The 288,358-nt window shown below is 44.0% G+C and overlaps 5 protein-coding genes, 1 non-coding gene and 3 pseudogenes across 20 annotated transcripts; 8 read left to right on the forward strand and 1 right to left on the reverse strand.

The window, feature by feature from the left end:
• Nucleotides 1-21,648: 21,648 nt before the first annotated feature.
• LOC130282837 (oocyte zinc finger protein XlCOF7.1-like) lies at nt 21,649-47,120 on the reverse strand. 4 transcript variants are annotated; one of them, XM_056531671.1, is made up of 8 exons: nt 46,923-47,073; nt 44,598-44,746; nt 44,329-44,493; nt 42,689-42,812; nt 39,063-39,172; nt 38,838-38,913; nt 22,292-22,344; nt 22,037-22,211 (listed from the first exon to the last, which is right to left on the reverse strand). In XM_056531671.1, exons 2-8 carry the CDS (start codon nt 44,673-44,675, stop codon nt 22,185-22,187), a joined length of 633 nt encoding a protein of 210 aa, XP_056387646.1. In that variant the 5' UTR covers nt 44,676-44,746; nt 46,923-47,073; the 3' UTR covers nt 22,037-22,184. The 4 variants fall into 4 exon arrangements, with proteins under 4 accessions (XP_056387644.1, XP_056387643.1, XP_056387645.1 ...); XM_056531669.1 differs by having other exon boundaries at nt 21,649-22,344; nt 38,802-38,913; nt 46,994-47,120; XM_056531668.1 differs by having other exon boundaries at nt 21,649-22,344; nt 38,802-38,913; nt 46,923-47,076.
• On the forward strand, nt 46,071-62,633 carry LOC130282802 (zinc finger protein OZF-like). Of its 10 annotated transcripts, none has more exons than XM_056531561.1 (9): nt 46,071-46,168; nt 48,438-48,542; nt 48,880-48,987; nt 50,342-50,446; nt 54,103-54,264; nt 57,171-57,294; nt 58,804-58,901; nt 59,134-59,227; nt 61,537-62,633. In XM_056531561.1, the coding sequence occupies exons 2-9, from the start codon at nt 48,540-48,542 to the stop codon at nt 62,595-62,597; spliced, it is 1,755 nt and encodes a 584-aa protein (XP_056387536.1). In that variant the 5' UTR covers nt 46,071-46,168; nt 48,438-48,539; the 3' UTR covers nt 62,598-62,633. The 10 variants fall into 10 exon arrangements, with proteins under 10 accessions (XP_056387536.1, XP_056387534.1, XP_056387539.1 ...); XM_056531559.1 differs by lacking the exon at nt 46,071-46,168 and adding an exon at nt 47,088-47,202; XM_056531564.1 differs by lacking the exon at nt 46,071-46,168 and adding an exon at nt 47,146-47,202 and having other exon boundaries at nt 48,859-48,987.
• Nucleotides 62,634-79,566: 16,933 nt separating this feature from the next.
• On the forward strand, nt 79,567-184,880 carry LOC130283197 (oocyte zinc finger protein XlCOF7.1-like). The gene is made up of 15 exons (XM_056532402.1): nt 79,567-81,619; nt 81,726-81,875; nt 84,359-84,482; nt 98,270-98,361; nt 100,641-100,749; nt 108,920-109,327; nt 122,635-123,826; nt 139,562-139,663; nt 141,965-142,088; nt 142,606-142,758; nt 144,234-144,357; nt 149,193-149,290; nt 149,814-149,925; nt 155,558-157,565; nt 184,772-184,880. Exons 1-14 carry the CDS (start codon nt 81,461-81,463, stop codon nt 156,658-156,660), a joined length of 4,050 nt encoding a protein of 1,349 aa, XP_056388377.1. The 5' UTR covers nt 79,567-81,460; the 3' UTR covers nt 156,661-157,565; nt 184,772-184,880.
• Nucleotides 184,775-201,089, forward strand: LOC130282784 (zinc finger protein ZFP2-like). Its single transcript, XM_056531509.1, has 7 exons — nt 184,775-184,882; nt 192,648-192,806; nt 194,322-194,445; nt 196,298-196,389; nt 196,797-196,881; nt 198,561-198,695; nt 199,630-201,089. The coding sequence occupies exons 1-7, from the start codon at nt 184,805-184,807 to the stop codon at nt 200,979-200,981; spliced, it is 2,025 nt and encodes a 674-aa protein (XP_056387484.1). The 5' UTR covers nt 184,775-184,804; the 3' UTR covers nt 200,982-201,089.
• A 24,754-nt stretch (nt 201,090-225,843) lies between these two features.
• Nucleotides 225,844-248,410, forward strand: LOC130282785 (oocyte zinc finger protein XlCOF6-like). Of its 3 annotated transcripts, none has more exons than XM_056531512.1 (7): nt 225,844-225,982; nt 234,586-234,678; nt 235,491-235,655; nt 238,204-238,327; nt 240,080-240,180; nt 241,589-241,697; nt 245,931-248,410. In XM_056531512.1, the coding sequence occupies exons 2-7, from the start codon at nt 234,601-234,603 to the stop codon at nt 247,523-247,525; spliced, it is 2,172 nt and encodes a 723-aa protein (XP_056387487.1). In that variant the 5' UTR covers nt 225,844-225,982; nt 234,586-234,600; the 3' UTR covers nt 247,526-248,410. The 3 variants fall into 3 exon arrangements, with proteins under 3 accessions (XP_056387487.1, XP_056387485.1, XP_056387486.1); XM_056531510.1 differs by having other exon boundaries at nt 225,909-225,938; XM_056531511.1 differs by having other exon boundaries at nt 225,909-225,938; nt 245,934-248,410.
• Nucleotides 227,727-227,819, forward strand: LOC130283610 (U2 spliceosomal RNA; annotated as a pseudogene).
• Nucleotides 248,411-273,629: 25,219 nt separating the features above from the next.
• Nucleotides 273,630-273,789, forward strand: LOC130283543 (U2 spliceosomal RNA; annotated as a pseudogene).
• A 5,504-nt stretch (nt 273,790-279,293) lies between these two features.
• Nucleotides 279,294-279,489, forward strand: LOC130283651 (U2 spliceosomal RNA). The gene has a single exon (XR_008846772.1). It is a non-coding gene; the product is annotated as a U2 spliceosomal RNA (small nuclear RNA).
• A 4,250-nt stretch (nt 279,490-283,739) lies between these two features.
• LOC130283627 (U2 spliceosomal RNA) lies at nt 283,740-283,955 on the forward strand (annotated as a pseudogene).
• Nucleotides 283,956-288,358: the final 4,403 nt, after the last annotated feature.

Consider the following 288,358-nt stretch of genomic DNA (forward strand, 5'->3'; position numbering starts at 1 on the left):
TCTGGGGTCTGTATTATGATGGGGTCTGATTCTGGGGTCTGTATTATGGTGGGGGTGGTGATACCGGGGTCTGTATTATGGTGGGGACTGATTCTGGGGTCTGTATTATGGTGGGAACTGATTCTGGGGTCTGTATTATGGTGGGGTCTGATTCTGGGGTCTGTATTATGATGGGGTCTGTATTATGGTAGGTGGTGATTCTGGGGTCTCTATTATGTTGGGGTCTGATTCTGGGGTATGTATTATGTTGGGGTCTAATTCGGGGGTCTGTATTATAGTGGAGACTTATTCTGGGGTTTGTATTATGGTGGGGTGGTGATACCAGGGTCTGTATTATGGTGGGGACTGATTCTGGGGTCTGTATTATGGTTGGGTCTGATTCTGTATTATGGTGGGGTCTGATTCTGTATTATGGTGGGTGGTGATTCTGGGGTCTGTATTATGCTGGGGTATGTATTATGTTGGGGTCTGATTCAGGGGTCTGTATTATAGTGGAGACTTATTCTGGGGTCTGTATTAAGGTGGGGTCTGATTCTGGGGTCTGTACAGTCATCCCTCAACATAAAATGGTAATTCTTTCCAAATGAACCATCGTTACTTGAATCCATCGTATGTTGAGGGATCCATGCAATAATAATAGACAAAGTTATACTCACGTGTCCCCGCCGCTCCGGACCGTCACCGCTGCCCTGGATCGTCACTGTCATCACGTCCTCGGGGTGTCCACGCCGCTCCTGACCGTCACTGCTGGCCAGGATCGTCGCTCTCCATCGCCGTCATCACGTCACTGCGCACGCCGCTCCTATTGGATGACGGGACGGCGTGTGTGGCGACGTGATGACGACAAAGGAGAGCGACGGCTATGCAGCGGAGCCCAAAGAGGACGGTCCGGGATGTTGAAGACAGGTGAGTGACATTCACTGGACCACACAGGGCACCTTTCCGGCAGCAGCTGAAGCAGTCTGCGCTGCCGGATAGCCGTTTATGCCATGGCCCCAACATACAAAAGCATCGTATGTTGAAATTATCGTATGCCGGGGCCATCGTAGGTCGGGGGATCACTGTATTATGGTGGGGTCTGTATTATAGTGGGGACTGATTCTGGGTTCTGTATTATGGTGGGCGGTGATTCTGGGATCTGTATTATGGTGGGGTCTGATTCTGGGGTTTGTATTATGGTGAAGTCTAATTCTGGGGTCTGTATTATGGTTAGGTCTGATTCTGGGGTCTGTATTATGGTGGGGTCTAATTCTGGGGTCTGTATTATGGTTAGGTCTGATTCTGGGGTCTGCATTATGGTGGGGATTCTGGGGTCTGTATTATGGTGGGGACTGATTCAGGAGTATGTATTATGCATGGTGGTGATTCAGGGGTCTATATTATGGTGGGTGGGGATTCTGGGGTCTGTATTATGGTGGGGACTGATTCTGCGGTCTGTATTATGGTGGGGTCTAATTCTGGGGTCTTATGGTGGGGACTGATTCTGGGGTCTGTATTATGGTGGGGTGGGGTCTGATTCTTGAGTCTGTATTATGGTGGGGTCTGATTCTGGGGTCTGTATTATGGTGGGTGGTGATTCTGGGGTCTGTATTATGGTGGGTGGTGATTCTGGTGTCTGTATTATGGTGGTTGGTGATTCTGGGGTCTGTATTATGGTTGGTGGTGATTCTGGGGTCTGTATTATAGTGGCATCTGATTCTGGGGTCTGTATTATGGTGGGGTCTGATTCTGGGGTCTGTATTATGTAGGGAGTTCTGATTCTGGGGTCTGTATTATGATGGGGACTAATTCTGGGGTCTTTATTATGCAGGGCGGTGATACTGGGGTCAGATTCTGGGGTTTGATTTATGGTGGGGTCTGATTCTGGGGTCTGAATTAAAATGGTTATCCATGCTAAACACATACTTTTGGCTGTTGTGGGCAATCCCCTCTCTTTTTATTGTCTTCACTGTATGTTCCTTACAACAGGGACAATAAAAAAAAAAAAAAAAAACACTTACCCTGTGACAAGCCACACCACACAAACCCCACCCACAGTAAGCCACACCAATAATAAAGCCACGCCCATATTTCTGGCACACCAAGTTTTTTTTGCACAGCACTACCAAAATGTTGCCAATCCCTGGTCTAGAGTGTAATGAATCCCCTGTGTTTACCAATTTATTTCCAAAAGGAGCATGTATGGACATTTCTAAAGTGCTACATGGACTCATCCTCTGTTAAAAACTATCCAGACCTGTGAAGGACATTTTATACCAATATGCCCAGGAACTGTCACTAGGCCTCAGTGGCCACTGTTAGTTGTCCGCCCTCCAGGACTGGGCTCAGAGGACGGCTGTATTCGAGAGGGGGAGTTTGTGGTGGCCCAGTATGGGAGGTGTTACCCCTTACCCTTGCTGCCCTGTCAGGCAGCCTCCCTACAGTGTCCCCTGGGCCCCCCTTCTAAATATGTTTCTAATGTATTATACCATGTAATGTGTTTAAAAACCATTGTCACTTTAAGACTGTTTACCATGTGACTTGTCATGTGATTGTTACCCAGGAGGTACCAGTGAACAGGTGATCCCAGGGGTGACCTATGAGCTCTCCCCCATATATGCCCTGGGTGGAGCTAGCTCTTTTGTTTTCCTAACAAGTCTTTGCTGAGGTCAAGTCGAGTCTTGAGAGTGTCCAGAGTCATAGGAGGCCTCAAGTCCAGTCTGCAGCTACAAGCAGCTACAAGTAAGCCACAGTATTGTCAGTCATCAGTCACAGTCATCATGTGTCAAGTCAACGTGGCCTGCATTAAATTGACCATATCTACTACAAGTCCCAGCAAGCCCTTAAAGTGCAACTGTCATAAACTTGAAGCTATATAACCTTCACACAGCCTTTGTACTGTGTGCAGATTGTGTCTACAGTACGGCGCACATGAGGGATAAGCTAAGATGTGCATGCACTGGGACCTGTGTGTCAATCACACAGCGGTCCCAGCGCTGATGTACAGGGAATAGGCATGTCGGCGGTAAAAACACTACTGAAGGCTAAATCTGCACACAGTACAAAGGCTGTGTGTATGTTATATAGCCCCAAGTTCATGACAGTTGCGCTTTAAGGTCTCTGAGTCACTGGTCACCTCCTTGGACCCTGGCTGAACTGTATAACTTTACTGTTTACCCTCAGTAAAGCTACCTTTATCCGTAACTTGGCGTTGGAGTAATTATTTGCCCCCTGTGCCTAGCCCAGGATCCAGCGGTATACCTTTGGGTGGTATCGAGGATAAACCACGCCCTGGCATCACGAATGCAAGGGGTTAAAGGGCTATTCAAGGAAAAATACTTTTTTTTTTTTTTTTTATATCAACTGGCTCCAGAAAGTTAAACAGATTTGTAAATGACTTCTATTAAAAAATCTTAATCCTTTCAATAATTGTCAGCTGCTGAAGTTGAGCTGTTGTTTTCTGTCTGGCAACAGTGCTATCTCATATCTATCTATCAATCTACAAGAAACAAAAAGAATTCCAGCATGCCAAACAAGGTTTAAAAATGAAAAAAGAGCGACCAAAACTTTGGGGTTTATTTTGTGCAGGGCAGGTTGTCCTTTTTACTGGCCTCCTTTACTTTACCATATAATGTATTATGAATCTAGAAAAAAATATTTGTGGGGAAAGTTAAATAAATAAATAAGTAAGTAAGTAAATAAATAATAATGAAATTGGGCAATTTTGTGGTGCAATCAGTTTTTTTTCACGTTCATCATACAGTAAAACTGATGTTACCTTTACACTGCGGGTCAGTAAAATTACTATGATGCCAAATTTGTGTACTTTTTGCTTTACTACTTATGAAAAATAAAAATCACTGCATTGCCTTGTTTTACTGTAGACATTTTTTCCCTTTTTTTGCCCATGTATCTTTGTATAAAGGGAACCAATCAGCATATTTTAGCATATATAAGGCTTGACAATGCGTTATATATGCTAAAATCATTATCCTCACCATCCCCCGGGGACGTTTGTGCTCCCAGGGATGGTGAAGATATTAAGTTATAAACTACCCCCCCAGCCGCATGGCAAGTAGTCGCCTGGGCGTGGACTTCTACTTACTAGCTCCCGTTGCTCCGCATTGCTCCGGCCATGGTCCCGCCCCGACGTCTTGAATGACGGCCAACGTCACCGCTCAGCTCCTTTGCTTGACACGTTGTCAAGCATTATATATGCTAAAATCTGCTGATTGGTTCCCTTTAAGTTATTTTTTGCACTGTGATTTTTAGTACTATTTTGGCATAGGTAGTACTTTTTGATAGCTTTTTATTTTACTTTTTTTTCTGGGATGTGATGTGAAATGTTAGGGCCCTGGAAGGTAATGTAAGGGCCACATGGGATGGGCCATCATCCCCGCCCTAAAGGGTTCAGTTTAAGTGGATGGGAAATAGTTAATATAATGTTTACAGGGATGAGTTTACGCAGTTACTAACCTTTGTGCCGAGTTTTCTCATAGGGCCAGCATGTTGCTGGGCAGAATGGCTCTGGATCAGGATTGGTGAATCGCTGTAGCGGCGGGAAGATAGAAGTCTATTTAAACAACAGCTGTACTGACCCGGTGGTCAGTCTGAAGTAACACCTGTGGAAGATTCAGCGTGTTATTGTTCTTGTATTTCATCAAGAAGTGCATTGCTATGTCCTGCCCTCATACAAATGAGCTGTATCTTCGTTTATTAGAGAAAGCCGCGGGCCCGGGCGGCGAAGCCTGGCTCCTGAGATGCTTACAGGAATGCCCATCTTCAGTAACTCCAGTAGAAGAGGAGACTCGGACGCCACTGCCTGTTCCGGTTACGTTCCCTTTACCTTCCGGAAGTTCCAACACCACCGAGGACGCTATGGAGTCACGGGAGGTGGTTGCGTCTGCGCCTAATGTTCCGGACGTCATCTTCGATGGACCCGCACCGGAAGTTGTCATCGGAGCTAGGCCGGAAGCCAGAGGATCCCCGGAGCAGCTCAGAAGGTCCTTGAGGAGCTCCAGCCGGACGAAAAGAAAGAATTATTCACCGGAAATCGCCGGCAGCAGCCGGGCAGCCAGCAAGAAGACCACCGTCCCGCCCTCCCGCCCAGCCGGTTCCGGATCACCGTCGAGGAGAGAAGACGCAGGCCCTTCAGCTGCGGTGAGGGCATCGGGTGGTGAGTATGATGCCGCTCAGTCTTTATTGCATAGGAGTTTAGCTGGGTGTATGGGTTCAACGCCTGGGCATAGCTTCCTTGCTGGCATGGCGGCCTTCTTTAATATAATGGCTGCGGTGCCGGCAGGGGAGCAGTTAACGACCCCCCCTCACTCTCATTCTGCTTCTTTGGGGAATCCCAGCAGTGCCTGGGTTCCTCAACCTAACAGCTCCGGGTTAACCCATTCCTGCCCGGCAACCAGTAATAGCTCAGCTCAGCTTAGTGGTGTTAATACAGTTGATTCTGCCAACCAGTTAAGGGTAACTAATGCTAAAGAGGGAAACACGCCTGACATGTCAGGCAAACAGCAGGATTCGGAACGCCAATCCCTCCCCTCCTTGTCAGTTCCTGGTGTTTGTATGAAGGAGGCTCTTACTTGTGAGGTGTCTCCTTTAGGTTTTCACTTATCGGTCAGCACCAAGGAAAAGATATGGAGGGGCGAATATATTGAGATATTCTCTTTGTTGCCGTCAGTTAAGGAACAACAGAAAAGTTCTGATGGCAAGAAGGAGGATAAGGAGGATGAGAAAAGGAAAACGCAAGCGGTGAGGTCATTTAATAATTGGGTGCAAGCGTTTTGTATTTTTGCTGCGGTCATGGGCGAGAAGAGGCCGAATTTATGTTCGGCTTTATTCCAACACATGGACATTATATTGGAGGCATACAGAAATTTTGGTGGGGTTGCCTGGATAGGTTATGATGAAATGTTTCGTCAGAAATTATCTGTCCATCCTCAAATTAAATGGGGTCAAAAGGATGTGGGTTTGTGGCCGAATCTAATGTTACCACAAAGGTCTCGCAGCTTGCCTCCCGCAAGTCATGGCTCCTTTCGCAAAGGGGTATGTTTTGCCTTCAACGAGAGCCATTGCAGGTGGCAGGCCAGCTGCAAATATAGACACGAATGCTCCCATTGCGGGGCAAATCACCCAGTCTCCAAATGCTTTAAAAGAATCAATTTGTCTACCCAGAATGCCCCGTCCAGCAGGGAGGCGCTTTCCCGCAGCATGGACTCCAGTGACGCTCAGAAACATGTTGCCATTTCTAAGCAGGTACCCAGACACGCTGAGAGCTAATATGTTGCTTGAGGGTTTTGCTATTGGTTTTTTTGTTCCTGAAATTTTTGGCACAGGATGCTCCTGGGTAGACAATTTGAAATCAGTGGCTCGACATGCTGAGGTGGTCAGAAAGAAAATAAAGAAAGAGGTTGAGGAGGGCAGAGTTGAGGGTCCTTTTGATTTCCCCCCCCCCCGTTTGATAATTTTAGGTTGTCCCCTTTGGGTATTGTCCCCAAAAAAGAACCAGGGGAGTTCAGATTAATTCATCATTTATCTTACCCTTTAAATTCATCTCTGAATGATGCGGTTAACAATGAGAAATTTCAGGTTGAGTATGCGTCTTTTGACTCCGCCTTGGACAAGTTGCGTAAGTTCGGTCAAGGTGCATTAATGGCCAAGGCGGACATCAAATCGGCATTTAGATTGTTACCGGTTAGGGAGACGGGTTATAATTCATTGGGTTTCCAATTTGACAACAAGTTTTACTTTGATAAGGCTCTCCCAATGGGCTTTACACTTTCTTGTTATTATTTTGAGGCATTTGCATCATTTTTAGAGTGGTCTGTCAAGCAGGTTTGCCCGGTAGGTGATATGTTGCACTACTTAGATGATTTTTTGTTTTTGGGTCAGGGTGGTAAGGAGGATATCCACAGACTGTTTAAGGCTTTTAAGGATATCTGCTGTTTGTTTGGTGTACCTTTAGCTAATGAGAAAACAGTTCGTCCATGTCAAAGGTTGATCTTTTTAGGTGTTGTTATTGATTCTGGTTTTATGTTATTTTCATTACCTCGTGAGAAGATTATGTCTATGCTGGATAGCATACATATTTTAATGGTTAAAAAGAAAGTTACCCTGAAGGAATTACAAAGGTTGTTGGGTCTGCTAGTCTTTGCGGCCAGGGTGATTCCCATGGGCAGGGTGTTTTCAAAGAGATTATATATGGCTACAAGGGGCCTTAAGTCACCTAGGAGTCATGTTAGATTAGATAGAATGATGAAAGATGATCTATCTTTGTGGGCCGAGTTTTTAACTAACTTTAATGGTGCTTCTATCTGGCAGGCTGACTTTGTTTCTCTTGAAGAGTTAGGTATTTTCACAGATGCAGCGGGTTCATTTGGCTTTGGTGCATATTTTAATGGACAATGGTCAGCAGAACCATGGCCGGTGTCTTGGTTTGAGGCGGGTTTTACAGCTAACATTTTATTGTTAGAATTGTTTCCAGTAGTGGTCGCCATAGTTTTATGGGGACAGTTGTTCAAGAACAGGAGGATAGTTGTACACACGGATAATAAAGGGGTGGCGTTTGCAATTAACTGTTTGTCTGCTAAATCTGAGCCAGTGGTTAAGTTGCTGTGGCACTTGGTGCTTCTGTGTTTGCAATTAAATGTTTGGCTTAAGGCTACCTATATTAAGGGCAAGGTGAATTGTATAGCTGATTCTTTGTCACAGGGTCAGTTCCACAGGTTCCATCAATTATGCCCGAAGGCAGCCAAGGAAGGCATACCGTGTCCACCCCATTTATGGGACCTTGTGTGGGACTGATACAGGAATACGCGAAGAAGTCCATTGCTGACAAAACATATGCGGATTATTGCAAGTTTTGGTCTGTATGGTGTTCGTTTTGTAGGGACAATGGTTATTCGCATACTAGTTCAGACATCAATTGTGCCCTGCAGTTTCTTGCTTCTTTGTTAGTCAAAAAATTGTCCCATAGTTATGTGTCCAGTTTTTTAGCTGGGATATCATTTTTCCAGAAGTGGATTGGTGTTAGACATATCAACTCATTCTTCCAAGTTAAACAGGTCATGAAAGGTTACCGCAGTACGAGAGCTAGTAAGGACCGTAGGCCACCCATAGTTTTTTCTACTCTGGCTAAGCTTTGCAAGGCTTGCCAGGATGTCTGTTTGGATAGCTTTGAATCAGTAATGTTTAAAACAGCCTTTGTCTTGGCATTTTTCGGAGCCCTAAGGGTGGGAGCGGTAACCAGACCATACGGTTTAAATTTAAATTTTCCAGTTGAAAAGGTCTGTGTTTTTTGGGGGGGACAAAGGGGTTTATGTTTGACTGATCTATTCGATCTGTGCTTGAGTAAGTCTAGCATTTGGCCCCATCCGGACGTGTTGGTTCTGCACATAGGTGGGAATGACATAGGCAGAACCAACACGTCTTTATTGTACCAGAACCTCAAGCAGACAATATTTTCCATTATGGATATGTTTCTGTCAGCGACAGTTGTGTTTTCAGAAATAATACCTAGACTGGCTTGGGCAACCAAAAAGAATCGTTTCCTTGAGAGAATTCGGAAACGTTTAAATAGAAGTATGGAGAAATTCATGAAATCTGTGGGTGGGTTTTCTTATAGACACACTGATCTGGAGGGTTTCATTCCAGGGTTGTATAGGTTTGACAATGTACACTTTTCATACATAGGAGTGGAGATTTTCAATACGGGGCTCCAGAATATTATTGAAAAGGCCACGGTTGTGGGGTAGGCATGCCTGTATACAGGCATGCGTTTGGGGGTGTCACCCAGAGTTCTGGGTGGACAGCTGTGGTGGAGTAAGGATACACTGGTTATTATTATTGGTTGGTTTACTATGGTTTTAATTGGTTATTTATTTATTCAGTTATTGATTATTTATTAATTGTTTGATTAATTATTATTTAAACTATTTACCCTCAATAAACGGCCGTGGCCTTTATCCCCAACAGTTGTCGTGTTTTCTATTTTAGTTTAAGTAATGTGGGGGGGGGGGGGGGTATGATGGTCCTCATCCCATGTTAGGGCCCTGGAAGGTAATGTAAGTGTTACGCCGAGCGCTCCGGGTCCCCGCTCCTCCCCGGAGCGCTCGCAACATCCTCGCTACTGCAGCGCCCCGGTCAGATCCACTGACCGGGTGCGCTGCGATACCGCCTCCAGCCGGGATGCGATTCGCGATGCGGGTGGCGCCCGCTCGCGATGCGCACCCCGGCTCCCGTACCTGACTCGCTCTCCGTCGGTCCTGTCCCGGCGCGCGCGGCCCTGCTCCCTAGGGCGCGCGCGCGCCGGGTCTCTGCGATTTAAAGGGCCACTGCGCCACTGATTGGCGCAGTTGTTCTAATTAGTATGTTCACCTGTGCACTCCCTATGTATACCTCACTTCCCCTGCACTCCCTCGCCGGATCTTGTTGCCATTGTGCCAGTGAAAGCGTTTCCTTGTGTGTTCCTAGCCTGTGTTCCAGACCTCCTGCCGTTGCCCCTGACTAAGATCCTTGCTGCCTGCCCCGACCTTCTGCTACGTCCGACCTTGCTCTTGTCTACTCCCTTGTACCGCGCCTATCTTCAGCAGTCAGAGAGGTTGAGCCGTTGCTAGTGGATACGACCTGGTTACTACCGCCGCTGCAAGACCATCCCGCTTTGCGGCGGGCTCTGGTGAATACCAGTAGTAACTTAGAACCGGTCCACTAGCACGGTCCACGCCAATCCCTCTCTGGCACAGAGGATCCACCTCCTGCCAGCCGAATCGTGACAGTAGATCCGGCCATGGATCCCGCTGAAGTTCCACTGCCAGCCAGTTGTCGCCGACCTCACCACGGTGGTCGCCCAGCAGTCGCAACAGATAGCGCAACAAGGCCACCAGCTGTCTCAACTGACCGTGATGCTACAGCAGCTACTACCACAGCTTCAGCAATCATCTCCTCCGCCAGCTCCTGCACCTCCTCCGCAGCGAGTGGCCGCTTCCGGCCTACGACTATCCTTGCCGGATAAATTTGATGGGGACTCTAAGTTTTGCCGTGGCTTTCTTTCACAATGTTCCCTGCACTTGGAGATGATGTCGGACCAGTTTCCTACTGAAAGGTCTAAGGTGGCTTTCGTAGTCAGCCTTCTGTCTGGGAAAGCTCTGTCATGGGCCACACCGCTCTGGGACCGCAATGACCCCGTCACTGCCTCTGTACACTCCTTCTTCTCGGAAATTCGAAGTGTCTTTGAGGAACCTGCCCGAGCCTCTTCTGCTGAGACTGCCCTGCTGAACCTGGTCCAGGGTAATTCTTCCGTTGGCGAGTACGCCATCCAATTCCGTACTCTTGCTTCCGAATTATCCTGGAATAATGAGGCCCTCTGCGCGACCTTTAAAAAAGGCCTATCCAGCAACATTAAAGATGTTCTGGCCGCACGAGAAATTCCTGCTAACCTTCATGAACTCATTCATCTAGCCACTCGCATTGACATGCGTTTTTCAGAAAGGCGTCAGGAGCTCCGCCAGGATATGGACTTTGTTCGCACGAGGCGTTTTTTCTCCTCGGCTCCTCTCTCCTCTGGTCCTCTGCAATCCGTTCCTGTGCCTCCCGCCGTGGAGGCTATGCAAGTTGACCGGTCTCGCTTGACACCTCAAGAGAGGACACGACGCCGCATGGAGAATCTTTGCCTGTACTGTGCCGGTACCGAACAATTCCTGAAGGATTGTCCTATCCGTCCTCCCCGCCTGGAAAGACGTACGCTGACTCCGCACAAAAGTGAGACAGTTCTTGATGTCAACTCTGCTTCTCCACGCCTTACTGTGCCTGTGCGGATATCTGCCTCTACCTTCTCCTTCTCTACTATGGCCTTCTTGGATTCCGGATCTGCAGGAAATTTTATTTTGGCCTCTCTCATCAACAGGTTCAACATCCCGGTGACCAGTCTCGCCAGACCCCTCTACATCAATTGTGTTAACAATGAAAGATTGGACTGTACCGTACGTTACCGCACGGAGCCCCTCCTAATGTGCATCGGACCTCATCACGAAAAAATTGAGTTTTTGGTCCTCTCCAATTGCACTTCCGAAATTCTCCTTGGACTACCGTGGCTTCAACGCCATTCCCCAACCCTTGATTGGTCCACAGGAGAGATCAAGAGCTGGGGTACTTCTTGTTTCAAGGACTGTCTTAAACCGGTTCCCAGTACTCCCTGCCGTGACCCTGTGGTTCCCCCTGTAACCGGTCTCCCTAAGGCTTATATGGACTATGCTGACGTATTTTGCAAAAAACAAGCTGAGACTTTACCTCCTCACAGGCCTTATGACTGTCCTATTGACCTCCTCCCGGGCACTACTCCACCCCGGGGCAGAATTTATCCTCTGTCCGCCCCAGAGACTCTTGCTATGTCTGAATACATCCAGGAAAATTTAAAAAAGGGGTTTATCCGCAAATCCTCCTCTCCTGCCGGAGCTGGATTTTTCTTTGTGTCCAAAAAAGATGGCTCCCTACGTCCTTGCATTGATTACCGCGGACTTAATAAAATCACGGTAAAGAACCGCTACCCCCTACCTCTTATCTCAGAACTCTTTGATCGCCTTCAAGGTGCCCACATCTTTACCAAACTGGACTTAAGAGGTGCTTATAATCTCATCCGCATCAGGGAGGGGGACGAATGGAAAACTGCATTTAACACTAGAGATGGACACTTTGAGTATCTGGTCATGCCCTTTGGCCTGTGCAACGCCCCTGCCGTCTTCCAAGACTTTGTTAATGAAATTTTTCGTGATCTCTTATATTCCTGTGTTGTTGTGTATCTGGACGATATTCTGATTTTTTCTGCCAACTTAGAGGAACACCGCCAGCATGTCCGCATGGTTCTTCAGAGACTTCGAGACAATCAACTTTATGCCAAAATGGAGAAATGTCTGTTTGAATGTCAATCTCTTCCTTTCCTAGGATACTTGGTTTCTGGCCAGGGACTACAAATGGACCCAGATAAACTCTCTGCCGTCTTAGATTGGCCACGCCCCTCCGGACTCCGTGCTATCCAACTTTTTTGGGGTTCGCCAATTATTACAGACAATTTATTCCATTTTTCCACTATTGTGGCTCCTATCGTGGCTTTAACCAAGAAGAATGCCAATCCTAAGTCCTGGTCTCCTCAAGCGGAAGACGCATTTAAACGGCTCAAGTCTGCCTTTTCTTCTGCTCCCGTGCTCTCCAGACCTGACCCATCTAAACCCTTCCTATTGGAGGTTGATGCCTCCTCAGTGGGAGCTGGAGCGGTCCGTCTACAAAAAAATTCTTCCGGGCATGCTGTTACTTGTGGGTTTTTTTCTAGGACCTTCTCTCCGGCGGAGAGGAACTACTCCATCGGGGATCGAGAACTACTGGCCATTAAATTGGCACTTGAGGAATGGAGGCATCTGCTGGAGGGATCAAAATTTCCAGTTATCATTTACACCGACCACAAGAATCTCTCCTATCTCCAGTCTGCCCAACGGCTGAATCCTCGCCAGGCCAGGTGGTCTTTGTTCTTTGCCTGTTTTAACTTTGAAATTCATTTTCGCCCTGCCGACAAGAACATTAGGGCCGATGCTCTCTCTCGTTCCTCGGATGCTTCGGAAGTAGAGGTCTCTCCGCAACACATCATTCCTCCTGACTGTCTGATCTCCACTTCTCCAGCCTCCATCAGGCAAACTCCTCCAGGGAAGACCTTCGTTTCTCCACGCCAACGTCTTGGGATTCTCAAATGGGGTCACTCCTCCCACCTCGCTGGCCATGCGGGCATCAAAAAGTCCTTGCAACTCATCTCTCGCTTCTATTGGTGGCCGACTCTGGAGACGGATGTTGTTGATTTTGTGCGGGCCTGTACTGTCTGTGCCCGGGATAAGACTCCTCGCCAGAAGCCTGCTGGTCTCCTTCATCCTCTGCCTGTCCCCGAACAGCCTTGGTCTTTGATTGGTATGGATTTTATTACAGACTTACCCCCATCCCGTGGCAACACTGTTGTTTGGGTGGTCGTTGATCGATTTTCCAAGATGGCACATTTTATTCCTCTTCCTGGTCTTCCTTCAGCGCCTCAGTTGGCAAAACAATTTTTTGTACACATTTTTCGTCTTCACGGTTTGCCCACGCAGATCGTCTCGGATAGAGGCGTCCAATTCGTGTCAAAATTCTGGAGGGCTCTCTGTAAACAACTCAAGATTAAATTAAACTTCTCTTCTGCTTATCATCCTCAATCCAATGGGCAAGTAGAAAGAATTAACCAGGTCCTGGGTGACTATTTACGGCATTTTGTTTCCTCCCGCCAGGATGACTGGGCAGATCTTCTACCATGGGCCGAATTCTCGTACAACTTCAGAGTCTCTGAATCTTCTTCTAAATCCCCATTTTTCGTGGTGTACGGCCGTCACCCTCTTCCCCCCCTCCCTACTCCCTTGCCCTCTGGTTTGCCCGCTGTGGATGAAGTGACTCGTGATCTTTCCACCATATGGAAAGAGACCCAAAATTCTCTTTTACAGGCTTCATCTCGCATGAAAAAGTTTGCCGATAAGAAAAGAAGAGCTCCCCCCATTTTTTCTCCCGGAGACAAGGTATGGCTCTCCGCTAAATATGTCCGCTTCCGTGTCCCCAGCTACAAACTGGGACCACGCTATCTTGGTCCTTTCAAAATCTTGTGCCAAATTAATCCTGTCTCTTACAAACTTCTTCTTCCTCCTTCTCTTCGTATTCCTAATGCCTTTCATGTCTCTCTTCTTAAACCACTCATCATCAACCGTTTCTCTCCCAAACTTGTTTCTCCCACTCCTGTTTCCGGTTCCTCTGACATCTTCTCCGTAAAGGAGATACTGGCCTCCAAGACGGTCAGAGGGAAAACATTTTTTTTGGTTGATTGGGAGGGCTGTGGTCCTGAAGAGAGATCCTGGGAACCTGAGGACAACATCCTAGACAAAAGTCTGATCCTCAGGTTCTCAGGCTCCAAGAAGAGGGGGAGACCCAAGGGGGGGGGTACTGTTACGCCGAGCGCTCCGGGTCCCCGCTCCTCCCCGGAGCGCTCGCAACATCCTCGCTACTGCAGCGCCCCGGTCAGATCCACTGACCGGGTGCGCTGCGATACCGCCTCCAGCCGGGATGCGATTCGCGATGCGGGTGGCGCCCGCTCGCGATGCGCACCCCGGCTCCCGTACCTGACTCGCTCTCCGTCGGTCCTGTCCCGGCGCGCGCGGCCCCGCTCCCTAGGGCGCGCGCGCGCCGGGTCTCTGCGATTTAAAGGGCCACTGCGCCACTGATTGGCGCAGTTGTTCTAATTAGTATGTTCACCTGTGCACTCCCTATGTATACCTCACTTCCCCTGCACTCCCTTGCCGGATCTTGTTGCCATTGTGCCAGTGAAAGCGTTTCCTTGTGTGTTCCTAGCCTGTGTTCCAGACCTCCTGCCGTTGCCCCTGACTACGATCCTTGCTGCCTGCCCCGACCTTCTGCTACGTCCGACCTTGCTCTTGTCTACTCCCTTGTACCGCGCCTATCTTCAGCAGTCAGAGAGGTTGAGCCGTTGCTAGTGGATACGACCTGGTTACTACCGCCGCTGCAAGACCATCCCGCTTTGCGGCGGGCTCTGGTGAATACCAGTAGTAACTTAGAACCGGTCCACTAGCACGGTCCACGCCAATCCCTCTCTGGCACAGAGGATCCACCTCCTGCCAGCCGAATCGTGACAGTAAGGGCCACATGGGATGGGCCATCATCCCCGCCCTAAAGGGTTCAGTTTAAGTGGATGGGAAATAGTTAATATAATGTTTACAGGGATGAGTTTACGCAGTTACTAACCTTTGTGCCGAGTTTTCTCATAGGGCCAGCATGTTGCTGGGCAGAATGGCTCTGGATCAGGATTGGTGAATCGCTGTAGCGGCGGGAAGATAGAAGTCTATTTAAACAACAGCTGTACTGACCCGGTGGTCAGTCTGAAGTAACACCTGTGGAAGATTCAGCGTGCCCGTCCCTCCCTCCCTGTCACGGTCTGTTTTTGAGGGTGTCGCCTTGCGGCGGACAGCTATAGTTTTTGGTTTTTTAAAGGTTTAATTTAATTTCCTAAAGGGGGTGTCACCCAGAGTTCTGGGTGGACAGCTGTGGTGGAGTAAGGATACACTGGTTATTATTATTGGTTGGTTTACTATGGTTTTAATTGGTTATTTATTTATTCAGTTATTGATTATTTATTAATTGTTTGATTAATTTTTATTTAAACTATTTACCCTCAATAAACGGCCGTGGCCTTTATCCCCAACAGTTGTCGTGTTTTCTATTTTAGTTTAAGTAATGTGGGGGGGGGGGGGGGGGGTATGATGGTCCTCATCCCATGAGAAATTCTGGCATATGTACACCATTCACCATGCAGGATCAATAACATTATATTTTAAATAGTTCAGACAATTATGTACACGATGATACCAAATATGTTTGTTTATTTTCATGTTTACAGTGTACATCTGCCGTACATGTGTAGAAGAAGTTACTAAGAGGTTGATGAATACTGGTAATCCTCAAGACATTTTGGCGTAACATTTCTCAGCATTGTGCTATTTAAAGGGATACTCCGCTGCTCAGCGTTTGGAACAAACTGTTCTGAACGCTGGAGCCGGCATCGGGAGCTCGTGACGTCATATCCCCGCCCCACATGACGCCCCCTCCCATAGACTTGCATTGAGGGGGCGGGATGTGACATCATGAGGGGGCGGGGCTTTGACGTCACGAGCTCCCAGTGCCGTCTCCAGCATTCAGAACAGTTTGTTCCAAACGCTGAGCAGTGGAGTACCCCCTTAACTGTTACTATCCCCTTCCTTTCAAATTTCTTATGCTAGAAAATAGTTAATTTCCTGACTGGCCGATTAAAGATGGATACAGTTAAAAAACATATGGCTGAGAGAATATTAAACCTCACCCTAGAGATCATCTACCTGCTGACTGGAGAGATGAGATTTGGAAATGTTTGTCATGTCCTCTATTAGGAATGTCTGGAAAGGTGAAGGGAATGTATAAAGTGAATGGACTGGTCTTGTTCCCATTAGACAATTTTGATAATTGAGGATAGTGGGGGGGGGGGGGGGGGGGGATATGTATCTAAACTGGTAGAAATGGAATGGGTAAATCTTTTACTTTACCTTTGCACCATTTTGGATTCATCTTTCCCAATGTTGGTCTTTATACACAAGATTACATAGTAGTAAAAAAGATAAGTGACGAGAATGAAGGATGGAGAAGAAACCTGGTCCCTATAAGAGTTCCTTCACCTAACTCACTGATACATGGACAAAACAGCTGTCATGAGATCCTGGAACTCACCAAGATCGCAGAGGTGCTGACTGGGGAGGTGAGCAATACTGGAGACATTATACAGCAATAGTAAGTGAGATATAAAGATAACTTTGTGTATGGAGGTTGTTGAAAGTTGAAAAGTTATGTAAAGAGTCTACGGATTTAAGGGTAGACCTTATGCCAAGAAAGTATGTCCAGAAATTCAAGCAAATGAATTAAGGATAGTTGCAGGATTTACTTAATCTGGTGGAAAACATTTTATTTTTATATCAACTGGTGCCAGAAAGTTAAACATATTTGTAAATGAGAAAAAAGAGACAAGCCCACACCTCTAGGACAGCGATAATGGATGTTGTAGATTTAATACAATTGCATAATAATTTATTGGCTGAGAACGTGCTTCAAATATCAAATCAATAACATTTATTAAAATATAAAGTGCATATAAATCCCCCTCACAGGGCCCTTGTGGGAGGAATAATCACATAGATGTAGCATAAAACATAGTAAAGGTTTGTGCAGAATGATAAAAATAACAACTGCCAAATAGTCCGGCAATGTGACTGATAGTCCGGCAATGCTAGTTAGCTGATAGTCCGGTATTGAACTAACTTATAGTCCAGAAATATAATAAAGTAAAATAATAAGTTGAATGTCCAAAAGGATATACTGAACAATAGGCCACTGATGGAAAAAAGGATTATATTACCGACTTAACTGTGCCGTCTCCTCTCGATAGTAAGCGGTAATACAGGGTGACCTGTGAGCGCTTGCGAGCGCGGAGTGTGGCTGGTCCACAAGGCGCTGGGCCCGGTAGTTGCCGTGTGGTTGCTCCGAGGGTCTGTAGAAGCAGACTGATGATACTCCCTCGTGGTGGTGGCGTCTGACGTCAGAGGTCAGCGGGAGATGAAAGCAGTAGATGGAAACACAGGAGCAGCAGGTCACAGGAGCGGCAGGTGGATCGGCAGGTAAACCACAGGAGCGGTATCTACAGGGTGGGCCATTTATATGGATACACCTTAATAAAATGGGAATGGTTGGTGATATTAACTTCCTGTTTGTGTCACATTAGTATATGTGAGGGGGGAAACTTCAAGATGGGTGGTGACCATGGTGGCCATTTTGAATCCAACTTTTGTTTTTTCAATAGGAAGAGGGTCATGTGACACATCAAACTTATTGGGAATTTCACAAGAAAAACAATGATGTGCTTGGTTTTAACATAACTTTATTCTTTCATGAGTTATTTACAAGTTTCTGACCACTTATAAAATGTGTTCAATGTGCTGCCCATTGTGTTGGATTGTCAATGCAACCCTCTTCTCCCACTCTTCACACACTGATAGCAACACCGCAGGAGAAATGCTAGCACAGGCTTCCAGTATCCGTAGTTTCAGGTGCTGCACATCTCGTATCTTCACAGCATAGACAATTGCCTTCAGATGACCCCAAAGATAAAAGTCTAAGGGGGTCAGATCGGGAGACCTTGGGGCCATTCAACTGGCCCACGACGACCAATCCACTTTCCAGGAAACTGTTCATCTAGGAATGCTCGGACCTGACACCCATAATGAGGTGGTCACCATCTTGCTTACATTATGGGTGTCAGGTCCTTCAACCTCTTAGACCTGGTTGCTTTAGCAAATCTCAGTGATAATGTTTTGTTTGCACGCTCATATTGGTAGAGTGTGCACACACCAATTATTATAATACAGATTTGTACTTGCCTCTATATTTCGTTAGCCTTAAAGGAAATCTGTCACCAGTGTCACTTGCACTAACCTGTCGGTACCGACAGATAGTGTAGGTGACACTGATGACAAGGGTACTCACCTTGTCCCGTTCCGTGGCGGGGATCTTTGGTAATTTCCTTCATTAGCTCCAGTCCCGGCAGCCGACTTGGGGATGGGGCAGCGCTTACTGGCGTCATCACAGTTGCGAGACTCTGCAGAGAGCAGCAGCGGCTTGGGGCATGGGCGGAGCTTTGTGACGTCACCGCTGCTGCTCCCTGCTGGGGACTGTGAGAGAACAACAGCTGTGACTTCACTAAGCTCCGCCCGTGCCCCTAGCTGGCTGCGTTTTAGGAGACATTTGGCGCCAATGCTGTCTTTTAAAAAACCCTTTAGTATATGCTGTTTTGTATACATCTCCAATTCATAAAGGGAAATTAGCCTCCTGAAACACGTCTCGCTATTTTCATGTATCATTTTTAATATTTTTTTTATCATGTGTCAATAATGTTATAATCAATAATGTTATAAATAAATGTTATAAAACATTGTTCATTAAATTTTTACATAGGATTATTGCTTTGTAGCGTCACTCCAGTGCCATTTTCACTTCATACATCCAATCGCTTTAAGGCCAAGACAGCTCTTGTAAAGTCAAAATGACAGCAAGACATATGCACTGTCAGTGCTTATACAAGACACTGCACTTATGGATAATGTTGTAGAGCCATGGGCAGCCTGAAACATGGACATCCTACTTGCACTATGAAATCATACTTTTAAAGGGTTACTCCACTCCCGAGCTTCCGGAACATTGAGTTTCGAACGCTGGGTGCGGGCTTCTGTGTTCATGCCCGCCCCCTCAATGAAAGTCTATGGGAAGTGCGCGCGACGGCAGTCACGCCCCTCCCATAGACTTGCATTGAGGGGGGGGGGGGCGTGACGTCATGAGGGGACGGGCATGAACACGCACCCAGCGTTCGGAACTCAATGTTCTGGACGCTGGGGAGCGGAGTAACCCTTTAAAGGGGTATTCCGGCCAAAGACATTTATCCCCTATCCCCTAACAAAGAGGTTTCCGAGACTGGAGCAGCAGCCCCCCATAGTGATGCCACGCCCCCTTGTGACTTGTTGCCATGGCATGCCCCCTTGTGACGTGATGCCACGCCACCTTCATTCATACCAACAATAGAGACCCCCCCCCGATCAGACATCCTTTGGATAGGGGATGAGAATGTCTTTGGCCGGAGTTCCCTCTTAAAGGTGAGAAGGGAATGCGGTGTGAGGTCATGAAGGTGGCTCTCCACTGAATTCTCGCTGCCCCACTGGACTTGACCCCAGGTTTCCCCCTGCACACACTGGGTGGGGAGAAGCTGGTGGAGATCTGGCTTTACCTGTATATACCCTATTCCTTGCTTTGATTTTTCTGCAACATTTCAAAGTAAATCATTATAGTGAGGGAGCCCATGTCTGTTTCTTGTGGCCTGTGATTTTTGAAGCATGAAACAAGTGCCAGATTTTCTTTTAGTTAGTTAAAGATCATAATATAGGGGCAGATACATTTCAGTGTATGCACCAACAGTCATCCCAAGTAAGTGTGGTATAGCTTAAAGTGTTCCTGTCAGAACCCACAAAAATATATATATATGTTGCTCAGTACCTTATCCTGACCATGTACATGCAGTTTTTTTTGCCTCTATTACCTATATATTATTTTTTTAATAAAAATACCTCTTTTCATTAGCTCACAGTGTTAGAAATCCTCTCAGGGGAAGGGATGTCCAACCTTGTGGTGGTGGGAGGTGATTGGTGTGTTTGCTCATGTAGCCTTGTCCATGACTCATCTCTATCCATGACTCATGGACACGCCTGATGCTGCTGCAGGACTAGTTAGTCCCTAGTGGTGGGATTTTTAGAAGCCGTTTTATTTATTAAATATTCAAAACCATATTACAAAAGGCCTTTAACCCCTTAAGGACCAAGGACGTACCGGTACGTCCTTGGTCCTGCTCTTCTGATATAACGCGGGGTTACACAGTAACCCCGCGTCATATCATGGCGGACCCGGCGTCATAGTGAAGCCGGGACCCGCCTCTAATAGCGCGCAGCGCCGATCGCGGTGCCGCAGGCTATTAACCCTTTAGCCGCGCGCTCAAAGCTGAGCCGCGCGGCTAAAAGTGAAAGTGAAAGTTCCCGGCTAGCTCAGTCGGGCTGTTCGGGATAGCCGCGGCTAATCGCGGCATCCCGAACAGCTGACAGGACAGCGGGAGGGCCCCTACCTGCCTCCTCGCTGTCCGATCGCCGAATGACTGCTCAGTGCCTGAGATCCAGGCATGAGCAGTCATCCGGCAGAATCGTTGATCACTGGTTTCTTATGAGAAACCAGTGATCAACATAGAAGATCAGTGTGTGCAGTGTTATAGGTCCCTATGGGACCTATAACACTGCAAAAAAAAAGTGAAAAAAAAAGTGAATAAAGATCATTTAACTCCTCCCCTATTAAAAGTTTGAATCACCCCCCTTTTCCAATAAAAAAAAAAAACACAGTGTAAATAAAAATAAAAATAAACATATGTGGTATCACCGCGTGCGGAAATGTCCGAATTATAAAAATATATCATTAATTAAACCGCTCGGTCAATGGCGTGCGCGCAAAAAAATTCCAAAGTCCAAAATAGTGCATTTTTGGTCACTTTTTATATCATTTAAAAATGAATAAAAAGTGATCAATAAGTCCTTTCAATGCAAAAATGGTACCGTTAAAAACTTCAGATCACGGCGCAAAAAATGAGCCCTCATACCGCCCCATACACGGAAAAATAAAAAAGTTATAGGGGTCAGAAGATGACAATTTTAAACGTATTAATTTTCCTGCATGTAGTTATGATTTTTTCCAGAAGTCCGACAAAATCAAACCTATATAAGTAGGGTATCATTTTAATCGTATGGACCTACAGAATACATATCAGGTGTCATTTTTACCGAAAAACGTACTACGTAGAAACGGAAGCCCCCAAAAGTTACAAAACAGCGTTTTTTTTTTCAATTTTGTCGCACAATGATTTTTTTCCCGCTTCACCATAGATTTTTGGGCAAAATGACTGACGTCATTACAAAGTAGAATTGGTGGCGCAAAAAATAAGCCATCATATGGATTTTTAGGTGTAAATTTGAAAGAGTTATGATTTTTTAAAGGCAAGGAGCAAAAAACGAAAATGCAAAAACGGAAAAACCTCCGGTCCTTAAGGGGTTAATTTTTATCAGTAACGACATTTAAAAAGTTTTTGGATCTTACAGTGCCCATTTAAAGTAAGTCACTTGGAGATGGTGTGTTCACAGCAGTGAAAGGTAGAACCAGATGAGCTGGAGATATGTGATGAAGACAGCATTGGTATAGCTGTAGGGTCTGCAGAGGACCTGTGCAGAGATGGCATGTACTAGGGCATTGACTTCTATTTGAAATGGAAAAGAAAAGTGACTCATTAATTTTTCCAGGAGTCCCCAGAGATGTGTTGTAATAAGGTATATACACAGATAATGAGGTTAACATACCTGTATGATGTATTAAGGAAAAAATATTCTGCTGCACCATGTTTTATCGGTTTACTTTTTATATGAGTGATAAAAAAAAGATTCCTCCTTTTTTTTGTTTAATCCACGATAACCAACTACATATGAGGTAAAACATTTGTTACAGTATGAACATGGATTCGTCTCCTATGCTGAGCAAGAGCTGACCTATGGTTATAACATTTTCCACAGTCTGAACATGAAAATGGCTTCTCCCCTGTATGGATTAAATGATGATTTACAAGATCAGACTTCTGGATAAAAGATTTCCCACATTCGGAACATGAAAATGGTTTCTCCCCTGTGTGAATTTTATAATGTGCAATAAGGACTGATCTCTGTATAAAACTCTTCCCACATTCTGAACATGAAAAGGGCTTCTCTCCTGTATGTCTTCTCTGATGTACAATGAGATCTGATTTCTGGCGAAAACATTTCCCACATTCTGAACATGAAAATGGCCTCTCATCTCTGTGAATTCTTTCATGCATAGAAAGAATAGATTTTCTTTTAAAACATTTACCACACTCAGAACATGGAAATACTTTAACACACGTACTTTGCTTTACAGTCTGTGATTGATCAGAAGAAGGTTTTATCTGATTAGAAGGATTTGTAGACAGATCTCTGCTGTGAAGGACAAACAGTATATTTGTGGTTAGAAGTGTTTTGGAGAGTTCTTCACAAGTGCCTTCTGTGATATTGTTTACTTGATAAACTGGAGATAAAAGGAGATGTTCCATAACATTTGTGGTGCAGCCATCTGTTGAAAACAGAAACAGATTTTATTTCATCTTTTTGAAAATGATAAATATAAAACTTTACTATGTAAATTTTTCCATACAGATATTTCAAAAAAGAATTTAAATGCAAATAGCAAAGTTCTCGATTTTTGTGCTACATATCAATAATCAAATCCAAAAAACACATTAAAGGGGTTATTCTGGTGCCGTTGATATCTGTCTTCCGTCCTTTGGTCCTGGTCTACTTCTGCATTCTGGGACCCGATATGTCACACATTGGCCCTCATTTACTATTCTAAACCCGACTTCTTTTGTCGGGTTTTTTTGTCGCATCTTTGTCTGCGCCATGTCGCAGACATGGTGCGCCAGTCTGCGACACGATGCGACATTTTTTCCCGACGGACCCGATGTGGATTCTCCCAAACCCGAAAAAGGGCGTAACCCGACATTTCTGAGCTTTCCCACATATTTATAAAGGTTTCCAACCCGAATTTGTTGAATTGTTGTGGATTTTTTCCCGACAGCTCAGAGGAGTTGGAAACCAAAACCAACAAAACCCACGTGCGACAAACAGGATGCGACATAATAATAAGTACCAGGGGAAAAAAGCAGTCGGGTAAGAAAGCCAGATAGACTTACAACCCGATTTTCTAAGTAAATGAGGGCCACTGTGCTAAGATTATCGTTGGCTGAAGCGATGTCTGGCCTCGGGCGGTGTTACACTGAGCAGCATTGTAATGTAATGGGTCCGGGCAACAGGAAGAAGGTTGGGCCCCGGCCAGTTACATCACACTGCGGCTCAGCATATTGTTGGCCAAGGAGGGACACCGCTATGGTCTGTGATAAGCTCAGTGCAGCGTCGTGTCAGGCCCATGAATGCAGAAGAAGACCGTGACCGTAGGACAAGAGACTAGGGACGTGCACAGGCTGACTAGAAAGGGGGTTTTAGTCCCTGCCCATTTGATGCCCCTCCTAAAACTTCCTTTTTTCCCTGGCAGAAAGTAAAATGAGTGGTGATGCATACAATGTACACATCGCCACTCAACAAGGGCAGGAAGATCTGGAACCTGTGCTCCGGATACACCAGGGAGGATGAGAAAGCGCTGTACATCTCTCAGAGCTTTAAAGGGGTACTACCATGGAAAACTTTTTTTTTTATCAACTGGTGCCAGAAAGTTAAACAGATTTGTAAATGACTTCTATTAAAAATCTTAATCCTTCCAGTACTTATTAGCTGCTGAATACTACAGAGGAAATTATTTTCTTTTTGGAACACAGTGCTCTCTGCTGACATCACGAGCACAGAGCTCTCTGCTGACATCTCTGTCCAGAGCAGCATATGTTTGCTATGGGGATTTTCTCCTACTCTGGACAGTTCTTAAAATGGACAGAGATGTCATCAGAGAGCACTGTGCTCATGATGTCAGCAGAGGGCTCTATGTTCCAAAAAGAAAACCATTTCCTCTGTAGTATTCAGCAGCTAATAAGTACTGGAAGGATTAAGATTTTTTAATAGAAATCATTTACAAATCTGTTTAACTTTCTGGAACCAGTTGATTTAAAACAAAAAGTTTTCCATGGGAGTACCCCTTTAAAGGGGTTCTTGCATTTAATAAAGTGATGGCATATTGCTCAGTTGTACTCCGCTCTCTTTTGGCAGCTTGCTAGACAGAGAATGGAGTGGTGGTGCGTATGTGATACATTTCTGGTAGGTTGCAATGCAGTTGTCAGGGTTCTGTCCTGTAACATGTCCTGACTGTGTGAGGAAAGAATGTTATCCACTAGAAGTAAACAATAAAGGTTCCTATTACATGACAACAAGCAGAGCTATAACATATGTGGGGAAAGTGTATATCTTTTCACTCTACAAAGAATAACTTTTATTTGGAGCCACAGCACATTTAAATAACTTGTGTTTGAGGCAGCATTAGGGATCTGTGTCGTCAGATCTATGGGCACCGGTTGTTGGGAGCAAAAGATGACATTAACCCCTTAAGGACCAGGGTTTTTTCCGTTTTTGCACTTTCATTTTTTCCTCCTTACCTTTAAAAAAATCATAACTCTTTAAATTTTGCACCTAAAAATCCATATTATGGCTTATTTATTGCGCCACCAATTCTACTTTGTAATGACGTCAGTCATTTTACCCAAAAATCTACGATGAAACGGAAAGAAAAAATCATTGTGCGACAAAATTGCAGAAAAAATGCCATTTTGTAAATTTTCAGGGCTTCCGTTTCTATGCAGTAAATTTTTCGGTAAAAATGACAACTTATCATTATTCTGTAGGTCCATACAATTATAATGATACACTACTTATATAGGTTTGATCTTCTGACGCCTATAACTTTTTTATTTTTCTCGCGTACGGAGCGATATGAGGGCTCATTTTTTGCGCCGTGATCTGAAGTTTTTAGCGGTACCATTTTGTAATGATCAGATTTTTTGATCGCTTTTTATTCATGATTTTTTATTTTTTTTTAACCTGGCTTGTATCAATTTATTTAATTATTCAATCTTTTTACCCAAATGGTAATTACATGTAAAAAAAATCTTGTTTCTTTCTAATCTACAAATCCGCATTTATGGTAAAGAACAGTTTTGCTTTAATATCTCCACCTGCCCGCAGCTGTTTGAATTGAGTCTTATTTTCCATGTAAAAGCTAAACACTTTTTAGATTTTTAGTGATTACTTCAAAGTTTTCATTTTTTTTATGTCCTATAAATAGCGACGTGTGGCTGAATTATCTAACCCTTTGACAAGGAAGAATTGCTGTGTTGCCCATAGTGTTTCCTTATTTTAGATTGTGGTGTCCTTTTAGAAAATGCGTGTGCCTATGGTAACTCCAAGCGCTTTCTGAGGTAATAAAAAAATATGCAATATTTATCAAGTCCGTGCGCCTTTTTTGTAAATAAGGCGCACGGTCGTCAAAAAGAACGGAAAAAAAAAAACTGCATAAAAAGCTGCTTCTCACAGACAACATTGATACATCTCCCCGTGTCCTGCCACAATGACATGGCTGCACCATGCTACCTATGATGGGCTGCTGACTTCACAGGCCACTTCGCTTATTGTGAAATTGAGGTCAAGGAAATATTGGTTTTATTTTCTAGGACTGTCATAGTTGTGGCAAACCTTAAAGGGGTACTCCGGTGGAAATTTTTATTATTTTTAATCAACTGGTGCCAGAAAGTTAAACAGATTTGTAAATGACTTCTATTAAAAAATCTTTACCCTTCCAATACTTTGTAGCAGCTGTATGCTACAGAGGAAATTATTTTCTTTTTGAATTTCTTTTTTGTCTTATCCACAGTGCTCTCTACTGACACCTGATGCCCGTATCAGGAACTGTCCAGAGAAGGAGAAAATCCTCATTGCAAATCTATGCTGCTCTGGACAGTTCCTGACACAGACAGATGTGTCAGCAGAGAGCACTGAGGACTAGACAAAAAAGTACTTGAAGGGTAAATATTTTTTAATAGAAGTAATTTGCAAATCTGTTCAACTTTCTGGCACCAGTTGATTTAAAACAAAAATGTTTTCCACCGGAGTACCCCTTTAACCTGTAGGCCACTGATTTTCCTGATATACAGCCCCTACACGGTACACAAATAATTTAGCAATATCATATACATACATTTTTGTTCATAGCATGGCTTGCCCTCTACATGTTTCTCTAGTAATATCCACTGCAAAATCACCTAATATGCATTTATACCCACTCAGACCATAACATGATGAAGCAGGAAATCCTCAGCTGAGACCCCTGTTTTGTGCTCACACAATCTCCTCCCTCTGTCTCTTCCCTTGAAACTCTTTGCTTATAAGGAAAATGGACATCCCAAATAAATTATATATTGATTCACATATACACTATGTCTACTTGATTTTGGCATCATAAAGTTGACATGTTTTTACTTTTTGAAGACATTAGAGGGCTTCAAAGTATTGCAGCAATTTTCCAATTTCTCACGAAAATTTCAAAATCTGAATTTTTCAGGGGACAGTTCAGTTTGAAGTGGATTTGATGGACTTTAGGTGTTTCACAGGAATAACAGCAAAGTGAAGGAGAAAATTCAAAATCTAAATTTTTTACTCGCATGTTCTTGTAGAGCCATTTTTTGAATTTTTATGAGGGGTAAAAGGAGAGAAATCCCCCAAAATTTGTAACCCAATTTCTCTTGAGTAAGGAAATACCTCATATGTGGATGTAAAGTGTTCTGCGGGCACAGTAGAGAGCTCAGAAGGGAAGAAGCAACAATGAGATTTTGGGGAGTGAATTTAGCTGAAATGATTTTTGGGGAGCATGTTGGATTTAGGAAGCCCCTATGGTGCCAGAACAGCAAAAAAGAACAAAAAAAAAAAACAAAAACACATGGCATACTATTTTGGAAACTACACCCCATAAGGAACATAACAAGGGGTACAGTGAGCCTTAATACCCCACAGGTGCTTGACGACTTTTTGTTAAAGTCGGATGTGTAAATGAATTATTTTTTTTCACTAAAATGCTGGTTATTTCCCAAACTTTACTTTTTACAAGGGGTAATAGGGGAAAATGCCCACCAAAATTTGCAACCCCATTTCTTCTGAGTATGGAAATACCCCATATGTAGATGTTAAGTGCTCTGCAGGCGCACTACAATGCTCAGAAGAGAAGAAGCGCCATTGAGCTTTTGGAGAGAGAATTTGTTTGGAGTGGAAGTCAGGGGCCATGTGCATTTACAAAGCCCCCCGTGGTGCCAGAACAATGGACTCCCTCACATGTGACCCCATTTTGAAAACTACACCCCTCACAGAATTTAATAAGGGGTGCAGTGAGCATTTACACCCGACTGGCATTTGACAGATCATTGGAACAGTGGGCTGTGCAAAAAAAAAAAAAATTTTTCATTTTCATGGACAACTGTTCGAAAAATCTGTCAGACACCTCTGGGGTGTAAATGCTCACTGTACCCCTTATTACATTACATGAGGGGTGTAGTTTCCAAAATGGGGTCACATGTGGGGAGGTCTATTGTTCTAGTACCATGGGGGCTTTGTAAACACACATGGCCTTCAATTCCGGACAAATTTTCTCTCCAAAAGCCCAATGGCGCTCCTTCTCTTCTGAGCATTGTAGTGCGCCTGCAGAGCACTTTACAACCAAATATGGGGTATGTTCTTACTCAAAAGAAATGGGGTTAGATATTTTGGGGGGCTTTTTTTTCCTATTTTCCCTTGTGTAAAAAAAAAATTAGGGTAACACCAGCATTTTAGTGAAAAAAAAAAGTATTTCCATTTTCCCATCCAACTTTAACGAAAATTCGTCAAACATCTGTGGGGTGTTAAGGCTCACTATACCCCTTTTTACGTTCCATGAGGGGTGTAGTTTCCAAAATAGGGTCACATGTGGGTATTTATTTTTTGTCGTTTATGTCAGAACCACTGTAAAATCAGCCACCCCTGTGCAAATCACCAATTTAGGCCTCAAATGTACATGGTGCGCTTTCACTCCTGAGCCTTGTTGTGCGTCCGCAGAGCATTTTATGCCCACATATGGGGTATTTCCGTACTCAGGAGAAATTGCATTACAAATTTTGTGAGTGAGGCTCCTGTATTTACTTACAGCATGTAGATTGCATGGGTTGGCGTTATGTGATGCTCACCTTTCTCACCTACGTATTAGTGGTTGAATCGGTTCACATCTCGGTTTTTTTTTAGCTTTGAATAATATTGTCTTGCATTTACTTCATATAGTCCTTTGTGACCTTTTTAATCTGAAGTTCTATTAATAAAATTTGTTTATGATTCAGTAGCTATTGCTCATTGTTTCATTTGTTTGGTTTAAACTCTCAGCATGTACTGACAGACAGTGCATGCTGGGAGTTGTACTTTTGCAACAGCTGGAGGCACACTGGTTGGAAAATCTTGAGTTAGGTTCTGTTACCTAACTCAGTATTTTCCAACCAGTGTGGCTCCAGCTGTTGCAAAACTACAACTCCCAGCATATATTGATCGCCAAAGGGCATGTTGGGAGTTGTAGTTATGCAACAGCTGGAGGCACGCAACTACAACTCCCAGCATTCCGAGACAGCCGTTTGCTGTTCACGCATGCTGGGAGTTGTAGTTTTGCAAGATTTAGAGGGTCGCGGCTTAGAGGGTTATCTCCAAACTGTGGCCCTCCAGATGTTGCTAAACTAAAAATACCAGCATGCCCACACAGCAAACAGCTGTCTGGGCATGCTGGAAGTTGTAGTTTTGCAACATCTGGATTACTACAGCAGGATTGCCGCCTGCCGCACCAGCAGGAGGATCGCCGCCCGCTGACAATCGCCGCCCGGTAAGCTACCTCCACCACTGCCGCTCACGCCACAGTCCCCCCGCTCTGCCTGGACTACCGTGGGTGGGCAGAGCAGGAAAACCGAACTTTAAACCCCCCCACCCCCAATCTGCTATTGGTCAGTTGCTTCTGCAACCAACTGAATAGCAGGGATAGAAGAGGTGGCACCTCTACTACCTCATTCCTATCCCTTCAGGGGGATCGGGGATGTCCAATGACCTGGAATTGCAGCAGATCGTCGGTCTGAATTGACCGGTGTTTTGTGGAGATCACCGACATGGGGGGGGGGGCATTGGCACAGGATGCCCCTGCTGAATGATTTCAGCAGGCATCCCGGTCTGGTCCCCAACAGGCCAACCCCCCAGTCGGCGATCTCCACAAAACGCTGGTCAATTCAGACCGATGATCTGCTGCAATTCCAGGTCATATGGGTCTTGGACAGCCCCAAAGCCACCACAATACCTGTTCTGTGTCCCCTGTAGATATCCATGTAGTTTTGGCAGCTCCTTTGGCCCCTGATATCTCCTAAATTGTATTTTTCCTTGTTTGCAGCACAGACTACAACTCCCAGAAGTCAGTGTAGCTCTGTGTAATGGCTGCCAGCCAATTGCTTTCACTATCTGTGTGCATGCTGTGTAGTTGTAAACACCCTGTTCAGGTCTTTTCTTTCAGACAATCCTTCCCCCAGCAAACAATCATGCTATGCTCTGAATGGCAGCAGTCATTGATTAGATCTACACAGGAAAAGAGCAGTGTTATGTGTTGAGGAGACTTAGAATCTTCACTGAGCTTCTTTCACAGCAAGCTCTTCACACGGGGACGGGAGGGGGAGGTGTGTCTGTCAAGCCAGAGCTCTACACCAGGCAGAAATCACATGGTGTTGTCTTGAAGGGTGGGGGCTAGGTCTAACTGAGGGGTTTACACAGAGACAAGGTGGATCTGAGAATGATGTCTTTCTCTCACTCCCTGCATGTAAGTGACAACTGAAAGAAGAAATGTGCTCTATATAGCTAGTGAGTGATATTTGGACAAATACATTGGTTAGGGAGAGGGAAACGATGGGCTATGGGTTTAGTTTCCCGGAGTACCCCTTTAACCTAGGCTTAATGGACATGGAAATGGAAATGTAGGGGCGTGGCGTTACATCACATCTCCAGTCCCGAAAACTTCCGGTTTCCGAGCCTGGAGACGCAGCTCTGCACATGACATATAAAGACCAATCATCTACATCCCTGAAGTTAAGCCCCAGACATCCGCTGGACACTTAAGAGCGCAGTCAGCGCGGGAGCTGTGCTGCAGAAAAGACACCTCCCGGCCCTGTTAGATCTTCCGACGAGGTCACCGGCGTCCAAGGGACTCCCCGACCAGCATAATACACAGGACGGACCTGCTGCGAGAAGCAAGACCCCACCGCCACCTCAGCACAAGCCAGCAGCCACGGTGGAGTCGCAGGCTCTTTCGGCACAGACGGGCTCTCCTGCTGCACGCCGTTCATTGCCATTCTCCCCCTCTGCCAGCCCTGAGGGATGGATGGAGCATGCAGAGCCACACCAGCTGACCTCTGCAGGAGCTGAGGTATGTATACAGGGGGACACTGTCCAGCTGCCCACACTGAATCAAGAGCAGTCCTCCTCTCCTGCTGCTACTGGGGACAGGGCCATGTCACCCTCATAGAGCTTCCCTTCACTCTTCAGGAGTCCAGTGGGCTCTCCTACCTCCCAACTGTCCCCCTTTGAAAATGAACCAGGCCCAGGGGTTATGGAACTGGAGCAGGGACTTACTTACTAATAACATCTTCTGATCCTGCTGCAATGCCAGCTCCTGTGGTGCCTGACCATGCTGATGAGCACCGCTCAGCCTGGACTTCTATCGCTTCTCCACCAGTTATTCGTCATGCCACCTTGCCTGCTGGGGTGAGTGACCCACTATCCTCAACCCTCTTTCCCCCTGCTCAAGCCGTTGCTCTTCTTAAAGGTCATCCTGAACTTCAGGCGCTCCTAGCGCTTCTCCCGACTAGAGTGATATGTCTGCTCTGGCTTTGGATCTGAAACATGCCTGGCGCCAAGACCTTCAGCCAGTGGCGGACCTGTAGGGCAGAGTTCTTGACTCCATGTTAGATATGCAGTCTACTATGCAGTCCATGCATCAAGCATTGGCGGATCACCTGGATGATGTTGAAAACAGAAGCCACCGGAATAATATCCGCATCCGTGGACTCCCGGAAGCCACGTGGAACCAAGACCTGCTCCCAACAGTCACTGGGATCTTTAACATGTTACTGGGTCACCCACCGGACACTCACATTGAAATTAACCGAGCCCATAGGGTGCTACAGGCGCCGAGCACTGATCCTACTAGTCCGTGAGACATCATTTGCTGAGCCCATCGCTATGCTCTGAAGGAGCAGATCATGCTAAAAGTGAGACAACAGGGGATGTGGACTTTGATTGTGCCACCCTTCAACTGTATCCAAACCTGTTGAGAAGCACTCTCTGCCAGAGGGCTCTCCTACTGCCCCTGCTGCGTGTGCTCCAAGACCGAAATGTGCCCTATCACTGGGGCCTCCCCTTCGCTCTGCATGTTACAATTGGGGACTCAGTAGCATCTCTCCGTGTGCCCGGAGACTTACCACATTTCCTCTCCACCCTCGACCTGCCGCCCATGTCCCTACCAGACTGGATTGACTTTCTGAAGGACCCTTATGCTATTCCACCGGTTTCCAGACCCTCACAACGGGCCCGTGCTAGGCGCCCTAACCCTGATGTCTCAGCATCAAAGGAGATCACGCCACCAATCGGCAGGACCCTCATCAGAATCATGAGCTCCAGAGTCCTACCTTGTCCAAGCATGGACACCTGACGATCTTTTGTGTAGAGACTACATCACTGAATTCCCATAGTTATCCCTGAGGACATTACTTGCTAACCCCCCTGCCCCCACCTCCTCCCCCTGGTTAATGTCCCTGCCCCTGCCTATGACTCTTACTTCCTAGCCTCCCTTAGCATTGTTATGCCTCCCTCCACCTACCAGTTGTACTGAGTGGCCCCATTCTAGGCCCTTGCTAACACTTTGTCACGGCCGTGGGCGGACTTTAGCATCCACCATTGATGATAGACTCCCCTGTTACATCTTAGATTCACTTCCTTTATTGCCTTGTCTCCTCTCATATTACCCCCACCTAGGGTTGGTGTATGTTGAGCACACCTGTCTGGCAGATGGACTTTTTCTGCCACTAGTGATACCTTGCAAGAACACTTTTTTTTTTTTTTTTTTTTATTACTGTTTTTGCCTTTAATACCTCTTTTTCCCCTTTCTTGTTCTCCCCTCTTGTTTTTCCTACAGGACCCGTGGTTCACCTCCAACTCTTCTTCCTGCCTACACCTCGCTCCTGTCCTCTGTTTGACCGCTCAGCCACCACAGCCATGATGGAAGTGAAGCTGGCCACCCTGAATTTTCAGGGCTTCAAACTTCCAGAGAAGAGGTCATAGATCCTTTATCACATGCACAAGCAGGAGGTTAGGATATTGTGTCTCCAGGAGACACATTTTAACGTGGGTCATGTCCCAGATAGGCTCAGTCGTTACTTCCCCACCTGGTTCCATGGTCCCAATTTAAAATCCCGCTAGAAGGGGGTCTCTATTGGTTTTCACCATTCTTTACCCTACAGCGTGCAAGCTGTCTGAACGGAACCGGAAGCTCAGTATTTGTGTGTGGCACGATCTTGGACCATGTGGTGACTGTGGCGACTATCTATGCACCTAATTGTTCCCAGGTTCCCTTTATGACACGGACCCATAAGGATCTTTTCTCCTTTGCCTAAGGCATGTTGTTGTTGAGCGGCGACTTTCACCTCCCTCTCCATCCTCTGCTGGACATGTCCTCACAGCACTCAGCTATCACATATTGTCAGTTCAGTAGGCTTAAGCACCAACTACATTCCTTGCAGCTGTGCGATGTGTGGCGCCTTCAGTATCCGGGGGACTGGAACTACACTTATTACTCTAGCCCCCATGGGACGTACAGTAGATTAGACTATATTTTCATGCCACACTACTCGGTCCAGATCCCCTCTCTAAGTACCACGCAGTTCTCGAGGCGTCTTAATGAGTCCCTCCTTCTTGGATCTCTTTGCCTGTCGGATCTGAAGGTGGCGATCGCCAACTTTCAAGCCGATCATGCAGCTGACCAGACTCCGCTTCCAATGAAGTGGGAAGTGCACAAAAGTGTGTTGCAGGGGGTGGTTAGTCATGGCTCCCGCCTCAAAAAGGCGAAGGCAACTAAGTTGCAGCGCCTCTTCGAGACGCTGCATGTCTTAGAAGCCCAGCATAAACGGTCCTTAGAGGAATCTGCAGTGAGGGACCTCATTAAGACGCGACATGAAATACGTACCCTACTGAATGACACGTATAAGCAGTATCGCCAGCGGTTCTCCAGGCCTTTTATGAGTGGGGAAATAAACCGGGCAGATACTAAGCTAGGGCCCTCAGGGATAAGCGGGCGGCATTGTATATCCCGTCCATCTGCACACTGGGGGGTGAAAAGTCATATCTTACTGCTGACATACTTCGGGCCTTTGAGCAGTATTACACTGACCTTTATAACCTCCCCTCACCAGCTTCGCCTCCCCCAGCACCGCTACCGCCTATCTCTTTATCAGACTATGTTCAGTGGACAGCCCTCCCTAGGTTGTCTGATAACGATATTGAAGCATTAGAGGTCCCATTCACTGAGGAAGAGATGGCACAGGCGATTGTTAACCTGCCCTCGCGCAAGAGTCCAGGACCTGACGGGTACATAGCTTTAAATCCCTGAGAGGTGACCTGCTTCCCAACCTTTGTTGGACCTTTAATTGCATCTCCCCAGAGTCAGGTTTCCCTTCCTCTTCTCTAAGTGCTTATATCAAGGTGGTACCCAAAGAGGGTCTGGACCCTACCCTTTGCACCAGCGACCGCGCCATTTCAGACACCAAATTGTTTGTGAAATTGCTGGCGGACCGCTTAGCGGCTGTCCTTGGGCCTCTCATCCACCCCGATCAATCTGGCTTCCTCCGATCTAGAGAAGCATGAGACAACAAAGTGCGAGCCTTCTCAATAATGCACAGGGCCTCTGTCCGTCGACAGCCCCTGATGCTTCTTTCACTCGATGCCGAAAAGCCTTTCGATCAGGTGGATTGGCAGTTCATGGAGGCTTCGTTGGCTAAGATAGATCTGGGCCCCTCTATGCTGAGTTGGGTGGCAGCCCTGTATCGTGACCCGCAAGCCCGAGTGAGAGTCAATGGGGGAGATTTATCAAAGTTGTCTATGTCCCGCATCAATATAGACCAAACTACAGAGCGTTAGGCCGGTCTATTGTGCGCCAAATGTATCAAAAGCTGCACGGCTCTTGATAAATTCTGCGCACAGACTTCAGGATCTATGCTTTAGACTGTATTTAAACCTGCTCCAGCATGGTCTGACATTTCAGCGTACTTTCAGCCGATGCGACTTGTCGCTGAAAAGTCGCTTTTGATAAATTCAGCACCAATGCATTTTTCCGTCTAAGATAGACTAGAATGCATCATGTTCTAAAAATCCCGCAAAAAAGTCCCACATATTTAGACTGCGGCTTTCTGTGCGACAAATTTAGATGGGAAAAAACAGTCTAAATCCTCTGATAAATCTCCCCCAATGGCTCTCTCTCTTCCCCGATCCTCATCCGCAACGGCACGCGCCAGGGCTGCCCACTCTCTCCCATCCTCTATGTTCTTTGCATGGAGCATATTTTAAATGCGGGATTTTCCCTCGGGGGGGGGGGGGGTAGCATCTCTGCTCTGCGTTCACGGATGATTTGCTACTCTATTTGTCCTCCCCTTACACATCTTTGCCAGAAGTCTTGCGGACTCTCCAGCTTTACTCCCACTATAGCAATCATAGGATCAACATGTCTAAGAGTATGGCTCTGAAAGTTGCTCTCCCTTAGGCCGATGTGGCGCGCATACGGAGGGAACATCCATTTCAGTGGGCCTCGCGGTCGATCAAGTATTTGGGGGTTCATGTCCTAGTGGATCCCCTAGATGCCTTTGCCCTTAATTTCCTGCCCCTGTCTGCGACCCTAGAGAGGAACCTAGCAAAGTGGTCGGCTGGCACCTTTTCCTGGCTCGGTAGGGCCAATATCCTCAAAATGAATGTCCTTCCGCGCTTACTCTATCTATTTCAAGTGGTCCCTATTTGGGCGGGGCGGCCATCTAGAATTTCCAGACTGGTTTTGACCAGACGGAAGCAAGCGGGAGGACTGGTGGTCCCTGACTTCTGTGACTATTATATCGCAGCTAGATTCCTGGATTTTTTTTATGGCCGCTCCTTGAAGCGATGGGTGGCAGTGGAACTCTATGGAGCTGGATTTGAGCTCACGGCCTATCCTTGGCTACCCCAGGGAGCGCTCTTGGCCAGTAAACACCATGCTCTACCGTGGGTGTCCAGGGAACTGGTCATGAACATTAATCTTTATTTATCCAGGTCCAGGATCCTATCCCCCGACGGCCCGTTGACACTTGATCTTGGCAACCCCCTATTCCCACCGGGGAAAGATTGCTCCTCCTTTCTTGGTCTCTCCGCTCCCCCAGCCCTCCCCCTGAGGGTCTTTCTTGAGGGAACGGTATTGCGCCCCTATGATGTCCTGGTGCCAGAGCACCTCTGCACGCTGGCTAGGCACATGCAGTACCTTCAACTCCATTACTTTGTTGAGACTGCAGGTCTGAATCTACGACTCGCTAGACCTCTTCTCCCTTTTGAAGAGCTGTGTGTTTCCTCCTCCCCGGCAGTCAGGGCGGTTTGCCAAATCTATGGCCTTCTCTTAGAGGAGGCAGCTCAGCACCCTCCTGCGTTCGTGGCAGCCTGGGAAGAGGATCTACACACCACTTTTGCATGAGAAATTAGTCGGCGGCCTTCCTCCTGTGTCATAAATTGTCTATTTTCTGCAGGGCACAGGAAACTAATAAAGATTCTCTCCAGGTGGTACAGGGTACCTGCCTTGTTGCACAGAATGTACCCGTCTGTTTCTGAGCTGTGCTGGCGCTGTGGGGGGGGGAGGGTTCTAGGTACCATGCCCCATATCTGGTGGTCCTGCCCATCTCTTCTTTCCTTCTGGATGGTTGTAGTATCAAACATTGTGACTGTAACTGGAGGGTCATACCTTAATGATCCAAAAAAGTGCTCCTTTTGTCTATCATGCCCGTGACCACGAAGTCTCCTTCTAAAATCCTGGCTCACTTTATGTTGATGGCAGCGAAGACTGATGCTGGAAAGACACCCTCCCCCCTACTACCTCGGACTAATACAAGGAGGTCAACTTCATATGTTGTACGGAAGAGCTGATGGCCGACTCTTCTGGCCATAACAACAAGTATATAGCGATCTGGTGACCTTGGCTAGCCTTCCTTGAAACTCCGCTCTACAGAGAGGGGTAGCCCTTTTTTTTCCCCTGAAGGAGACCTCTTCTCCAGTGTCATCATCTCCTACTGCAGAGTGTTGGACTGTGGCTGATATCGTGGTGATGGTGGCTAGTGGAAAGCGGATCAGATGTTTTTACCTGACTTATTTAGTTCTCTTCGCCCTTGGCTTCTCCCCTCCCAAATCCTTTGTTGCTCCCTCCACCCCCCACCCCACCTCCCCACCTTTCCTTACTCCCTTAAATTTCTCTTCTGCCTACCCACCAGTGCAGTTTTCTCATAGGCCTCTGTCCTGCTCTAGAGTGATCTTTGATTTCACTATGACACTTTCTTATTGATCTACCTTGTCTTATGCTGAAAGACAAGTGGCTATGATGCCTTTACTTATGTTTGCATATTCCACTGCGTTGGAATTATCTTACCTGTGGTTTTTATTACACTGTTTTTGCACAATAAACCTTTCTTTGAATATTTGAAAAAAAAAAAAAACACATGTAGAGGAAGAATGGTGCAGTTGCCCATAGCAACCAATCAGATTGCTTCCATTTTTTTTAAAGGCCTCTGAAAGATAAAATAAGTGATCTGATTAATTGCTATGGGCAACTGGTCAACTTTTCCTCTGCATAGATTTTGATAAATCAAAATTTTGCATAATTTTTTTTGCATCAAGATTTTGATAAATCTTGCCACAATAATTAATAAAGTAAAAACCAAGACTCTTTAGAAAAAGAACCAGAAATAAGACACAAGGAAGAAAAAATAGCAAAAATAAACAGATGAACTTGACATCTAGCATAAAACTTAAAAATGAATTAGTTATTAAAAGAATTACTTAATGAAGAGGTTGTATAAGTAATCCAAGGAGACCAAGTGATAAGAAATCGTTCATGGTATGATTTTGCCACGAAACAAGATCCTCCATTCTAAACAATTGTCAAACTTTTTTGCCCACTGCAGAATTTTTTTTGGGGGGGTTAGTAGATCTCTATTGTATCGGAATAAGCTTAATAGCCCCAAAATTAGGTGTGCTATTAAAGGAGAAATCCGGAATATTAAAATTGTCGCCCATAGTGCCGGCAGTAAAAAAATAAAGATGTACATACCTTTCTCCTCTCCCCCGGGGCCTCCGGTAACCGGCTCCAGTCTCCGCCTCGATCCACTTCCTGGTTGCCGGTGGTCGGTTGAATCATACTGCGCTCAGCCAATCACCAGCCGCAGCAAAGTCAGACTCAGCCGGCGATAGTCTGAGCGGCAGAGTGAAAACGCTTCAGGACACAAAATTCTTCACTACACCGACACCTGCGGCCGGGGCCGAAAACGTCACACTGCCGCTCAGCCTATTGCTGGCCGAGTCGGGACTTCACTGCGGCTGGTGATTGGCTGAGCGCAGTAAGACTCTACGACCACCGGCAACCAGGAAGAGGATCACGGCGGAGGCCGGAGTCGGTTACCGAAGGCCCGGGGGAGCGGAGGAAGGTATGTACATCTTTATTTTTTTACTGCCGCCACTATGGGCGACAATTTTTATATTCCGGAGTTCTCCTTTAAGCAAGTTGAGCTAGGACAGAAATCTGAAGAAGGAACATTTCGGGGATAACATTACTTACGTTACTGGTTCTTACTTTGCACTCTATGATCACTTTAATGACATATCCTCCTTTTGCTATGTTGGAATCTCTGCCTTATCATGGATTGTGGTCATGTCTCTTATTCAAGGGCGTCTAGTCCCTGTCTTTTTTTTGTAATTGTTTTTAAAAACCTTAAGGCAAAGTTTCCACTTGGTTTTTTTCTGACAGTTTTTGGAATACTGCCACTGCAGTTTTTGAGCCAAAGTCAGAAGTGGATCCATAAGGGAGGAGAAGTGTAAGTCCTTCCTTTATATTTCCTATTCCTTCAGACTTTGGCTCAAAAACTGCAGTGGCAGTATTCCAAAAAACTGCCAGAAAAAAAAAAAAACAAGTGGAAACTTAGCCTTATAAAGATTATTTCTTTTAAAAGAACCTTTTTTGGAGTGTAATTTATCTTCTTTGGTGTAACCGAGAAAATGATCAAAGTAACTTCCTAACAGAATGATCTCCATATATGTTAAAGAATGCGCAGCTAAATCCTTTATCTCTAACAATTATCAGATTCTAAAATAGAAGAGCAGGAGTGCCATACCACCATGAATTTAATTATATGAACTTTCCTGTATACAAATACAAAGGCCCAGATTTATCAAACTGTGTGAGAGAAAAAAATAGAGGGATTTTCTCACAGCAACCAATCACATCTCAGCTTTCACTTTACCAGAACTCTGTAGTCGGCTGCTGTGGGAAAATCACTCTATTTTTTCTTTCACACAGTTTAATAAATCTGGGCCGAAGTGCATACGAGTTTATTATGTGACAGTACTATAGTAGATTATATGCTATAAATATTATGTCATAATAGCATGACTATATATTTGCATAATTCTAATACTGTATGTACACCTGTTGAAAGTCTGTAACCGCTTTTACTGTAGTTATTCTAATCAGTGATTTGTGTTTCTGCCCCTGAGTCAATATTCTATTGTTGGGTAAAATGCAATGACAGGATATGAGAGGAAGAGCAGGATCTAATAGGGGTGGTGGTACCCACCAGGGAGACTTTTTCTCTGTGTATTTAGAGAAGGGAGTATAGCACAACATTTTGTTGTGAAGACTGAAAAAGAACACAATGTAAACATTTAATGGTTATTACTCACTAGTGCTGACATCTGTAGGAACTTCCTCATCCTTACCTGGACGGGATTCACCAGAATATGTCTCTTGTTCTTTTGACAGGTCTTCAGGTTGTATATCCCTTAGATTTGTAACCTTTATAACCACATATGGAATAAATTATTCGTAATTAAGAAGATTAAACTTCAAATTTTAGTTCATCACATTTCTAAATATTTCAAGACTAAAAATAGACAAATGTTACGACTAAAAACCAGAGATTAGACCAAGAACTATTTTCCTACCTGATATTCCTGTGGCACATTTTCATTTCCCCCCAAATATTCCTTGACATATAAAGGACTAGGGCATCTCTCTGGGGGTCCTTCGTTCTGATGGTTCTTAAAGAATTCAACTGTTAACCAACAACGACAAACATTTATAATGTGCTTTTCTCACAAGGGACTCAAATAGTAGAGGACAGGTATGGCTGAATATGAGGCCCACAATTATTGTTCATGTCAAAAATTCCCAAAATTTGTGCCACAACCAGCAATATTTGTTTTTTCACTGGAAAGAAAAAGAGGCAAGAAATGTGGGCATGGTCAAACTGCAAACATTTTAGACTCATTTCGCAAAGGTTAAAAAAGACACCAAAAATGTCTCAAATACTTAAAGCGTACCTGTCAGATCCAACAAATTTTTTTTTTAAATATATATATCACTCAGTACCTAATCCTGACCATGTACATCTAATTTGTATGTGTCTAGCACCTTTTATTTATTTTTTATTACACTTTTAATTTAGCTCACTAGTCTAAATTCCTCTCAAAGGGAAGGGGCGTGGCCTCACTGTGCAGGTCTCCGCCCCCTCCCTCAGTATGCTGTCTGCTCACATCTCCCCTAGCATTAGCAAAACTGCGGTCACAGCTGTCAATCAAGGAAGTGTGTCCATGACATAGGTGATGACTCATGGACACAGCAGGACTAGTATGTGTCCAAGAAGGCAGGGGGGGGGGAAGTTGTTTGACTGGCTTTTTCATTATGAAATACTGAAAATTTTCTAATGAAAGCAATTGTTAACCTATTGGTTTTGCATGCTTTACAACATATCAAAGTTTTTGTATCTGACAGTGCCAATTTAAAGCAGGCAATTCAAACAAAAATTCCAACATTGTGTTCACACATGACACATTATTTGTAGTACGCCACTTTTTGACTGCTATTTTATGACATCTCTGTACCAACTGCATACTTCTACAGTGATTTGCATAATTAAATCACAAATTATTATTATTATTTTTTTTTTTCAAAATTCGCTTTACACAATATAAATAATGATCTTAGTACCCAATTTCGTTTCTACCATCTTGTATACCCCTGTCCAAAAGGAAAGCAGTTTTGGGCAGCTCCACACCATATGTGACAAATCCGCACCTTCCATATTACATTTCGGGCATTTAGAGTCAAGTCTTTTTCCTAACTTATACAAGAACCCCGGCGTATATGGGATCCTATGTATCAGCTTTATCATAGAGGTTTTATGGTTCATATTGAGAGATGATTGGAAAATATTTATGAATACTTCCCTCCATTCTTCCCCATCGGTCTGACCTACTACTTGCTTCCATTTATCCCTACTCTTTGGAGGAAATTTTTCAACGGAAAATCTAACTAGGCCCTTATATAAGTTACCTAATACCTTTGTCGAGGAGGACCGAAGCCCAAACATATAGTCAATTAACTCATGGCTATTTATTGCCCATCTAGGGTTGTTCTTCTCCTTCTCAAAAGCGCTTTTGATTTGTAAGTATGAAAAGTATTCGCTCTGACTAATACTAAATTCCCTATTGAATGTTTTCCACTCTTTTAGCGTGCTTTCTATCACAAAATCTTTAACTCTAATAACCCCATTTCTTTCCCAGTTAACATATTCCTTTAGTTTCATCATTTCTGGAAAATTTCCATTACCCCACTTTAGTGTGTAGTGCATACTACCCTTAATCCCTAATAAACGTCTCGTGAATCTCCATACTTTATTAAACATATTACAAGTGGGGATTTTTCCCCTGTGCATACATCTTCCCCCTTCAATTAATTCCAAAGTGCTATCCCCCCTAATACCTAGTTTAGAAAAAAAAACTTTTAAAACATCATCTTCCTTTATCATGTATTCAATTTGTGCCGCTATATAATACAGTTGCATATTTGGTATACCCAAACCACCACTACTCAAAGGAGGACTCAGAAATGTGTGTTTCATCCGTGTTTGTTTCCCATCCCATAAAAAATCATTAATCTCACTCTGTATTTTATTAAAATGGTGTTCCCCTAACCAAACCGGTGCTGCTCTAATCACATGCAAAACCATAGGGAAAATAATTGTCTTTATCAGAGTAATTCTTTCAGCCATATTCATACGCAACTTTTTCCATATTTGAATTTTGTTTCTTACTTTCTGTCTCAATGGGGTAATATTCAACTGGGCAAACTCTTCTATATTTCTCGAAATCTTAATTCCTAGGTATTTCAGGGCCTCGTTTTCCTGCAAAACATGTATCACTCCCCTGGCTATCACCTGACAACATTAATAATCCTGATTTATTCCAGTTTATCTGAAAGCCAGAATATTTACCAAAATCCTTTATCAAATCAATAATGCTAACAAGCTTTCTTGCTGGATCTGTGACAAACAATACAACATCGTCTGCATAAAGCAGTATTTTCTCCTCCTCTCCCTCGACACCAAACCCATCAAACAAGCTGGAAGATCTAATCAACTGCGCGAGTGGTTCAATGAAGAGGGAGAAGAGGAGCGGTGATAGGGGGCATCCCTGCCTAGTGCCTCTCTGCAGCGTCACTACCTCCCGGGAAATAATATTATTAATATTAACTTTGGCTTTGGGGGATCTATATAGGGCCCTAAGCCCATGTAAGAAGCCTTCTCCAAGATTCATATGTTCTATTATTTTAAAGAGGAAGCCCCACTCCACCCTGTCAAACGCTTTTTGAGCGTCAAGAGACAGGATGGAGTGGGAGCCCCCCTCACCCCTTGCCTGCATATTAAGAAAAACTCTTCTAATATTATTATAGATATTTCTTCCCTGCATAAATCCTTTCTGTTCCTTCCCTATTAGCTTATCCATCACTCGTTGCAAGCGCCTTAAATGGCACATGTAAACACAGCCTTTGAACAAGAGCTATGACCACTTGTGCACCTATTAATAAATTCAAATTAATTAATATAAACTAAATATTATGAACCTCTTCCGAATTCATTCTGTAACAGTGCAGAAGCTATGTATTTGGTACTGCAAAAGTTATATGCAGCCAGCCACTGAAGCCAACCCTTGATATAATTTTGATGAGTTACATACAGGGTGTGACAGATACTTCAAATTAGCCAAAAACCTCTATAAAAAAAAGGACCGTGCCACATTGCTGCAGAACTGAGGTAGTAAGTTGCCCTTTTTTACAGTATTTTCGATTAAAGGAGTACTCTGGGTTAGGGAAACTTACAGTATACCCTATCCTAAGGATACGGCGACTGGCTCTCATGAATGTGCTGACCACCGCACGAAGCTGTTGCTGACACACCCCCTCCATGTATCTCTATTGGAGAGCCGGAGATACCCAAGTACAACGCTCCTCCTGCTCTCCCATAGAGATGAAAGGAAGGGATGTGTTGGCCACCGCTTCCTGTGGTGGTTGACACAGTTCTTTACATTCAAAGAGCTGGTGCTTCGTTTTTGGCAACTTGTATTTTTTATTGGAAAAACATTTTTAACACCATTTTGCCATTTTTGTTTTTAGAAGCAGTGACATAACAAAGAAAGGCACATCTGAATACAAGATAAGAAAATATATTGTTCTAAAGCCATGTTTTTTCAACAAAAGTTTGCAGTTATGTACAAGGAAGGTCTACTCCTACCTGGTAATGTGGGAGTGTGGTCGTACTCCATCATAATGACCTTATACTGATCTTTATGGCGTTCTAAATACTCCCACTCCTCCATGGAGAAACAGACAGTTACATCCTGGAATCTTACAGGAACCTGACACACACAAGGATAGAAACTCAGTTTAGAAAAAAATTTCTTATCTTATGACAACATTATTTATATTCATAGATACTTTTTCCAATTACTGGATATTGCTAGTCCAGTCTATGTTTTTTCCATTTAATTCAAAATATTACACTTATATTTGTCATCTACATAATGATGTACTTTGATCAGTGTTCTGCAAAGTTCAACCTCCTCCACCTTCCCAAAGTGAGAGCATTGAAACTGCTTTTCTCCTCATAGTGATAGGGATGACCCTTATGTTTCTGATGACTGATCAATATATTAATACTAATATGCCATTGCTGATGGAAAAATATATTTGTTACCTACCCCTTAACCCATAAACCAGCTTGCAATCTGCTCGTGACTATGATGGAGGCCTTGCCATGATGCCGGCACGACCGAGATAAGGAGTGAAAGACAAAAAATCATATGGACAGAGAACTCTGGAATTTCCTGGTAGAGGAACTTCTGCCAAGAAATTAATGGATGCAAGATATGCTAATATATACGGACGCAATAATCAAACAACAAATAAAAATGTAACATGCTGATTTTGACATCATAACTAAACCTCCTCTTTTGTCAAATGTAAAAACCAAATGTACTTCCTGGATTAAACAGAACTCCTTTGGGGCAGCTCCGAGTATGCTGAGAAAGGAGATATCATACCAACCTCCTGTCTGGTGTATATTCACTGTGTCGACACTTAGCAGTATATAACAGCACAGTCAATCACATTTCAAAGCCTCTCCTCGAGCCATCCTTGACAATAGTACAACCACACATTGTCCGTGGTCAATGCAGAAGGAGACACCACCAGAGAACTGGAGCATAATACCGGGACACTAAGGGAGCGGCGGCAGGTATCTCCTTGTTTTTAGGAAAAGACATGTCAATCAAGTATATCCAAGAAGAAAAACGCCAGGGAAGATCTGTTCATTTCTCCATGAGCATGTTTAGTTTTAAACATATAATTTCTTTAAAACTATACTTAAAGGGGTACTCCGCCCCTAGACATGTCTGATCGCGGGGGTCCCGCTGTGGGGACCCCCGCGATCTCGGCTGCAGCACCCCCTGTCATCTGATGCACGAAACAAAGTTCGCTCCATGCCGAATGACTGGCCATGCGGGGCGGAGGCTCATGACGTCTCAGTTAAGCCCTGCTCGTGACGTCATGGCCATGCCCCCTCAATGCAAGTCTATTGGAGGGGGTGTGATGGACGTCACGGCATTGAGGGGGCGTGGTCATGATGTCACGAGCCTCTGGCGCTCTAAACGAATGCCGGGTGCAGTAGTGAGATTGCGGGGGTCCGTTGGTTAGGGGATAAGATGTCTAGGGGCGGAGTACCCCTTTAACACTAAAGTATTGCAACATTTAAATCATCATGGGCACCATGATGAACATGCTGACAGGTTCACTTTACCACAAAGCAACACTCATCAGCCTGTCACTTCCCCGAGTGTTGCTATATAATGTCCCAGCATTGCCAGCAGTGCTCACCTCTCCTGTCAGCAGCTCAGTGATCTTGTTGGTAAGTTTCAGGATATTTTGATAGTTTTTTCCCTCCTGTATCAGTGAGTGAGGTAAAGGACCTGGGACAGGACCCTGGTTCCTGCTGATCCATTCTTCAACTTCTTCTGTTATTTTCTTTACTACGATGTAATCCTGAGCATAGAGATACATTTATACATCTCGCATTGTTTTCTCTTCCAGTAATGTCCTTTATTACAAGACATGACATGTAACATGATTTCCAGAATCTCTCTCACCTCTCCGGTCAGCAGGTAGATGATCTGTAGGGTGAGGTTTAATATTCTCTCAGCCATATGTTTACTGTCCTTGTCCATACTTAGTAGGTCATTCAAGAAAAAATAGGATCAACATCGGGAAGGGGGCACGTCGACCCCCCGCACGGTTCCTAAAATGGACAGAGGTGTCAGCAGAGAGCACTGTGGTCAGGCAGAAAGGAAATTCAAAATGAAAAGAACTTTCTGTGGATTATCACAGCAGCTGATAAGTACTGGAAGGATGAAGATTTTTTAATTTACAAATCTGTTTAACTTTCTGGCACCAGGAGAGGTACTGCTGGAAATGCCGCTTCCCTATAGCAACCAATCAGATCGCTTCTTTCATTTTTAACAAGGCCTCTGCAAAATGAAAGAAGCGATCTGATTTGCTGCTATGGGCAACTGGGTAACGTTTCCTCTGGACAGGTTGTGATAAATCTCCCCCATTATCTTTACATTCAGTTTAAACAAATCTGATTTGTTTGTCATGAAAAGTATTTGTTTCACATCACTGTGTACACACCTACATTATATAGCTAAAAAAAATATTCTATAATAATAACATTATGCATAACTCTTTTTACACGCACACTATATACAGATGTGGACAAAATTGAAGACCCCATAATGCTCCTTGAAATAACTTGAAACTGACAAAAGTATTAATACATTTTTACTTTTTGTTGGTTTCAAGGTATTTCAGGCAGCATTGTGGGGTTTTGGGGATTACCAACAATTGTATCCAAGTCTGTATAATGCACACACTATACACACATCTGTATTAGAGATGAGCGAACTTACAGTAAATTTGATTCGTCACGAACTTCTCGGCTCGGCAGTTGATGACTTTTCCTGCGTAAATTAGTTCAGCCTTCATGTGCTCCGGTGGGCTGGAAAAGGTGGATACAGTCCTAGGAAACAGTCTCCTAGGACTGTATCCACCTTTTCCAGCCCACCGGAGCACCAGAAAGCTGAACTAATTTATGCAGGAAAAGGCATCAACTGCCGAGCCGAGAAGTTCGTGACGAATCGAATTTACTGTAAGTTCGCTCATCTCTAATCTGTATAATACATCTGTAAATACACACATAATAATAACCCTTAGTTATGCACTAGATATATTGCACACACTATAAACGCAACCGTATGTGGTGGCCCAGTACAGGAGTTGCACCCCTGTATCATTGCTGCCCTGTCAGGCAGACTCCATTTCGTGACCCCTGGGCCACCCCTTGTACCTGTGTCTTATGTATGATCTTAAGTGCCTATGTTATCTAGTGTAATGTACATATATTGTTGTATACCTTTAAGTATTATTGTCATGTGACTGTAACCAGGAAAGGTACCAGTGACCATGTGACCTACAGGGTGACCTATGGGACCCCTCCAGAGTCTCCCCATATAAACCCTGGGTGGAGCTTCCTCTTTCTCTTTGAGTCTTTGCTGAGCTACAGTGGGATCAAGTCCTTAGAGAGTGTCTGGTGTCCTGAGGAGGCCTAAAGCCAACCACGCAGCCACAAGTCCACTACTCCACAGGTGAACGTCAAAACCTGGTAAGCTACAAACGGGGCGAAGTCTGTCTAGACAATCCCAGTCAAGTCAGTCCAAGTCAAACTGTCTGAAGTCAGTGTGGCCCTGCATCAAATTGTCCAAGTCCACTACAAGTCCCAGCAAGCCCTGAGGTCTCTGAAGTCACTGGTCACCTCCGTGGGCCTGGCCAAGCTGTTACCTCTGTCTGACTCAGTAAAGCTGCTGTTGTTCCGTAACTTGGCGTCGGAGTCATTATTTGCCCCAGTGACTAGCCCAGGATCCAGCGGTAAACCTTTGGGTGGTGTAGAGGTTGAACCACGCCCTGGCATCACGAACACAAGTGGTTAATGCCATCTGCCCCTAGGGTAATTCCATCTACCCTCACCACATGCATATCTGTCAATACACACATATATATGAAATTCTGACCCAGGGTGTCTCCAGCTGTTGCAAAACTAAAACTCCCATCATGCCCAGACAGCAGCTGTTGCAAAACTACAACTCCCAGCATTCCCGGACCGCCGTTGGCGGTCCGGGCATGCTGGGAGTTGTAGTTTTGCAACAGCTGGAGACACTCTGGTTGGGAAACCCCGTACTAACCTGTACCCTACACAATCTGTTATGTACATTATATAATATATATATATATATATATATATATATATATATATATATATATATATATATATCAGGTATCATTATGCACCTCACATACAAACTTAACAATATACAAATACAATATAACAATTACAAGAACATAATAACACTGAATATTACCGTATCAGTAAATGTTAGATGCCAGTGAGCAAAATGTCTTTTGATAATGTTATGGCCATGTGATCACTCACATGTTTGGGAGGAGATAGACTTCAGGTTATGGCCAAGAGGGTCTGGCTGCAGACTGGAGCTCCATTCTCAACAGGAAACAAATGACCGTCCCACTCCTGTCACATGATCATCATCGGCACAACACAGCCTGGAGCTTGACCATCCCTATACATGTGACTGATCACATGATCATTTTCTCCTGAAAGGTCCTTTAGCTCAGTGGGATATGGTATTTATTGAAAAGCGTGAACTGTATTGATTTTTATGTGCATATATATTTATCTCTGTATTTATAATGTTGCGTCTATCCATTGTGTATATATAGTACTGTGTGTATAGAATTGAATGAATATTTCAAGATGTATCATAGGTGTGTATCTCATGTATGTCTATAATGTATGTAAATCATAGGGCTGAATAGATTGTTTCTGTATATCTGGAGCTAAAGATAAATATATTAATATATGTGTATGTGTGTGTATATATATATATATATATATATACCTAGAATATTTATCTATAGCTGCTAAAATTTCTCTCTCTCTCTCTCTCTCTCTCTCTCTCTCTCTCTCTCTCTCTCTCTCTCTCTTTTTATATATATATATATATAGTGTGCTTGTACATAGTACAGAATTGTATATATTAGAGATTATAGGACATTAAAGGAGACCTGTAGTGCAATATAACCTATCCCCTAGATCAGGTATAAGCAACCTTCGGCCCTGCAGATGTTTTGGACTACATCTCCCATGATGCTTTGTCAGCATTTTGGCTGTAAGAGCATCATGGGAGATGTAGTCCAAAACATCTGCAGTGCCAAAGGTTGCCTATGCCTGTTCTAGATATAGTTATAGATTGTGGGGGGGGGGGGGGGGGTCTGACCGCTGGGGCCCCCGCGATCTCCTGTACGTGGCTGCGGCAGTCTACAGGAAGTGCTGTGTCGTCCCCAGCAGAAAGCAGCTGCAGACACGCCCCCTCCATGTATCTCTATGGGATATATGGAGGAGGCGTGTCAGCCACCGCATCATGCAGGGACAGAAACGCCCCCTTCCACCATACTGCCACGGCCCCATACAGAAGATTGCGGGGGGCCCCAGCGGTCGGACTCCCCTGTGTTCTATAGCTTATCCCCTAGGGGATAAGTTATATTAGGCTGCAGTTCTCTTTTAATATTAAAGGACATTAATGGTATATCCACACACTTTTAATTGGGCACTGTCAGTATATGTTGTGCATCTTGCCAAAACATTAACCTTTCTAATATACTTCATACATTTTTTTATACATTTTATTTCTATCTTAGTTTAATAGAAATCATGGCTTATACAAAAACACCACTAGGGGTGTCCATACCATCCAGAACATAATCCAACTTCTTTGTCCAAGCTGAAGCACAAACTGGGCCAAAGTCCAGTAAGTGAGTGCAGGACTAACACTCCTCTATGCTTACTCCTGTCCTATCAGACTGCAGAATGAAAACAGAGAGGATGAGGTTAAAGAGCAGCCTGCAGTGATTGGATGAAGAGACCCAGGACAGAACAGCAGACTCAGGGAGGAAATTAATGCATGGTGAGTGAGGGGGCTTGCCTCGAACCTTTCTGAGCAGTGGATGTCAGAATGAGCAGCAGAACAGAGGGATTTGTGAGCCAAATACAGAAGCTAGGCACATAAAAAATGACTTATTGAGTAACATATTTATACATAATTTTTTTCTGTGATATGACAGGTACGCTTCATGAACAAGGACCCACTCCAGCCTGCTTTTGGCTGCTAGAGGTGGTCAGAAAATGCTTTTAACTGACAATCAGTATGAAAATAACCCAACTGGGTTATCACGCTATTTATTTTTGGTTTATTCATCTTGTTCATGCTTGTTTATTTACAGTAGAATTTTCAACTGCTTCAGGGTCAGGGTCCTGGCAAGACATTTCGCAGGTGGAGCCTCCTTACTCGTGCATTGGGTATGGAGAACAGCGATAAACTAATACTGACCACACAGGTGTTGACAACTGAGGTAAATAATAATAATAATAATAAAAAAAAAAGTATTAAATGCATAAATAGAATAAGACAGTAACAACTATCGTAAACATCTATGGGATCAGTTAACAAAAACATTCTAAAAATCTATATTTAATTCATAGCACTATCGTATCCAACTTGGTGATCCAATACGTCTTACATTGGAGCAGATATTTTTATTTTGCTCCTTCTAGACAAATTAAAGTTTGATTACCTGACCACAAAGGCGCAATTGGATGAATGACACTTGGTGCCAAAGGGCATGAATGAAATATGCAGTTTCAAAATGTTTTTATGAACTGACCTCATAGATGTTTACAATAGTTGTTACTATCTTGTTCTAGTTAAGTATCTGTTAATATATTTTTTTTATTAAATTATTCACTTGTTGTGATCATTATGCACCTGTATGATCAGTATAAGTATATCACTGTTCTCCATTCCCAATGTGCATAAGTAAGGAGGGGATGGGATATGAAAACAGGATATGAGGTCGAGATATGAGGTTGGGACATGGGAACAGGATATCAGGTCGGATTATTAGGACAGGATATGAGGGATGGGTAATGAGGACGAGAGTGTCATTTTTGTTTTTTACTCTCCCCCAGAAAGACCGAGCAATGCCGAATACTCTGCTAGTACACTTATAAAATGAAACACATAAATTCAGTGATTAAGAAATAAGACCTAATACTTTTGTCCATGTGGTATAAGGTTGCGCTCCCGTTTGTAACCTCAATTTTCTAAGCAGAATTTCCACTTACCATTTAGTCAAAATAATATTTTTTTCAGTTCAGCTATTTGTTAAACTGGAAGGTTTGGCTCGGAATTGGAGTTCCAGTGCATACCAAAGGTGCTTGATATTAAGATTCAGTCTCGGCAGTGATATTTTTCAAACCATGTAATTGTGGACCTCACTTTGAGTGTATGTGTATATAATATATTATTGTATATCACAACCTTATATGTAATGTTTGTGTTACATCCAGTATGTAATATACTTTTAAAAGTACAGGTGCTGTTTTTGGAAGAAATCAGCTCTGTTTTTCTAATCCTGGATAACCTCGGTAAGAAGCAGGAGTCCTGATCCACTCCACGCCTGCTGTAGGACAGCAACCAGTGGCCTACAAGCATGGGTCATGGGGCAAAGAACCAATGGCTGTTTGCTCCATCGCACATGGCAAATGCCCTTAATTCTCCTGTATTAGCAACCGCAAAGAATCCCAGCCATCAGGGCATATACAAGTTATATATGCATTTCAGTATGGGTAATCCTTTATAAGATAATAGGATGTTTACATAAGATGGGTTTTTTTTCAAGTCTCATTTCACTTTCCCCAAAATAGGTATATTTCCTCACTAATCTAGTAAGGATGGATAAGGACAGAAAACTGATGGCAGAAAGAATTTTAAACCTCGCTGTAGAGATAATCTACCTGCTAACTGGAGAGGTAAGCGATTGTGAAAATCATGTTACATGTCATGACCAGTAACTCCGAAATGGTCACTGTTATTTTAAAACAACTTTCCTCCCTGTGATAGCGTATGTCATCTGTAAATAACTTCATTTACCAAAATAAGTCTTACCCCAGAGAAGGTATTGGCCAATAGATTTTACTTCTCTGTAATCTTGTGTCAACTGCCTGCTATTAGGCTTAATCCATCTCAAGTAACAGATAGACCAGAATGAAATCCAGGAAGGGGGGTGGGGGGGGGGGTAGCTACTGCTTTGTGCAGGAAAAAGAGAGTGTCTAAATTATGTACCTGCAATTTGTGAGTCTGTCTATATCCTCCAGAAATTCTACACTGTGGATAAAAGGTAAATCAAGGTCACCCTCTCATCTCAGCAGCAGTTTGGTGCTTAGTGTAACCACTTACTTGCTGCTGCTGTTTTTCAGTTCTGCTCACATGGCAACTTGCAAAGCAAGTGCATCAGTAACCTCTTCTCCCTCCACATGCCATCTATAATAGTGTACTGTAAAAAACCACCAGTATTTTTTACCAGATCCAAAAAAGGAGCCGCTACAAAGAAAAAATATTTTATTTACTGCTTATTGTAAAAGGACATTTCCAACAAGAAGTAATTGTCCAAAGTGGAGAACCCCTTGAACATACCAAGGACGTGACGGGATAGGTGAAGGGGATGTATAAAGTTAAATTAAAGGAGATGTCCCACGGAGAAAAATTGTACAGGTTTAGGTGCATAAATTAAAGTTATATAAGTTTGTAAATCACTTACATCACCCATCCTGCATGGAAATTATGTTTTCAGCGATTCTTTTGTCAGTCAGGAAGCTCAGCAGTTACAGTTTCTGGTGACTTTCGACCCCCCATTCACCTCCGTTATACTGGGGGCCGTGACGCAACACATTCCCACAATACCCCACGCAGCCTTCAGTTCGGCTGCCCGCCCCGTGCACGGCCTCTGCCCGCCCCATCTCATAAATAATCATTTTCCCCCCTCCCCTCCTACGTGGTTGGCTGAGCAGCTATGAATATGTAATAGCTGCTTCAGCCAATTAGAGCAGCCCCTGCGCACACTTTCACTTTCATTCTTATCCCACGGCAGGTTAGAGCAGGAACTGGCAGTGTTCTGCCCTGCCTCAGTCAAAAAAAACTGTAATCACCCTCATTTGTGCCCTGTATTTGTCCCCCTGCACTCTCCCCTGTCCAGTTTAGCGCTGTGTCCTCCTGGCAGCACTATATTACCGAGGACTCAGCGCTGATTGGAACAAGAATACAGACTTCTATAGCCCAGGAGCGCACTCCCCTGCATCTGGGCTATAGAAGTATATGTCCCTGCTTTGATCAGGGCTGAAGCAGCAGTCATATAGTGCTACAGGTCAGGAGAGGGCATGAGGTATATATCTTTTCTAAAGAGTTGAAAATAAATCGTGTGTGCAGAGGCAGGCACCCCCCCACCCCCCCCCCCCCTGCTTGTAGTACCATTTTTTTGCAAACCAGTGTGCCTTCAGCTGTCCGGGCATGCTGGGAGTTGTAGTTTTGCAACAGCTGGAGGCACCCTGGTTAGGAAAAACACTGTTCTAGGCTATATAAAGCATTGTTCTCTGCTTCTATTCCAGTGTTTTCAAATCAGGGTGCCTCCTGCTGTTGCAAAACTACAACTCCCAGCTTGCCCGTATAGCCTTCAGCTGTCCGGGCATGCTGGGAGTTGTAGTTTTGCAACAGCTGGGGGCACCCTGGTTGGGAAACACTGTTCTAGGCTATATAAAGTATTTTCCCCTAGGCCAGTGTTTCCCAACCAGTGTGCCTTCAGCTGTCCGGGCATGCTGGGAGTTGTAGTTTTGCAACAGCTGGAGGCACCCTGGTTAGGAAAAACACTGTTCTAGGCTATATAAAGCATTGTTCTCTGCTTCTATTCCAGTGTTTTCAAATCAGGGTGCCTCCTGCTGTTGCAAAACTACAACTCCCAGCTTGCCCGTATAGCCTTCAGCTGTCCGGGCATGCTGGGAGTTGTAGTTTTGCAACAGCTGGGGGCACCCTGGTTGGGAAACACTGTTCTAGGCTATATAAAGTATTTTCTCCTAGGCCAGTGTTTCCCAACCAGTGTGCCTCCTGCTGTTGCAAAACTACAACTCCCAGCATGCACAGACAGCCTTCAGCTGTCCGGGCATGCTGGGAGTTGTAGTTTTGCAACAGCTGGAGGCACCCTGGTTGGGAAACACTGTTCTAGGCTATATAAAGTATTTTCCCCTAGGCCAGTGTTTCCCAACCAGTGTGCCTCCTGCTGTTGCAAAACTACAACTCCCAGCATGCACAGACAGCCTTCAGCTGTCCGGGCATGCTGGGAGTTGTAGTTTTGCAACAGCTGGAGGCATCCTGGTTGGGAAACACTGTTCTAGGCTATATAAAGCATTTTCCGATGCTTCTAGGCCAGTGTTCCCCAACCAGTGTGCCTCCTGCTGTTGCAAAACTACAACTCCCTGCATGCACAGACAGCCTTTGGCTGTCCGGGCATGCTGGGAGTTGTAGTTTTGCAACAGCTGGAGGCACACTGGTTGGGAAACCCTGGCACATTTGGAGGGTGCAAAAGAGAAATGTTGTATCATTCTTACTGTAATTAAAAAATAAGACATCCCCTAAAAATAAGCCATAGTGGTAGATGTGTTTTATTGAAAGTAATGAATAGGGACCCCCCTACTCATCTGCCCCAGGTACCTCAGGGATGTCACCATGTCATGAAGCGGTGGCGTCCTTATATGCCCGTGTTTTTTCCAAACCAGTGTGCCTCCAGCTGTTGCAATACTACAACTCCCAGCATGCCCGGACAGCTGAAGGCTGTCCGGGCATGCTGGGAGTTGTAGTTTTGAAACAGCTGGAGGCACACTGGTTGGGAAACACTGGCATATAAGGAGGGTGCAAAAGAGAAATGTATATATATATATATATAAACACACACATGCACATACAGACACACATGTGTAAGTGTGTGTGTGTGTATATGCACATGCAGACATACACATGTGCAAATGTATTTATGTGTATAATATATATATATATATATATATATATATATATATATATATATATATAGATATACACAAACATACATGGGTTAATATATATTTGTTTTCTTTGTATTGCATGTTTCACTTGTGCACATTGATTTACCATGATGGGGCTTTCTTCCTCCGACACTAGTGATGAAAGCTAGATAAGCAAACTGCTTACATAGCTGGATCACTAGCCGGGGAACACGTGCATGAGTGGGGATTGGATGACACAGGCTGCCACCTGTGCTGGGGAAGCTAGGGGGATAGCAGAACGGGGGAGGGTGGGGGAGAAGAGAAATGTGTGGGCGTTATTACATTAATTAGGGGGTGGAGAAGTAAGGCAGTGTAGGCTGGGCTGGAGCCCTGCTAGAAACGAAAGGAACTGTGGGAACCCATGTGCAGACCGGAAGACAGAGAGGTACATGAAGCAGGAAGTAACGGAGTTTCAGCTGGGATTGCGGGCGAACGGAATGGGCAATTTGGACGGGGACCAGGTCATTATGAAGGTAGGAACATGTACTTTAATATGAGCTTTTTTTGTTTTTTAAATTGGGGCATGGGATTTCTTCTTTAACATTTCTCTTCTTGCACAGGATTACATACTAGTGAAGAAAATGTCTGAAGAATGTGGAGGATGGAGCAAAAATAAAGTTCCTATCAATGTGCCTCCACCCCACTCATTAATACATAAGGGAAACTGCTATCAGGAGATCCTGGACCTCACCAACAAGATCACTGAGCTGCTGACAGGAGAGGTGAGTGCAGCAGGGAGGTGTATAAATGATAACCTTGTCAGTGAAGGCAACTAATGGGAACCGCTCATCATGTTCATCTTATGCTAACACCAGGAATCATGATATATACAAAAATAGGGACAGAGACCAATCATTGAAGCATAAAAGAGTCTAGGGAAGTTTGCCTATGAGTTAATCTTTTTATATAGTTCAGAGGTGGCCAACTTTTTAGTCCTAGTTAGGAGACCTTTGGGGACACAGATTCTTATTGATGAACTGTAAAGATCATAAGATAATCTTGTTACAGAAGTTTGGAATAGCAGTTGACAAACAGTAGAGCTATGGAAAAATCAGAGCTCTCTATCGAATATTAGCATATGGATTTTTTCTTTTTTTTTACCATACCAAGAGTCCCATTAGTTAGTGACAAAATGCAAAATGGTCGATTAAGACAAAGCAAATGTGACAAAATGTTTTTGGAAATTGTAATGCTGGAGTCCATTTTCTAGGCAATGCACAAAAAAAGAAAATAAATTGTGCTATAAATAAATCTGTCTGACAATCGTTTACTTTAAATAATCAGTAAGAAGAAGCTTGAAAATCTTCACTGATCTAGAACATGTTACTTTTAAATGTAACATGTAGGGTTGTCCTGCACTGCAAAAAAGTTATTTAGGAGCTTGGGCTGGCAATACTTATTCCCCATAGTTGCTGTTCCGATTGATCCCAGTCCCAATGCTTTACATTGATGACATCTGATGATGCAGGAAATTCTTGCTCAGTAAAGGCGTGAAAAGAAGTGCACCAATAAGTGCTGATCAGCAGGGAATGGACACTGCAGCAACAGGAGATCAGGCCAGTGAGTATTGCCGGTTATCCCAAAATTAAAGGAGTAGTCCAGTGGTGACTCAGTGGTGAACAACTTATCCCCTATCTTAAGGATAGGGGATAAGTTGCAGATCGCGGGGGGTCCGACTGCTGGGGCCCCCTGCGATCTCCTGTACGGAGCCCCGACAGCCCGCGGGGGTCTATGGCAGAGCCCCAACTCTATGGCAGAGCCGAAGCACTGCCTTCGGCAATCTCCGGCTCTGCCATTGAGATGTATTGAGGGGGCGTGTCGGCCGCCGCTTCGTGCGGGGGTCGACACCCGCTATCTGGCCGGAGAGCCTGGCCCCCGTACAGAGAGATCGCAGGGGGCCCCAGCGGTCTGACCCCCGCGATCTCAAACTTATCCCCTATCCTTAGGATAGGGGATAAGTTTTTCACCACTGGACTACCCCTTTGAAACTTAAAACCTATCCATAGGAGAAAATTTTAATCAGCATGTACATTGTGGGGGAGATTTATCAAAACCTGTCAAGAGGAAAAGTTGCTGAGTTGCCCATAGCAACCAATCAGATCGCTTCGTTCATTTTTCAGAAGCCTTTTAAAAAAAAAAAATGAAAGCAATGATCTGATTGGATGCTATGGGCAACTCAGCAACTTTCTCTGGACAGGTTTTGAAAAATCTCCCCCTGTGTGTATAGCATAATAGCTTATAAAGAGATCCATGTATGAAAATCAGGGGAAAGACTAGGGTGGATTACAACAAATCACAGTTTTTTAACGTATAACCACTAACCACTTAATAGCAAAAAAAAAAGGAAGATTTTAATCTAAATAAAGGAGACTAATTTGCATGGCACCCAAGATGGAAGTTAGGAGGGCTTCTTTCAATGGCAGTGGGGGGGGGGGGGGGGGGGGGGGGTAGTGGTGACCTACGTGGATGTAGGTGTTATTGCAGCACATGATTTTTGTGATCTTCGAATATTGAATACATCTTTCTGTTTGATATGTTTTGTGGGATTGAAAGCTATGGAAGACTTCATTAGAGTTTTCTAATAATGATGATTTTTTTTTTTTTTTTTTTCAATCTTTCTACTCTGTGGCCCATCTGGAGTATCGGTTGTTTAATGTCAGTAAGGCCCTTTACCAATGGTTTAGTAAGGATACATTTTATGAAGCATCTTGATTGTCTTTGTTTTCCTCCATGTCACACTAAGGGTATGTTCACACCGAGTAATTGGAGGGGAATTTACTCGAGTTATTTACTCAAGTAATTCAGCTCGCTTAGGGTTCGTTCACATTGCTGTCGGACTCTGCTATTCGGAGTTCCGTCGGCAATCCGGTCAGAATGATGGCACAATTTTTTTTTCTCCACTAAATTCCTGTAAAATTATCGGATCACCGGCAGACCTCATGCAAGTGAACAGGATCCATCAGGACCCGGCTGTAGCCATTTGCACCTAACCCATTTCAGGGTCCGTTCAACTGGAAAAAATGGCCATGTGAACTTAGTCATTTTGCATCAGTGTCGGAATTCTGCTAGCAGAAAACAGAGAATCAAAAAGTCCATTAAAGTCAATGGAACTTTTATTGTTAGAATAATCTTCTCCAATTTCTATTGATTTTAATGGACTTTTCGCTGCTCCGTTTTCTGCTAGCAGAATTCCAACACAAAATTTTGTTCTGCCTGAAAATGTAACATGATCATTCTTCTGGCGGAATCTGCAAGGAAAAGCCCATTGAAGTCAATGGGATTTTTTTTTTTCCAACACAGTCAGAATGACCTGATGAATTAATCCGAGCCCGGACAGGCAAGGAGAATAAAGCAAAAAATAACCAATGCTAACAATATCCAACAGGGTTGTCAATGGGATTTTTTTTCTACTGACAAATGAGTTTCGTGCAGAATTCATGCAAATTCCATATGGAAATTCTGTGTGAATTCCACATGAATTCCACACAAGATAGAAAATGGCAAAAAAAACTAGATTTTCCTGACCAAAATTATTCCTCTTCAATTCCTCAATGTAAACATACCCTAATCCAGAGTCCAGGGTCATTCAGCCAGACGTTTTCCCCTAAGGTTGCATCTTTGTGTATAGGTTCCCATCAGGTGTCAGGATGTCGCTGTCTATTTCTCCATGGAGGAGTGGGAATATTTAGAAGATCACAAAGATCAATATGAGGTTATTATTATGATGAATCAACAGACTCCCATATCACCAGGTAACAGCAAATCCTTGTTCACAGAGTGCAGCTTGGAAGCTGTTTGTTTTGTTAGCTGTATTCATATGGGTCTTTTACTAATGTATCTTTACTGTGGTCTGTTACTTGATTATTATGCTTCTTTTGTAAATCTTACTGTAAAAAATACTTCATCAAAATGTGACATCACTGTGACATGAAGCAAGGATAACTACATGCCATGTGAAATTTGTACCAAAATTCTATGACAATGTATCTGCAATATGCCTTTGTGTTTCAAAATGCTTACATTTTCTTTTACATGGATTTACATCAGTTACCTGTGCCTTTGCTATTGGCTACAAAATGTTAGTAACCCAGAGTAGCTTTGAGGATCACCAAGAAATGTCCATCATCTCATGATCAAATAGGAAATAATGGTCCACATTTTTTAAAGGGGTAGTCTGGGAAAGTAAAACACATCCCCTGTCCGCAGGATGGGGAATAAGTATCTGACCGCTGGGACTCCCCACAATCTCCTGTACAGGGTGCAGCAACTCGCCCATCCTTGGAGTATTCTGGCCCCCATTTTCTGAGACCAGGTCCCATCTCAGTCGCTGATTGGCTGAGCAGACAGACACTCCCGCTTGTCTGGAAAGGAGGGGGAGGCTCTGCTCCTAGGACAGGAAAGTTTCCGTGTACAGGCCCTGTACAGGAGATCACGGGAGGTGCCAGTGGTAGGACTCCCTGCGATCAGACACTTTTTCCCTATCCTGTTCCCCTGACTACCCCTTTAATAACTTATATCACAAAAAAAGAAAAGAAAGGATTTGCTATCAATAAGGACCATAAATTGCACCTTTATTTTAACTCTTGCCTTCAATAAATGATACTTAAAGAGTATGTTCAAGCTTGACCATATGGACTTTTCTTGCCCTTGAAGACAAATATTTTAGGTGTTAGCTGCCACTTAAATCACATTGTTAAAGAGGTACTTCAGCCCTAAGACATCTTATCCCCTATCCAAAGGTTAGGAGATAAGATGTCTGATCGTGGGGGGGGTCCCGCCGCTGGGGACCCCCACAATCTAGCATGCAGTACTCGCCTGTGAGCACTGCAGGAAGGGCTGAGGGCTCCAAGTCTTATGCCTCCCGACCACGGGGACAGAGTATCGTGACGTCACGACTCCACCCCGTGTGACGTCACTCCCCGCCCCCTCAACGGCCATCATGCCCCCTCCCATAGACTTGCATTGAGGGGGCGGGGTGGGGCGGGCCGTGACGTCACACGGGGGCGGAGTCGTGACGTCTCGATACTCCGTCCCCATGGTCAGGAGGCATAAGACTTGGAGCCTCCAGCACTTCCTGCAGTGCTCACAGGTGAGTACTGCATGCTAGATTGCAGGGATCCCCATTGGCAGGACCCCTGCGATCAGACATCTTATCCGTTATCCTTTGTATAAGGGATAAGATGTCTAAGGGCTGGAGTACCCCTTTAACTGAATACCATGTTTAGGTCATTGTGTTCAGTGACTGCGTATGTCTTTTGCAGATGACTCGGATAAGGATGAAACTTTAGAGAGATGTCCCTATCCTCTGTTTACCAAGGATTATTCAGAGGAATATCAGTATATCCCACAGGATCATCAGGTAGATGGAACTACCAAATACTGAATATGATAGGTTCCGTCTTCAGTAATATATTTTTCACATTATTCTATTTTTTTATTTTCTTAAAATATATAGATGAACTGAAATTAGGTACACCTGGTACAAAATGTACGCTCCTGCCTTCAAATATATTATTCATTATGGTTTCTTCTTAAATTTTACATCTGTTTTTCTTAATTTAAAAACATTGGTTTCATATGTGGTGAACTAGGTTACAAATGTGAGTGATATGAAGATTGAAGACAAGCCACATGTGGGTGTAACCCAGCTGTGTGAGGAGAAGCAGGCAATTCTTACAGATATCGGTGAGTGATATCCATTATATTATATAAAAGATCAACTATTCTTCCTTAGTTTCCAGAGTAATATTTTATGATATGTTGTAGGGATGTCCCGATACTGAAACTGCTATTGGCACTGATACTAGACATTTGCACGACTACTTGTACTCCTGCAGATGTCCCCGATTCCTATGACGATACTTACACACCATAAAAAAATAATAAAAATCCCTCTTACCTCTCCTCTGTTCCTGTGTTGGGGACTCTTCGTCGTTCTCTGTGTTATCCGGGGTGGTGCAGGACCTTCTTCTTTGCACTGTTATCCAGAGAGGTACAGGACATAATTTCAGCGTGCAACAGGTCCTGCACCACTCCAGATAATGAAACAAAGGAGAAAGTTGTCTACTAGTCCAGATAACAGAGCGATCGATGAAGAAGCCTCAGTGCAGGAACGGAGGAGAAAATGGATTTTTATAACTTTTTTGGGGAGGAGACTCCTACTCAGTCTTAAAAAAAAAAATGGTAAGGACTTCCCTACTATGTTGTCATCTGTCAGTACAGTATTGAAAATAAAATCTGCCCATAGATTTATAAATAAAATCTGCCCATAGATTTATTGGGGTAGATTTATCATACTCTGTGTAGAGCAGTGCTTCCCAAGCAGGGTGTCTCCACCTGTTGCAAAACTACAACTCCCAGCATCTGTCCGGGCATGCTGGGAGTTGTAGTTTTGCAACAGCTGGTGGCACCCTGGTTGGGAAACACTGGTGTAGAGGTAGAGTGGTGCAGTTGTCCATAGAAACCAATCAGATTGCTTCTTTCATTTCTCAGAGGCCTTTTTATAAATGAAAGAAATTATCTGATTGGTTGCTATGGGCAATTGCACCACTCTTCCTCTACAAAGGGTTTATTAAACCTTTCACACTGTGTATAAACATTCTCTGTTCTAAACATTTATTTAGTAAAAGTTACCTATTTGCAGTGCAACCAGGGTCTTGGTTTCCTTTGGCATTTGTACCATCAAGGGCACTCCAACTACCATTGGCCAGGACATTGTTAACCAGGGTGTGCTCCAGGGGACTTGATAGCAACACTCTTGTGCAGACCCTCCTTTCTTACAGTTGTAGTGACCCCCAGAGAGGTGTTCTGGACCAAAGACCCTCTCTAGCTACTGTGACCAAGACTTCCTACTGGGTGTGAGACTACAAGTACCAGCTGACCCTCTCAACAACACCTGTGACACCCCAACAGGTCACTGCTTTTATCTTTGCAAAATCTTTATGTGGTGTCAGCGGGGTGCAATGCAGGGAAGCTGTTATAACCCAAGGGGCAGATGTTATTAACCCCTTCCTTTCGTGACGCCAGGGCATGGTTTAGCCTCAACCACCCAAAGGTAATACCGCTGGTCCTGGGCTAGGCACAGGGGCAGTGAAGACACAGACGCCAAGTTACGGACAACGGTAGCTTTACTGAGGGTAAACAGGTGATACAGTCTATGCAGTATGGCCAATATCCTAAGGAGGTGACAGTGACACAGGGGGACCTCGCAGGCTTGCTGGGACTTGCAGTATGTAGAGACACTTTAGTGCAGGTCACGGTGACTATACAGAAGACTTGAGTTGACTGACTTGACAATTGACATGAAGATGACTTTGAGCTTACTTGAGCTGACTTGTGGCAGCAGACTTTAGGCTTGAGGCCTCCAATTCTCTGGACACACTATGTACGACGTCTTGACTGCACTGGACCTCAGGAACAAGAGAGAGATTGCAGCCCCTCCCATGGTTATATAGGGGGCTGTGCAAGAAGCCCATAGGTCACTTGGGGGCTCACCTGGTCACTAGTGCCTCCTGGGTAACAATCACATGGTATAACTTTAATCACACTGTACAAACTATTAAAGGTACAATACACTTTATAAGGAATAACATATTTACAATGGGGGTAACAATCCAGGGGGCCCTGAGGACATAAAGGGACTCTTCTGACAGGGCAGGAGAAGAATACGGGGAAACACCATCCCGTACTGGATCACCACATTTAAAAATCTCTGAAAAAACAGATTCCAGTAAACATCAAGAATCTTGACATATGATCTTATTAAGCAGAGGGATGCTCATCTCCATACTCCTTCAGATAGCACAGATCCCCTATGGTAAATTAACAAAATTCACAAAAGTTTCCCTACTTTGGGAGGCTGTATATGGGAAGATATGACAATAAAAACTGTAGCATTCTAACTGTGGTAATATCTATGTCAAATTACAAATGTCATGACAAGGTATGTATTGTGATTTGCAAAAACATTGATTAAACTTTTTTCCTATTTTCAGCAGAAAGCTACAACAAAAACTTTGCAGACAATCTTCGTTTACCTCCTGATTATGAAGTAATTTATAAGAATATCACAAATATACCATCTGTTCTCTACAGCAGAGAACCAGCTACTGATCCCACTAATCTAAAGGAATCTTCATATGATCCATCACAGATTGTCAAACAAAGTACAGGAGACAAAGATGGCACAATATTTTCATGTTTTGAATGTGGGAAACATTTTAAAAGAAAATCTATTCTTTCCATGCATGAAAGAATTCACAATGCTGAGAGGCCATTTTCATGTTCAGAATGTGGGAAAAGTTTTACTCAGAAAACCTATCTTTTTGAACATCAGAGAGCTCACACAGGAGAGAAGCCATTTTCATGTTCTCAATGTGGGAAATGCTTCACAAGGAAATCAAGTGTTGTGAAACATCTGAAAACTCACACCGGAGAAAAGTCATATTTATGTTCACAATGTGGGAAATGTTTTATGCAGAAGTGTGATCTTGTTAAACATCAGTTTATTCATACAGAGGAGAAGCCATTCTCATGTACAGAATGTGAGAAAAGGTTTAGCCAGAAGTCCTTCCTTGTTAAACATCAGATAATTCACACAAGTAAGAAAGCATTTGTATGTTTAGAATGTGGTAAAAGTTTTCGCTACAAGTCTGATCTTGTAAATCATCAGTTAATCCACACTGGGGAGAAGCCATTTTTATGTTCAGAATGTGGGAAATGTTTTACAAGGAAATCAAATCTTGTTGAACATCAAAAAACTCACACAGGGGAAAAGCCATTTTCATGTTCGGAATGTAAGAAAAGGTTTAGGCAGAAGTCTGATCTTGTTAAACATCAGAGAATTCACACAGGGGAAAAACCATTTCCATGTTCAGAATGTGGGAAATGTTTCGTCCAGAGGTCTGATCTTGTTAATCATCAGCTAATCCACACTGGTGAGAAGCCCTTTTTATGTTCAGAATGTGGGAAGTGTTATAACCATAGGTCAGCTCTTTCTCAGCATAAGAAGCGAAGCCATTTTAATGTACAGACTATAGAAAATGTTGTACTTTAGATGTAGTGCTCTAGTAAAATAAAATAAATTATTGTACCCTTGAAAAATCTGTTCCGAAAATTTTTTATGGACAAATTTGTCTGTTATTTCCTTGTAAATTGTAATGATGCAAAGTAAAAGCAACTAAACATATTGCACCTTTGCAGTACTGATTCCCACCACAGCTTTCACATTAGGAGCTTTACACAGGGTTATCCTTGGCCCCCATCCTTGGTTCAGCCCTCCCCAAGGCTCTCATATAGGCATGTGCATGCTTGACTGCCACTGTATTTAACCCCTTAAGGACCAGGCCATTTTACACCTTAAGGACCGGAGCGTTTTTTGCAATTCTGACCACTATCACTTTAAACATTAATAATTCTGGAATGCTTTTAGTTATCATTCTGATTCCGAGATTGTTTTTTCGTGACATATTCTACTTTAACTTAGTGGTAAAATTTTATGGTAACTTGCATCCTTTCTTGGTGAAAAATCCCAAAATTTGATGAAAAAAATGAAAATTTTGCATTTTTCTAACTTTGAAGCTCTCTGCTTGTAAGGAAAATGGATATTCCAAATATATTTTTTTTGGGTTCACATATACAATATGTCTACTTTATGTTTGCATCATAAAATTTATGAGTTTTTACTTTTGGAAGACACCAGAGGGCTTCAACGGTCAGCATCAATTTTCCGATTTTTCACAAAATTTTCAAACTCTCTATTTTTCAGGGACCAGTTCAGGTTTGAAGTGGATTTGAAGGGTCTTCATATTAGAAATACCCCATTATAAAAACTACACCCCCCAAAGTATTCAAAATGACATTCAATAAGTGTTTTAACCGTTTAGGTGTTTCACAGGAATAGCAGCAAAGTGAAGGAGAAAATTCAAAATCTTCATTTTTTACACTCGCATGTTCTTGTAGACCCAATTTTTGAATTTTTGCAAGGGGTAAAAAGGAGAAAATTTTTACTTGTATTTGAAACCCAATTTCTCTCGAGTAAGCACATACCTCATATGTCTATGTTAATTGTTCGGCGGGCGCAGTAGAGGGCTCAGAAGGGAAGGAGCGACAAATGGTTTTTGGGGGGCATGCCGCATTTAGGAAGCCCCTATGGTGCCAGGACAGCAAAAAAAAACACATGGCATACCATTTTGGAAACTAGACCCCTCAGGGAACGTAACAAGGGGTAAAGTGAACCTTAATACCCTAAAGGTGATTCACGACTTTTGCATATGTAAAAAAAATATATATATTTTTTACCTAAAATGCTTGGTTTCCCAAAAATTTTACATTTTTAAAAAGGGTAATAGCAGAAAATACCCCCCAAAATTTGAAGCCCAATTTCTCCCGATACAGAAAACACCTCGCATGGGGGTGAAAAGTGCTCTGCTGGCGCACTACAGGTCTCAGAAGAGAAGGAGTCACATTTGGCTTTTTTGAAGGAAATTTTGCTCTGGGGGCATGCCGCATTTAGGAAGCCCCTATGGTGCCAGAACAGCAAAAAAAAAAAAACACATGGCATACCATTTTGGAAACTAGACCCCTCGGGGAACGTAACAAGGGGTAATGTGAACCTTAATGCCCTACAGGTGTTTCACGACTTTTGCATATGTAAAAAAAAAAAAAAAAAATTTTACCTAAAATGCTTGTTTTCCCAAAATGTTTACATTTTTAAAAAGGGTAATAGCAGAAAATACCCCCCAAAATTTGAAGCCCAATTTCTCCCAATTCAGAAAACAACCCATATGGGGGTGAAAAGTGCTCTGCTGGCGCACTACAGGTCTCAGAAGAGAAGGAGTCACATTTGGCTTTTTGAAAGCGAATTTTGCTCTGGGGGCATGCCGCATTTAGGAAGCCCCTATGGTGCCAGGACAGCAAAAAAAAACCCACATGGCATACCATTTTGGAAACTAGACCCCTCGGGGAACGTAACAAGGGGTAGTTTGAACCTTAATACCCTACAGGTGTTTCACGACTTTTGCATATGTAAAAAAATATATATTTTTTTTACCTAAAATGCTTGTTTTCCCAAAAATTTTACATTTTTAAAAAGGGTAATAGCAGAAAATACCCCCCAAAATTTGTTAGGCAATTTCTCCCGAGTACGGCGATACCCCATATGTGACCCTAAACTGTTGCCTTGAAATACGACAGGGCTCCAAAGTGAGAGCGCCATACGCATTTGAGGCCTAAATTAGGGACTTGCATAGGGGTGGACATGGAGGTATTCTACGCCAGTGATTCCCAAACAGGGTGCCTCCAGCTGTTGTAAAACTCCCAGCATGCCTAGACAGTCAACGGCTATCTGGCAATACTGGGAGTAGTTGTTTTGCAACAGCTGGAGGCTCCGTTTTGGAAACAGTGGCGTACCAGACGTTTTTCATTTTTATTGGGGAGGGGAGGGGGGCTGTATAGGGGTATGTGTATATGTAGTGTTTTTTACTTTTTATTTTATTTTGTGTTAGTGTAGTGTAGTGTTTTTAGGGTACAGTCGCACGGGCGGGGGTTCACAGTAGTTTCTCGCTTGCAGTTTGAGCTGCGGCAGAAATTTTGCCGCACCTCAAACTCGCAGCCCGATACTTACTGTAATCCTCCGCCCATGTGAGTGTACCCTGTACGTTCACATTGGGGGGGGGGAACATCCAGCTGTTGCAAAACTACAACTCCCAGCATGCTGGGAGTTGTAGTTTTGCAACAGCTGGAGGCACACTGGTTGTGAAACACCGAGTTTGGTAACAAACTCAGTGTTTTGCAACCAGTGTGCCTTCAGCTGTTGCAAAAGCTACAACCCCCAGCATGTACGGACAGCGGAAGGGTATGCTGGGTCTTGTAGTTATGCAACAGCTGGAGGCATACTACTTTGGCTGGGGATGCTGGGGATTGTAGTTATGCAACAGCTGGAGACACACTGGTTTGCTACTTAACTCAGTGTGCCTTCAGCTGTTGCAAAACTACAACTCTCAGCAGTCACCGACAGCCAACGGGCATGCTGGGAGTTGTAGTTATGCAACCACCAGATGCACCACTACAACTCCCAGCATGCACTTTAGCTGATTGCGCAAGCTGGGAGTTGTAGTTACACAACAGCTGAAGGTACACTTTTCCATAGAAAGAATGTGCCTCCAGCTGTTGCAAAACTACAAGTCCCAGCATGCCCATAAGGGAATGCTGGGAGTTGTGGTGGTCTGCCTCCTGCTGTTGCATAACTACAGCTCCCAGCATGCTCTTTTTGCATGCTGGGAGCTGTTGCTAAGCAACAGCAGGAGGCTGTCACTCACCTCCAACGATCCTCGCCGCACAGGTCAGTCCCTCGTCATCTCCGCCGCCGCCGCTGCTCCTGGGGCCCCGATCCCAACAGGGGCGCCGGGGATCGGGGTCCCCAGCACCCGGGGTGCACGTCCCGTACCCGCTCACATCCTCCGGAAGAGGGGCGGAGCGGGTTGCGGGAGTGACACCCGCAGCAGGTGCCCTGATTGGTCGGCCGGTAATCCGGCCGACGAATCAGGGCGATCGTGAGGTGGCACCAGTGCCACCTCACCCCTGCTGGCTCTGGCTGTTCGGGGGCCGTCTCTGATTGCCCCGATCAGCCAATAATTCCGGGTCACCGGGTCACTGGAGACCCGATTGACCCGGAATCCGCCACAGATCGCTGGGCCCCCTGGGCGATATGCCCCGATGCCTGCTGAACGATTTCAGCAGGCATTGGGGACCGGCTCCGCTCCAGATGGTTGCGGGGGGCCGGTAAAACACATGACGTTCTCATACGTCATGTGTCCTTAAGGACTCGGAAATGGAGACGTATGAGAACGTCATGTGTCCTTAAGGGGTTAAACTCCACCTTAGCATCGCCATGCAATGCTAACTGGAAGACTTTTATAGGCATTGCTATTTGAACAAACTTTGCATAGATCAATGATACAAGTGAATGTAAGAAACTATGTGAAATGTCTTATTAGACAAAAATGCTTCTTTCTCCTGTTATCAAACTTCTACCCTCTTCCTGCTGCTAAACTTTTCCTTTTTGCTTAGCTTTTACCCCGTGTCTGCATGACATGCCATACAAGTCTATGAAGAGGGGAGATATATGGGAAGAAAAGTGCCTGAAACATATACAGGCTGCAGAAAGACAGCACAGTTAGCTTTGTAAATAGAGATCTCACCCCAGGGCTTTAAACACCATTCAGACTGCTCCAGCTGCTTAGACTTGTACACACAGATATAGAACCATCTAAATAGTAGTTCAAATAGTACAGGATCTCCTTCTCTGTGTGTAAAGTGTATGGGAGACACTACAGATGAGCGAACTTACAGTAAATTCGATTCGTCACGAACTTCTCGGCTCGGCAGTTGATGACTTTTCCTTCATAAATTAGTTCAGCTTTCAGGTGCTCCGGTGGGCTGGAAAAGGTGGATACAGTCTTAGGAAAGAGTCTTCTAGGACTGTATCCACCTTTTCCAGCCCACGGGAGCACCTGAAAGCTGAACTAATTTATGCAGGAAAAGTCATCAACTGCCGAGCCGAGAAGTTCGTGACGAATCGAATTTACTGTAAGTTCGCTCATCTCTAGGAGATACCATAGAGCAGTGGTCTTCAACCTGCGGACCTCCAGATGTTGCAAAGCTACAACTCCCAGCATGCCCGGACAGCCAACGGCTGTCCGGGCATGCTGGGAGTTGTAGTTTTGCAACATCTGGAGGTCCGCAGGTTGAAGACCACTGCCATAGAAGCTCTACCCTCCAGCTCTGGGAGAACTGAAAATTTTAGATTAAAGGGTATTCCGGGATTTTTTTTATTTTACTGCTACAGGGGCTGAATAGTTAGTGTGCATGATTTAGTGTCTGTACCTGTGTGATGGTGGTCTCACAATTCTTATGTGATTTTTTTTTTCCCCTAATGTTTATTTTTAACAGCATACAAAATGAGTGTCGTCTCAGGTTTTCCCAGGTTGCCAAGTGGCCTGAGACATTACATCACTAGTCAGTTGTTCAGAGGGAGCCTGTCTGTGCTTCAATGGGTGGAGCGACCGCTGGGTGGGAGGAAGATCATTCTGTTTTTGCAACAGCTGGAGGCACCCTGGTAAGAAAACACTGGTCTTTTGCATTGAAGGGTGCACAGGTGTGTTTCAATGGGTGGGGTGGCTGATGTATGGGAGGGAAAAAAGTGACCTCACACTTACAAACAAGGAATTATTGGATTTGTACTTTAAGGGAACAAAACTGCCACAGGAAATAGCCAGTTTACGAAAGAATTGCCACAACATTTAACCCTAAGACAAGCACAGATCCTTTCAAAGCATGGGTATTACTGTCTGGCAGGTATGCACTAAAATCACCTTTAAAGGGGTATTCCAGGAAAAAAAAAAAAAAATTATCTCAACTGGCTCCAGAAAGTTAAACAGATTTGTAAATTACTTCTATTAAAAAATCTTAATCCTTTCAATAATTATCAGCTGCTGAAGTTGAGTTGTTCTTTTCTGTCTGGCAACAGTGCTCTCTGCTGACATCTCTGCTTGTCTCGGGTACTGCACAGAGTAGAATAGGTTTGCTATGGGGAATTTCTTCTAAACTGGGCGGTTCCCGAGACACGTGTCATCAGAGAGCACTTAGACAGAAAAGAACAACTCAACTTCAGAAGCACATAAGTACTGAAAGGATGAAGATTTTTTTAATAGAAGTAATTTACAAATCTGTTTAACTTTCTGGAGCCAGTTGATATATATAAAAAAAAGTTTTCCCCTGTATAACCCCTTTAACCCCTTAAGGACCAAGGATGTACAGGTACGTCCTTGGTCCTGCTCCCGTGATATAACGCGGGGTTGCACGGTAACCCCACATCATATCACGGCGGGCCCAGCGTCATAGTGAAGCCGGGACCCGCCGCTAATAGCACGCAGCGCTGTATTAACCCTTTAGCCATGCGCTCAGAGCTGAGCCACACGGCTAAAAGCGAAAGTGAAAACTGCCAGTTAACTCAGTGGGTTCTTCGGGATAGCCGTGGCGAAATCGCGGCATCCCGAACAGCTTACAGGACAGCGGGAGGGCCCCTACCTGCCTCCTCGCTGTCCGATCGCCGAATGACTGCTCAGTGCCTGAGATCCAGGCATGAGCAGTCAAGCGGCAGAATCATCGATCACTGGTTTCCTATGAGAAACCAGTGATCAATGATGAAGATCAGTGTGTGCAGTGTTATAGGTCCCTATGGGACCTATAACACTGCAAAAAAAAAAGTGAAAAAAAAAAGTGAATAAAGATCATTTAACCCCTTCCCTATTAAAAGTTTGAATCACCCCCCTTTTCCCATTAAAAAAAAAAAACACAGTGAAAATAAAAATAAACATATATGGTATCGGGGGCGTGGCCTGGCAGCCGAGGCGCATGGTCGGGTGAAAGCAGAGCTCCGCAGCCTAACCCGTTCTAGCGACGATATAATAGCTCACACCCGGACGTGACCAGCTCTAACCTTCCTCCCTACCTTCCTCAACATGCCGGGCAGACGCAAGAGACTCACCCGGCGGGGATCGCTAACGAGATTCTCCTTTATCCCCCGGGAGGCCTTCACACAAGATGGCGCCGACGGACAGGACGCAGCAGTGTCTCCTGTGCAGCAGTTCTCCCCGTGCGCCATGCCGGAGCGCCTGCACTCACCACAATGGCGGCGATCATCCTCAGTTCCGGAGCTCCGTGATCTGGCAGCAAAATCTCCCCACCGGGATCCTACCTCTCCCGAGCGGTGTACGCGGAGCTCGGACGCGAAGTTACAGGGTGAGTCGCAAAATGCTTGCTCCTCTCCTGGGGGGACATTGCAAACCGCCCTAGGCTCATTATACAGAGGCCTTGAGAATTATCTGCAGACCCCTGCATCCATTCAGATGCCAGTTAAAGCAGGCAGCCAGGAAGGACTTCCTATACAGAAGCTACCTATAGCTGACCCTCTGGCTGATATGCCAGTGCTTGGTCAGTCCCTTACAGATACAGCAATGAGGAACATGCTTATGCTACTCAGAACCACCATGCTGCAGGATATACATACAATTGTGACCCCGCTGCAGAATTCAGTGCAATCCTTGGGACAGAGAGTCGACCACATAGAAGGGAAGTTCAGTGAATTTGCTACCTCTCACAATGCTTTGATTGATTCCCAATATGTAGTGGAAGATGAACTGTCTGTACTTAAAGCAAAAATTGCAGACCTTGAGGACAGAAGTCGTCGCAATAACATTAAACTCCGTGGCATTTCAGAAAGTGTAGCTCCTGCAGACATCCCTGAGTATGTCCAAACCTTGTTGCAAACTGTTTTACCTGATAGTGCACCTCGAGATCTAATCATAGATAGGGCACACCGTATCCCCAGACCCAAGCATTTGGAAGAGTCGGTCCCTAGGGACATTTTGGCCCGCGTGCACTTTTACCATACTAAAGAACGCTTTATGGAAGTCGCCAGAAAGAACAACGGCCTTCCAGCACCTTATCATAAGATCTCTGCATATGCTGATTTATCGGCCACCACACTTCAAGCTAGGAGAAGTCTCCTACCACTTACTACGGCTCTACGGTCTGCCAAAATACTCTACAGGTGGGGTTTCCCACTTCGGCTCCTGATCCGCAAGGACAATAAGGTCCACGTGATACGCACCCTCACGGAGGGAGAAGAATTGCTTAAATCTTGGGACATTGTTTTGCCTCCTGCAGCCTCTCCAAAGAAATTCAGCAGACCTGTGCAAGTGGAGAAGGATTGGTCAACAGCCTGATTTTTTTGTCTGTCCTCTTTCTGTATATCCAGTCCGGACTGTGTTTTTATTTCTTTTTTCTTGATAATTTGATGCGGGCTCTGGTGAAACACCCATGTCCTCTGGCTTCAGTGCAGACTCTAACCCCCACTCCGTGGATAACGGCACTAGTCTACATGTGTCGTTTTTTTTCTGTTTGTTTTTTGTTTTGTTCTCTGTTCTTTGTTCTCTATGTCGTGACATACGCACATTATCTTGGTCCTAAGTATCTGTTCTACTCTCACTTGACAGGCGCATGCTGGCTGGGAGATGCGCCCTGTCTTCCATATAATATTTTCCTGCATTATTATTTAGTTTTTTCTTTGTATGATTTATTAATATGTCTATAGTATTTACTAGTATAAATGCGAATGGTCTAAACACTCCATATAAACGATCTCAGTTATGGCAAGAGGTACAAACCACTAAATGTGATATATTGTGTGTACAGGAGACGCATTTGATAGCGAAGGATGCTTTCCGTGTAAAACACCCTGCTTTTTCTCACATATATCATTCTCATTTTAGTTCTAAGGCCCGCGGAGTCCTGATTGCAATAAGGAACACGTTGGCCTTCTCGCTACACGAGGTGGTGTCGGACCCCCAGGGCAGGTATGTGATCCTACGCTGTTCCATTAGTGCCGCTAAATATACAATAGTTTCCCTGTATGCCCCTAATGTGGGTCAACTGAGATTTGTTAAACGTTTATGCCATACAGCTCAACTACCCGCGTGGGGATCTTTGGTCGTCTGCGGCGATTTTAACTCTGTAGCTGACTCTGCTTTAGACTCTACTTCTTCTTCCCGCTTTCCCTCTTCATCCCTTAACCCTATCCTATCTGACTTTGACATGTATGACATTTGGCGCATCCAACACACCAGTGAGAAAGATTATACATTCCATTCAGGAGTTCATAACTCCTATTCTCGTATAGATATGTTCTGGATAGATAGAGGTTTGTTATCTAACGCCATGGCCACCACTATAGCTACAATTAAATGGTCGGATGATGCTGCCATTACTCTCCAACTAAAAGATGCCTTTTCCTCACCTCCATCTTATACATGGCGCAGCAATCCTTTTTTATGGTCACACCCTACATATGCTAAATACTTGCATCGTGACATCACTGAATATTTTTCCACCAATATACACTCCGTCTCGGACCCAATTATTTTGTGGAACTGCCATAAGGCTGTTATTAGAGGACATTGCGTTAAATACGGCTCTATTCTAAAAAGGGAGAGGGAGAGACGACTAGAGGATATCTTATCTCAATTAAAACAGGCCGAGCTCACCAATAAAACCTCTCCCTCTGCAGAAACAGCCCGGATAGTTGTTGATCTGAGGAGAGACTTGCGTTGTCATCTATTATTGTCCTATGAAAAATCCCATCGAAAATTGCAGGCTAGATATTATTCCCAGAATAATAAGGCAGGAAAATTACTAGCTAATAGACTAAAGAAACATCAAATGAAAGCTAGAATCCCCTACTTACTGCATCCGACCACGAATGAAAAACTTTACACCCCAACTGATATTGCCAACGGTTTCCAGGCCTTCTATACCCACCTCTACAACTTGCGAGACTCTATCCCCTCACCCCCCGATATAGCTAGTATAACCAATTCTTATCTCTCGCGTTTACAGTTACCCAGACTCTCTACTGAGCAGCTTCTATCCCTGAACGCTGAAATCACCACAGATGACATTCTGCTCGCAATAACCTCCCTCCCTGCCGACAAGGCGCCAGGCCCTGATGGCTTTGTTAATTCATACTACAAAGCGTTTAAACATATTTTAGCTCCACATCTGGCAGCTGTCTGTCGGACTGCGATGTCTTTGGGTAGTTTCCCTGTTGAAAACCTTCAAGCCACTATCACTACACTGCCCAAACCTGGCAAGCCTCCTGATCGCCCTCCAAATTTTCGGCCAATTTCTCTGCTAAACCAGGATGTAAAGATTTTTGCAAAATTGTTAGCTTCCCGCATATCCCCTTTTTTACCTTTTTTAATCAGAGCGGACCAATCTGGGTTCGTTGCGGGCAGACAGGCTTCCGATAACACTAGGCGATTATTAAATATTTTCTATCATCTGGAAAAAACTGGAAGTCCCGCATTAATCTTAGCCTTGGACGCCGAGAAGGCCTTCGACCGCCTCCGGTGGTCGTATGCCTTCTCGGCCCTCCAACATATGGGTTTTTTGGGAGGCATCCTATCAGCACTTCAGTCTTTATACTCCACACCCTCTGCTAGAGTGCTCGCTAATGGTACTCTCTCTGATCCTTTTAATATCACTAACGGCTCCCGCCAGGGATGTCCCCTGTCACCTCTAATCTATATCCTATCCATGGAGCCTTTGGCTCAAGCAATCAGGTTGGACGGGGACATCTCTGGCGTCAAAATTGGCCCAAAAACACATGTCATTTCGTTATATGCGGATGATGTCATTCTTTCTTTAACTAATCCAGAAATCTCCCTCCCAACAGTCATGCACAACATTTTAATATTTGGGGACATTTCATATTATCACCTTAACCAAACTAAAACCCAAGCCTTACCTATTAATCTCTCTCCATCCTTATTCTCTTCTTTAAAATCTACCTTTTCTTTTGACTGGCAACCGACCTCTTTACAATATTTGGGTATTCGTTTATCATATCCACACAACACCCTGTATAAGGAAAATTATATACCCTTACTATCATCTGTCGCCACTGAAATAGAGCATTTAGCGGCCTCTGAAATCTCTTGGGTGGGCAGGGTTGCCACTTTCAAGATGTTTATCCTTCCCCGATTTCTATACTTATTCCGCACTCTTCCTATAACCCTACCTCCTACATTCTTTACTAAAGCTCAAGCACTTCTCTCTTCATTCATATGGGCTGGCAGACGACCAAGGCTTTCTGTGCAAATATTAAAGAAACAACCTGATATGGGTGGGCTTGGCTCCCCGGATTTAAAAGTCTATTATATAGTTACTTTGGTTTCCTTGTTGCGGCACTGGTGGAATACGCAGTCGGATCTCCCATGGGTGGAGATGGAGAATTACTATTCATTCCCTTACTCGACCAGGGACCTCTTATACTTACCTTACTGGAATTTACCTTCCCCAATATTGTCCAGCCCTTTAATGAAGGCTGCACACCAAGCATGGATCTATTATATACATAACTCTAAACCTTCTGCCCCCCCATCCTTTAGAATTTTACCGCTTACAGTTCTACAAGCTAGTATTCCCAACCTAGACTTAACGTCTTGGATTAACCAGGGACTGACACATGTTGATCTACTGATGGAGTCCTCTAATCTGGCCTCCTTTCAGAAATTGAGTGAGGTTTATTCCCTCCCATCCCACGACTTTTTTAAATACCTTCAAATCAGACATTTTTTACAATCACTGACTCTCACCTCCGCCTCCACCCATGGACTCGCTCTTAAACATCTAGCTACACCCCTTAAAGGTTTAAAATATTTATATAAAAACATGCTCCCCACAACCAAACTTATTAAATCATACCCTCTGCGTATCTGGGAGCGAGAACTATCTTGTTTTTTCACGGTCGAAGACTGGCAAACGGCTTTTAAAACAATACATTCTGTTTTCCAATGTTCATCTCATGTTGAGTCAGCGTTGAAAACTATTTTGCGCTGGTACTATATGCCAGATAGATTGGCACGCATATACCCGGGGGTATCTCACTTGTGTTGGAGGGGTTGTGGCTCATTGGGATCGTTGTTCCATATTTTATGGTCATGCCCTCTCATTGCCCCCTTTTGGAGAGCGTGCAAACTGTTACTGTTTAACCTATTAGGTTCTACAATACCATGGACCCCACAATCAGTACTGCTGTTTCTTAACTTGCAACTGATCCCACATAGCCTGCGTGACCTCTTTTGTATAATTTGCATATTAGCAAAAATTCTCATAGTTAGTAATTGGAAATCTTCTCTCATACCTGCCATAGATGATCTTATTAATAAAATTAACACTACTTATTCGTACGAAAAAATCATAGCATTGGGCTCTGGAAGATATCCGAAATTTGTAAGTAGATGGACATGCTGGCAATCCTCTTCTCATTGCAAGGATATTTAAGATGGGCAGTAACCTTTCAAATATATATAATGGTGGTATAGTGATATGTAACTGTGTGATTAGACCATTCGCAAACAATAGGTTTTTGTAATGACATTGATTTATTTAGGAGACAGACGAAATATTGAATGTAGAACAGACTTGGAAAACATACTAGCTAGGTATATTGCATGATCACATAGGACCGTTACACGTGACACCTGAAAGGACTAACCAAAACAAAAAGTATGTCACTTTGTTGTTGTTATTTGTTGTATATCAGTGCACATAACACTTGGAAGTATTGCTTGTTTTATTTGCTTATGGAACGGCGTGATGTCAAAAGCGCTGACCTTGATAAGTGTACTGCTCTTGTTTCTTGTTGTTATACATAAAACTCTTTAATAAAAAACTATTTGCAAAAAAAAAACAAAAAAAAAACAAAAAAACATATTTGGTATCACTGCGTGCGGAAATGTCCGAATTATAAAAATATATCATTAATTAAACCGCTCGGTCAATGGCGTACGCGCCCAAAAATTCCAAAGTCCAAAATAGTGCATTTTTGGGCACTTTTTATATCATTTAAAAATGAATAAAAAGCGATCAATAAGTCCTATCAATGCAAAAATGGTACCGTTAAAAACTTCAGATCACGGCGCAAAAAATGAGCCCTCATACCGCCCCATACACAGAAAAATAAAAAAGTTATAGGGGTCAGAAGATGACAATTTTAAACGTATTAATTTTCCTGCATGTAGTTATGATTTTTTCCAGAAGTGCGACAAAATCAAACCTATAAAAGTAGGGTATCATTTTAACCGTATGGACCTACAGAATAATGATAAGGTGTCATTTTTACCAAAAAATATACTACGTAGAAATGGGAGCCCCCAAAAGTTACAAAACGGCGTTTTTTTTTTCAATTTTGTCGCACAATGATTTTTTTTTCCTTTTCACCGTAGATTTTTGGGTACAATGACTGACGTCATTACAAAGTAGAATTGGTGGCGCAAAAAATAAGCAATCATATGGATTTTTAGGTGGAAAATTTAAAGAGTTATGATTTTTTAAAGGCAAGGAGCAAAAAACAAAAATGCAAAAACGGAAAAAACCCCGGTCCTTAAGGGGTTAAAGGGGTACTCCGGTGCTTACACATCTTATCCCCTATCCAAAGGATAGGGGATAAGATGCCTGATCACGCCCCCTCCCGTAGGCTTGCATTGAGGGGCGGAGCGTGACGTCACACGGGGGCGGAGGCGTCACATCACATGCCGCCTGCCCTGTAGTCGTCCGTAATCTGACCCGGAGCAAACACGCTCCGGGGACTGATTATAAACGGGGTGCCGCGTGCAAGATCACGTGGGTCCCCAGCGGCGGGACTCCCACGATCAGGCATCTTATCCCCTATCCTTTGGATAGGGGATAAGATGTGTAAGCACCGGAGTACCCCTTTAAGCCTACTGGTCAGAAATCTGCTAAAATGTTATTTACAAGTTATATAATGGCCAGAAATGCTATATAATGGCCAGTACCGCTCCTCATGTACACATACACAGCAGCCTATTCTGAAAAGTCACCTAAAATGTCAGGCACGCTTTAAAACACTCGTTCTAGTGACTGATGGATGTGCTAACTGGGGGGGGGGGGGGGGCTTAAATCATTTACTTATCATAAAGCCAGTGGTTATAGGTGATTAGGCTATTCTTAGGCTGGGTTCACATCACGATTTGAACCTCCGATGCACAGATACAATTTCGGAAGCTCAAATCGACTGATATCATATCTGTGCATGGACAGGTATGGACCCATTAGCTTCTATGGGGCTGCGAACCTGATCGTAGTCAGCTAATGACTATGATTGGGTCATTTTCTCAGCGCATCAGATTTTTGACGCAGACTGAAAATCGTGGTCCGACTTTATTTTCAGTCCGTGTAAAAAATCGAATGCCCTAAGAAAACGAGGCACAATGGGCAACAGTGGGTCCCGAAGGACCCCATTATAGTCAATGGGATTCATTGGGCGCCGCTGTTTTTCAGCGGGAGTAGTGGAAAAAAAAGATGGCGCAAGCAGTATTTTTTTCTCCTGCTATTCTTCCCGGCGGCCGTCACACTACTTATTTTATAAGCAGAATTCTACTCTGGAATTTCACTGCAGAAAATCTGATGCAGCAGCCTCCCATTGTTTCTAAAGGGATTCTGCTGCACCATTCACACTGCGGAATTTCCGCAACAGAAGTTCCACTATGTAAATTCCGAATCCCAGAACATGATTATTTATTTTTTAAATCCACTCTGAAATGCATTGCTGTCTATGGAGACGACACATTCCGAGTGGTCCTAGCTTTACTGCTATAACGGTTTTGTACCACTTTTGGATAGTATTGACTTTTTTGAATGCTTTTTATAAAAAATAAATTATATATAAAGTAACCAAAAATAACTAATTCTAACAATTTGCTTTAGTTATTTATTTTTTTACATTTGCGCTGTTTACCATATTTTAATAGTTGGACCATTTCTCCACAGATCCTCTTTAAGCTAGAGCTAAAAAAAAAAACTTTTGGCTGATCACACCTGACATAACACAGAGTAATGTTTTGTCCAAATTTTTTGTTGAGGGTGTCTGGGGGCTGGAAGATTGTCAATATTGCTTATTTTGAAGTAGATCTATCAAATGGAATGGATTCTGGTGAAAGTGTTTAAAGCTCCTTTTTTTTGGCGATAAAAAGACAGTTTAAAATAATAACAAGTTCCATATACTGTCAGAAATCTGAACAAATGCAAAATTATGTTAAAAAACGTATGGTAACCGCTTGAAGGTTACAACAAAAACCACATGCGGCGACTACACAATGAGATCGGGTCTCAGAAGGCGAGCTTGAAGTCTGACCCATACCGCCCATGTGATTGATCACATGGTCATGACATCATCAAAGGTCCTTTAGCAGCTCCGGCAAACTGCAGACTGGAGCTCTATTAAAGGAAACACGTGACCTCCACTTTCCTTTTTTTTTCCCTCCCTCCCCCAAACTCCCATCAGCCAACTGTTGTCACATAATACACAACCTTGAGCCTGACTCCTCCTAGACACGTGACCGATCACATGATATCCTCAAAGGTCCTGGTATCGATCTGGCATAATTGTGGCTTGTATTTATTGTTGTTATGTTTTTATAATGATCATATACATATAAGACATCTATATGCGGTGTGTACACAGTGTATTGCTATAGTGTTGCTGTGTATATTATGTATATTATTAATATGTATTGTAGTGTATATCTATAAAGTGTGTATTATATCAATTATGTTTATATATATAGTACAGTATCTCACCCTTTATCGCAATTTCAATGGGTTATCAAAAAATGGTAAAAAATCTAGCTGATGTCTTCTAGAAACAGTAGCTTAATTCCATTGAAGTGAATGGAGCCGAGTTGTAATACCACATGAAAACTGATGACAGGTGTGGTGCATTTTTGGGGGAAAAGCAGCTATGTTTTTTTTTATTTTTTTATCCTGGATAACCCCTTAAATCAGTGGTCTAAAACTGTTGCCCTCCAGATGTTTTCAGACTTCAACTCCCAGCATGCCGTTGGCATGCTGGGAGTTGAAGTTTTAAAGCATCTGGAGGGCCACAGTTTGAGACCACTGCCTTAAAGAGCTCCCACCATCCCTTTTTTTTTCTGTCCCTGCCTATTGCCCATCTATCCCTAACCCCCTTTACTATATTAAAATGCCTTTTTTGTCTGCCTGGTAGTGTGCTCACTTACCAGGCAGACTTCCCCAGCAGGTGCGACGTCATTTATTCCTGCAGGGGGCCGACTTCCGCCCTTAGTTCACCTATACAGTTTACCTCCAGCTGTTTCACCACTACAACTCCCAGCTTGCCCTGACATCTATTGGCTGTCAGGGCATGCTGTGAGTTGTAGTGGGGAAACAACTGGAGGCACACTGTATAGGTGAAAACAGTATCTGTGTTACGGCGATGGCCGCAGCTGCCCGAAAAAGACTAAAGTGCAGGGCAGTCCCAGCGACGCATGAAATTCCACGTCACAACGGGAGTCGGGCCGGCGTGCGAGGCTAGGGAGTCTGCGCGCATCCTCTTTGTTCAAAGCGCTCGCTCCTGCCTGTCTGATTGACAGGCACTGAGCGAATGCAGCCTGACTGAATTCGGAACAATGCCCGGCAGGGAACGGTCCGAATCATAGGTGTGCGCACGGGGTGTGCCTGGGCACACCCTAATCAAGCCCAGGCTCCCGTCAAATTCGGGATATCCAGGGAGCGTAGGAATCGGGGGGGCACATCCCCCCCCAGAAATTCATGCAGGGGGACATGCAGAAATTCATGCAAAACTACAACTCCTAGCATGCCCGGACAGCCAACGGCTGTCAGGGAATGCTGGGAGTTGTAGTTTTGCAACATCTGGAGGTCCGTAGGTTGAAGACCAGTGCTCTAGTGTTATTCAAAGTGCATATATAATTAGGTGTTACTGTTTTTTTTTTTTGTGTAAACTGCGCATTCATAAACATAAGATGCATAACTTTGCCTTGATGTCAGGACCCTTCTTGTATAATTGCACAAAGTCCTGTGTATTACATCGGGTCCCTATATTAGCACCAGGTAATGTATTCACTGTTCACTTTATTGCAGATGTCCCAACATTGCGCTATTGCACTAGTGCCCGTCACTCCATTTCCTAATCCACACATGTACACAGCTTCCTTGTTATGCATTGGCTGCAGATTGTATAACACTATGCCATTGCACTTCGTTGTTTCCTAGGTAGTGGTAGCTGGTTTCAAGTATTTGGGCTCCGTTCACATTGCCATAGGTGATCCTACATGCTTTAATTAATCAGGGATCACGTTGTAGCGTGTATTCTTCTAATATCGCTTCCCGGGCCACCAGTGGCGGGCACTAATGCAATAGCGCAGTGTTGGGACGTGAACAGTGAATACATTACCTGGTGCTAATATAGGGACCCGGAGTAATACACAGGACTTTGTGCAACTATACAAGGGTCCTGACATCAAGGTAAAGTTATGCATCTTATGTTTATGAATGCGCAGTTTACACAAAATGTGAAACAGTAACACCTAATTATATATGCACTTCGAATAACACTAGAGGCTCTGCATCTATGATTGTATGAAGTGACTCTATCAGTTGCTCTATTTGTGAACTAAACATACAAAGTGTGAAGTAACACTGTGTATTGTGATCTGACTTTGCCTACATGCTATCTACCTAGCTATCAACTACCAATCCACCTAGCTACCAACTGGCCTAGCTAGCTAAAAACCAACCTACATACCTTATAGGCACTGATTTGAATAGGGACCTTCCATATGATAAAATATACCTTTTATTAAGTTCCATTTAACCCCTTAACGATGAAGGACGTAAATGTACGTCCTGATGACGTGGTACTTGACGCACCAGGACGTACATTTACGTCCTAAGCATAACCACGGGCATTGGAGCGATGCCCGGATCATGTTCGGCAGGTCCCGGCTGTTGATCGCAGCCAGGGACCCGCCGGTAATGGCGGACATATACGCGTGCGGCGTGAGTTTGTGCTTTAGGGTGCACACCCTAATGCAATAGGCTGCGCACGCCTATGGTCCGAATTCATCTGTGATGTCACAGCAGGCTGCAGCCAGCCACTAGGAGGGAGACCCCTAGTGGCCGGATTTAAAAATCAAAATAAACTGTTTTAATCACAAAAAAAGTAAAGTAGATTAGAAATATGTTGTAGTACTTCAGTACTACAACATATATAAAAAGTTCATGACAATACCCATTTAAATGATACAGTTGTCAAAAGAGGAAGGTCCCTGCATACAGATCTATGCAGGAATCCTATTCACCTTACTAATCCCCCTGGAACTCCTATTCTTAAGAAAACCAGGTCTCCTGCCAGTCTCTCAATCCTCGTCCACCTCATCTTGGAGCATGTGACCATTGTGTCAAATTATTGGCTGCAACGAGCCCCCAATCTAGCCAGTGGATCCCTCCTGTGGTCACATATATTGTGTCTAGAGATATGAGGACCAGCAGGGACCTGGAATGGGAGTAGCAGGGGATCTGCAATGTGAGTATGACTGCTCTTATTTATTTTACAATAACCCTTAAAAAAACATGCAGCTTTTGGCTGTCAGGGCATGCTGGGAGTTGCAGTGGGAAAACAACTGGAGGTACACTGTATAGGTGAAAACAGTATCTGTGATGCCCGCAGCTGCCGCACGTCCCGCTCCCCCGAGCCCCGCCGTGCAACCCGGTCCGACCGCAACGTGGTGTGCATGCACCCTAACAGTGTTTCCCAACCAGGGAGCCTCCAGCTGTTGCAAAACTACAACTCCCAGAATGCCCAGACAGCCTTCGCATGCTGGGAGTTGTGGTTTTGCAACAGCTGGAGGTGCCCTGTTTGGGAAACACTGGGGACCACTCACTCCAGTGCACTTTTAGTTTGCCCCTTTATGACGTCACGTTTCTACTCCCAGCATGCAGCGCGGGGTGTGTTTCTATCTGTGCTCAGGAGGAGTGTTGCGGTTTCTGTTCCCCGATAGACCAGCAGCCATACTTCCAAGCTATACCTATAAGCGGACCAAACACTCACCAGAGTCGGCGCCGCACTATGGAGTCCACTCTACTAGTCAGTATGCAGCCGGCTGGGCGTAAAGCTCGCTCATTGGTTGACGGAGCTGTCAATCACACACGCTCGGCCTGGGGCTTGGTCACGTGGTGTTTAGAACTCGCGCTTTGAATGGAGAGCGCTCGCTCCCGCCTGTCTGATTGACAGGCAGGGAGCGAGCGCAGCCTGACTGAATTCAGACCGATTCCCGGCCGGCATCGGTCCGAATTCAAGCGTGACGTCACGCCAGGCTGCAGCCGGCCACTAGGAGGGAGACCCCTAGTGGCCGGTTTTTAAATGTAAGTTAAACTATTTTAATGAAAAAAAATAAAATAAATGTATATTAGAGATATGTTGTATATAAAAAAAAAAGTTTGGTGACAGTGCCCATTTAAATGAAATATTTGAACCATTCCTCTTTCCCCTCAGGTTCTTTTAGGAAGAAAATAGTTAGTTTCCTGTCTGACCTACTAAGGATGGACGAGGGCAGAAAACAGATGACTGAGCATATATTAAAGCTCACTATAGAGATAATCTACTTGCTGACCGGAGAGGTGAGGGATTCTGGGATACTTTTCATTTTATTTCTTAGTAAAGCAAGGGCTTTGGCGAGGTAAAGCAAATCTATACTGTAAAATGAATGTCTCTCTCCATACACAGGATTACATTGTAGTGAAGAAGATAACTGATGAAGATAAAACATATAGTGGATACCAGGTTCCTCTCCCACATTCACTGACACATAAGGGAAACGACTATCAGGAGATCCTGGGACTTATCAACAAGATCACTGAGCTGCTGACTGGAGAGGTGAGCGCTGGGATAGAGTTGTCTGGAGTAGGGAATGAAGGGGTTTAAACGTATAATTTACACCAAAGAATAGCTAAAGATATGACCAGAAAGAAGAGGGAGATTTTGATCCCACTTAAAGTTGTACTCTGGTGAAAAACTTTTTACATTTTTTTTTTTAAATCAACTGGTGCCAGAAAGTTAAAAAGATTTGTAAATTACTTCTATTAAAAAATCTTAATCCTTCCTGTACTTATTAGCTGCTGAATACTACAGCGGAAATTGTTTTCTTTTTTGAAACACAGAGCTCTCTGCTGACATCATGAGCACAGTGCTCTCTGCTGACATCTCTGTCCATTTTAGGAACTGTCCAGAACAGCATATGTTTGCTATGGGGATTTCCTTTTACTCTGGACAGTTCCTAAAATGGACAGAGATGTCAGCAGAGAGCACTGTGCTCATGATGTCAGCAGACAGCTCTGTGTTTCAAATGGGAAAATTTTTTCCACTGAAGTATTCAGCAGCTAATAAGTACAGGGAGGATTAAGATTTTTTAATAGAAGTAATTTACAAATCTGTTTAACTTTCTGGCACCAGTTGATTTAAAAAAAAAAAAAGTTTTATCACCGGAGTACCCCTTTAAGAGCTCTAGTAAGACCACATTTGGAATACTTAAAGTTCTTAAAAAGGACCCTGTCTCAGCCCGTGATTGGCCGACCGGGCCATCACTGCTCAGCACATGGAGGATGTGTATTGGAGCGCTTAGTAGGAAAAAGCAGTGTCTTAAAGCGCTACTTCGGTTTAAAGGGGTACTCTGGCGCTTAGACATCTTATCCCCTATCCAAAGGATAGGGGATAAGATACCTGATTGCTGGGGACCCCCGTGATCTTGCACGCCACACCCCGTTTTAAATCAGTCCCCGGAGCATGTTCGCTTCGGGTCTGATAACTGTCGATCACGGGGCCGGAGCGTTGTGATGTCAAGGCTCCGCCCCGTGTGGCATCACGCTCTGCCCCCTCAATGCAAGCCTATGGGAGGGGGCGTGACAGCTCCGGCCCCGCGATCGACTGTAATCAGACCCGGAGCGAACACGCTCCGGGGACTGATTTTATACGGGGTGCGGCGTGCAAGATTACGGGGGTCCCCAGCAGAGGGACCCCCGCGATCAGGCATCTTATCCCCTATCCTTTGGAATAAGATGTCTAAGTGCCAGAGTACCCCTTTAAATAAACTTCTCCCAGAGAATAGGGGTCTGATCGCGCAGGGCGTCCGACCTCTGTGATCTCCCAAACAGACCCCCGCCTCTCACCTCTGGACACTGCTTTTCCCCACTGAGTGCTCCATAACACCGGCCCCTATCTTCTGAGAAGGCCTCCCTGTGCTGAATGAGTGACAGCTGGTTCGGCAAAGAACAGATTGAGATGGGGTTCCCTTTAAGACTTTTTTGTAGCGCATCCTTTTGAAGGACAAACACAGTATTCCAGATGTGGTCCCACTAGAGCTCTCTCCAGTAGGATCACAGTCTTCCTCTTCCAACTGGTTAACAAAGTAACTTTAAAAATGTATCTCTTAAAATTAAAATGAAAGATAATATGCTGTCAATGTGCAAAATTTGTCTTCCACCAAAAAAGTATATAGGTGAAGAACTGACAAAGTCAAACAATTCCAAATGCACTTTTAGGCACAAATTCTCCCCTTACTAAATTTTGTTAAAACATGGCAAAGGCAATATATAATAATAGGAAAAATGACCCATGAATGTAAATCGTGTTGTTATATGATGCTAGGAAGTTTATTGTTTTATTCGTATATCTGTAGTATATGCAAGGCATTATATAGCGGTGTGGAAGAAACCACTACCGTATATACTCGAGTATAAGCCGAGTTTTTCAGCACAATTTTTTGTGCTGAAAACGCCCCCCTCGGCTTATACTCGAGTGAACTCTCCACCTGTCAATCCCTTCTCAGTGGTCTTCAACCTTCGGACCTCCAGATGTTGCAAAACTACAACTCCCAGCATGCCCGGACAGCCATCGGCTGTCCGGACATCCTGGGAGTTGTAGTTTTGCAACATCTGGAGGTCCGCAGGTTGAAGACCACTGATGAAGGGATTGACAGGCGGTGATGATGAAGGGGGGGGGATGATGACGAGGGGGATGATGACAGGGTGATGATGACAGGGTGATGATGACGGAGGTGTTAATGATGGGGGTCTGGATGATGACAGGCGGTGATGATGAGGGGGGGGGTGATGACAGGGGGGGATGATGACATGGGGGGATGATGTATTTCCCACCCTAGGCTTATAGTCGAGTCAATAACTTTTCCTGGGTTTTTGGGGTGAAATTAGGGGCCTCGGCTTTTATTCGGGTCGGCTTATACTCGAGTATATACGGTAAATTATGGGCTGTTGTTGTATCTAGCTATATGGCAGCCAGAGTCATTCAGGAATTCCAGAGTTGGCTGTTTTTCTCCACTGAGTTTGTATCTTGGTGTGTATCAGGTTCCTATGAGGTGTCAGGATGTCACTGTGTATTTCTCCATGGAGGAGTGGGAGTATATAGAAAGACACAAGGATCAGTATGCGGATGCTAATATAAAGACTCATCAGACTCTACTATATTCAGGTAAGAGGAGATCCTCCTTGTCCTTAACTGCAACGTTTTGTACTCAAATCAGAGCTTGAGAATAGTTTGTACTCCCATCTGCTTTTATATTCTGTTGATTTCTTTGCTTTGTGTTTTCATTTTTAAGCTTCTTTTGTAATAATTACTATAAAATACAGTATATTACTGTAATAGTAAAAAACACTGCATCAAAAACTGTGGTATCACTGCAATATACTGTTTATAGCACAGTATTATACAGTGGTCCCTCAAGTTACAATATTAATTGGTTCCAGGACGACCATTGTATGTTGAAACCATCATATGTTGAGACCAGAACTCTATGCAAACCTGGTAATTGGTTCTGAAGCCAACAAAATGTCATCCAAAAATAGGAAAAAGTGAGGATTAAAGAAAAATAAGTAGATAACTAATACAGATAAAGCAAATCCTTACATATAAAAGTAAGAAAGATCTGCTGGCAGCTGTAATCACTGTCTATGTCACTGTTTCCCAATCAGGGTGCCTCCATCTGTTGCAAAACTACAACTCCCAGCATGCCCAGACAGCCGTTGGCTGTCCGGGCATGCTGGGAGTTGTAGTTTTGCAACAGCTGGAGGCACCCTGGTTGGGAAAGAATGGTTTATGTAGAGGACAGGAGCTTCTTCAGGGTCCTATACAGTACACACAATGTCCCAAATGGAGCCACCCTTACTTGGTGTCCAAAAGGAGCAGCTAACCCTGGCAGAGGTAAGGAGTAGTAGAGAACTTGTAGTTCCTCCCTGTACTGCGGGGGGCGCTACCAGACCGCCAGTCGGTGCATGCACTTCAGTGATATATGTGATTTACCAGTGAATGCCCATTCTGATTGGTCAGTTCCTCCAGTTGTGACACGTTTCGCAGACCTGGACTGTCTGTACATTGTATGTTGAGTCTGGTTTCAAGTTATGATGGTCCAGAAAAGACCATTGTATGTTGAAACTATTGTATGTTGAGGCCATTGTAAGTTGAGGGATCACTGTATATAGTACAGTATCTCACCTTTTATTGCCATTTAAAGGGGCACTCTACCCCAAGACATCTTATCCCCTATCCATTGGGGACCCCGCGATCTCCCTGCTGCACCGATGTTCGTTTAGAGCATCGGGTGAATGACCGAGGCCCGTGAGGTCACAGCCACGCCCCGCTCGTGACGTCACAACCACGTCCTCTCAATGCAAGTCTATGGGAGGGGGCGTGACGGCAGTTCACCCCTCTCCCATACACTTGCATTGAGGGGGCGTGGCTGTGACGGTCTTCACGCCCCCTCCATATAGGCTTGCATTGAAGGGGTGTGGTTTTAACATGAGCCTTCACCCCATATCGCCAGTCATCCAGCACGGAGTGAAGTTCGCTCCGTGCACCGGATGTCTGAGGTGCCGCAGCCAAGATCACGGGGATCCCCAGTGATGGGACAACCGCAATCAGACATATTATCCTTTGTATAGGGGATAAGATGTCTAGTGGCGGAGTACCCCTTTAAATGGGTTATCCAGGTGGTAAAACATATAGCTGATTTCTTTTAGAAACAGTGTTTGTGTGTGGTATTGTAGCTCAATTCCATTGACGTGAATAGAGCCAAGTTGTAATACCACATGCAAACTGATGACAGGTATGGTGCTGTTTTGGGAAAAAAGCAGCTATGTGTATTTTTTTTTTTAATCCTGGATAACCCCTTTTAATGATAGTTGTCAAAAGAACAAGCTCCCTGCATACAGATTTATACAGCAGATTTATACAGAAATCATTCACCTTTCTAATCCCCTGGCACTCCTATTCTCCAAACCTGGTCTCCTGCCAGTCTCTCAATCCTCATCCACCTCATCTTTAAGCATGTGACAACTGTATCAAATTTTTGACTGCAATGAGTGGTGGCTCAATTGGAGCACCTCTGCTCACAGTTGTGTGAAATCACTGCCCTTTTCTTATTCATCCTCCCCCAACGGATTTTTAAGTACAGTGGGGGAAAAAAAGTATTTAGTCAGCCACCAATTGTGCAAGTTCTCCCACTTAAAAAGATGAGAGAGGCCTGTAATTTTCATCATAGGTATAACTCAACTATGAGAGACACAATGAGAAAAAAAAATCCATAAAATCACATAATTTTTAAAGAATTTATTTGCAAATTATGGTGGAAAATAAGTATTTGGTCAATAACGAAAGTTAATCTCAATACTTTGTTATGTACCCTTTGTTGGCAATGACAGTCAAACGTTTTCTGTAAGTCTTCACAAAGTTTTCTCACACGGTTGCTGGTATTTTGGCCCCTTCCCCCATGCAGATCTCCTCTAGAGCAGTGATGTTTTGGGGCTGTCGCTGGGCATCACGGATGTTCAACTCCCTCCAAAGGTTTTCTATGGGGGTTGAGATCTGGAGACTGGTTAGGCCACTCCAGGACCTTGAAATGCTTCTTACGAAGCCACTCCTTCATTGCCCGGACAGTGTGTTTGGGATTATTGTCATGCTGAAAGACCTAGCCACGTTTCATCTTCAATGCCTTTGCTGATGGAAGGAGGTTTTCACTCAGAATCTCACAATACATGGCCCCATTAATTCTTTCCTTTACACAGATCAGTCATCCTGGTCCCTTTGCTGAAAAAGGCCCAAAAGCATGATGTTTCCACCTCCATGCTTCACAGTAGGTATGGAGTTCTTTGGATGCAATTCAGCATTCTTCCTCCTTTAATCATAACAAGTTGAGTTTTTACCAAAGTTCTACTTTGGTTTCATTTGAATATATGCCATTCTCCAAATCCTCTTCTGGATCATCCAAATGCTCTCTAGCAAATTTCAGATGTGTCTGGACATGTACTGGCTTAAAGGGGTACTCCGGTGAAAACTTTTTTTTCTTTTAAATCAACTGGTGGCAGAAAGTTAAACATATTTGTAAATTACTTCTATTAAAAAATCTTACTCCTTCTTGTACTTATTAGCTGCTGAATACTACAGAAGAAATTATTTTCTTTTTGGAATGCTCTCTGATGACATCACGACCACAGTTTTCTCTGCTGACGTTATTATAATAATAACGCTTTATTTATTGTTGTTCTTAGTGGGATTTGAACCCAAGTCTCCAGTGCTGCAAGGCAGCAGTGCTAACCACTGAGCCACCATGCTGCCCTTAGCATACATCTGCTATGCATGGTTGCTAAAATGGAGAGAGATGTCAGCAGAGAGCACTGTGTTCGTGATGTCATCAGTGTTCCAAAAAGAAAGGAATTTCCTCTGTAGCATTCAGCAGCTAATAAGTACTGGAAGGATTAAGATTTTTTAATAGTAATAGTAATTTACAAATATGTTTAACTTTCTGCCACCAGTTGATTTAAAAGAAAAAAGGTTTTCACCGGAGTACCCGTTTAAGCAGGGGGACACGTCTGACGCTGCATGATTTGAGTCCCTGGCGGCAGAAGTGTTTTACTGATGGTAGCCTTTGCTAATTTGGTCCCAGCTCTCTGCAGGTCATTCACTCGGTCCCCCTGTGTGGTTCTGGGATTTTTGCTCACCGTTCTTGTGGTAATTTTGACACCACGGGGTGAGATCTTGCGGGGAGCCCCAGATCGAGGGAGATTATCAGTGGTCTTGTATATCTTCCATTTTCTAATTATTGCTCCCACAGTTGATTTCTTCACACCAAGCTGCTTGCCTATTACAGATTCAGTCTTCCCAGCCCGGTGCAGATCTATTTTGTTTCTGGTGTCCTTCGACAGCTCCTTGGCCATATTGTAGTTTGGAGTGTGACTATTTGAGGTTGTGGACAGGTGTCTTTTATACTGATAACAAGTTCAAACAGGAGCCATTAATACAGGTAATGAGTGGAGAACAGAGGAGACTCTTAATGAAGAAGTTACAGGTCTGTGAGAGCCAAAAATCTTGCTTGTTTGTAGATGACCAAATACTTATTTTCCTCCATAATTTGCAAATAAATTCTTTAAGAATCAGACAATGTGATTTTATGGATTTTTCTTTTCACATTATGTCTCTCATAGTTATAGGTATATCTATGATGAAAATTACAGGCCTCTCTCACCTTTTTGACCCCTTAAGGACATAGGGCGTACGGATACGCCCTGACGTCCTGGTAGTTAAGGACACTAGTAGTTAAGGAAATTCCGGTCCCCACCGCGCACCGGGCGGGGACCGGACCGAGATGCCAGCAGAAATCCCCCCAAATGCCAGGAATCACCGCAAATTGCTGATAAATTCAGATCGGCGATTCTTGGTGACCTGATCGTCCGGAAAATAGGGATGATCAGAGCTGTCAGAGACAGCCCCGATCGTCCTGAAGGATAGGAGGGAGGTGGCAGGGGTGCCACCTCCTCCTATCTCCTGCCATTGGCCGAATCACAAGGCAGGGGCGGGGGGTGACAGTTGAGATCCCTGCTATGCCCACCCCTGGAAGTCTGGGCAGAGCGGGGAAGATGGCTGCGGGGGCCGTTGAGGCAGGGGGACCGGCGGTAGATACCTGGAAGACGCGGGGATCAGGGACCGGCGAGTGGAGCAGGCAGGGCCAGATCATCATTGGCACTCATGGAGCGCCTGCTCCGGGCCCCGTGCCCACAGGGGGCCCCCCATCACATTCGGGGCATCCCTGTGTCCCGAAAAATCTTTTCAGGACACAAGGATGCCCCGGTTACCTCTCTGCGACCCTGCGTTAACTTTAAAAATGCAGGGGACGCCGGGAGGTAGCGCACGCAGAGACATCACTGATGTCCCGTGCGTGTGCCCATAGAAGAGCAGAGCGGGACAGTGAGGAGGACGCCCGCATGGTAAGTCACCACTCACCAGCACGTCATCTTCAGTGTTCTGACCACCGCTCCTCCGGTCCCAGGACCTATAGGCCATAGCAGTAGATCGTGACCCCGGACTGGAGGAGTGGTGGTCGGAACACTGGGGCAGTATATGGCTGAAGTATATACACTGTATATGGCTGAAGGCTGTATGTCTGTGGGGGAACTAAACTGCACCTAATGTGGGGAACTGTACTGCACCTAATGTGGGGGAACTGTACTGCACCCCTAATGTGGGGGAACTGTACTGCACCCCTAATGTGGGGGAACTGTACTGCACACCTAATGTGGGGGAACTGTACTGCACACCTAATGTGCGGGGACTTTTACTGCACCTAATGTGGGGGAACTATACTCCCAACCTAATGTGGGGGAACTATCGGGAGGGCTATCATAATGAAGTGCTCCGTCTTCCAGGCAGCCTTAATCTGGCCCTGGGAGCAGGCAGCTTGGAGGACCAGCAGGCAAGTGGAGGCAGCGTCAAAGGCAGTAGTGAAGGTTGCTGTAAAGTGACCTTCACTGCTGCTTCTATGAGTTTCAAAACTGTGCAGTGGTCTCCAAACTGTGTCCTTCCAGATGTTGCAAAACTACAACTTAGCATGCCCAGACAGTCCAGGCATGCTGGGAGCAGTAGTTCTGTAACATCTGGCCCTTCAGATGTTGCAGAACTACAACTCCCAGCATGCCTGGGCAGTCTGGGCTTGCTTGGAGTTGAAGTTTTGCAACATTTGGAGGACTACAGTTTGAACACCATTACACAGTGGTCTCCAAACTGTTCTCCTCCAGTTGTTGCATAACTACAACCCCCATCATGCCCTTCGGCTGTCTAGGCATGCTGGGAGTTGTAGTTTTGCAACAACTGGAGGCACACTGGTTGGAAAACTTTGTCTGTTTCCTAACTCACTGTTTCCCAACCCCTGTGCCTCCAGCTGTTGCAATACTATAACTCCAAACATGCATGGTCTGTCAGTGCATGCTGGGAGTTATAGTTTTATAATCCAGCACAATTATCAAAGCAAATAATCCACAGACAGGTAGGATATATTGAAATAATCTTCTGACACCAATACCTCGGAATGGTTTCCAATACTTTCCGATTTATTCTTTAAACTTCATGATTCACATTTTCATAGTATAAGATGTAAGTAATTCCATATAGCAAGATGGATAAAGCACATACCTCGGTCAGATGTGAATGTACATTTCCCGCTGCAAGTTTGAGATGCAAATTTTCTGTTGCAGCTCAAACTCCCAACGGGAAACTCGCTGTGAACCTCCGCCCATGTGAATGTAACCTTAAAACACTAACTACACTAACAAAAAATAAAAAGCAAAACACTACATATACACATACCCCTACACAGTTACCCCCCCCCCCAATAAAAATGAAAAATGTCTGGTACTGCACTGTTTCCAAAACGGAGACTCCAGCTGTTGCAAAACAACAACTCCCAGTATTGCCGGACAGCCATTGACTGTCCAGGCATGCTGGAAGTTTTGCAACAACAGGAGGCACCCTGTTTGGGAAAAAATGCCATAGGGTAATTTTGGTATCGGAGGCAAGTGTAATTCTTGCGTCCGGGTCTGTCCCTATGCAAATCCCACATTTTTGCCTCAAATGTGCATGGTGCTCTCTAATTTCAGAGCCCTGTCATATTTCAAGGCAACAGTTTAGGGCCACATATGGGGTATTTCCGTACTCGAGAAATTGACTAACAAAGTTTGGGGGTCTTTTTCTCCTTTTACCCCTTATGAAAAGGTAAAGTTGTTGTTAAAAAAAAAAAAAAAAAAAAAAAAAATGTACACTAACATGCTGGTGTTTGCCCCATACTTTTCATTTTAACAAGAGGTAAAAGGAAAAAAAGACCCCCAAAATTTGGAACGCAATTTCTTCTGAGTACAGAAATACCTCATATGTGGACGGAAAATGCTCTGCGGGTGCACAACAAGGCTCAGGAGTGAGAGCGACATGTACATTTGAGGTGATTTGCACAGGGATGGCTGACATAAGCGCAAAGAAAAAACACCCACATGTGACCCCATTTTGGAAACTACACCCCTCACGGAACATAACAAGGGGTATAGTGAGCCTTAACACCCCACAGATGTTTGAAGAATTTTTGTTAAAGTTGGACGTCATTTTCACAAAAAGCCCCCCCAAAATTTGTAACTCCATTTCTTCTGAGTTTATAAATACCCCATGTGTGGATGTAAAGTGCTCTGCTGGGTGCACTACAGGGCTTAGAAGAGAGGGAGCGCCATTGCGCTTTTGGAGAGAGAATGTGTCTGGAATTGAAGGCCATGTGCGTTTACAAAGCCCCCATGGTGCCAGAACAGTGGACCCCCCCACATGTGACCCCATTTTGGAAACCACCCATCACGTAATGTAATAAGGGGTGCAGTGAGCATTTACACCCCACAGGTGTCTAAAAGATTTTTGGAATAGTGGTCCATGAAAATGAAAAATGTAATCCAAAGATCTGTCAAACGCCAGTGGGGTGTAAATGCTCACTGCACCCCTTATTACATTCCGTGAGGGGTGTAGTTTCCGAAATAGGGTCACGTGGGGGCCTCTGTTCTGGCACCACGGCGGGCTTTGTAAACGCACATGGCCCCTGACTTCCATTCCAAACAAATTCTCTCTCCAAAAGCCCAATGGCGCTCCCTCTCTTCTGAGCATTGTAGTTCCCCCGCAGAGCACTTAACATCCACACATGGGGTATTTCCATACTCATAAGAAATGGGGTTACAAATTTTAGGAGGCTTTTTCTCCTATTATCCCTTGTGAAAATGAAACATTTGGGATAACACCAGTATTTTTGTGGAAATTTGTCAAACACCTGTGGGGTGTAAAGGCTCACTGAACCCCTTGTTACATTCCTTGAGGGGTGTAGTTTCCCAAATAGTATGCCATGTGGGCTTCTTTTCTGTTCTGGCACCATAGGGGCTTCTTAAATGCGACATGCCCCCCAAAAACCATTTCAGCAAAATTTGCTTTAAAAAAAGCCAAGTGTGACTCCTTCCCTTCTGAGCATTGTAGTGCGCCCGCAGTGCTTTTGACGTCCACACATGGGGTATTTCCATACTCAGAAAGGATTGGGTTACAAATTTTGGGGGGTATTTTCTCCTATTACCTCCTGTAAAAAATTGTAAATTTGGGTAAAAAAATGCATTTTAGTGGAAACATTTTTTAATTTCATTTACACATCTGACTTTACCGAAAAGTCGTCAAACACCTGTGGGGTGTTAAGGCTCACTGTACCCCTTGTTACGTGCCATGAGGAGTGTAGTTTCCAAAATTGTGTGCCATGTGTTTTTTTTTTTCGCTTTTATGGCATCAGAGGAACTTTTTAAATGCGACATGCTCCCCAAAAACCATTTCAGCAAAATTCACTCTCCAAAATCCCATTGTCGCTCCTTCCCTTCTGAGCCCTTCAGTGCACCCACAGAACACTTTACGTTCACATAAGAGGTATTTCCTTACTCGAGAGAAATTAGGTTACACATTTTGGGGGTCTTTTTCTCCTTTTACCCCTTGTAAAAATTCAAAAACTGGGTCTGCAAGAACATGCAAGTGTAAACAAATGAACATTTTTAATTTTCTCCTTCAATTTGCTGCTGTTCCTGTAAAACACCTTAAGGGTTAACAAACTTTCTGAATGTTATTTTGTATACTTTGGGTGCAGTTTTTATAATGGGGTCATTTATGGGGTATTTCTAATATGAAGGCCCTTCAAATCCACTTCAAAACTGGTCCCTGAAAAATTCTGATTTTGAAAATGTTGTGAAAAATTGGAAAATTTCTGCTGAACTTTGAAGCTCTCTAATGTCTTAACAAAAGGGAACTATCTTAACATTATAACTACAAAAGTAAGTCACTCTTTTTCAGAAAAAAACAAAAAAAAAACAAACATGCACTCACTTATTACTTACATCATTGCGATACATTTTCTCTTCTATCCCCCACCGATTTCTCCGGTGGACTCGATATACATCTGTCCATGCCTCCTTCCCTCACCTATGTATTGCTCGCATGCACTGCTCACCATCATAAACCACCCAAAGTAACCTCATTCCATGGTACAGCACAGAAGTCGCTCCATCACTTCACCCAGCCATCTGCTCTCCCTCTTCTTTCTTCTGCTTTTAGCTGCTGGGGACATTGCTCCTAACCCTGGCCCACCTTTCACTAATATTTGCTCTACATAACCAGCCTCTTGCGGAACCACTACAAATTTCAACTGCGCTCTTCTAAACTCTCGATCTGTGTGCAATAAGCTCACCCAGATTCATGACTTATTTCTCACTAATTCTCTTAATCTGCTGGCTCTCACAGAAACATGGATGCAACCTTCTGACACTGCTTCTCTCGCTGCTTTATCTTATGGTGACCTTCACTTTTCTCATACCCCTAGATCTGACACCAGGCATGGTGGAGGAGTTGGGGTGCTTCTAGCCCCACAATGCACTTTTCAAGTCATCCCCCCCATTACCCTCACTCACATTTCCCTCTTTTGAGGTCCACACCCTCAGGCTCTTCCGCCCATTGTCTCTCAGAGTGGCGGTCATCTATCGTCCTCCTGGTTCTCCCCAAATGTTCCTGGATCATTTTGCCACCTGGCTCCCTCACTTTCTTTCCTCAGAAACACCTACACTCATCATGGGTGATTTTAATATCCCCATTGATACCCCAATCTCCTCTTCTGCCTCTCGGCTTCTGTCTCTAACCTCCTCCTTTGCCCTTTCACAGCTTACTGACTCTCCCACACACAAGGATGGGAATACACTGGACTTGATCTTCTCTAGACTTTGCTCTGTCTCTAAATTAACTTACAGAAACCTGCGTGCCATAAACACTAGTCAATTTATAGACATTCTACAATCTTCACTATCACTAATCTCTTTTCTATCCTGCCCTAATCTAGCAGCCAAACATTACCATGACACCCTATAGTCTACCCTGGATCAAATGGTACCCTCTAAAACATGAACCTCCCGACACAGACGGCAGCAACCCTGGCACACGCTAACAACCCGCTTTCTCAGGCGATGCTCTAGGTGTGCTGAACGTCTGTGGAGGAAAACTAAGACTTCTTCAGACTATCTGCACTATAAATTCATGCTTAAATCCTATTACTCCGCTCTTCATCTCGCCAAACAAACATATTTTACCTCCCTCATCTCCTCTGTCTAACAACCCAAAACGCCTTTTTGACACGTTCAACTCTCTCCTTCGGCCTAAAATACAGACCCCAATCACTGATCTCTGTGCTGAAGACCTGGCCAAATACTTCAAAACTAAAATCGATGACATTCGTGATTAAATTCTCTCCCAGTCCCCTAAAAGTTCTGATCCAATTCCCAGCCACGTCTCCTCTTCGGAGGATGAGGTTTCCAGGCTCCTCTCCTCCGCCCGCCCCACTACCTGCTCTAGTGACCCCATGCCTTCACACCTCATCTAGTCTCTCTCTCCTTCTATCAGCTGTCACCTAACTAAAATCTTTAACCTCTCCCTCTCTTCTGGGGTCTTTCCCTCCTCTTTCAAACACTATCATAACCCCACTATTGAAAAAAACATCTCTGGACCCGTCCTGTGCAGCCAACTATCGACCCGTCTCAAATCTCCCCTTTATCTCCAAACTACTGGAACGCTTGGTCTACTCCCGCCTTATTCGCTATCTCTCCGAGAACTCTCTCCTTGACCCCTTACAGTCTGCTTTCCGCTCCCTTCACTCCACAGAAACGGCCCTAACCAAAGTCACTAACGATCTTCTGACGGCCAAATCAAATGGCAATTTCTCTTTACTGATTCTCTTTGACCTCTCTGCGGCTTTTGACACTGTGAATCACCAACTCCTCCTAAGTAGTCTCCGCTCCATTGGTCTCAAGGACTCTGCTCTCGCCTGGTTTTCCTCCTATCTCTGGCCGCTCCTTTAGCGTCTCATTTTCTGGCTCTACGTCTTCTCCTCTTCCCCTTGCTGTCGGGGTTCCCCAGGGATCAGTCCTGGGTCCTCTACTCTTTTCACTCTACACATCCCCCATTGGAAAAACAATCAGTAGATTTGGTTTCCAGTACCACCTCTATGCTGATGACACCCAACTCTATACCTCTTCCTCCAACATCACCCCTGCACTCCTACAGAATACCAGTGACTGTCTCTCTGCCGTCTCAGACATCATGTCCTCTTTATATCTGAAACTAAATATTTCTAAAACAGAACTTCTTGTCTTTTCTCCATCAACTGATACTGTAGCTAACCGTGACATTTCCATCTCCGTATGTGGTACTACCATAACTCCCGGGCAGCAGGCTCACTGTCTTTGAGTTATACTTGACTCTGATCTGTCTTTCACTCCCCATATTCAGTCCCTTTCACGTTCTTATCACCTGCATCTCAGAATCCGCCCATTTCTCACTACTGAAACTGCTGAAACTCTCATTATTGCTTTGATTCACTCCCGCCTCGACTACTGTAACTCTTTTTACTAATAGGCCTTCCTTTCTCCAAACTCTCTCCTTTCCAGTCCATCCTTAATGCCGCTGCCAGACTCATCTTCCTCTCCAGCCGCTACACCGACGCCTCCTCCCTGTGCCAGTCACTACACTGGTTACCAATTCAGTCCAGAATACAGTACAAAATCCTCAGTCTCACACACAAAGCTCTCCACAATGCTGCACCTCCCTACATCTCCTCTCTCATCTCCGTCTACCATCCTACACATTCTCTCCGATCTGCTAATGATCTCACACTAACATCTTCTATAATCCGAACTTCTCACTCCCATCTCCAAGACTTCACTCGTGCTGCACCGGTTCTCTGGAATGCTATCCCTCAATCCCTCAGACTCAACAACAACATCCGTAGTTTCAAACGTGGCCTAAAAAAACATCTCTTCAGACAGGCCTACAACAGTCTCTAATTGGCCTCAACATATCCTCAACATATCCCCAACATATCCCAACCTCTTGTTTGAATAGTTATTGTGTAATATTATATCTGATACTTGTCTTTGTTTGTACCCCATAATTGTAAGCGCTGCGGAATCTGTAGGCACTATATAAATAAATAAATAAAATAAATGTCTTCCAAAAGTAAAAACACGTCAACTTTATGATGCAAATATAAAGTAGACCTATTTTATATGTGAATCAATATATAATTTATTTGGAATGTCTCAACATTGTTTCATATGTTTCAACATACAATGATCTTTTCTGGACCATTGTAACTTGAAACCAGACTCAACATACAATACTACAGACAGTCCAGATCTGTGAAATGTGTCAATACCCAGATGAACTGACCAATCAGAATGGACATTTTACTGGTAGCGCCCCCTACAGTACAGGGAGGTACTACATGTTCTGTACTCTTTACCTGTGCCAGGGTTAGCTGCTCCTTTGAACACCAGGTGAGGGCGGCTCCATGTTACTTTTTTAGGACATTGTGTATTCTGTACAAAACCCTGAAGAAGCTCCTGTCCTCTACATAGACCAGCATTTCCCAACCAGGGTGCCTCCATCTGTTGCAAAACTACAGCTCCCAGCATGCCCGGACAGCCTTCGGCTGTCCGGTCATGCTGGGAGTTGTAGTTTTGCAACAGCTGGAGACACCCTGGTTGGGAAACACTGACAGACAGTGATTACAGCTCCCAGCAGATCTTTCTTACTTTTATATGTAAGGATTTGCCTTATCTGTATTAGTTATCTACTTATTTTTTTTTCTTTAATTCTCACTTTTTCTTATTTTTGGATGACCTTTTGGTGGCTTCAGAACCAATTACCAGGTTTCCATAGAGTTATGGCCTCAACATACAATGGTCTCAACAAGCAATGGTCGTCCTGGAACCAATTAATATTGTAACTTGAGGGACCACTGTAACTCATGCAATTAAGTCTGTATGGTACAGATATACAATGACAATATCAAACAAATAACAGATGCAATAACACATGCATCATTATACAGGCTACAGATAAACAGTTGTACAATAAAGATTAAAACGGGGAGGGATTGTGGGAGGGAAATGTTTTTGTGAGAGAAAGAGAGAAAAAAGACATGGCGTTACATCTATCACTAAACTCCACCCTTCTCATAGTAACACACTAGTTGTACATATACTTCTTCTTAAAGGGGTAGTCCAGTGGTGAAAAACTTATCCCCTATCCTAAGGATAGGGGATAAGTTTGAGATCGCGGGGGGTGCGACCGCTGGGGCCCCCTGCGATCTCTCTGTACAGGGCCCAGGCTCTCCGGCCAGATAGCAGGTGTTGACCACCGCACGAGGCGGCGGCCGACACGCCCCCTCAATACATCTCTATGGCAGAGCCGGAGATTGCAGAAGGCAGCGCTTCGGCTCTGCCATAGAGTTGTATTGAGGGGGCGGGTCGGCCGCCGCTTCGTGCGGAGGTTGACACGCCCCCTTCCCGCGGGCTGTCGGGGTTCCGTACAGGAGATCGCAGGGGCCCCAGCGGTCGGACCCCCCGCGATCTCAAACTTGTCCCGTATCCTTAGGATAGGGGATAAGTTGTTCACCACTGAGTCACCACTGGACTACTCCTTTAAAGTAGAACCACCTGTGTTGAACTCTATACCACTCTATAGGCAAGACTGTAGGGACTAAAGCCCCCCCTCCTCCCAAAGTTATGTCCCACTTTGCCTAAGGCTCCAGGAGAACACTTCAACTCCTACCATTTTGGAAATGTTTTGACCCAGTCATCACAATTTACATTTTCACTATCCCTTAGATCCTTACCTTTGTCCATTATTTCTACTTTCAATACAGGGATGTGACAGTGTCCAGTCTGGGTGCCTGGAACCTTGATAAAAAGTTTCACCTATTATATAGACACATTGTACAAATTACTCTTTATCGTGACATTTTGCTGTTTTAGATGCTCTTTCTTAACTTGTGCAACTTTAGCGTTAACTGATGATAAATGTGGGCCATTGTATTAAGTCACAATGTGTCTCTTCAACAGATGAATCCAGTAACAAGGGAACCACAAGTTCAAGTTTTCTATATCTCGATGACTATCCAGAGGCAAATCTAAATATCCCACAGAATCATCAGGTAGATGGAATTACCAAAACGTGTGCAGGATAGTGCTGAGTCCCTGGTCACTCAGTGGACATTGTAATGGCATTTATGTACATTTGTAGGTTAACATTGTCATAAAAAGTTAAAGGCTTTGACTGGTGAAAATTTTTATTTTACTACTGATACATAGTTACATAGTTAGTACGGTTGAAAAAAGACATACGTCCATCAAGTTCAACCATGGAATTGAAGGGTAGGGGTGTGAATTGAAGGGGTGTGAATTGAAGTCTGTTCCCAGACTACTTAAAGGGGTACTACCGTGGAAAACTTTTTTTTTTTTTTATATTAACTGGTGCCAGAAAGTTAAACAGATTTGTAAATCACTTCTATTAAAAAATCTCAATCCTTCCAGTACTTTTTAGGGGCTGTATACTAAAGAGAAATCCAAAAAAGAAATGCATTTCCTGTGATGTCCTGACCACAGTGCTCTCTGCTGACCTCTGCTGTCCATTTTAGGAACTGGAGTAAATCCCCATAGCAAACATATGCTTCTCTGGACAGTTCCTAAAATGGACAGCAGAGGTCAGCAGAGAGCACTGTGGTCAGGACATCACAGGAAATGCATTTATTTGTGGATTTCTCTTTAGTATACAGCCCCTAAAAAGTACTGGAAGGATTAAGATTTTTTAATAGAAGTGATTTACAAATCTGTTTAACTTTCTGGCACCAGTTGATATAAAAAAAAAGTTTTCCACGGTAGTACCCCTTTAATAAAACAATTAAAAGTCCAATCCCCTTCCTCGCTCCCTCGTAGTCTCCGGCATTAGGGCACGCTGTCTTCGGCCGATGACTCTACATTCTCCAAGGCTGCACATCGTAGCATCTACACCCAATGGAACTGACAGTACCACTCACCAATCACTGACTGAGGTGGGACATCACTAGTGATTGGCAGAGCGGCTCTGAGGAATCAGACGGTCATTGGAGACGCAGATGGAGCATCCCGATACCAGAGCCTACGAGGGAGCAAGGAGGGTGAGTTAAAGGGGTATTTTGGGCAAAAACATTTTATCCCCTATCCAAATGATAGGGGATAAGATGTCTGATCGCGTGGGGGGGCCCCCCGCGATCTCCCTGCAGCACTAGCATTCTATGCAGGAGCTGCGTCTCCAGTTTCGGAAACCTCTGGGTTTCCGGGACTGGGGACGTGATGTGATGTCACGCCACCACCCCTCCATTCATGTCTATGGGAGGGGGCGTGATGGCCATCACCCCCCCCTCCCATAGACATGAATGGGGGGGGGGGGAGCGTGGTGTGATGTCACATCCCCAGTCCCGGAAACCTGGAGGTTTTCGAAACTTGAGATGCAGCTCCCGCATAGAATGCTAGTGCTGCAGGGAGATCACAGTGGGTCCCAGTGGCGGGCCCCCCGCCATCAGACATCTTATCCCCATCCTTTGGATTGGGGATAAAATGTTTTTGCCCCGAATACCCCTTTTAAAGATTTTATTGTTTAGATAGGCGTTCTGGGCACAGTTGTAAAATAAAATGTGTTACTTGATCACTCCCTTAATGTGGATGTAATGCTTTGCCTGCGGGCTAAAGTTTAAAACGTTTGCAAAATTAATTGATAATCTGTTGTGATTGGGGTAATCTGCTGTCCCTTCTCTACCGTTCAGTGGTAATCTTGGCACTGTGACACTTCTCCCAGGCTGTGACTGTCATGGCCAATCAGATCTCTGTCTGGGATGGAGTGTTTTTGCATGACACCCTCTCTCCAGGGGAGGTGCTTGCATTTATGTCTGGGGTTGCAGATCCTGTGCGGCTGCTTGGAGACTTATCCTAGAGACTGTAGATTGCCAACAGCTGGCTTAAAATGGTTATCCAGCTTATTCAAATTGTTAGCTGATCCTCTGGATCGGTGGCGGTCCAACTCCTATCACCCATGTTGTTCAGAGGTTTGAAGGGGCCGTGGCGGCAGCTTCTCAATGTTTTCCTGCCCTTGTCCTTGTGTCACTATTTACGGTACATTCAGTAGCAACGGTGAAGTTGCCCATACAGGGTTTCCTCGTAATGATAACTGCCTGATTTGGCTGTGGTCTGACACCTGCTCTTGTGATCAATGGTCAGACCCCCACCCATCAGACATTTATCACCTACCCCTTGAATAGGTGATAATTCAACATTATAGGAATATATACTGCAGTTATAACACATTTTATAATGGTTTGCTGTCAACATTTTTGGTTACTTTTTAACTTCTTCAACTGTTCCAAATTTTATATCATATGTTCCGTTTACGGCAAATTAGGTAACAAATCTGAATGATATGAAAATTGAAGACATACAGGAAGAAGAGATGTATGGGAGTGTAATCCAGCTGTGTAAGGCGGAGGACATGCCTTCAGATATCAGCACGGGTGAGTGATCGCTAAGAAATAGATATTTTGGCATTCAAATAAGAAACCTGAAATATGGTTTCAGGGTCTTTACATACAGAGCAACAATACAACACCAGTCCTACATCCTAAATTCCCTATGTGCCTTTTCTCTACACACCAAGAGTGGGCTTTGCTTCAAATGCAGCCCATGTAGATAGCAGACTACTTATGTACTGTATATTTTATACTATGTCCCCCCCCCCCCCCCCCCCCCACTGCTGAGCCTCTCCTATTTGTTCCAAGTTTCAGCCCCTCACACATTCATTTCAAAGACAAATTGCTCACCCTCCTAAAAATCCTAATGCTGGAACTGAGCATGTGTGATCGTCAAACTGAAGTTTAAAGGGAATATGTAATCTAGATTTTTTTATTTCCCATGATTAGAGCCAGATCATGAAAAAAAATTCTTTTTTTCTAATCTGTTTCTATTTTCTGTTTGTAATTTTTGTTTGCTTTTTTCCCAATTTTTTTCCCCAAAATTTACAAATTATTATTATTATTTTTCAAATGAGTTTATGCTATCGGCAGCATTTATACATGTCCTACAGCTGCCCATAGCGCAGCTGAGTGGGTGTAAATTTTTTTGGGGGGCAGCAGTTCATTCACAGACATAGGCGTACAATTGATAGATATTGCAACTCAGCTCACTCACCAATCAGACCAACGATACACGGGCTTGCTCAAATTCTGTAGCGCTGGAGCTCGGACAAAGTGGGCAGCCTCCCCGTAAGGATCATGTAACAAAGGGTGGTAGGTCCAGCTTCTCAGCAAAGATAAAAACAAGCACGCCAACGCGTTTTGGGCTTAATTCAAGCCCTTAGTCATGACTAAGGGCTTGAATTAAGCCCAAAACACATTGGCATGCTTGTTTTTATCTGTGGATTTCCCATGTTTTAAGAGATTTCATTAAAGCCTCATTTTTAACAGTTTTCCTTGCTGAGAAGCTGGACCTACCATCGTTTGTTCCATAGGCGCACAGTGTCTTGTGCCAGACCTGAGTTCAGTAGCAAATCCCCAAAGCAAACCTTTCCTGCTCTACAAGACTTAAGTTTTTTTTTTTTTTTTTTAATAGAAGCAATTTAAAAATCTGTATAAATCACCGTGGTCAGTTGATTTTAAAAACTAGGGGGGGGGGGGGGGGGTGATTCATCATCGGTTATACCCTGGTTTTGTGGTGTACATTTGTCTCACAGTTAGTCTCAGATGCTGTTTTGAGACTTTTCATTACGACTTTTGCTATAGAAGGTTTTTCTAGAAGAACATACCAAGTCATAATTTCAGGTGATATCATGCAGTGGTCAGGAATTTATCATGTGCAACTTTTCAGTTTGTCGCATCTTTTTTTTGCAACTGCGCATTATCAGGCACAAATCTACACCAGCCCTGACTTGGCTTACAAAACTGACTGCAAACAGCATTATTGTCACACGTGATAAAAAGTTGCACAAAAAGTTGCAGAGGAATCCCCATACTGAAGAAATGTGATCAGCACCAGATTTATTACTTGCCCTGCACCGTGTAATAAATTTGGTGCAGGTACACAGTTTCCACCACATGAATTAATGGGGTAAAAAGATGTGCATCTATACCACTATTGATGAATACTCCCCTATATGTGTTTTTTTTTTCCAGAGTAGCCCTTTAAAGAAAGAGGCCAAATTGTTTGTCAGGTACCAATAAAAAAAGTCAAGATAAGAAGTGTTATGTGAAAGCGGGTAAAGATGGCAAAGATAGGAGAGAATACTTAACCCCTTAAGGATGCAGTCCATTTTAGCCTTAACCCCTTAAGGACCCAGGACGTCAGGGGATGTCCTGGCACCCTGGGCCTTAAGGACCCGTGATGTCCTGGCGTATTCCGGTCCCTGCCGCTCGCCGGGCAGAGATTGGAAGCGGATGCCTACTGAAATGCTTCAGCAGGCATCCAGGGCAAACGCCGAGGGGGCCATGTAGGCCCCCCATGTCGACGATCGTCGCAAATCGCGAGGGAAATCGACCCTGCGATCTGCGGCGATACCGGGCTGATCGGGTCTCTGGGACCCGACCGCCCGGTAATTTTGCATGATCCCGGCTGTCACAGACAGCCAGGACCATGCTAAAGTATAGGAGCGAGGTGACAAGCCTGCCACCTCCTCCTATCCCCTGCTATCCATCAGTTAGGTAACCGACCAATCGCAGGGGGGGGGGCGGTTACTTCCTCCCTCCCTGCCCGGCCCCTGGAAGTCCGGAGAGGACGGGAGGAAGCCCGGAGGACGCGATGGGGGGAGTGCTGGGGCCCGGCCCCGGTACTTACCTTGTCCCTGAAGACCCGGATCCCAGCGATGAAGACGGCGGCGGCGACAGGTGAGTTCCTCTTCAGCCGCGGTCGGGCCCTTTACAGCAATGCACGTCGCCGTAAAGCGACATGCATTGCTGTATTGGGACCATGTATACTACAACTCCCAGCATGCCCAGACAGCCCTTGGCGTCTGAGCATGCTGGGAGTTGCAGTTTTGCAACATCTGGAGGTCCACAGTTTTGGGACCACTGTGCCCTTCCAGATGTTGCAAAACTACACATCCTCAGCATGCCCTTACTGTCCAGGCATGCTGGGAGTTGTAGATCTGTAACATCTGGCCCTTCAGATTTTGCAGAACTACAACTCTCAGCATGCCTGGACAGTTTTGGCATACTGGGAGTTGTAGTTTTGCAACATCTGGAAGGGCACAGATTGGGAACCACTGTATTAGTGGTCTGCAAACTGTAGTCCTCCAGATGTTGCAAAACTACAACTCCAAGCATGCTGGTAGTTGTAGTTTGGCAACATCTGGCTAAACTGCCGAACTACTACTTCCAGCATGCCTGAGAATGTTTGGGAGTAGTGGTTTTGCAACAACTGGAGGCACACTGGTTGGGAAACATTGTCAGTTTCCTAACTCAGTGTTTCCCAACCCGTGTGCCTCCAGTTGTTAGATAGACTGTGCATGCTGGGAGTTGTAGTTTTGCAACAGCTGGGTATTTTCTACTTTTAATCCTAGCAAAAATGTGAAATTTGGGGGGGGGAAACACACATTTTAGTGAAATTTTTTTAAATTTTTTTTACATATGCAAAAGTCGTGAAACGCCCTCTTGGGTATTAAGGCTCACTTTATTCCTTGTTACGTTCTTCAAGGGGTCTAGTTTCCAAAATGGTATGCCATGTGTGTTTTTTTGTTGCTGTTCTGGCACCATAGGGGCCTCCTAAATGCGACATGCCCCCCGTGCAAAATTTGCTCTCAAAAAGCCAAATATGACTCCTCTTCTGAGCATTGTAGTTCGCTCGTAGTGCACTTCAGGTCAACTTATGGGGTACCTCCATACTCAGAAGAGATGGGGTTACAAATTTTGGGGGGTATTTTCTGCTATTAACCCTTGCAAAAATGGGAAATTTGGGGGGGAAACACACATTTTAGTGAAATTTTTTTACATTTTTTTTACATATGCAAAAGTCGTGAAACACCCTCTTGGGTATTAAGGCTCACTTTATTCCTTGTTACGTTCTTCAAGGGGTCTAGTTTCCAAAATGGTATGCCATGTGTGTTTTTTTGTTGCTGTTCTGGCACCATAGGGGCCTCCTAAATGCAACATGCCCCCCAAAAACCATTTCAGAAAAACGTACTCTCCAAAATCCCCTTGTCGCTCCTTCCCTTCTGAGCCCTCTACTGCGCCCGCCGAACACTTTACATAGACATATGAGGTATGTGCTTACTCAAGAGAAATTGGGCTACAAATATAAGTACTTAACAAGGGGTATAGTGAGCCTTAACACCCCACAGGTGTTTGAAGAATTTTCATTAAAGTTGGATGTGAAAAAAATTTTTTTACATTTTTTTTCACTAAAATGCTGGTGTTATCCCAAATTTTTCATTTTCACAAGGGGTAATAGGAAAAAAGCCCCCCCATAATTTGTAACCCCACTACACTACAATGCTCAGAAGAGAAGGAGCGCCATTGGGCTTTTGGAGAGAGAATGTGTTTGGAATTGAAGGCCATGTGCGTTCACAAAGCCCCCGTGGTGACAGAACAGTGGACCCCCCCGACCCCCCCATTTGACCCGATTTTGGAAACTACACCCCTCATGAAATGCAATAAGGGGTGCAGTGAGAATTTACACCACACAGGTGTCTGACAGATTTTTTGAACAGTGGTCCGTAAAAATGAAAAATGTAACTTTTCATTTGCACAGCCCACTGTTCCAAAGATCTGAGCATTGTAGTTCACCCGCAGAGCACTTTACATCCACATATGGGGTATTTCCATACTCAGAAGAAATGGGGTTAAACATTTTGGGACGCTTTTTCTCCTATTACCCTTGTCAAAATTAAAAAATTGGGGTAACACTAGCATTTTAGTTTAAAAAAAATAAATTTAATTTTCATGTCCAAATTTAGTGGAAATTTGTCAAACAACTGTGGGGTGTAAAGGCTCCCTTTACCCCTTGTTACGTTCCTTGAGGGGTGTTGTTTGCCAAATAGTGTGCCATGTGGGGCTTTTTTTTGCTGTTCTGGCACCATAGGGGCTTCCTAAATGGGACACAATTTCAGCAAAACTTGCTTTCAAAAAGCCAAATGTGGCTCCTTCTCTTCTGAGCATTGTAGCGCACCCGCAGAGCATTTTACATCCACACATGGGCTATTTCCATACTCAGAACAAATAGGGTTTCAAATTTTGGGGGACATTTCTCCTTTTACCCCTTGTAAAAATTCAAAATCTGGGTCTACAAGAACATGTTAGTGTAAAAAATGGAAATTGAATTTTCTCCTTCACTTTGCTGCTATTTCTGTGAAACACCTAAAGGGTTAACACTCTTACTGAATGTCATTTTGAATACTTTGAGGGGTGCAGTTTTTATAATAGGGTCAATTATGGGGTATTTCTAATATGAAGGCCCTTCAAATCCACTTCAAAACTGAACTGGTCCCTGAAAAATTCTGATTTTGAAAATGTTGTGAAAAATTGGAAAATTGCTACTGAACTTTGAAGCCCTCTGATGTCTTCCAAAAATTAAAAACATGTCAACTTTATGATGCAAACATAAAGTAGATATAATGTATATGTGAATCAATATATAATTTATTTGGTATGTCTTTTTTCCTTACAAGCAGAGAGCTTCAAAGTTAGAAAAATTCAACATTTTCTAATTTTTTTCTTGATCGACAAAAATTTACCACTATGATAAAGTAGAATATGTCACGAAAAAAGATTATCAGAATCAAGTTCATAAGTAAAAGCATCCCAGAGTTATTAAAGCTTAAAGTGACAGTGGTCAGATGTGCAAAAAATGCTCTGGTCCTTAAGGTGAAAATGGGTTTTGGTCCTTAAGGTGTTAAAGGGGTATTCCAGGTTTTTGTTTTTTTTCAGCCTTGGAGCCTGTGATACTAAGTTATAATGCTGTGTAATACACTTCCAATACCTATGCTTTATCCCATTGTCATGAACAAGACCTACATCCGGAAATGCTGTAGTTCAAGTCTTTTTATTAGATTGTTGTTTCTTATCTTTCACAGCATTTTGTGCGGCCTGAGATATTTCATAAGTCACATGGTCTCAGGGAAGCGTAGCTATGCAGCAGTGGGTGGCGGATACCATTACTTTTAAAAATATTTTCCTCCCCTGGGAAGATTGTTGGCTAGGATTGCAAGCTCGTTAAGAGAACATCCTCGTGTACAGGGTGGGCCATTTATATGGATACACATTAATAAAATGGGAATGGTTGGTGATATTAACTTCATGTTTGTGGCACATTAGTATATGTGAGGGGGGGGGGGAACTTTTCAAGATGGGTGGTGACCATGGCGGCCATTTTGAAGTCAGCCATTTTGAATCCAACTTTTGTTTTTCCAATAGGAAGAGGGTCATGTGACACATCAAACTCATTGGGAATTTCACAAGAAAAACAATGATGTGCTTGGTTTTAACGTAACTTTATTCTTTCATGAGTTATTTACAAGTTTCTGACCACTTATAAAATGTGTTCAATGTGCTGCCCATTGTGTTGGATTGTCAATGCAATCATCTTCTCCCACTCTTCACACACTGATAGCAACACTGCAGGAGAAATGCTAGCACAGGCTTCCAGTATCCGTAGTTTCAGGTGCTGCACATCTGGTATCTTCACAGCATAAGACAATTGCCTTCAGATGACCCCAAAGATAAAAGTCTAAAGGGGTCAGATCGGGAGACCTTGGGGGCCATTCAACTGGCCAATGACGACCAATCCACTTTCCAGGAAACTGTTCATCTAGGTATGCTCGGACCTGACACCCATAATGTGGTGGTGCACCATCTTGCTGGAAAAGCTCAGGGAACGTGCCAGCTTCAGTGCATAAAGAGGGAAACACATCATCATGTAGCAATTTCACATATCCAGTGGCCTTGAGGTTTCCATTGATGAAGAATGGCCCCACTATCTTTGTACCCTGTATACCACACCATACCATCCATTTTTGTGTTCCAACAGTCTTGGAGGGATCTACCCAATGTGGGTTAGTGTCAGACCAATAGCGGTGGTTTTGTTTAACTTCACCATTCACATAAAAGTTTGCCTCATCACTGAACAAAATCTGCGTAAACTGAGGGTCCTGTTCCAACTTTTGTTTTGCCCATTCTGCAGCACCTGAAACTATGGATACTGGAAGCCTGTGCTAGCATTTCTCCTGCAGTGTATATAGTAGTATATAGCAGTGTATATGGATACTGGAAGCCTGTGCTAGCATTTCTCCTGCGGTGTTGCTATCATTGCGTGAAGAGTGGGAGAAGAGGGTTGCATTGACAATCCAACACAATGGGCAGCACATTGAACACATTTTATAAGTGGTCAGAAACTTGTAAATAACTCATTAAAGAATAAAGTTACATTAAAACCAACATCATTGTGAATTTCCCAATAAGTTTGATGTGTCACATGACCCTCTTTCTATTGAAAAAACAAAAGTTGGATTCAAAATGGCCAACTTCAAAATGGCCGCCATGGTCACCACCCATCTTGAAAAGTTTCCCCCCTCACATATACTAATGTACCACAAACAGGAAGTTAATGTCACCAACCATTCCCATTTTATTAAGGTGTATCCATATAAATGGCCCACCCTGTAGATCAGATACAGAATAAGGCCCAGATCAGACTTCCTTTATGGGCCTTGGACAAGATCAATCTCCTCAAAATGAACCTAATATCTCAGATTCTTTATATTATTCATTTTGCATCCATATGGATACCCAAATATTGGTTCTGCAGAATGCACAATGCCCCTAATACGGAAGAAGGGTGTCCCAAGATCAAGCTGGAAAGACTTTAATTAACTTTAATTACTGAAATTGGAAGGAAGGTTAGTACAAGTACTGCACGTGTCAATATAAGGGTGCATTCCGCGGCGTATACGCAGCGTATTTCACGCTGCGCAAAATTTACAGCAGCAGCGGGAAATACGCTGCGTATTCCTTGCTCACTATACACACAGGGCTTTCCGGCGGCGGTGTGTAGTGAGTTTTGGAGGCAGAGCCGTGTGCCGGCGTGACTGTGACGCGCGGCTCCGCCTCCGAAACTCACAGCACACATAGGGCTGCCGCCGGAAAGTCTCCACATAGGTTTTTTTTCTGGCATTTTTTTGGGAAATCTGCCACTGCAGTTTTTGAGTACAAGCCAGAAGTGTATTCAAAAGAAGTGGAAAATATAAAGGAACGACTCCTCCTTCCTACTTCTGACTTTGACAAAAAAAATGCAGTGGCGGTTTTCCAAAAAAAAAGACTAAACCTGTGTAACTATCCTAGCCGAATACTCAACAGTGCAATTTCAAAACTTTTAAATTTGGGACTCTGTACATACTCCTGGGCATGCTGGAAAGCTGTATAGATGAAGGATGACAGGTTATGATTGATTTTCCTGCTCTTATATGCCTGACATAGACAGAGAATATGAAACTAAAACATTTTATCCACCTCACCAATTTAAGCTAAGTTCATCCTTTATACTTCACTCACATTAATCATACATTTTTTATTTTCTTGGATTAAAGATTGCAATCTGTATGCTGTTTTAGTCACTGTATGAACATTTTTAATATTTGTTTTGCAAAAGATTAAATAAAACCAATGACTGCACCTTAAATGTTAAAGAAAATGCCTTTTTTTCCAGGTTATGAAGTCAAATATAAAAGTTTTATGGAGGACAATCATGGAGAATATTCCACAACATTTCTTTCCAGCAGAGATCATTCAACTGATCACACTAATCTCGAGGAACCTTCATTTGGTCAATCACAAATTGTTAAACAAAGTACAGAAAAGAAAAAGGAAAAAATATTCCCATGTTCTGAATGTGGGAAATATTTTAAAAAGAAATGTATTTTATCTATGCATGAAAGAATTCACAGAGATGAAAGACCGTTTTCATGTTCGGAATGTGGCAGAACTTTTCGCCAGAAATCAGATCTCACTGTACACGAACGAATGCACAGAGGGGAGAAGCCATATTCGTGTCCTGAATGTGGAAAATGTTTAACAAGAAAATCATATCTTACTGAACATCTCAGAACTCACACAGGTGAGAAGCCATTTACATGTCCAGAATGTGGTAAATGTTTAACAAGGAAATCACTTCTTATTGAACATCTGAGAACTCACACAGGGGAGAAGCCATATTTGTGCCCAGTATGTGAGAAATGTTTTAGTCAGAGATCTGATGTTGTTAAACATCAGGTAGTGCATACAGGGGAGAAGCCATTTTCATGTTCTGAATGTAGAAAATATTTTACACAGAAATCAGGCCTTGTTATACATCAGCGAACTCATACAGGAGAAAAGCCATATTCATGCTCTGAATGTGGGAAATGTTTTACAAGGAAATTGTTTCTTATTGAACATCAAAGAACTCACACAGGACAGAAGCCATTTTCATGTCCAAAATGTGGGAAATGTTTTAGCCAAAAGTCTGATGTTGTTAATCATCAAGTAATTCATACAGGAGAGAAGCCATTTTCATGTTCAGAATGTGGGAAATGTTATAGCCATAGATCAACTCTTGCACAACATAAGAAACTAATACATTTTAATGTTCAGACTTTAGTAAATGTTTTACCTCAGATGTAATGCTCCCAGGAAATCAGTATTCATTTTTGGTCAACACATAGGGGAGATAAATAAAAGCTGTCTAGTTCTAAGACAGTTTTAACTTTGCTTATACAGTCTAAGAGTTTGAAAATATGGTGTATCTTTAAAACTGTGTAATCTGTTGTTTTTACCTGGACAGGTCCACTGTTGAGCACAGCCCTAGACATACCATTTCACCCTTCAAAGAACACCCTTCTGTACCAGTCCCCCAGATTGGACCTGTAATAAAGGGGTTATCTGTGATAAACTAAAAAAAAAAAAAAGTTACTTTCTTCCAAAAACAGTGCCACCCCTGTCCTCAGGTTGTGTGTGGTATTACAACTCTGCTTCATCCAATTTAATGGAACTGAGCTGCACTGTTTCTGGAAGAAAGCAGATATGTTTTTTCTAATAATGTATAACATTTTAACCTCTTAAGGACTGAGCGTTTTTCCGCTTTTGCACTTTTTCATTTTTTCCTCCTCACCTTTTAAAAATCAAAACCCTTTCAATTTTGCACCTAAAAATCCATATGATGGCTTATTTTTTGCGCCACCAATTCTACTTTATGACATCAGTCATCTTGCCCAAATATCTATGGCGAAACCAAAAAGTATAATTGTGCGACAAAATTGAAGAAAAAACGCCATTTCTTGTTTTGCTCCTTTTGGGGACACCGGGGGAGATTTATCAAAACTTGTGCAGAGGAAAAGTTGCCCAGTTGCCCATAGCAACCAATCAGATCGCTTCTTTCATTTTTAACAAGGCCTCTGCAAAATGAAAGAAGCAATCTGATTGGTTGCTATGGGCAACTGGGTAACTTTTCCTCTGGACAGGTTTTGATAAATCTCCCCCACCGTGAATATATATATGCTGCTGCCACTAGGAGGCTTGACACTAGGCAACAAAATAAATTCTGCCCCTCCCAGCAGGATATACCCCGCCTACAGACTCTGAGCTATCTGTTTTAGCTTAGTGTCCGTAGGAGGCAGACACAGGTCTGGAGTTCTCCAGACCTGGTCGTTTATTTTCTTATTTTTTTGTTTAGGGACGTGTAGTTAGATTTTCTCTCTTTTATTTCTCTCGTTTTAGGTGGGGTCTCAGGAGCATAGCGCTCACTGTTTCCCCATTTGCGAAGAAGGGGCACAGGCATCGAGTTATGCACTGTCTACCCCTTCTCGCCACCGGTCAGCACCTGGGGTTCTACCTTTGGGTCCTGGTCCCCCTACCTTCCCTGCTTTTCTCGCTGTTTTCAGCCCGGCATGATGCAGGTGTATAATAACTGGCTGAAGACTTCTTTAGGTAAGTTTTTTTCCAGGGCAAGGTGAGTATTCCTTCTCCCTCCCTCTTTTTTCCTAGAATCTTTCCTTTATCAGGATTCTCAACCTCTGTAGCCCCTCCCCCAACCCCCCCCCCCCCCCCCTTGGGCCCACTTCTTTTAATTCATTCTGGGGACAGTTTCCTGCTTGGCCATTCTGAATCGAGGGACAGAAACAGTGGTGCATGTAATTTTTTTTCAGTTTTTTACATTATTTTTACAGCCCTACTTCTCTGGCGCATGCGCTATGCACATGCGACCGGCATATTAATTTCGCTATAGCTGCCTCCGCTGCTCGTGCACGGCCAGCAGCTTTTTCTATTCCCGGTCGCATTTCCATTATAGTTGGGGCTTCATGATGGCCGCAACCATGGTCTATTTGCGGCGCTTAGCTCCGCCCACTCCCCGCTGGCCGGCATTTCGGCCCTACAGTATTTCAGCGCATGCAAAGGGGGTCAATTCTGACCAATGGGGACCAGGCTGGTGCTGGCCCTACCCCCCCCCCCCCCCTTCTCATTAGGTTAGCCCTCCCTCTTTTTCTCTCTCTCCCTTTCTGCAGAGGGCCGGCTTTTCACACCACACCCTGCTTCTTTTCTTCATCTGAGGGACACAGACACCGGGTGAGACTGCTCCATTTTCCATTTGCTGTCTTTTGCCTCTGCTTGGGTGTCTAAAGCCCTTTCTGAATGGGCTTCCCAGCTTCGCAGGGCATTTTGTCTGGGGCCCCTTCGGAAGATTTGGCGGATCTTGCATTTCAACTCTTCGGGAAACACCTGGATGAAATTATTTCCGTGGCTACTGGAGGTAAGAGCTCCTTATTGCCACAGAACAAGTCTCGCCGTACCGATTCTCGCAGGAAATTGACCTCCTTTCGGTCCTTTTGGCTTGGGTCGGCCAGCCAGACAGGCACCCTCACAGGATAAGAAGACCCCTTCCTTCCAGGCTCGTCCCTCCTGGAAGTCGGATAACCTTTCCGGCCGTTTTTACGGCCAAGTCGGGCATCCGTAACCCTCCCTCCACCTGAAGGGACACCCCCACCCGAACACTCTTTTCAGGTGGGAGGTCGTCTGTCCCTGTTCCGGAACGTTTAGTCTGCCCACGTGCAGGATTCTTGTGTCTGAGATGTCGACGGCTATCAAATCGAGTTTGCTTTCTTCCCAAGACATCACTTTTTTCGTTCCTGCCCTCCTCGCACTCCTTCTTTGGCGGTGGCCTTTCGGGTCGCGCTTAGGACCCTTCTCGCTCATAGTGTGATTGTCCCAGTTCCTCCCAAGGAGTGCTTTTTGGGGCTCTATTCCAACCTGTTCATTGTCCCCAAGAAAAGGGGCGCCGTCCGCCCGATCCTGGTTTTAAAGCACCTCAATCGTCATCTACTCCTGCGTCTCCGTTCTGTAGTGGCATCCATGGATCAAGGGGAGTTTCTTTTCTCGGTGGATATCCGAGATGCTTACCTTCACACCCCCATTTTTCCGGCACATCAGCACTATCTCCGCTTCGCAGTCCCAGAGGCCCTTCCTTTTGGCCCTTCCTTTTGTGGCCCTTCCTTTTGGCCTGGCCCCAAGGGTCTTCACAAAGGTCCTGGCGGCAGTGATCGCCATTCTGCGAGCCCGGGGTGTGTCCGTGATCCCCTACCTGGACGACCTCCTGGTCAAGGCTCCAACCAGGGCCCAGAATCAAAGGGGTGCCCTAAACTAGGTCCCTCCCAACTAAAATTTTACTTTTTATTAATGTCAGTTAAAATTGAATATGAACTAATATAGTGCAATTAGCAAAATGTCCACTAGATGACAGGAGCACACAGTGATTAAAACCAAAGTCCCAGTCCTCCTATATTGTAACTGGCAACTGCACTGATAGTACCGGGTGCACTATAATGGTCTGGCCCCTCCACTTTTTAGTGCTATTATTGGTTGTGAGTGAGGAAACTTTAATACTGCTATTTAAAATCTTCTATAGCCTATGCCTTTAACGTTTCACAGGAACCCCAGCTTCATCAGAAAGGTCTATGTGGCTAATTAGCCACATTATTAGCCACATAAACCTTTCTGATAAAGCTGGGGTTCCAGTGAAACGTTAAAGGCATAGGCTATAGAAGTTTCATTGTCGACCTCTTCAAATTTCTCTTCTGTCCTGGTGTGACAAGTCTTCCCTATCCCTCGATCGCAGGATCATTCTAACTCCCAGGACTCGCCAGTCCCTCCTGTGGTGGCTTTGGTCCCCTCTACTTCGACAGTTACGATCCTTTCTGCCCCTCCACCGGCAGGTCATCACGACGGATGCCAGTCTCAGTGGTTGGGAGGAAGTCTTCAGGGACCAGACGGTCCAGGGCCTTTGGTCCTCCCAAGAAGCTCTCCTCCCCATCAACATCCTGGAACTTCAGGCAATTTATCTTTGCCTTCTTCATTGGGAATGCCTTCTCAAGGACCGTCCTGTTCATGTCCAGTCGGACAACTCCATGGCTGTGGTGTATGTCAATCGCCAGGGCGCCACTCGCGGTCCTGCAGCAATGGCTGAGGTATCCAGGATCCTTCTCTGGGCGGAACTCTGGGTTCCCTCCATCTCGGCGATTCACATTCCGGGAGTGGAAAATTGGGAGGCAGACTTCCTCAGTCACTCCTCGGCCAACCCCACCGAGTGGTCTCTTTATCCAGAGGTGTTTGCGCAGATCTGCAACCTCTGGGGGCACTCCAGACGTGGACCTTTTTGCGTCCTGCCCAACAAGAAAGTTCCTTGCTTTGTCGCGAAGTCCCGAGATCCTCTGTCCCTAGCCGTAGATGCCCTAATGATTCCCTGGTCACACTTCGTCCTTCCCTATCTCTTCTCTTCTCTTCCTCTCCTTCCCAGGGTGCTGAGGAAGCTCAAAGCAGAGGGTGTCCCTGCCATTCTCGTGGCTCCGGACTGGCCCAAGCGAGAATAGTACGCCGACGTGGTTCGACTAGTGGACGACGTACCGCTGCGCCACCCTGTTCTTCCCGACCTGCTCTCTCAGGGTCCCCTTTGCCACCTCAATTTACTGTCGCTGCATTTGATGGCATGGTGGTTGAGACCGCGGTTCTCTCCCCAAAGGGATTCTCTCCCCAAGTGATCTGGACAATGATCACGGCGCGCAAGCCTTCCTCTGCAAAGATTTATCATCGTACTTGGCGGTCCTACTTTCAATGGTGTGAATCTCACTCTTTCCCACTAGTTGTGTTCTCCCTCCCACGCCTTCTTTCCTTTTTACAGTCTGGGCTGGAACAATGCTTGGCTCTCAGTTCCCTTAAGGGTCAGGTGTCAGCTCTCTTCCCATTCTCTTTCAGCGTACCCTGGAGTCTGATCCTCGCATCCGGACTTTTCTGCAGGGTGTTGCTCATACTACTCCGCCTTACAGATCCCCTACTCCCCCTTGGGATCTGAATCTGGTTCTCAGTGCCTTGCAGGGTACTCCTTTCGAACCTCTCCGGGACGTTTCTCAGCGTATCCTTTCCTGGAAGGAGGCTCTCATTGCAGTCACTTCCATTAGAAGAGTTTCAGAGCTGGTGGCTCTCTCCTGCTGTTCACCCTACCTGGTTTTACACCAGGACAATGTTGTTTTTCATCTGGTCTCGTTCTTTTGGCCTAAGGTGGTCTCCACCTTTCATTTCAACAAGGATATCGTCCTTCTGTCCAGCTCCATCCCATCCCAGGGAACGTTTGTTTCATGGTCTTAATGTGGTACAGGCCGTTTGGATTTACCTTTTTAGGTCACCTCTTTTCGCCAGTGTGACTTTGTACTTACGGAGGGTCGTCGTAAGGGACTTCCTGCTTCCAAAGCGACTATTTCGCAATGGATCCATTCTGCCATCTCGTAAGCTTACCGGTGCAAGGGGAAGGCTCCTCCCTTCCAGATCTCAGCTGATTCCACTCGTTCCGTCAGGGCTTCCTGGGCTCTCCGCAACAGGGCTTCGGCCTTGCAAATCTGTAAGGCGGCCACCTGCTTGTCCTTGCACACGTTTACAAAATCTTACCAGGTGCATACCTTAGCATCTTCTGATGCTGGTTTGGGTCGCAAGGTGTTGCAGGTGGCTTTGGTCCAGCCTTCTACCTGAGTTACTTGAGTTTTTTCCCACCCTGAGGATTGTTTTGGTTCATCCCACGGTCTCTTTGTCCCCCAATGGAGCTGAACGAGAAAATTAGATTGTTATGCTTACCATAAAATCTCTCTCGGAGGATCCATTGGGGGGACACAGCACCCACCCATTTGTTCTGGTGTCCCTGGTTCGGTTACCTGTCAGAGGGTTGGTTCGGTTCATTTTTGTCTGTGGTTTCCTCGGACAGTTACTGTTTTTCTTTACCTGTCTGTCCTCTCCTACTGCTTTGGGAACTGATAGCTCAGAGTCTGTAGGTGGGGTATATCCTGCTGGGAGGGGCTTACTTTCTTTTGTTACCTAGTGTCAAGCCTCCTAGTGGCAGCAGTATATACCCACGGTCTCTGTGTCCCCCAATGGATCCTCTGAGAAAAAGATTTTACGGTAAGCATAAAAATCAACTTTTTGTAAATTTTGGGGGCTTCCGCTTCTACGGAGTGCATTTCTGGGTAAAAATGACACCTTATCTTTATTCTGTAGGTCCATACGATTAAAATGATACCCTACTTACAGTACATAGATTTGATTTTGTCTTAGATTAAAATTGTCATTTTCTGACCCCTATAATATTTTTTTTTTCGCATAAGGGACGGTATGATGGGCGGTATCATTTTTTGTGCCAGTTTTTAGCGGTAACATTTTTGTATTGATCGGACTTTTTGATCGCTGTTTATTCATTTTTTTCATGATATAAAAAGTGAGCAAAAATATGCTATTTTGGACTTTGGAATTTTTTGGAGCATGCGCCATTGACTGTGCAGTTTAATTAACTAACTATATATTTTTATATTTCGGACATTTATGTACGTGGCGATACCACATATATTTATTTTTATTTACACAGTTTTTTTTATGGGAAAAGGTGGATGATTCAAACTTTTATTAGGGGAGGGGTTAAATGATCCTTATTTACTTTTTTTTTTTTTCCACTTTTTTTTTGTGCAATGTTATTGTCCCCATAGGGGACTATAACATGCATTACATTCATCTCTCATACTGTTCAATGCTATGCTATGCCATAGCATAGCATTGATCAGTGTTTCTGCCGCTTGTCTGCTCCTGCCTGAATCTCAGGCACGGAGCAGTCATTCGGCGATCAGACAGCGAGGAGGCAGGTAGGGATCCTCCTTGCATCCTGCAAGCTGTTCGGGATGCGGCGGTCCCGGACAGCACCACTGAGCTAACCGGCAATGTTTACTTTAGTTTTAGACGCGGCAATCAAGTTTGATCACCACATCTTAAGGGTTAATGCCGGACATCAGCCCGATCAGCAATGTGCGGCATTAGCCGGGGGTCCTGGTTGCTGATAGCAGCCGGGACCTACCGGGTATGATGCGTGTCATACCTCAGGAGCTGCAGATGGACGTTAATGCAAGGGGTTGAGCTCCAAGTCTGACTAACATCAGTGACTCATCAGTTCCTTTCCTGGCCTGACCATAAGAAAAGGCTTCTGGTAGTACTGAAGCTTAAATTCTCCATGCAGTGCCTAACACTGAGATCATAAACAGGGTCACCATTTTTCCTCTATTAAATAGTTCATAGTTCAAGTCCATCAAGTCACCCCTATAAGTTTACCATGGTCATTTAAAGTAAAGCAAAAATACCTATGAGATGGATGTCAGATGCCCCATATTGGGGGAAAATTTCTTCTTGACTCCAAATAGGGAAATCATAGTAAATTCCTGGGTCAACATTTACTGTCCAGAAATGTATTACACAAAACCTGTAATATTCTATTTTTAAGGACGCAATCCAAACCCGTTTTGACTTTATTTTAAGGGATTCTGTAATGGGTTGCCCACACTAACTGGCAGGTATTGGGGAATAGCCCTGATGCCACTGATCACTATGCCACCTTCTCTATCTGGATCTGTTGCATTTTTTTTTAGAAATATTAATAAACGGGAAAATGCAACATATGTTTGATGCATTGGCAACATTACTCTTCCCTCAAATACACTGCTATACCTGCCTGCTAGCTACTGTAACTACTCCTGCTTAAAAATATTCATAGAAACGTAGCTCCACCTCTCTGTGTAATCTTGCGGTTGCACAGTAAAGTTTGCCATGACGCCCCTGCATTGTTAAGGTTTATTCACAAGGTGGAATTTCTATTCAGAATTCTGCTGGAAATTCTGCCAAAAATTAACTGTACATAAATTTCAGTGAGATTCCGCTGATTTCCTGAAATTTTTTTTTGCGGAATTGAGGAAAATCCACCATGTGAACATAGCCTTACATAAAATACTTTATTGTTCTGAGGTGAATGGACAAAAAACCTGATTCTGACTTTTGTTTTTCTTTGGCCACTTTCACACTGCCGCTGTGCCCCGTTGGGAAAAAAAAGGTCTGTTAGGCATTTTTTTTGTGCCCTTAATGTCTGTTATCTGGACAGCTCACAATAGGCAACAACGGGTCCTGACAGATCCCATATACTATTATGGGGTCTGTCGGGCTCCGTTGTTTTTTGACGGGAGTAGCGGAAGAAAAAAACGTTGCATGATGTATCTTTTCTCCCACCATTCTCCCCGTGTACCCTGACGTCTGTTGCACTGCAGAGTTACAATGGCAGTGTGGAAGAAGCCTTAGTTAACTGTGCAGGATAAGTAAGGAAGTCCAGTAAGGAAGTTAGTCCTCTAGATAACTACACTTATTGACAAAAAAATTATGCAGCAAGAAGGAGTTGTTGGAATCGAATGAAACTTTATATACAGTCATGGCCGTAAATATTGGCACCCCTGAAATTTTTCAAGAAAATGTATTATTCACAGAAAAGGATTGCAGTAACACATATTTTGCTATACACATGTTTATTCCCTTTGTGGAACTAAACCAAAAAAAGGAGGAAAAAAAGCAAATTGGACATAATGTCACACAAAACTCCAAAAATGGGCTGGACAAAATTATTGGGACCCTTTCAAAATTGTGGAAAAATAAGATTGTTTCAAGCATGTGATGCTCCTTTAAACTCGCCTGGGGCAAGTAACAGATCACACCCGAAAGCAGATAAAAAGGAGAGAAGTTCACTTAGTCTTTGCATTGTGTGTCTGTGTGTGCCACACTGAGCATGGACAACAGAAAGAGGAGAAAAGAACTTGAGAACCAAAATTGTGGAAAAATATCAACAATCTCAAGGTTACAAGTCCATTTCCAGAGATCTAGATTTGCCTTTGTCCACAGTGCGCAACATTATCAAGGTTTGCAACCCATGGCACTGTAGCTAATCTCCCTTGGTGTGAACGGAAGAGAAAAATTTATGAAAGGTGTCAACTCAGGATAGTTCAGATGGTGGATAAGCAGCCCCAAACAAGTTCCAAAGATAGTTTGCGCTGACACTGATGCTTCCTGAGCCTGCAGGACAGCTTGAATATCTGTCGACATTTAAATGAAATGAAACGCTATGGCAGGAGACCCAGGAGAACCCCACTGCTGACACAGAGACATAAAAAAGCAAGACTACATTTTGCCAAAATGAGTAAGTAACTTGAGTAAGCCAAAATCCTTCTGGGAAAACGTCTTGTGGACAGATGAGAGATTACCTTTTTGGTAAAGCACATCATTCTACTGTTAACCAAAAATGGAATGAGGCCTACAAAGAAAAGAATACAGTACCTACAGTGAAATCTGGTGGAGGTTCAATTATGTTTTGGAGTTGTTTTGCTGCCTCTGGCACTGGGTGCCTTGAATGAATGTGTGCAAGACATCATGAAACCTGAGGAACACCAACGGATTTTGGGTCACACTGTAGAGCCCAGTGTCAAAAAGCTGGGTTTTCGTCCGAGATCTTGGGTCTTCCAGCAGGACAATGACCCCAAACATATGTCAAAAAGCACCCAGAAATGCATGGAAACAAAGCGCTGGAGAGTTCTGAAGTGGCCAGCAATTATTCAAGATCTAAATCCCATTGAAAACCTGTGGAGAGATCTTAAAATTGCTGTTGGGAAAAGGCACCTTTCCAATAAGAGAGAGACCAAAGGGTGTGCAACCAAATATTAAGTGAAGGGTGCCAATAATTTTGTCCATCCCATTTTTGGAGTTTGGTGGGACACTACGTTCAATTTGCTTTTTTCCTCCCTTTTTTGGTTTAGTTCCAATACACATGTGTATAGCAAAACTTTATTTTCTTGAAACATTTCAGTGGTGCCAGCATTTACGCCATGACTGTATGTTAATGTAATGATGATATATGTAAGTGGTTACAATATTAGAGGATGAGTTTATTTGGGAAATTGTACAATTGAAAGGAGGCTCTGGTATCCTGGTGGGCCACTTCTAGCCTGGATATAAGATGAGGCACAGTTGGGCATGTAGGCATACTGGTTCTATATGGCATCCTGACTTCCCAGCTGGCAGGCCCGGCGGAACCACCAGGCGGACCAAGCGGCCAACCGGCTGCGGGGGTGGGGCGGAAAAATTAACTTTTTTTTTTTGGACATCCCTGCGGGCTGCTGAGTTGCGGATCGGGGGGATAGCCCGGGGGGATAGCCCGGCCGCGGCCACTTTAAAACAATGACCAACGGTGGCTCCTGTGGGCCCGGACTCCTCCTGCTTTTTCTATATTTCATATTTCCTTACCTGGCCGCGCTCGGCAGGCTCAGGTGATGCGTCGGGTCATGTGGGCTGTGACGAGTAACGTCTCCTGCGGCTCCTCTGCACGACGTCAGGGGCATCACTCATCATTTCCTGCAGTGCACAGTTTTCTTCATTACACTCCAGCGCTGCAGAAAATGACTAGTGACATCCCTGACGCTGTGTAGAGGAGCCGCAGGAGACGTAACTCGTCACAGCCCACAAGACCCGACACATCACCTTAGCCTGCCGAGCGCGTCCAGGTAAGGAAATATGAAAAATAGAAAAAAGCAGGAGGAGCAATGAACAGGGGAGGATTATGAGTGGGGGAGGATGAGGAGGCAGAGGCGGGGCGGTAATGATGAGCAGGGGGGGAATGATGAGCAGGGGGGGTTAATGATGAGCAGGGGGGTTAATGATGAGCAGGGGGGAGAATGATGAGCAGGCGGGGAATGATGAGCAGGGGGGGTTAATGATGAGTAGGGGGGATGATGAGCGGGGGTTAATGATGAGCAGGGGAAAACACGGGAAAAGAGGCGTGGGGGGTTAAATATGGCACAGGGGCTGATAAAAGGGGGAGGAAGGAGGGGGGGGCAAACTGAAGATCAAGGGGAATCAAAGTTGGGGGGATGATGAGGCATATAGTTCAGAGTTATAGTCATTTATTTTACATTTTTCCCCCTCAAATTTTCCTGTGAAAATGAGTGTGTGTGTTATATGGCAGTGCGTGTTATACGCAGATAAATACTGTAATTCCCCCCCAGCCCCCCCCCCCCCCGCCCCCCCTCACATTCAGCAGGACATCCCTGTGTCCTGAAAGATCTTTTCGGGACACAAGGATGTCTCTGTTACCTTTCTGTGGCCACCCCCCCCCCCCTCTCCCCCCAGTACAATTAAAAAAAGTGTGAATAAACATATGTGGTATTGCCACGTGTGGAAATGTCCAAATTATAAAAATAATACCTCCTAATTAAACCGCACGGTCAATGCATATGCACAAAAAAATTCCAAAGTCCATAATAGCATAATTTTGGTCAGTTTTTATATCATGAAAAAAAAGCTATCAAAAAGTCAGATCAATACAAAAACAATAAAACCGATAAAAAACTTCAGATTACGGCACAAAAAAAAGAGCCCTCATAGCGCCCTGAACGCGGAAAAATAAAAAAGTTATAGAGGTCAGAAGATGACAATTTTAAACGTATAAATTTTCTAGTTAGGATTTTTTCCAGAAGTACGACAAAATCAAACCTATATAAGTAGGGTATCATTTTAACCGCATGGACCTACAGAATAAACATAAGGTTTAATTTTTTCCGAATAATGTACTGCGTAGAAACGGAAGCCCCCAAAATTGAAAAAAGTGTTTTTTCTTCAATTTTGTCGCACAATTATTTTATTCCCCGTTTTGCCGTAGATTTTGGGGTAAAATGACTGATGTCATTACAAAGTAGAATTGGTGGCGCAAAAAATAAGCCACAATATAGATTTTTAGGTGCAAAATGGAGCTTCGCTTGTGTAGGCAGAAATCTTTGCATCGGCCCTGCCAGCTGGTCCTATAAATGCAACTGGCGATAAATATGGCAACCAAGCTGGCCAGTGCTGCAATTTGGTAAAACATTCATGGAAAACCCTTGATGTTTGTGGGCGAGCATTATCCTGTTGTGAAATGCTAGTGTGAAGCCCTGCCATGAGAGGAAACTCGTGTGGCTACAGGATGTCCTGCACATATTGCTGAGCTGTTAGTGTCTCTTATATCACTACTAGGGGTGACTTACTGTTGTATGTGATGGCCTCCAGATCATCACACAGCAGTTGAGACAGCATGTCGCTCCATTGGTAGCTTTGAATCTCCCACCACAAGGCCTCTGGATTGCAAGCAAAACCTGAATTTGTAAATTTAGAGGAGGCGGTTCTACTCCATAGCAGTCCAGGTGTCTTGTTCATGACACCACAGCACAAGATACATAATGGGTTTTGTGACACAACTTATCTTCAGCTAAGCCCCTGGACATTGCCTGGGCAAAGATGGGTGTGTAATAAAGGTGCCACCTGTGCCTGGAGCTTGTCGGCAGATACAATCGTCCTCTCTAATGGTCTGTCAGGGCTGGCCGGAGCCTGATTATCGTCCATGTGTGCTCTTACGTAACCACTGCTCCCAACGCCTCTTAACAGCTTAGTCAGAATGGCCTAGATGGCAGGAAATGTGTCAAAATGACTATCCTGCTTCTCTCAGTGAAATTATACACCCGTCTTAATGTATGTCAATGGGGCAACATTTATTAGTGTGTGTCATAGAGGTATGTCTAGCAGTTGTCAGTCTACCCATAAGTAGCCTCTGAGAACCTTCATATAGGGCAGCAGGTAAAACACTTTTACACCCCTTTGTTGCAAAACCAAGTGTCTTATCAGACCACACCTATGCTCATTTACATATCTGCCTGAGACATAACTGCATGCCGAGTTTTGCAGCAATCCAACATTTTTATCTGGGTGTTTTTTTTTTTTAATCTTTTTGTCAGTGAGTGTATATGTGTTTTAGCAGTAATGAGGTTAATTTTGGTCAGTGAGGATTGTTGTTCTGTTTTATTGACGTGTTGCTTTGCCTATTTAATATAAACTGGTAGAAATAGAGAACATAATTTCATGGTTTGAAAATTGTATGTTGAATGTATGTTTTGATGTTGTATGGGAGGTGTCATGTAGGAACTGTTTGAAAGTATCTACAATTATGTTTACATAAGATACACTTGTTTCTATAACCAACAGATGACTTCACCAAAAACTTTGCGGGAAATCACCTTTTAGCTCCAAATCCCGAAGTAAATAATGACAAGGTCACAGAAGGCAATCCTGGAGACCATCCGAAAGCTCTTCTTACCACAAATATACAACACTTAGTACTTCACAGCAGAGATTTATGGACGGATCGTTTTAATTGCAAAGAACCTTCAAAATCTCAATCACAGATTGTTACACAGAATACAGGAGAAAGCGCATATAAAGTATTTTCATGTCCTGAATGTGGGAAACATTTTACAAAGAAATCTTCTCTAGTCATGCACGAAAAAATTCACAGAGGTGAGAGGCCATTTGCATGTTTAGAATGTGGGAAAAGTTTTACAAAGAAATCTAATCTTTCTGTGCATGAAAGAATCCACACAGGAGAGAAGCCATTTTCGTGTTCAGAATGTGGGAAACATTTTAAAAGGAAATCTATTCTTTCTGTTCATGAAAGAATTCACACAGATGTATGTCCATTTTCATGTTCAGAATGTGGGAAACAATTTAAAAGGAAATCAAGTCTTTATGCCCATGAAAAAATTCATAGAGATGAGAGGCCATTTTCATGTTTAGAATGTGGAAAATGTTTTCGCCAGAAACAAGATCTTACTGTACATCAAAGAAGGCACCGAGGGGAGAAGCCTTTTCCATGTACCGAATGTGATAGAGGTTTTCAACAGAAATCAGAGCTAGTTAGACATCAAAGAATTCACACAGGGGAGAAGCCATATTTTTGTTCAGAATGTGGGAAGCATTTTGCGCAGAAATCAGTTCTTCTTAGACATCGAAAAATTCACACAGGGGAAAAGCCATTTCCAAGTTCTGAATGCTGGAAATCTTTTACGCAGGAACAAGATATTTTGGAACATCAGAAAATTCACACAGAAGAGAAGCACTTTTCATGTTCTGAGTGTGGAAAATATTTCACACGGAAATCAAATCTTATTGAACATCTGAGAACTCACACAGGGGAGAAGCCATTTCCATGTCCAGAATGTGGGAAATGTTTCAGCCAGAAGTCTGATCTTGTCAATCACAAGGTAACCCATACAGGAGAGAAGCCTTTTTTATGTTCAGGATGTGGACAAAGTTTTAACCGTAGATCAGCTCTTGCTCGACATAAGAGGCAAATCCATTTTAAAGTTCAGACTGTAGAATATGTTTTACCTCAGATTACCTAGAAATCAATAGATTAAAACAAAAAAGTAAGAATTATTTATTTACTTTATTAGTCCTGGTGAAATTTTTTCCTCTCAATATTCCTTACAAAATATTGTTAAGTTGAGTGTCTGTTAGGTCCCCCACCAAAAGGAAAATGTCGAAAAGCTAGGCCACGAAGAGGAACCTAGCTCCCTGCACAGTCCACATATCTTTGGGGTTTTCTAGACCCTATTTCTTTCTGGGTGGATGTGATAAAAAGGTTTACAAGTCGCCTTTATCTCCGTTCCCTCCTGGAAACTTGCTGTCCACTCACACAAGCCCAATGCATATAACAATTCAGGAAATACCACTGAAACCTTTAACAAATGTACCATAATTTGCTCTATGAATCCCTCATTTGGGATCTTTAGGACCAACTAATATACAGTAACAGCACCTCCCAGCCTGATCCGATAACTTGGCTTTCACTAGAGCTTATTCTCAAATGTATCATCATGAGGCTTTACTTAATTGCATTAACTAAGAGAAGATAGATCTGTATACAGCTGTCCGGACATGCTGGGAGTTGTAGTTTTGCAATAGCTGGAGGCACCCTGGTTGAGAAACCTTGCATTAAAGGGGTATTCCGGCCAAAGACCTCTTATCCCGTATCCAGCACTGGAGACGTGACATCACGCCACATCCCCTCCATTCATGTCTATGGGCTGTCACGCCCCCTCCCATAGACATGAATGGAGGGGGCGTGACGTCACGTCTCCAGCCCCGGAAACACAGAGTTTTCCGAGACTGGAGCAGCAGCCTAGCATAGAATGCTGGTGCTGCACAGAGATCGTGGGGGATCCCAGTGACAGGCCTCCTGCGAGCGGATAAGATGTCTGGCCGGAATGCCCATTTAAGTAGTAAAGATTAAGAATCCCTTGCCTATTTACAAATTTGGCACATCTTGAGCTGTCCTGTAGATAGAAAATGAAATCTTTTTCTGCATTGACCTATATTCTGCATCTGTGTAAAGTAATGATAAATATGTCCCAAACACCTTGTCCACCCCCGATTATCCCTGCTCACTTTTCACATCACTTTTCAAAAATTGCTAATAACAGTGCAAATATGGCACAGCCACAATCTGTGACTTTTCTATGCCATAAAAAAGAACTGGTTGTATTGCAGGGTGTCAATACTACTTTGGGATGTCCTGTATGTTTTAATACAATATCTAAAGAGTGACACAGTTGTACACAAAGGGACAGGAATAGTACGATAAATAAGAAAAGTGCTATAAAGCAGAACTATTGATATGTTAAAGTAGGTAAAACTTCTGGGACAGTAAATAGCTTGAACAGGTAATGAGCATAAAAGTTCTATTGTCCTTTCATTATGATTTGACCCATGGGTGTGATGCCCCCAATATTCCTTAAAGGGGTTGTGCGCTGCCCTGACTTTCAGAGCTCCGCTCACAGCGTCCCGAAGTTCATTACTCCGAACGCTGTGTGCGGGCTTCTGTGTTCGCAGCCGCCAGGCGTGACGTCACGCCCGGCCCCTCGCGACGTCTCGCCCGCCCCCCCTCGTGACGTCTCGCCCGCCATCTCGGGCGGGCGTGACGTCACAAGGGGGCGGGCGAGGGGCCGGGCGTGACATCACGCCCGGCAGCCGCGAACATGGAAGCCCGCACACAGCCTTCAGAGTAATGAACTTCCGGACGCTGTGAGCGGAGTTCCGAAAATTAGGGCAGCGCACAACCCCTTTAAAGAGGTTATTCGGCGCTGGGTGGTTGAAAAAATCAGAACGTATTGTGTAAGGTCTTCTGAGTTCTTTTTAGGTCAGTTCACCAATTGTGTTGCCTGCGGAAGACCCTCTATGTCTTTGCTCAGACCTGGCTTTCTTCCTGCTTCTGGTGCACTGCACTTTGGTATCGCTGCGTGCATAAATGTCCTAACTATTAAAATATAATGTGAACGGCGTGAAAAAAAAAGTCCAAAATTGCTGTTTTTTTTTGTCACATTTAATTTAAAAAAAAATTATACATTTTTTTTTTTATATACACAAATGTATAATGTATGTAGGTATCAATAAATGGTACAGATCACGGCACAGAAAATGAGCCCTCATACCGCCGCTTATTACGGAAAAATGAAAAAGTTTTATAGGTCATCAAAATAGAGGGATTTTTAACGTGCTAATTTGGTTAAAAAGTTAACGATTTTTTTTAAGCGCAACAATAATAGAAAAGTATGTAATCATGGGTATCATTTTAACCGTATTGACCCACAGAATAAAGAACACATTGTGTTCTGAAAACGAAACCTTCCAAGATTTGCTAAATTGCAGTTTTCTTTTAAATTTCCCCACACAAATAGTATTTTTTTGGTTGCGCCATACATTTTATGGTAAAATGAGTGATGTCATTACAAAGGACAACTGGTCGCGCAAAAAACAAGCCCTCCATACTAGTCTGTGGATGAAAATATAAAAGAGTTACGATTTTTTGAAGTCTAGGAGGAAAAAAACCAAAAATGCAAAAATTAAATTGGTCTGGTCCTTGGTTAAAATGGGCTTGCTCCTTAACTCCTTAAGGACCAGGCCAATTTCCACTGTAGGACCCGGCCATTTTTTGGACATCTGACCACTTTCACTTTAAGCATTAATAACTCTGGGATGCTTTTACCTTTCATTCTGATTCCAAGATTGTTGACATATTCTACTTTATGTTAGTGGTAAATTTTTGTCGATACTTGCATCATTTCATGGTGAAATATTCCAAAATTTGATGAAAGAATTGAAAATTTTGCATTTTTCTAACTTTGAAGCTCTCTGCTTGTAAGGAAAATGAATATTCCAAATAAATTATATCTTGATTCACATATACAATATGTCTACTTTATATTTGCATCATAAAGTTGACATGTTTTTACTTTTGGAAGACATCAGAGGGCTTCAAAGTATAGCAGCAATTTTCCAATTTTTCACAAAATTTTCTAAAGCGGAATTTTTCAGGGACCAGTTCAGTTTTGAAGCGGATTTGAAGGGCCTTCTTATTAGAAATACTCCACAAATGACCCCATTATAAAAACTGAACCCCCCCCCAAAGTATTCAAAATGACATTCAGTAAGTGTGTTAACCCTTTAGGTGTTTCACAGGAATAGCAGCAAAGTGAAGGAGAAAATTCAAAATCTTAAATGTTTACACTCGCATATTCTTGTAAACCCAGTTTTTGAATTTTTACAAGGGGTCAAAGGAGAGAAATCTTCCTAAAATTTGTAACCCAATCTTTCTCGAGTAAGGAAATACCTCATATGTGTATGTCAAGTGTTCGGCGGGCGCAGAAGAGGGCTCAGAAGGGAAGGAGCGACAGTGGGATTTTGGAGAGTGAATTTTTCTGAAATGGTTTTTGGGGGGCATATCCCATTTAGGAAGCCCATATGGTGTCAGGACAGCAAAAAAAAAAAACCCTCATGGCATACTATTTTGGAAACTACACCCCTCAAGGAACGTAACAAGGGGTCCGCTGAGCCTTAACACCCAACAAGTGTTTGATGACTTTTCGGTAAATTTGGATGTGTAAATACATTTTTTTTTTCCACTAAAATGCTGGTTTCCCCCCAAATTTAAAATTTTTACAAGGGGTAATAGGGGAAAATGCCCCCCAAAATGTGTAACCCCATCTCTTCTGAGTATGAAAATACCCCATGTGTGGGCGTCAAGTGCACTGCGGGCGCACTACAATGCTCAGTAGAGAAGGAGTCACATTTGGCTTTTGGAAAGCACATTTTGCTGAAATGGATTTTGGGGGGCATGTCCCATTTAGGAGGCCCCCTATGGTGCCAGAACAGCAAAAAAAACAAACAAATAACACATGGCCTACTATTTTGGAAACTACACCCCTCAAGAAATGTAACAGGGGGTCCACTGAGCCTTAACACCCTACAGGTGTTTGACGACTTTGGATATGTAAATTTTTTATTTTATTTTTTTTAACAAAAATGCTGTTTTCCCCAAATTTTACATTTTTAAAAGGGGTAATAGTAGAAAATGCGTAACCCCATCTTTTCTGAGTATGGAAATACCCCATTCGTGGACGTCAAGTGCACTTTGGGCGCACTACAATGCTCAGAAGAGAAGGAGTCACATTTACAAATTTTGCTGAAATGGGGAGGGCAGGTCGCATTTAGGAAGCCCCTATGGTGCCAGGACAGCAAAAAAAAAAAACACATGGCATACTATTTCGGAAACTACATCCCTCAAGGAGCGTAACAAGGGGTACAGTGAGTCTTAACACCCCACAGGTGTTTGATAAATATTCATGAAGTGGGATGTGAAAATGAAAAATTAGATTTTTGTACACTAAAATGCTGGGGTTACCCCAAATTTTTCATTTTCACAAGTGGTAAAAGGAGAAAATGTCACCGTAAGTTTGTAAATACATTTCTTTGGAGTAAGGACATACCTCAAGTCTGGGCGTAAACAGCTTGCACACTGGTCTCAGAGGAGCAGGTCTCATTCAGGGGCCTTGAGCTTCTGCGTTACAGACTATGGAGCCAGAACAGTGGGACCCCCCTCAAGGGGCATTACATGGGGTAAATAACTGGGGTACACTAAATAACTAAAATGGGGTACAGTGGGACATAAAATTATAAAACAGGTGTAACGCCAAGCGCTCCAGGTCCCGCGGCTACCCCGGAGCGCTCGCAGCGTTCTGCTAACAGCAGCGCTCCGGTCTCTGTCTCTGACCGCGAGCGCTGCTGTGTTCGTGCCGGCGGGGACGCGATCCGCGTGGTGGGTCAGGCCCGCTCGCGGATCGCGCCCCGTTCTACTCACCCTCCTCCTCCGGTGTCTGTCTCGTCCCGGCGTGCGGCCCCGCTCCCTAGGGCACGCGCACGCCGGCTTTCTAAGATTTAAAGGGCCAGCGCACCGCTAATTGGTGCCTGGTCCAATCAGTTCTGTCACCTCCCTACACTATATAAACCCACTTCCCCTTCTTGTCCCTGACGGATCTTGTTGCCTTGTGCCCTTGTGCGTTATAGTGTGTTCCCTAGCCTGTGTACCCAGACCTTCTGCTGTTGCCCCTGACTACGATCCTCGCTGCCTGCCCTGACCTTCTGCTACGTCTGACCTCGCCTCTGTCTAGTCCTTGTGTACCGCGCCAGTCTCAGCTGCCAGAGAGGTCGATTCGCTACAGGGGAACACGACCTGGTAGTTACCGCCGCAGCAAGTCCATCCCGCTTTGCGGCGGGCGCTGGTGAACACCAGTAACTGCTTAGAACCGATTCCCCAGTACGACCCGCGTCATCGCCTCTCTGACACAGAGGATCCACCTTCCGTGTCCTCACCAGCCGCTAGTCCGGACCCTGACAACAGGTTATGTTCCCAGAATAATGACCCAGAGCATAGCCAAAACTAAAAAATATGCCCGCCCCAAACCCTGTGCTCTGAATCATCATTCTGGGAACGGCCGTCCCTAACCTGTTGCCTCAAATGCGCCCCCCCGATCAGGTGGAGAGAGCGCTGCGCATTTGAGGCAACAAAAAAAGTCCCCGATGATAGTGACTCAGTGACCCATGACCCAGAGAAAAATACCCCCAGAGGTCTTATCAGTTTTTTTTTTTTGGTTAGTTTTTTTGGTCAATTTAGTGGTTTATGGTGTTAAAATTTGGAATGTACTCTGGACTTGATACATTGGGGTCAAATTATGGAAAATGAAAAAGGAAAATTTAGTACTGCATGGAAGTGTGATACTCCCTGAAGCAGTTTTTAATGCAGAGGCCCGGATGATCGGGGCAAGTGTCACACTGAGTGGTGGTATCCTTCCGTATCCCCCTCCTGTTACACACTGCATTTTTTTCTGGGATTGTCCTTTCTTTCCAGTGTGGGGAACCTCACCTGGAAAGTGTTGGCCTGGGATGATCCTGTCACCTAGAACTCCAGTTTCTTGGGAAGTCTGGCCTGCTCTTTCCCGGTCGCCAAAGATCAGGACTTCTTCTTGGAACTGGAGGAATGTCCCTGTGTTGCCAGCGTACTGGGACAGTACAAAAGAGTTGTACATGGCAACCTGTACCAAGTAGACCGCAACTGTATGGCTTGAGGACTTGATCAGAGAGATGAACTCCCCCCATATACCGATTGTAGTCCAGAATACAATCGGGCTTGAGGACCGGTGTTGTGGTACCTCGCACAGGGACAGGTGAGCTGCCGTTACCATGAATAGTGGTCAGCATAAGGACATCCCTCTTATACTTATACCTGACCAGCAACAGGTTTTCATTGGTAAGGGCACGGGACTCACCCTTGGGCATAGGTGTCTTCAGAAAATTTAGAGGGAGGCCTCTCTGGTTTTTCAGCACGGTCCCACAAGCGGACGTGGATCTGGCGGCAAGGGATGTGAACAGAGAGAGGTTGTCCGTACACGTGGTAACCCTTATCCAGCAAAGGGTGCACAAGCTCCCAAATGATTTTCCCGCTAACACCCAGAGTGGGGGAATAATCTGAGTGTTCAATACGGGAATCTCGTCCCTCATACACTCTAAACTTGAGTGTACCCGGAGGTACTCTCACAAAGTTTATAGAGCTTCACGCCATACCGCGCCCGCTTCAAGGGAATATACTGGCGGAAGAAGAGTCTCCCGCTAAAACTGATACGACCGAGAGCTCCCTGAGGGGTACGTTGGCCCCAAAGTGATCGATGACCGGCCTCACTTTGTAAAGCTGGTCATAGTTGGGATCACTTCGGGGTGGACATGCCTCATTATCTGCATAATGGAGGCATTTCCGAATGGCCTCGAACCGCCTCCGTGCCATGACCATACTGTAAAGCGGGGTCTGGTAGAAGATGTCCCCGCTCCAGTACTTCCTGACACTTGGGTGTGGGCGATGAACTGCCTGGCGTACAGATTTGTCTGCTCCACCATCAGATTGACAAAACTGTTATTGAATAAATAACTGAAATAGTCAATTTCAGTGAATCCAGAATTGTCAATCCGGATTCCAGAGTCGCCAACAAACTCCGGAACCCGTAGCTGATAGCCCTCTGGGGGTCTCCAGACAGGTTCACCGGAAGGGGGCTCCGGTAAACTTGTCTGGGGGGTCGGACTCCTAGTACGAGCGGCATCACCACTCGCACTAGTGCCGGCCACTGGGCCACTATCATGGGGGGTGGGTCATCATCAGTACTAGATGATGAGGAGGGCGATTAAGAACACAGGTATGTAGGATCTTCATCGTCCTCCCTGACAGATGCAGAGTCGAAGCAAGAAAAGTGTATGCCTCTGCTGCCAAAAATGCCTGGCGAGCCATCGCCTTTTTTCTACGGTAGTGGGGGGTGGCGGGGGGGGGGGGGGGGGGTTGGTGGTGGGGGTGGTGGGGGTGTGTGTGTGTGGGGGGGTGAGTATGTAGTGTGTGTGATTGGTGTAACTGTATGGGGGAAAAAAAACGCGGGGGCCAAATGCAGCGCCCTGAACCCCTAATAGGGCCCGGGTCACACTAAAAAAATTGTGGCAGACCCTTTTAGGTCCTATTAGGGGGTCAGGTGGGGGGGGGGGGAATTTAAACTTTTTTTTTTTTTACCCTTTTTTTTTTTTTTTTTACCTTTTTTTTTTTTTTTTTTTTTACTTTACTGGTTAACCCTACCTGTCCCTGGGGCTGTACTCTCTCCCTGCTCTAAGGGGGATCTTCCTCTGTGAGGGGGCTCTGATCTTCACAGAGCGGGGGTCCCTGGCTCCTTCTCGCAGCTCTGCCCGCTGAATGAACTCAGGGGGCAAGCTGAGCCGCGAGAATGGGCCGTTAACCCCTCCCCTGCCGGCTGCTATTGGACGATCCGGCCAATAGCAGCGATCCTGCCACCGAAATCGCCACCTCCCCATAGATACATAGGGTGATAGGGGGTGTATCCTACACCCCAGATCACCTTGTATCTCCGGGTCAGCGGGTCACACGTGACCCGCATCACCGGAATAGCCGAAATTCGCAAGTGTGAATTCACTTGTGATTTTCGGTGATCGCCTACATGGGGGGGGGGGGGGGGGGTCTGATGACCCCCCTGGGCATTGACCACAGGCGTACAGTTACGACCTTGGTCCTTAAGTACCAGGGAGCAAAGGCGTACGTGTACACCCTTGGTCCTTAAGGGGTTAAGTAAATTCTGACATAGTGGGAGATTTGATTGGACTATAGCTATAACTGGGCGGTTAACATACAGGGTTATAGTCTATTCAGGATCCTTAAATCAGAAAGGGGAAAGAGTTTGCCTTTATGTAAAGTCCAGTCTAAAGGCAGCACAGCAGAAGGATATATGTGAGGGAAATAATAATGTGGAGTCATAATGGGTAGACATATGGACAGAAAAATATTAAAATACTGATGGGGGTTTACTATAAGCTGCCAAATATACTGGAAGAGGCAGAAGATCAATTACTGAGGCAAATAAATAAGACAGCAAATTACAATGAGGTGGTTATTATGGGGACTTTACATATCCCAATATAAACTGGGAGACTAAGACCTGTAAATCTTATAAAGAAAAATAGGTTTCTGACTATAGCTAAAGACAATTATCTGTCCCTAATAGTGCAGGACCCGACCAGAGGGGGCCCCCTACTGGACTTAATATTAACCCCTTAAAGGGTACCTCTCATCAAATAAACTTTTGATATATTTTAGATTAATGAATGTTGAATAACTTTCCAATAGCATGTTAATGAAAAATATGCTTCTTTCTATTGTATTTTTCCCGATCAGTCCTGTAAGCAAGCATTTCTGACTCATGCTGGAGTCCTAAACACTCAGAGCTGCCAGCCTGCTTTGTTCACAGCCAAACAGGCTGTGAACAAAGCAGGCTGGCAGCTCTGAGTGTTCTCCTTTGTGAACAAAGCAGACTGGCAGCTCGTAGTGTTTAGGACTCCAGCATGAGTCTGAAATGCTTGCTGCCAGGACTGGTAGGGAGACCCCTAGTGGTCATTTCTTCAAAGTGAAAAATTTAATAGAAAGAAGCATATTTTTTAATAACATGCAATTGTAAAGTTATTCTGCATACATTAATCTATAATATATCAAAAGTTATTTTGATGAGAGGTACCCTTTAAGGAATGAGCGATTTCACGTTTTTGCATTTTCGTTTTTTCCTCCTTGCCTTTAAAAAATCATAACCCTTTCAATTTTGCACCTAAAAATCTGTATATGGCTTATTTTTTGCGCCACCAATTCTACTTTACAGTGACATTAGTCATTTTACCGAAAAATCTACGGCGAAACGGAAATAAAATTCATTGTGCGACAAACTTGAAGAAAAAATGCCATTTTGTAAATTTTGGGGGCTTCCGTTTCTACGCAGTACATTTTTCAGTAAAAATGACACCTTATCTTTATTCTGTAGGTCCATACGGTTAAAATGATACCCTACTTATATAGGTTTGATTTTGTATTACTTCAGAAAAAAATCATAAATACATGCAGGAAAATTTATACGTTTAAAATTGTCATTTTCTGAGCCCTATAACTTTTTTTATTTTTCTATGTTCAGGGCGCTATGAGGGCTCAAAAAAGGTATAAAAAGTGATAAAAAATGCGCTATTTGGACTTTGGAATTTTTTGGCGCGTACGCCATTCAACGTGCGGTTTTAAAAGCGGTATATTTTTATAATTTGGATATTTCCGCACGCGGTGATACCACATATGTTTATTTTTATTTTTATTTACACTGTTTTATTTTGTTACTAGGAAATGTCGGGTGATTTAAACTTTTAATTCAGAAGGGAATACCTGAAAGGGTTAACTTTTTTTTTACACTTTTTTTGCGAGCTCATAGCTCCTATAGGGACCGTTGCATGGCAACAAGCTGTGTAATCGGCGGTTGATTGCTCCAGCCCGTAACTCAGGCATGGAGCAATCAATCGGAGCCAGGATGCCGACGCAAGAAGGTAGGGACCGTCTTCTCTCCGGGTAGCTGATCGGGGCATCGCGATGACCCCGATCAGCCCGACTGAGCAGCCGAGAAGCATTTACTTTCACTTTCGATGCGGTGCTCAGCTTTGAGCGCCGCATCGGATGGGTTAATAGCGCGTGGCCGAACGATCGCGGCCGTGCGCTATTAGCCGCGGGTCCCGGCTGTGAATAGGCGCCGGGACCATCCCGCTATAGACGGGGATCGGACTTAGGACGTACTCATATGTCCTAAGTCCTTAAGGAGTTAACCAATAGACCTGACAGAGTAACTAATGTGCAGGTTATGGGGCATCTAGTATATAGTGACCATAATATAATACATTATAACTTGTTCTTCAATAAGGAAACCTTTCGAGGGGCCACAAGAACAATGAACTTTAGGAAGGCAAAGTTTGATCAACTCAGAGACGCCCTTAACAATATAAAATGGGAGAATGTCCTCAAAACAAGAATACTGACACTAAAGTGGGAGATGTTTTAAAATATCTTAAATTCTCACTGTAAGAGGTATATACCTTATGGGAATAAAAGGATCAGGAACAGGAGAAAAGCAATGTGGATGAATAAAAAATGTAAAGAAAAAATGTAAAAAAAAAAAAAGCATTTAGGCTACTAAAACAGGAAGGTAGTGAATGATTAAAAAGCTATAAAAAAAACAACAATAAGCTATGTAAAAAAGCAACAACAAATAAATAAAAGCAGGAAAAATGGAGACAGACTTATTGCCAAAGAGAGTAAAATAACCCAAAAATGTTCTTTAACTATATAAATAGTAAAAAAAAAAAGTAAAAAAATGAGAGCTATAGCCATTTAAAAATTAAAGAAGACTCAATTATAGACTGTGATGAATAAATAGCGAATATATTAAACACATTCTTCTGCACTGTATTTATAGAGGAAAATGAAATGCCAGGTGAAATACAGCGAGCTAATGTAAACTCCCCAGTACATGTCATCTGTCTAACCCAGGAAGAAGTACAGTGCTGCCTAAAAAAAAAATCAAAATGGACAAATCACCAGGTCCAGATGGCCTTCAGCCCTGTGTTCTAAGGGAGTTAAGTAATGTTATAGACAGACCTCTAAAAAAAAAAAAATATATATATATATATATATATATATATATATATATAAAACTCAATGTGTGTGTGTGTGTGTATGTTCCAGCATCATGTCCAAACGGCTGAAGATATCAACATGAAACGTGGCACACGTTACTTATAAGTCAACAACAAACATAGGATAGGTAATTTAACCCTTACTCACCGCCATTTGCCAGGGTCTGAGTTTTTGTTTAAAGTCCCATACAAGTCTATGGGAAATATATGTTACTGCATAACTTCCAAACGTCTGGAGATATTTCGATAATACTCGGTCACATGATACTTAAATGTCCACTTAAAATATAGGATAGTTAATTTAACCCTTAACTACCCACATTTTTGAGGGTCGGGGTTTTTGTTTAAAGTCCCATGCAAATCAATGGGAAATGTATGTTCCTGCATAGCTTGCGTACGGCTGGAGATATTTCAATAATACCTGGTACACATATTACTTATATGTCAAATAGAAAGATATGATGGTTAAATTAACCCTTACCTACACCCTTACATAAAAGATGTTTCAAGTCCCATGCGAGTATATGGGACTTCCAGTACCTTACTCCACAAGCTCCGCTCTGCATCTCCTGGTGAATGTGTTAATCCGGCTTGCAATGTGTCAATCCGGCTTGAGATAAGAGGACGGGATAGGAGGTCGGGATATGGGGTTGGGATATGACAACAATATATGGGGATGGGATATAAAGTCAAAAGCTTCCTCCTTTGTTGATTTTCCTCCCCAACAAGGATTAGGAAGGAAAAACCGGGTAACTCCGAGTACTCGGCTAGTTTTAAATATTTAAGTACAGCCTCTAGTGACATATAGACATGTAGTGACTGCCTCTGTTCCCCAAGTATACAGCAAATGGGGTGCCAATATTCAAAAAGAGACCAACAAGTGACCCTGGGAATTATAGGCCTGTTTGTTCAACCTCCGTTGTATGTCAGTTGTTTGAAGGATGTTATACTGGAGCATCTTAATGAAAATAAATGTATGACTCCATATCAGCATGGGTTTATAAGGGAGCGGTCCCGTCAAACTAACTTGATCAGCTTTTATAAGGAGGTGAGCTCAAAACTGGACCAGGGGGACTCTCTTAATGTTGTATGCAGTGGGGATAAAATGTTTGGGCACCCCATGTAAAAATTTGTATTAATGTGCATAAAGAAGCTAAGGAAAGATGGAAAAATCTCCAAAAGGCATCAATTTACAGATTAGACATTCTTATAATATGTCAACAAAAGTTAGATTTTATTTCCATCATTTACACTTTCAAAATAACAGAAAACAAAAAAAATGGCATCTGCAAACGTTTGGGCACCCTGCAGAGTTAATATCTTGTACTGCCCCCTTTGGCAAGTATCACAGCTTGTAAATGCTTTTTGTAGCCAGCCAAGAGTATTTCAATTCTTGTTTGAGGTATCTTTGGCCATTCTTCCTTACAAAAGTCTTCCAGTTCTTTGAGATTTCTGGGCTGTCTGTCACGTCTCTTTTAAGGTCTATCCATAGATTTTCAATTATGTTGAGGTCAGGAGATTGTGAAGGCCATGGCAAAACCTCCAGTTTACGCCTCTTGATGTAATCCCCTGTGGATTTCGAGGTGTGTTTAGGATCATTATCCATTTGTAGAAGCCATCCTCTCTTTAACTTCAGCTTTTTCACAGATGGCATCAAGTTAGCATTCAAAATTTACTGAAATTTTATTGAATCCATTTTTGCTTCTACTCGTGAGATGTTCCCTGTGCCACTGGCTGCAATACAACCCCAAAGCATGATTGATCCACCCCCATGCTTAACAGTTGGACAGAGGTTCTTTTCATTAAATTCTGTTCCCCTTCTTCTCCAAACATATCTTTGCTCATTCCGGCCAAAAAGTTCAATTTTAACCTCATCGGTCCACAGAACTTGTTTCCAAAATGCATCAGGCTTGTCTATATGTTCATTTGCTAAGTTCAAACGCAGATTTTTGTGGTGAGGACGTAGAAGAGGTTTTCTTCTGATGACTCTTCCATGAAGACCATATTTGTACAAGTATCTCTTTATAGTGGAATAGTGTACCCCAACTCCAGTGTAGTTTTTCTCACAATCTTGTGAGCTGTTCTATCCGATATTTTTCTTGGTCTTCCAGATCTTGCATTAACTTCCACTGTTCCTGATGGCTGCCATTTCTTAATTACATTCCGAACAGAGGATATTGACATCTGAAAACGTTTTGCTATCTTCCTATAGCCTTCTCCAGCTTTGTGAGCGTCAACTATTTTCAGTTTCAAATTTCTAGACAACTGCTTAAAAGAACCCATGGTGCTGATTGTTGGGGTAAGGTCAGATGAGTCTGGGCATTTAAAACCTTTGAGATTGACATCACCTGGTCTTCACAGATGATGATTGAGAACAATCCATGACACTGGCAGGTCTCATGTTTGCAAAGGGGGCAGTGCATGATATAAATTCTGCAGGGTGCCCTCACTTTTGCAGACGCCATTTTTTTGTTTTCTGTTATTTTGAAAGTGTAAATGATGGAAATAAAATCTAACTTTTGTTGACATATTATAAGAATGTCTAATCTGTAATTTGATGCCTTTTGGAGATTTTTTCCATCTTTACTTGGCTTCTTTATGCACATTAATACAAATTTTTACCTGGGGTGCCCAAACTTTTGATCCCCACTGTAGGTGTCTAATCGTAGGGCAGTCTGACCTCTGGGACCCTGTGTGTTCTCCAGAACAAGGCCTGAATTTTCACACTGCATGGAGTGAGGGGTCTATTTGACATATATATATATATATATATATATATATATATATATATATAATTTTTATTTGTCTAAATCTGTGTAAAGAAACAGTAATGCTGTTGCTCATAGCAACCAGAGTGCTTCTTTCATTTTTTAAAAGGCCTCTGAAAAATAAGTGCTCTGATATTATGGGCAACTGTACCACTCTTTCTCAACACAGGTACCATGTAAACACAGCCTCAGCTCGCAGCTCCATTCTAGTCTACCCTAGAGTACAGACTCCTTAGGGAGGACCTCCATCTTTGAAAAGACCAACCCTTTATCCAGACCAGATTTTGTGTGACAGGTTTTTAGGCCGCAAGACATTATGCATTGTGGCCATATTCTTTGCAAAGACCACTCTGTAATATAATTGTGGGTGGTCTTTTGTGTGTTTTGTTTTTTGCATAAAAAGGAATTCTGATAGATCTGATATATGAAATCTGATATATTGACTTGTCACTTCTTTTGGCGAAGGCCGGAATCGGAATTTCTGCGGCAGATGTTTCAGCTGCGAAAATTCCACCATATGCAGGGTGCAGCAGAATCCCAAGCAATGGGACGCGGAAGCTCAGATCGGAGCTCGGAGAAATTTTATTAGGTTGCATTCACATGACTGAAATTCTGCCTAAATTCTGCTGAAATTCTGTTTGCTGCAGTTCGGAAAAATATAAGTCTGGTCTTATGAAGTCAGTGGGGCTGACTTCCTGCCGAAAGCATGCAGAATCCGCACAAACTACATGTGGTGTCCCGGTACAGGAGCTAGTCCTGTACCATCCTTAAGTCCCCTCAGAAAGAGTCCCTTAGGTCCCTTGTGCTCTCCTGCAGGGCTCCCCCCCCCCCCCCCCCTTGTTGTCTCATGTCAATGCAATGTATATTCATTATGTGTATCTATTGTTCATATGTATAAGGTTGTACAGTTTGCATAAAATGTATAGGACCTTCCTTGGTCATGTGATCTACGGTCATGTGATATACCCAGAGTTCCATGGGCACAGGAACCCCAGGCATTAGAAACCAATGGGTTTTAGTCCAGCCCCCTAGTATATAAGGGGCTGTAGTCTCCATATTCTCTCTCTTATCTCTTGGACTTAAAAGGAAGCGCAAAGTCCTGTATGCTGCAAATTCATCTCATCTAGGCCAAAGCCTAAAGAAACACAGCCACTTCTAAACGTGAGTTACAATTCTCCCTACAAATCCAGTGACTACTACTCAGCTAAGGAATATATGAGTAATATAAATAATATAATATATATAATATAAAATATCTCAATAACTACAAGTCCAAGCAAGCCTGCGAGGTATCCTGTGTCCCGGTTGCCTCTGAAGGAACTGCATAATTGTAAAGGTTTTCCCTAAACATTTCAAGTAAAAGTTCCAGTTTATTCAGAATCCTTGCTGTGGACATTCCTTTATAACATACCGTTTCTGGGCGTCTCGAACACTAAGGGGTTAACAACAACTTGCCCCCTGTGGTCACCACTAGAGATGAGCGAACTTACAGTAAATTCGATTCGTCACAAACTTCTCGGCTCGGCAGTTGATGGCTTTTCCTGCATAAATTAGTTCAGCCCTCAGGTGCTCCGGTGGGCTGGAAAAGGTGGATACAGTCCTAGGAAAGAGTCTCCTAGGACTGTATCCACCTTTTCCAGCCCACGGGAGCACCTGAAAGCTGAACTAATTTATGCAGGAAAAGTCATCAACTTCTGAGCCGAGAAGTTCGTGACGAATCGAATTTACTGTAAGTTCGCTCATCGCTAAACATAGCCTAACAGTTCTGATCTATTCTCAACCATGTAGAGAAGGCAGCACAGTCATAGCCATAGACATTATCAAGAGAATAACTACACGAAGCTCATACAACACTGTGCTGCCTGGAGCCTGACACCTCCCACACATGACTGATCACGTGGTCATGACATCATCAAAGGTCCTTTTGCTTCCTCCAACAGCCCATCCTCGGATTCCAATTCCTCATACACATGGTGCGGATCACATGATCATGACATCATCAAAGGTCCTTTAGCCAACTGGGATCCAGCATCTACTAACAAGTAAGTGGTGGATAAATGTGACTTGTGTTTATTGTTATATTATGTATGATATAGAACAGTGTTTCCCAACCAGTGGGCCTCCAGCTGTTGCAAAACTACAACTCCCAGCATGCCCGGACAGCCAACGGCTGTCCGGGCATGCTGGGAGTTGTAGTTTTGCAAGAGCTGAAAGAACCCTGGTTGGAAAACACTGACAGAGTGTGGGGCATGCTGGGAGTTGTAGTTTTGCAAGAGCTGAAAGAACCCTGGTTGGAAAACACTGACAGAGTGTGGGGCATGCTGGGAGTTGTAGTTTTGCAACAGCTGAAAGAACCCTGGTTGGAAAACACTGACAGAGTGTGGGGTTTATACCATGTGTATATAGTAAAGCGCTGTCTAATGTTAGTATTTTATATCTGTATATCAATGTAGCTATGAACAATAGGTATATTTTAGATGCAGTATATACAGTGGTCCCTCAACATATGATATTAATTGGTTCCAGGAGAACCATCATATGTTGAAACCATCATATGTCGAGTACATATGTCTATGTAAAAATGGTAATTGGTTCTGGGGCCTCGGGAACCATTGTATGTTGAATACATATCTCTATGGGAAACTGCTAATTGGTTCTGGGATGACCATTGTATGTGGAGTGTATGGGGAGTGTTTAACAAACCAGGGTGCCTCCAGCTGTTGCACAACTACAACTCCCAGCATGCATGTACAGCCATTGACTGTCTGGGCATGCTGAGAGTTATAGTTTTGCAACAGCTGGAGGCACACTGATAGGGAAACATTGATGTATGGGGTGTATAGTGTGTATATGTATTGTATGTGATGTGTGACATTGCATACAGTACTGTACAGTTCTTTAAATACCTTCAGGGGGGACAGAATGTCCTCCATTACCATCCTGCCGACTACAGCTCTATAGGAAAGGAAGGGGAGGGCAGCCAGCAGCTCATTGGATGCCTACAGCAAGATGCTGCAACTATTAAACAACTATCTGTCAGTTGCTGAAGTTGTCAGCGCTGTCAGATAGCTGTTTGTTCGATGGCCCCGACACACAGCAGCATCATATGTCGAGGCTGCCTTCAACATACGATGGGCTCTGAGAGGCCATCATATGTTGAAATGATCATATGTCGAGGCCATCATAAGTCGAGGGGTCACTGTATATGTTTTGGTGTGTATTATATAATATAGGGTTGTAGTTCATGTTAGTGTTTTATATCTTTTAACCCATAGATATGTAATATGTGTGTACCACATGTGGTGTCCAGGAATAGAAAAACGCTGCTTCTTTCTTGCAAAAAACAGCGCCACTCCCATCCACAGGTTGTGTCTGATATTGCGGCTCGGCTTCATTGAAGTGAAGGGGACTGAGGTGCAGTACTACACACAACCTGTAGACAGGAGTGGTGCTGTTTTTGCAGGAAAGAAGTAGCAGTTTTATAATTCTGAACTTTTTTTTTTATAATTGTTTAACTTTCAATGATGGACATTCATGCAAGATAGGTGGTGTGCCTAACTGGGACCCGCAATGATCATGAGAATGGTTGTCTTGCTCTATGCACATAGAGAGACAGGCTCAGCCCTGGAGATCGCAGGGGGTCCCAGAGGCTGTACCGCCCACAGTCAGACACCTATTCCATATCCTGCAAACAGACGATATATTTTAAAATGGTAGTCTAGGGAACAGTACTGCTCACAGGGGGTCTGACTGCTGCCCCCCCCCCCCCTGAAATCTCCTGTATGGGGTACGCCCAACTTGCGCGTCTTCGGCCCTCTCCAGACCCTATTTTCCTGGATGTAGGCAAGTGACGGCCCCCTTAGCCAATAAGCGGCTTAGGCTAGGGGATAAGTTCAGTTCCCCAGACTACCCCTTTAAAGTACTGGAGTACTCATTTAAAGACTTCCTGTTTGGATCCCCTGTTCTCAGCACAGGAAAGCGTCGCGACCGCTGCCCGAAGCAGAGGCTGCCACGCCCCCCTCTATAAAGCTGTATGGGAGAGCCGAACATTGCCGAACTTTATGGAGGGGGTGTGGCGGCCTCCGCTTCAGGCGGGGGTCGTGACGCTTTCCTGTGCTGGAGAACTAGGGCTCCAAACAGGAGATTACGGGGGGCCCCAGTGCTTGGACCCCAGGCGATCTAAAACGTATCCCCTATCCTGCGTATAGGGGATACGTTTTTTTCATGATACTTGTCCTTTAAGGCTTTGCTTGTATATTTATTCACTGTTTGGCTGGGATGCTATATATTTGGCAGATTTTCATTCTTATATAACGTTTTTGACTCTCTTTTTTTCCCTCTAGTTTCATAAGGAAGAAAACAGGTTATTATCTGACTGGCCTATTAAGGATGGACAAGGACAGAAAACATATGGCTGGGAGCATATTAAACCTCACCCTAGAGATCATCTACCTGCTGACCGGAGAGGTGTCAAGTCTTAACTTCTATTTCTAAAGAAAATCTGTCATAAGTGTGACCCACACTAACCTATTAGTATAGGCTTGTAGTGCTGGTGATACTGATAAAAATGATACTTACAGATCCCTGATCCGTGCGCCCGTTCAGATGATATTCTTCTTTTTCTTTATATGCTAATGAGGAGCTTGATACACGGGGGGAGCCCCAAGCACAGTGACATCTGTCTTCATTCTTCTTAGGAGGCACTCCATCCCCTGTGTTGGGGCACCTATGCTTGCAGAATGTAGCTTCACTCTGCAACTCCATGCTTCTCCTCTGCTGTGAAATCCCTGATGCGAGAACAGAGATTTCACTTTATTCCAGCTGCGCCTGCGGAGGAGAGGCGTTATGCTGCAGAGTGGAGCTCTTAGTGCGGGTGATACTGATGAGAGATTCCCTTTTAATAAAGCAAGTACATGACTGTTAAGGTGAAGGCAGTGTGTAAAGTGAACTCAATATTTGGGCCATTGTCTTTCTCCATGCACAGGATTACATAGTAGTGAGGAGGGTAACTGAGGATGAAGCTTATAGTGGGGTCCATGTTCCTGTCCTGTTGCCTCGTTTACTGACACATAAGGGAAACCGCTATCAGGAGATCCTGGGACTTATCAACAAGATCACGGAGCTGCTGACTGGAGAGGTGAGCGCTGCTGGGAATGACAGGAGGGAGGATTCTGGATGGTCACAGTCTTGTATGTGATGGCAGCAAAGGCTAAATGTTCCATTATGAATTAAACAGTTTGGCCCAGATTTATTAAAACTGTGTTCTTTGCCCATAGTATCCAATTACAGCCCAGCTTTCATTTTTCATAACTGCTCTCTTAAAGTAAAAGCTGAGCTGTGACTGGTTACAGGTTTTGTTTCAGGGCCAATCTGGGCCAAAAGGTTTGCAACACTGTAAGTAATTATTTACATTGTTTATATGTGACAATTTTATATAATTAACCCCTTAAGGACAGAGCGTTTTTCCGTTTTTGCACTTTAGTTTTTTCCTCCTTAACTTTAAAAAATCATAACTCTTTCAATTTTGCACCTAAAAATCCATATGATGGCTTATTTTTTGCACCACCAATTCTACTTTGTAATGACATCAGTCATTTTACCCAAAGACTGGGGCTTCCGTTTCTACACATTTTATTATTCTGTAGGTCCATATGATTAAAATGATTCCCTACTTATATAGGTTTGATTTTGTCTGTCTTCTGGAAAAAATCATAACTACAGGTACGAAAATTTATGCGTTTAAAATTGTCATCTTCTGACCCCTATAACTTTTTTTTTCCGCGTACGGTGCGGTATGAGGGCTCATTTTTTGCGCCGTGATCTGAAGTTTTTAGTGGTATATTTGTATTGATCGGACTTTTTGATCACTTTTTATTCATTTTTTTTCATGATCAAAAAAGTGACCAAAAATACACTATTTTGCGTACCCCCAAACAACCGGTGGCGTACACATAGGTGTTACACGTACCACTGGTTGAGAACCCAGGCCTTAGGGGACTTTTAGGAGGAATCATTTGATTCCTCATAAAGATCAATGTGGTTCCATAGAACTACATTGATCTGTGTACTCTGCGCTCGATTGATAATCCTTATCCTTCACAGTGCAGCAGCCGGCATAGGACGTGAGACAAGCCCTCCGGCTACCTCAGAAGTGGATCTAAAGGGTTATTAGACTGCTGCCACAACCCAGGCTATGGAACTTCCTTACACGGTACACTGTGCCACATCATGTAACTCCCGTTTCCTATGTCTGAATGCCTGCTTTGGCTTTACTGCCACCAGAATATGGGTTGTGTGTTCAGAAAATTGGCATGGTAGCCGACTGTCTAAGGTGTAAGTTGTAAGAGACTCGCCGTCAACAGATAATCTTGATGGAGAGAAGGATGGGGCATGCTGGATTTTCACCATCTGACCTTATTGCTTTGGGAGGGATAAGCGGAGACCAGAGCTGTCTGGCTGTGGCTTTCCCTTAGAGAACACATGAACCTGAAGAACATTCATGTATATTGAGAGGTCAGGAGAGAAAACTGTTCATCCAACGACTGTTCCAAGTTATTGAATGTGTATGGCCACCTTTATTCCCCATTGAGTTTGTATCCATATATGTTTCAGATTTCTAAAAGGTGTCAGGATATCACTGTCTATTTCTCCTTTGAGGAGTGGGAGTATTTAGAATGTCACAAGGATGAGTATGAAGATTTTTTTATGGAAAGTCACAAGACTTGCATATATTCAGGTAAGAGTGGTCATTCCTTGTCCTTTTATATGCAAGTTTTGTAATCAACGCGCACCTAAAACATTTGGTATTCACACAATCATTTTTGTCATTTTTCTGTGATATGTAATACTATTTATAATATTTCTTATGTTTCTTGTGCAAACATTTCTAAAATTATATACAAATATATATTTCTCCTATAGAGGGTACAATTGAGAAACATTAGGAAAAAATGACATAACTACGGTAGACCAAAAAAACAAGAGCAAAAAACATCAAATTCTATCAAAGAAAAAGTATGCCTATTTTATAAAAAATAAAAAAAAAAAGTAACAAACACACAATTATCCCTAAGGATTTATTGATCATGATTTGTCTCACTCTACAAAGTAAAACAATGATGAGAATTTTTAATTTTCAGAAAGGGTCATTGTAGGGACAAGAAGGGGAAATCTAGGATACAGTGGGGCAAAAAAGTATTTAGTCAGCCACCAATTGTGAAAATTCTCCAACTTAAAAAGATGAGAGGCCTGTAACTTTCATCATAGGTATACCTAAACTATGAGAGATGTAATGAGAAAAAAATCCATAAAATCACATTGTCTGATTTTTAAAGAATTTATTTGCAAATTATGGTGGAAAATAAGCATTTGGTCAATAACAAAAGTTCATCTCAATACTTTATTATATGCCCTTTGTTGGCAATGACAGAGGTCAAACGTTTTCTGTAAGTCTTCACAAGGTTTTCACACACTGTTGCTGGTATTTTGGCCCCTTCCCCCATGCAGATCTCCTCTAGAGCAGTGATGTTTTGGGGCTGACGCTGGGCAACACGCACTTTCAACTCCCTCCAAAGGTTTTCTATGGGGTTGAGATCTGGAGACTGGCTAGGCTACTCTAGAACCTTGAAATGCTTCTTATGAAGCCACTCCTTCATTGCCCGGGCGATGTGTTTGGGATCACTGTCATGCTGAAAGACACAGCCACGTTTCATCTTCAATGCCCTTGCTGATGGAAGGAGGTTTTCACTCAAAATCTCATGATACATGTCCCCATTCATTCTTTCCTTTACAGGGATCAGTGGTCCTGGTCCCTTGGCAGAAAAACAGCCCCAAAGCATGATGGTTCCACCCCCATGCTTCACAGTAGGTATGGTGTTCTTTGGATGCAACTCAGCATTCTTTCTCCTCCAAACATGACAAGTTAAGTTTTTACCAAAAAGTTCTACTTTGGTTTCATCTGACCATATGACATTCTCCCAATACTCTTCTGGATCATCCAAATGCTCTCTAGCAAACTTCAGATGGGCTTGGATATCTACTGGCTTAAGCAGGAAGACACGTCTGGCACTGCATGATTTGAGTCCCTGGTGGCGTAGTGTGTTACTGATGGTAGCCTTTGTTACTTTGGTCCCAGCACTCTGCAGGTCATTCACTAGGTCCCCTTGTGTGGTTCTGGGATTTTTGCTCACCATTCTTGTGTTCATTTTGACACCACGGGGTGAGATCTTGTGTGGAGCCCCAGATCGAGGAGGATTATCAGTGGTCTTGTATGTCTTCCATTTTCTAATAATTGATCCCACAGTTGATTTTCTTCACACCAATCTGCCTGCCTATTGCAGATTCAGTCTTCCCAACCAAGTCTACAATTTTTTTTCTGGTGTCCTTCGACAGCTCTTTGGTCTTGGCCATAGTGGAGTTTGGAGTGTGACTGTTTGAGGTTGTGGACAGTTGTCTTTTATACTGATAACAAGCCCAATCAGGTAACGAGTGGAGGACAGAGGAGACTCTTTCCACCATAATTTGCAAATAAATTCTTAAAAAATCAGACAATGTGATTTTTATGGATTTTTTTTTCTCATTATGTCTCTCATAGTTGAGGTATATCTATGATGAAAATTACAGGCCTCTCTCATCTTTTTAAGTGGGAGAACTTGCACAATTGGTGGATGACTGTATATGGCCATTGGAAAGAGTTTAAGCTGCACCTTTTCTTAAAGTGGCTTTCCAGTATCAGAAATATGTATTTACACAAGACTTTCACCCCAAGGAATTACTTAGTATAATGACAAATTGTACTGGCTTCAGCGTAATTCACACCCACAGGAAGGTATGTATTTCTTTTATTTTTAATGCAGTATTGCCTCCAGCTCTCTGTCTTCTCCCTCTGTCCCAGGGGATGTGGCTAGATCTCAGAGCTCTAGCCCCACCCCGAGTTATGTGACCAGCTCCTACAGCCTACATCACCATCTTCCTGTCTTATACACAAATACATTTTTATCTTCATTGGGTGTGTTTACAGCATGCTGCTTTGTGCTGATTAAAGTCACAGGCAGAGGAGCAGACAGGGGATGAATAGCAGGGGCTGCAACCTCACTGTGCAATAGTCTGCTTTGAAATGTTCTGCAACAGCTCTGGGCAGGGAACTGCCAAGAATGCTGTGGGAGCGGAGTAAGTAGGATGGGAAGACTACGATGAAGAACTGAGGGAAAACTATGTATTCTGGGAATTGTAGTGCTGAGCAACTGCTTAACCAGGAAGTACAGAACGAAGACTCCCAAAACAAATGAATTTTTGGTTTCAGAATGGAGGCAGACAGGTAAACAATGCTTTGTTTGTGCAGAATTTTTATAGGTTTTTTTTTTCTATCTGATGTCGAAATACCCCTTTAAGCTAAGTTCACAGGTAATGTTTTTGTCAGTATTTGTAGCCAAAACTAGGAGTTGATCTGACATGGAGGAAAACTGTTTCTGTGTTTTGGACCTAATCCCTGTTTTTGCTACAAATACTGACCAATATACTACCTGTGATAGATTGCATAGATTGCAAAAATAATCATAGATTGCAAAAATGATCAGAAATCTCATAAAACAAGGACACCTGATATTAAATATGATGTCCTCTAAGGAAATATCCACAAAAAAAATTTGTGGGCCACCTGACGATAAAATGTATGTAATCTGGAACACACTGTATACAACTCATCAGAACTTTTTTTGTTTTCTATGAGTGACAAACCAAAACACATTTTAAGACATGCAACAAATATCTTCTGCACAGTCCTGCCCATGGCCTATTCCCAGGTAAAAGGTAGAAATAGATTGATAGCATCTGGGGTGGAAAAGAGTTCAGCTTCTGAGGATTAACATTTTTAGATAGGTTTTTTATTTATATCAAAAAGATGACCACCACACTCTGCACAACCAGCTGATTTTCTGGTAAGAAATAGATACGGTCCTTAAGACGGTTAAACTTAGAAAGGCCTCGGGCTGGATGGGTTCTCAGGGGAGTTTTCTAAATTATTCCAATGCCTTATCTCCCCCACAACTCAAAACCTTGTATAATTATATCCTGGATTCCAGTTCCTTACCAGATCGCTTTAATGAAACTTGCCTGACTCCATTGCCAAAAGCTGGTAAGGATCCCTTACAGCCTTCCTCTTATAGGCCTATATCTCTGCACAATGTCGGCTTTACAATACTCACAAACATTATGGCCAATTGTTTACTATCTATTCTCCTTAATATTCTCCCACCAACCTTTAGAACCTTTATCAGAGGCTCTGCCTGGAAAGATGGGATCAGCATCTTTAAACTGCAACAAACAAAATTTTTAGGGTGGCTCAATTTTCCTAACCTTCATGTATATAGTCTAGCGGACAACTTATGATTGGATAGGACAAAGGTCTCATAATTTACCTGTTGATAGTTTTTGCTACCCGTTACATCTGGTTACTTTGTTACATTCGTGTACTTTGGAGATTCCGTCAGCTATGTGTGATAATCCATTACTATAAACTACCGTACAAAGCTAGAAAGCTTCTAGACGCCTTTGTAAACTAGACCCTCATGTATCTGTTCTTTTTCCCTTTAGAGGAAACCCCCAATTTCTTAATGGTACCCCTCCATTGATTTATAGGAACCTAGAACAGGGCGGATTCAAGTATACAACGGATCTTCTTTCTAACTCTTTTACCCCCCGCTACCCTTTGACACAATATCTTCAAAATTTCTCCCGTTCCGAGCCTGGAGACGCAGCTCAGCACATAATGCGGGTGCTGCAGGGAGATTGCGGGGAGTCCAAGCGGCGGGCCCCCTGTGATCAAACGTCTTATCTCCTATCCTTTGGATATGGGATAAAAAGTCTAAAGCTGGAATACCCTTTTAACCCTGAATCTGTGTTATTTTATGTTCTGGAAATGGAAAAAAGAATGACCAAGAATTTTTGGCAGATTTCTTTGTACCTCTATTACCGTTATCACTACGATTGTTATTTTTTTTTTTTTTTTTTTGTGCAATAGGTAGAATATTTATATTAAAACATTTGGTAAAAATTCTGACATTTGGATAGAATGCATTCTACAAGAAATAACCTATATAGGGAAATACTCGGTAAGAAAGGGAAGTGATGTCACAAATGGTCTAATCCAGATAAAACTTGAGATGAAGTTGGGTAGACGATTGGTGGACCATCTTAAGGAGGCATCCCCCTAAGTCAGTGTTTCCCAACCAGGGTGCCTCCAGATTTTGCAAAACTACAACTCTTAACATGCCTGGACAGCCTTTGGCTGTCCAGGCATGCTGAGAGTTGTAGTTTTGCAACACCTTGAGGCACCCTGGTTGGGAAACACTGCCCTAAGTATATGAGGTGTATATTATGATCAGGCTTACTCTTTCAGAACGGTCAACTGTGGTGTCTAGGACATTGATAGAAACTTTTTTGGATGAGAAGGCAAATGTAGCAAAATATAACGCAAAATGTTATGAAACTGTGGATGTGACTTTTTTAAATCTGTGCAACTTCCACCACAATTAGGTGTTTACTTAATGATAAATATGTGTGTGTCTTCATCAGATAATTATAGTAAAGAAGAAACATCGGAGAGATGTTCAAGTTTTCCATATTCAAAAGATTATTCAGAGAAAAATCTAAATATTCAACAGAATCATCAGGTAAATAGAATCATCACATTCCATATATATATAATGTTAGTTGATGAGTAGTACCGTTTGTTATTTCCACAGGATATGCCATAGATGTCTGAGATGGGGTCCTACCTTTGGTGGTAGTGCCCCCACCCCAGTCCTACCATATTGAGACATGTGCTGGCCACTTCATCTAGGCACAGAATGAGTGGAACGGAACCCCCAATCTCTACTTAGGTGATGGTTCCAAAGTGGAGGCCAAATATATGATATGCCATACATGTCTGTGAAGGGAATCCACCATTAATTTAACTTTATTCTAATTTTGATGTTTTTCTTCAAATATTTAAGTAGGTGGTAAACCCAAATTAGGTGCTCATTATCTTACGATCGGGTACAAATATAAACTGCTGTAAAAACATATTTTATCATGTTTGTTATTATCTTAAGGATAAGTCCACACAGAGCAAATGAAAGTCAGGTCCAGAAACCACAATGAAATGCAGTTTTATAAACTTGTATATGACTTATTTCAATTTTGGTGAATTAGGTTACAAGTTTGAGTGATATGAACGCTAATAACGTTAAAGAGAAAGAAAAGAGATATGTGGGTGTAACCCAGCTGTGCAAGGATGAGGAAATGCCTACAGATATTAGCACTGGTGAGTGATAATCAGTAAAAAATAAAATAACTCATATATATTCTCATTTTCTGTTTCTATTGTAAACTTTTATTATATATTATCCCTTTTGTACAATCTTAGACAGAAAGTTTTCTTGTAGGCTAGGTTCAGAATGACGATATCCTAAGCTCTGGTGCAGCAGAATTCCATTGCTGTCAATAGGATTCCCCTGCACAGTTCAGACTATGGAAATTCAGCAGCGGAGCTTACCCCGCTGAAATTCCACTGCTGAAGGACGGAGTCTGCACACAATTTATTGCCTATGTGGATGTCTGCGCGGTCCTAATGCCGACTACCACCCTCTGTATCCCCGCCCACCCTCTGTATCCCCAGACGGAAAAATTCCTCAGTATAAACCCTGCCTTATTTTTACACAGGCAGATTTAAATAGGGTTGTTTACACACCCCTAGAGTCTTGCAATTTATTCTCCATCCTTTCTTTGCATTTTTTTTGTTACAAATTTAGGACACAACGTTGTGCCCTAAAATTTGCAAGGTTTTTTTTTTGTTTTGTTTTTTATAATTATTTATTTTTGCAAATTTTCAAACATAAGAATATCCCAAAACAGTCCCTATGCAGAAGGAAATTAATCAAACACAAAACTAGGAACACGTCACGGCAAAAGGCAACAGGGAGTTACCGAAAGACACTCAAGAGGGCTACAATAAAAGAACATAATGCCATTGTTATCGGTATCTCAGGGGGAAATCAAGTAACAAAGAAAGGAGGAGAGCAAGGGAGAAGGAAGTCAGAAAATGCGGGATAGGAAGAAGTAGGGAGACAAGGACAACACACGGAAGGCACACCGATGTGGAACAGCAACAGACAAGACACTAAATAGGGGAAGAGGTGGGAGGTCCCCAACCACCCAGGAATGGAGGTTCAGTCACACATCAGGGCACGATATTCAGGCGTTTCTTGAAAAGCCACCTCGTAGAAGCAGGTCATAGAATGATGCTCCGTGCGGTGATGGAGGTGTGCAGTAAATTGTCCAGGACCTTCAGGATCCACTGACGCACTGAGGGGGGGATATTGACCAGATGACGCAGGACAGACAAGTGGTAAGTCTAAGATGGAATGTCAGAATGATGAAGGAGAAAGAATGCAGGGGTAAAGGGTAGAGCAAAGTCTTCAGGGGCATATTTTGGTCTTGCCTCAATATTTTTTTGGACAGTAAAAGTTTCTCCCCGGCACACATCCCAGGTTGATCTTATTTGTGCAGCCTGTTTCTTAAAGAGTACCTCTCACGATCTTGTTAAATTTTATAGTCCTCCCAGATCACTGCCCCCTCATAATAAACCACCCCCTGCCTTTATTTTTATTATTTGTTAGTTTTCTACCTTGAGATTGTTCTGTATTCTCTTCCCCATCAGATTCACTGACTGGGAAGGGGCGTTACCCAGCAGACGTGATATCATCTGAAGCCATACAGGGGAGAGCTATGATTGGATAAGGCTGCACCCCCCCCCCCCCCCCACCTTCTCAGCATTTCCTGATTTTGTACTTCTACCAGGCCAGCAGGAGTCCAAAGTCTGTGCAAGAGATGGGTGGAAAATGTGCTCTGGGCTAGTAGGGAGACACCTAGTGACAGCTTTTTTAAACACAAATAAAACCTAGAAAACTTCATATTTTTTTAAACAAAGTGCATTAGAAAGATTTTTTTATTTACCATAACACGTGCAATAGCAAAAATTAGTTTTAATGAGTGCTTATTTAATAGTAGACTCATAATAGGACATAAGTATTGGTGAGAACTAAACATGGGTCTCATGATGAAATTTTGGGCTTCTTAAAGATTTCATTCAGCTTGTCATGTTGTACAGAACTTATTCGGACGACTTTAACAAGTTAGCAGAACGCCGGGTGACTGTACGTAGGTCACAGGGGGGCTCCATCCACCGGCCGCCGCGATCAGACATATAATCCCCTATCTAAAAGATTTCTAGGGTCGGAGTTCCCCTTTTTGGACTTTTGTTTCATTATATTTTTAAATTCCTTTTTAGACACCTAGGCATCTATAACATTATTTTTTTTTTAAATACGTTTTATTGAAGATTAAACAAACATCAGACAAATCGCCTCACAGAGCAAAATGATACAAAGCGGAGTACACAATTAAAAAAAAGGCACTGAGAACATATACAAGTAAGCAGGATGTAAACGACATAATATCATATAAAGATCCGGCAGTAATCAGTGCAGTGAGGGCACAATCTGAGGGAAACCAAGAACAACCAGTTGAGAAACCTTAACACAAAAAGAGGGTGAACAAGGTGAACGAAAAAAACAGGAAAAGAAAAGAAAAGGGGGATGGTATGTAATATAAAATCGGCAAAATAATATTGAATAGAGGCCGTAGTGTAGAATTCAGTAGATATCGCCACATCTAGTCACGAGTGCCAAGCATAGCGTTTCTAATGTTAATGTTAAAGCAGACCCATGCGTCCACAGAGGGGAGGGAGCACACACATCCAGCACAACATCTTAACACACATAAATCAGAGGGGTACATACAACCACATCTAGAAAGGGAAGGGCAGTCATGACCTTAAGTCCCCTCAAGGGATGCAGAGTATGAACATTGGGTCAATGGGGAGGAGCACCAGGGACCCCACACAGAAAGAAATTTACCAGGGCATTTTCTATTCTTATAAACAAGATGGGAGAAGGGTATCATAGCATTAACCAAAGCTTTCCACTGAGACAGGGAAGGCGGGCCGGGGTCCATCCATTTGAGAGCAATCGCCTTCCTAGCAAAAAATAAGGATTCTCGCAGTAAAGTGCGCACGTAATGTGGCCACACTTCCTCATCCAGAACTCCAAATAAACAAATCAGAGGGTCACACCCCGGGGAAGGTTGAATAATTGTGGCAAGAAGACCAAGGACATCCTGCCAGAAGGATCTTATATCAGGGCAAGCCCAGATAAGATGCCAGAAATCAGCTTTAGCCGCACCACATCGATGGCAGGCGTCTGAGTCAGAACGACCCATTCTATGCAAACGAACGGGGGTGATGTAACTATAATGTATAATATTTAATTGAATCAGTTTATTATTAGCAGAAGGAGACACCACCATATGTGAGGAAAGCATCTCCTCCCAATCATCTTTAGTCAAATTGGGAATATGAGATTCCCAGTGTCGGACAGCCGGCAACCGGGAACGGGAGTTCTTGGCCTGAATGAGGTGCGTATATAGGATGGACACCAGTCCCCTAGGACCCTGCGATTTTAAAACACCAATGAGAGGGAATGTCGATATGGGTGCACGTCCAGCAGGAAACTGTGTTGACAATGCATGACGGAGCTGTAGGTATTTAAAGAAGCAGTGTCGGGGTAAATCATATTCTGATTGCAATTGCTCGAAGGAACACAAAACATTATCCCTATACACATCGCCCAGAGTGAGCACACCAGCATTCATCCAAAAAACAGAGTCTAGAGTCTCACCCACATGGATGAGAAAGGGGTTGTGCCATAGAGGGGTATCAGACGGGATATCAGCATATCCATATACTGACTTAGCGGCCCGCCACACTTTTATAGCCAGCTTATGTGAAGGTAGGTAAGCACGACCCCCTAGAGTAGGGCTTTCTAAGAGCATCCGGGGAGACACCGAGGGGACGAACCTATCCAGGCATTGTTCAGAGTCGGGCATGGAGTCTCCCAGAACCCAATGTCTAATATATCTCAACTGCCCCGCCAGGTAATACAAATAAAAATCAGGAAGGGACATACCCGCCTCCAGCTTGGGACGCTGGAGAGTGGTGAGACTAATCTTAGGTCTGCTAGGTCCCCAAATAAATGGAGACAGAAGGGAATGTACAGAATCAAAAAAGGATTTAGGGACAGGAACAGAAGCATGTTCTAGGGTATACAAGCATTTGGGGAGAATAATAAGTTTGATAAGATTAATACATCCAGAGACGGACAGTGGCAGCTGGGCCCATATCCTAAACTTAGATTTAATGTAGGGCAGGAGGGAGAGAACATTGACCTCAAGATCCAGCATGGGATCCCTATTGATATACACCCCCAAATATTTAAATGTAGTGACAACCGGGAGACCACCCAACGTCGGGGGCCACGCTCTAGGCAGTAGAGGCATGACCGCCGATTTGGACCAATTAATGAACAGTCCCGAAAAAAATCCGAAACGATCCATCAGGTCGATCGCATAGGGGATCATTGTAGTGGGGTCAGACACAAAGAGAACCATGTCATCGGCATAAAGGCCTATGCGGTCCTCCCTACCTCCCACAGACATGCCCCGGAAACCAGGATCCTGACGTATACGCAAAGCAAGGGGCTCCACCGCCACCGCAAACAGAAGCGGGGACAGGGGGCACCCCTGACGCGTACCACGACCTAGGTGAAATAGGGGAGAACACACACCATTCACCAGGACCTGGGCCCGTGGACACCTGTAGAGGAGGGAGACCCAGGACCTAAAATTGTGACCAAAGCCAAACCTACAAAGCACTTCTAAGAGGTATCCCCACTCAATCGAGTCAAAGGCCTTAGCTGCATCAAGTGACGCCACGGCCCAGTCCCCTCCCATAACACCACCCACCTGGACGGCAGTTTGGACACGACGGATATTATCCGAAGTGGATTTGCCTGGCACAAAACCGGATTGATCATGATGTACAAGCGACAATACAACCCGATTCAGTCTATTGGCCAGGGCTTTAGTTAGTAGTTTATAATCAAGGTTCAATAAGGAGATAGGCCTGTAGGAACCGCACTCCATAGGATCTTTATCAGGCTTTAGGAGGACAACAATCGTCGCCTCATATAAGGAATCAGGCAGGACCCCATCAGTAAAGGCTCTGTCATACATATCTATAACATTATTTCTAAAATCCTTGGAGTGTTATGTCTCACAAAATGTTTGAGGTGTTCGAGTAAATTCAGACATTGCTATGTAGGGCAATGTGCACACACAGTATTTTTGTCAGTATTTTTACCAAAATCAAGAATGGGCTTAGAACAGAGAAAAAAAGGTGCAAATCCTTCCGTTCACTCTTGTGTACAATTTGTATGCACAGTGCAGAAACTAGATTTGGAATCAGGACTTGGCACTGGAAGCTGACTGTCAATCGAGCAGGGACAGGTATTGGAGTGAAAGTAAGGACATATTCTAGCACTCAGTACTTCATGGGGCTTGGGAACGCCTCATTCACACTTGGCACCAAAGAATAAAAGCATTTTTTTCTATGTTATGGGAACACAAACAGTTAAATGAGACTTACCATGTGTCAATGTGTATTTCAGTTGACAGATTTTCATTATGAAAACCAGAGCTGAGTTCTTCCAAAAATAGCTCCACACCTGTGCCAAGTTGTAATACCACACACAACCTGAGGACAGGTGTGGTGCTGTTTTTAGGAGAAAAGAGTTCAGTTTTTCTATAACCCCTTTAATGTTGGTAGTTGAGGATTGTTTGCTGTTCTGTTTCATTGGCAACCTGCTTTGATAATGATCTTCTCGGGTCAAAATTTGTGTTTTAAATCATGTTTTAGTCATTGTATGGGGAACATAATATAGAACATTTTTTTAAATAGCCACATCTGTTTTGCAAAATATAAAATCTGTTTCTGTTTCCAGCAGACATCTGTACAGAATACACCATTGGAAATCTTTTATCTCCAGATTATGAAGTAACATATAACTGTATCACAGAAGACAATCATGGGAAACATTCCACAACACTTCTTACAACTATACCATCTGTTCTTTATAGCAGAGATCCATCTATTGATCCCACTAATCACAAGGAACCTCCACCTGATCAAACACAGAATGTTAAACAAAGTACAGGAGAGACAGTGGGTAAAATATTTCAGTGTTCTGAATGTGGAAAATGTTTAACTAGAAAATCGCTTCTTATTGAACATCACAGAACTCACACAGGGGAGAAGCCATATTCATGTTCTCAATGTGGGAAATGTTTTGTAAGAAAATCACGTCTAATTGAACATCAGAGAACTCATAAAGAGGAAAAGCCATTTTCATGTCCAGAATGTGGGAAATGCTTTAAACATAAGTCCACTGTTATAAATCACCAGGTAGTTCATACAGGGGAGAAGCCATTTACATGTTCCGAGTGTGGAAAATGTTTCAGCAGGAAATTATCTCTTAATGAACATTGTGCAACTCACATAGGGGAGAAACCATTTTCATGTTCTGAGTGTGGGAAATGCTTTACAAGGAAATCAAGTCTTATTGATCATCTAAGAGCTCACACAGGGGAGAAGCCATTTTCATGTTCAGAGTGTGAAAAATGTTTTAGCCTGAAGTCCGAACTTGTTAAACATCGGGTAATCCATACAGGAGAGAAACCATTTTCATGTTCAGAATGTGAAAAATGGTTTAGCAAGAAATCTCATCTTGTTAAACATCAAATTATTCACACAGGGGAGAAACCATTTTCGTGCTCAGAATGTGGGAAATCTTTTAGCCATAAGTCTGATCTAGTAAAACATCAGAGAATACACTCGGGAGAGAAGCCATTTTCATGTTCAGAATGTGGAAAATGTTTTATCCGGAAGTTTGATCTTGTCAAACATCATGTAATCCATACGGGGGAGAGGCCATTTTCATGTTCAGAATGTGGGAAGTGTTATAAACAAAGCTCAGCTGTTGCTCAGCATAAGAAGCGAAGCCATTCTAATGTTAAGACTGTGGCAAAAGTTTTGCCTCAGATGTAATGCTTTAGATCAAATGGATTAAAATTCCTCAGCTTTTTTAATTTTTTTAAATAAAATGCATTATTATTTGTTTTACAACAATAGACAAAAGACACAATCACAAAATATCAGTGATTATACAGAGTGTTCTCCACTTTTTGTTGTAAACAATAATATTTTTACCTCTGTGCATCCATTATATGTCTCGCCAAATTAAATGGCACAAGGCTGAGTGTTCAAACTGAACCCATCTCACAACTTAGCTTCAGACCCCATACTACATTCCACCATGTCCGGGCATGCTGAAAGTTGTAGTTTGGCAACAGCCAGAGGCCCAGTGGTTGGAATACACTGCTCTAGATGAAGGTAATACACAGATTAGCGAACCACTTTTTTGCCATTCCCTCATGGCAGTCATAAAAACCCTGGCGATATGCTGTCTGACACAGGCCTAATGCTATACCATTGCTGCCTTTACTGCTCTCACTGTTATTTACCCTATGAAAACGTTAACCATGTCTTCCATTGGGAAGCTATAAAGAGGTACTGTGCCCCTAGGCATGCCGTGATGTCACAAGGGGCGTGGTGTGACATCACAGCGGCGGGACCCCCACGATCAGACATTCATGTCTATGGGAGGTGGTGTGATGGCCATCACGCCCCCTTCCATAGATATGAATCCAGGGGGGTGACATCACAAAGGGGCCACGGTGTCACAATCACAGCGGCCAAAACCCAGCGTTCTGAACAGGACGCAGAGATGTCCCGGTCTTCTGCTTTGGGCCGGGCGCACTGCCACTTAAAATTTATTGAAGCTGCCGGGAGGCAGCGCAAGCAGGCACGTCACTGATGTGCCTGTGTGCATGAGAGCCCGGGCAGAAGGAGCGGAGGAGCACCGCAGAGGAAGAAGACAGACAACTGGCCAGGTAATATTACCGGCCCAAAACGCTGCTTTCAGTGCTGTGACCACTGCTCCTTCGGTCCAGGGACCCGCTGCTATTGCCCATAGAACCCGGACCTGAGGAGCAATGGTCGGAGCAGGAGGGGGGGGGGGGGGGCGGGGGATATGTTTTTTTTTTTTTTTTAATTAATAGCACTCCCCCCCCCCCCCCCCCCCCCAAACAACTTCTCTAACCACCGCTGTCCCACAACCCAAAGATAAAGTAAATTATGCTGGAAGGATGTTGTAGTTTTTGGCTCAGCTGCAGAGCCATAGGAAGTATCAGGGCATGCTGGGAGTTATAGTTAGTAACTCCCAGCATGCCCTGACACAGCCTATGACTCTGCAGCTGACCCAAAGCTACAACTCCCAGCATGTTGCATAATATAGTAGTATAGCTTAGGTTATGTTGCAACATGTTGGGAGTTGTAGTTTTGAGTCGCTGTCTGAGTAAATATCTGAACTATTAAAATATAATGTTAATTAAACCGCACAGTGAATGGCGTAAATGTAAAAAAAAAAATACTATGAGAAAAAGAAATTATAAAAAGCGATCAAAAAGTACCATCTTAAACATTTAGTTCCACACCCCCTCAATGCAAGTCACTAGGGGCAGTGGCCGACCTCCGCAGCATGCACACAGTGTTCAGAACTAAATGTAGTAGGAGTACCCCTTTAAAGTAAACAGAAATGTTACCAAAAAAATTACCAAAAGTTATTATTGTAGTAAAATAATACAAAACCTATATAAATTGGGTATCGCTGTAATTATTTGGACTTCAGGAATTTAGATACCATGTCATTTGTACCGAAAAGTACCCTGCATAAAAATGGAAGCACCCAAAAATAATGTATTTATTTGCTTTTGTGGTAAAATGATCTCTGTACTTACTACCACTACCTACCTGCAATATCTACCTGCATTATACCTACCAATGCTATCTACATACCTACCAGCATTATCTACCTGCACTATTTAGGGCAAGAATTGGGAAATGTAATGGAAATCTGCAGAGCCGAACATGTTTTTCTGGCAGATTCTGTGAGGACGAGTCATGGTTGGAAGAATCTTCATGGCGGTCTGAGCAAGACAGAGAAAAAAAAAGAATAAGTGCGACTCCACAAAGACGATCCTGTGAGTCACTACATGTAACTGCACTGTAATCACTTATATGGTCTGCAGAGCCGGGGTCATCACTATGTGGTCACTGTATGGGGGATATTACTCGGTGTATATTGGTTTTATTCAGTATCAGTATGGCAGCATTATCCCATTACTATATGGTGGTGGTGGTAATGGAAGTGGTCATGCTGTAGTCCAATTATTTGTCCCTTGTATAGTGGTTATATTGAAGATACTGGTCTGTGTATAGTGGTTGTTATTCAGTATTAGTTGGTTTTATTCACAGGCTGTGGGGTGATGCACAATATTCTGTCTTGCCCAGGTGCTTCCAACTCACGCAACGTCTGCAATGGGGGGCGGGGCACCAAAATGCACCTTCGCCTGTGTAGACAAAAATCCTTGCACCGGCCCTGACTGGCCTTTAGACTTTACATGTCAGACAGGTGAAGTGTGCTTATTCAGGTGCTGCAGACACTTTCCACATTCTAAAATGAGCATGCTTATTCTGCTGCAGAAATGCCAAGGATTTTTTTTATTATTTTTAAATCCACAACAAAATCTGCATGAGGGAAGAAAAAAAATTCTAGTGCATCTGAATTTACCCTATGGCAATGTTTCCCAGCCAGTGTGCCTTCAACCACTGAACTACAACTCCTAGCATGTCCGGACAGCCAAAGACTGTGTGGGCACGCTGGGAGTTGTAGTTTTGCAACAGCTGGAGGCACACTGGCTGGTAAACACTGCCCTATGGTGCCATTATCTCATCTTAGTTCTGTTGTGCTCTTATAGAGGTTCACGGTAGCTATGGGCAGGGCCAGATTAAAGGGGTACTCCGGTGAAAACCTTTTTTCTTTTAAATCAACTGGTGGCAGAAAGTTAAACATATTTGTAAATTACTTCTATTAAAAAATCTTAATCCTTCCAGTACTTATTAGCTGCTGAATGCTACAGAGGAAATTCCTTTCTTTTTGGAACACGGATGACCTCACGAGCACAGTTCTCTCTGCTGACATCTCTGTCCATTTTAGCAACCATGCATAGCAGATGCATAGCAGATGTATGCTAAGGGCAGCATGGTGGCTCAGTGGTTAGCACTGCTGCCTTGCAGTGCTGGGGACTTGGGTTCAAATCCCACTAAGGACAACAATAAATAAAGCTTTATTATAATTATTATTATAATAACATCAGCAGAGAGAACTGTGGTCGTGATGTCATCAGAGAGCATTCCAAAAAGAAAATAATTTCCTATGTAGTATTCAGCAGCTAATAAGTACAGGAAGGATTAAGATTTTTTAATAGAAGTAATTTACAAATATTTTTAACTTTCTGCCACCAGTTGATTTAAAAGAAAAAAGGTTTTCACCGGAGTACCCCTTTAAGGCTGCCTAGAAGACGGAGCACTTCATTATGATGGGCCCACCCCCGACAGTTCCCCCACATTAGGTGCAGTATAGTTCTTCCCGCATTAGGTTGGCAGTATAGTTCCCCCACATTAGGTTGTAGTTCCCCCACATTAGGTTGGCAGTACACACCCGCACACTAGGTTGGCAGTACAGTCCCCGCACATTAGGTTGGCAGTACAGTTCTCCACACATTAGGTTGGCAGTACAGTTCTCCACACATTAGGTTTGCAGTACAGTTCCCCCACATTAGGTTGGCAGTACAGTTCCCCCACATTAGGTTGGCAGTACAGTTCCCCCACATTAGGTTGGCAGTACAGTTCCCCCACATTAGGTTGGCAGTACAGTTCCCCCACATTAGGTTGGCAGTACAGTTCCCCCACATTAGGTTGGCAGTACAGTTCCTCCACATTAGGTTGGCAGTACAGTTCCCCCACATTAGGTTGGCAGTACAGTTCCCCCACATTAGGTTGGCAGTACAGTTCCCCCCCACATTAGGTGCAGTATAGTTCCCCCACATTAGGTATAGTTCCCCCCACATTAGGTGCAGTACAGTTCCCCCCCCCCACATTAGGTGCAGTACAGTTCCCCCCCCCCCCCCCCACATTAGGTGCAGTACAGTTCCCCCCCCCCCCCCCCACATTAGGTGCAGTATAGCTCCCCCACATTAGGTGCAGTACAGTTCCCCCACATTAGGTGCAGTATAGTTCCCCCACATTAGGTGCAGTACAGTTCCCCCACATTAGGTACAGTTTGGTGCCCACATTAGGTGCAGTATGTTCCCCCACAGACATACAGCCTTCAGTCATATACAATGTATGGCTGGAGGCTGTATGCCTGTTTGCCTCAGTGTTCCGACCACCGCTCCTCCAGTCCGGGGAACCTGGGACCGGGGTCACGTTCTACTGCTATGGAAAGGAGGGAAGGCGCCTCATGTGCGGGATCAGTAGATCTTGCAGGTGGGGGTAGGGGAAGGTGATTCCCAAGCCGCTTACCGAAGTTGGTTGTGCGCCCACACACAACAAGGTTAAGAGCAGAAAAGATATGAAAGAAGGTCCACTGCAGCCCTCCTGGGTAAGAGTAGAATCAAAAGCGAATGACCAGGGAGTCAGGAGTTTGTCTGGCGCAGAGAGGAACCATCAGACAGCCAAGTAAAATCAATGGATTTATTAGATGCAACGCGTTTCGCTGCGCATGATGCCTGATGAAGCTGCGCATGTGCAGCGAAACGCGTTGCATCTAATAAATCCATTGATTTTACTTGGCTGTCTGATGGTTCCTCTCTGCGCCAGACAAACTCCTGACTCCCTGGTCATTCGCTTTTGGTTCTACTGCTATGGGAACACTGAAGACAACGTGCCACTGGTGGCCTCACTGCTCCGCTTTTCTCTAATGGGCGCACGCACGGGACGTCAGTGACGTCCCTGCATTCACTATCTCCCGGCGGCCCCTGCGTTTTTAAAGTTAATGCGGGGGCCGCCGCAGAGAGGTAACTGCCGGGACATCCTTGTGTCCTGAAAAGATTTTTCAGGACACAGGGATGTCCCAAATGTGACGGGGCCCACTGCGGGCCCGGAGCAGTTGCTCCATGATTAACAATCATGATCCGGCCCTGGCTATGGGACCAATCTAGGTGTCATATCTGTGCTGCCTGTGGTCAGCTCCTCTGTTTTTACTGCCTCCTCCTACAGATGTGACTGATCACATGATCTTCACATTATCAAAGGTCCTTTCACTCCTTCTACAGCACAGCCTGATTCCTCCCATGCATGTGACTGATCACATGACTGACATCATTAAAGGTCTTTTAGCCTACTGGGATTCAGCATCTACTGATAAGTTAGTGATTGATAATTGTGACTTATGTTTATTTTTTTTGTCCTATATAATGTGTATATAGTAAAGGGTTTTATTTTTTGTTAGTATTGTAATATAGATATATATTATATACAGTGTATCTTTATGGTGTGTAATATATACATACAGTCATGGTCGTAAATGTTGGCACCCCTGAAATTTCCCAGTATTTCTCACAGAAAAGGATTGCAGTAACACATGTTTTGCTATACACATGTTTATTCCCTTTGTGTGTATTGGAACTAAAACCAAAAAAGGGAGGAAAAAAAGCTAATTGGACATAATGTCACATCAAACTCCAAAAATGGGCTGCACAAAATTATTGGAACCCTTTCAAAAAAAAAGATTGTTTTAAGCATGTGATGATCCTTTAAACTCACCTGGGGTAAGTAACAGGTGTGGGCAATATAAAAATCACACCTGAAAGCAGATAAAAAGGAGAGAAGTTCACTTAGTATTTGCATTGTGTGTCTGTGTGTTCCACACTAAGCATGGACAACAGAAAGAGGAGAAGAGAACTGTCTGAGGACTTAAGAACCAAAATTGTGGAAAAATATCAACAATCTCAAGGTTACAAGTCCATCTCCAGAGATCTAGATTTGCCTTTGTCCACAGTGCGCAACATTATCAAGAAGTTTGCAACCCATGGCACTGCAGCTAATCTCCCTGGGCATGGACGGAAGAGAAAAACTGATGAAAGGTGTCAACGCAGGATAGTCAGGATGGTGAATAAGCAGCCCCAAACAAGTTCCAAAGAGATTCAAGCTGTCCTGCAGGCTCAGGGAGCATCAGTGTCAGCGTGAAGTATCCGTCAACATTTAAATGAAATGAAACGCTATGGCAGGAGACCCAGGAGGACCCCACTGCTGACATAAAAAAGCAAGACTACATTTTGCCAAAGTGAACTTGAGTAACCAAAATCCTTCTGGGAAAATGTCTTGTGGACAGATGAGACCAAGATAGAGCTTTTTAGTAAAGCGCATCATTCTACTGTTTACCGAAAATGGAATGAGGCCTAGAAAGAAAAGAACACCGTACCTACAGTGAAATGTGGTGGTTCAATGATGTTTTGGGGTTGTTTTGCTGCCTCTGGCACTGGGTGCCTTGAATGTGTACAAGGCATCATGAAATCTGAGGATTACCAACGGATTTTGGGTCGCACTGTACAGCCCAGTGTCAGAAAGCTGGGTTTGTGATCTTGGGTCTTCCAGCAGGACAATGACCCCAAACATACGTCAAAAAGCACCCAGAAATGGATGGCAACAAAGCGCTGGAGAGTTCTGAAGTGGCAGCAATGAGTCCAGATGTAAATCCCATTGAACACCTGTGGAGAGATCTTAAAATTGCTGTTGGGAAAAGGTGCCCTTCCAATAAGAGAGACCTGGAGCAGTTTGCAAAGGAAGAGTGGTCCAGCATTCCGGCTGAGAGGTGTAAGAAGCTTATTGATGGTTATAGGAAGCGACTGATCTCAGTTATTTTTTCCCAAGGGTGTGCAACCAAATATTAAGTGAAGGGTGCCAATAATTTTGTCCAGCCCATTTTTGGAGTTTGGTGTGACATTATGTCCAATTTGCTTTTTTTCCTCCCTTTTTTGGTTTAGTTCCAATACACACAAAGGGAATAAACGTGTGTATAGCAAAACATGTGTTACTGCAATCCTTTTCTGTGAGAAATACCTAATTTTCTAGAAAAGTTTCAGGGGTGCCAACATTTATGGCCATATTTATCTAGCTATTGATATTTAATAGGTATATTCAATATATATAATATACAAATATGATATATATAGAATGCCATCTACAAGATGAGGAATAGGTATCTAATCACAAGAATGAGGGTCCCTTGTCTCCCGTGTGAATGGTGAATAAAGCGGCAGCGCTTACTCTATGGGACTCTTAAATAAAGGAGAGCATTGTACCCCATGTTAAACTACACTGCTCAAAAAAATTAAGGGAACACTTAAACAACACAATGTATCTCTAAGTCAATGACACTTCTGTGAAATCACACTGTCCACTCAGGAAGCAACGCTGATTGACAATCAATTTCACATGCTGTTGTGCAAATGGAACAGACAACAGGTGGAAATTATAGGCAATTAGCAAGACAACCCCAATAAAGGAGTGGTTCTGCAGGTGGTGACCACAGACCACTCCCGGATCGGCCTTTCAGCCATGCTACAGGTACTGTATGGGGCTGCACCGCAGCACAGATACTAATACATACTGGCTTTTGCCTCACCAAGGCCAGGAACCTTGGTGACACATACAGTACTTCCAGGGCCAAACCTTTCACCTTATCACACTACCTAGAGGTTGTCCTGCAATGGAACTTTGCCTTGTGGGCGTACAAAGTACTGAGCATATTGGTCACGTATATTTAAGACCTCTCTGGTTGATCGGGCTGAAACATTTTCTAAACTGTCCAGCTGGGATTCAATATCATTTGGGTCAGTGTTGATTGGTTCCAAATTTGCTACAAAATTGTGCAAGACAACACATGCTTTCACAATGTTGTCAATGTTATCTGGAGCCAGTTGAATGGTTGTGTTGAGAATGCGCCATTTTGCGTCGGTATAAGAAATGCGCACTCCACAAAACGTTGTGTCCTGGTAAGCCTGTAATTGAAGATTTTCCTTGTTGGGTTCAGTCTGTGAGCCATATGGTTTTATAAAATTTTGGCACATGAGGAAGGCTTCATCTCCCACCAACACAAAAGGCATCGATAGTCCCTCTGTTCCTGAGAGTTCTCGAGGAGCAGGTATATTAAATCTCCCCTGGTACAACCATTTCCCCATACTGGACTCTTTGAAGACTTTGGAGTCATTTGTACGGCCATATGCCCCAATGTCAACTGCCGCTAACTGATACTGGGCATCAGCTATTGCCATCAATATGACAGAATTTTTTTAAATAATTATAAAAACTTGATCCACTGTGGGAAGGCTTCCTGAATGCGAATATGTTTCCCATCCACTGCTCCTATACAATTTGGGAAGTTTGCCACCTTATTGAATTTTGCAGCTATTGACAACTACTGGTAACAGGTGGGATGTGGTATATAATGTGGTTTCAGCTTTACCCATAAAATCTGACACGTCTCCTTGACAATGCAGCAAATAGTCGACTTGCCAAGATGATACTGGTAATGCAGGGAGCTAAAACTTTCCCCAGTGGCAAGGTATCTGTGTAGAAACAACGGGTGCAAAGACTTTCTCATTTGCCAACCACCCACCCTATACATAAAAAGAAAATGTATAAAGAAAAACATGCTTATAGGAATATTGGTACATTTGCCCATAGCAACAACACAGATTGCTTGTTGTATTTATCAAAGTCTTCTTTTTTTTTTTGTAATGAGCAATCAGATTGGTTGTTATGGGCAACTGCACCACTCTTCTTCTATATAAGTCTATATAAGGTGATATCTTACCTTAGGGTTACCGCTAGTCTTTCCCTTGCAGACACATATCTTCGAAATCCAGTATCCAGACGATGAATGTCAGCTCCAACTAGCTGTAGCAGCTGTTCAAAACTTTCAGCAGACATTCAAAAATAGTCTTGAAACTTCTCCGGATATCTGCAAAGCACGGTATACAGGCTGTGAAAAGCCCCATGCTTCTCACCAACAAGGTTTACTGGATGTACCCAATAACGTCGCTGCTGAGACTTTTTAAGGGGTTATCCAGGAGAAAACATTTTTATATCTCAACTGGCTCCAGAAAGTTAAACAGATTTGTAAATTACTTCTATTAAAAAATCGTAATCCTTCCAATAATTATCAGCTGCTGAAGTTAAGTTGTTCTTTTCTGTCTAGCAACGTTGCTCTCTGCTTGTCTTGGGAAATGCTATGGGGATTTGCTTCTACTCTGAAGTCTTACCTGGCTTACAGAACTGCTGTGGGGCTGTGGTAAGCATTTTAAAATGGTCGCAAATAAGTTTAAAAAAAAAAAATCTCAACTGAGACTTTTTTGTTTTGCTTATGGTGCTCCAAATGTATCAATCCCTGTGATAGTAGGATAAATATGTAGCACATAAGCAAAACTAAAGCAAAAAATAAATTAAAAAAATGCCTGGTAAATGTCCCCCATAGTGTCCAGGCTGTTTATTAACTACCGATTCTGGGGACCCCTAGCCCCACTATCACCAAAACAATCATGTACATACATGGAGTAAAAGCTGAATTGCCAGATGGAAGCACAGGATTAAGAGGTAAAGAGACTGGACAGGACATTGCAAATAATACCATAAGGAGAAAAAATGAGACAAGCTAAAATAAAGAATTTGGCAGGCTATCTTAAAGGGGTCCTCCACCCCTAGACATCTTATCCCCTATCCGAAAGGATAGGGGATAAGATGTCTTATCGCAGGGGTCCCGCCACTGGGAACCCTCGCGGTTTCTCCTGTAGCACCCCCTGTCATCTGGTGCACGGAGCGAGCTTCACTCTGTGCCTGATGACTGGTGATGCAGAGGCCGGAGGATTGTGACATCACAGCCCCGCCCCCTTTATGCAAGTCTATTGGAGGGGCGTGGTGGCTGTCACGCCCCCTCCTTATAGACTTGCATTAAGGCGGCGGGGCGTGACATCACAATCCTCTGGCCCCCTACATCGCCAGTCATCAGGCACGGAGTGAAGCTCGCTCCGTGCACCAGATGACAGGGGGTGCTACAGGAGAGATCGCGGGGGTTCCCAGTGGCGGGACCCCCGCGATCAAACATCTTATCCCCTATGGTTTGAAAAGGGGATAAGATGTCTAGGGGCGGAGTACCCCTTTAAGGAGACTTTCACTTATGTAACTCTGCTCCTCCAAAACCATCTGTAGTCTATGCCATAGAATTTGGTGGAAGTGATTTCTGTGCAACTTGCAGCAAAATAAAGAGCTGACTGAATGATATACAGTCAAACCTCTTCAAATGACCAGCTTTTTAACCACTTGCCGACAACTCGTAGGCCGCCTGGATGATTGGCAATTAACTCTGCACAGCCGGGCTCTCCCAAGAGAAGGCAGGGATGGCGTATTATCATCCCTGCCTTCTCAATAGCTGTGTACACTGCGCTCAATGAGCACTCTGTATACAGCTTTGCAAGAAGCAATACTGCTTCAGTCCAGACGATCGATCATGTGACCTACAGGAGCTGCTGGATTTTATAAGACCCAGATTAACTCTGCTGACAACCTCAGGGAGCATTATTTCATCTGTAACTGTGGTTAATATGTCAGTGCCAGTTAGAGGGGAAATCAGCAACAATGAAAATTTTATTTAGTGAGAAGGAAATTAAAAGTAAAAAAAAAAATGTAACAGAGAGGGGACACAGTTTAAACGTTATTTTAGCATACTTTTGTGCTAATAAAAAAATAAGAATAAAACCGAAAATATTTAATTTCCATTTATTTTTTTTGTCTATTAAAGCTAAAATTTACTTGAAAATTACAAAGTGAAGTCTTGATGTATGACAGAATAATGGACACAAAGAGGGGCATTTACTAATCTTTTACTATGTAGTCTGGTTTTTACCCTGTTTTTTTCTACTTCATTTTTGACTGTGCGACAAATTTACTAAATTGTTGCACGGCATTAATAAATTTGGCACACATAGGCAAAAGTGGGAAATTTACTTCATGTAGTAGAAAAAATAGTCTGTTCCTCTTTCCTGCTGTCCGAATAGGTTTGGCTGCTAGGTTTCCTTCTGGATCTTTTGTTTTTGAGTTTTTTTTTTTTTTTTTTTAGCTTTTTCACCACATCTAAATAATTCAATAACTAAATTGTAGTCATGGCTCAGAAGTGGTAAACGGCGGTTAGTGTGTGTGTGTGTTTATTACATTTTTTTAACAGTTTTTTTCTCCCTAAATGTACTTACACTTTTTTTTTTTTTGTTACTTCTACAGATCCGTGTATCCTGTGGACTCCTTCGGATTCGGGGGACTACTTCGACGACCAGCGTTTTTCTTTGCTTTATGTTAATAAAATGGTTAACGAGGGCTTGTGGGGGAGTGTTTTTGTAATAATTTTTTTTTTAAACCTGTTGTGTTTTTTTTTTTTTTTACTTTACTAGACAGGCTTAGTAGTGGAAGCTGTCTTATAGACTGAGTCCATTACTAAGCCGGGCTTAGCGTTAGCCACAAAAACAGCTAGCGCTAACCCCCAATTATTACCCCGGTACCCAACACCACAGGGGTGCCTGGAAGAGCCGGTACCAACAGGCCCGGAGCGTCAAAAATGGTGCTCCTGGGCCTAGGCGGTAACAGGCTGGCATTATTTAGACTGGGGAGGGCCAGTAACAATGGTCCTCGCCCACCCTGGTAACGTCAGGCTGTTACTGTTTGGTTGGTATTTGGCTGAGAATAAAAATAGGGGGACCCTATGCGTTTTTTTAATATATTTAATTATTTATTTAAAAAAAAAACCCGCATAGGGTCCCCCCTATTTTCATTCTCAGCCAAATACCAACCAAACAGTAACAGCCTGACGTTACCAGGGTGGGCGAGGACCATTGTTACTGGCCCTCCCCAGCCTAAATAACGCCAGCCTGTTACCGCCTAGGCCCAGGAGCGCCATTTTTGATGCTCCAGGCCTGTTGGTCCCGGCTCTTCCCGGCACCCCTGTGGCGTTGGGTACCGGGGTAATAATAGGGGGTTAGCGCTAGCTGTTTTGATGGCTAACGCTAAGCCCAGGTTAGTAATGGACTCCGTCTATAAGACAGCTTCCACTACTAAGCATGTCTAGTAAAGTAAGGAAAAAACACAACAGGTTTTAAAAAAATGTTATTACAAAAAACACTCCCCCACAAGCCCTCGTTAACCATTTTATTAAAATCAAACAAAGAAAAACGCTGGTCATCGAAGTAGTCCACCGAATCCGAAGGAGTCCACAGGATACACAGATATGAAATGAGAAGAAAAAAAAATGGGTTAGTACATTTATTATCACCTGCTCACACATCTCCCGCCCCGCACGACTACAACTGCCAGCATGCCCTTACAGTAAGGACATGCTGGGAGTTGTAGTTGTGTGGTGCAGGAGATGTGTGGGCAAGTGACAAGCTTGTCCCCTTCCCCCAGCTGCAGGACTACAACTCCCAGCATGCCCTTACAGTAAGGTGGGGCAGAGGCCGGGCACAGTGTTTCCCAACCTGGGACTTGTAGTTTTACAACATCTGGAGGCACCCTGGTTGGGAGACACTGTTTTAGGCCAGTGTTTCCCAACCAGGGTGCCTCCAGATGTTGCAAAACTACAAGTCCCAGCATGCCTGGACAGCCAAAGGCAGTCTAGGCATGCTGGGAGTTGTAGTCTTGCAACATCTGGAGGCACCCTGGTTGGGAAACACTGTTTTAGGCCAGTGTTTCCCAACCAGGTTGCCTCCAGATGTTGCAAAACTACAAGTCCCAGCATGCCTGGACAGTCAAAGGCTGTCTAGGCATGCTGGGAGTTGTAGTCTTGCAACATCTGGAGGCAACCTGGTTGGGAAACACTAGCCTAAAACAGTGTTTCCCAACCAGGGTGCCTCCAGATGTTGCAAGACTACAACTCCCAGCATGCCTAGACAGCCTTTGGCTGTCCAGGCATGCTGGGAGTTGTAGTCTTGCAACATCTGGAGGCACCCTGGTTGGGAAACACTGTCCTAAAACAGTGTTTCCCAACCAGGGTGCCTCCAGATGTTGCAAAACTACAACTCCCAGCATGCCTGGACAGCCAAAGGCTGTCCAGGCATGCTGGGAGTTGTAGTCTTGCAACATCTGGAGACACCCTGGTTGGTAAGCTTGGGCAACTTACCGGCTTCCGTATGATACAGCGCTGCACGACACTGCCGCGCGATGATCTCCGTCAGCGATCGTCGCTGGAGCCTCGGAAGAGTAAGTGAACGTCTTCGCCGGTCCCCTTCAGCTGTTCAGTTTTGCAACAGCTGGAGGACTACAGTTTACAGACCACAAACCAGTGGTCTGCAAACTGTGGCCCTCCAGCTGTTGCAAAAATACAACTCCCAGCGTGCCTGGACAGCCAATGGCTGTCCAGGAATGCTGGGAGTTGTAGTCTTGCAACATCTGGAGGCACCCTGGTTAGGAAACACTGTTTTAGGCCAGTGTTTCCCAACAAGGGTGCCTCCAGCTGTTGCAAAACTACAACTCCCAGCATGCCTAGACAGCCAAAGGGTGTCCAGGCATGCTGGGAGTTGTAGTCTTGCAACATTTGGAGGCACCCTGGTTGGGAAGCTTGGGCAACTTACCGGCTTCCGTATGATCCAGCGCTGCACGACACTGCTGCGCGATGATCTCCGTCAGCGATCGTCGCTGGAGCCTCGGAAGGGTAAGTGAACGTCTTCGCCGGTCCCCTTCAGCTGTTCAGTTTTGCAACAGCTGGAGGACTACAGTTTACAGACCACAAACCAGTGGTCTGCAAACTGTGGCCCTCCAGCTGTTGCAAAAATACAACTCCCAGCGTGCCTGGACAGCCAATGGCTGTCCAGGAATGCTGGGAGTTGTAGTCTTGCAACATCTGGAGGCACCCTGGTTAGGAAACACTGTTTTAGGCCAGTGTTTCCCAACAAGGGTGCCTCCAGCTGTTGCAAAACTACAACTCCCAGCATGCCTAGACAGCCAAAGGGTGTCCAGACATGCTGGGAGTTGTAGTCTTGCAACATTTGGAGGCACCCTGGTTGGGAAGCTTGGGCAACTTACCGGCTTTCGTAGGATCCAGCGCTGCACGACACTGCCGCGCGACACTGCCACGCGACGATCTCCGTCAGCGATCGTCGCTGGAGCCTCGGAAGGGTAAGTGAAGGTCTTCGCCGGTCCTCTTCAGCTGTTTAGTTTTGCAACAGCTGGAGGACTACAGTTTACAGACCACACACCAGTGGTCTGCAAACTGTGGCCCTCCAGCTGTTGCAAAACTACAACACCCAGCATGCCTGGACAGCCAAAGCCTTTGGCTCTCAGGGCAGGAGCCCAGGCTGAGATTACAGTGCAGCCGCCCGGGCTCCTCATACGGCCTCCCCGCTACCCCCCCCCCTTGTCTCCCGCCAGCGCCGCTCAGCTCCCGTTGCTACAAGACTACAACTCCCAGCGTGTCCTCACTGTAAGGGCATGCTGGGACTTGTAGTCTTGCAACAGCAGACAGATGGGAGTTGTGTGGCGCTGGCAGGTGAGAGGGGGGGGGGGTGTGTAAATCACTGCAGTGTCCCGTTAGCGCAGTGAGGGTAGCGGGGAGAAAGTATGTCGGAGCCCGGGCGGCAGTAGCTTTTCCTGCTCCATGTTGGAGCTGGAGTAAATTTTGTCATTTTTTACGGCCGTTGCAACAGTTTATTGCGCAACTGCGACTGTCTCAGTTAATAAATTCCTGACCACTGCAAGTAAAAACTGTAAACTAGCGTAAATTAAGCGGGAAAAAAAGATTGACTTTCTAGCTCTTGCTGGAGAAAGTCGCACAAAAAATAGGGTAGGCGCAATTGCGACAATTTAGCGCCAAAAATAGTCAGAAAAAATGACTAAACCCCTTAGTAAATGCCCCTCAAAATTATTTGAGCAGCAAACCAAGAAAGACTATTTAAAGCTTCAAAGCTGTATGTACTATAAATCTGAAAATGTGAAAGGTGCCGAGTCCTGATGGTTATCCCAGTGAGTTCTATAGACCCCTAGTGGATCAGGTGGCGCTCCCCTTAATAGCATATTTTAAGGAAATATTACGCACAGGTGTACTATCGCCAGCTGCAAAAATTGTCATACATAAAGGTAATCCCCAAACCGGGCAAAGACCCCTTGGTGCCTGGTTCTTATCGCCCCATCTCTCTGATCAACCAGGATGTGAAGTTGCTTTCTAAGATTTTAGCTGCTCGCCTGGCCTGGATTTTACCCTCCCTTGTAGGTGATCACCAGGTGGGTTTCATGAAGACAAGCTCGGCGGTCAAAATTATTAGGAAGGTACTGGCAGTGATGGATAGTGGTCAGGGCCAGTCCCAGATAGTTGCCCAACCTGCTTTGCTCACCATGGATGCCGAAAAGGCTTTTGACAACGCATGTTGGGACTGGCTGAGACTGGTCTTGTCCAAATTTGGGATAACGGGAAGGTTTAGCTTCTTCATAGATGACAATGGCCTTTATGATGATCTTACAGCTAAGGTGCATACGCCTGGTATCCTATCCACCTCCCTTACGTTAGCAAAGGGCACACGCTAGGGTTGCCCCTTGTCACCCTTTTTATTTGATATGGCGATTGAGCTGTTGGCCCGTTATTTGATCTCTTCAGATGTCTACAAGGGTATAGCTGTGGACAACCGGGAATTCAAATTATCCATGTTTGCCGATGATGTGCTTCTTTATCTTAGCAATTCCAGGGAAGCTGTTCCTAACATTCTTACCTTTTTATCCTATGTGGGGAGTTTCACAGGTTATAGAGTTAATACAACCATGAGTATGGTGTTGCCGCTAGGTACGACTTCTCCCGGGTGGCTTTCTGATGTGAAGGCGTTAGGGGTTCAAGTTGCCTCTTCTTTTATAACTTATTTGGGCATACGCATAGGGAGAACTCCTGATATGCTTTATTCACTCAATTATACACCGATCTTCCGACTTATATTGGCTGAACTGAAGCGCTGGGAAAACTTACCACTGTCTTTTCTGGGAAGATGCCATTTTATCAAAATGATTAGCTTCCCTCTGTTACTATATCCTTTACAAACACTCCCACTCCTACTCCAACATTCTGATGTTAGACCCCTCAACACTGCCTATCAACGCTTTCTGTGACAAGGCAAGTGTCCGCACATAGCTCTTCAGAAACTCATGCTTACTAAAGCGGAGGGAGGAGTAAATTTCCTGAATGTTAGGGGTTATAATTTGGCATGTATATTTTGCCACGTACTTGATTGGCTACATGACTCCAATTATTTCTCCAACCTGGAGGTAGAGAAAGCCTTGGCTGCCCCTTAGTCTTTGCCAGCCTTGCTCCACACGTCCTATGCTAAACTTCCGACGGAGGTCAAAGGGTCTGAGCTCCTACATTATACAATTGTAGCTTGGAAGGAGGTGAGGAAGGTCTTTGGCCTCTTGTTCCTTTTATCCAAACAAATGCCTTTACTCAACCACCCGGAATTCCCACAGGGTAGATCCTCTCCATGGCTGCGACTAAGTCATAGGTAGTGAACCACAGGCGATCAATGTCCAACCTATATGCAGTCTTTCGCAACCGTTTCCTAAAGCTTGATCCCAAGGTGGAGGGAGACTTATTTCAAGGTAGCCCATGCAGCCTTATATGGCTTTAACATCTTGCCCTCTCCTTCCTTCCTGGATAGGATAGTCCACTGCCCCAAATGCAAGGCACTGCTTACTAATATGTATCATGGAGTCTGGGAGTGCCCCCACACAGTTGTACATATGGGATCATTGGAGGGTGCGAGTCCCATTTACACCACAATCATTCTTATTTCATCAGTTATGCCCAACGGAGGGAGGAGGCAGGGGAGAATCCCACGGTTTCTTCACGTAATCCTTTTAGTAGCACTTTGTTGCCTTTTCGCAAAATGTTGGACCCTGTCACTCCAGATTTGCCACTGTTGATTGCCCAACTGAAGTCCTTTTTAGATATTGACCGATTGGATGCTGAGAGACACACTGGCTCAGGCGCAAAATGGAAATCCTTTATTGTTACTCACTTTGACTCTCAGGGGAACGCTGCGATCGTACGACCATTTAGATACACCTCTTGGTATGGTGTGGAATCTCTGAGAGGTTCCCAGATATTTAATATAGTCTGCAGATTTTAACTTGAATACGATTGTTTTTCCCTTAGATTCCCTGGGAGTCAGAGGAGCAATTGCTGAGGCTGTGACTGCAACTACTTGTGTGAGGGGCCGCAATTTGTACTCACTAGTATTGTTCGGGACCTAGAGGCAACCTTATTATGATTCCTTCTCTTCCTGAGATGTACTTAAAGGGCTACTCCTGTAGAAAAATGTATTTATTTTTTTTATCATCTGGTGCCAGAAAGTTAAACGGATTTGTAAATTACTTCTATTAAAAAATCTTAATCCTTCCAGTACTACTTATCTGCTGAATACTACAGAGGAAATTGCTACAGAGGAGCTCTCTGCTGACATCACGAGCACAGTGCTCTCTGCTGACATCTCTTTCCATTTTAAGAACTTCCAAGGATAAACAGGATATCCGGCTCCCAATAGAAATCGATAAAATCCAAATTTATTAGAGTTTCTTTAAAATAAGAGTAGGTGAAACACACAAATAAGGCACTAATAACACAAACGAACACCATTTATACTGATATGAACAAAGTTTTTTTTTTTATGGATGAAATATAGTTTTTATTATCAGATGTACAGCATACATCTGATAATAAAAAATGACATCTAGGAAATCTGTCTCCAGATCGAGATAGGCAAGTCTTTAGCTGCACTAAATTTTTAAACAGATATCCTGCCATGGAGACCATCATTGGAGATACATTAAATATTTTTAATAGTTTCATCTAAAAATAGTAATAACAGAAAGAAAGCAGGTAACAAGGTCACATACTGGAAACTCCAAGTATAGTAACAACTCATACTGAAATTTCCACTCATGAGCTTCAAAGCTATGTTTAGACAAAAGATCCATCATTGTCAAGTGTCCATACAAGACAACCGCACCAATGAGCAGAGAGCTCAAAGGATAGTAGGATGTTGTCCCAGGCAACATGAGGAAGTGTGCAATACAAACCAGCCCTATTCTAGCTATATTCTACCAATAAGGCTATACGCAGTATAAAACCGAGGGTAGCATATGTAACCTCAAGAGAAGTAATAGAAAGAAACAAGATAACAAGATTCAAAAGTGGACAGAAAGTGTAAAAATAAATAAGACATGCTTTCCTGACCACAGACCACTCCAAGTTTGTGTCCCAGAGAGCCCAAATTGCGTGGAAACTGTCAACCCTATGAAATGTACAGGCTATAAGGTATTCTATATGCTGTATATCAGAAATCCTGTCAAAGTGGCAGAGGCAAAGGGAAATCGTTACATTTCCACCATAGAGATATCGGGCAAATTTAAAAAATTAGACCCCCAGTAGTAGAGGATTGTTTACACAGACCCTTAAAGGGGCTGGGTGTTGGAAAAGGAGACTTAGAGCTTAGGCCCCTTTCACACTATTGGTATGTTCCTGCATTCTGACACCCATTATTCAGCAAAAACGGGTCATGAAAAAATGGATGAAATAACTGAATACAACAGATGATAACTGATGACCAATATTGACCAACATTCTGTCAAAATATCGGACATGTGCCATCCATCATGCACCGTTTTAGTCTACTATTTTATGTCCGTTATTTTATTTCCGTGTGACTTCCTGGTTGTGAAGAGATAACGGAACATAAAAATAAAGGACAATAACGGATGTAATTTCTGCACATCCGTCACCCCTAGACTTCAATGTTAAAATTTAAACGTCTGTTAATCCACCGTTATTTTTGCCGAGACAAAAATTAGTTCATGCACCGTTATTTGCACAGTCAAAAATAACAGACGTTAGTCATAACGGGACATAACTGATGTTAAAGGATTGTCAAAAAATCCCATTGACATGAATGGGATTTTTTGATGGCCGTTTTCTGATGGGAGTTCATGAGGGGAGATTTGCAGGAACATAATGGTAGTGTGAAAGGGGCCTATCTGGGTCTGCACATTGCTCAATTTGCTTTAAATAAAACAAAAACAAAAAAACCGCTGTGGCAGAGAGATGGAATATGTCCCCAAGTACCAAAAGGAGTAGGATAGTGTGCTTTATCAGGTCTACGATATCTGCATAGTGGAAATGGTAAGAGATATGAGGATTCAACAGAAAGGGTGTGAGAAGGAACATGGGGGAGTGCAGAGGTAATAAATACTGATTTAGTGATTATCTGACCCAGCAGGGCTAGCGGCAAAGCTGGATAAAAGGAGGCAAGAGCAAGACACTTGGGTGCCTAGGGGTTGATCATTACTCCCCCTCCACCTGCATATTAATCCCCATGTGCCAATATTCCCCCCTCCATCTTAATCCCCTTGTGCTATTATTATCAGATATGGCAAAAGGGGATCAGAGGGAGGGGAGGGATAATGGTACAAGGGGATTAATATGGAGGGGGGGGGGGGTGATTGTCCCCCACCCCCTCCTCCATCTTTATCCCCTTGTGCCATTATCCCTCCCCTCCCTCTGATCCCCTTTTGCCATATCTGATAATAATAGCACAAGGGGGTTAAGATGGAGGGGGAATAATGGCACAAGGGGATTAAGTATCGCATTATTATCGTATAAAGTTTAGAACACGCCTTTTGTCCGTGGGTACACCTCATGCAAGGGGGTACCTGGGGACATACCTTCAGCCTTTGGGGGTACAGTTGCCAAAAAGGTTGAGAACCACTGTCTTAATGTATGCTGAAATTTTGATCTGCCATATTGATCTTTGTACCCAGATCATGCAGCCCTGAACACGTACACTGTAGTTGAACGCTATGAGGACATGTTCACGTGCAACAGATACATGTTGCAGACATTTCTGTGACTGAAAATTTGTTCTGTGAAACTAAATGATCTGAGCGTTTGTGTGCCATGCTTAAAGTGCGGGGAAGTGTAGAGCAGGCCGGCATGTACCACATAGAGTTTTTATAGGAAACTAGCTGAGTACCCGGCGTTGCCCGGTTTTTCCTTCCTAATCCTTGTTGGGGAGGAAAATCAACAAAGGAGGAAGCTTTTGACTTCATATCCCATCCCCGTATATTGTTGTCATATCCCGACCTCCTATCCCGTCCTCATAGCCCGTTCTCATACCACGACCTTCTATCCCAACCTTCTATCCTGACCTCCTATCCCGTCCTCCTATCCCATCCTCCTATCTCGACCTCCTATCTCGACCTCCTATCCTGACCTTCTATCCCGACCTCCTTTCCCGACCTCCTATCCCGTTTTCCTATCTCTGCCTCCGATCCCGACCTCCTATCCTGTCCTCCTATACTGTCCTCCTATACCGTCCTCCTATCCCGTCATCCTATCTCGACCTCCTATCCCAACCACCTATCCTGTCCTCCTATCCCATCCTCCTATCTCGTCCTCCTATCTCGTCCTCCTATCACATCCTCCTATCTCGACCTCCTATCTCGACCTTCTATCCCGACCTCCTATCCTGTCCTCCTATCTCCACTTCCTATCCCGTCCTCCTATCTCCACTTCCTATCCCATCCTCCTATCCCGTCCTCCTAACTCGACCTCCTATCCCGACCATCCCGTCCTCCTATCTTGACCTCCTATCTCGACCTCCTATCCCGACCTCCTATCCCGTCCTCATATCCCAAACTGTAAGATGTGTACCAGCTATTGAAATATCTCCAGCCGTACGGAAGTTATGTGAGAACATACATTTCCCATTGATTTGCATGGGACTTTAAACAAAAACCCCGACCTTCACAAATGGGGTAGTTAAAGGGGTATTCCAGGCAAAAACTTTTTTCACATATCAACTGGCTCCGGAAAGTTAAACAGATTTGTAAATTACTTCTATTAAAAAATCTTAATCTTGTCCTTTTGTTACTGATTTTGACAGTTTAATAAAATACTTGGTTGAATAATAAAAAATAAAAAAATAAATAAAAAAAATAAACCTTAATCCTTCCAATAGTTATTAGCTTCTGAAGTTTTCTGTCTAACTGCTCAATGATGTTGTCACGTCCCGGGAGCTGTGCATGATGGGAAAATATCCCCATAGGAGCTGCACAGTGAGTCATCAGAAAGCAGTTAGACAGAAAACAGCAACTCAACTTCAGAAGCTAATAACTATTGGAAGGATTAAGATTTTTTAATAGAAGTAATTTACAAATCTGTTTAATTTTCCGGAGCCAGTTGATATATGAAAAAAACTTTTTGCCTGAAATACCCCTTTAACCCCTTAACGACGCAGGACGTATATTTACGCCCTGCGCCGGCTCCCGCGATATGAAGCGGGATCGCGCCGCGATCCCGCATCATATCGCGTTGGTCCCAGTGCTCATAAACGGCCGGGACCCGCGGCTAATACCACACATTGCCGATCGCGGCGATGTGCGGTATTAACCCTTTAGAAGCGGCGGTCAAAGCTGACCGCCGCTTCTAAAGTGAAACTGAAAGTGACCCGGCTGCTCAGTCGGGCTGTTCGGGACCGCCGCGGTGAAATCGCGGCATCCCGAACAGCTGACCGGACACCGGGAGGGCCCTTACCTGCCTCCTCGGTGTCCGATCGACTGCTCCGTGCCTGAGATCCAGGCAGGAGCAGTCAAGCGCCGATAACACTGATCACAGGCGTGTTAATACACGCCTGTGATCTGTGTAAAAGATCAGTGTGTGCAGTGTTATAGGTCCCTATGGGAGCTATAACACTGCAAAAAAAAAGTAAAAAAAAAAGTGTTAATAAAGGTCATTTAACCCCTTCCCTAATAAAAGTTTGAATCACCCCCCTTTTCCCATAAAAAAATAAAACAGTGTAAAAAAAAATAAATAAATAAACGTATGTGGTATCGCCGTGTGCGTAAATGTCCGAACTATAAAAATATATCATTAATTAAACCGCACGGTCAATGGCGTACGCGCAAAAAAATTCCAAAGTCCAAAAAAGCGTATTTTGGTAACTTTTTATACCATTAAAAAATTAATAAAAAGTGATCAAAAAGTCCGATCAAAACAAAAATCATACTGATAAAAACTTCAGATCACGGCGAAAAAAATGAGTCCTCATACCGCCCTGTACGTGGAAAAATAAAAAAGTTATAGGGGTCAGAAGAGGACATTTTTAAACGTATACATTTTCCTGCATGTAGTTATGATTTTTTCCAGAAGTACGACAAAATCAAACCTATATAAGTAGGGTATCATTTTAACCGTATGGACCTACAGAATAATAAGGTGTCATTTTTTCCGAAATATGCACTGCGTAGAAACGGAAGCCCCCAAAAGTTACAAAATGGCATTTTTTCTTCGATTTTGTCGCACAATGATTTTTTTTTCCGTTTCGCCGTGCTTTTTTTGGGTAAATTGACTAATATCACTGCAAAGTAGAATTGGTGACGCAAAAAATAAGCCATAATATGGATTTTTAGGTGGAAAATTGAAAGGGTTATGATTTTTAAAAGGTAAGGAGGAAAAAACGAAAGTGCAAAAACGGAAAAACCCTGAGTCCTTAAGGGGTTAAGGGTTAAATTAGTTATCCTATATTTTAAGTGGACATATATGTAACATGTGACCAAGTATTGTCGAAATATCTCCAGCCGTACGGAAGTTATGCGGTAACATATATTTCCCATAGAGTTGTGTGGGACTTTAAACAAAAACCCGCCCCTGGCAAATGGGGGTGAGTAAGGGTTAAATTACCTATCCTAAGTTTGTTGCTGACATATAAGTAACATGTGGCCAAGTTTCATGTTAATATCTTTAGCCGTTTGGACGTGATGCTGGAACATACACACATACATACATACATACATACATACATACATATACTAGGGTTGCCACCCTGCCGGTATTTTACCGGCACAGCCGGTATTTTCATCTACATTCCGGGCTGTGCCGGTAAGTTTGGATGAAAAATACCGGTCATTCACTGACGGGGGCGGACGGAGCAGCATCCCCAGAACAGCACTGCTTTCATGACCGGCCATACAATGCCCAGGTCTGACACCACCAGCCTGTGACAGGGAGAGCTCCGTGCGATGACAGGAAGAGACTGTACAGTGCTGGGGAGGGGGCGTGACCTCCTGTCTCCTCTCTCCCCCTCCCCCTCCTTCTCTCTGCCGTGCAGTCTTACAACCCTGCATAGGCAGAGCAGGGAGGGGAGAGGAGAAGAGGCCGTGTATCCTGTCTCCCTCTGCAGCGCAGGGCGGGTGAGTGTCTGTGTATATGTGTGTGTGTATATATATGTGTGTGTGTGTAGGGGGGGGGGGTAAACTGCCTAATCTGGGGGACAACTATGCTGCCTAATCTGGGGGACAACTATGCTGCCTAATCTGGGGGACAACTATGCTGCCTAATCTGGGGGACAACTATGCTGCCTAATCTGGGGGACAACTATGCTGCCTAATCTGCGGGACAGCTATGCTGCCTAATCTGGGGGACAGCTATGCTCCTAATCTGGGGGACAACTATGCTGCCTAATCTGGGGGACAACTATGCTGCCTAATCTGGGGGACAACTGTGCTGCCTAATCTGGGGGACAACTATGCTGCCTAATCTGCGGGACAGCTATGCTGCCTAATCTGGGGGACAGCTATGCTCCTAATCTGGGGGACAGCTATGCTCCTAATCTGGGGGACAACTATGCTCCTAATCTGGGGGACAACTGTGCTCCTAATATGGGGGACAACTATGCTCCTAATCTGGGGGACAACTATGCTCCTAATCTGGGGGACAACTCTGCTGCCTGATCTGGGGGACAACTACCCGGCCCTCCACAATATTTTTAGTTTCTCATGTGGCCCCATGGGATAAATAATTGCCCACCCCATTCCTCCTCAACCCCGGACATTCCTTAACCTGGAGAAAGTGAAGACAAGAGACTGGTGAGACCTCTCTGCAAAATTGTGTATTTAATGCAGTGTTTCCCAACCAGGGTGCCTCCAGCTGCTGCAAAACTATTACTCCCAGCATGCCCAGACAGCCTTTGGCTGTCCGGGCATGCTGGGAGTTGTAGTTTTGCAATAGCTGGGGGCGCCCTGGTTGGGAAACACTGATTTAATGTTTTAATGTGTGAAACTATCTGCTGCGCTCTGTATCTAATCCTGTCATGTGCGATACTGTCTGCTGAGCCTGTGTATCTAATCCTGTCATGTGTGATACTGTGAGCTGAGCCTGTATATCCAAATCTGTCATGTGTGATACTGTGAGCTGAGCCTGTGTATCTAATCCTGTCATGTGTGATACTGTCTGCTGAGCCTGTATATCCACATCTGTCATGTGGGATACTATCTGCTGAGCCTGTGCATCTAAATCTGTCATGTGTGATACTGTTTGATTAGCCTCTTTATCTGACGTTGCGCAGGGGGACGTCACTCGTCATCAGAGAGAGCCAGCGTTGCTGTCGCGCACCACCACTACCACCGCCGCCGCCGCTGGCATAAAAAGGGTTTTGGTAGGTGTTCTCTAAATGTAATTTTTTTTGTGCGATATAGGAAAGTTCCCCCCACATATATATTGTATCCATCCCATCCCCCATGCCATTTCTTAATCCCCCCTCCCATCCCCCATGCCATTTCTTAATCCCCTGATCCCTCAGCCCCTGTGCAATCTGGCCCCTCCCCTTTTGTAGCTCCACCCCCACATAGCCACACCCATGACCGGTATTTTTCTGAGGGAAAGGTGGCAACCCTAACATATACACACACATACATTCACACACACACATACAAACAACAGTTTTATATATAAAGATACACAAATTGACTATAAACAGTTCAGCCCATTGCCTGACTTCTCCCATACATGTGACTGATCACATGGTCATGACATCATAAAAGGTCCTTAAGATCTTCCAGCAATCAATCTAGAGCAGTGTTTCTCAACCAGTGTGTCTCCAACTGTTGCAAAACTACAACTCTCAGCATGCAAGCAAGCTGGGAGTTGTAAGTTTGCAAAAGCTGGAAGCACCCTGGTGGGGGAAACACTGACCTGGAGCCTGACTCCTATGTCTATGACTGATCACATGATCATGACATCATCAAAGGTCCTTTTGTGAAGTCTGGTGATTTCTCCAGTACATGTGACTGATCACATGATCACAACATCAACAAAGGTCCTTAAACCCACTGGGGTCTAACAGTTACGAAGAAGTTGGTAATATTTAACGTTTATTTGTAGTATGTTTATTTTATTCATTGTGTATATGTGTTTAATTTATGCAGGGTGTATCTATTGTGTATGTGTGTTTATTTTATACATCATGTATCTATTGTGTGTGTTTTATGCATGGTGTATCTATTGTGTGTGTTTTATGCATGGTGTATCTATTGTGTGTATGTGTGTATTTTATGCAGGGTGTATCTATTGTGTGTATGTGTGTTTATTTTATACATCATGTATCTATTTTGTGTGTTTTATGCATGGTGTATCTATTGTGTGTGTTTTATGCATGGTGTATCTATTGTGTGTATGTGTTTATTTTATGCAGGGTGTATCTATTGTGTGTATGTGTTTATTTCATGCAGCGTATATCTATTGTGTGAATTCAATTTGAGAAAAAACAGACATGTTGCACATCTACAACATGCACCTTGATCTAAAGTTTCTCAGCAACATTTATTAAACTAACAGGTCGTTACTGTACTTTATGATCATGAATTGCAAGCCCGCTAGCCACGTCACGGCCACCTGTAAGTAGTGGGTCCCTAGCATAAAATGGGGCATCACCGAGTGGCGACCACCACTGCCCCAACACCAGTGCCCACAGGGGGTAACGACCCAACTGGCAGAGCAGGCCTAATGCCACTCAAACCAGTCCCTGGGCCACGCCACCCCACAGACACAGCGACGAGGTAGCAACGGACGCCAAACAGCACCGCACCAGGGGGAACAGATGTAAAAAGCTCACTCACCATGTGCTCCCAGTATGAGACTGGGAGGCTGCAAGGAGGAGTAGGGCCCTAATGCAACTTCCTGCCAATTATATAGGCCTGGGTTGAGGGGGAGGGACAGAGTGCAGACCAAGCAAAAAAAAAAAAAGGGATACAAACACAATGGGGGAGATTCTCAAAAATTTTGCGGGAAAAAAAAAGGTTTTCTCTCAAAAGTTTGGTGCGAAAAGTATCGACCACATTTTCAAAGAGATTTGTGGTGCGGTTCACACTGTTCACTTCAGTTTTATAAAAGTGGGTGTATCCACATATATTGTCTGCTTTACATGATATTTTCAAAGGGGTGTGAGTCCAGTTTCACACCAGCTTTTGATCAGAAATCACAGAAATGGTTGTAGTTTTATTAATTTTTTTCTTTGCTTTTTTTTTGGGGGGGGGGGGGGGGAAGGTGTTATTTAAGTAATTATAAAAAAAAAAAAAAAAAAAAAAAAAAACATTATTATTGAAAAATGTTATTAAAAAATATATAATTTTTTATTTTCTTTTTTCTTGGTCACTGCACCTGCACTCGCACTCACATTTAAGCTCAGAAAAGTTTTATTTATTCAGTTATCGCTTGCTGGGCACTAATAACCATGGAATATTTCATGAGGTGTTTCTGACAGAATTTTCTGGGATGTAAAATTTTGGCACCAAACTCTGCAATTTTGGTGCAAAAAAATCCAATATGGCTGCAAAAAAAAACATTTGGCACAAAAAAAAAAGTGACGCAAAAGTGAATTTTCACATATTTTTATATTTTCAAAGCCGCACAAGAGACCTTTGAAAATGTTAGGACAAAAAAAAACAGTGTGAATAATATCGCTGAAACAGAAATTGCAGCAGTTTTTGAGAACCTCCCCCAATGTGTCCATTCGGTTATTTATTTTATCAAGTAATGCTCTTTGGCATAATAATTTGATTTACAATATATGGTAATATAAAATAAAACAAACTAGGTGCACCTCACAACAAACATACAAGGTGCGGTCTTGCAAGCTAGTTACTCCAAGATAATAGATTCAATGTAGGAGATTTATCAAAGGATTTAGACTGGTTTTCCCTGTCTAAATTTGTCGCACAGAAAGTCGCAGTCTAAATAAGTGCAACTTTTCTGCAACTTTTGCTGTAGAGGATTTTTAGAACATGATGCATGCAAGTCTATTTTAGACGAAAATGCATTGGAAAATGCATTGGTGCTGAATTTATCAAGTGTGACTTTTGTGCATCTGCCCAAAATACGCTGAAATGTCAGATCATGTTGGAGCAGTTCTAAATGCAGTTTAAGCTGTAGACCCTGAAGTCTGAGCACAGAATTTATCAAGGGCTGTGAGACCTTTGATAAATTAGGAGCACAATAGACAGGAAACTACCACATACGCTGGTCTATTAGCATACCCAGAATAGACTAGATTAGTAAATGTCCCCCATTGTGTACGGATGCTGTGCTGAGCAAACAGCCAGATCTATGGTGTATTACAATACAGTTGAACGCTGATACTGTTTGGACTAAGGTTAGAATTACCTTCTTTTGTTAGATATGGAAACTATATGGCAAAGAGCATTGCGCAAGGACTTAACTTGAATGGACTACACTGTGGGGAGAGACTTGTGATATGCCATATTCCTGGAGCATTATCAAAGTCACTCACAGCTTTTCATTCATATCCGCTTACATACATATATATATAATATATATATATATATATATATATATATATATATATATATATATATATATATATAGAAAAAGAGAGATCAGGGCAGCACTCCAATAGTGTGAAAAAAAGTTAAAATTTATTCCATCAAAGCAATGTGCAAAACAGCAGCGACGTTTCGATCCTCTCCAGGATCTTTTTCACAGCTTGAAAAAGATCCTGGAGAGGATCGAAACGTCGCTGCTGTTTTGCACATTGCTTTGATGGAATAAATTTTAACTTTTTTTCACACTATTGGAGTGCTGCCCTGATCTCTCTTTTTCTACATTTGGATGGATCGTTGGACTTGATCCTTTTACAGGTTGCCTGCACCTTTTCCTATATATCGTTTGGACTTTTTGAGTGCTGTTGCTCCTTTGTTTTTTTTTTTTTTTTTAATATATATATATATATATATATATATATATTCTACTAGTATAAGTATTCCTTTATAATCTATATAGAGTGTTATTTGAAGTGTTATCTAACTTGTCCTCCATTTTCTTTCTGGTTCCATAAATAAGAAAATTAGTACATTTCTGACTGATCTGCTGAGGATGGACAGGGAAAGAAAACAGATGACTGAGAAAATATTAAACCTCACCCTAGAGATTATCTACCTGGTGACTGGAGAGGTAAGGGAACCATTTACATGTTGTTTTTTTATTTTTTATTTTTTTTGTACATTTGAAAGAGTTACTGTCGTTTAAAAAAAAATTTTCTTTTTGAGACTGCCAGTTCCGGTACTCACGTTAGCATTCGCATATGAGAAAACCAATAGCGCTCACTGCTACCTGAACTTCAAATGGGCACCACATCTTCACTGATCCCATCCTGGGATAGCTCAGGATATGGAGACGTTCCTTTTGATATTGATATCTGGGGGGCCGGGGATCTGTGTCGCACAAGCTGTAGCCACAACACAATAGCGGTAGAGAAAGAAGCAAGAGGGAGCCAGACTAAGCTGCTCTGGAGCATAAGGCAGTGGCTGCTACAGGAGGCCAGGTACAGTGAGTTCCCTACCTCTGGCCATTGAAGTGGTCAAAATTATCCTGTCTGATATAAATGCCACTCAGAAAAGTCACTTTAGCACAATTGCAGAGAAAGAAAGCAGCCTATACAGAAGAGATAGCCGAGCTGGGGCAGATGGTTTTATTGGTGGATGAGGCGTTAACTGAGACCCGTAAAACAATTACAGTAAGTGATGGAAATTAATACCGCCTTACTTGATAAAACAGAAGAGACTGTTTAGCATTCATTTTTATTTACCATTTGTTTGCATGCTATTCCACTGGGGCTGCCTGCTGTATGTGTGGTGGAGAGGGCACACAGAACAGGCCTGCACAAACCTGCAACTAACTCAAATGCTGAAAGACAACAGACCCAGGCAGGTGATCGATAAATACCTGAATTACTCAGCCAACCTGCTGCCGGCCTATAAACAGTCATAGCAGAACACAAGCTATTGCTCTTTAATGAATATTCAGTGGAGGTGGAAAAAACGCAGGAAAGCTTAAGCATCAAAATGTACAGCGCTTGTCCAGCTGCAACTAAAAAAGGGGGTTGAAGTATTAGGATCAAATTTACATAGTACAGGAGAAAGCCTCCATCTCTGAATGATACACCAAATGAGCAGGTTATCTTTGAGAATGGTAGAAACCTCAGAGGGTTGCAAGTGTAGTAGAGTAGGGACGCTAAGGAAGAAGCAAGTGCACTATCAAGTGAAGAATTGGCAAATCTGCCTAATCTAAACCTTTAAATTAGGCAGGTTAATACCACAAAGACATTTCATCTGCTGTAATTTTTTTTTTTATAAACTGTAAATTTTTTGTGAAGTTTTACAAAGACAATAGGAAAACATACTTCAACAGCAGACAAGGGAGGAAGGATCCCCCATATCAGTAAATAACAAATAGTCTTCCAAAGGTGAAACATATCAATGAAACAAGTTACAATCATGCAAATAACACCAAAAAAGAACAGGAAGAGCAGTTTCGAAGTAAGTACATTTAGGGAGAAGACCACTAGGGGAGGGGGGGGGGGGGGGAGACAGACAAACAACATAAAAGCTGGAAGTCAACAGAAAAACAACACCAAAAAGGAAGGAGACAAGGAAGAAAAGAAAGAGAAGGAGGTCTGGAGGTGGAGAAAGAGAGGGGGGGGGGGGATACCCTTCTCCTCGCTCATGGGGGCTGCCTATCCGTAAATCTATCCCACGGATCCCACTCGGCCAAAAATAGGGGGATGGTGTTGTTCAAAGAGGCAGTGAGGGACTCGAGCGAATGGATCTCAGGTATCCTAGCTAGAAGCTTGTCCTCTGATGGGGGTAGGGACTGCTTCCAATGCTTGGCAATGAGGGTTTTAACTGCGAGGACAATGTGCAAAAAGAGCTTGAAGAGTTTTTTGGTCAAACCCCGAGCAGAAAGGTGCAGAAGGAAGACCAAAGGGTCAAGAGGAACCACAATTCCCAGAACTGCAGAGAGATAAGGGACTATCAGTGGACAAGTCCAAAAGACATGGAAAACAGTACCCAAGACCACCCTGCAACGCCAGCATTGGGGAGGGATAGTAGGGTTCAGACTATTGAGTAGGGCCGGGGTATGATACCAACCCATTAGCATCTTAAATTGTTTCCTCCATCTTAAATTGAAGCTTTAGAAGTTCGCTCCCAGGTCAGCTGCCATTGAGGGATGGTAAGAGTAGTATTAAGAGCTTCCTCCCAATGGCTCATGTAGCGATGGGAGGGAGGGGGACTGTCCGGGGGAGACAGCAGGAAGGAGTATATGTTAGAGAGTAAACCCCTCGTCTGAGGACAACCCCTACACAGCTGATCAAAGCCAGTAAGAAGGGAGACAGTCAATGAGCTCAGTCTAGAGGAAAAATAATGACAAAGTTGCATATAGTGGTGTTCCTCAGAGGCAGGGCCACCAGTTGGTCAAAGGGTAAGAGTGAGCGAGTACGAGGATCAACCACACCAGCCCAGCAAAAGAGACCTCTAGAGCCCCATTCCCTAAGGAAGCAGGATGATAGAGAAAGGACTGTAAGGGAGAAAAAGAAGAAAGAAGTCCGAATCGACGAAAGCAGTAGGTCTAGACATATCAAAAAACGACATCGGTCCCAAAAGGGGGTGGTCAGGGGAGGGGAAGCGTCCACAGGAAAGAGTTAGGAGGGACAGGGCTAGCCACAGTTTTTCCAACTCCATCCATTTACTGTAGGCATGATAATTGGACCAGGCTGCGGAGATGAGCCCCCCAGTAGTATTTAGTCGCATCCTGGACCCCCAGACTCCCAAGGGATCGAATAGCCAACATTACGGTCATTGGGAGGCAGTGTCGCTTAGTATCCCAGATAAACCGAACAATTGCAGACTGAAAAGAATGCAGCACAGCTAGGGGGACCCGCACTGGTAATGGTTCAAAAAAGTAGAACAGTTTAGGGAGGATAGACATTTTCACCACCGCAATACGCCCAAAAAAAAGAAATATATTGTGACCTCCACTTCTCCATCAAAGCACGCAGCTCACAGAAAAACCGAGGGTAGTTGACAGAGTACAAAGAGGAATAGTGAGGGGAAAGCGATACACCCAAGTACGTGATGGCAGAGGAAGACCATCGAAAAGCTAGCAGGAGGGAAATCAAGGAAGATTAAGAGGCATGGCTTCAGATTTAGAGAGATTGACTTTATAGCCAGAGACAAGGCCATAGGAATGCAACAGTTTATACAGTGAGGGCAGGGACAGAAGAGGATTAGTGAGAGTAAGCAAGACGTAATCAGCAAAAAGACAGATCTTAAAATCCCTGCCATGGAGCGAAACACCAGAAATGTCCGGATCCCCCCGGATTAGGGCAGCAAGAGGTTCCATGCTTTGGGCAAAGATCAGGGGGGGGGAAATGGGCATTCCTGCCTAGTGCCATTATGTAAGGTAAAGGTCTGAGAAGAGGCATAGGGGAGTTTGATAGAGGTGGTAGGGGAGGAGTATAGGCCCCGCAGAGCAGTAAGGAAGTTGCCAGAAATTCAAAATTTTTGGAGGGTAGCAAACAGAAAAGGCCAGCCCAGCCTATCAAAGGCCTTTTCGACGTCCAGGCTCAGAACCAATGCCTGCTCCGACCTCCGATTAACGATATCAATAAGGTCCACAACCCTTCCCGTATTGTCTCCTCCCTGCCGACAGGGAATAAAGCCAACCTGATCCTTGTGTATAAGGGCTGGCAGGAAACAGCAATGACAGTTCGCCAAAATTTTGGAAAACTATTTCAAATCAGAATTGAGAAGGGCAATGGGTCGGTAGCTGGAGCAGTCATGGGGATGACTTTTTACCATGTTTAGGAATTAGAGTAATCAGAGAATGAAGGAAGGACTGCAAGATTCCCCCCCCCCCCCCCAAGAAAGAGTTAATTAGAGGGACCAGCTTAGGAAGGAGAATGGAAGAGTAAGTTTTATAGCACAAGTAGGTAAAGCCGTCAGGGCCCGGAGAGCGTCCCTCAGGAAGAGTCTTGAGAACATCAGAAAGATCTTCAATAGTGACCGGAGCATTCAGAGTCTCTCTGTCAGCCACCGAAAGAGTTCGAAGGCTACACCAAGGAGTCAAACAATGCAGCACAGTCTCCAGGGTCCGAGGGGAGTTGAGAGGGGAGTGAGTTTAGAGTAATAGTCAAAAAAAAAGCAGAAACAGAATCAGGGTGATGCTGGAGGGTACCAGAAGGATCTTTCAGGGCAGAGGGAGCCTGGGCAGCGGCTTGATGCTCCACCTTGAGGGCCAAGTCACTTAACTGGGACCGCACCGCCACCAGGCGTCTCAGCACCGAGAGGGAGGGGGAAGACAGAAGGAGAACTTTTAGGCAAGCTATCTAAGCCCTAAGTTCCCGGAAACGAGCCAAGGCATTACGCTTCAATTTGGAGCCCAAAGCAATGCAGTGCCACGGACCACCGCCTTGTGGGCTTCCTATAGGATAGCCGGGGAGGACAAAGAACCTTCATTATCGGCAAAATAGGTAGCTATGCTCGCCTGAATCGAGTCCCGGGAAGAGGAGCTTTTAAGCAGAGGGTCATTAAGACGCCAATGACAGCGGCATATGGAGGAAGCAAAGGGGGAGAAAGAGAGCAGGATAGTACTGTGATCGGACCAGGAGATAGGTTCCAGAGAAGCAGAGGAGAGCATGCGGACCATAGGGAGGTTGCCGAAAAAATAATTAATACGGGTATGGAGTTTATGAGGGTGAGAATAAAAAGTAAAGGAGCGGTCAGAGGGGTGGTTAATCCGCCAAAGATTGTAGAGAGCCGCCAAACGTATCAGTATCATGCGAAAAACCGTAGACAAATGAAGTTCCACAGAGGGGGAAGAAACTAAGTTAAAATCGCCACCCAAGAGCCAAGCAGAGGAGGAGTGTTTGTATACACGACCCGGCATAAAAAGGGGATCTGGAAGGTGTTAGGAGCGTAGAAATTACACAAAAGCAATTGCTGACCCCACAGAGACAATTATAAACCGACCAGACGGATCCGCGTAGGTAGAAGAGACTTGGAGAGGACAGTACTAGAAATTAAGATAGCAAACCCCGCCACTTTCTTATCAGTAGAGGTCATGTAAGCATGAGGGTAGAGATGGTGTAGGAATTGAAAGGAACCCGTCGTGTCCTGGAGGTAAACAATGTAGGTCTTCAGGGCAACCAACTCCCTCTGTAGCAAATGCCTCTTAGTTAGGGAGTTGAGGCCCTTCATATTCAAGGAGACACACTTAACCATGAGTAGGTAGGTGGGTGAGCAAGTGCAAGTGCAGTTGGGTACTCAGATCAACGAGGTAGTCTCGATACAGCTGAGGAGGAGAGAAGGGCCAGGAGAGCTCCAGCAACCAGCATCCGGACCTGAGAGGGAAAAGGACGGACAAAGAAGACCAACAAAAAGGAAAACCAGCAGGACAAAAAACAAGAGGAGGGAACAAACGACAAATACAAGGAGACACAAGGGAAGGAGTAAAAGGTGAATATAACCGTGAATGAACCAATGACTTGTGAGCCAGAGAGAAGACCAAAAGGTAAAATAAGACAAGACAATGAGGTATATCATTAACATGTCAGTCCTTGGTTTGGCCTCGATGGGGGAAATGGAAGTACACTCCAGAAGGGATACCTCACAAGAAAACATTGGTCCCGCACAAAGGCCAAGCCAAAGTAAAGTCCTGCTGCAGAACCCCTAGGAGCAACAAATAAGCAAAGAAATAAAACAAGGGGTAACTAGTGCAATCAAATATCAGCAATGAAGAGGCAGAGCAGACAGAAAGTCCCGCATCCAAAGCTTGTAACTGAGCAGTGTAAGACCTTGTGGAGTCGTGAGCTCATTCAAGTCCTCCACTCTATTGGAGACATGTTGAAGGTCCTGGCGGAGAACAGAGATTTCCGCCCTGCATGAATCTTTAACTTCTGCAATTAGGGCTTTAAAGTCCTCCTTAGTAGGGAATTGTGATAGAAGCTGACTGAAATCCGGGAGGGCCGGGTTAGAGGCTGGGACCCCTGAGCAGTCCAAATCAAAGTCCAGTCTGGCGTCCCAAATGGGGTTGACAGCAGCAGATCGAGGGGCACCCAAGTCCCTTGATGTGGAGGGGGGGGGGGGGTCGTGCAGTCTTGGGGACACCCATGTTGGAGTTGTGGGAAGACACTATGCAGCAAGGCAGGAGTCCCAAGGGGATAGCAGCCCCCCGACATTAGAATGCAAAGGTGAGGTTACAGTCCAGCCAGTCAGGGCCGCAGGAGAGGACCCAGCAGGAGAAGGGGGCTGATGAGGAGAGAGTGTGTGCCCTGGTGGAGGGGGTGTCCCTGGAAGGGGTGAGGTTCCATTAAGAATGGCAGCCCAGGATGGCCTCCCCTGCAGTGGGAAAGGGGGATTCTCAGGGGCCTGAGGGTCCAGGAGAGAAAGGAGCGGAGGTGAGCCAGAACTAGGCAACTGCAGGGCAGGGGGAGAACTCGATAGCAGCGGAGAGCCGGCAGCCAGGGAGACCCGCAGGGGGGCCTTCAGCAGCAGCGGCACCCATTCTGTAGGAGTCGCACAGGGGGAGGCAGAAGATGGTGGGCAGGAGGCAGCGCCGTCCCCCACGTGGATGCCGGAGGCCGGGGCAGATGGCAAGATCAGCAGAGGGAGCTCACCACGGTCACCAGCAGGAGAGGCAGACCGTACAGGGCTGGCTGAAGGATGAACCGCCGGAGCCTCAAACAGCAAATGACAGATTGGCTTTGCCAAAAGATAATTAAGGATTTTGGTTACCTCTCACATGCTGCTATAATTTGGCGGTGCACTTTGACATGTTAGGGACAGGTCCATGGTATTTCATATTTCTCAAATCTTGCACTAGAAAGGGCATTACTGGATCCTGATGATTTGGTCTCTTTATTGCTCTGCCCATTCATCTCATGTAAAATTAAGCAGGGTTCTTTGAAATACAGTGGCTGTTTGGAAAACAGGAAACTTTTTTTACGTGCCCAAATATAAGCCTATATGTTCCTGAGAGCTTTTTCCATTAGGCCGTCAAAACCCAGTTTTTAATGTCTGGAGAGATATAGGTGTGGGAAAGGTGGGAGATTGTACCTACTAAATCACACGGAGGGGAGGATGTGGACCTGGGAAGAGAGGCTAAATACTGTTTTGGGGCCAATCAATATCTTCAATATGCTCATTTGCTAATATATTGTAAATCATTGGTTCAAGATGTGGGGGCTGTTGAAAAGGAAGGTCCATTTGATGGTCTGATCAGGCAAGCAGGTAGAAGATAAGGAGGTGGTTTTTGGCAGTCAGTTTACCTTTTTATATTTCTTATTCTTTGCTACTTTACACCTGAGTTACTGATATAATATAAAAATCTTTTCATTAATGAATCATTTTATAGGGTACGGTTTGTTGTTCAAAACCATGGACGACTGTTTCCCATTCTGTATATGTACACTCCTATTATTCCTATCCATAGTGTACACATCATTGATGATGTATCTTTGCTTTGTTTGGGTTATGTACAGTTTCATATTCTATGTTCCTTAAAAATGTATTAAACAAAAATAAAAAACCTTTCATAGGTCACACTGACACAGTCTGTGTGTTTAGACCCTCACCAATCGCTAGATGGATCCTGAAGTGACACGCAGCTGAGCACTTCTCTCACTGACTTGCTGCATAAGATAGGCTTCATTTTAAGTCCATGGAACCTGTCTTATGTATCAAGTTGGGAAGATCAGTAAGCGGTAATAGAGGAGCCCAGCCACGTGCTTCTCCCACCTTGTTCTAGCGATTGGTGGGGATCTGAACACTCAGACCCCGACCCTTTAAAATCTTTGACATATCTGTGTTTTAAAAGTGACAGTAACACTTTAATAAAGTGAGGGAATGTATAAAGTAACTCAACGTCTCTCCATGCACAGGAATACATTGTAGTGAAGAAGGTAACCGAAGAAAGTGAAGAATGGAGCAGGAGCCATGATTCTGACATGTCTGCTCCACACTCACTCATACATGACAGAAACAGCTATCGGGAAATCTTGAAACTCCTCAAGAAGATGACTGAGCTGCTGACTGGAGAGGTGAGCATGGCCAGAATTGCATATAGCAATACTAATAAATATAGAAAAAACCCAAAATTCTGTATACAAATAAGAAGAGAACTGTCAGTCAAACTGAGTTGGATGGGGAGAGGCCAGAGAAAAGCCATGTACCATATACTTCTCATTAAAGGGGTACTCCGGTGGAAAACTTTTTTTTTTTTTTTTTTTTTTTTTTAAATCAACTGGTGCCAGAAAGTTAAACAGATTTGTAAATTACTTCTATTAAAAAAATCTTAATCCTTCCAGTACTTATTAGCTGCTGAATACTACAGAGGAAATTATTTTCTTTTTAGAACACAGAGCTCTCTGCTGACATCATGAGCACAGTGCTCTCTGCTGACACCTCTGTCCTTTTTAAGAACTGTCCAGAGTAGGAGAAAATCTCCATAGAAAACATATGCTGCTCTGGACAGTTCCTAAAATGGACAGAGATGTCAGCAGAGAGCATTCTGGTCATGATGTCAGCAAAGATCACTGTGTTCCAAAAAGCTAATAAGTACTGGAAGGATTAAGATTTTTTAATAGAAGTAATTTACAAATCTGTTTAACTTTCTGGCACCAGTTGATTTAAAAAAAAAAAAAATAAAAGGTTTCCACCGGAGTACCCCTTTAAGGTTAACACTTTCCACAAATGTATCCTGTTTCCAGAGACCACTATAATGGCAGTCATTTACTCATTTAGATGTCGCGATTGCCATTGATAATTGTGATTTAACTATTTATTGCTATTAATAATGCTACCTTAGTATCTGCCATGACTGATCTGCTGATACACAAAACATTCCAGAAAAATTTTTTATGAAAAGTGGTCAAAAAGACCCATCTGTGCAAAAATGGTAGCAATAAAGAATTTCAGATCACACATCAAAAATGTGCCCTTGAATAGCTTCATATGTGGAGAAATAAAAAAAAAAATTTATAGGAGTCAGAACATGGCGATGCATAGATTTAAAAAAAAAAATGATAGTAAAAAAAAAAATTACATTTGTTATAGTTGGAATGCTATTGACTCTTGGTATGTCAGTTTTACCATGCGGTGAACTTGGTGAACTCACAAAATTGTGTGATTTGTATTTTTTACATTTTGTATCAGGAAAAAATGCAACTTTTCCTACAAAAAATTAATCCTTATAAGGTGTATATGGTGCTGTCAGTGGAAAAGTAAAAAATGTTGTGTCTTAGAATTTGAGGAGGAAGAAAACATAAGCCAAAGATCTAAATTCGGGATGTTTGGAATGGGTTAAAAATGGTAGTAAATGTTGTTGTCATCTAATACTAGTAAATTATTCTACTTTTAACTGAAGTGCTAAAGCTGCATTATTGATTGTATGATAAGCATATCTGTAGGTTGGTGTGTATAGGCAAGACATAATAATAGTAGCGTAGTAGACACCAGTAAGTAACTATGTGCTAATTCCACTACAGAAGCCAAGATGGTTCATAAATTGCATGGCTGGCACATTCTGACTGAGTTTGAACCTTTATGTGTATCAGGTTCCCATAAGATGTGAGGATGTCACCGTCTATTTCTCCATAGAGGAGTGGGAGTATTTTAAACGACACAATGATCAGTATGAGGACATTATTATAGAGAACCACATGATTCTCACATCACCAGGTAAGAAGAGATTTTCCTTGTCCTCAGGGCTGGTGCAAGGATTTTTGCCAACCTAGGCAAAAGCTAATTTTGCCACCACTTTAACTCTGCCCATTGCTTCCCCCTCCCCTTGACACGCCCCACCTTACTACTGGGGAGACACATTGTAACAAGCCCCCTCCTCTTGTAATCTCCTTACTACTGGTGTAAAACACTGTAACAAACCTTCTTCTCATGTAATCACCTTAATACTGTGGTGAAACACTGTAATAGACCCCCTCCTCATGTAATCTCCTTACTACCAGGGTGATACACTGTAACAAGCCTCCTTCTCATGTAATCTCCTTACTACTGGGGTGACACACTGTAACAAACCTTCTTCTCATGTAATCACCTTAATACTGTGGTGAAACACTGTAAAAGACCCCCCTCCTCATGTAATCTCCTTACTACTGGGGTGACACACTGTAACAAACCTCCTCTTCATGTAATCTCCTTACTACTGAGGTGACACACTGTAACAAATCCCCTCCTTATGTGATGAACTCACTGAGGTGACACACATCAGAGGTGGGTTATGTGGTGCTGCTGGCTGAGCTGGTTGAGTGAGAGGTTCAGATGCAAGCTGTCTAACTTTCTTGTGGCGGGCAGAGCAGACCCCCATCAAGAGGGCGCTCTAGGCGGCTGCCCATTTTGCCTATAGGCAGAGCCGGCTCTGCTTGTCCTGAAGTGTTTTGTTCTCACACAAAGCCTACAACGGTGTCGCGCTCGCAGCGCAACACGACAAGGTGAGCAGTTTCATTCCCATTCCACTTTACTCATATCCCCATGAGGTAACGGCACAGGGTGCGCTGGTCTTCTGTTCCCTTTTGTTCCCTTTTCTCTCTCGAATCAAGTTCTCACACTTTGGAGTGATATGTTTTTTTAGGCTGTACCTTGTAGTTATGTTTCTTTGATATGACTGTTATTCCTGCTTTTATGAACATTACTTTAAGATATGTAATGTATACTGTAACTGAAAGTTTTCAGATCCTTTCACTTTTTCACATTTTGTTATGTTTTGGTCTTGTGCTAAAATCACCAAAATTCAAGTTTCCTCTCCATCATTATGTGCTTTAAGTGAAAACAGAATGTTAAAACTTTTGGCTAATTTATTGAAAAGGAAAAACTAAAATATTGCAGTGACATAAGTATTCAGACCCTTTACTTTGTACTTAGTTGAAGCCCCTTTGTCAGCAATTACAGCCTCCAGTTTTCTTGGGTGTGATACCACCTGGATTTGGGGATCTTCTGTCATTATCCTCTGTACATCTTCTTAAGCTCTATCAGATTGGGTGGGGACCATCGGTGGAAGACATTTCGGGGGCTTTCCAGGGATGTTCAATTTGGTTTTAGTCAGTGCTCTGTCAGGGTTACACAAGGACATTCACATAATTGTCCCTAAGCCCCTACTGTGTTGTCTTGGCTGTTGGTTTAGGGTCATTGTCTTGTTGGAAGGTGAACCTTTGGCCCATCATAGGTCCAGTGCAATGAGGCCGTTTTACCTGTGATTTTTATTCATTTTTGAGAGCAGGAATCATTTTTTTAACTATGTACATGTGATAAATAACATGCTTACTTGTTTACGGGTTAATATGATTTTTGCCATTCAAAATATGTATATTTAATACCTCAAAAGCATGTTTTATGGTAAAAAAAATATTTTGTGCTGCAAATTATAAGCAATACATTTTTGTTTTATTTTTCTGTCAACATAGCCATATGAGTTTTTATTTTGTACAAGATGAGTTATCATTTTTATTGGCACCATTTTGTACATCAGGAAATGAATGTGGCAGTTGTATTAGGTAAGTCAGTATTTGTGTGTCCTCAGATGAATCCAGTAAAAAGGAAACAGCATCAGAGGGTTGTCCCAGACACAACAAGGAATATTCAGAACATGTAAAAATTCCACAGGATATTCAGGTAGGTGGACGTACTAAAATGCTTTATAAGGGCAGGGTCACACAGGGCGCATCCGCAGTGGAATTCTACAGCAGGAAATCCGCCACTACATGCGGACACACAGAGCTTCCCGCCCATAACCGGGTGCTCACTATGCTGTCCCTCTGTCACTGCTGTCGGAGCATCTGCAAGGTGAAATACGCTGTGGATGCGCTCCGTGTGACTCTGTCCTAAGTTTTTATCTCAGGTAATTTAACATTTATTCTACTTTTTTATTCTCTTTAAATATTTTGAGACGTGATTAACTAAAATTATAAGTTCATTATCTGTCTGATGCTTTTTCTTATCATCAATGTTTGTTTGTTTTTTTAAACTTTTGTAACTGTCTTGTTAATTGTACATCATTTGTATTATACTTTGTGAATTAGGTAACAAATATGAGTGAAATAAAAGTGGAAGACATAACAGAAGAAGATATATATGTGAAAGAAATTTCTACAGATATTAACACAGGTGAGTGATTAATATTAAGGGATGAAAAAAAAAGTCACGTTCTCCTATTTTCCTTTCTGTTGGTACGATGTCACTGTAAATGTCTTCCCAATAAGGGCCTGGACCTGTCATCTCCTATTCAGGGCTAGTGCAAGGAATTTTGCCACGCTAGGCAAAAGCTAATTTTCCCGCCCCTTGACTCCGCCTATTGACCTGCCCCTTGACACAACCCACCTTACTACTGGGGTGACACTCTGTAACAAGCCCCCTCTCATGTAATTAGCATACTACTTGGATGACATACTGGTGGTAGAGGGGCGGTGACGCAGTTGTGATGTCATGAAGCAGGTGCCACAGGACCTGAGGGATCATGCCTGTCTGCCTCGAAGGAGCACGGCGCTGCCGCTGAAAGCAGTACTCTTCTGAGGCAGACAGACATGATCGCTCAGGAGCGCCATCACTGACTATTATCACCATACATATTACCATCATACTGTCACTGACCAAATCCTTTATACTGAGACCAATATTACCAATAAAAGCCATAAAGTGACCATATATTGGTAGATACCAGCTTTACACAGGCTTTGCAGACCATATAAGGGATTACATACAGTTACAGGTGACTCGCAGGTGATGTCTTCTCTAATTGAAGAAGGTCGTTCATTTTCATTTTTCTTCTCCATCCACCAAGACCATCATGATGATTTCTTCCAGCCACAACTCGTCTCCACAGAGCCAGCCAGACAAACATTTTAGGCTCCACACTTTTTCAGCACCTATAGCGCTCCATACAGTAATAATAACCCCCTTTTTGGGTAGATAAGTGGGTTGGGGAAGAGTAGGTAGGTCACTCCAATAGGTGACAGGTCCCTTCACATGGTTTCCCCAATTATGGCGGTGCCATGAGTAGGTAGGTGTCACCTGGAAGTGTAGATATCCCTGTGTAGATAGCTGTCCCCTATAGGTTACTGACTGTAGCTAGTAGCAGCCTCCTATAAGTAGGGGTAACTCCCTGTAGGTAGGTCCCATTGTAGATAGCAGCCCCCCTTTATATGGTTGAAGTCTCCTAAATATAGTTGCAGCCCCCCATATATTATAGTTGCATCCCCCCACATATAGCGGTAGCAGCCCCACTTTAGGTAGTAGTAGCAGCTGCCCCTTTTAGGTCATAGTTGCAGCAGCCCCTTTTAGGCAGTAGTAGCTGTATCTATCATACATACACAAATCATGCATGCATACATACATACACCCATCTATCATACATACACACACACATCATACATTCATCATACATACATGTTACACACTTACCACATCATATCTACATACTTACGCACATCATATGTACACCATCTATCGTACATACACACACATACATACATCATACACACATACCACATCATACCTACATACATACATCTATTATACATACACACATCATACATACATACATTATTCATTCATACATACACACATCCTGCCGAGATTCATACACACACATATGCACACACACATCATACATACATCATTCATAGACACACATCATGTCTAGATAAATACGCACACATATATACACACATCATACATACACACATCATACATTCTCACACACACACACACACACACACATCATATATACATCCATTTAAAATACATACAGCCCTCACCCTTGGTCTCCTCTCCCTCCCTACATGCAGCCACCATGTATCCAAATCATTTGTCATCACCTGCTGCTGATGAGGTGCTGAGGATACACAGGGGGCCAGAGGCAGCACTCACAACTAAAGTACACCGACTCCTCTCCAGCATCCATTTCTTCACCCCCCAGCGAGGTATGGCCACTCGGCACCCATGACCCTCAGGGCCAAGCACGGCAGTATGATGAGATGAGTACCGTGGGAGGGGGATGGTGGTGTTTTGGTGGGTGTAGCATGGCAGTGGAGCGTGGCAGTATGATAGTATGATGAGGACCAGAGGGGGGAAGGGGGGTTGGTATGGATGGTTGATTTGGATGCTGTCATTGGAGCACTATAACATGAGGAGGTGGGGGTGAGGGCGGTTTGGTTATAGGGGGCGCTATCAGGACTGCGCTAGCTGATCAAGTTTGTTTTGCAGCGGCCTATTCTGCCTATAGGCAGAGAGCTGGCCCTGCTCCTATTAGACTTTTTATCTTACATCCTGTTATTAAATTATAATATATACACTAAAAGTTATCTGTGGCACTCCTATAGTAAAGTATTCTAAGTCATTGAAGATTTTGAATAGTAGCAGCATATCTTAAAACATCAATTCTTTATTTTCTAGTTTGGCAGGTCCAAAGATGAAAATGCACCATGTAGTCAGGCAACCGCTGTTTTGCGCTATGTTCAGCCTCCCTCGTTCCCGCATCACTGCCAGTATAATGAATATCCGGTACTTCCAGATTCAGGGACATGATATCACATGCCCGCTCAGCTTTTCAGCTACCGAGGCTGGTCATCGCTGCGGCCGCAAATCCGGGAGTGCTGGACATTGTGTAATAGAGCTCCATTATACTGGCAAAATGTAGGGCATTGTACCTTAAGGCACAGGCAGCCATGCTGTCAATGGCTAATATACCAGTTATTGTAAATTGCCTTTCTACTCATATTCACAACAGGCTTATGCTTATTATTAATTTTTTTATGTATTCATATTTTTTTATTTAAAATGCTTATTGTAAAATTGAGGGCATACCCTCCCATTTTTATTTTTAGGCCAGTCTGTTTTATCTCCTTTTATCTTTAGATTATAAAGTAAAAAACAACAATATCACAGAAGATAATTCAGAAAAACTTTCCACAACAACTTATAGCACAAATACGCCCTCACACCTTCACAGTAGAGATCTAGCTATTGATCCTACTAATCAAGAGGAACAACCTTATCAATCACAGCATACTGAGCAAAGTACAGGAGAAACAGAACATAAAATATTTCCATGTTCTGAATGTGGAAAATATTTTAAAAAGAAATCTAATCTTTCTGTGCACAAAAGAATTCATAGAGATGAGAATTCATGTTCAGAATGTGGTAAACAATTTAAAAGTAAATATAACCTTTCTATGCATGAAAGAATTCACAGAGATGAAAGGCCATTTTCATGTTCAGAATGTGGGAAAAGTTTTCGCCAGAAATCAGTTCTTTTTAGACACCAAAGAAGGCACAGAGGGGAGGAGCAATATTCATGTCCGGAATGTGAGAAACGGTTTCACCAGAAATCAGACCTTGTTGTACACCAAAGAACTCACACTGGAGAAAAGCCTTATGTATGTTCAGAATGTGGAAAATGTTTTATGCAGAAGTCATGTCTTGTTATGCATCAGAAAATTCACACAGGGGAGAAACCATTTTTATGTTCCGAGTGTGGGAAATGTTTTAGGCAGAATTCAGATCTCGTTGTACATCAAAGAAGGCACAGGAAGGAGGAGAGGTTTTCATGTCCAGAATGTGAGAAAGGTTTTCAACAGAAATCAGATCTCATTGTACACCAAAGAACTCACACAGGGGAGAAACCCTATTCATGTTCTGAATGTGGAAAATGTTTTACCCAGTTATCAGCCCTTCTTGCACATCAGAGAACTCATACAGGGGAGAAGCCTTATTTATGTTCTGAATGTGAGAAACGCTTTGCAACAAAATTATGTCTTATTGAACATCAGAGAACTCACACAGGGGAGAAACCATATGCATGTCCAGAATGTACAAAATGCTTCAGCCACAAGTCCAGTCTTGTTAAACATCGTGAAATCCATACAGGAGAAAAGCCATTTTCATGTTCAGAATGTGGGAAGTGTTTTATAAAGAAAGCAAGTCTTGTTAGACATCGGATATGTCACACAGGAGAGAAGCCATTTTCATGTTCTGAGTGTGGGAAAAGCTTCACAAGAAAATCAAGTGTTGCTGAACATCAGAGAATTCACACTGGGGAGAAACCATATTCATGTCAAGACTGTGGGAAATGTTTTAGCCAGAAGTCGGATCTGGTAAAACATCAGAGAACTCATACAAAGGAAAAGTCGTATTCATGTTTAGAAAGTGGGAAATGTTTTAGTCAGAAGTCCAATGTTGTTAAACATCAAACAATCCATACAGGGTAAAAGCCATTTTCATGTACAGAATGTGGAAAATGTTACAATGATGGATCAACTCTTGCTCAGCATAAACAGCAGTGCCATTTTAATCATGAGACTGTAACAAAGGTTTTACCTCCGTATTGTATTATTTTATTTTTTACTCAAAAGTGCTCAAAAGACAATTTTTTTACCTTAGTGTCACAGTCTGTTATTTCCCTCTAAATTAAATGTGGCCAAACTGAGCAACCAAGAGTAAGGGCCAGTTCACACAATGTTTGTAGTGTATGGGTGCCGGATAAGGCTGGGGGGAGCGTATATGGTGGGAACATCGTACACGGGTCAAAAATGAACCGACCGGAGTCAGCGTTTGACTACGGCCAGCTCATTGAAATGAATGGGGTTCCGGACAGATCCAGCTGGGATACGGGAGCGGACAGTTTTCGCTGCCCCCAACCAGATCCGGCACCCGTACACTACAAACGTAGTGTGAACCCAGCCTAACTCTGTGCCCTGTACAACTCCAGATAACATGCTCTGTGTCTGCTTGGACTCCAGATCCCTTATCCTATTTCTGGCAGTAGGTAATATGCAGATTGAGAAACCAAATGCACAGCAGAGTTCCAAGCATACATCTTAAAGGTGTTCTCCGCCCCTAGACATCTTAACCCCTATCGGGATGGCCGCGGTGGAATCGCGGCATCCCGAACATCTGTGACACAGCAGGAGGGTCTCTTACCTTGCCTTCTGGTGTCCGATCGCCAAATGACTGCTCAGTGCCTGAGATCCAGGCATGAGCAGTCAAGCGGCAGAATCATTGATCAATGGTTTCCTATGAGAAACCATTGATCAGTGTAAAAGATCAGTGTGTGTGCAATGTTATAGCCCCCTATGGGAGCTATAACACTGCAAAAAAAAGTGGAAAAAAAAGTTAATAAAGATCATTTAATCCCTTCCCTAATAAAAGTAAGAATCACCCCCCTTTTCCCATAAAAAATAAAATGTGGTATCGCCGGATGCAGAAATGTCCGAACTATAAAAATATATCGTTAATTAAACCACACGGTCAATGGTGTACGCACAAAAAAATTAAAAAGTCCAAAATATTGTATTTTTGGTCACTTTTTATATCATGAAAAAATAAATAAAAAGCGATCAAAAAGTCCAATCAATACAAAAATTGTACCGCTAAAAACTTAAGATCAAAGCACAAAAAAATAGCCCTCATACCGCCCCATACACAGAAAAATAAAAAAGTTATAGGGGTTAGAAGATGACCATTTTAAACATATAAATTTTCCTGCATGTAGTTATGATTTTTTCGACGACAAAATCAAACCTATATAAAAGTAGGGTATAATTTTAATTGTATGGACCTACAGAATTAAGAGAAGGTGTAATTTTTACTAAAAAATTTACTGCGTAGAAACGGAAGCCCCCAAAAGTTAAACATTTTTGTTTTTTCTTCAATTTTGTTGCACAATTATTTTTCTTTCTGTTTCGTCGTTGATTTTTGGGTAAAATGACTGATGTCATTACATAGTAGAATTGGTGGCGCAAAAAATAAGCAATCATATGGATTATTAGGTGCAAAATTGAAAAAGTTATGATTTTTTTAAAGGTAAGGAGGAAAAAATGAAAGTGCAAAAACGGAAAAACCCCTGGTCCTTTAGGGGTTAACCTTCAGCACATTTACTACTACTATTTCTTCTATGAATCTACTATCCTTGTTCCACTCCGTCCAATGCCAACTAATAACATTTCCTCATCAGATTTATTCCTGGACAGTCTTTATAACATGGCTTTTTTGTTCTACTGATGCCAATATCTTCCAGGCAACACTTGGTATACATAGTACAAGGCTAAGACACACCTCCATTTGGTATGCCCATTACCTTGAAATGTTGATCCAAAAAAACAGCCAATTTTGCTCATCTAAGGGACAAAGAAAATTCCTTCCAGTAGAAATCAAGCTCCAAAGTCCACCAATCAGAATTAATACCTGGATCAATGACAATTCTTCACAATCTAGAAACTATAACCTGTAATAATATGACACTCAGACATGTATCCAGGCACCTAATGAACTCTTTTAGTGTGTTCACATGACAAGTTCCTTTGGTAGAGAGCTCTATAGTCTCACTTCTCTTATTGTACAGAATCTGCTGTTAGGCAAGCGTTCCCAACCTTGGGTATGCATACCCCAGCAGTATGCAGCAGCTCTCCTGGGGGTACACTTAAAAGAATCTATTGTGGCAGCTGCTGGTTTGGTATGGCCAGAGGCATTAAAGAAGAGGTGCTGGGCCGGACCCCTCAGTACAATCTAGCCCCACGCAGGTATGTCTACTTAAACACGTCCCTCACGTTGCCCCCAGAATGGAGCAGCTAGGAGAGAAGAGAGAGACGCCATACCACTGACAAGAGAACCTAGGAGGTTACCTGGCCAGTAATCATTCTGTATTATACAGTCAGGGCTGCGCTCACTACTCTGCTGGTGTGGAGTCACTGTGTATATGCATTGCAATCTAATCCCCTGTACATGATAGGTAATTTAATTGTACATATTCCTTTACTTAACATGCACTGATCCTGAGTTACATTCAGTATTATACTTCAGAGCTGCAGCCAGACTTTGTGTATAGGCGGAGAGAGGTTCAGGGGGACTGTATGGAGTATAGAAAAGTGTATATATTTGAAATAACAGCAACTATGTTGATTACAAAGATGTCACTATTATGGGTGGTACAATTTTTGGAAATGGGCTGCCAAGGGCTACTCAGACTAAAAAGATTGGGAACCACTTCTCTAAACATAGAGGATGTATTTTTTTATTTTTTTTTATTTTTTTTTACTGTTGTTACACTCTCTGGTATAACTAAATTGTGGGAGAGATCTCTAGATTGACCTTTGATATACAGTACATAGTTATCAGGTTATCCCTCAACTGTCTTTATTTTCCCTCAAATTAAATGAACCCAATTTTGATATTCTCTCAGAATACTGTAGTCCACCTATTCCACATATTACTGTGGCTCCCATTTTTTATTTATTTATTATAAATCGTTATTAATTTCCATTAGTTACAAAATACACTCCTTATACACATCAGTTAACTTGTATAGAATACATAAGAGAATTCAGGAGTGACCCAACATTAATATATAACCTCAATTTTAAACTTTTTTATTTGAGGATACTATAGTTGTATTTTTAATTATTCTGTCCCAGGCAGACTCATCCAGCTCTCCAAGATCCTTTCCCCATTTATCTTTAATCCTCACCTGAAAGTCAACGGGATATTCTTTAATCACATTTTTATAAATAAATCTAAGCGGCTTAGCTAATCTAATAGGTGAAATTATAAAATTAAGAAGATTATGAGTGCTAATATTTAGTTTCTCCCTATTCATAGTGCAACAATTAGCATGAACTATTTGATAATACCCCCCAAAAATTTCAGGGCTCAGCCCAAATATCTCAATCAGTGTTTGAAAGGGGATTAATTCCCCATGACCAAAAATTACTCCCCCAAAGTGGCTACCACTCCAAACTAGTGTTAATTTTACAAATCCCTTTTATTTCCTGCCAAACTTTGTGAAATAGATTAAAATATGAAAAGTGTTTTAATTCAGAATTCTGTGGACAAGCTTCTAATGCTTCTACAATGTCTGTAAAACTCCCATTAAAGGGGTATTCCAGGAAAAAACTTTTTCATATATATCAACTGGCTCCAGAAAGTTAAACAGATTTGTAAATTACTTCTATAAAAAAAAAATCTTAATCCTTTCAATACTTATGAGCTTCTGAAGTTAAGGTTGTTCTTTTCTGTCTAAGTCCTCTCTGATGACACCTGTCTCGGGAAACGCCCAGTTTAGAAGAGGTTTGCTATGGGGATTTGCTTCTAAACTGGGCGTTTCCCAAGACAGGTGTCATCAGAGAGGATTTAGACAGAAAAGAACAGCCTTAACTTCAGAAGCTCATAAGTACTGAAAGGATTAAGAATTTTTAATGGAAGTAATTTACACTCCCCTGTCTGTACCACCTTCCCCCCCTGATGTGCCTTTGATCTAATCGGTCAATAAAATCCATCTGCATTCAAGGTCTGGTGAGTGCTCCGCTTCATCTTTTTACTGGAATTTACAAATCTGTTTAACTTTCTGGAGCCAGTTGATATATATAAAAAAAGTTTTTTTCATGGAAAACCCCTTTAAATGTATTTTATATTACAATGTATTTATTTAATATTTAAATGTATTTAATATATATGCTATCACTGTATTATCCCTACCTTTTTTGATATCTTGAGCTATTGCTGCCAAAAACAAGCTTCTAATACTTCTACAATCTCTGCAAAACTCAAATTACATTTATTTAATATATAAGCTATCGCTATATTATTCCTACCTTTTTTTGATATCTTGAGCTATTGCTGCCAAATTTTTTTAAGTGGGGTAACCCCCAACCACCTTTCCCCTCTGGTTGAATTAAATGACCGTACTTAATTCTCACTCTACTGCGGCCCCAGATAAGTTTGTTCAAAGCAGCCTCTGAACCATCCTGCCGGGATCCACATTGGTGAAATTATTATCACATATAACATTTGGGGAAGAAATACCATCTTTAAAGCTGTTACTCTGTCTGCCTGGGACAGAGGGAGCTTCCTCCATACCTCAACTTTATCTTGTATTCTTTTCAAGAGCGGATTCAAATTTTGATTTAAAATCTTTTGTTTGTCCAACTCAAATATTTAAAGGACTCCTCATGTCCCAATATAGACACTCCCTCCACCTCCATCCTTGTACCTTCAACTATTGGGAGCAGACAGGACTTAGACCAGTTTATTCTTATACCTGATAACTCTCCGTACTCATTAATTATGGACATCATCTTTGGAAGCACTACTTCTGGTTGGTCTAGGAACAGCAGGTCATCAGCATATAAGGAAATTTTATTATTCCTGCAATCGACTCCAAAGCCCCATATATCAGATGAGTTCATAATCGCAATTGCCAAGAGTTCCATATAGTGGAGAAATAAAAGCGGGGAAAGCGGGCATCCCTGCCGTGTTCCCCCGAAACAGCGAGAAGGAAGATGTTAGTCTGCCATTAATAACTAGACTTGCCTTTGGGTTTTTGTAAAGTAGTTTAATCCAGGCTATACTTTTTTAACCAAAATTAAACTGGTCCAAGACCCTCCACACAAACTCCCACTCAACCCTGTAAAATGCTTTTTCGGTATCTAATGACAGGATGGAGCGGTGTGGGTGGCCTTCCATTTGAAACGTGGCAAATACTCTGGATAAATTGTCTTGGATCCATCTGCCGGGAATGAAGCCGGGTTGGATCAACCCCGGAATTACTTTAAGCAATCTGGCAGCTAAAACTTTTAATAACAGCTTAACATCCACATTTAGCAAGGAGATCGGTCTAAATGCGGCAGGAGTTAAATTCACCTTATCTTTTTTTGGGATCAGTGTTATTTCTGCCTCCATCATCAATGGGGGGGGGGGGGGAGAGTCCCTTTCTCAAAGGGTTCATTAAAAATCAGTAACAGATTAGGCAAAAGAAACTCTCCCCACTCTCTATAAACTTCCCATGGGATACCATCTGGCCCCGGAGCAGATGGACCAGAGTATGAGGCTAAAGCTGACTTTGGTAGATCAACTTTCTATGGGCGATCCCCAGCATGATATGCATACAATGGAGGATGCCTGCAAACGGTCACAAGTACCACAAATGGCATCCTACACCTGATAAACTTGTGGATGTATGAAATCTAGACATCAAACAAATTCACCGATGTGGTCCAAAATGGCAGATGGTCCTCAACCCCAAGTGCAGTTGTGCACCCCAAACTGAAGTAGAGGTCCTTCATTTGTGGACCACAATATAGGTTCACTACTGTGGCAGATGCAAACAATGACATTAACTAACCCTCAAAACTGATGTTAAAATTGAGACATTAGCCAGTATATCCTCATATGAAGGACATACCAGAGCCCGCACACCAACGTCAAAGTTTCTCAGATGGTACGGGACCTAACACTAACCTACCTGTGCGTGATAAGCAAAACCAGGAACCAAATTACAGCAGCATCAGGTCCGGCTTCTAGACTGCTCCCAGGTTAACTCCAGTGTGACTATGCACACATACAATGGGAGGGGGAGAGACAGGCTACAAGCCCCACCCTGGTTGGCATATATATTGCCGGCCTCACAGGTGAAACCTTAATGCTACCCAGTATGATAAAAAGGGTGCATTAGTATAAACTTTAGACATAAAACAGCTTACAATTGCGTGGTCTGCAATGGCAAGAGATACTCCACCCCAAGTGCAGTTGTGCACTCTATTCTGGGGTGGAGCTCCTGCATTTGTGGTCCGTTGCTACGGGCGATCCCCAGCATGATATGCATACAATGGAGGATGCCTGCAAACGGTCACAAGTACCACAAATGGCATCCTACACCTGATAAACGTGGGGCTTGTAGCTTGTCTCTCCCCCTCCCATTGTATGTGTGCATAGTCACACTGGAGTTAACCTGGGAGCAGTCTACAAGCTGGACCTGATGCTGCTGTAATTTGGTTCCTGGTTTTGCTTATCACGCACAGGTATGTTAGTGTTAGGTCCCGTACCATCTGAGAAACCTTGACGTTGTTGTGCGGGCTCTGGTATGTCCTTCATATGAGGATTTACTGGCTAATGTCTCAATTTTAACATCAGTTTTGAGGGTTAGTTAATGTCATTGTTTGCATCTGCCACAGTAGTGAACCTATATTGTGGTCCACAAATGCAGGACCTCTACTCCAGTTTGGGGTGCACAACTGCACTTGGGGTTGAGGACCATCTGCCATTTTGGACCACATCGGTGAATTTGTTAGATCAACTTTCCCCACAAAGGAATAAAATGTAAGTATTGAGAAATTATTTTCTGATTTATAAAGTGCAGAGAAAAAAATCGAAGAGACACTGTTGAATCTTTAAACTATGTGATGTACTCCAATTTCATTAGATCCTTTCTGAACATTCAACAAATCCCCTCTACAAAGTGCTTTTGTCCTGAAAAGAAAACTACCGTATTTTTCATCCTACAGGACGCAGTGGCGTATAGGACGCACCCAATTTTTAGGGGCAAAATCTAAAAAAATAAAGATTTTGAACCCAATAGTGGTCTTCAACCTGCGGACCTCCAGATGTTGCAAAACTACAACTCCCAGCATGCCCGGACAGCCGTTGGCTGTCCGGGCATGCTGGGAGTTGTAGTTTTGCAACATCTGGAGGTCCGCAGATTGAAGACCACTGCATAGGAGGTAATACTCACGTGTCCCCGCCGCTCCGGACCTGTCACCGCTGCCCTGGATGTCGCTCCATCGCTGTCGCCGTGTCCCCGTCGCTCGGGAACGTCTCTGCTGCCGGCCGGGTATCCTCGCTCTCTGTCGCCGACGTGATGACGAGGAAGGAGAGCACCGGCATACAGGGGATCCCTGAACGGAGAAGACACTGAGGAGGCAGGTAAGGTCGCCCCCGGTGTCCTGTAAGCACTAACCCGGCTATTCAGTCAGGTTGTTCGGGACCGCCGTGGCCAGCTATTAACCCTTTAGATCAGTTGACAGTGGCGTCTAAAGGTGCCTGTATTCAGTCCCTGGTGGTCCAGTGGGGTGTATCGCCCCCCCCGCAGCACGATCGCGGGGGAGTGATCCACTACTGAGGTAGCCTGAGGTCTTACCTCTCCTGCTGTGGTGGCTCCGGTGCTCTGAATGATAGAGCCTGGCAGGGCCAGGCTTTATCAATCGAGCGCAGAGCACACAGATTATTGTGGTTTTATGAAACCACAATTATCTGTATGAGTAATCTAATGATTTCTCCTAAAAGTCCCCTAAGGGGACTAAAAGTGTAAAATAAAAAAATAAAAGTTTAAAAACACACACATTAACCCCTTCCTTATTAAAAGTTTAAATCACCCCCCTTTTCCCAAATTCCATATTAAAAATATGTAACCATAATAAAAATAAACATGTGGTATAGTCGCGTGCGTAAATGTCTGAACTATAAAAATATATCATTAATTAATCTGCACGGTCAATGGCGTACACGCAAAAAAATTCCAAAGTCCAAAATAGCGTATTTTTGGTCACTTTTCATACCATAAAAAAAGGAATAAAAAGCGATCAAGAAGTCCGATCAAAATAAAAATGGTACCAATTAAAACTTCAGATCATGGCGCAAAAAATTTGCCCTCAAACCACCCTGTACGCAGAAAAATAAAAAAGTTATAGGGGTCAGAAAAGGACAATTTTAAATGTATAAATTTTCGTGCATGTAGTTATGATTTTTTCCAGAAGTACGACAAAATCAAACCTATATAAGTAGGGTAACATTTTAATAATATGGACCTACAGAGTAAAGATAAAGTGTCATTTTTACCGAAAAATGTACTGTGTAGAAACGGAAGCCCCCAAAATCTACAAAATGATGTTTTTTCTTCAATTTTGTCGCACAATTTTTTTTTTCCGTTTCGCCATACATTTTTGTGTAAAATGACTGATGTCATTACAAAGTAGAATTGGTGGCGCAAAAAATAAGCCCTCATATGGATTTTTAGGTGCAAAATTGAAAGGGTTATGATTTTTAAAAGGTAAGGAGGAAAAAACGAAAGTGTAAAAACAGAAAAATGCTTGGTCCTTAAGGGGTTGATAGAAATTTATGAAGAAAAAACAAAACAAAAACTGTGGTTCCCTTACATTTATCAATATTGAACCTCAGCTGCTACTTCCGAGCCCAAGCTTCCAAATCATCCTGACCCCTTTGTAAGAGTGTAGTCACTTTTGTATTAACCACTTTATACAATTTAGTATCATCTGCAAAAACTAATATTTTACTGTATGATCCCTCTACAAGGTCATTAAAAGAGTTTTCTGGGACTTTGTGATTGATGACCTATCTAAAGGAAACTCCATCTTATGCTAATCAGTGGGGTGCCTGACACCCTTGCCAATTAACTGTCCAGCACCTCACACTATGCATTAAATGGTGCCAGAAACCCTGTGTCGTTCTTTGTATAGGAGTGATGTCCAGGCAGACATTCTGCAAACATTGGGAGCCGGCGAAACATGCCAGCATCTGTGACCTACACAGAGAGGAGACTGGACCTCCCCCCGCTGCGCAGTGCAGGCGCCGATGATGTAATAAGGTGAGCAAAATCTTTTTTCCCATCCTGGGGAGGGGAGGACCTCTGCTGTCTATGTCTAATGTGGGGGAACTCTGCTGCCTATACCTACTGTTGGGGAACTCGGCTGCCTATACCTACTGTGGGGGAACTCTGCTGCCTAGCTAATGCGGGGGACTATCTATTATGTTCCTGCCTAGCTAATATGGGGACAAAATATGAAACTAATAGGGGGATACCTACATAGGGGGTTTTCATACAGGGGGCAGCTATCTGGGGGATTTCCCTACAGGGGGCATGACAACCTACCTGGTGGAAATGAACTATTTAGAGGAGAGGAGACGTTACCTTCCCCTGCTGTGCAGTGCAGGAGCCGATTATGTCACTCATCGGCATCTGCACTGTGGAGGATGAAAGACGCAGTCCCCTGCTGCGCTTCGAGGGAGAACACTGCATGGGGTGTAATCAAGTGAGCTAATTTTTTTTCCATCCTGGGGAGGGGAGGGAGGGAGGGACTCTGCTGCCTATACCTAATGTGGGAAACTCTGGTGCTTATACCTACTGTGGGGGAACTCTGCATCCTAAACCTACTGTGGGAGAACTCTGCTGTCTACACCTACCGTGGGGGAACTCTGCCGCCTACACCTACTGTGGGGGCATTCTGCCACCTTCACCTAATGTGGTGGTACTCTGCCTCCTAAACCTACTGTGGAGGAATTCTGCCACCTATACCTACTGTGGGGTAACTCTGCCACCTTTACCTACTGTGGGGAACTCTGCTGCCTACACCTAATGTGGAGGAACTCTGCTGCCTACACCTAATGTGGGGGAACCCTGCTTCCTACACCTAATGTGGGGGAACTGCTGCCTACACCTAATGTGGGGGAACTCTGCTGCCTAGCTAATGTGGGGGACTATCTACTATGTTCCTGCCTAGCTAATATGGAGACAAACTACAAAACTAATAGGGGGGACACCTCCTACCTACATAGGGGATTTTCATACAGGGGGCAGCTATCTGGGGGATTTAACTACAGGGGGCATAACAACCTACCTTGTGGAAATTAACTACCTGGGGGCGTGACCTCTTAGGGGACACTACCTACCTGTAACTTCCATAAGCAACACCTTATGTTCTGTCCAGTAACACAAAATACTCTGATAGTGCCCATCCCGAGACTAGACTCTGGATCCGCCACTGGAGTAGATATTTAACCCCTTAAGGACCAAGGACGTACCGGTACGTCCTTGGTCCTGCTCTCCTGATATAACGCGGGGTTACACAGTAACCACGCGTCATATCACGGCGGGCCCGGCGTCATAGTGAAGCCGGGACCCGCCTCTAATAGCGCGCAGCGTCGATCAGAGCTGAGCCGCGTGGCTAAAAGCGGAAGTGAAAGTTGCAAGCTAGCTCAGTCGGGCTGTTCGGGATAGCCGCGGCTAATCGCGGCATCCCGAACAGCTTACAGGATAGCGGGAGGGCCCCTACCTGCCTCCTCGCTGTCCGATCGCCGAATGACTGCTCAGTGCCTGAGATCCAGGCATGAGCAGTCATGCGGCAGAATCGTTGATCACTGGTTTCCTATGAGAAACCAGTGATCAATGATGAAGATCAGTGTGTGCAGTGTTATAGGTCCCTATGGGACCTATAACACTGCAAAAAAAAGTGTAAAAAAAGTGAATAAAGATAATTTAACTCCTCCCTTATTAAAAGTTTGAATCACCCCCCTTTTCCAATAAAAAAAAAACACAGTGTAAATAAAAATAAACATATATGGTATCACCGCGTGCGGAAATGTCCGAATTATAAAAATATATCATTAATTAAACCGCTCGGTCAATGGCGTGCGCGCAAAAAAATTCCAAAGTCCAAAATAGTGCTTTTTTGGTCACTTTTTATATCATTTAAAAATGATCAATAAGTCCTATCAATGCAAAAATGGTACCGATAAAAACTTCAGATCACGGCGCAAAAAAATTAGCCCTCATACCGCCCCATACATGGAAAAATAAAAAAGTTATAGGGGTCAGAAGATGACAATTTTAAACGTATTAATTTTCCTGCATGTAGTTATGATTTTTTCCAGAAGTCCGACAAAATCAAACCTATATAAGTAGGGTATCATTTTAATCGTATGGACCTACAGAATAAAGATAAGGTGTAATTTTTACCGAAAAATGTACTACGTAGAAACGGAAGCCCCCAAAAGTTACAAAACGGCGTTTTTTTTTCAATTTTGTCGCACAATGATTTTTTTTCCCGTTTCACCGTAGATTTTTGGGCAAAATGACTGATGTCATTACAAAGTAGAATTAGTGGCGCAAAAAATAAGCCATCATATGGATTTTTAGGTGCAAAATTGAAAGAGTTATGATTTTTTAAAGGCAAGGAGCAAAAAACGAAAATGCAAAAACGGAAAAACCCCCGGTCCTTAAGGGGTTAAGAAAACTGTCAACATAGTATGCAGAGAATTATGTGAAAAACATTTGGCGTAAGGGGATTCTGTGGACATGAACATCTGGTCTACATAAGGGGTTGAATACTAAGGTTTGTTCTGCACAGTGAATTTAAATGGGCACTGTCAGATACAAAAACTTTTGATATGTTGTAAAGCATGGAAAACCAATAGTAGTTCATACTGAAAAAGCCAGTCGAACAACTGCCCCAATCCACCCCCCCCCCCCCCCCGCCTGCTCGGACACATACTAGTCCTGCTGTGTCCATGCGTCATTACCTATGTCATGGACACACTTGCTTGATTGACAGCTGTGAGCGCAGGGCTCACATCTGGGGGAAAAATCCTCCTACTGTCAGCTTGTATCCCGCTACTGTCAGTGAGGACAAGCTGGGAGTTGTAGTTTTGCTAATTCTAGGGGAGATGTGAGCAGACAGCATACTGAGGGAGGGGGCGCATCCCGAACAGCTGTACCTTCTCCTGCGCTGTCTGATCGCCGAATGAATGCTTCAAGCCTGAGATCCAGGCTTGAACATTCAATCGCCGAAAACACTGATTGATCCATTCCTATGGAGATGGATCAATCAGTGTAAAAGATCAGTTAATGCAATGTTATAGCCCCTTATGGGAGCTATAATATTGCATAAGAAAAGTGTAAAAAAATCATTAACCCTTTCAATGATCCCTTCCCCTAATAAAAGTTTGAATCACCTGGCATTTCCAAGAATTAAAAAAAAAACTGTGTAAATAAAAATAAACATATGTGGTATGTCCGAATTATAAAAGTATACCGCGTTTTAAACCGCACGTTCAATGGCTTACGCGCAAAAAAATTCAAAAGTCCAAAATAGCGTATTTTTTGGTCACTTTTTATCTCATGAAAAGATGAATAAAAAGCGATCAAAAAGTCCGATCAATGCAAAAATGGTACCGACAAAAACTTCAGATCACGGTGCAAAAAATGAGCCCTCATAGCGCCCTGAACATGGAAAAATAAAAAAGTTATAGGCCTCAGAAAATGACAATTAAACGTATGAATTTTCCTGCATGTATTTATGATTTTTTTCAGTAGTAATACAAAATCAAACCTATACAAGTAGGGTATCATTTTAACAGCATGGACCTAGAGAATAAAGAAAAGGTGTCATTTGTAACGAAAAATGTACTACGTAGAAACGGAAGCCCCCAAAAGTTACAAAATGGCATTTTTTTTTTCAATTTTGTCCCACAATTATTTTTTTTTCTGTTTCGCCGTAGATTTTTGGGTACAATGACTGATGTCAATACAAAGTAGAATTGGTGGCGCAAAAAATACGCCATAATTCAGATTTTTAGGTGCAAAATTGAAAGAGTTATGATTTTTTAAAGGTAAGGAGGAAAAAACGAAAGTGCAAAAAACGAAAAACGCCTGGTCCTTAAGGGGTTAATTACCGGCATCGGAGCGACACGATTTATATCACACATGAGAGAACATCATGGGGGGAGGGACCCCAATGCCATGAAGTTTGCTGCTATTGAGAGAATAGAAGCTACTAATGGGAGAAAAGACAGATACCAGCAGCTCCTGATAAAATAATCCAGGTGGATTCTCCACACGGAAGCTCTTGGTCAGCTCGGCTTAAATGAGCGGAATGAATTGGGAGAATTTATTACTTCCTAATTATGCTAAATAACTCCTGTAACTCACATGCATAGTAGGTTTTTGCTTTTAATGTATTTTGCTATCTCTGTGTGTTTTTTATTCTTTGTCTTGTAATATGTTTACCTGTAACCATAGAGATACCTGCACGCGCAGGTTTAAGAGCACACCCACTATCAGCATGACGCATGACCTGACAAAGCGCTACGTGCGCGCAACGGTCCTTCACCTCTCCTTCCCCCTGCACGCCTGTCCCCCCGCCTGTGTATGCCACTGGACTTTTAATTCAATAAAGAAGACCCACCATTGAATGACTACCTGGTGAGTGCTGTGTTACATTCTTCTACCAAGTTAATCATTATTTATGCCTCTATTTCTGTGACACCCAGGGGCAGACTGACACCACTAAGGGCCCCCGGACAAAATAAAGCAAGGGCCCCTAGCAAGACTCCACCCTTGGCCCCACCCCTGCCCCGCCCAGTATGTACATGAATATTTGCCATAGAATAGGGGTTGCAGTGCACTTGAGGCTATGGTCTACTTTGAGGGATGGCAATGCCAATAACCTTAACTACACCAAACGCTTAAAAACACTGAACTATCCTCCTCCTCTTTGTGCCAACTTGGGATCTCTGTCTGCGATACCCAGTCCAACTTGGCTCCAGCCTTCACTCACCTTAAAGAGGTACTACGGTGGAAAACATTTTTTTTTAATCAACTGGTGCCAGAAAGTTAAACAGATTTGTAAATTACTTCTATTAAAAAATCTTATTCCTACCAGTGCTTATTAGCGGCTGCATACTTCAGAGGAAATTCTTTTCTTTTTGGATTTTTTTTTTCTGTCACGACCACAGTGCTCTCTGCTGACACCTCTGTCCATTTTAGGAAATGTCCAGAGCAGCATATGTTTGCTATGGGGAATTTCTCCTGCTTTGGACAGTTCCTGACAGACAGTAGTATACAGCCGCTAATAAGGAAGGATTAAGATTTTTTAATAGAAGTAATTTACAAATCTGTTTAACTTTCTAGCACCAGTTGATTTTAAAAAAGAAAAAAAAAAGTTTTTCACAGGAGTACCTGCCTAACTCATCTCTGACTGTGCCATCATATAGTGAGCGTTGAAAGGCACGTAAAAAATAGCAACTAGTCCATTCATAAGCCACACACTTTACCTTTTTTGCCTCCTGCTTGGGTGAGACTGAGGCCTCTAAGGTTTATTAAAGAAATAGCACACCAGCACAGAGTATTTCTGGAGGGAACTGTAGTGAGGCAGACTGTCTGAAATACTCTGTGCTGCTGGGAAGCCTACTCCTGCCTTTCACCGCTCCCTACATGATGGCACAGTCTGAGATATAAGTTATCTGTGAAATATAACTTATATCTCTGACTGTACCATCAAGTAGGGGGGCGGTGAAAGGAAGGTATAAGATGGAGTAGGCTTCCCCGCAGCACAGAGTATTTCTGGCAGACAGTCTGCCTCACAACAGTTCCCTCCAGAAATACTCTGTGCTGCTTTGCTATTTCTTTAATAAATCTTAGAGGCCTCACCCAAGCAGGGGGTGGTAAAAGGGCCGCAATACACAAAATGCACTATATCTATTTAACTGTAGATTAAAGTGCTGCTTTAGACAGCAACTCACAAATTACGTCTTCTCTAATCAGCCTTGTTCCCTTCTCTTCTCCATTAGGTCAGCGCCATCATGACAATTTCTTCCAGCCACAATTCTTCACCATTAAACCTGCAAAACAAACCTATTAGGCTCTGCACTTTTTCCAATGGGTGACAGAGGGGTGTAGAGGAGTGTACAGGGGTGACAGAGGGGTGTAGAGGAGTGTACATGGGTGACAGAGGGGTGTAGAGGAGTGTACATGGGTGACAGAGGGGTGTAGAGGAGTGTACAGGGGTGAAAGGGGTGTATAGGAGTGTACATGGGTGACAGAGGGGTGTAGAGGATTGTACATGGGTGACGGGTGTAGAGGAGTGTACATGGGTAACAGAGGGATGTAGAGGAGTGTACATGGGTGACAGGAGTGTAGAGGAGTGTACATGGGTGACAGAGGGGTGTAGAGGAGTGTAAATAGGTAACAGGGGTGTAGAGGAGTGTACATGGGTGACAGATGGGTGTAGAGGAGTGTACATGGGTGACAGGGGGCGTAGAGGAGTGTACAGAGGGGTGTAGAGGAGTGTACATGGGTGACAGAGGGGTGTAGTGGAGTGTACATGGGTGACAGGGGTGTAGAGGAGTGTGCATGGGTGACAGGGGTGTAGAGGAGTGTACATGGGTGACAGAAGTGTGTAGAGGAGTGTACATGAGTGACAGAGGGGTGTAGAGGAGTGTACATGGGTGACAGAGGGGTGTAGAGGAGTGTACATGAGTGACAGAGGGGTGTAGAAGAGTGAACATGAGTGACAGGGGGCATAGGGGGTTACAGTGGGGTGGACAGGCGTGACAAGGTGGTAACAGAGGGGTGGATAGGGGATGGACATGGATGAAAGGATGTGGTCAGGGGTGGACAATGGAGAGTGAACATCATGGGTGACAGGGGGATGGACAGGGGTGACAGAGAGGTGGATAGGGGGGTGGACATGCATGACAGGAGGGTGAAAAGGGTGTAAAAGAGGGGTGGACAGGAGTGAGAGAGGGGTGGACTGGGGTGACAAAGGGACAGAGGGGTGAATAGGGGGTGGACATGGGTGACAGAGGGGTAGACTAGGGGGTGATCAGAGGGGTGGATGGGGGGTGATCATGGGTGACAGAGAGATGGACGGGTGACAGAGGGGTGGACATGGATGACGGGGGGGTGGATATGGGAGACGGGGGGTGAACAGGGGTGACAGGGGGGGTAAAAGAAGGGTGATAGGGGGGTGGACATGGCTGACAGGGGGGTAGACAAGGGAGACGGGGTACAAAAGGGAGACAGGGTGCGTGAACAGGGGTAACGGGGTCAGAGGGGTGAATAGGGGGTGGACATGGTTGACAGAGGGGTAGACTGGGGGGGTGGTCAGAGGGTTGCTCAGGGGGGACATGGGTGACAGGGGTGGCCAAGGTGGACATGGATGACGGGGGGATGAACATGGGAGACAGGGGGGATGGACAAGGATGACAGGGGGATGGACAAGGATGACGGGGGATGGATAAGGATGACAAGGGGGTTAAAGGGGTGAATAAGGCTGTGGACATGGGTGACAGGGGGTAGATTGGAGGGTGAACAGGGGTGAACAGGGGTGACAGGGGGTCAGAGGTGTGGACAGGACTGACAAGGGGGTAAAGGAGGGGTGGACAGGGGTCACAATGGGACAGATAGGTGTATAAGGGGGTGGACAGGGGTGACAGAGGGATGGACAAGGGGGGCCAAGGTGGACATGGATGACAGGGGGAGTGGAAATGGGAGACAGTGGGGGTGGGTGAACAGGTATGACAGGGGGGGTGGAAAAGGATGACAAGGGGGTAAAAGAGGGGTGACAAAAGGGACAGAGGGGTGAATGGGGGATGGACATGGGTGACAGGGTAGACTGGGGCTGGACAGGGGAGCTGGTGAACATGGTTGACAGGGTGGACAAGGCGGACATGAATGAAAGGAGGGTGGACATGAATGATGGGGGGGGGGGGTAACAGAGGGGTGGAGGGGTAACAGAGGGGTGGAAAGGGTACAGTACCTTAAGCAAGCCGGCACAGGGCGCAGCTTGCAGTTCCACGGCATCTTTGGCACCATTTTCGGCTTACTGTGCCGGAGGAGGACGCTGGGTACGCAGTACCCACGTACGCTTCCCTTCCCCCCACCGGCGCTGTGAGTCACAGGCGCAAAGGCTGGGGAGGGAAATTATAAAAAAAATATAATTAATTCACGCATAAATCACGTGGCATTGGGGGAGCACGGCTTGATCTGGGGGGGCATGGTCCCCTCTCGCCCCCCCCCCCCCCCCCCCTAGCGACGCCACTGGTTCTCCGGGGGGCGGGCCCGCCGGCTAAATCACAGACACCGCGGTAGCTGGTGTCACGGGAAATTAAAATATATATACATTTTTTATTTTATTTAAAGTGACAGGCGGTGGACCCCTTCCCTGCCGGGCCTTAGGACGACGGCCGATTGGACCAGCCTGTCAGTCCACCCCTGGTGACACCTATATACCCCAGCCATTCATTGCGGCTAAGGCATAACACTTCTGCTCCTGTGAATTATACCTCACCTGCATCCGCCGATAGTCCTGGGTGATGCCGGTAATAGATTCTACACGGAAACACTTCATGTTATCTGTTTTCCTGGATTACCTTGGCACACCATCAACTGTAGGACATAGAATTTGGCGAATTACATACTGCTATAATGGAGGATATAAATCCAAATGACGGGGACAATGCCATCAGTGTGGGGAGAGTGAACGCAGGGGGGTTCTTCATGTCCTGTGAGGCTCAAGAGGATATCCAGGTTATGAGCTATAAAACCCTGGAATACAAAATAAATAACCTAGCTGACCGTGAAACACGTCTGTTTTGGACTATCAGTTCCCTTCAGGCTTATGCAGATGACAATCAAACCCCCTGTGGACTCAGAATGTACAAAGTCCCTTCCCAATTCACGGAAGATGAAACATTTATTGAGGCATTGAAAGCGGAACACCTGCAACACTCCTTGAACCTCCAAAAATTGATCTGGGAGATAAACACAGGAGTATACCCGCATCACAGAGGACCTATGTAAAGCTAAATGCGAATTAACTAGGTTATCGGACCAGCAGTTTAAATTATTCATGATGAATCTGGAGAAAAAAATAAGTCTCTTACATAACACCATTAAAGAGTCCAAAAGGGACAAATTTCTGAGGGACAAGAGTATTTTGATTTACATCAGAAATTTACCTGGAATAAATTACGACCTCCATAGAGTAAGGGACATGCTGGGAAGATAAGAGGAAGTGGATACAACAAAAATAGAAGAAACAGAAGACCTCCAAAGAAATCTGACTATTTTACCACCGAGTTGGAATTAAGTGGTTCAGAGGAGATGATGGTCACATGTGGACAAGCTGACACCATTAATTTTTTAGGGCTCCCTCCAAGCGGAGAACAAGATGAGGAGGGGGCGAAAAAGGAATAGGAAACCAAAGGAAACCACAGCAGAAACAAACATTTGTATAGTGGAAGAAGTAGCAACTGAGAATATATAGTCATTAATCTTACAGACTATGCTTTGAATGACACTCATATTTCAGTTCTGAATAAGGACTTACATTTCGGCCTTAATGAACCTTTTGATTACACCTCCTTTAAAGAAGAGTTATTCAGGGCCACTCATTCTCAAATTAATAAAAATGTGTCACAATTGCAGCAAAAAGGAGAGGCCCCTTGTGTTATTAGCCCATTGGGATTTAGAGTTACTAAAGAGGCTGATATGCAGGATGAATCTGTCATACGAACGTTAATGGAGTTGGGAGGAGACTCTGGGAGTGGTGATAGGACTTTGGAGGCTATTACATATTTTTCAGGGGGAAAAAGCTTCTAACTTTAAACACTAGTTTGCCCCTGGAGGCGCAATAGATCTGTTCTACAGATCAGTATGTAAGGGCATTAAAGTCCTCATGGCTAGCTGATAAAGATGATATTGTAATATCAAAATCTGATGGGGGGGGGGTAGTGGTGTGGCGTAAAACAGACCATGATGCGGAGGTAGGCAACCAACTCGGCAACATGGTGGTGTATGAAAAACTATCCCGCGATCCCACCAATAAAATCAAGGACAAGCTGAGAAGCCATCTATGTTCATATGTTGAAAAAAATTTCATCACAGAGAAAACAAACCTGCTAAACCGAGGTGGTACATATTACCTAAAACCCATAAGAATGTACTCCCCCCTCCCGGCCGTCCCATCATGGCGGGCATAGGAGCCCCTATGGAAAACTTGTCAAACTATGTATACTAAAGAAAAGAAAAGTTAGCCACTATTAATAGATGCACACCACAATAATAATGTAAAAAGTATGTCTACACAAAGGACATGGTGAAGGATTATAACCCAAATAACCACCTACCCCCCCCCCCCCCCCCGGGGATATATAATAAGCAAAATAAGCATATGGTAAGGGCCCCTGGAGTAAAAACCAGAGTTGGGAAAAACCCACCTGCATCAGTAAGGCTGGTAATGAATATAGAGTAATGTCATGACTCAAACAAAAATCCCAAATATGGCTATCACCACCAGCTAATACTGTACCGCCTATAAAATGGTATGCATGTATACCAGGGGCTACCTCACATACCAAGGGCGGGGACACAGCAGCTCCACGCGTTTTGATTGAGGAGTTGACGTTCACCGGATTTCTCGGGTGAGGGTTTACTCCTAGTGGGGCCTTGTTTTTGTTTTTATTTATGATATTCTTGCTTCATCATGTCTGTTTCTCTGGGCCTAATCATAAATATATAAAATTATTATTATTTTTTTTTTTTTTTCCCGGTTTGCTGTTCCACATATTTTTTGCATGTGTTTTTTGGGTGGGGTGTTCATTATTTATCTATTTTTTTTTTTCACCCCCCGTTTTTTTCAGTTTTTTTTTTTCTCCAGCATACATATGTTACCTAGTACATGTCCACGTTAGGACTTTGGTCACACACAGTCGCACATTTGTACATTTTCTTGTTCACTTCACATTGCACATTGACCATTCTATTGTAGTTTCTTCACAGCAACACTCACATCTTACACTCATCACACACATTCACCCTCCCTTCCCCATTTTTTTCTTTTTTATAGTATCATTTCAATTGAGATTTTTTTTCCTTAAACCTTGTTTTATGCACATATTTTTTAGATGAATACAACATTAATAAACACGACTCATTATGCTTCTTGCCCCTCCAAGGACCGGGATGAGAAAACTTGTCAGTTACATACTTATGCATTATGTGCCATATTATGTGATCAGTATTGTCTGTTACCATGATATTTATCAATATATTTTATGTGTCACATCATATTATCAGTATTGCTTATTACTATGATTTCTTTACTTTTAGAGGGGTTACAAGTTCTATGGAATAGCCATTGTGAGGGCTCAAGAGGCTGCATCTCTTCTGAAGCACCTGGAGGATGCATCTTCCAATGGTTCTTAGTTGTGTGATTCACAATGTTATGACTATTTGCACCTTCATTTTGTCACAATATGGGGATCCTAACATGTTATGTATTTACCCATTTAAATGTATAACTCATACATTTAAGACATGTATGTCACTTGAATTGTAATTTGATATAGATATGCATGTGTTTTCTGAGTTCTGGGTTACATGATTTGACACAGATGGCTTGTTGGCTAACCTCTTCCTGGCCATATTTGAGAGGAGGTTTATATTTCCCACTGAACTTGCTAAATTTATAAAAAATTTCCTAGCCTTCGTCCAATACCTTAATAATGTCAATAATGTCAATGATGTCAACATGACATTAACATTCACTTTTGAAGACAGCGTCCTAGATTTTTTGGATGTGAGAATAGAAGTCATCAATAATTCCCTGATAACTTCAGATTATAGAAAATCTACCTCCAAAATTCCATCTTACATTACAGTTCTTCCCACCCGGTTCCCACTAAAAATGCTATCCTCTTTAGCCAGATGGTATGTCTCAAAAACATGAACAACCACCCCAATAATTTCCAAAAGCAAGCAATAGGGGTATTGCTCTAGGAAATTCCAACTTTTTTCCCGTGTATCTCCCCTCCAGTCATTTCTTTACCACCCCGCTTTCCCGCCAGGCCTGACGTCCCCTATGGTTAGGGACTGGGGGGGTAGGGGTCTCTTTTGCTGGGCGGAAGTAGTCAACCCTCTCTCTCATACTCTCCTATCCTTTGAGAACCTAATTTCCCGGTATGGTTTTCCCTCCTCCGAGTGACTTCATTATCTCCAGCTCAACCCTGGGCACTTTTGTGGTTTCTGTGCCTACAGCCTTTGAGCGGTTATGCCGTTCGGGGCCAAAAGGAGACAAAGGGTCTCCTATCAGACATCTATTCTATTATAAATGCTCCCTTGGTCAGGGATGCCCCGTCTCATCGTTATATGAGTCGCTGGGAGGAGGTCTTGAACACCACTATTACCCTGCCTCAGTGGAGGATTATATGGGAACGGGCTTCTAAGGCCTCCATTTGCACAGCTTATAAAGAAACGCAATTTAAGATATTAATGGGTTGGTACCATACCCCTGCTTTGCTAAATAGATTGAACCCGAATATCCCGCCTCAGTGCTGGTGTTGTGGGGTGGGGTTGGGTACGATCTTCCACATATTTTGGTCTTGCCCTCTGATAGTTCCTTATTGGGAAGTGGTGGATAAGCTAGTGGCAAATGTGCTGGGGACTCGGGTTCCCTTAGACCCCCTCATATATTTACTGTTTCTCCCCTGTAGGTTGATAGCCAAGCGCCCCTTTAAGTTGTTTATGCACATTGTCTTTGTGGCAAAGACTCTCATTGCAAAATGTTGGAAGCGCACTCTGCCTCCCTCGGAGATGGATCTGCTGGCAAGGGTTAGGGAGATTCGCTCCCTTGAATCCCTTACAGCCTCCTTTAATAATACCCTACCTGCGTTTCTGTCTGTGTGGGAACCCTGGGATAGCTTCGTAGACAGGCAACCCCCTTAGCTTCCCCCTTCCTTGTGTTGAGGGACTTAACTATCTCCCCCCCCCCCCCTTGTTTTCTACTTCTCTTGGTCTCTTTGTCTTTTGTGTTTGTGGAGTCCTTGTCCTTGTCTGTTTTGTCCTGTTGGGGTTTCCTTCCCTTCTTTACCTTTACTTTTTAATTGTAGCGTTCCTCTGACGAGATACTGAGAGTAGCCTCCCTGGGATTACTCTGGGCTCTTATGGTTGCCTAAGCACTGTCTTGTTTAATGATACCCAAATGTTTGATCAGTTATGCACCTCTTGTATCTCACTGATTTTTCATGGAGTGATTCTGTTTTTGTATTGTAAACTTTTGAAAACTTTTATAAAAATTTACTGTAAAAAAAGTAAAAATACAATCTCCTCTCATTGGCATATGTTACAGCAGGATGACGATTTAAAGAAACACACTTCTGATCCGACAATTATCACATATAAAAAGAATACTACAATTCGTGATTTTATAAAAAAAAAAAAACATAAAAGGACTAATAAAATAAAAAAATCTAACTGGTTAACAGATAGTCGCCCTATGGGTAATTTTGCATGCGCATCATGCTCCTTCTGTAAATACAATGCCAAATGTAACCAATTTAAATTGGGTGGCTTCAATGAACAGGTTAAACAAAGTATCACCTGTAGATCTAACTATGTGGTCTACAGTATAATCTGCAACTGTGGTAAAACTAGTCGACCATTGTTTCACAGGATCCGTGAACACATTAGGTAATTAATTACCGGCATCGGAGCGACACGATTTATATCACACATGAGAGAACATCATGGGGGGAGGGACCCCAATGTCATGAAGTTTACTGCTATAGAGAGAATAGAAGCTACTAATGGGAGAAAAGACAGACACCAGCAGCTCCTGATAAAAAGAATCCAGGTGGATTCTCCACACGGAAGCTCTTGGTCAGCTTGGCTTAAAGGAGCGGAATGAATTGGGAGCATTTATTACTTCCTAATTATGCTAAATAACTCCTGTAACTCACATGCATAGTAGGTTTTTGCTTTTAATGTATTTTGCTATCTCTGTGTGTTTTTTTATTTTTTGTCTTGTAATATGTTTACCTGTAACCATAGAGATACCTGCAGGTTTAAGAGCAAACCCACTAACGGCATGACGGATGGCCTGACAAAGCGCTACGTGCGCGCAATGTTCCGTCACCCCCACCTGCACGCCTGTTCACCTGTCCCCCCCCACCTGTGTATCCCGCTAGACTTTTAATTCAATAAAGAAGACCCACCTTTGAATGACTACCTGGTGAGTGCTGTGTTACATTCTTCTACCAAGTTGATCATTATTCATGCCTCTATTTCTGTGACGCCTATGCACCCCAGCCATTCATTGTGGCTAAGGCATAACCCTTCCGCTCCTGTGAATTATACCTCACCTGCATCTGCCGATAGTCCTGGGTGGTGCCGGTAATAGATTCTACACTGATACACTCACACTGATTACACCTCACCTGCATCCGCCGATAGTCCTGGGTGGTGCCGGTAATAGATTCTACACTGATACACTCTAGTGATGAATTGGACGTTAGGATATACATTTTCGCGCTGCCACAAGGCTTGTGCAAGACTACAGTGTTCTATCTACATGTTTTGTCGAAGTCCCATGCAAGTCCCTGGCATGGGTGTCAGCACAAATGTTTAAAAATATATCCTGACGACAGTTGTGCAGTTGTACTCCGCCCACAGTATGTATAGAAGGATGGGTTTTCCGCGGCCGGAGACATGACTCCACACCCCTTCCATTCATGTCTATGGGAGGGGGAATGACTACTGTCACGCCCCCCTCCCATAGACCTGAATTGAGGGGGTGTGGTGTGACATCACAAGGGTGCATGGTGTAACGTCAAAGTCAGCGTTCTAAACATACTGTTTTGAATGCCCGGTGCGGCACGGGTGCTGCATGGAGATCGTGGGGGTCCCAGTGGTGGGACCCCCGCGATCAGACATCTTATCCCCTTCCTTTGGATGGAGATAAGATGTCTGTGGGCGGAGTACCCCTTTAACACCACAACTCAATGCTCTATACCAAAAGTACCCCTATTTCCAGAGGTTGTTCAGGCTCACAGGTTAGGCTTCTTTCACACTACTGTGTTCCTGCATTTTAACAGCCGTTTTTCTGCTGAAAGAGGTCATAAAAAAATTGACAAAATAACTGAACATAATGGATGACCAATGTCTATTATTTTAACGGGCATTCTGTCAAAATAACAGACATGTTCCATCCGTTATCACCTGTTATTTCATCCGTTATAGTCCGTTATTTTATTTTCATGTTCTACCATGTGCAGTGCAAATAACGGATCATAACGGACGTTAAAATAACAGGCACTAACGGATGTCAATTGTGAACATCCGTCACCCATTGACTCATATGTTAAAATTTCAGTTTAATATGGTTCTGCAGGATGGTCAAAAAATCCCATTGACATGAATGGGGTTTTTTGACGCCTGTGTTACGGACTTTGAGACAGGAGTTCATAACGGAAGTTTTTGCAGGGTGACAACGATAGTGTGAAAGGGGCCTTAGCAAGACCACATAACACTACCTACTACATATAACTACTACACCTATCCTCCTTGTGGGTTGAAATAGGGATATTAGCTGGTGAAATATTTCAGGTCTTTTGCATTCAAATGATCAAACTATATGACAGGTGAAAATATCTTTGGAGGAACAATGGAGGGGGATTTATCAAAACCTGTGCAAAGGAAAAGTTACTGAGTTACCCATAGCAACCAATCAGATCACTGCTTTCATTTTTGAAAGGGCCTCTGCAAAATGAAAGAAGCAATCTGATTGGTTGCTATGGGCAACTCAGTAACTTTTCCTCTGCACAGGTTTTGATAAATTGATAAATCTTCCCTCACGAGAACAAGAAGTCACATAGTTAAAAAAAGAGAACAGCATGAAACAAAGACGAGAGCCTGACTCCTCCCACATAACTGGTCACATGGTCATGGCATCTTCGAAGGTCCTTTAGCTTCTGCGGCAGCACAACCTGGAGCCTGACCCCCCCCTCCTAGTCATGTGACTGATCACGTGACTATGACATCATCAAAGGTCCTTTTGCTTTTTGGGCTCTTGCATCTATTGATAAGTTACTGGTCAGGATAAGTATTTATTATTATGACCTTGTCATTGATATACTGTACATGTATGTGTGTGTGGTGTATGTAATATATACAGTCTATACCAACTAGTGTGTACATACAGTACAGTGATGTGTATGATGTTAGTAGATCATGTCATTTTATATCAATAGAAATGTAATTTTGGTGTGTATTATGTGTAAAATATAAATTATATGTAATGAATATCTATAGCAGTGGTTAGAGATGAGCGAACGTACAGTAAATTTGATTCGTCACGAACTTCTCGGCTCGGCAGTTGATGACTTCTCCTGCATAAATTAGTTCAGCTTTCCGGTGCTCCGGTGGGCTGGAAAAGGTTCATACAGTCCTAGGAGACTCTTTCCTAGGAATGTATCCACCTTTTCCAGCCCACCGGAGCACCGGAAGGCTGAACTAATTTACGCAGGATAAGTCATCAACTGTCGAACCGAGAAGTTTGTGACGAATCGAATTTACTGTAAGTTCTCTCATCTCTAGCAGTGGTCTTCAACCTGCGGACCTCCAGATGTTGCAAAACTACAACTCCCAGCATGCCCGGACAGCCGTTGGCTGTCCGGGCATGCTGGGAGTTGTAGTTTTGCAACATCCGGAGGTCCGCAGGTTGAAGACCACTGATCTATAGTGTAAATGTACAAGGTTGTACTACAATGTGTTGTGCATTAGTATTTCATATATGTATTTGTAATACCATTGTATTATGTGTGGTATACATACTTCACAGATAAAGCAAAATCAATACCCTGCTAGAAATAACGGTTCACAGAAGGGGTAAAAACATGTAAAACATAACGTTTAATCGTGCTATTTAAAACAGTATCCCCACTGACATACAAACAACAAGGAGATAGGTCAAGGAGTCCCAGAGGCCACAACTAGCGATGATAGTTGGAGTCAGACAGTTCAGTGGCCTGAATAGAGACAAAGTGGGGTGACCGGGAAAAGTGTAGAGACCAGGTGGGGTGGGGCTATAACCCTAGTATACCCTGACAGGGGAGATGTTGTGCCCACTAGCCCTGCTCGCTCAGGGAGCTGTCGGGGCACTCGTCCTTGAAAGGACGACCCCTGCCCCGGTCTATCCCTTGGTCAGCCCCTAGACTAGAACAAGTGTATAGCCCGCCCAACGCGTTTCCCCCAAGTTAATGGGTTCATCAGGGGCTCCAGGGCAAACAAAAAGTTTGGTCAATAATGCGTTACCGAATGTAAATAATAATACATAATACATACATGTGTGGTATACAGCAGAAACCGTATTTAACATTTTTAACAAATATAATTTTATCCGCTTCAAAGTGTATAAACTATATGTGTAAAATGTAATGTAATATATGTGTTAAATGTAAACAAAAACCCAGTGTGAACCCAGCTTAACCCCTTAATAATGACAATATCTGTTGTGAGTAGCTGTACATTCCCGCGCCATGACAGATATGTACATTATGCTGATCTTGTGGATACTGTGCACTATACCCACAATATCAGTGCAGGGGCTCAGCTGTCTCACACAGCCAGGCTGTGGCCACAACTGCTGGGACCCAAGTAAACTTCAATCCCAGAAGTGTAATCCTTACAGCTGTGGACGATAGCGACCATTATATGTAAGGTGTTTGACAGAGACAGGAAGCTCCCTCTCCACAGGCAACCTGCAACATGAGCGTGGGGTGCTGGTGCTCACCATGGCATCAGCTTTGTAATAGACTGCCCGTCAGTGTAACACTATATCGCTTCTCTGCCTTTTGGCTAAGATCATGTGTAGTGTCTGTTCTGTAAGTTGGTGGTGTGGAAGTGCACCAAGGCAGAATGGAGAACCACACAGAGGTTTGGAGGGGATGGCCAACAGCTACCCCGGGTAACCTCTGAATCTGGCCATAAGGTTTCAGGTAGAGAGAGAGCCAAGAGAGAGCCAAGTGCAGAAGTGCCCAGGGAGTGGTGACAGGAGGGTGCAGTAACTCACTGGGCATTGTGAAGTCACTTGAGGGAAAGCACTGAGCACATACTTCACTTTTACCCTTCTGAGCACTCACCTTTAAAGGGGTACTCCGGCCCTGAGACATCTTATCCCCTATCCTTTTGCTAAGATGTCTCACCGCGGGGGTCCCACCGCTGGGGACCCCCGCAATCTTGTGTTCGCCACCCACCTGTTTGAGCTGCACGCCGCGGTGCCAGCTCACAAATAGCCGGGTGGCGACCACGGGGCCGGAGTATCGTGACATCACGACTCCTTCCCCGTGTGACGTCACCCCCCGCTATGCAAGTCTATGGGAGGGGGCATGACGGCCGCAGTGAGGCATCTTATTTCCTATCCTTTGGATAGGGGATAAGATGTCTCAGGGCCAGAGTACCCTTTTAACTCCCAGGCCTGGCTGCTGGTCTGTTACAAATAATTTTTATAGATCCAGTCAGATGTCTGAGCTGTATTTCATAACGCACATCTCATTTATTTTACAAATTTTTGTAACTGTGCTCACTATGTGTGATGTGTTGTCACTAGGACTTTTACAGGATGTGGCGCCCTTCTGGATGTCCCCCTGGAGGTCTTGGGAGGTGTGCGTGGCCCTTAGGTTCCTCACCTCCTTCAACCCTGGGTCCCTGCTTCAGCAGGGATGCTGCCTGGTTTACAGCTTTCCAGTTGGAGCCTGGGTTAATTCCCAGGCAGAAGCTGAGAGTATTATTGGTCCTCCTGGAGCTTCAGCAAATGGTGGACATTGATCTTGGACTCTTGCGGGGCCTTTTGGGCCAAAAGTAAAGAGAAGGTTGTTGGGTGCTTGCTATTTTCTTTGGGAGAAGGGCTTGCAATGGACCCCATCCCATTTTGCACTTGGGTAATAGATGCACATACTGCCGGGAGAAAACCAAAATGCTTGTTAATATTTAGTATGCCAAAGCATTGACATAGCAATTAGTTAACAGTAGGGCATTAAATAAATAAATAAATAAAACATGAATATATAAAATAAAAAAAATTACATTTGATATAAATTATTTTACAAAGTCCCCATTGATACTGCGTTTCTGCAGTATGTTAGAGGTATCTGTACTTTCCCACACAGCCCCATATTGAATGCAATGCTCTCTTTTCTCCCTTTAGCTGTGCGATACCTGGAGATTCCTCCACCTAGCTGACTATGATTACACCCTCTATTTCAGTGTTTCTCAAGCACGGTCCTCAAGTGCCCCCAACAGGTCATCTTTTCTGGATTTTCTTAGTCTTTCACAGGTGATATAGTTATTGTCAGTGAATCAGACATCACCACAAGTTATATCATCTGTGAAAGACTACGGAAATCCTGAAAACATGACCTGTTGGGGGGACTTGAGTACCGCACTTGAGAAACACTGTTCTGTTTGCATGCAAGGAAATTGTACCTGAGATTGGATTACATGGAGCAAGATGCAAACGTGAGGCTGTGTGTACATTGAGTGCTTCTAAAACAACTGCACTCTCTTGAGTCTCTTCACAAATCTGTGCTCACTGATGAAATTCTCTGAGATCTCCTCTCGCGTCCTCAAGTCATCCTCGCTAAGAACTATGCAGGTTATATTGGGTGTCCATAAGCATTCCACCTTGCACATTCTCTAATACTCTCAACTGTAACACTTTTATAACAAGTGGTGGGTGGTCTGGAACTTTCATAGGGACTTGACTTTCTTTGTAAACTTGTGCTTGGATAAGGACATGCCATGCATATGATGTCATTGCTTTATACCCTTCTTCGTAGAAGAGACCAGGACTCCTTGCTGACTTACAAAATAGTTAGGTGCATGAACTTGGGTGCACCCCAGCAATAGGGTCTGAGACAGCTCCTTTCTGCTATATCATAAGACATAGATGTCGGTGACTTTGCAAAAATGGAATTTTTAACTCCTTTCTAGGTGGTACAGGGTTCTGTCCCTTCTCCATAAGTTGTATCCCTCTGTTTTGGACCTTTGCTATCAGTTCACCCAATCTTGTGGGATGTTTTCACATATTTGGGTAACCTGCCCTCGCATGACGACCTATTGGTCCTCAGTCCAAGAACTGATTACAGTTATTACTAGCACCCATCTATCCCTCTCTCCCTCTGTTCTACTTCTCAAAATGATTCTGGGTTCATCTCAGGACCTGAAGAAGGGCCTGATGGGTTTGTTGCTTGCAGCGGTGAGATGGGTGATACCAAGGAGGTTTACTACAGAAGCTTATCTTAAACGCTGGTGTCCGTGGATAAAATTAAATATGTCTCTTCTCCTCAGCATCTATGTTATGGCCTTCCTGCTAAGACCTCTTGATTTGTGCAGGCAAAATGTATTATCTTATCCTCTCCTTGTGCATCGACTCCCTTAGTTTGAGACATGTCACCTAATACTCTAAGGTTGATATGGTGTGGAATACTCTTTTGTTCTCTTTATTGCTATGTATCTTTTGCTATGTATTCTTTTTATTGTAACCCCTACTTGACTGTCATTTACGTGACTTTTCAATAAAAATCTTTTTGAATGCAAAAAAAAAACAAAACCTCTACTTACCTCCTGCGGTGCCTCTGGTTTTCTGCTCCGGCCCCTCTGTAATGCTTTTCATGTTACTGGAGACATTTTATGCTGAAGGTCAGCAAATAGCTGGTCGCAGTGTTGCTCCCCCTCGGCCAGTGATAGGCTGAGTGGCAATGTGACCGATTGTATATTCACAATTACCCAATTATAGACCATTATGTGGAGGGTTAAAGGAGTTACCATATGTGGTGCAGGACAGCCTATCCAAAAGATAGGGGATAAGTATCTGATCGCGGGGGTCCGACCCCTGGTACCTCCACCCTTTTCAAATTTTTCAATAAAAGTATTAAAGAAAAGTTAAAAACATAAAATAAAAGATACATAAACACATGTTTCTTGTTGTGTTCTAATGCTACTGATAAATATGCCAGTAGTAGGAATTGACCGATTATCGGTTTGGCCGATATTCACGATTTTGGACGTTATCGGTATCGGCAATTACCTTGCCGATAATCCGAAAATGCCCCGCCCAACGCACCACATCGCCCCCCCCCCACGCACCGCCCCGGCCAGAGACCGCCGCTACCCCATTACCTCCCCCATCCCCGGTTTTATAATTACCTGTTCCCGGGGTCCACGCCACTTCTGGCTCCTGCTGCGTCCTGCGTTGCGCTGTGCGCAATGACGAGTGACATCCTCAACACGACATCATCGTCGGTGCGCACAGTGACAGCTCGGGACGCTGCTGGAGCCAGAAGTAGCATGGACCCCGGGAACAGGTAATTATAAAACCGGGGATGGGGGAGGCAATGGGGCAGCGGCGGTGCGTGGGGGGTGCGGTGGTTGAACTAAGGACCGGCAGGGGGAGAGAAGCGGGCGGCGGTCAGGGATGTGTGCTGAAATTAGCCGATAACTTATACCGGAATATCAGTATAAGTTATCGGCTATCGGCCCTAAAGTCCACAGAGTATCGGCCCCAAAAAATCGATATCGGTTGATCCCTAGCCAGTAGTGTTGAAATCAGCTCAATTATAACATTATAATAACCATTATTAAGTACTAAAGGAAACAATTATTCAAAATGGAACAATGGAAGATATGGTAGATAAAGGTGACTATCACCTATAAGATAGTCAAAATATAGAATGTAAGTAAATCTATTCATCCAATAAGGATGATTAGACCAGTCATCAATTATTTTTCCTATGGCTGTTTTACCTTTGCTAATTCAAATAGCTCAGATTGCTATACCTTTTTATGTTGTATCGCCAATCTTCATATTGGTTCGAGGATCATGTCAGGTCTCCTCCTTACCCTGCTCTCCACTGCAATGACCACTGTGTAACTTTCCAATTAAGATGTCTGTCTCATGTACTACACGTTTAAGGCTCACACACGAGCGATAACTACTACAGTATAAATACAAATTCCTCGATACAGCCAAACTCACAGGTTTAGATAAATTATTTTGGGATAATGTATTTATGTAAACGTACATGATATGCCAGAAGGGGATTCCGCACTCCCATTCACACTTCAGAATTTCCACATGCGGATTCTGCATGTAATCTGCACCGATTCCGCATGAAATCCGCACAAGCCAGAAACCACCCAAATGAATGCAGACGTGCAATTGGTGCAGATGTGCAGAAATTCTGCCCTTAGGGGGAGATTTATCAAAACCGGTGTAGAAGTAGAGTGGTGTGGTTGCCCATAGCAACCTATTAGAATTTTCAATTTTAGAGAGACCTGTGAAAAATGAAAGACATTATCTGATTGGTTGCCATGGGTGCCTGCATCACTCTTTGTCTACAAAGGTTTTGATGTGTCCCTGTTTGTTCTGCTCTAGCTGCGCAGTGAAGTGTGTGCAGATTGCTCTGGCTGCATAAGGGTCTATTCACACGGCGGAATTTCCGCATGCCGAATTCTGCTTATGGAATTCTGCCTCAAATTAAAGTCTATGGGATTCCACACACCGATTCAACCTTCTGAAATTCCGCTAGTGGAGTTTCATAAGTTGAATGCGAGTGTGGAATCCCATAGAAGTCTATACTAGGGCTGGGCGGTATGACCAAATGTGTGTATCACGGTATTTTTGTAACTTTTGGCGGTTCCACATTATATAACAGTATTTCCTCCTCCCCTCCCCCCCCCAAAAAAAATGATCAGCCCAGCGCTGCCCCCATCGGGGTAAATACTCACATGTCACCCGCAATTGCTGCCCTCCTCATCCTGTTTGTTGCAGCTGCCGGCGCTGGCACTCTATACTGTGCGGTATCCCTATGCCCGGGCTGCAAAAGGTAAACAAAATAAACTCGCGCACGTTCCGACGTCGGCCTTACGCTGGGGACGGGAACGTCGGACAGCCGTCAGCCTATCACCGGCCGCAGTGATGTCCTGCCCCGGCCGGTGATAGGCTGAGCCCACTGTCATGTAAGGAGCTCTGGCCGGCTTCTTACATGACAATGGGCTCAGCCTATCACCGGCCGAGGTGGAACATCGCTGCGGCTGGTGATAGGCTGACCGTTGTCCGATGTTCCCGTCCCCAAGAAGCGGGTGAGGCCGGTACCGGACCAACGGGAGGTGAGTTAAAGTTTATTTTGTTTATTTTTTGCAGCCCGAACATAGGGATACCGCACAGTATAGAGCAGTGGTCTTCAACCTGCGGACCTCCAGATGTTGCAAAACTACAACTCCCAGCCGTTGACTGTCCGGGCATGCTGAGAGTTGTAGTTTTGCAACATCTGGAGGTCCGCAGGTTGAAGACCACTGGTATAGCGTGTCAGCGCTAGGAACCGCAACAGACAGGAGGACGAGGAGGGCAGCGCTTGCGGGTGATATGTGAGTTTTTTCCCCCGATGGGGACAGTGCTGGGCTGATAATTAATTGGGGGGGGGGGGGGGGGGGCAGAACAGCGTTCACGGGTCACATATGATTAGTTCCCCGATGTGGGGACAGCGCAGCGCTGGGCTGATAATTCATTCATTCCCGAGGGGGAGGGGCCAAACCAGTATTGCGATATGGGTTAAAATTCATATCGTGCAGCACAAAAATTTCGGTATTCGGTATGAAACGGTATACCGCCCAGCCCTAGACTATAGGCTTTCATTTAAGGCGTAATTCAATAAGCGGAAATTCTGCCGTGTGAATAGACCCTAAAAGAAGATGCATGATGCTCATGTGCAACATCTTGGATGCCTACAGTCTTAGCTCATCAGAATAAGGGGCACATGTTAACTTACTTTGGGGACAATTATTGCAGTAACTACATTATGGTAGGTCTTTGTTTACTTCTCCAGCCTAAACATTTTAGGAACTGTCCAGAGTAAAAGGAAAACCCCATAGCAAACATATGCTGTTCTGGACAGTTCCTAAAATGGACAGAGATGTCAGCAGAGAGCACTGTGCTCATGAGGTCAGCAGATAGTTCTGTGTATCAAAAAAGAAAAGAATTTCCGCTGTAGTATTCAGCAGCTAATAAGTACAGGAAGGATTAAGATTTTTTAATAGAAGTAATTTACAAATCTGTTTAACTTTCTGGCACCAGTTGATTTAAAAAAAAGTTTTTCACCGGAGTACCCCTTTAAAGCATTCCTGTCATAAAAAAAAAAAAACCTTTTCATATGTCATACAAATATGTCAAAAATTTTGATTGGCACTGAGACCCATAGCAATCACTAGATATAGCCGTGAATAGGGTTAGACTGTGCTCTTCATTCTCTGGCTAGCTTTTCAATCTGACTCCAGGCTCCATTATAGCTCTATTGAACTGCAGATCTGGTGGAGTGATGTACACAGCCGTGCAGTGGTATATCTAGTGATCGGTGGGGGGGGGGGCGGGGGGTCCCAGATTTTATTAATATCGCCTGACATAAATCCAGATTGATTCAGACGTTCCGGGATTTGTAACAATAGATATAATCAGACTAGTACCCAGCATAGTATGTTGAATCCCATTTCATATGACTTGTGTTCTAGCACTGTACTGTTATTTAGCTATTAAATGACATAGGTCACATGACCGTATATTTTATACAGAAGTATAAAGTCTTATTTGATTTGCTTTCTTTTTCTTCTCTGGCTCCATAAACAAGAATATTTGTATTTTCCAGACTGACCTACTAAGGATGGACAATGACCGAAAACATATGGCTGAGAGAATATTGAACCTCACCCTAGAGATAATCTACCTGCTGACCGGAGAGGTGAGGGATTCGTGAAATAATGTCATATGTCAGGACATATCTCTTAAAGAGGACTTTTGTTCACTCTAAAATTAATGACTTAGTTCTCCTTTAACTGTATTTGCAGCTACCATTTTGCAGGAAGGCACCTGATATTACTGCACAAACCTTTGCCCTGCTTATTTAAAACTATGTGCTCTTGGGGTAGTTTTTCTTATTTTAAATATACTTTTCTTTACTGTGTTGATTCCCTCTATGTATATAGAAACATAGAATCTGAGCACATGCTTGTGTATAGTATTTTGATCAACCCGCCCCTCCACCACCTCATACCGGATATATAACATCCTGTACCTCATCTGACGATCTCCGTATTCCATTAGAGGGGCGTAATTGTACTGTGCGCTGTGTTCCGTGCGGCAAGTGCAGTGGGGGCCGTGCATATTAAATAAAAGAGTCATGGATGAACGATCAGAAGATCCTGCTGTCTGATTGTGGCCACACCACCTTCATTTAATATACATGTCCCCTGCTGCACTCACCGCGTGGAACACAGCGCACAGTATAATTACATCCTGGCCCCTCTGACGGAATAGTGATCATAGGAACAAGGGGGGCATCAACATACCATATACAGGTATGGGATTAGCCTCCTGAAGCTATTTATAGGTAGGACTAAGTCATGTTCAGAGCAAAAGTGGAGCAGTTGCCATAACAACCTCTAAAAGGCCTTTAAAAATAAAAGAAGCAATCTGATTGCTTGCTGTGGGCAACTGCACCACTTTTTCTCTGCACCGGTTTTAATCTCCCCCACTGTCTGTCTCCATGAACAGGATTGCAAAGTAGTAAAGAAGATAAGTGATGAAGATGATGCATATAGCAGGCACCATCACAGTCCTATCACGGTGCCTCTACTACATTCAATGACACATAAAGAAAACAATTTTGAGGAGATCCTGGACCTCACCAACAAGATCACTGAGCTGCTGACCGGAGAGGTGAGTGCTGCTGGGAATTACAGAACCTTATACAGTAACTCTAAGAGAAGCATTGGTTTGATCATTGTGTATAAAAGCAACCTTGTCAGTACATTTATCAGGTGTCCTTAACCATAGAAGAAGAAAGCACACGTGCAGGGGGGCCTCCAGCTGCTCCAAAAAGTCCAATTAGAAAATTAAAATTTCACCTTTAATATAGCATGTTTAAAAACGAAGGATATCCATGATGGAAATAAAAGAAGGAAGGTAAACCTTCCTTCTTCTTTTATTTCCATCATGGATATCCTTCGTTTTAAAAAATGCTATATTAAAGGTGAAGTTTTAATTTTCTAATTGGACTTTTTGGAGCAGCTGGAGGCCCCCATGCACGTGTGCTTTCTTCTTCCATTGCCTGCCTTGCCCTCCTGCAACTACGGAGCTCCTGCATCCAATACCGCACGGTGGTGAGCTGAATCCCCCTTTTTCTTTGTTATTTGTCCTTAACCATAGGCATTATGATTAAAAGACAAGATCCCTGCATGCCTGTAGTGTGTTCTAAAATAGAGTGCTGCAGTATTTTAGGGAAATCATTTAACCTGTATAGAAGCATATTCCATTAACATATGACACATATCTCGGATTAAAGGGGGTTGTCTTCGTAGCTGGAGAAGTTGGCAAACTCAAGAAAATTTCATTCCAAATTCTTTTGCACTAAATTATTCTTATAGTATGGGTTTCTGAAAAAACACCAACCATAAAGTAGTGGTTAAGGTTGGTGAAAAAAACAAAAACATATGGGTTTTGGATAGCTAGAGGAAACCAATGGCAGGAGCGGTGTTATGAAACTGTCTGGGTGCAGTGCAGTAAAGGAATGGAGGGTGGAGAAGTATAGGTACCGTAATTGACCCTTTTTGCTTTTTCTCTTCTTCCCTCTCCAGGGGTGTGTGGGTGGTTTGGTAGTGGAGAATGAATCCTTGCAAATGCTGTATGTCATTGTTATAAAAAAAAAAAATATATATATATATATATATATATATATATATATATATATATATATATAGATATATATATATATATAGATATATATATATATATATATATATATATATATATATATATATATAAAAGGAGGCAATGAAACTCATTTTCAGCTGTCTAATAAATTAACCTGTCCATTTGCCTAACTACTCTTTATTAACCCAACTTGTCTGGCGTCCATCATGTAACACACTTGCTGTTTGATCGGGGCACTCTAGCTGGGAGTTAAGTGAATTCTCTCTCCCTCCCACTGTGTGGGAGGAGTTGTAGTTAAGAAGGTGTAGTGTGAGGGAGATACAGCTGGCTAAGTTTCCAGCTAGAGTGTCCTAACCAGACAGAAAGTCTGTTACAGGATGTACCCTAGATAGTAAGTTGGGCTAATGAAGGCAACAAAGCACACAATTTGCATTAAAAGCAAAAGGATAGCATGAAGGACCACAGAAATGCTAACATGGCATATTAAATAAGGATTGTGAAAGACACCGCTAAGTTATGGGTTCTTATCATAACCAGATACATAGTGCTGGGCGGTATACCGGTTCATACAGAATACTGAAATTTTTGTGCTGCACGATACAAATTTTTGCCATACCGCAATACCGGTTGGGCCCCTCCCCCTTGGGAATGAATGAATTATCAACCCAGCGCTGCGCTGTCCCCACATCGGTGGAGCTAATCATATGTGACCCGCGAGCGCTGTGCTGCTTCCCCCCAATTAATTATGAGCCCAGCACTGCGCTGTCCCCATCGGGATAATACTCACATGTCACCCGCAATCGCTGCCCTCCTCGTCCTTCTGTTTGTTGTGGGCCGCCGGCGCTGGAACTCTGTACTGTACGCTGTATCCCTATGCCCGGGCTGAAAAAGATAAACAAAATAAACTTTAACGCACCTTCCTACATTCCCCCGTCGGTCCGGACCTGCTTCCTGGGGACGGGAAAGTCGGAGAGCCGTCAGCCTATCACCGGCCGCAGCGATGTTCCACCTCGGCCGGTGATAGTTTGAGCCGGCCGGCTTCTTACATGACAGTGGGCTCAGCCTATCACCGGCCGAGGTGGAACATCGCTGCGGCCGGTGATAGGCTGACGGCTCTCCGATGTTCCCGTCCTCAGGAAGAGTGTGAGGCCGATGTAGGAAGGTGCGTTAAAGTTTATTTTGTTTATCTTTTGCAGCCCGGGCATAGGGATACAGCGTACAGTACAGAGTTCCAGCGCCGGCGGCCCGCAACAAACAGGAGGACGAGGAGGGCAGCGCTTGCGGGATGACATGTGAGTAGTTCCCCGATGGACAGCGCTGGGCTGATAATTAATTTAGGGGGGGGGGGGGGAGAAGCAGAACAGCGCTCGCGGGTCACATAATTTGGGGGGGGGGGGGGAGAAATATCGTTATATACCACGGAACCGCCATAATTTACAAAAATACCGTGATACACATATTTGGTCATACCGCCCAGCTCTACAGATACAAACAAATTCCAATACAGAAGAGGGGAGCTTAACATTTCCACGGTTGACTCTTTTGTGGGTTTCAGGTTCCTGTTAGGTGTCAGGATGTCACTGTCTATTTCTCCATGGAGGAGTGGGAATATTTGGAACAACATAAGGATCAGTATGAGGACATTATTATGGAAAATCACTGGAGTTTCACATCAACAGGTAATAGAGGAGAGATAGTTACGAAAAATACAGCTTTGGAGCAATCTGTTTTTCTTAGGCTTTATTCACGTGTGCCTTTTTATCGCTAGTTGCTTTTATTATGTCTTTGACAGTATCTCTGTTTGTTTACAGATTTCCCTGATATATATCACATACAATTCAGATCATCAAACAAATATCAATTTTAATTGTAGAACTCAGAACAAATCCAATTTCTTCTCAATCTATACACTCGTCATCACTCTTCAGGACTAAACAATCTTTTTTTTTTTTTTTCCGTAGTATTTTTTAATATAATATCATTTATTTAGTTCCTTTCCACAATAAAAGCATATTTTTATGAAGAATTTTTTTTTTGTCTCACTGCATTTCTAATGCAAATACTTATTTTTACATCTAACAGATTGGATCCTTTTTTCTAATTTGTGGAAAAAGTTTATATTAAAAGTTTTTCTGCTGGTAATGGAAAAATTTTTTCATTAGAAAACAGGGTTTGAAATTTTTTTAAAATTTTTTTTTTTTGGGGGGGGGGGGGATTCCTTTTTTCTTAGGTTTTATTAAAGCACATTTTACATTATTTTGATCCCTCTGGGATTGTTAGATCTCTTCTATAATGCTTTACAATAGTAAATGTTCCAATCAGTGTATTTGCTACTGACATGACCACATAGGCAAGTGGTCTTAAACTGTGGCCCTCCAGATGTTGCAAAACTTCAACTTCCAACATGCTCGGACAGCCGTTGGCTGCAGCCAATGGCTGTCCGAGCATGTTGGGAGTTGAAGTTTTGCAACATCTGGAGGGCCACAGTTTAAGACCACTGACATAGGAAAATGCCTGTTCATCCCACCTTATTTGGTAACTTATCTGCACCCCTCCTAAGTTCTCTCCTCTTCTCTGTATCAAATTCTTTAGATGCAGTGGTCGTTATTGACTGTTGCATCTAATGGAGTAATTGGCTGGCAATTGAAGCCACAATTATACAGGCATACAGTTACAATCTATTACAGTAAGGCGGTGGAAAACTTTTTTTTTTTTTTATCAACTGGTGCGAGAAAGTTAAACAGATTTGTAAAATACTTTTATTAATAAATCTAAATCCTTCAAGGACTTATTAGCTGCTGAATAATACAGAGGAAATTATTTTCTTTTTGGAACACAGTGCTCTCTGCTGACATCTCTGTCCATTTTAGGAACTGTCCAGAGCAGCATATGTTTGCTATGGGGATTTTCTCCTACTCTGGACAGTTCTTAAAATGGACAGAGGTGTCAGCAGAGAGCACTGTTCTCGTGATTCAGCAGAGAGCTCTCGGTTCCAAAAAGAAAATAATTTCTTCTGTAGTATTCAGCAGCTAATAAGTACTGGAAGGATTAAGATTTTTTAATAGCAGTAATTTACAAATCTGTTTAACTTTCTGGCACCTGTTGATTTAAAAAATAAAAGTTTTCCACTGGAGTACCCCTTTAACATTTTGTAGTACCATAGTGGTTTATTGATGGATCCCCCCCCCCCCCCCCCAAAAAAAAACTGTGATTTTCAAGAAGCGCTGTAAAACCATGAAGCAGCCACAAACTGTGAACACTGCCTCAGGTGGTCACAATTAGGAGGGCAATAGTATGTGCAGGGATTAAAGTTAACCTTTAAATAATAACGGAAGTGGTCACCTATAAAATGCACAATTTCTAACATAATTCGGCTATATTTTAAAAATAATTGCAGGCTATTTTATTTGGTCATTATGTGCCTTCCACAGATGAATACAGTAAGGAAGAAACGCCAGAAAGATGTTTCGATCCAGTATATTCCAACGATGACTCAGAGGAAAATCTGAATGTCCTGAATGAGTGTCATGAGGTAGATGGACTTGCCGAATTCTGTATACTGTATATAGTGTTTTAAAGGGGTATTCCAGGATTTTTTTTTATTTGACTATGCTACAGGGGCTGTAAAGTTAGTGTAGTTCATAATATAGTGTCTGTACCTGTGTCTGATGGGTTTCTCACAATTCTTATGTGATTTTCACCCCAATATTTATTTTTATCAGCATACAAAATGACTGTTGTCTCAGATTTTTCCCAGCTTGCAATGTGGTCGAGACCTTACTCACTAGTCAGCTGATGACAGGGAGCCTGTCTGCTTCAATGGGTGGAGAGATCGCTTGGTGGGAGTTAGATCAATCTACAACTAATGCAACAGCTGTAGGCACCCTGATTGAAAACCACAGGTCTTTTGAATGGATGCAGCTCATTTATGTTTCAATGGGTGGGGTGGCTGATGTGTGGGAGAGAATAAAATTGAATTATGGGATTTGTAGTCAAAAAAAGAAAAGTCAAACAGGAAATACCAGTTCACAAAAAGCTAGCCACAGTGTTATGGTAATCTCACAACATAGCCATTTATCCCCAAGACAAGCGCAGATCCTTCCTAAGCATGTCCATTACTGCCTGCCAGGTACGTACTAAAATCACCTTATGCTGGATAACCCCTTTAATATTAGTCACTCACTTTTTTATTTCTTTCACTTTAAATATTCAGAGATGATGAACTGAAATGATCAGAAAACTGTATTGAAATAAAACTATTACCCAAAGACGTAACTTACTAATGTACTGTTTTTGCAATTTGTACTGGTTTCAGCTGGGATTTTGTCTCTGAGCTCAAGCCCACCCCTTTGGCCTCCTCTGCTGAACAGCCCCTATGGCCTACATCACCATTTGTGATATAAATATTTATTTATTGCATTGGGTCATTTAGGGAAGAATTAGGTGTGTTTACAGCATGCTGCTTTTGTGCTAAACAATGTAACAGGAGGGAGAGTAGACAGGGAGTGAATGCAGTGACTGCTCAGAAGTACAGGGTACAGACATTGGGGGAGAGGAGGTGCAGACCCACAAAAGGATTCTTGGTGGTTTCAGAACTGGGGTAGACAAGTAGCAATATTATATGCTACTGGAGTGTGTGTGTATGTATGTGTGTATATGTGTATGTGTGTGTGTGTATGTATGTGTGTATATGTGTATGTATGTGTGTATATGTGTATGTGTATATGTATGTATGTATGTGTATGAGTGTGTGTGTGTGTGTGTATGTATATATATATAATATACTTTTTACCTGATACCCTAGTACCCCTTTAAGAGCTTATCTATGCTATGTAATCATATTCTGCTGTCATTGACTATTTTGTTATCATGATAGCTGCCAGTGACAGATTTTTGGTCTCACTTTAAGCTTTTTAAATGTGTCCTAAATTATTTGGTAGGTGACAAAATTAAGTGACATAAAAGTTGAAGTGATAACAGATGAAGATTTAAATATGTGTGTAACACAGGAATGTAAAGAGGAGGAAATCCCTACACATATCAGTGCTGGTAAGTAAAAAGTAGAAAGTAGAGAGATAGTTTTAACCATTCATGCCCCACATACCATACAGCTACTAGTGTACATACAATAGTGTCATCATGGAGATATAATATACAATCAAAGCAATGGAACATACTTACTGATCCTCTTCTTGTGGGGATTCCTGTCTCCACGTGGTGCTGTCATGAGCATTCCAGGGTTGCAACAGTGAACAGATCGGCCAAGTGCAAAGCTGCCTGTTAGAGCTGTAGGTGAGCCAGGCCGCCAAAGTAGTGGGCAGGGATGTTGGGCCAATCAGGTCCAGTGTCGCCATCCCATGCCTGACTCCGTATACTATCTAATACTAATTTTGCCTCTCCTGGTTTGACCTGTGCCTGGTATATGTTTTTGTTTCTGGTTTGGATTCTGCACTGCTTTGCCCTATTGGTTATGACCCTCTGGTCTGTTATTGGTTTTCCTTACTGTGTTCTGATTCTGTCCATGGAGAGACTGGTTTATGGCTCAGCCTGTCTGCCCATTCCCTATGCACTTAGTCAGTGTAGTGACAGTTGCGCAGTTGGGGGCTGCCACTTAGGGCAGCTCATCTAATTAGGTAGGGACAGTGGCTGGGGTGAGTTTAGGGCTGCACTGATCCCTATTTAACATGAAACATATGCTGTATAATAAATACATAGTGTATATCATAGAACACAAGTTGTCCAGCTCATCCTTCTCTACCTGCTGAGTCCTGGATTGTGTGGGATGACACCCAGAGCAGACATAGAAAGAAACAGGTCCAGTGAACGTTTCAGGTGTTTACACATGCACACTCTTAGTCGTACAGGACTTGGTCTTGTAGAACTATGGGTGTGCATGTGTAAACACCTGAAACGCGTTACATGTTTCTCACCATTTTCTGATGTTGGCATTTTAACTAAATAAATCCTTGGAATTTGCACTGGACCTGTTTCCTTCTATAGTGTATATAATGGTTTCTACTATAATGCTTACAATCAAGTAAAAAAAGCAACAACGCTCTAACGTTACATAATGGTAGTATGTCTTCATTCAAACACTATATAAAGTAAAGGTGATGTTTTTTTCTGGACAGCAAATGTTTCACATATCATATGTAGATCTAGTTGGTGCAGCCTCAATCTGATAATTGAGGTATTGGTATATTGGTATTGGTGAGCATCCATTGAAGTGAATGGGTAGCAAAAAAATCTGTTGCAGAGGGAACGTGGCTAGCCATGGCAGAGTGAGGGCGCATGCTGCTGGAGCTCCGGTCCTGCACCCGCCATTAGCACTGATCCAGGCTGTCTATATTGGGAGAACCTGTAAAAAATAAAGGAAAAGGACTCACTCTTGTCCCCCCTCTCCTCAGAAGGACTTGGCGACCTACTTCACCCGATCCCAGCCCTGCCGGAGCACGTCCCTACCTCCAGACAATATGGCCGCTGGCTCCTCAGTGACTCTGGGCCCTGCATCTCAGCCCGCCGCAAACGTGGTCTTGGCTACTCCACAAGCTATGTGGTCTGCCTCTCTTGCGTTGTAGAGCTCAGCTGCTACACCTCCGTTGCCGCCGCGGGCAGCCTCCTCCTCTGTACAGCCGTTAGCTGGGGGAGTCCTGGGGTACGGCGCTCCACAAGATGGTGGCGCCGGCCTGCGTCTCTCCTGCTGGGGATGACCGCCCTCCTGCTTCCATGCCGGCGCATCGCGAAGGGACTCAGGCGCAGTGCTTACCCTCACTGGCCCCAGCAATGAACTGCCAATACACACAAGACCCTCGAACCGGAGGGCTCCGGCCCCTGATCCCCTGCGCTACTCTCCACAGAGGAATGAGCATACCTGCTGGCCTTCATCGCCTGGCCCCATAGCTGCTCCCCCAGACCCCACTGCCCTGCAGGAGGCAGTTTCTGGGGGCGCACATGTGTCAGAGATTGTCCCTGGCCTGGCTCCTGAAAAATGGCCCCCCATCTCACAGTGTACCCTCCCTTCAAGGGATGGCCTTCTACAACATGCCAAATCCCCTGCCTTCACAGTATCAGGGGCCTGCTGCATCTCCATCATGGTCCTCAGGGTCCCCTTGGGACTCCCCCTCTCACCAGCCTCCTGCAGTGTACCCCTGGATGCCCTTGCATAGCACCGCGCCACTGGCGTCGCCCATGGCGGGGATGTCCCCTCATGCACCATCTCAGGGGCCTCCCCCCAGCCTGGAGGGCACCCCCTCTATTTTTGGGGCTCCTTCCCCTACACAAGCTGCTGCCCCCAATACTCTGGCTCTGTCGGGGCCTTCTCCATACCCAGGACGCTCTTAACCCTCTCCAACGGATTGTCCTGTTACCCTGAGAAATGCTTCATTTTCTTGAAAAATTTCAGGGGTGCCAACATTTACGGCCATGACTGTGTGTATATACACTGCTCAAAAAAATAAAGGGAACAGTTAAACAACACAATGTAACTCCAAGTCAATGACACTTCTGTGAAATCACACTGTCCACTCAGGAAGCAACACTGATTGACAATCAATTTCACATGTTGTGCAAATGGAACGGTGGAAAGGAGTGGTTCTGCAGGTGGTGACCACTTCTCAGTTCCTATGCTTCCTGGCTGATGTTTTGGTCACTTTTTAATGCTGGCAGTGCTTTCACTCTAGTGGTAGCATGAGACAGAGTCTACAACCCACATAAGTTGCTCAGGTAATGTAGCTCATCCAGGATGACACATCAATGCGTGCTGTGGCCAGAAGGTTTGCTGTGTCTGTCAGCGTAGTGTCCAGAGCATGGAGGCGCTACCAGGAGACAGGCCAGTACATCAGGAGACGTGGAGGAGGCCGTAGGAGGGCAACCACCCAGCAGCAGGACTGCTACCTCCGCCTTTGTGCAAGGAGGAGTAGCAGGAGCACTGCCAGAGCCCTGCAAAATGACCTCCAGCAGGCCACAAATGTGCATGTGTCCACTCAAACAGTCAGAAACGGTCAGAGACTCCATGAGGGTGGTATGAGGGCCCAATGTCCGAAGGTGTGGTTTGTGCTTACAGCCCAACACCATGCAGGATGCTTGGCATTTACCAGAGAACACCAGGATTGGTAAATTTGCCACTGGTGCCCTGTGCTCTTCACAGATGAAAGCATGTTCACACTGAGCACATGTGACAGATGTGACAGAGTCTGGAGACGCCGTGGAGAACGTTCTGCTGCCTGCAACATTCTCCAGCATGACCGTTTTGGCGGTGGGTCAGTAACGGTTTGGGGTGGCATTTCTTTGCCCTCCATGTGCTTGCCAGAGGTAGCCTGACTGCCATTAGGTACCGAGATGAGATCCTCAGACCCCTTGTGAGACCATATGCTGGTGCGGTTGGCCCTGTATTTCCTCCTAATGCAAAACAATGCTAGACATCATGTGGCTGGAGTGTTTCAGCAGTTCCTGCAAGAGGAAGGCATTGATGCTATGGACTGGCCCGCCTGTTCCCCAGACCTGAATCCAATTGAGCACATCTGGGACATCATGTTTCACTCCATCCACCAAGGCCACGTTGCACCGCAGACTGTCCAGAAGTTGGCGGATGCTTTAGTCCAGGTCTTTAGTCCATCAGGAGCATGCCCAGGCATTGTAGGGAGGTCATACTGGCACGTGGAGGCCACACACACTACTGAGCCTCATTTTGACTTGTTTTAAGGACATTACATCAAAGTTGGAACAGCCTGTAGTGTGGCTTTCCACTTTGATTTTGAGTGTGACTCCATATCCAGACCTCTATGGGTTGATAAATTTGATTTCCATTGATCATTTTTGTGTGATTTTGTTGTCAGCACATTCACCTATGTAAAGACAAAAGTATTTCATATGATTAGTTCATTCATTCCGATCTAGGATGTGTTATTTTAGTGTTCCCTTAATTTTTTTGAGCAGTGTGTGTGTATATATATATATATATATATATATATATCTCCTAGCTGAGTACCCATTTACTAGTCTTTCTACCTAAACCTTCTTGGAGTGGAAAATCAACAATGATGCTCTCATCCTCATATCCCGTTATGGTGTAATACTTGACATATTGCATGTAATTGACATCAAGGGTTATATACTGTCATACCTCTTTCATCATTGTGTATGTAATGGTATAATATAGAACCCCTAACTCTAGGCATTGAAAATAATATTTTGATACAGGTTTTAGTCATTGGTATGGGAACATTTTTATAATATTTATTTTGTTTTATTTTGCAAAAGATAATAATATGTTTCTATTCACAGCAGATAAATGCAGCAAAAACTGTTCTGGAAATCTCATGTTATCTTCAGATTATGAAGTAAAATATAAAAAATTTATAGAGGACAATGATGGAGAACGTTCCATAACACACTTTAACACAAATATACCCTTAGACTTCCACAGCATTTTTACTGATGGCACTGATAACAAGGATCTTTCATTTGGTCAATCACAGATTGTTAACCAAAGTTCTGAAGAGATGGTAGAAAAAATATTTCCATGTTCTGATTGTGGGAAACATTTTAAAAAGAAATCTGTTCTATCTATGCATGAAAGAATTCACAGAGATGAGAGGCCATTTACTTGTTCAGAATGTGGGAAAAGTTTTCGCCAGAGGTCAGATCTTTTTAAACATCAAAGAAGGCACAGAGGGGAGGAGCCATTTTCATGTCCAGAATGTCAGAAAGGTTTTCAACAGAAATCAGATCTCATTGTACATCAAAGAATTCACACAGGGGAGAAGCCTTATGCCTGTTCTGAATGTGGGAAATGTTTTACGAAGAAATCAGTCCTTGTTATGCATCATAGGATTCATACAGGGGAGAAGCCATTTTCATGTCCAGAATGTGGGAAATGTTTTAGACAGAAATCAGATCTTCTTGTACATCAAAGAAGGCACAGAAAGGTGGAGCCGTTTTCATGTTCAAAATGTGAGAAAAGATTCAAGCAGAAATCAGATCTCATTGTACATCAAAGAACGCATGCAGAGGAGAAGTCATCTTTATGTTCTGAATGTGGGGAATGTTTTCCAAGGAAATCACTTCTTATTAAACATCAGAGAACTCATATAGAAGATAAACCATTTTTATGTCCAGAATGTGGAAATTGTTTTAGCCAGAAATCTGATCTTGTTAAACATCAGGCAATCCATACAGGGGAGAAGCCATTTTCATGTTTAGAATGTGGGAAATGTTTTAGTAGGAAATCCTATCTTGTTGAACATTGTTTAACTCATACAGGGGTAAAACCATTTTCCTGTACCGAATGTGGGAAATGCTTTACAAGGAAATCAAGTGTTATTGTACATCAGATGACTCACACAGGAGAGAAGCCATTTTCATGCCCAGAGTGTGGGAAATGTTTTAGCCATAAGTCCGATCTTGTTAAACATTACAGAAGTCACACAGGGGAGAAACCATTTTCTTGCCCAGAATGTGGAAGGGGTTTTAGCTACAAATCTGATCTTGTTAAACATCATAGAAGTCACACAGAAGAAAAACCATTCTCCTGTTCAGAATGTGGGAACTGCTATAGTCAGAGGTGCGATCTTATTAAACACCAAAAAAGTCACACAGAGGAGAAGCCATTTTCATGTCCAGAATGTGGGAAATGTTTTAGGCAAAAATCCACCCTTGTTACACATCAGAGAATTCATACAGGAGAAAAGCCTTTTCCATGTTCAGAATGTGGGAAATGTTTTAGACATAAGTCTGATGTCCTTAAACATCAGGTAATCCATACAGGAGAAAAGCCATTTTCCTGTTCAGAATGTGGGAAATGTTATAAACAAAGATCGGCTGTTGCCCAGCATAAGAGAAGAAGCCATGGTAATGTTCAGATTGTAGAAAATATTTGATCTCAGATGTAGTTCTCCAGGGTAAACAGAATTTTTATTTTATTTTTGGGCATTACATAATTTCTTTCCCTCAAATTTGCTCACTAACTACATCTTCATGGCAATGATTTACAATGGGAGCACTAAAAAGGTTAACCATGTTATCCCATCCTTGTGATGGGAAACTGCGACAGACCTACCTGTTTAATACTAATATTAAAAAGATATAATTGAAAATGCATACAATGTTTGAAGAGTGATATTGAGGGTGTGTGAAAACATTGGTGAAAGTAGATAAAGACATAGACAGTATAGGGTGACATGCATGGGAATTGTCTGAGAAAAAGGCTAGCAAGACTGAACATAAATGAATAGGCAATGTAAAAATGGTAAATTACACAAAATGTTCTTTCCCTGCACCCGCACTGATAAAACCACTGGCTTTAAACCCTATTTTGTTTCATATCCTATTCTTGGGTAATAAGATCTGTTATATATATATACAGTGATCCCTCAACTTACAATAGCCTCAACATACAATAGTTTCAACATACAATGGTCTTTTCTGGACCATTATAAGTTGAAACCAGACTCCACAAACAATGCTACGGACAGTACAGATCTGCAAAACATATCAATAGCTGGAAGAACCGACCAATCAGAATGGACATTTCACTGGTAAAACACCTGTATTACTGAAGTGTAGGCATTGACTGGTGTCTGGTAGCGCCCCCTACAGTACAGGGAGGTATTATATGTTCTGTACACTTTACCTGTACCACAGTTAGCTGCTCCTTTGGACACCAGGCGAGGGCGGCTCCATGTTACTTTTTTAGGACACTGTGTACTGTACAGGACCCTGAAGAAGCTCCTGTCCTCTACATAGACCAGTGTTTCCCAAGCAGAGTGCCCCCAGCTGTTGCAAAACTACAATTCCCAGCATGCCCGGACAGCCTTTGGCTGTCCGGGCATGCTGGGAGGTGTAGTTTTGCAACAGCTGGAGGCTCCCTGCTTGGGAAACACTGACATAGACAGTGATTACAGCTCCCAGCAGGGTGTGTGCGGGTGTGTCTCCTGAGACTTCCAGCAGAGCAGAGCCAAGCAGAGATTTCCAACAAGCCTTCCCCAGGTTTGTGGCAGATTCCTGGGGAAGAAGCTCCTGCAATGGAGCCTCGTGGCTCCACTCCCCGTTCCAGGCTGGCGGGAAGTGGAGTGAAAACTTCGACAGCCATTGTTCCGGCCGGGAGAAGATCGGGCAGAGTCTGCAGCAATGCAGGCTCTGCTACCCAGGCTACGGGTGCCAGCCAGAGATCCACTGGTGGAAGAAAGGCACGGAAAAGCAGTGTGGAGATGTGGTCGGAGAGTGGGCCCGGCGAGTCCAGTTCCACGTACTGCTCCCGCATGGCCGCAAGGTTTGCGGAGTACGAGCAGCGCGGCAAGGAGCTGAGGATGGCCAGAGAGGATCTGCGTGCGACCCAGAGTCTGATGAGTACCGGATCCAGAAAGAGCAAGCCAGAACTGAAGAAGAGGATAACATCGCTGAAGGGCGAGATTGTGAAGCTGGAGGCGAGGAGAGCGGAGATACTGGAGGGGAGCGGTCACTTCAAGGAGAAGCTGATCAACAGCAATCGGTTTGCCGCCACGAAATCCCCAGGTAAGGTGGAGGTGGATGATGGGGAGAGTAGTGGCGGCGAAGATAGTGAGGATGGTGGTGAAGAGGAGAAGATGGAGGAAAGTGTGGGAGTTTTAGCTACTCCAGGTGACACCCAGACCCAGGACAGCTACATTGAGGCTGGACAGGTGGCACTTCCGCCAAGCGAGAGTGAGGAGGATGACGTGGAGGGTGAGGCTGGGGGTCTGCTGAGGGCAATTGTGATGCAGGAGTCCCCAGCCCACCTCCAGAATTTCACCTTTGGGGACGAGGAGTGTGAAGATGTGGTGGTCAAGCAGAGGTCCAAGAAAAGGAAGACAAAGGAGACGGTACAATATGTATTTGTCCCCTTCCAGCAGTCTGGGCCAGCTGCAAAGCTGGTTCAGGCTGCGGGCTCCCCCAAACTGCCAGACCCCGTTCCTGTGGTGGAGCAGGGCCAGCACGGGGAGTACAGTAAGGCGTCAGCAACGGCTAAGGGCGCAATAGTTGTGAAGCCCACCCATCCTGTCGGTAGGGAAGGGCAGGATGGGCTCATGCCGGGCAGCTCTGGCACTGCAGGACCGCCCCAGGGTGGCAGGGGGCGTGTCCAAGTGCCAGAGGCAAGTTATGCTGCCGTGTGCTCGGGGGGCGGTTCCCCGAGTACTGTGGGCACTACTGGCGCCGCGGGGCACTCCCCGGTGAGGGGGGGGAGTGTCCGGGCGCCAGAGAGCGTTGTGTCTGTGTGCTCGGGGGGCGGTCCCCCGAGTACAGTGTGTTCTGTGGGCACTGCAGGGCACTCCCCTGTGAGGGGGGGGAGTGTCCCGGTGTCGGGATCAGTGTCCGGCAATGGCGCCGTGGGAGGAGCTGGGGTGCGCTCGGTGGGGCAGCCCCAGACTCAGGAGGCACCATTGATCATTCAGAAGGAGGAGCCATCATCATCAGCAGCAGCAGCAGCCAAGACGGAAAAAAAGACTGTAATTAAGCCAGCGGTACTACAAATCCCAGCCAGCCCAGAATCAGTTAGGCAGGGTATGAGTGAGAATGCTGAGTGTAGTAGTGTTGTGGATGAGAGGAGTGTCAGTGGAGTGAATGTTGGTGGGAGTAGTGGTATGGATGGAAAAAAGGATGATGTGAGTGGTGGTGTGAATGGTGGTTCTGGGTCTGGGTCTGGGTCTGGCCCGGCTGCCCCCCCGGCGGTGACTGCTCCTAGGAGCTATGCTAATGTCGCTGCCGGGGGTCCAGGGGGGTCCCCGTCTCCGTCCGTCCCCGGGGGTTACTTGCAACAGCGCCTCCTGGAGGCTCTGCGTAGGGGAGACAGGTCGATCCAGGTAGAGGGAAGGGGTGAGGTCGACCTGTCTTTCTGGATAGAGAGGCACGGTTTGGGGGCTTTCCGAGAGCAGAATGGGGAGGTGGTCTGGTCCCTCCCGACAACCGGGCAGGACAATAACCGCAGGAATGTGGTCCGTCTGATTTGGAGGGGTGAGGATGCGTGCCCACCTCGCGCTAAAGTGGTTGAGCTCCTCCTCCAGATGGAATTCAGGGCGAGTGACATCTTTGCCCTGATCCACCCCTACGGTACGTCCGAGTTTGACGTCAGTTTCGTTCGGCCAGAGGGTCTCGAACTCTTCTGGTCAAACTACGAGGTGGCAAAGAACGAGCCCGGCTGGCGGGATTTTGCCGTAAAGGCAATTTCCCGTCAGAACTCGGTCAAGAAGGTGACCGTTTTGACCCGTAACGAGTCACTTTCTTGTTACGACATCATGACCTGGCTCGGTCGGTATGGGGATGTGACGGACATGCCCAAGAAAAACATTGATGAGCACGGGATCTGGTCCGGGGCCTGGACGTTTTCCGTCAAACTCAGGCGTTCAGGGAGTACGGTTGCCCACATTCCGTCAGCCGCCTTCCTTGGACGTGACAGGATCCAGGTCTTCTACCAGGGGCAGCCTAAGGTCTGTCACAGGTGCGGTAGCCCCACCCATTTTAGCGCAGCCTGTACTGTACAGGTCTGTGCTTTGTGTGGTGGGGTGGGTCATCTGGCCGCATCCTGTAGGCAGATCCGCTGCCATCTGTGTGGTGTCCTCGGGCACCCTTTCAGCCGTTGTCCTAGCGCCTTCGCCCGTGCGGCGGCCGCTCCGGCTGGGGAGAGCTGTGAAGTTGCCTCGGCTGGAGAGGGTACGAGCAGGGATGGGGGCGCACCAGGGCTAGTGAGGAAGAAGGGCCCCGCCAAACTAAGGCGGGAGGAAAATCGGAGGAGGAGTAGGGAGCAGGAGAGTGCCCAAGTGACGGGGGTAGCTCCGGCCCCTGCTCCTGTAGCTGGCCTTGAAATGACTGAAGCCCTGGAGGAGGACGTGCTGGATGAGGAGGTCAGGAGACTGGGCGAAGAGGAAGGCAATATGGCCGACTCTTCCGATTCCTCCCACTATGAAAGTGTGGATGAGGAGAGTGTAGAGAAGGCCAAAAAGAAAGACAAGGGCAAAAGGAAAGGGAGAAAGAAGAGGTCCAAGCCCTCTCTCCCTCGTACTGCGGGCCGGGTCCAAAGCGGAAGCCTGACTGCCCCCCCTCTGGTTGACCTGTCAAACCGGTACCTCGTCCTTGATAACATCTCCTCCCCCTCCTTGGAGGGGGAAGGTGAGGGCGAGGTGCCTAGGGAGAGAAAGCCTCTGGGGGGAACTGGGCCCTGTCCTGTTGAGGCACCTTCCTCAGAGGGCAGGGCTAGACCGGGGTCGGACGGAGACGGGGACCATATGGACCAGAGTGAGTCCAAAAAAAGGGGTAAAAGCGGTCCTGCCCTTTCTTCTTCTTCTGGGGATGAGGGCACGAAGAAGAAGGGGAAGAAGAAATAAAGGTGAGGCCGTCTAACTTAATCACCCATGATGGCGGCACTCACCCCATTGACGCTGGCATCCATTAACTGTGCCAGCATAAAGTCTGATACGGCTAGATTCGCAGCCTTTGATTTTCTCGGCCGTGTTGAAGCCGACATTTTGTATCTGCAAGAGACCAGGTTGTCAGATCTAGCCTCCCTGGTAAAAGCCAGAAGAGAGTGGAGGCGCGGGCCCTCCCACTGGTCTCTTGCGGCTGAGCCGTATAGTGGGGTGGCGGTCCTTTTTACCGCTCCGGTTGAATGCCGACGGGTTATTGAGTTAGAAATGGGGAGGTGCCTGATCTTAGATGTCCTCATGAAGGGGCAAGAGCTCCGGCTCATTAACATCTACGCCCCACAAACCAAGTGGGGCCGCAAAGATCTCTTTATGAGGATTAAGCCCTTCCTTTTTACTAGCCAGCAAGTGATTTTTGGAGGGGACTTCAATAATGTCACGAGGTCCCAAGATAGGAGAGGTTCCAATGGTCCGCTGGCTTACGATAGCGTGGCCCTCAATAATATAGTTAGGGAAGCTCGCCTAGAGGACGCCCACATCCGGAGCCCCTCAGGCCACGTGGGTTTCACCTATCATCGAGGTAGCTGCAGGTCTAGGATAGACAGGTTTTATTTAAAGGAGGAAGCCGTCTCTTCCGCAGTGTCCGTGGTTGAGGTGGAATTCTCCGATCACTGTATGATTTTGTTTTCCTTGAATGTTTCAGAGACCCCCCGGATGGGTAAAGGTTATTGGAAGCTGAATTCGTCCCTCCTGGAGGAAGCGGAGATAAGACAGTCCTTTGAGGATTTTCTTCAGAGTCAGGTACCTTTACTGGACTTTTGTAGTAGTAAGTCAGAGTGGTGGGAGATATTCAAGAAGCGGGTTGCGGGGTTCTTCCGCCAGCTCTCGAGCCTCAGGTCCCTGAATAGGTACCGCCTGTATCAGGATCTGAGGAGGAAACTCGAGCTCCTTGTCTCGACTGGAGGTAGCCGGGAGGATATCTCCAGAGTGAAATCCTTGCTGATGGGGTGTCAGTACGATAGGCACGCATCTTTGGTTTTTGAGAGGGATTACGGGAGGTACCGCTCGCCCGACCCTTACAAGAACTGTAAGATGTCAGTGAGTAGTAAAGTGGTCTCAGGACTGATTGATAGTACGGGATCTCTGAATCGGTCCAGATCAGGGATCCTGGAGGTCGTCAGATCCTTCTACTCGCACCTCTTGGGAAGGAAGGATCTAGATCGAGACGGGATGTCGGCTTTCCTGGCTGAAACTATTCCTGAGCCAGGGGTAGACCCCTCTCTTGATGGTTTGGCAGAAGAAATCAGGGAAGAGGAAGTGAGACTGGCGATCGAGGGGCTCGCCCCCAAGAAGTCGCCAGGTCCGGATGGCTTAACATCCGAGTGGTACAGGACCTTTAAGGAGTCTTTAGCTCCCCTCTTGACTGAGGTATTCAATGAGTGTCTCTCCTCGGGCACTCTACCAAAGTCAATGAGGAGGTCAGCCCTGATTCTTCTGTCAAAGGGTAAAGATCCTAGCCGGATTGAGAATTGGAGGCCCATAGCTCTTCTCAATACGGACAGGAAGCTTCTGGCCAAGATACTGTTTAATCGGTTGGTGAAATTTGCACCCCGGCTCCTTTCGGGGGCCCAGCACTGCTCTGTTCCAGGCCGAAGCACCTTAAGTGCTGTCCTCAGTGTCAGGGAGGCAGTGGAGCGGAGTAGTGCGGGTCTCTGGAAGGGGTACATGCTGTCCTTGGATCAGGCCAAAGCATTTGATCGGGTGAACCACGAGTACCTCTGGTCCGTCCTCCTGAGATATGGCTTACCGAGTACTTTTGTGAATTGGCTTGTCACCTTATATGCAGGGGCAGAGAGTTTCCCGCTGGTGAACGGTTGGTCTGGCCGCTCTTTTGAGGTGGGGTCCGGAGTCCGTCAGGGTTGTCCTTTGAGCCCGCTGTTATACGTGTTCGCAATCGATCCCTTCGTCCGGAGGGTAGATTGTGGGCCGTTGGCGGGAGTCGGGATGACTCTGGCGGAGCCGGATGTCGCCCAGAGAGTGGTGGCGTACGCTGATGATGTCACTATTTTCGTCTCCTCACGGGAGGAGGTCGATGTGGTGATGTCAGAGGTGGACCGCTACTCGGAGGCATCCGGGTCCAAGATCAACCGGGATAAGTGTGAAAGTCTCTGGCTGGGAGGGGGAGATCCCACGTTTGATCTCCCGGACACCCTTCCAGAGCTCCAAGAGTCAGCAAAAATTCTGGGCATCACATTCGGCCAGGATGATTATCCCACCAAAAACTGGGACGGTAAGCTCCAGGATGCCACTCAGAGGGTGAACCAGTGGAAGGGTTGGTCTATGACCCTCAGGGAAAGGGTACACCTGACCAAATCGTACCTGCTCCCCTTGTTTATCTATCTGGGCAGTGTATGTATCTTACCAGAGGCTTACTACACTAGGGTCTACAGCCTGTTTTTCCAACTGTTATGGGGGAACAGGTTGAACCTAGTCAAGAGGGAGGTTACGTACCGCACGAGGAGACTAGGGGGTTTATCTATGGTAAACCCTGTGGTGTTCTTAACGAACACCTTCTTGAAAGCTAACATCTCGAACCTCTGGTCAGAGAGGGCTCCTCCGTGGGTACTCTCCTGCAGGGAGTGGTTTCGGCCTTTCTTCCAGGAATGGGAGACAGGAGGGCAAGTGAAGGACCTCCGTACGCCCCATGGATATCTTCCGGCTTACGCTACCCCGACTCTGAAGGCGATACGTCGGTGGGGTCTGGGAGTGTGGGAGATCAGGACCCAGTCAAGGCAGTTCCTTGACAAACGGGTTCTGTTGACCCACTTCCAGAAGCCTCTGGCGCTCAGGGACTGCCCAGGTCGGGATCTGAGGGTGGGGTTGTATCTTTTAAACATGAAAAGGATCCCCCTGAAGTTTTGGGACTTGGCCTGGCGCTGCTTTCAGGGGAAGCTATGTGTAAAGGACAACCTGAAGTACAGGAACTCTGATGACCGGGGATGTCCCCGAGAAGAGTGCGGGGACACGCTGGAAAGCATGGACCACTTTCTGCTTCATTGTCCCTTTAACATAGGGGTCTATAACAGGGTGGGCGCTTCCATCGGCTGGAGTCAGCTTGCCGGCCTTGCCTATCCGGAGTGGGCTTATGGGGCATTCAGGAACCTGGGTGGCCGAGATCGGGGCACTTTATTTTTAGTCAGTTTAGTGGTTAGGTACTACACGTGGAACGCACGGTGCTTAGTGTCGACCCAACAGAAAATCCTCTCCGAGGTGGAGGTCTGTAGGAACATCACCGGTGACCTCGGGAAGATCAGGTCTTTGGAGTATGGCAGTCTTGGTACCAGTAGGGCTTCTCTCCTGTGGAGAGGTTTCTCATTTCATGTGCCCTAGGTACTAAACCTTTTGGGTAGAGTACCTTTTATTTTTGGTTAGGGGCAGTGTTATAGGGGTAGAGATAGGGTGAGGGTAGGGTCAGATTTATTGTAGGGATAGAATTAGGGAGAATTGTAGGGGGAGTTAGGGAAAGAGTATAAAATGATTTATGTATCAGGTCTGCCATCCTTCTCCCTGGTGGTGGGCTGATGCATGTGCACATTAGCTTTTTGTTTTGTTTTCAATTTACATGGTATGAAGGGCTTACAGGCAACCAAACTTGGGCCTAAAGGGGGTGGTGGTTCAGAATGTATAAGTTTGTATATAAGTTGGTTGGGAGGAGTGTTAGGTGGGGAGGGTGTATTTGTGGGTGGTGGTTTTGTGGTGTTTTGGGGTCCTGACATGGGTCAGTTAAGGACTGGACTTTGAGAACTGTATGGACGGTATGGACTCTGACCCATGTACAGGAGGGGTGGTGTGGGTGAGGGGACAGTTTTAGTGTAGGTGTTTTCCGTTGTTTTCTGTAGTATATTTTTGTGTATTTTCAGTAAGTTCTGTATATATTGTGTTTTGTATATATTGGGTTTTGTATTTATATTGTTTTATATTATATAGTGTATAGTGCAGTCGGGCCAGTAGTTAAGTAGTGTCATATGTGTTTATGTGTATATATATATGTGTGCGTTTATGTGTATATGCATGTGTATGTATGTATATATATATATATGTATGTATATGTATGTGTATGCTTGCGTATATGCATATATTCATGTTTGTGTATAAAATTTTATATTTTATTTTTTCCTCCTTGGGGGGGCTGCTCCCCTCCGGTGAGTGCTCTCCTCGCCTCCGGCTTCGCGGTCTCGCTTTTCGGCGGTGTTGTCCTTCTCTTCGGTTCTGGCTTGCTCTTTTTGGGTCCGGCTCTCGCCGGTTTCTGGGCCGCGCGCGGATCCTCACTGGCCGTCCTCGGCTCCTTGCCGTGCTGGGCGTGCTTCGCGGGCCTTGCGGCCGTGCGGGGGCGGTGCGTGGGGCTGGGCTCTTTGGGCCCTCTCTCCGGCCGCATCTCCGCGCTGCTTTTCCCTGCCCTTCTTTCACCGGTGGATCTCTGGCTGGGAGGCAGAGTGTTATTTAGTAGCAAGTTGTGCAGAAAATTTTTTTTTCCCCCCCCCCCCTGGGTAAGGGTCATTTTTGAGTTACAGCCAAGTTGTGCTACCTTTTATGTTCCTTTTCTTTTGTTTTATAGCCAAGTCGTGCTTATTTTATGTTTTATATATTTTTATAAGCCAAGTTGGGCTATTTTTATGTTCTTTTTGGAATGCGTGTTTGAGTGTGATATTTAGTTTTTTGGTATGTGAAAAAAGTAAAAGTATATTTTAGTAAATTTGGGCTGGCCGGTTAGGCAGATTTTGTTTTTGTAATTTTATTTATGTTATGTTTGTTATAGCTGGTTAAGCTTGTTTTTGTTTTATGTTTTGTATCAGATTTGTTTTTCATTTTTATAATAAAAAGAGTTACAGCTCCCAGCAGATATTTCTTACTTTTATATGTAAGGACTTGCTTTATCTATATTAGTTATCTACTTATTTTTCTTTATTCCTCACTTTTTCCTATTTTTGGATGACATTTTGGTGGCTTCAGAACAAATTACCAGGTTTCTATAGAGTCATGGTCTCAACATACGATGGTTTCAACATACAATGTTCGTCCTGGAACCAATTAATATTGTAACTTGAGGGACCACTATATATATACTCAAATAATTAGCTAAAAATAGGTATGCATTTTCAAACTAAGCTATATGGGTTTTTTTTCACACCATGTTCTGGAAACAAGGTCATTTCAAGCCTTTATTTATTTACTTGTTTTGGATGTAATTTATCCGGATGTTTATTTATATTTGTGGCAAAAAAATACATTTCTTTTCAAATGTGTCATATATAATATTCTCCATTTTTATGTTGTACAATTTGGTAAATAAACTATTAAAGGGGTATTCCGGCTTTAGACATTTTATCCCCTATCCAAAGGATAGGGGATAAGATGTCTGATCACGAGGGAACCCGCCGCTGTTTCCAGTCCCGAAAACTTCGAATTTCTGAGCATGGAGATGCAGCTCCGCACATAATGCGGGTGTTGCAGGGAGATCGCGGGTAGGGGGATATGGGGTAAAATGTCTAAAGCCGGAATACCCCTTTAAAGGGGTTATCCAGCAATTGCGGGGGGTCCTAACTATGCCCATTGTGTGGGCATAAAAAAAATAAACCCCTACTTACCTCCAGCACTCCCGCGGTGCCTCTGGTGTCCTGCTCCAGCCCCCCCAATGTGATCGTCTTACTGAGCTGCAGCGTGATACCTGTCATACTGCAGCTCTGCGAATCGCTGCCCACAACAAGGTTCCACCTTGGCCAGCAATTCGCTGAGCATCAGTATGACACATTGAGCCCAGAAGCCTCATGGGCCCAAAACGTCACGATTTCATTAGTCTTTCATTTTTATGGTCAGTCAGCTTTTATTGCTGTTCATAAACAAAAACAAACGCATAATATCGCATCAAAATATTGGAGGAGCAGGCGGCAGAATAAGCAAATATAGCTCTGTGTCCATATATAAAGGCCCAAAATGGATAACATAACATCCACTCTTGGGCTATAGCCAAAAACTCATATAAAAAGACATAAGTAACAGATGAAGGGAAATAATCACAACCAGGTCTGTTGCATCTTTTGCATACTATGTTTCTTTAACCTGTTAAGGTCGCAGGGGCGTACAGGTACGCCCTTGCATCCCAGTCCTTAAAGGAAATCTGTCGGTAGTATCACCCGCACTAAACCTGTTAAACAGGCTTGTAGTGCTGGCGATGCTGATTAAAACGGTACTCACAATGTCCAGATTCGCCCAGCCGTGCTGCCGCAAAATAGCGTTTTTTGTTGATGCCAATGAGGGCCTTGGGGCAAGGGCGGAGCTCCGATCCGAGCTTGGGGCACGCTGAAGTCATCTTCGCTGGTTGGCCGCTTTGCCCGGGTCAATATTCATAACCCCCCTCCATGCTCCTTCACCCGTGTTAGTGTACGGCACATGCGCCGCTTACTGTCCCCCCCCCCCCCCCCCGGCTTCTTACTTATCAAAGATGGCTGAGGCAGTGAAGCCAAGGGGAACGTCGCTTCTGGGAGTAGACAGTAAGCGGCGCATGCTCTGTACACTAACATGGGCGAAGGATCAGAGAGATGGGGGTTATGAATATTGATGAGCCGGGCAGAGCAGTCGCCTGGCGAAGATGCTTGGATCGTAGCTATGCCCATGCCCCAATGCCCTCATTAGCATAAATAGAAAAACGCGATTTGCGGTCGGAACGGCTGAGTGAATCTGGACAATGTGAGTAACGTTTTAATCAGCATCACTGCAAGCCTGTGTGACAGGGTTAGTGTGGGTGATACTACTGACAGATTTCCTTTAAGGACGCAGGGCGTACCTGTATGCCCTGGTCTCGTTACTGTGGTTTAAAGCTTGCTCACGAGCTGAGCACGCTTCAAACCGGGTGGATCCCGGCTGCTATCAGACGACAGGAGGGCCCTTACCTGCCTCCTCACCGTCTGATGAGCCGTGGTCTGATGCTCCCAGCCAGCCATGCAGAGCACCGATAACACTGATAAATACTATGCTATGGCATAGCATTGATCAGTATATACAATCAAAAGATTGCATGGTATAGCCCCCTATGGGGGCTAAATAAAAATAGAGAATAAAGTGAAAAAAAATAAAAGTTTATCAAAGTGAATTAACCTCTTCCATAATAAAAGTGTGAATCACCCCCCTTTTCCCATTTTTCTAAATAAAATAATGTAATAAAAAATAAAATAATCATATGGGGTACCGCAATTGCTGCTGCCAGGAGGGGACTAGCCATCATCATACGGCTACCCAAGTCATTCATCCAACATCAAGGACTGTATCATTGGGTCAGTGAGTGGTCCTTATCGGACCGTGCATCTTATTTTCTTTACTAACTGGCAGTTATTATTTAACAGCTGCATCTTTTTATCATTAATTCTTTTCCCCCTACATTTGTATCCCCTGATGAACCCCGCATTACTCCACATTATCCCTTTTGGAGGTGGGGAGAACACGTCGGGATTAAGAACACTGATTTTGTGTGTATTGGCACAGTTAGTTTTTTGTAGGATTTTTTGTTTGCTGTGATAGGTGAAGGTGTTGAGCCCAACATCCCTTATCTGAGCTATTTTCCACCTATACATGTTATTTACTATTGTACTTTGAGGACTACTTATCTTATTACTAAATACTATTAAAAGGTTAAGTTTTAAACAAGCTAACTACGCTACTTCTGTGAAAGAAATTCCGCTTACTAAAATGTATAGTGTAGTGAATGGGTTTCCGTTCACAAATTCCCACTTCGGAATTTGTGAACGGAAAATCCGCTTGGATTTTCCGCTTGGAAAATACTTGCGGAACACATTGCAGTCTATTGGAGACTGCAGTGTCCGTGCGGTCCTAGCGCCGACTGATTCAGTCGGCGCTGGCCGCACTCGGAATCTCCAGGCAGAAATTTTCTGCCCGGAGATTCCGTAGTGTGAAGCTAGCCTAAGGCTAGGACTCCACTGAGATTTTTGCCTTTGGATTTTTGTGGCATAAAAACGCCAGAAAAAACTTCAGAAAAACTGCCACAGTTTTTCCCTGCGTTTTGGCATTTTTTCTGTTTTTTTTTTTTTTCTTGCGTTTTTGCCCCTTTGGCGTTTTTTTAACAAAATAGTTGGGTACCAGAAAAAAAAAAAAAAAAAAAGGATGCAGTAGCGATGTAAAAATGTATTTAAATGTTTATTTTTTTGTCACAAAATTTTAATACATTTTTTAATAAAGTGTGTGTGTTCAACTTTTTTTTTTTTTTTTTTATGTAGTACTACTATTCCCAGCATGGAACACACTGTTCCATGATGAGAGTAGTAGTACCTGTACTATAGACCTATCTCCCCGTTGTCAGTCTGACACCCGATGCGATCGTCCATAATATAGCAGAGATGGGGCTCTATACAGCGCTCGCACCTCTGCTCTGTACTCTGAGTGATGTTCAAGTCACATCACTGTGATTGGCCGGATGGTTGCAGCCAATCACAGCTCTGAGGAAAAGATGAATGAATGAGTGGCCGGCCCGGAGTATAGTGCTGAGCAGGGATGTGAGCGATGTATACAGCCGCTCCATCTCTGCTATAGACAGAACGATCACAGTGGGTGTCAGTAGTGATACCCGCTGTGATGTGTCCTTAACTGCAGGTACTACTACTCCCAACATGGAGCACACTCTGCTCCATGCTGGGAGCTGTAGTACCTTCATTAATAGACAGATCACAGCAAGTGGAACTTCTGACACCTGCTGCGATCTGTCTATTAATGCAGGTACTACAGCTCTCAGCATGAAGCAGAGTGTGCTCCATGTTGGGAGTAGTAGTACTTGTAGTTAAGGAAAGATCACTGCGGGTATCATTCCTGACACCCGCTGTGATCCTCCAGTATAATGTATGGATGCGGCCGGCACTCTCCTATGGTCCCCTGCACGCCGTATATATACACATTCCGATTTCTCACAGAGAGCTATGATTGGCTGGAACCATCTGACCAATCACAGCTCTCTACAGGAAATATGAATAGGTGTATATATACGTCAGTGCAGGGGACCATAGAAGAGCGGTCGCCGCATCTATACATTATACAGGAGGATGGCAACAGGCGATCTGTCAATTAGTACAGGTACTACTGCTCCCATCATGGAACAGTGTGTTCCATGCTGGGAGTAGTAGTACTACCTAAAAAAAAATAAAAAAATAGTGAAAAACACACACACACTACATTTTTATTATTGTCGGCTACATTTTTAGTGCTTTACCCGCCCACATAAATTGATCCCTGTTTAAAAATTAATAAACATTTTGTAATAAAAAATATAAATTTTGTTAGATACAATTTTTTCCATCACTACTGTATCTTTTTTTAATAAATTTTTCTTTTAACCTGCTCAATGTTCTGGCGGAATCTTCTCCGCAGACATTGCAGTCTATGTGCATGGTAATGTCCGTGTGGTCCTAGCGCCAAGGTGCTGCCAGCACCCATAGTGTGAAACTGGCATTATTGTAAAGGATACAGTGGAGGGCTATGTGTGTGTCTGCATGTAGGAGGCGCTGTGCAGAGGAAGCAGCATGGATGTGTTTACTCTGGGCTAATGAAGCTTTTAGAGATGAGCGAACTTACAGTAAATTCGATTCGTCACAAACTTCTCGGCTCGGCAGTTGATGCCTTATCCTGCATAAATGAGTTCAGCTTTCAGGTGCTCCTGTGGGCTGGAAAAGGTGGATACAGTCCTAGGAGACTTTTTCCTAGGACTGTATCCACCTTTTCCAGCCCACTGGAGCACCTGAAGGCTGAACTAATTTACGCAGGATAAGTAATCAACTGCCGAGCCGAGAAGTTCGTGACGAATCGAATTTACTGTAAATTCGCTCATCTCTAGAAGCTTTCATCTCCATCACCTGCTAATGAGTACAGTGTTACAAGTACATGATCAAAAGAATTGCATGAAACTCCTCCAGCAGTGCAGGATCTCACATGTGACTGGTCACATGGTCATGACATCATCAAAGGTACTTGCAGCACACCCTGGATTCTAACTCCTCCCACACATGTGACTGATCACATGATCAAAACATCACCAAAGGTCCTTCACCTTACTGGGATCTGGCATCTACCGACAGGTTAGTGGTCAAGATGAATGTTTTTTGTAGTTACTGTTGTTATGTCATTGTAATATTTATATTGTATATAATAATACACACATATGTTGTGTGTTTTATATACAGAGCATAGTTTTAGGCTGTACAATTGTGAATTTATACAGTGTATATACCTATAGTAAGTATGTGTGTGTCAATATATGGTGTTTATATACAGTGCATGGATAAAGTTTTTTTTAATCACATTTATTGTGTATACCAGTGTTTCCCCAACCAAGGTGCCTCCAGCTGTTGCAAAACTACAACTCCCAGCATGCCCGGACAGCCTTTGGCTGTCCGGGCATGCTGGGAGTTGTAGTTTTGCAAAAGCTGGAGGCACCCTGGTTGGGAAACACTGATTTAAACAGTGTATGGGTATATATACAGTCATGGCCGTAAATGTTGGCACCCCTGAAGTATTTCTCACAGAACACATGTTTTGCTATACACAAACCAAAAAAGGGAGGTAAAAAAAGCTAATTGGACATAATGTCACACCAAACTCCAAAAATGGTCTGGACAAAATTATTGGCACCCTTAATTTAATATTTGGTTGCACACCCTTTGGAACAAATAACTGAAATCAGTCAAGCTTCTTACACCTCTCAGCCGGAATGTTGGACCACTCTTCCTTTGCAAACTGCTCCAGGTCTCTCTTATTGGAAGGCGCCTTTTCCCAACAGCAATTTTAAGATCTCTCCACAGGTGTTCAATGGGATTTAGATCTGGACTCATTGCTGACACTTCAGAACTCTCCAGCGCTTTGTTGCCATCCATTTCTGAATTTTTTGTGACATATGTTTGGGGTCATTGTCCTGCTGGAAGACCCAAGATCTCGGACGCAAACCCAGCTTTCTGACACTGGGCTGTACAGTGCAACCCAAAATCTGTTAATAATCCTCAGATTTCATGATGCCTTGCACACATTCAAGGCACCCAGTGCCAGAGGCAGAAAGACAACCCCAAAACATCATTGAACCTCCACCATATTTCACTCTAGGTACTGTGTTCTTTTCTTTGTAGGCCTCATTCCGTTTTCGATAAACAGTAAAATGATGTTCTTTACCAAAAAGCTCTATCTTGGTCTCATCTGTCGACAAGACGTTTTCCCAGAAGGATTTTGGCTTACTCAAGTTCATTTTGGCAAAATGTAGTCTTGCTTTTTTATGTCTGTGTCAGCAGTGCGGTCCTCCTGGGTCTCCTGCCATAGCATTTTATTTCATTTAAATGTCGGCGGATAGTTCGTGCTGACACTGATGCTCCCTGAGCCTGCAGGACAGCTTGAATATCTTTGGAACTTGTTTGGGGCTGCTTATCCACCATCCAGACTATTCTGCGTGACACCTTTCATCAATTTTTCTCTTCCGTCCATGCCCAGGGAGATTAGCTACAGTGCCATGGGTTGCAAACTTCTTGATAATGTTGTGCATTGTGGACAAAGGCAAACCTAGATCTCTGGAGATGGACTTGTAACCTTGAGATTGTTGATATTTTTCCACAATTTTGGTTCTCAAGTCCTCAGACAGTTCTCTTCTCCTCTTTCTGTTGTCCATGCTTAGTGTGGCACACACAGACACACAATGCAAAGACTAAGTGAACTTCTCTCCTTTTTATCAGCTTTCAGGTGTGATTTTTATATTGCCCACACCTGTTACTTGCCCCAGGTGAGTTTAACCCCTTAAGGACGCAGGACGTAAATGTACGTCCTGGTGAGGTGGTACTTAACGCACCAGGACGTACATTTACGTCCTGAGCATAACCGCGGGCATCGGAGCGATGCCCGTGTCATGCGCGGCTGATCCCGGCTGCTGATCGCAGCCAGGGACCCGCCGGCAATGGCCGACGCCCGCGATCTCGCGGGCGTCCGCCATTAACCCCTCAGGTGCCGGGATCAATACAGATCCCGGCATCTGCGGCAGTTCGCGATTAAAATGAACGATCGGATCGCCCGCAGCGCTGCTGCGGGGATCCGATCATTCATAACGCTGCACGGAGGTCCCCTTCTCCGTGCGGCTCCCGGCGTCTCCTGCTCTGGTCTGTGATCGAGCAGACCAGAGCAGGAGATGACCGATAACACTGATCTGTTCTATGTCCTATACATAGAACAGATCAGTATTAGCAATCATGGTATTGCTATGAATAGTCCCCTATGGGGACTATTCAAGTGTAAAAAAAAATGTAAAAAAATGTAAAAGTAAAAGTAAAAAAAAAGTGAAAAATCCCCTCCCCCAATAAAAAAGTAAAACGTCCGTTTTTTCCTATTTTACCCCCAAAAAGCGTAAAAAAACATTTTTTATAGACATATTTGGTATCGCCGCGTGCGTAAATGTCCGAACTATTAAAATAAAATGTTAATGATCCCGTACGGTGAACGGCGTGAACGAAAAAAAATTAAAAAAGTCCAAAATTCCTACTTTTTTAATACATTTTATTAAAAAAAAAATTATAAAAAATTTATTAAGTTTTTTATATGCAAATGTGGTATCAAAAAAAAGTACAGATCATGGCGCAAAAAATGAGCCCCCATACCGCCGCTTATACGGAAAAATAAAAAAGTTATAGGTCATCAAAATAAAGGGATTATAAACGTACTAATTTGGTTAAAAAGTTTGTGATTTTTTTTAAGCGCAACAATAATATAAAAGTATATAATAATGGGTATCCTTTTAATCGTATTGACCCTCAGAATAAAGAACACATGTCATTTTTACCAGAAATTGTACGGCGTGAAAACAAAACCTTCCAAAATTAGCAAAATTGCGTTTTTCGTTTTAATTTCCCCACAAAAATAGTGTTTTTTGGTTGCGCCATACATTTTATGATATAATGAGTGATGTCATTACAAAGAACAACTGGTCGCGCAAAAAACAAGCCCTCATACTAGTCTGTGGATGAAAATATAAAAGAGTTATGATTTTTAGAAGGCGAGGAGGAAAAAATGAAAACGTAAAAATTAAATTGTCTGAGTCCTTAAGGCCAAAATGGGCTGAGTCCTTAAGGGGTTAAAGGAAACAATTGAAACAATTTTATTTTTCCACAATTTGGAAAGGGTGCCAATAATTTGTCCAGCCCATTTTTGGAGTTCGGTGTGACATTATGTCCAATTTGCTTTTTTTCCTCCCTTTTTTGGTTTAGTTATAATACACACAAAAGGAATAAACACGTGTATAGCAAAACATGTATTAGTGCAATCCTTTTCTGTGAGAAATACTTCATTTTCTAGAAAAAATTCAGGATTGCCAACATTTACGGCCACGACTGTGTGTGTGTGTATATATGTGTATATATAAAATGCAAAATCATCGGTAGTTGCAGTATCTTGTAATACCTTTTTTTATTAGACTAACAAGATTTTGTAGAGACAAGCTTTCGGGATTCCTCCCTTTATCAAGTCATAAGCATTTCTGAGCTCACAAGGGGAAAACACACGTTCTATCTCACAAAATATGCAGGGGTTAGAACGTGTGTTTTCCCCTTGTGAGCTCAGAAATGCTTATGACTTGATAAAGGGAGGAATCCCGAAAGCTTGTCTCTACAAAATCTTGTTAGTCCAATAAAAAAGGTATTACAAGATACTGCAACTACCGATGATTTTGCATTTTGCTACTCCTAACTACTCTACTGTGTGTGTGTGTTTGTGTGTGTGTGTGTGTGTATATATATACGATTTTGGGCATTATCGGTCTCGGCAATCACCTTGCCGATAATGCCCCGCCCCCCCCCCCCCCCCCCGACCGCCGCACTGCCCCGGCCCCATTGCCTCCCCCATCCCCGGTTTTATAATTACCTGTTCCCGTGGCCCACTCTATTTCTTGCTCCTGCTGCGTCCTGCGTTACGCTGTGCGCAATGACGAGTGACGTCACCATCAGTGCGCACAGTGACAGTTCAGGAGGACGCCACTGGAGCCAGATGTAGAGTGGACCCTGGGAACAGGTAATTATAAAACCGGGGATAGGGGAGGCAATGGGGTCAGGGGGGGGGGGGGGCGGTCGCGGTGCGGCGGGAGCGGTGGCGGTGATAGGACTCAGGACCCCGGACAGGCAGGGGGAGAGAAGCAGGTGGCGGCGGCAGCCTATGGCACCGCAAAAGCCACTGCAGTGCATTGATTTAAAGCTCCCACTTTAAATCAATGATCTGCAGCGGTGTCGCGGGGGGATAAATAGCCGATATCTTATACTGGAATATCGGTATAAGTTATCGGCTATCGGCCCTAACCTCCAACCGATATCGGTCGATCCCTAATATATATATATATATATATATATATATATATATATATATATATATATATATATATAGAAGGAGAGGAAAGCAGCACTCCGAAAGATAAGGTGCGTGGGTGCCTCCTGTTGTAAACCTTGGTAAGAGGTCCAATAAGTGTATATCCAAAAAAGAAGCAGGGGCACTCCCGTTGATTCAGTGCAAAGTGATGTCTTTTATTCACTCCACCGTGAGCTACGTTTCGACAGCCTCTCGCTGTCTTTGTCAAGCAACAAATGGTTATTCACAGTGGGTTTTTATAGTCACGCAGGACCGCCCATCAATAAAGCATGATTGACATGTAAACAAAACGAAATCGTGGTGGTGCACAGTGATCAAGCAAAAGAAACATGTTATACAACAATGTATATACAGGCGTGAGCAATAATCCATCCATGTATTGCAGTAAAATCATTGTTATATGGTGTACAGTGCATTAAAAGTCTCTCTTTAGCAAAAGTGGGCGGAGGATCCGGTCACTCACCCAGCAGATGGCTTCCTGTGCGAGCGGCGGGCATCACGCGCCTTTCCCCGACTTGCGAGGCGAATTCGTGGGAGAGTCGGATGTGACGAGTAACAACAAACCAGCGTGGACGGTCACGTGCGAAGTCTCTGAGGCAACCACTGGCGTCACTCCCTGCGCATGCTCATGCGGCTGTCGGGGAGATCGCACGCCATCTTTAAGAAGGGAAAAGGTTTTGGCAATGATGTGGCAATCTCCTGGTAGGTATTTCTTGCTCGGGGACCGCACAGGGAGTCCCGGGTACCGGAGCACCCCTGTGTAGTCCTGGGTGGGGTTGTCCCTGGTCTGCCGCCATAGGTAGCCAGCCTGGGTCGTCCTAGAGCTACCAGTCACTGGAGAAGTGCCAGAATTGGAGCAAAGACGTGAGGTTGAGAGTGGTTAGGGAGACTGTTGTGATGTCCAGTGGATTGCTGATGTTGCGGATGGGAAAGGCGGGTGCCCCCTGTCTGTTGCCGTGTCTGCCAGTAGGAACGAGGGAAATGAGTGAGAGACCGTAGGCCCACTTCTGTGGATGCAAAAAGAGAGAGGGAAGGTAGTTAGTACAAAAAATGTGCCATGTGGGGGTGACAGAGAAATAATAATGAAAATAAATAGACAAACCAATCCTACACGTTTTAGGGATGACACACAAAAAGATGCTACAACCTGGATTTAGCGCTCGTTGCAAATATCATGAGTTACAATAAATTCAACATTGAGCCCTGATGGTTTCAGAGAGTTCAATTCATATATCCACCATAGTTCCTTCCTTTTGAGTTTGGCTGTTCGATTGCCCCCCCGTTTGAGAATGGGGACATGATCGACTAGAGTGAATTTAAGATCTTTCTCAGTGTGTTTGTGTTCTGCAAAGTGTTTGGGGACTGGTAAATCAAGCTTAACTTTCCTTATCGTGTATCTATGTTGAGTTATCCTTACCTTTGCTTCCAAGGTGGTTTCCCCAACATAGAGGAGATTGCAAGGGCATTGAAGGACGTAGACCACGTAAGGGGTTGTACAGGTCAAGTATTGTTTGATGGCGTACTGTTTGCCAGTACTGGGGTGGGTGAAATGTTTGCCTTTGTCATGTAGGGGCAATTGACACATGTTCTGCAGGGAAAGGAGCCCTGATTGATGCTGGTAAGGTAGCTTTGGCTGCTTGTATGTGCTGTTATGTCAGCTTTGACAAGTTTGTCTTTGATATTCGCAGGGCGTCTGTATGACATAATTGGATAGTTGTTGAACTCTGGAATGTTGTCAGGGAATCACTCACAAGCCACATTTCCATCTTCTTGGACAAAATTCTCCGTTCCTATGTCTACCGTGCACAGTCATACATTCAGGACACAGGTGATTTTCTCAACAAAATCAAAGATCTTTACATCCCCACAGATTCCACACTGGTCACACTTGACATCACCAGCCTGTACACCTCCATCCCGCACGAGGGGGGTGTGCAGGCAGTCAAAACATTCATACACTCTGACTTCACCAATGAGCAAACCAACTTCATCCTTACGCTTTTACAAATTGTTTTGACCAAAAATTATTTCACATTCAACGACACCTTCTACGTGCAATTGGTCGGGACCGCGATGGGCACGAACGTCGCCCCCACCTACGCTAATCTATATGTCACACGCCTTGAGGAAGAGTACGTCTATGTGTCTCCCCACTTCGACCACGTACTGAAGTGGTGGAGATACATATACAACATTTTCCTCATTTGGACCGGCACCGAAACCCAACTCTCCGAATTCCATCATTTTCTCAACTCCACCTCATCCGGTCTACAATTCACACTCACAGCATCCAAATCCCAAATACATTTTCTGGACACCACCATCATCATTAACAACAACCATCTTGAGACCGACATTTACTCTAAACCTACTGACTGCAACTCCATGCTAAGATTTGACAGCCATCACCCCCGCAGCATGGTCCGCTCCCTGCCTCTCAGCCAAATGATCCGGGCAAAAAGGATCATCAGCTCGGAGGAGAAAGCGGACCATGCGCTTGACAACATGGTCGCCAATTTTCTCACAAGAGGTTACCCCAAACACCTTGTCACTGACAGCAAACGCAAAGCCATGTCCCTAGACAGAGACACTCTCCTCAAATCTCAAAACAAACAGCCACAAAACCGACTCTCCTTTGTATCCACCTTTTCGGGCACGTCCCACAAAATATTCAACATAATTAGGAAACACTGGCATCTTCTCCGTGATGGAACTGACAACATTCCAGAATTCAACAACTATCCAATTATGTCATACAGACACCCTGCGAATATCAAAGACAAACTCGTCAAAGCTGACATAACAGCACATACAAGCAGCCAAAGCTACCTTACCAGCATCAATCAGGGCTCCTTTCCCTGCAGAACATGTGTCAATTGCCCCTACATGACAAAAGGCAAACATTTCACCCACCCCAGTACTGGCAAACAGTACGCCATCAAACAATACTTGACCTGTACAACCCCTTACGTGGTCTACGTCCTTCAATGCCCTTGCAATCTCCTCTATGTTGGGGAAACCACCTTGGAAGCAAAGGTAAGGATAACCCAACATAGATACACGATAAGGAAAGGTAAGCTTGATTTACCAGTCCCCAAACACTTTGCAGAACACAAACACATTGAGAAAGATCTTAAATTCATTCTAGACGATCATGTCCCCATTCTCAAAAGGGGGGGGGGGGGGGGGCAATCGAACAGCCAAACTCAAAAGGAAGGAACTATGGTGGATATATGAATTGAACTCTCTGAAACCATCAGGGCTCAATGTTGAATTTATTGTAACTCATGATATTTGCAACGAGTGCTAAATCCAGGTTGTAGCATCTTTTTGTGTGTCATCCTTAAAACGTGTAGGATTGGTTTGTCTATTTATTTTCATTATTATTTCTCTGTCACCCCCACATGGCACATTTTTTGTACTAACTACCTTCCCTCTCTCTTTTTGCATCCACAGAAGTGGGCCTACGGTCTCTCACTCATTTCCCTCGTTCCTACTGGCAGACACGGCAACAGACAGGGGGCACCCGCCTTTTCCATCCGCAACATCAGCAATCCACTGGACATCACAACAGTCTCCCTATCCACTCTCAACCTCACGTCTTCGCTCCAATTCTGGCACTTCTCCAGTGACGGGTAGCTCTAGGACGACCCAGGCTGGCTACCTATGGCGGCTGACCAGGGACAACCCCACCCAGGACTACACAGGGGTGCTCCGGTACCCGGGACTCCCTGTGCGGTCCCCGAGCAAGAAATACCTACCAGGAGATTGCCACATCATTGCCAAAACCTTTTCCCTTCTTAAAGATGGCATGCGATCTCCCCGACAGCCGCATGAGCATGCGCAGGGAGTGACGCCAGTGGTTGCCTCAGAGACTTCGCACGTGACCGTCCACGCTGGTTTGTTGTTACTCGTCACTTCCGGCTCTCCCACGAGTTCGCCTCGCAAGTCGGGGAAAGGCGCGTGATGCCCGCCGCTCGCACAGGAAGCCATCTGCTGGGTGAGTGACCGGATCCTCCGCCCACTTTTGCTAAAGAGAGACTTTTAATGCACTGTACACCATATAACAATGATTTTACTGCAATACATGGATGGATTATTGCTCACGCCTGTATATACATTGTTGTATAACATGTTTCTTTTGCTTGATCACTGTGCACCACCACGATTTCGTTTTGTTTACATGTCAATCATGCTTTATTGAAGGGCGGTCCTGCGTGACTATAAAAACCCACTGTGAATAACCATTTGTTGCTTGTCAAAGACAGCGAGAGGCTGTCGAAACGTAGCTCACGGTGGAGTGAATAAAAGACATCACTTTGCACTGAATCAACGGGAGTGCCCCTGCTTCTTTTTTGGATATATATATCACGCTGGGACCCTGTGCAGCCGGTTCAGCTGCACAGGGTCCCAGCGTGAGAGGGGGCCCGCTGCCCTCTCCAGGTCCGGCCCCAGAGGCGAGCATTAGGCCACATACCACCGCATACTCCCCAACCACAGCAAGTTTGACAGCACCCGGATGGACGCTGCGTTCAACCACCCCTGCAGCCAGTGGCGTCTCTGGGGGGGGGGGGCGGTGTTATGGGGGCCAGAGGGGGCCACGGCCCCCACCACATCATGATTGCCCCCCCCCCCGCCTTGTGCCCCCCCTAGCAGCAGTAGGTCACTAGCAGCTCTCATGGCCACCAGTAAGGGGCCCGAGCCCCCGCTGCACTCAACGCCCCCCGGAGCCATCTACTCCGCCATCCTTTTTTTAAATAAATCTTCAGCCTGCAGCCCTGTCACCACGCAGGGGCCACGCTATGCAGACTGGGAAGAGCAGACAGGAAGCTCCTCCCCCTCTCTCACTCCCCTGTATGCTGGACCTTGTGGAGCAGGCACGCTGTGTGTATACAGGCCCGGACACCACCAGTATGGAAGACTTACCTGCCCAGTGCCCACTGCTGATGCTACCCTTTTAAAGTAAGTAACTTGCTTGGGGGAAGAGGGGGAAAGTTGTAGTTCGGGAGACAGTGGGAGGTAGTTCAGTGTTTCCCAACCAGGGGGCCTCCAGCTGTTGCAAAACTACAACTCCCAGCATTCCTTTGGCTTTATGAGCATACTGGGAGTTGTAGTTTTGAAACAGCTGGAGGCCCCCAGGTTGGGAAACACTGATCTATCTATCAATCTATTATATATCTACTCCTATCTATCTCATATCTATCCATCCATCCATCTATCTATATCCTTCTATTTATGCATCTATCTATCGCTTTCTCATATCTATCTATCTATCCTCATATCTATCTCATATCTATCTATCTATCCTCATATCTATCTATCTATCTAACTCAGATAGATGAGAGATAGATAAATAGATATGAGAGATAGATAGGTAGATGGATGATATATAGATAGATAGATACATAAATATATATATATATATATATATATATATATATATATATATATATATATAGGGGAATATGCAAAGCAGCTCATTACACAACCTTTTCAGGTAGTGTTCCCTTGTATCAGCTTAGCTCCTGTTAAGGAATATAAAAAGCTGAACGGGATATATGCCAAGCCAGACTACTCCCCAAAAGGGAAGTTTTGACCCATCTGCAGACAGCTGTTTCTTTTTTTTTTTTTTTTGATTGAAAGAGCTTTATTTTCCTTTCAGTCATTACATGTCGTACAATAAAATACAGTCACACAAAGCATGATAGTACTATACACAGCAAAGGTTCCCTAAGCTATACATCGCACACCATGCTACTCTAACATTCAGCTCAATCCTGCAATAGAAAGGCACAAGAGATCAAACAAAAACCAAATAATACAATCTGTGATCGGGGTAGGGGTGTGGGTGACTATGTGGGGGTAGGGAGGGGGCGGATCACAGGGCCAAACTGTTGGGCTGTATCTTCAGGGAGACATGGGAGAAGGAGAGGGGTCTTCACTCCTCTTCTTCCTCATCAACGGCCGAGCTGTCCAAGATGGAATAGTCTGTAAGCAGGTTCTTGATGAACCTGCGACAGTCCCGGACGGACATGTTTTCCCTGTTGATCACGAGGCGGTTCCTGGCAAGCCACACTGCGTCCTTAAAACAGTTGATAAGGCGCCAGGCCTCCTGGATGGCCTCCACGTCGTGGGTCCCAGGGAACAGGCCGTAAAGCACCGAATGGTACGATAGGCAGCTCCTGGGCACTGAGTCTCTGAGTTCATGTTCTAGGGCGTCCAACAGACCCTGTGCAAAGGGGCACTGCCAAAACACGTGGAAAGATGTTTCCTCCACGTAGGGGCAACGGGGGCAGTACCGGGTCTTGCACAGGTCGCGGGCATGCATGAATGAACTGAGAGAGAGACCTCCCATGACGGCCATCCACGACAAGTCCTTGTGTCCATTGGTAAGCCGCTTTGAGGCCACATTGTTCCAAACTGTCTCTGCAGTGGCTGCGGGGAGTCCCGGAACCAGCTCCGTCAAGTCCTTAGCTCGGATGAGCTTGTGGATTGTCTTCGGCTTCCATAGGTCAGGTTTCAGTCCTTCCAGCTGGTGCTCCCTCACAAACCGGACAACATCCCCATAGAACCAGGGAGTGTCCCACTTGTCCCAGCCCAGCTGTCTCCAGAGGGGCATGAGAAGCAAGCGAGACATGGACCTGCCTGCTGAGCCAGTCTTTTCAACAAGAGTCCGCTGCACCGTGACACATGCAAAGGAGGCCCTCAGCAGAGCGGAGATGTCGGGTATTCCCTTCCCACCCTTGCGGGGTTCCTTGTACATCACGGTCCTCTTGACTCTGTCCATTTTGCCCCAGACAAAGCCAAACACTGTCCGGGTGATGGCCTTGCAAACGGTGGTATGGGGAGGCGAGGCCAGGCCTGTGCGGTATATTGGAGTACAGGCAAAACTTCACTCCGCAGGACAAGTGCCTTGCCTTCCAGTCTGCAGTACTTTCCTCAGGGAGAGGACACCTCTTCAGGTGTAACGGAGATTCAGGTTGTAATGAGCTGCTTTGCATATTCCCCTACCCAGAATGCCTGCGGAGTGCTAAATGGCCTAACCTGAATCTCCGTTACACCTGAAGAGGTGTCCTCTCCCTGAGGAAAGTACTGACCCCTTTTAAAGCCTCAGGCCTCTCACCACAGCCAAGCTAGATCACCCTGCTCTGTACTGATGAGGGGCAAAAACCCCGAAACAGCTGTCGCTTCTCGGCCTTTTGGCTAAGATCAAGTGTAGTATCTGTTCTTATCAGTTTTCATGCTGGTGGGGATGGGTGCTGCATGGAGGATGCAGGTGTACCAGGGCTTTCCGGGGCTGGTTCTGAGGAATCAGCTCGACGGCTGCCCCGATGTGACCTGTTCCCTCTGGGTCTCGCCATGAGGCTAAGAGGGTCTAGAGCTAGGTACTTTTGTGCCTCGGGGAGTGGTGACCCCCGAGGTGCCGAAACTCACTGGGAGGATGGACTCACTGAGTTGAAGCACGGGCACCATAATCTCTTCACCTTGTGGCACTCACCTCTTGATTCCCGGCCTTCTGGCTAGGATCAGAGAAATTTTTATAGATCCGGCCGGATGTCCGGGCAGTATATCTGCACACATTCACTTATTTATTTCTTTTTTGTGTCACTTTTTGCGTGTTGTGTGTTCACAGGATTTGTCAGGATGCGGTAGCCCTTCTGGGTGTCCCTCCTGGCGGTCTAGGGGAGGTGTGTGTGTGGCCATTAGGTTCTGCACCTCCCTGCAAACACCCCAGGTACTTCTGCTTTGGCAGGGTACCTACCGTAATCGGCTCTGCGGGCAGATACCTTGGCTAACGCTAACGCCAAGGGGGATGCCGGGAGCATTTGTGGTCCCCTAGTAGCTTCGGCGAAAAGGGACATCAAACCTGGAACCTCACAGGTACCTTTTGGTCCGGAGGCGAAGGGTAAGGTTTGTTGGGGGGCCTCTCTCCTATCGGAGAAGGGCCTGCGATAGACCGCATCCTTTGTGCACGTTTTTTTAGTGTAACACGTTTGCACTTTTTCTTGCACTTTGGGTGAATCGAAAGCACGTTCCTCGGCTTTAAAAAAAAAAAAAAAAAAAAAAAAAAAAAAAAGCTGTCTGCAGATGGGTTGAAACTTCCCTTTTGGGGAGTAGTCTGGCTTGGCATATATCCCGTTCAGCTTTTTATATTCCTTTACAGGAGCCAAGCTGATACCAGGGAACACTACCTGAAAAGGTTGTGTAATGAGCTGCTTTGCATGTTCCCCTACCCAGAATGCCTGCGGAGTGCTAAATGGCCTAACCTGAATCTCCGTTACACCTGAAGAGGTGTCCTCTCCCTGAGGAAAGTACTGACCCATATATATATGTATATATAATATATATATATATATATATATATACGCACACACACACACACACACACACATATATATAAACGTATTCTCCGTTGAGATATTGCAGCCGCTGCTGTGTCCAGGCCCAGGAGCCTTAGCACTGTGCTGTGATGTCACTCAATACCACTGACATCACTAGGTGTAAACAACATCTCACCTTTGCTGTGTATGTGACTATGGAGCTGGTTGGTGATGTCGTCTATTATGGCCTTCATAGAAGCAACAGGAGATTGTTGCATCCATCTAGAACCCTTAGAACTACAGTGCTATGATGTCACTCACTTCCACAGGCCTTGCAGAGTGTAAACAACAACAACCCAGCTTTGTTGTGTATGTAACCATAGGGATTGTGATGTCGCCTAGAACCTTCACAGCAGCGACAGCTTTATGAGGAGCATCAGCACTGCTCTGCCTGAGCAGAACCATCACCGCCATAGGTTGTCAAATAACCCGGATTTAACCCACACAAGTAAGTCCAATAGGGTGCAGGCATGTCCTCTATGCTTACAGCTTCCCGTGGGTGTTGGTTTGATACAGTTTGGGGACAGCCAAGGAGGCATCTGCAGGCAACAAAGGTAGGTGTGTGCTTGTGTGTGTGTTTCCTATGCAGATCCTAAGCCCAGTGTCACATGCAAGTAAGAGGAGTAAGAAGGGTTCCTGCCATCAGGTGTTCCAGCCCCCTCCCCAAGTGAAACAGGCAACTCGTCCATGGTTCCCGACACGGTGGAAGTCGTTGTGCCCGACCGGCTGCCCGGGGTGGCTCCAACAGGTCATCCCGGGGAGGAGATGGACACTGGGCAAGGTGACGGAGACGGGACAACCCCTGTTTCGGCGAAGAGGAATCCTCTCCTTAGTCCCCTACTGGAGGATCTTCAGGAGGAGGTAATGGAGGAGTCATACGGTAGCAGCTCACCGGAATCTCTGGTGACAGTGAGATCAGAAGGGGAAAATGATAGTTTTGGGGGTCTGGCTGATGAGGATGAGATAGAATGTGCACAAAGATCTTGAAAGTGGTCTCTCTGTAACCTTTAATGATGGCGCTCCATGGACTCTCCCTCAATGTGAGGGGCCTTAAGACACACGCAAGAAGAACTGATATTTTTAATTTTTTATCCTTTTTGTCTGCATCAGTTTTCTTCTTACAGGAATGTGGCATCCCTCACCAAGCATCATACAAGAAATATGAAGAAGACTGGAAGCATGGCCCCTCAGTGTGGTCAGGGTCCAACGTATCTAAATCTGGAGGAGTTGCTATACTTTTTAAGGATAATGTTAATATAATTTTTAAGCAAGAGATTTTACCAGGAAGGATTTTATTAGTTAAAGCTTTTATAAATGGTTTTACATGGCAGTTTTTAAACTTTTATGGTTCACCTGATAAAAAAGAAAGAGAAGAGATGTTAGAGATTTTACCTCTTTTTATTAATGATTCTTATCCTTTGGTTTTAGCTGGGGATTTTAATTGTGTTTTAAGAGGTGAGAAAAGATATTCTCGAGCTACTAGTAGAAATTATGATAAGACATCTAACATTTTAAAAAATATTACTTTAGATTTTAGGCTTATAGATGTTTTTAAAAAATGTAATCCAAATTTACCTGATACTGAAGGCATTACATGGAGTAATGTGAATTGTAGCTCGAGGATTGATTCTATCTTCTCTTCTCAAAATGTTTTACCTGCCAAATGTGAGCTTTTAACTAATATATTTTCTGATCATAAATGTCTTCTATTTGTTTTAAATCCTGTTCCTGGTTTTAAGAGGGGTATTGGTTCATGGAAATTGAACATATCTCTTTTAGAAGATAAAATAATCTTAACAGAATACGCCAATTTTTATAATAAATGTGAAAATAATAGAGACCCAAATATAGATATAAAAGTATGGTGGGAAAATATGAAGAAAAAAAAACTAAAGATTTTTTTTATAAAACAAGGTATCCAAAAAGCTAAAGATAAAAGACATTGTTATGATATTTTAAATACACGTCTTCAAACTCTTTTTAAATTACACAATATAGGGATAGATGTAAAAGATGATATTGTTAACATTAAAAAAGAAATAAAAACATTTTTAAATGAAAAAGGTAAAGAGATCATTTTTAAAGCTAAAATCAAACATATTGAAAATAATGAAAAATGTACAAGATATTTTTTTTTTAAATCTAATCAAAAAAGAGTCCATATCGAAAAACTAGAAGGAGAAGTGGAGATGAATAAAATTTTATTTAAAGTACAATGTTATTATAGGGAACTTTTTAATGAGAAAAAAATAGATGCTAATTTCATGAACGATGCCTTAAACAAAATAGAACGTGTTTTAGAGAATAATTCTCAATCCTTTCTTTTACAGTCTATCCCAGAGAAGGAAATATTGGATACCATAAACAGTTTTAATTTGGGTAAAGTACCGGGGTCTGATGGCCTGCCAATCGAATTTTATAAGGTTTTTTATGAGGTTTTAAAAGATGATCTTTTATCTCTTTTTACAGATGTTTTTAATACCAAGATTTTACCACAGTCATGGAAAATGGGTGAGGTTTCTCTGCTCTTTAAAAAAGGTGATAAAGAGGATATTAGGAATTGGAGACCAATAACCCTTTTAAACGCTGATTATAAAATAATGGCTAAAATATGTGCAAACAGACTAAAAAATGTTATAGATAAATTAATACATAATAATCAAGTGTGTGGTATACCGGGTAGAAACATGTGGGAAAATTTAAACCTCATAAAAGATATAATAGAAGATGCTAAAATAAGGAAAAGTAATTTAGCAATTTTAACAATAGACTTTGAAAAAGCATTTGACAGAGTCTCGCACTGTTTCTTATTTAATGTTTTAAATAAAATAGGCATACCAGAAGGTTTTTTAACGTCACTCAAAGCCTTTTATAATGACTGTTTTAGCAAAATTTTAATTAATGGTTTTAAGACTGAAATGGTTCCTTTAAAATCTGGTGAGAAGCAGGGTTGCCCCCTATCACCCCTTTTATTTATTTGTGCACTAGAGCCACTTTTATGTGTCATAAGAGGTGATAAACAGATCCGTGGGATAAGGCTCCCCGGAGGAAATGGTCTTGAAGCTAAAGTAGTCAGTTATATGGATGATGTAGCAGTGACATGTCAAGATAGCCTGGCACTTAAAAAAACTTTAACACACATTAACTATTTCTGTTGTGCTTCTGGTTTTAAAGTGAATTTTAACAAGTGCGAGATTTTAAAAGTCGGCAAGCTGGATACAAGAGACATAAAGGTACCGGTAGTAGAAAAAGTAAAAATTTTAGGTGTGTATTTTAATGAATTAAATAATGGAAACGAAAGCTGGGAGCTAACAATGCAAAAGGTGAACCAAAAATTATGTTTATGGAGACTAAGAGACCTTACAATGGAAGGGAAAGTGCTGATTTTAAAGATGGTGATTTTACCTTTGCTTTTATATTTAAGTTTAGTGTTCCCACCTAACACACATATAATACGTAAAGTCTCAAAAGTCTGTTACACCTTTTTTTGGAATTCCAAATATGAGAAGTTAAAAAGAGAAATTGTATCTAAACCTAAAGAGAAAGGGGGGAAAAGTTTTACTGATTTTACTGCGTTCCTTTATACAAAATTCTTTTCATTGTGTCTTAATGTTTTTAAAGACAACTATTGGTCGTTCTTTTTGCACTATAATGTTGGTAATCTCATGAGACACCATGGTTGGTTTGAAACAGATCTTAAACACCCTTATGCTTTTAACCTCCCTATTACTTATTGTATTTTAGAAAAGATTGTTTCTCTTTTTAAACTGTTTGATTTTAGTAAAGATATTCTAATCGATGGGGAAAAAACTTACGAGAGTCATTTTAAACAATATTAACATGTGCCAAGTTGGAAATTTTAATGATGATAAATGTAAAGAAATCTGGAGAATTGTGAACTCATTTTATCTTTTTAACTCACAGAAGGACTTATCCTGGAGCTGCATCCACAGTTGCCTTCCGTGCCGGGCTTTCCAACACCGTAGAGGATTTGCAAGCACAGCAAAGTGTCCAAGAGAGGGATGCCACGAAGAGGAGACTGTTTTACATCTTTTATGGACATGTGATTTTTCTAGAAGGATATGGACTAAAATGCTGCCACTTTTAAACAAAATTGCTGCTATAAAAGACTTGGACTATAATATGGTTTTATATGGGTGTTTGGATTGTCCCGGCGAACAAGAGAAACGGAAGGCATGGCAAATAATAAACAGTGTGAAGGCAGCTCTGTGGAAAAATAGGAATATTTTATTATTTAAAAAGGACATTTTATTTTTCGATGATGTTATTGCAATGATTTTAAGTGAAATGTACATCTATCTTTTAATCGATAAACAAAGTGATGAGTTTGCATTCTTAAAATGGCATTTTACCGACTGGCATATGTGAAATTGTAAAATTGAAATTTTTTTTTATGTTCCCCTGATTTTTAATGCTTGTATGTTAAAACTTGAAACTTAAATAAAATAGGTGTGTACCTGTGAAGGTGCAGCCAAGTAAAAAAAAAAATCTGTTCTTATCAGTTTAATATCTGATACGTCCCCTATCTGGGGACCATATATTAAATGGATGTTTGAGAACGGGGGCCGATTTCGAAGCTTGCTTCCGTCGCCCTATGCATTGACCCGATATGGCAGTATCTTCTGGTACAGTGCACCACCCCCTTACAGGGTTAAAAAGAAAGATTCCTACTTTCATTGCTACCTGCTTGCTGGCTAGTCAGCTAGCCAGCCCTGTGGGCCTTGCTGCTGCTGCAGCCGAAAAACAAAAGGTGGTGCTGCTGCTGCTTGTGTCTGGCCGCTGTTGGAGCATCCAGGCACAGGACTTCTGCTGCTGCTGACTAAATGGCCTCCTTAATTGGATCATCTGAGCAGCCAGCACACCTGTGCAGGTAGGGCATGAGATGATAGGCAGCTGTCCTATAGCGGGTGGGTGCTGAATGTTCCTAATTGACATAACATGGGGGGTCTCCTGGCTGTTCACACAGGTGTGTCATTGCTGTACATTGACCATGCATTGCTTCTGTGGTATTGCAAAGGCAAAGACAAATGCTTCCGGCCATCCATTGCACTAATGGATTGGTCATCAGCTGGCTGTTTATGTCCCGCATCAATATAGACCAAAGTACAGAGGGTTAGGCTATGCTATTGTGCACCTACCTAATGCATCAGAAGGTGCGAGGCCCTTGCTAAATTCTGTGCACAGACTTTGAGATCTATGCTTTAGACTGTATCTAAACCTGCTCCAACATGGACTGACATTCTGGCCTACTTTCAGCCGATGCGACTTGTCTGTCGCTGAACAGTCGCTTTTTATGTATTCAGCACCTATGTATAATGTTGTAAAAATGCTCTAGAAGCTAAAGTCGCAGAAATGTCACACATATTTGGCCTGCAACTTTCTGTGCGACAAATTCAGACAGGAAAAATCAGTATAAATCCTTAGAAAATTATCCCCCAGTGTCTCCATCTGCTGGCGGTATTGAATAAGCATTGCTGCATTGATAGGGTATGCATTAGGCGAAAAAAAGAAGAAAAAGAAGAATAATACGCCGATAAAAGAGGCGAAAAGGAGAAAAACGTGAAAAAAAAGTAAGAGGAAGAGAAGGGAAAAAAAAGGTGGAAATGGGTTTAAAAGTGATTTCGGCAGAGAAATTTATATATATATATATATATATATATATATATATATACGCACACCACACACACATATATATAAACGTATTCTCCGTTGAGATATTGCAGCCGCTGCTGTGTCCAGGCCCAGGAGCCTTAGCACTGTGCTGTGATGTCACTCAATACCACTGACATCACTAGGTGTAAACAACATCTCACCTTTGCTGTGTATGTGACTATGGAGCTGGTTGGTGATGTCGTCTATTATGGCCTTCATAGAAGCAACAGGAGATTGTTGCATCCATCTAGAACCCTTAGAACTACAGTGTTATGATGTCACTCACTTCCACAGGCCTTGCAAAGTGTAAACAACAACAACCCAGCTTTGTTGTGTATGTAACCATAGGGATTGTGATGTCGCCTAGAACCTTCACAGCAGCGACAGCTTTATGAGGAGCATCAGCACTGCTCTGCCTGAGCAGAACCATCACCGCCATAGGTTGTCAAATAACCCAGATTTAACCCACACAAGTAAGTCCAATAGGGTGCAGGCATGTCCTCTATGCTTACAGCTTCCCGTGGGTGTTGGTTTGATACCGTTTGGGGACAGCCAAGGAGGCATCTGCAGGCAACAAAGGTAGGTGTGTGCTTGTGTGTGTGTTTCCTATGCAGATCCTAAGCCCAGTGTCACATGCAAGTAGGAGGAGTAAGAAGGGTTCCTGGCAAATCCGGGTTATGGATTGCATTTAAAAAGGCCCCATGGGAGTGCAATGGGCCCCTGTCTTGCTGCTTAGCAATAATGGTATGGGTTTAGATTCTGCTGTGTGTACTGGTGGTTGACTGCCCCCCAGCCCAGAGTGTGCATGGGAAATTGTCTGGCAGCCTCCCTTCCAGCAAGCAGTGATAGTGCCCATGAAGGGGACCTTGTTGGGCCCGCCCCTTTCACGGTTATCGCTTCTCAGCCTTTTGGCTAAGATCAAGTGTAGTTCTGCTCACTTGGTCTGGCCAGAGGGTGTCTGGGGGGATCGTCCATCTTAACGGAGGGACTTCACCCCCCTGCTGCTATCAGGGAGCCGGCTTAGTCCCCAGACAACGGGAGGCGATCCCCACCTACCTACTTCGGTGGGGGAGGTGTCTGGACATCATGGACATGGAGGAAGATTGCGGTTTTTCTTCGGAAGGCGTGCCGCCTTTTGCGAGACTTCGGAATGGAGTTCGTATTTCCCTGCTCGATGTCCAGAAGAAGGAAAGAGGCCTTGTCTTTGTCGTGGAAGAAGTGCTGTTTAAGTTGCTGGAAGTCAAGAAGGAGCAAATCCTATCCATGCTTGAGTTTCCCAGAAGTGGATACTACGACGTGGTGCTGGCTTCTGAAGAGGACTATGAGTCATTTTGGAACATATTGCAGCAAAAGAAGGTATGTCCGGTTTTGGAAGGGGTGGAGATAGTTCCACATTTCCCACGTAGAGAACGATTGGTGACTATAAGGATGTATAGCCCATATACTTCGGAGGAGGATATCGTTACCTTTTTGTCTCGATTCTGTGACAGTGTTCTGCCTAAAGGCAAGGTATTTAATCAATATGGACTATGGACCACCAAGTGGAGGTTCCATGTGAAATTTAAAATGGCAGATGGCAAGTTAGTGATCCCCCCAGGACGGTTTAAAATTGGTTCTGTGAACGGGGATCTGTATTTTTCTGTCATGCAAGATTTTTGCCGCAAATGTAAACAGTACGGTCACAGAAAGGAGGATTGCACGTTTTTGTGGTGTTTCAAGTGTCAAGAGGAGGGTCACGAGGTGGAAAATTGTCAAAAGAAAAGGAAATGCCATCTGTGTGGTGAGGAGGGCCATCTGCTTGGCTCGTGTCCTAAGAAAAAGTCTGAGAAAAATTCAGAGAAAAAGGAAGCTGTAAAAAGAAGCAGAGAGGAACCAGCTGAAGTGAAAGAACCAGAAGTGGAGCAGGTTCCAACTAGAAGACCTACAGAGCAGAAGAAGAAGAGAGAGGAGGAAGGGTATGTGCCAGTGCAGTATTTTGGTGTGCTTGGTGGTTTGTTGGAAAATTTGTCGGAAGCAGAAAGAAAAACGTTTGACAAAGATATGATGGATCTAAAGATAGGCTTGAAGAACCGGGAGGAAGAAGCTCGGGATAAAGTCTATTTTTCTTTCAAGGCAGACATGAACCGTTTTGTTGAAACGTATAAAATTCCAGGCTGGTTAGCGTCTCAAGTTAAGAAAGATATAGCAAATGGCAATATCAGTCGAGGACTGATAGACTTTCTAATGGTGTTTGCATGGAGGAAGGGGATGACCTTCTAATTTGGTTTTGTTTAATTAGAAAGTAATGTTTGGTTTTGCTATTTTATGTTGTTTCTTATTTTGTTTTTAAATGTTCTATTTTGTTTCATTAGTGTTTAAGAAAATAAATAAAAACATGTTACCTGATGATGAACACAAAATTGAGTTCCAAATAAGATCTTGGAACTCTGAGTGAGTTCTGAGGGCTAACTAAAAAAAAAAAAATCTGTTCTTATCAGTTTTCATGCTGGTGGGGATGGGTGCTGCATGGAGGATGCAGGTGTACCAGGGCTTTCCGGGGCTGGTTCTGAGGAATCAGCTCGACGGCTGCCCCGATGTGACCTGTTCCCTCCTGGTCTCGCCATGAGGCTGAGAGGGTCTAGAGCCGAGGTACTTTTGTGCCTCGGGGAGTGGTGACCCCGAGGTGCCGAAACTCACTGGGAGGATGGGCTCACTGAGTTGAAGCACGGGCACCATAATCTCTTCACCTTGTGGCACTCACCTCTTGATTCCCGGCCTTCTGGCTAGGATCAGAGAAATTTTTATAGATCCGGCCGGATGTCCGGGCAGTATATCTGCACACATTCACTTATTTATTTCTTTTTGTCTCACTGTGTCACTTTTTGCGTGCTGTGTGTTCACAGGATTTGTCAGGATGCGGTAGCCCTTCTGGGTGTCCCTCCTGGCGGTCTAGGGGAGGTGTGTGTGGCCATTAGGTTCCGCACCTCCCTGCAAACACCCCGGGTACTCCTGCTTTGGCAGGGTACCTACCGTTATCGGCTCTGCGGGCAGATACCTTGGCTAACGCCAAGGGGGATGCCGGGAGCATTTGTGGTCCCCTAGTAGCTTCGGCGAAAAGGGACATCGAACCTGGAACCTCGCAGGTACCTTTTGGTCCGGAGGCGAAGGGTAAGGTTTGTTGGGGGGCCTCTCTCCTATCGGAGAAGGGCTTGCGATAGACCGCATCCTTTGTGCACGTTTTTTTAGTGTAACACGTTTGCACTTTTTCTTGCACTTTGGGTGAATCGAGAGCACGTTCCTCGGCTTTAGATAAAAAAAAAAAATCTGTTCTTATCAGTTTAATATCTGATACGTCCCTTATCTGGGGACCATATATTAAATGGATTTTTGAGAACGGTGGCCGATTTCGAAGCTTGCTTCCGTCGCCCTATGCATTGACCCGATATGGCAGTATCTTCGGGTACAGTGCACCACCCCCTTACAGGGTTAAAAAGAAAGATTCCTACTTTCATTGCTACCTGCTTGCTGGCTAGCCAGCTAGCCAGCCCTGTGGGCCTTGCTGCTGCTGCTGCAGCCAAAAAACAAAAGGTGGTGCTGCTGCTGCTGCTTGTGTCTGGCCGCTGTTGGAGCGTCCAGGCACAGGACTTCTGCTGCTGCTGACTAAATGGCCTCCTTAATTGGATCATCTGAGCAGCCAGCACACCTGTGCAGGTAGGGCATGACATGATAGGCAGCTGTCTTATAGCGTGTGGGTGCTGAATGTTCCTAATTGACATAACATGGGGGGTCTCCTGGCTGTTCACACAGGTGTGTCATTGCTGTACATTGACCATGCATTGCTTCTGTGGTATTGCAAAGGCAAAGACAAATGCTTCCGGCCATCCATTGCACTAATGGATTGGTCATCAGCTGGCTGTCTATGTCCCGCATCAATATAGACCAAAGTACAGAGGGTTAGGCTATGCTATTGTGCACCTACCTAATGCATCAGAAGGTGCGAGGCCCTTGCTAAATTCTGTGCACAGACTTTGAGATCTATGCTTTAGACTGTATCTAAACCTGCTCCAACATGGACTGACATTCTGGCCTACTTTCAGCCGATGCGACTTGTCTGTCACTGAACAGTCGCTTTTTATGTATTCAGCACCTATGTATAATGTTGTAAAAATGCTCTAGAAGCTAAAGTCGCAGAAATGTCACACATATTTGGCCTGCAACTTTCTGTGCGACAAATTCAGACAGGAAAAATCAGTATAAATCCTTAGAAAATTATGCCCCAGTGTCTAAATCTGCTGGCGGTATTGAATAAGCATTGCTGCATTGATAGGGTATGCATTAGACGAAAAAAAAAGAAGAAAAAGAAGAATAATACGCCGAGAAAAGAGGCGAAAAGCAGAAAAACGTGAAAAAAAAGTAAGAGAAGGGAAAAAAAGGTGGAAATGGGTTTAAAAGTGATTTCGGCGGAGAAATATATATATATATATATATATATATATATATATATATATATATATTTATATATACGCACACACACACATATATATAAACGTATTCTCCGTTGAGATATTGCAGCCGCTGCTGTGTCCAGGCCCAGGAGTCTTAGCACTGTGCTGTGATGTCACTCAATACCACTGACATCACTAGGTGTAAACAACATCTCACCTTTGCTGTGTATGTGACTATGGAGCTGGTTGGTGATGTCGTCTATTATGGCCTTCATAGAAACAACAGGAGATTGTTGCATCCATCTAGAACCCTTAGAACTACAGTGCTATGATGTCACTCACTTCCACAGGCCTTGCAAAGTGTAAACAACAACAACCCAGCTTTGTTGTATATGTAACCATAGGGATTGTGATGTCGCCTAGAACCTTATATATATATATATATATATATATATATGGATATATATATATATATATATATATATATATATATATATGGATATATATATAAGGGTATATATATATATGGTTATATATATGGTTATATATATGTATATGGATATATATATATGGGTATATATATATATATGTATATATATATATATATACCCACACATACATACCCATATATACTCACACATACATACCACACATACCCATACACACCCACACATACATACCCATACACACCCACACATACATACCCATACACACCCACACATACATATCCACCCATATATATATATATATACATATATACCCATACACCTATACATATATACCCATACATATACTGTATACCCATACATATATACCCATACATACATTCACCCTTACATATACTGTATACCCATACACATATATACCCATACCCACATATATACCCATACCCACATATATACCCATACATATATACCTATATACCCATACACCTATACATATATACCCATACATATACTGTATACCCATACATGTATACCCATACATATACTGTATACCCATACATGTATACCCATACATATACTGTATACCCATACATAATTACACCCATATATATATATATATATATATATATATATGCACCCACACATACATACCCACCCATATATATATATATATATATATATACACATATATACCCATACATACCTACACACATATATACCCATACCCACACACATATATACCCATACCCACATATATACCCATACATATATACCCATACATATATACATATTTACCTATATACCCATACACCTATACATATATACCCATACATATACTGTATACCCATACATGTATACCCATACATATACTGTATACCTATACATGTATACCCATACATATACTGTATACTAGTTGTGCACCGAAATGGAAATTTCAGAACCGAAACGAAACCGAAATAAAAAAAAATGTCCGGCCGAAACAGATACCAAAACCGAAAATGACTTCTCCCCGTCTTCTGGTAAAATGCAGCACTACGCTCATTAGATTAGATTCCCCCACATTAGATTGCCAGCTCCCCCACATTAGGTCGGGAGTTCCCCCACATTAATAGGCAGCTCCCCCACAATAGTAGGCAGCTCCTCCACAATAGTAGGCAGCTCCCAAACATTAGGTCAGCATTTCCCCCACAATAGTAGGCAGCTCCCCCACATTAGGTCAGCATTTCCCCCACAATAGTAGGCAGGTTCCCCACAATAGTAGGCAGTTCCCCCACAATATTAGGCAGCTCCCACCACATTTGTAGGCAGCTCCCCCCCCACATTAGGTCAGCAGTTCCCCCACAATAGTAGGCAGGTTCCCCACAATAGTAGGCAGTTCCCCCACAATATTAGGCAGCTCCCCCCAACAATATTAGGCAGCTCCCCCCACATTTGTAGGCAGCTCCCCCCCACATTAGGTCAGCAGTTCCCCCACAATAGTAGGCAGGTTCCCCACAATAGTAGGCAGTTCCCCCACAATATTAGGCAGCTCCCCACAACAATATTAGGCAGCTCCCCCCACATTTGTAGGCAGCTCCCCCCACATTTGTAGGCAGCTCCCCCCCCCAATATTAGGTAGCTCCCCCCCAACAATATTAGGCAGCTCCCCCCCAACAATATTAGACAGCCCCCCCCAACAATATTAGGCAGCTCCCCCCACAATATTAGGCAGCTCCCCCCCACAATATTAGGCAGCTCCCCCCCACATTTGTAGGCAGCTCCCCCCAACAATATTAGGCAGCTCCCCCCAACAATATTAGGCAGCTCCCCCCCACAATATTAGGCAGCTCCCCCCCACAATATTAGGCAGCTCCCCCCACATTTGTAGGCAGCTCCCCCCCAACAATATTAGGCAGCTCCCCCCCACATTTGTAGGCAGCTGCCCCCCAACAATAGTAGGCAGGTTCCCCACAATAGTAGGCAGCTGCCCCCCCACAATATTAGGCAGCTCCCCCCACATTTGTAGGCAGCTCCCCCCCACATTTGTAGGCAGCTCCCCCCCACATTAGGTCAGCAGTTCCCCACAATAGTAGGCAGCTTCCACCCACTCCACAGACATACAGCTTCCAGCCATATACAGTGTCTGTACTGCTGCCCCCACAGTGATCCGGCCACATCTAATGGCCTATGGACCATAGCAGTAGGTGCCGGGACCGGAGGAGCGGTGACCGGAACGCTGAAGAAGATGACGCGGTCACTTACCAGGCCCCGGCCAGCGCGCATTTTCCTGCGACGATCCTGCGGTCCTCCTGCTTCTCTTTGGTTGTACGCACGGGACGTCAGTGACGTCCCGTGCGTACGACCATAGAGGCGGAGAAGCGAGGGACCGAAGGAGGATCGCAGGAGGACGCCGGGGAATGGTGAGTGACCGGCGGACATCCTTATGTCCCGAAAAGATTTTTCGGGACACAGGGATGTCCGGGATAGGAATACTTCTTTTTATGTGCCCGGGCCGGCTCCCGTGTGTGGCTGCAGGCGGGGGCCGACCAGAGCATATAAAAACTAATACTGTATACTAAAAACCAGGGGGCCTCCAGCTGTTGTGAAACTACAACTCCCAGCATGCCCGGAAAGACTTTGCCGGTCCGGGCATGCTGGGAGTTGTAGTTTCACAACAGCTGGAGGCCCCCTGGTTTTTAGTATACAGTATTAGGTTTTATATGCGCTGGCCGGCCCCCACCTGCAGCCACACACGGGAGCCGGCCCGGGCACATAAAAAGAAGTATTCCTATCCCGGAGAGCGCGCCCCCCCAGATGTTGCGCACCTCCCACGAGTGCCTGTTTGCTGTGGGCGGTCAGGTGAGGTGGGTCATTATGGGCACATTTTTTGTTGTTTCGGCATTTCCCCGAAACAGCTATTTTTGGCCGATATGTATCGGCCGCCGATATACTGCATCCCTACTGTATACCCATACATAATTACACCCATACATATATATATATATATAT

Source organism: Hyla sarda, chromosome 7 (assembly GCF_029499605.1).
Source record: "Hyla sarda isolate aHylSar1 chromosome 7, aHylSar1.hap1, whole genome shotgun sequence".
Classification (NCBI taxonomy): Eukaryota; Metazoa; Chordata; class Amphibia; order Anura; family Hylidae; genus Hyla; species Hyla sarda.

Bases quoted from the DNA above. Each gene is read 5' to 3' on its own strand.
- LOC130282837 (XM_056531669.1), bottom strand. From the start codon at position 44,675: ATGGACAAGGACAGTAAACATATGGCTGAGAGAATATTAAACCTCACC. The intron at 39,173-42,688 runs GTAGGAGTAGAC...GTTGGTTAACAG, and splicing joins CCACACTCCCACATTACCAG to TTGAATTCTTTAAGAACCAT. The intron at 22,345-38,801 runs GTGAGTAATAAC...TGTTTTCAACAG, and splicing joins TCCTACAGATGTCAGCACTA to ATGGCTGCACCACAAATGTT.
- LOC130282802 (XM_056531561.1), top strand. The intron at 50,447-54,102 runs GTAAGCGATTGT...CTTCTTGCACAG, and splicing joins TCTACCTGCTAACTGGAGAG to GATTACATACTAGTGAAGAA. The intron at 54,265-57,170 runs GTGAGTGCAGCA...CTTTGTGTATAG, and splicing joins CTGAGCTGCTGACAGGAGAG to GTTCCCATCAGGTGTCAGGA.
- LOC130283197 (XM_056532402.1), top strand. From the start codon at position 81,461: ATGAAATATTTGAACCATTCCTCTTTCCCCTCAGGTTCTTTTAGGAAG. The intron at 123,827-139,561 runs CTAGAAATCAAT...TTCCTCCAACAG, and splicing joins TATGTTTTACCTCAGATTAC to CCCATCCTCGGATTCCAATT. The intron at 142,089-142,605 runs GTGTCAAGTCTT...CTCCATGCACAG, and splicing joins TCTACCTGCTGACCGGAGAG to GATTACATAGTAGTGAGGAG.
- LOC130282784 (XM_056531509.1), top strand. From the start codon at position 184,805: ATGGACAGGGAAAGAAAACAGATGACTGAGAAAATATTAAACCTCACC. The intron at 192,807-194,321 runs GTGAGCATGGCC...TATGTGTATCAG, and splicing joins CTGAGCTGCTGACTGGAGAG to GTTCCCATAAGATGTGAGGA. The intron at 194,446-196,297 runs GTAAGAAGAGAT...GTGTGTCCTCAG, and splicing joins CATGATTCTCACATCACCAG to ATGAATCCAGTAAAAAGGAA.
- LOC130282785 (XM_056531510.1), top strand. The intron at 234,679-235,490 runs GTGAGGGATTCG...CTCCATGAACAG, and splicing joins TCTACCTGCTGACCGGAGAG to GATTGCAAAGTAGTAAAGAA. The intron at 241,698-245,930 runs GTAAGTAAAAAG...TTCTATTCACAG, and splicing joins CCCTACACATATCAGTGCTG to CAGATAAATGCAGCAAAAAC.